General features: G+C 38.4%; 3 protein-coding genes across 9 annotated transcripts in view; 1 reads left to right on the top strand and 2 right to left on the bottom strand.

The window, feature by feature from the left end:
• Positions 1-18,070: 18,070 nt before the first annotated feature.
• brsk2a (BR serine/threonine kinase 2a) lies at positions 18,071-196,013 on the top strand. 7 transcript variants are annotated; one of them, XM_046858871.1, is made up of 20 exons: positions 18,071-18,527; positions 113,717-113,811; positions 140,705-140,790; positions 145,092-145,232; positions 154,533-154,649; positions 161,978-162,011; positions 162,143-162,211; positions 163,095-163,241; positions 167,055-167,086; positions 169,143-169,307; positions 170,023-170,120; positions 172,058-172,208; positions 173,310-173,375; positions 178,487-178,547; positions 181,295-181,502; positions 181,790-181,838; positions 183,692-183,815; positions 184,829-185,009; positions 189,664-189,753; positions 193,731-196,013. In XM_046858871.1, exons 1-20 carry the CDS (start codon positions 18,434-18,436, stop codon positions 193,880-193,882), a joined length of 2,160 nt encoding a protein of 719 aa, XP_046714827.1. In that variant the 5' UTR covers positions 18,071-18,433; the 3' UTR covers positions 193,883-196,013. The 7 variants fall into 7 exon arrangements, with proteins under 7 accessions (XP_046714827.1, XP_046714825.1, XP_046714824.1 ...); XM_046858869.1 differs by having other exon boundaries at positions 193,683-196,013; XM_046858868.1 differs by having other exon boundaries at positions 180,830-181,502; positions 194,146-196,013.
• A 1,370-nt stretch (positions 196,014-197,383) lies between these two features.
• On the bottom strand, positions 197,384-239,605 carry abtb2b (ankyrin repeat and BTB (POZ) domain containing 2b). The gene is made up of 17 exons (XM_046858865.1): positions 237,840-239,605; positions 216,760-216,909; positions 211,673-211,880; positions 204,288-204,440; positions 203,618-203,783; positions 203,414-203,503; positions 203,197-203,298; positions 202,932-203,028; positions 202,219-202,354; positions 200,471-200,694; positions 200,052-200,230; positions 199,810-199,915; positions 199,192-199,294; positions 198,927-199,017; positions 198,771-198,839; positions 198,516-198,629; positions 197,384-198,309 (listed from the first exon to the last, which is right to left on the bottom strand). The coding sequence occupies exons 1-17, from the start codon at positions 238,714-238,716 to the stop codon at positions 198,112-198,114; spliced, it is 3,063 nt and encodes a 1,020-aa protein (XP_046714821.1). The 5' UTR covers positions 238,717-239,605; the 3' UTR covers positions 197,384-198,111.
• A 3,841-nt stretch (positions 239,606-243,446) lies between these two features.
• The window catches only part of b4galnt4a (beta-1,4-N-acetyl-galactosaminyl transferase 4a), a 137,685-nt gene continuing 119,612 nt past the window's right edge, over positions 243,447-261,519 (bottom strand). Inside the window, 12 exon segments of the mRNA XM_046859841.1 lie at positions 243,447-246,577; positions 246,721-246,847; positions 247,243-247,396; positions 247,637-247,709; positions 247,793-247,946; positions 248,749-249,107; positions 250,247-250,880; positions 250,883-251,494; positions 252,155-252,228; positions 252,483-252,583; positions 256,081-256,190; positions 256,314-256,457. Of these exon segments, the coding sequence (XP_046715797.1) occupies positions 246,463-246,577; positions 246,721-246,847; positions 247,243-247,396; positions 247,637-247,709; positions 247,793-247,946; positions 248,749-249,107; positions 250,247-250,880; positions 250,883-251,494; positions 252,155-252,228; positions 252,483-252,583; positions 256,081-256,190; positions 256,314-256,457 (2,657 nt within the window). The 3' untranslated portion in view covers positions 243,447-246,462.

The raw sequence follows: 261,519 nt of genomic DNA, 5'->3' as shown, positions 1-261,519 counted from the left end.
AATTTTAATTAAAACGAGAAAATCCTGACAATTCCACATATCGAGGGAGTGAATGAATGAGAGATGCTGAAATATGTAACAGTTAAGGAAACCAAATCTTACAAATAATAATAATAATAATAATAATAATAATAATAATAATAATAATAATAATGTAAAAGACATACTAACAAATGTAAACAATTTAATTACATTTTTCTAATGATTTAATCAATTTAATTTTTGCCAATTTAATTGATTACTCAGTTTAATCAATATAATTAAAACGTGCATTGCAGTCATTTGATTTATTAAATTTTTTTATATTTATTATAATTTTTTATTATTATTTAACTAAGCAGGCATTTTATTTAAAATTGTTTTAAAAAATGTGAACTGATAATGTTTTGCATTTCTTCCCCCAACCGTACCGAAATTAAACCCGAAACACAACTGAAAAACCGAGGTCCGTGATTTTCGTGTACCATTACATACTATATATATATATATATATATATATATATATATATATATATATATATATATATATATAAAATACAATGCAAAAAAAAACCCAGTATTTGTATTTGAGTTTAAGCAATAAGATGCCAATCAACAATGATATGCTTTTGGCAGTGTTTTTAATTTACAGTGAGGAGCACTATTCATGAGTGGAAAATATTCAAGATTTCCACCCATAGAAATTCACCCACCATAGAAATTTACCCCAAGGTCAGACTGTGCAATGCTCTGAAAAATTGCAAAAAACTCAAGTTATATCTAAGACTCTACAGGCTACAGTTAACATGCTAAATGTTAAAGCATATGGCAGTACAATTCGAAAAAGACGGAACAAGTAAGGTTTGTTGAAAAGTTTGCCAGGATAAAGCCTCTTGAGAACATGGAAGCATAGCTTGCAAAGTTGCATCTGAACAAACCACAAGACTTCTGGAACAACGATCTTTGGATAAATGAGACCAAAGTAAAGATGTTTGACTTTAACCAGGCTGAATTCTGTGGCAGGACCTTAAGAGAACTGTGCATAAACAAATGCTCACAAACCTCAATGAACTGAAGCAACCTTGCAAAGAAGATTGAGCCAAAAGTCATACAGAACATGATTAATGTAATTTATCACTGGTTTAATCACTGGTTTAATTTCGGCTTGATTTTTGTAAAAAAAAAAATAATAATAATAATAATTACATGGTGTAATATGCCATGTGTTGTTCATTCACCTAATTTGAAGACCTGATAGAGACCGGATGATTTTTATTATGTCCTGGTAAAACCATAGAATTCAAAGAAGGTGTACTTTAATTCTCACACTACTATTTTGTTAAGATAATTCATGCTGACTGGCATAGACGGATTTGCATACACACCTGTGCAAATGTAAAAGTCTGAGCAAAGGAACATTTGGGATATTTTGCAAATGCAAAGTTTTCCTATAAAAAGTTATATAATGTTCCTTTGCCCAGAAAGAGTGGCCAGATTAAAATGAAATTTTCCTGCATGCTCTTTAAATCTTAACACTTTATAACTTCGAATATAAACTACAAAAATATTTGAATACTATACTGTTTAAAATGAATTGCATACTAATAATATCTTTCTTAAAGATAAGATTTTAAAAAATACTTGGTGTGAAAATCAGGCTGGTAAGATCTATTTTAAAGTTATTATTATGTAAAATTATGAAAAGACATTGCATGATACAGGAAATAAAACATTGACTTTTGTCTGGCGAAATTGCCGGAGTTTCAAAAATTGGCCAATTTTACTGAAACTCTTTTTTTTTTTACTGCTGGTTGCATCAGTAGCTCATTACATGCACCGACTTACAAGCCTGATAATTTCCTACTGTTGTTTTAAACATCTCACACTGGCCAACTTTGCTAGGTGAACTACACAACTGCTCTCATGATAGCATTACTATTTCGGTGAGTACCGAACAATCTGACTCCACTGTGGATTCCTGACACAGCCTGGGCAATCACCAGCCTGATTCATTAGCCCTGGGCAGCCATCATGTTTCTACCCAACAGAATTCCCTGTAATTGACTTAATAACAAGCTCTCATATGACTCCAATGAAGCTCTGTTTCTTTTTTGTTTCCCCATCCCCAGGTGGTCACCAGTAGCAGAACAGATCAGGAACACAAAGACACTGGGGCGGGTGTGGTATTCAGAGCAGCAGTGGGAGAACCTGTGTGAGGCACATGGGCTTCTGTGTGTGGAACTAGTGGCCAGTGCATAATAGTCTGAGGTTTATGTTTATTGCAGATCACAATAGTATGCTTGCAATCCACTGAATCCACTAAACTGTTTTGTAACATCATTGTGCATATCTATGCATAAGCTTCTGACCGATGTAACAAAAGAAATAATTGCTGTTCAGTCTAAATGATTAATTAATTTACATTCTATTTGACGATAAATAGACTACCCACAGATTCACACTATACAGTTTGTTTCCCCCAAAAAATGGTTCATATCGTCATTAAAGATGTTTACCCTAACCCCTACTATAGGCTGATTTATTTTTAGCGTTGACTTCCAAGGTATTCCTGTTCAAAGTCTTGCCCTTTATCTGTGTAAAACAGAGAATCTACCAGGAGTGTGTAGGGTGGTGTTTGCTCCTTTCAGTGCAAAGGGCATGGAAATCACAGCTGGCTGCTTGGTAACAAAAAGACACTTCTGTGCAGTTTTCCTGCAACACATGTCTGGGAGTAGCTGTGAATGGTGGAAAGTTCATAGACCTTCAAGTTCCAGCTCCATCTGACTCATCGAGTGCATTCATTAGGTGTAATACCAACTCTTAACAGTTCTTTCCATGGGCGTATTGATTTTGCTGGTTCCACATGTGGCTGCATAAAGACCCTTTAAAACATACACACTAACATAAAGGTAACACATCCATAAAAGCTCTCTTTTACTGTACACCCAAGTGTTACTTCTGCCTTAGTTTCCCATTAGGATCATGATGACTCAAGAGCATATTTTGGGAATTGCACACAGACAATAATCTGAGGATCCTGCTCCAGGGCTCCTGCTCCACCGCGCTATGCTTTGTAGTGGTAATATATAGTAGATGCATTCTTTTACCTGGTGACTTGGCTTTTTGGTATTCAGGTGTTCTATAGGTGAGTTGAATGTGTTTTGGCACAAGTAAAACTGGCTATCAAAAATAAAAAAAATGCTGGGTAGTGCAAGACATTTTAATTAACACTCTGTAAGTGCTGTGCAGTACTGTACAAAGCTGCCATCTAGTGGTAATAAATGATAGTACGGCTATCAACATTATCGACGGTCTACAACCTCATAATAAAACACATTTCACCCTTTTCAGATATACATTTAAGGAAATTACTGTAATGTTTAAATATTACAAGTGGTTATAATTTTCTTTCACATTTTACAGTGTATGGAAAAATATAGACATTAACACCTGGGTCTGGCATTTGCAGGTGGATTCAATAAAATTGCACTTGACTGAAACACAATACATGGCAATTCAGGTATAATTCAAAATCAGCTAAAATAGCTTCAGGGAACATTATAAGACTTTCAATTACATGCATTTCATATTTTAGCAAACTTTGTTAATTAACCCTAAACCCTTTACTTATAAAGTGTTTTTCTTTTCTTTTTCTTTTTCTTTTCTTTGTTTTTGTTTGTTTGTTTTTGGAGAAGAATTTTATGTCAGATGTTTATTTGAGGTTGTGGAGAATGCTCCCATATCATTGTCTTATTAAATAACAACCATTTAGGACCAAAAAAACAAATATTTCCAGAACATTCCTGTTGATTATTATAATTGATAGCTGGGTTCACACTCTGTACTGTCTCATAAAATCATATATTAATTAGAAGTTTGATAGATCAGTTCAGGCAGTGTTTGAAACAATAATAGTGCCAGTCTGTTATAGATTTCTCTCATTTGAGCATGAAACTGTTGTCATATATTGCTCATATGTTGCTCATTGTAATATATTTCGGCATACTTTAGATATCTCACAGTCGACCTTGAGGAAGTATTTATTTCACCATTTATCATTTCCCTCACCCCACAGTCACACCTCTGTGATAAATGTTTGTCTTTTCACTGGTGCGTTTGGGGTCAGCTGTCATCAGAGTGTTATTACACTCAGTGGTGTCTTGCTGAGGGCGACTGTCACTGCGTAATGACCCATAATCACATCGCACTGCTCAGCACCGTAATTCTTGCCTGGACCATGCAACCTCACATACATCCATCACCACACACACACTTTTATACGCAAGACAATTTCTTCTTAAATCATATTATTTCACCTTCACAAGTACAAAGCCATGTTTCCTACTCCATGCCCTCCACTTGCCTTTTTTCAGCACATCTCTGTAAATTATCTCTCCTTATTTACAGTGTGTCCAATTGCAGTGCATTAATGAGAAGGCAGAATGCACTCAGGTGATTACAGCACCATCAAGCCCAATTACACACGGCTATAAACTACTATATACTGAATACTGATATATTGTGAGCAGAGCCCACAGGGGAGTGTAATGTGTGTTATCGGCATTAGTTCACAGCAGGAATGTGTTTCCTCAGGATATAATTACCTTATTGGACATTATTCCACATCCAACTGAAGTCACATCAATGTTAGTTCCCAGGCTTAAACTCAGTACTGAAATGATCAGTATGGATCAGAAATACGCTGCTCCTTTAATGACATAAAAAATATGAGTTTAATGTATTATTGTGACCTGTGAGCCTTTAGTTGTTTAAATGAAGACTGCTATTATTCCATGCAAAAGCTTATGTTAAATAGCATACAGTAACATTCATTTATGTTTTCCCTAAACAATAAAAATACACTGACAATATGTTAACATACCCAAGATTTATTTTAATCTCATATGTATGATATTATAGTTTGTTGCATTGCAACATTCATTACAATAAAAGTGCAAATATGCATTTTTAGAATTCTGAAGTTCTACCTGTTATGTTTTAAATAATACATTAATTTTTTATTATTCCACAGCTGTATTTTATACTTAATGGTATGATAGCGCTAATAAATTTTCACCAACAGCAGCCTTGACAGTAGTTCTGGCTGTACAGCAAATCACAGGTTAATGTGCTGGTTGTTCTTGTTTCTGTAGTAACAGCTTATACCCTACAGTAAATGGAGAGAAAAAATGCTTTTATTCAAACTGATATGTAGAAACATCAAAGGCGGCTTTGAGGATTTTGTGTTTTCCAGTTTATTAATAACACGGCAAGATGTAGAGGGAATTACAGGTAGCCTCTAGATATTATTTCTATATATTCTAAATATTAAGTGTTTTATATATAAAGTAAATATGAAATGTTGAACTTGCTTAATGAATGTTCCCAAAGAATAAATGTAACTATGAACTAGAATTTTTATAAAAAGTATGATGTGCCTTTCATTAATAAATGTAAAAAACTTTGATCATTTTCTTTCCTCAAACAAGTTTATATTAGTCTCATCAGACCACAGGACATGGTTCTAGTAATTAATGCTTTTGGACAGGTTGTCTTCAGCAAACCATTTGCAGGCTTTTTTGTGCTTTCTGCACATTGACTACTGTAATATATATATCCAAGTTATATTTCTATAGTATTGGCCCCTGAGAAGATTCACTAAAATGGTTGCTGAAATGTGAGTGGTGCACTCACTTGAGTGAGATACTGTAACTATATTCTTGTTAATGTGATGTTCTTTTTCTATATTTATTTTATTTTGTTATGTTACAGACTTTCAAAAAAAAGCATTTCAGGTCATAATGTGTATGGTTGAGTATGTGAGCAGAAATTGTTGTGGTATAAAAGAAATAAAACACTTTGGTTTGAGCTCTTATGGACAAATAATCATCCGTGGGGTCGTAATGCTCTGATGGAAAACTCTTTGTTTATTACGTGTTTGTTCATTGCTTTTCGAATAATTTTCTATCACAGTACAAAAATCATGTATTATTCTATCCGTATAAAATAACACTTTCTTCCCAGTTAATTCTTATAAAAATCTTTCCCTTTTCTATTTGTCAAAAATGTTTACACCCACTATCTCCTTCTTTCCTCTGTACCATTCAGAAACTTCTCTCCAAGACCTTCAGCGGGGTGCTGGTTGTTTACTGCAAATCAGAAGTCACACTGACCTTTTCAGAGTTTTCTGACACATGGTTTTAGGTGGGAAAAGCTGTAAACCTCAGGGGATGTGGACCACCAACATTCAACCTATTGGGAAAGTCAAAAGTGTGTCAATTTATTTGGATTTTAAAATTGAACACACCTGAGGATGTTCCACTGAAACCCTCACTACACCTGTGAAAACCACGGTTACTGTTAGACATTTAAAGTTTATTCATGTATGAGTTCTTTTCTGTGTGTGCTTGCATTTTTGTCTGCGTTTTTGTAACTCACGTGTGTGCCCACAGGCGATGCTGCAGGGAGCACTGCTTGTCCTCAGGCAAGAGCTTTTATTTTATGGAAGAAACCTATAGATCTGGAATACACACTCACACTCTGATGATAGACAGCCAGGCTTTGACTCACAGCTGCATGGATGCTTGTTTATGGGCCGATCTTGAAAAACACGCTTGAATGAAGAAGATTAGATCAGATTTGGTAAACTATTTATTTATCAGGTATCATTAAGATTTCTGAGTGCAGCTCTAGGATATGCAAATGCATGATTTATATTCGGTCTTCAACTGTATACATAATGATCAGTACGAGTGCATGGCAAATGAAAGAGTGCATGGCATAGCAACATAAAAAATTGACGATTTTGGAAATGAAACTGGTAGATTTCAGTGAATCATGTAGATAAATGACACAAGCCATGCAGTATTACAGTGTGAGCAGGAGATCAATCACGGTGAGACGCTGAAATATTACAGGAGCAGATCCTGCCCATCATTTCTCTTCATTTTAATGCTCAGATCAATCCTGGAACATACCTGACACCAGCCCATCTGGCATGTGGGTGTCACAAGTTACCATCTTTCATCTCACAGTGCAAGGCTTCAGTGGGAACAGAGCCGGAGACAAAAAAACTGCTTCCTTTAATCTGTCTGTTTCGATTAGTGTTAAAGAGAGAAAGGAGAAAGTGATTATTTTATTGTATTAAATAGAAAAAAAGCAGATGACCATTACAAACAAGACCTTTCAATTTTTTTTTGTCAGACTTTGTATTGCGTGGATAAACCTATGAGCATCTTCAACATACTGTTTAAACACTATGAGGAATAAAAAACAGGGCATGCTGTAATAAAATAAGTACATTCATTATAACCTCCGTAACAGCACATCCAGAAGTGTTTTATTCCTTTTATACCACAGCATTTTGGAAATTATTACAATATTTTTACAAATGTGAACACTTTTTATCGATTTACAGTCACATTGAATACAATAGATCATAAGTGACACAAAACTGTTCTTCCACAAACTGTTACCACAAAATTAGAGGCATTGTACAGGATTTCTTTAAATGTGGTAGCGTTACATTTTCCCCTCACTTGAACTACTAGACCCAACCTGTTTCAGCATGACATAGCTCCTCTGCACAAAACATCTTCATGAACATATGGTTTAAATTAGAAGATCTATATTTGCCTGGAATACATCATTAACTTTAAAATGAATTGGAATGCTGTCTGCACCCCAGGCCTCCTCACCCTACATCAGTATATGGTCACATGGTCACATGTTGATGCTTAATTGCTCACACAAACCTAATCAGAAGACATACTTTGATATAAAGTTCACGTTTCTGCTTTAAAGTTTAATAGCTTCATGACTTAAAATCTGAAGTTGATCTAAAGTGACTCGAAGTTAAACAGAAGCAATGCTGTATAATTGATGGCCAGGTCACAGGAACATCACGGTCCTCCTTCCAAACATGTACGCCGTTTAACTTCCAGTAGGGGATCAGATTTTCAGCTCAGGAGGAGATGTGGGTTAATTAAGGTTGTTAGAGTAAAATTGTCCCCCTACCATGGAGGGCAAAAGTTGATACAAAGAGGTAAAACAAGAAACAGGAACAGTAAGAGGGAGCAAGCAGGAGACAGAGGCTCTCTCATTGACCTCCCACATCCTCTCTGACAGTGATTCATGCAGACTGTGGGAAAGACACGATTCGTCTCAAGGTCAAACGTATCGCAGCTTGTCTTTTTGTCGACCCCCCCTCTCTTCTTCTTGTCTCTTATTCCTCTCTCCTCTTGTCCGACGCTCAACCCTCCTCTGTAGTGCCCTTTTCAGCAGGCATCTATCTGTCCATCTGAACTTCATTTCACAGATGACAAGCTCCAGCGTGATGCAGCAGCTGGCAGAGAGACGGGGGTCTGCCTGACTGCCTTAACTCTAATCAGCCTTTATTGCACTCGGGGGAAGAACAGAGGCAACCCCCTGCCAGCAGAACTCTTTTCTCTTCTGGATCTCGTAGAGGAAAACTACACGGCTGCAGTGTTCTGCATTGGCCACATAGGCAGAGTGTTGAACAGGGACAATAACAATGTCATAGCAGGTACTTACATAAATATATATTGTAGCCGGATGACACATTCTTTAAGCTGGACATCTCAGTATACCATACATTGTATTTGAGTATCATATTAAGTATTACGCGATTTATATAACATAAATATTTATGTTTAATGGATAAGTGAATGATTAAATTCAGAGTTATTTGCATAGGCGTCCCTTCACAGAATTTATGGATATAGGTTTCTGGCTCTCTGATACAGCATAGGGAGAAACACCAGACTCAAAAAAGATCTCATACCCTTATTGGAGCAACCAGATCATGGATTATAAATCATTACAGTAAACTTACAGACATATCGAGAAAAAGCATTCAATTAACTAATGTGTTCATTCAGAGTCAACTGGCTTTTACATCGCAATGGAACAGCACTAGAGTTTGTTTAGAAAACCTTGACTTGGTCTGTGGATAAGTACAAAATCGGGTCTGATTTTGAAATGCAGAATAGATGAAAAGAGCTTCAAATTGCATCATTTTACTGAAAATATTCTTCCTGAAAGTATCACTGAGAAGGGTATAATAACTCTATTTAAAGGATTTTAAGCCTTACTGTAACAGCATACACACTTTTCTTAGTTTGTACATTTATGTGTGTGTGTGTGTGTGTGTGTGTGTGTGTGTGTGTGTGTGTGTGTGTGTGTGTGTGTGTGTGTGTGTGTGTGTGTGTGTGTGTGTGTATGAGTGACTAAGTAAGCAAGAGTGGTAAATGTAGCTCTGTTGGTATAGCAGGACACAGACAGCTTTCACTTGCATTCTTCACCTAGAAGGCACACTTTCATTCAATGGGTTCAGTCAGAGCCAGAGTGAGATGTCTGCACTAATGCATCTGCCACGGTCACTCACGCTCAGCAACCCCCTGACAAGCTGATACTCCCTGCTCCTCACTGCTCCTTTCGACTTCTTTTGTTTCTCCATCCATCTCTCACAGCACCTACCCATTTGCACTCACCATGAAAGGAAAGACAAACACTGTGGATTTCAGATGCTTTGCCCTGCAGTCATTTAGTTAACACACACACACACACACACACACACACACACACACACACACACACACACACACACACACACACAGTGTTCCTCTGTCTCTGTGTAACTTGGTTTGAGGAGAAACCTCAAGAGTGCATCATAATGTACTATATATATAGTCGATGTAAATAATTGTAAATTAATAATTGTAAATTGTAAAATTGTAAATGTAAAATAATATCCAGAGTAATTTACAACTGACAGGAGATACAATCCTATCAATTGTACAGTAGGTTATTTAAGGGTTAAGATTTTGTTTTGCAGTCCTGACATTTACCAATCACAAGGAAAGGATGTATTAAACCGAGGTGTTTATATAAAAAACACGAGTAGTGCCCTCAGAAGAAACATGCTATTGTTTTAAAAAAAACATCATACTTTGGTTGTATTGTTTTGTTCCTTAAGGAACACTACCTTTTTCCAAAAATTTAAAGAGATGTTCTACTTGTCTAATGGAACAAAACAAACAAATGTTGTTTCAGAATATACTGTAGATAGAAAATATTTACAAAGTGTTTTTTCCCTCTTTTCCTCAAAATAATTTTCTTTAACAAAGAAATTTCCCCACTGTGGGACGAATAAAGGTATATCTTATCTTATTTTTCTTAAAATGCAGAGGAAACACCTAAATGTATGTGTTCCTATCCTTATAATATCCTAATATCCTATATTATATTATATTTACTAATGAACAAATAATACATTTACACAGACATGTATTTTCCCTACATGGACAAATATCAACACATACAGAAATGTTCATTGTGACAAATTTGAATTCTCCACAGGAACAGCTCACTCTGCTGCTTCAGTGATTCAGTAACTGATTCAGTGAAAATATGAGTAAGCCCTTGTTCTCTAGCCCACAGACTCAGGGCTTTTCGAACAGGTCTGAAACACCGGGCCTGTGTTCACGGATATGAAGATTTGTTTTGAAGTAAACAATTGCGGGAGTGTGATTTGTTAAGCTTTCAGTGAATACTTGCGCCTCTTTGGATAACGTAATTGCAGTAATTATGCCCTGATGAATCCTCATTGCTGCAATTTGCATTAGCATAGGCTGCAATTATTTACGCCCAGCAAAACCTAATTATTCCCAACACTCCCAAATTCTCTATTTGATTGCCCACAATTAGTGTTTTATATAGCAGTTAGTCACCTTAAAGTCAGTACAGATCCATGTGCTGTTTAATTGACATTAATAAAAAAGCATTATCATCATCATCATTGGGGTCAGATTATGTGCTTATACACTTTCTGTCTTGGTGAGGTGATATTCTTGTTGAGTGTTGAGTAATAGAGTACTAGATAATTTACTTCTGTTTTGGGGCACTGGCTCCCCATGCAAACAGGTGCAGTCAGTACCTGACACATTCTCACACACATTAGTAAAATAATGCTAAATAAAGGTTTGAAGAAAGACTAAGTTATTTAAGTTGTTTGTTATAATGTGCAAAATGCATTAAGTCTAGTCTAAAAAACAGTCTAAGGACTTGTGTCAAGTTCATATTTTTCCTGATCAGGCAGCATTTTACATCTAACTGTCCAAAACAACACTTTCAGAAAGCCTTTTGTTTGCAGTGTATATAAACATGACCCAGTCAAGTCATGAGACTCAGGATAAGAAGAGATTTAAGTTTAAGAGTCAAGAGCTATAATGCTGCAGTCCATGAATGGGCTTAGGATGTGATGGATGCTGGGTAGTTATACTACAGTCTTGATGATGCTGTTAAACAAAAAACATCACAAGACATTTGGTGCTTAAAATGTTTTCATTATTTCTCTTGCTCCAGGCAGGGAAACCGGTGTGCACTCTGTTTCTCCAGCAGGTGGGCCTAGTGCTGTTCCTTTACTCTCCTGCAATGAGGATTCATTTATGAAGACTCCAGCAGTGTGAGGCTGTTGCTAGGGCTGTGTGTGTGTGTGTGTGTGTGTGTGTGTGTGTGTGTGTGTGTGTGTGTAACAGTTTTGCTATCAGGTTGGAACAAAGCCAGTGAATGTTTTGCAGTTTGTCGAATCAATCACTCACCCCGAGAGCGTGGTAAAAGCATATCAGATTACCAGCCGACCATGGTTATGTACCTTTGGGCTATCTTTCTGTGTGCACACAGTCATTGTCACATTTATGCCCCACCTCTGTTGTCTTCATAAACACATACACACAGATTTAATTACCGCTGACCCCGCTGAAGGTGATAAACTAACTCATGTTGAAACTGACATGACACATAAACCTGTCACTGTGCTCTAACGTAATGTATTATATTTTTGCCTGGCTAGTCTGAGCTCTACTCCATGTATCCACCATGTATACACGCCTGAGATGTGTACGGTCTACAATGCTGAAAACAAAAGCACCATAATAATAAAATAGACATACTGTTTCACTCCCTAAAGGGAACTGGTCTAATTTCTATAATTCATTGTCCTGTCATTATACATGTTTAATAAATGTAAAGGTTTCCACTTACTATTTATTCAGTTATAGATCCAATATATGTTCAATTAATAAGGTGTTTTATCTTAATCATCTTCTACCATGCGGTGTCTAGATATTCATTAAAACTACCTTTACAATTCCTTCCAGAGAATCTAAAGTGCAGAAACAGAACAGTGCAAACCTCAGTCTGTTTCCTAGAAGTTATCATTAGACACTTACAGACTGCTGTAAGACACATTTTAATAACTGTCGGAAGAAATCAGATTTATCTTGTAATGTCAGGTCACGCCAAAAGCAGCACAAAACTACTTTTCCCCTTAGCCCTGGTTCTTCACGTTAATCATGCGCACAGAAGCTATGCTGTAATTGAATGAGCATTGCATTTCTCTTTCATTGCTAGTACTTGTCTAGCTTTTGTCAAAATTGTGTTGCATGTATGTTTCTAGAAATGATATACAGGGTCTTGCTCATGTTTTATAGTTTGTTTTTGTGTGTTTCAGAACTGGAATCTGCTTCTGTTCCTTAACTCTGATCATAGAAAATAAACAATAAACAACTAAGATCTCTACATACTATATAGATATAGAAAGAGCAACCAAATCTAAATACATTTATTGATCATAAACTTACATTCATCATTAAGATTCTGTGAGCAACAGGTCCTCTTATACACTTATTTCAATCACATCCTATGGATCTTGTAAATGCTCATCTATACCTTTGGATTATTCTGTAGTTTTAAAGGTAAGAACGATTTATTTCCACCACCAGTATCTGTTCCTGTGCTTTTCTTTGGGCTCTAAAATGACACAGCACTTAAAGACAGTGGCCTCTATGTGGAATGAAGTCAAGTCTGGACATGTTAGGCCCAATGTCACATATGAGGCTCTTTTCAGTCCTAGAAGCTCTTGTTTTAAATTTGTATTTTTTCTGCTGACTGTCTCAGACTGTAACAGCGTGAGCCAGAAGACTAAAGACTTTTCTAGAGACTTAGACTAGACCCAGTTTGAAATGAAAACACACCTGCAGTGTTTCTTCTCTGATAAGCAGCATAGTTAAATTTGGATGTATGTTTATTCATTGTATGCAGGTGCATGGGTGCAGATAAAAGTTTTTGGATTGTGCTAAAGTTTTACAGTTCCTTTATCAAATTCCATCTGTGTTTTACACAGTAATGTGGTACTCAAATTCTGTCTGAATTAAGTCCTGACTTGTAGCTTGATTTATGCTAATTAGGCTTTTGCTTGAATGTTTTATTCAGTTTTATGTCATTCACTATTTCTTCCTCAGACCTTATTTAGAACTTGATTTGAATTCTTATGGTAAAATTTCTAATCAACTCTTTTTACCTATTCATCATAGAACATTATTAGTAAAGGTTTGATTTTGTACTATTCCTGATGAAATAAGAAGACTAAAGATAATATGTTTAAACTTCATTGTCAATGCATTTAGAGGTTTTTTTTTGCATGAAAACCCTTGAGACCTTGACAACTAGTGTAGACAAGATCTTCACTTTGTCAATTTCCAAAAGTTGTGTACTTGTGTGTCTTATGAAATGGTGTTCAATGTTCTAAAAACACCCGCTGAAATAGAGGTCGGCTTCACAATGTCCTTATCTTACTCACTCAAGGGTCAGAGACTAAAAAGAATATCCATTATTAAAACATTGTGTGAACATTTCTACAACAATAGAAAGGTTGCAGCAATGTTGTACAAACTTTAAAAGCATTGGTTAAACACCCAGAAAACCCGACACTGTATTTCACATGGAATCCAAGGTTCCTAACACAGTGACATTCAGAAAACTTTCTGCAAATGTGAAATTGTTCAGTGAAACAATGATCAGACGAGTTGAGAGTTTGATTGGATATTGCTAGACCTTTCAGTGAGTAAATATGTGGACTGATTCAAACATTATTTATTATTAACCTATTGCATGCATGTTGCTTTTTATTTAATACACCCACATCTGTATGTTCCTCAATAAACTATTTTAATAAAGAGTGTCTTGTAAAAATAAATCTTTATTCAATTTATTCAATTATTGAAAATCTCTCTTTCTCTGTATGTTTGCAGTTTCCAAACACTGGTGTGCCAGGAAGGATGAAGGATCTTGCTGACAGCTAGTGGGAAAGCTCTTCTCCAGCTCTTCTAAATGCCTGCAGATGGAGTGTAATAGGCTTCTCTGTCTGCCTCTGACACTCTCATTAATCAGTTTCTCTGGTCAGACACCTCAGACTCATATTCATGTTAAGCTCCAGGTACAAGGTTTCTTTTCATACCAATGGCACTTCGTTCAATTGTGAAATCTTAACCCTAACTACTTTAAGACTAACCACATGTAATTAAACTTAGATCACTGTGAACAGAGCCACCATTGACAATGAGATATAACACATGTCTGGACTTTACTATTCAGACTGCTCTCCAGCTGTGGTTTTAGATAAATGATATTTTTTGTAGTCCATCTGAACACGGTTGCTGGAACCCTGGTCCTCGGGTCTCTTAGGGTAACCACAATCGCCTGTCAGTTCCATTCGACTAAGCTTGATATGATGTCGTGACCAAGTGATTTTTTATTTTATTTTATTGAATCCAAGCTTGGAAGTGTGCCATGCAGGCACTTGCTTATTTCTGGAGTGTATTGGCAGGTCAGGAAAAAAGAGTATAGCAAAGACAACATGTGATAAATGTGCATGTTATGATGTATTACTATTTACTATGATTATCTTCAATGGTGTTTTTATTTGAAAGGTGAATGTAGGCTAATAAGTTACATGCAGCCCTATAAGGACATTCAGCATTCAAGCCGAGACAAAATAAGAATTAGGATGATGTAAAAAAAATAAAGAATAGGTGTTGTTCTGGTTTGCTATCCAATTTTGTTCTGTTTAGCCGTTTGTCACTCATGATCATGGAGGCCAGTTTCATTAGTTACAAATCTCACCTCATGTCAGCCCTCCTGCTCTCGCTTTCATTCTATCTCTCTTTTTATTTCAAACACACACACATGCTGATTACCACACACCTTTAAAACTTGTTCCTCTGATAAGGTGATGTTTCAGCCAGTCTGAAGATCTGTGCCTCCTGGTTACCTCATTAAAACCCTTTACAGATATGTGCATCTGGTTTCTCTCATTGGCGTTCTTATCTGCCAGGAGTAACTGCATCCCATTAGCATAGGTCTGGATAATAATCCTGTCCGTGGATGCAGGCATCTGTACACAAACAGAATGGAAAGTTGCCAATCAGACACACGGCGGACAGTGTTTGCTTATTTGGCTGGGCTTGCCTGTGTGTAAACAGTAAACAACATGGCTGCTCGCTATGCCTCCTGATGAAGCTATGCTGAGAGCACAGGGGAAGCAGGAAGATGCTGAGCTTCATCATTACACACTACAGATACAGATGTTTCCAGGAGGCCCTGTCTGGAGATTCTGAATAAGAAAATCTGAAAGGCTTTTTTAAAATTTTTTATCACAGAATCATATTCCAAATACATTTTAGAAACTACATCCTATTTGACCCCTTCAAAGTTTTCACAAAGTTTTTTATTTACATGCGTCACTGAAACTTTTGTTTTTTTAGCTAAACTGCTAATGAGAATCGTTCCGTACATTTTAACCCTGGAGACAAGAGAAAATTCATTCATTCAAGTGATTAATATATAGAGCTTATTTTTTAACAATACATATTCTACATTGCTAGCCACAATCTGTTAAGTGGTATTTAATTGGCTTTAAAGAGTAATTAATTAAAAGCATAACACATAAACATATTTTAGATGTGTATATATATATATATATATATATATATATATATATATATATATATATATATATATATATATTTTTTTTTTGTTTGTTTGTTTGTTTGTTTGTTTGTTTTTTTTTTCATATGAAAAAAACCCGCTCTAATGGTTGTTAAACAATCAGTTTTCTTCTGCTTTGCAGGTAGAGCTTCATTTGTGGGTAGTGGTGGTGGTCCACTGGTTAAGGCTCTGGGTTACTGATTAGACGTTTGGGGTCTCCAAGCTCTAATACTACCAAGCTACAACTGTTATGCCCCTGAACAAGGTTCTTAACCCTAGCTGATCCAGGCCTCTGACTCACATCTTACCAACAACACTGGCATAGAAAAGTATTTCATTAGAGCCATAGTCACTGCCAATTTTGCAACAGTACATATGCTAATATGAGGGAAATGACATCTTACTTGATAAAACCAGAAACACTGGTTAACTGTTTAATCCTGTTTCTCATTATATGGCCTAGTAAACAATAAAATATATTTACACAAACTAAGGGTAGGGTTTATTTGACACTGTCCATTTGAATATTATTATAACATAATAAGTGAACAAAACAATGTTATCTAGAATATACTGTATATATTCAGCAGATATGTTATGAATGTTATGTAAACCACCTGAATAATCATTTGGAACTGTCAAAAATGTTCACACGTTAGCTCTAAGCCTCTGGCTATGCCTACTGTGACAGGATCATGATAGTTTAGTTGATGAAAGTCATGTGAAAAGTTCAGGTCTAGGAATTTAAAATTGAGGCAACCTATTTTTACTTAAATGATGACCCGTCTGACTTACCTGTCCTTGTGCATGAGTATCTGCATGAATGCAAAGAGAATGAGAAGTAAAATCAACCCTTGTTCCTATGATTGCAATGCAAATTAAAGAAGAAGAAAAAAACAGTTCCTTTTTCAGATATATCACAATTCTCAGTTAGTTTGTTATGGATACAGCACCTACTGTCATAATAGCAGATGAAATAAAGTTGAATGTCAGTCACTGACCTTGAAAAAGGAAAGATGAATATAACAGTACCAGACCTTCTGCAAAAAGGGGGATTTTTTTCGTTCTCTGAGAAGCCAATAGTGGCCATCTTTCCTCTGCTAACTGTGTTACACTAAACTGTATGCCTTTATTTAAAAAAAAATGCAGATCTTTTTTTCCAGGGTGTGAAACTTTTGTCCAGGTCAGAAAAAAATAAAATAAAGGGTCACAGGTTCAGGGTCTCTGGTTTGATTTTGAGCTTAGTTTCCTCAGTTTACTGTCTTTGTAGAGTTTATGTGCATGTTCTTGCTGGTTCGCTGGTGTTTATGTGAGTGTGGTGACTGTGATGTACTACCTGGGAGACACTCTGGATCCAGTACAACCCTAACCAAGCTTGATCTCTCTCTGTCTCTCTCTCTGTCTCTCTCTCTCTCTCTCTCTCTCTCTCTCTCTCTCTCTCTCTCTCTCTCTCTCTCTCTCTCTCTTATACCTTTAAATTTAATTACTTACATACAATATTATCAAAGCATTAATGGAAAGGTGTTAAGAAAATAATAGAAATAAATAAATACAATACAATTAGAACAGTAATCGTATGTAAGGCGTCAGTCTAGAATAAGTGTAACAGATACAATAATTATATACAATAAAATAAAATAAAACAAAATACAATACAGTGAATTAACTGAAATGCATGCTAAGTGTTTTCTATTGTCCATTTCATGGAAGTTTTTAGATCTCAAGTATTTTGAAAGCTATTAAGTTTTTGTTACTCTTAATAGGAAGAGTGACATTGTTTACTTTTAGGTTTGAATAATATTTTAGTTTCAGCTGCAGGAGGAATTTCTCAGCCATTTCTCAGCCTTGCACCCTTTACACTTTTTCCTTCTCTCTCATATGTTTTACGCCTACAGCTTTCATTTGTGCGCTTTTAAGTGCTCCCTCTTCTGTGTTTTACATCTCCTTTATGCCTCCTGCATCGCCTTGACCATCAATAAACCCCTGGCTGAAGTGGGAAAAGGGGGGCACATTTTTATTCGCACTCTCATTATGGGCACCTGAAGTCCTCGGCAGCACTGCACCAGCAACTCGTGTTGTGCGGCAAAGAGACAAGCCCGCTAATTCGCTCGCTCACGCGTCGATCACGTGCAGCCGCGCTGCGAATGGACACCTCCGCGTCCAATGGCGTTGAAGCGCTGCGGTCGTTCCCTCCTACCCACCCTCCGCTCCGAAGACCGGCTGCTCCCAGAGCCCCAGTCTCAGCAGCCGCGAGGAGGAGGCGAGAGCTCGGTCTCCTACACAATGCTCCTCGGACCATAAACACTGCGCTCACCTGCTGCTGCAACTGCCCCTGCTGCTGCCAGAGGGACCGGCCACCTACATTCTGAGTTTATTTTTCTTGCAAACAAACGAACAAAAAAACAAAAACTATCCATTAAAGTGGAAGCGAAGGAGAGAGAGAGAGAGAGAGAGAGAGAGCGCAGAGACAGTGAGTGACGGGAGGAGGCATCCAGCGGAACCGGCAATAGGACACCACCATCATTATCATCAACACCATCCTTCTCTTGCTCCTCAGCTGAGACTAAAGAGGATCACCCTGTCCTCTGTCTCTTTTTACAAGAAGAACATGTCCTCGGCCGGGAAAGAAAACAGTGCCACCCAGCATGCCAATTATGTGGGACCGTACCGCTTGGAAAAGACGCTGGGGAAAGGACAGACAGGTTTGTCCTTCCTTAACTTCTTCTCATCTCATCTCATCTCATCTCATCTCATCTCATATCTCATCTAAACAGCATTTCTTGTATCTAATTACTATAATAATCGCAATAAAGCTGAAAAGTTTGTAGTCCCTGAGGATCTGCATTTCACTCTCTATTACATAAACATGCACTTTCATCACTTTCTGTATTTTTTTCATTTTGAAGCAAATTCAAAGGTATTCCATGTGCTTCCATTAACATCTTGTGCAAATGTGTGTACTCTAAATATATATGTGTGTGTGTGTGTGTGTGTGTGTGTGTTAGGATGTATAAGCCCATCCCAGGCTGCATGCCCTTTAAATGGAATGATACATGTTAACTTGTTCTTGTTATTTCTTCTTTATTATTATTTATTATTTATTATTACCCTGCATCTGTTTGACACTACTGCTCATTGCCTTAAATGGAATGTCACTCGTCCCCAATGCCAAATCATCAAGACAAGGTTCATAGTCGCACCTGAAACGCTTCAGATTGTCTTGTTGCCATGCCGGTTTTGCGGATTGGGATGGTGAGTCCACGACATCGTTTAATCTGTCCTGTGTGCTGCGTGGTCACGTTGGGCAAAATTGGACTGGATTAGTCATTGTGACCTTGCGAGAGCAGAAAAAGTGATGCAACACTCCGGGCTGTTGTCCGGTGGCCCTGCATGGGAGAAAGCAGGGTTCTCCATCTGTCTCACTTGTGTTTAGATTCGGTGTCACCCGAAGAGACCGAGGCAGAGAGAAACAAGCGCAGGGGTTTTGTTTTCATCATTGCTTCCTTACATGCCATTACTGGAGAACTTTACACTTCATACTTTCCAATATTTTGGCATTTATGCAGCTCTAACTCTGCTCATCATTTTAAGAAGGCGGTCTTGATGTTTAATGTAGAGCTTTTGTGCCAGGAAATCATTGTACACTTTAGGATCTCTTCACATCCAGGACTGAAAAACACTGTCTTAATGTAATCTAATGTTCTCTCCGGTGTTAGTTTGGTGGTTTCATCGCATCAGTACATCTGATTCTGCTTACTGAAATAGAGGTGCGCTTCAGACTTTACAGAGATAATGTTTCCCGAAGCAGTCCTTTGGTTCCTCGGAGGATTCACACTCTTGCTCTTTTGAAACACATTTTTTTGCTCTTTCTCATCTCCAAACACAAATGCACCCAGCCACCAAGAACACTGATTATGTGGTTCCACTGTGTGGTGAGTTGGAAAAGAGTGAAAATGCAAATCTAAGTGGTTTTCATCATGTTCCTGGAGTTTACCGGGGCTTCACATTTTGAGTGCTTTCCCATAGTATACAATCCTGTTTTTTATGCATTCATTAAATTCACTGCTTTTTAAGTTACAAAAGTTTGCAGAAATATGGTGTGATAAAATACAAAGATGTATATTTTGTCTACTATTCAGAGCGCTTAAGATATCACCAAGATGCCATATGTTCTGTTGATTTTGCCTTATGTCTTGGATTAATGTTGTCTTGCACATAAAACCATATTGCATTGGTAACCAAAGTTAAAACCTACTTTTGCGACAAAGTCCCAGGATATAAGTGTGAAAAATCAAATGTCATACCTATCATGCCTATCTTGAGCAACCCCCCCGAAGCCACAATTATTGCACCATTGCAGATATGTCGTGTTGTAGTATGTAGCGAGCCTGGAGGAGTAAAAAGAGGACGCATAGATGGAGGATCGTGGGTGTAACTGTGACTGTGACTGACACTTCGACTATGCACTTTTCTCTGTATTCACAGCATCTATTTCTGTGCAATGCATATCCTCGCCTATACATGCTTACATATAGCGCATGGTAGCCAATTACATATGACACATGTCGCATGTTCTGCATGATCAACAGATAAATCTCAGTGCCGTGGCACACCATGAACAGTACGTTTTTATATGTAGCTTATAGATATGTGATTGCGCGTGTGTGGGTGCAGATCATGCTTTACTGACTGACCCTTGCCAGTTTTTTTTGTACCATGGAGCGGATGGCCTGGGGTGATCTCGGGTCTCATTTAATGCTGCAGACATTATGTGATTACAATCCTACAGCATGTCCGTAATCTCTCTCACATGGGTCATGAGGCAGCAGGGAAACAAATTCCACTGTTTATAGTTAAATGCCTAAAAATAAAAATCCCTCCAGCTTTTTTCCCCCCACAACACAATTGTGTATATGTGAAACTGAGATTCAGTCTAAAGAAGGAAACACTGGGAAAAGCTAATCAGCCTGGATATAAAAAAAAGTGCCACCTGCTTGACACTACATGAGTCTGTTGTATTTAGTTGCTATGTAATAATTTTGAATAACACAACATTTTGCCCTGCTTTAATTAGTCGATTTTCAGCATACCTGCACCGGATGTTGGTTAAATCACACGTTGCTTCAAATAAGCACAATCCACTAACCACTTGTTGTTGACCGCGACAATCATGGTACATCGCTGGGAACTCCAATCTCATGTGGCTCAGTTTTGCCATATGGCATTACTTTGGTGCCAGTTTTTTTTCCTCTCATATTCCATGTTCAGTTTTATTCTGTTCACTATTGGGTTTGCTGTGATTATACTGAATCTACACTCGTAAATGTACGCATTATGCATGATGTTTTTGTGTGTGGAGGTGTGTTTTAATTCATTCTGATTGCTGACAAATCAGTGTATGTGCTCAGATTTGATTCCCCTTGCCTTTGGATTCTCAGTGAATCCGAGGATGGATTTGAGGTTTAGTGTGTGTTTCGTTCAATAGAACAGAATTTAATTGCCTGAGGGGCAACATATGCTTGTATGCATATACATTATTTTTTCGAAGCATTTCCTTTGACAACAAAGATGAATTTGAGTTTACACACATTACGAGTAAGAAGAATTTTGCTTATTTTTCATTTGTTAAGCTCTTGACTTATGGTTTTGGCTAGATGTTGCCTCTCTAAGCCTATATAACTTATATATAATCATAGCATTAACCAGGACAAGCAATTCCACAAGTCTTGTCTAAGCGCAGACGGCATAAAATGCCGAATTCTGTCATCCTTGGATTTTCCCCCTTTTCCCTGCTCATGTGCAGCGGCGCTTGTAGGAAGGGTTTATTGAGTCCTGCATGGGTGGTTGTTGTTCGGAGCTGGAGCTCTGGTACAGTGGTTGTGCTTCTGTGTAGGAGATTGTGCAGGAGGCTCCCTCAAGAGAAATGAACCCCATGTGGCTCTCTGATGGCAAAGCCTGTCCAGGACTTTGTTTGTCTAGGTAGATTATTTGGGCAAGGAAATGCTTTTATTAAATAGCTGAAGAAGCAAGTAAGACAAAAACCTTGTGTGTGATTTGTTTATTTATTAATAATATTAGACTTATTTTGTTGTAGAAACAATAATAATAATAGATATTATTCAAATATAAAAAATAATAGAAATAAGATAATTATGAGGATTCAAATATGAAAAGAATTTCCCATGATAATGTAATGTACAGTATAAAACAGCACATATTAAACAGTAGTCATAAAATACTTTTTAGATCAGTAGTTATTGTTTACATTTTTTAATTACTTTTACAGCACACTGAAGGTGTGGTCAGAGCACACGTTTAGCCATGATGCAGTGCTTCTAAAGCAGAAAAGGTAAAGGGCCTTTCACATTTATGGAAGGAGTCTCCAGTGTCAGTTTGTTTTCCACTGCAGAAAAGTCCAACTGCCTTTGCACTTTATGGCTTCTAATGAAACATGATCATTTTAAAAGAGAGGAATAAAGGCAGGCTGTATGTATGTAAATGTACTAAAATGTAGCGGTAAATGGTTAAAAACATGCTGCATCACAGATTAATAAATGAAAAACGAATTAATTGCAAATTTAACTGAGATAAAAGCAGGACATGAGTAGTATAGGAAATGACAGTTCTGGTAACAGAGGGCTGCATTACACCTTTATAGTTGATTTCTTTTTTGCTTTGCCCAATCCCTTTTCTATTATGTATTCTTTTGTGAATAGCGATGTAACCTTTTTTTAATTATATGATTAAACATTTGCTAGATTTAACTTTTTTCCCAAATTATTAAATGTTTTACTGCTAACATTTCATTTGTCTAAAATATTTCGGAATATACACAGAAATAAAACCGAGGCCTGTGATAGTTTCTTTAATGAATCCCTAAAACTACCGGGTGTCTATTATGTCTATCTTTTTTATTTTTAATCCAGACTGTGGTGCTGTATAAACCTGATTATAGACTTGATATTTTTAACCAACACTTAAATATTTATTTGAAAAACATGTCCCTCAAAGTACCACAGTTAAAAAAAAGGACACATTTATTGAAATTAATGGCATTTGGTTGACAGCCTTATTCAGAGTGACTTACAATTATCTCATTCAAACAACTGAGCAGTTAAGGGTAAGGGCCTTGCTTAAGGGCCCAACAGTAGCAGTTTGGTGGTGCTGGAATCTGATCTGAATTGTTTTAATCAAAAGTTCAATGTCTTATCTACTAAGCTACCACTTCCCTTATAATTTGCAATTATAAATGTACTGTTTGTGCTTTATTTCAGTATCGCCTCATGTGGCTGCTTCTGACAGGGAAATAAAAGCAACTTTTATTTTTGACAGTTAAATTATAACATCTGTGTAATTTAACTGTCGAGTCAGAAGCTCCCAGTGTTATTTTTTTATTTGACTATCCATTAGGAGTATCTCTGTATTTTTTGTATACTGTCTAAAAACCTGACTATGAGTTATGATACGCTTGGTCTAAGAAAAGAACAACACAGTTTAGAAAAATACAAAAAAATGCTCTAGAAAAAAACAACACTCAGATTCAGTTTCATCTCCCAGTCTCTGCATGGAGGCAGTTTTTAATTTGACTATGAGTAATAACTGCCGATCAGCAAATGAGATCAATAAAACCTCTTACAGCTGTTGCAGAGGTACAGATCCATACCATTTCATTTGGGATTGGATGATGATGAATGCACTGGGGAGGAATCGGTGCTGTCCGGTGGTTAGGGCAACTCATGTGAGCTGATCTGAAATACACTACCAGAGAAAGGCTATTCTTTTATTTGAGTCCATGATCCATTCATGTTCCTGTAGTGATTATTTTCCTTGGTATTCATTTGTAAGACAATCCACACAGAGCATTTACATTCCACTCGTAACCACGTGACGTTCCCAATTTATTAGATGATACAAGCTCTAGAAGCCGCAGTTAACGATGTAACATCATCTCTCGGTGAAGCAGGTGGATTAACCCATATCAAGTGCATGCTTGCTAACACGCTTTTCCATTCTATGGACATTGACTTGCAATTTTCAGGTCACATTGGGCTGTTAGGTGAAGCTAAATAAATACAATTCTGAACTTTTTGAAATTCTGGTTTGGAAAAGAAACTTGTATTTGATATAGTCGTTTAAAGCATCAAAATCCAAAAGCTAAAATCATGATTCAGGTTTTTTGTTATGGCTCTTAATGTAATTTAAGCCATATACAGTTGTTAAAGCACACAGTGAAACAAAACTTTGTTCTTCCAGGCCCAAAATGCTACATAGCACAACATAAATTTTATGAGGAGCCAATCCTGAATGTCTGTGAGCTCCTGTATGCAGAAGAGGTTGATAATGTTCTCTGTTTAATCCAGCATGAGCAACAGTTTAAAAAGGCATGGATGACTTGCTTCACGTATCTCAGAGGAAGCATGTGAAGCAGTTGGTAGCTGTCATATGGAAGAAACGAGTTGGCTGATTGGCCAAATTAGGGAGGAAATTAGGACAAGAACCTGCATCAGAACTGAATTCATGTCCAAAGAGACTTTTGATGGTGATATTGGTAAAACGTATAACTTTCATAAAGCTGGATTATTAGCTAACATCTGAGCATGTGCTTCTACAGTAGGGCTACTGTCTGAAATATTGGGCTGACATCCAGTAACACTTTTGTTGCATGTTATATTAATTTTGATCATTATTTCTTTATACTGCATAATACATTATTATGGCATGTTCAAGAAACATTTTTTTTTTCCTCTTCTTGTTGAGTTACCTAAGTTTCTTTTCTTATTGGAATATTCGAATGTAAAAATGGGGTGAATGACCTCTGCTCGGCACTGTGTTGAAAGCAGAGTGTCCAAATGTACGAATGCAGAGTGAATACACAGTGCAAATGGAGCAGCGGGGATGAGAGGATGCTGTTAGAGCCAGTGAGAGCAGGGTGAAGAATGAAGACTCCACCCTGCTGCTTTCTTGTGTCTGGACTGTGTTATGCTTCACAGACTAGACATGAGTGGGGATTGTGCTGGTTTGGGGGTGGGATGGGATTCTGATTCCTTTTTTTTCAGTTTTGTCCTTTAAGAAGTGCAGTGCACTGGCCAGTGCCTCTGCTTCTCTGATTTCTGTGGTTGAGTGCGTCTAGGCTTCCAGTCAGCAGTACACATGAGATATTGGGCTGAGAGGGGAAAAAAAAGGGAAATTGTGAATTTGGGCTCAGTACTATGCTCAGAAATATGAATATATAATATTGATATCGCATCAAATATTTTATGAAACATTGTTGATTTCATTACTGATGACTGTTTGTTATTTGCAGTAACTATTTGATTGGATACAAAAATGTATGTTTTTGCTCTAAATGTTTGATCTACCCATAGTTTCAGGAAAAAAACATTTGTAAACCTTATAAATCAAGTACAAATATTTATATATTAAATTGTTATCTTAACAGCTGCATCTTTATTATTTGTATATGGAAAATATATGCAAATAGTATTTGATATTTTAGAATATTGCTCACCTCTTAATGTCAGTATATGTACACTGGCCACTTATACTGCAGGTGGGGATATGGTAACTTAATGTTTGAGGCATTGGACTTTGGCTCCAAAGGTCATGAGTTCAAATCCCAGCCACACCAAGCTGCCACTCCTGGACCCCTGAGCAAGTCCTTTATCCCCATAACTGTGTAATGGTGTAAATGAGATACATGTAAGTTGCTTTGGATAAGGGCGTCTTCCAAATGAAGTAAATTAGCAGTACAACACAAAAAGTACATTTTCACTGAGGTTTTTTTCCACCATTTTGAAGTTTGATATGAACTTAATTCTCGACCTGTATCTGCAATAATCTATGTATTGTGCTGTTGCTACGTGATTGGCACACAATTCAGCAGGTCTACCAGTTTTTATAATAATGTGGAAAACTTTTTAAACCTATGAACCAGACAGCTTTGTTGATAATCTTTTAATAGTAATCATGATATTTGACTTCCACGATTAATGAAACATAATCAATTGCAATTCTGTTGGTCGTGGACATTTATCTGACGGGTAATTATTAGATATCAGTCTTTTTCGGCTTTAATTGGACCATGATTATCTTTGGCTTGGGGACTAAATAGGAATATATTGATTCACAAAATCGAATGTGTATTGCAGTGATTGTAGAACTTACCAAAAAAAATGTACATTTATAATCGTCTTAGCCATAACTTTCCTAAATTTGGTACCACTTCAGTATGAAATGTCAGTATCTGTCCAAAGAGGTTTGTGGAGGTGAGAGTTTGGGCAGGTCATTTTGGATTCTGTTTAGTGGGTAATGCACCGTGTCACAAATTCATGTTGCCCTGCTGCTTTTTCTGACACCAGCAGGAAAACTGGCCGAACCGTTGCAAAATGAAGGGACTGCTACAGTCAATTTTCTCTCAATTTGAACCCTATCGAATGTGTATTTGCTTTGTGGCTTGTTGCTTCTCCACATTAGATTGTTGATTTTTTTTTCACCCTGTGTGTGTATATGCAAATCGCAGGATTTGATCACGCTCAATGACTTTGAGTTTGTAACATGCAATGCTTGGCTGCATCCTTCATGCCCGGTCTGAAACGTTCAATCGTCCCGAATTGTTCTGATGTCCTCTAAAGTGGCTTCTTTCCAATGTGTTTAAAATAAATTGTAATTTATTGGATAGAGTTTGAAAGAAAAGCCAGACTGTTTGTCATTATTTTTAAATTGGGCAAGGAATAACTCAGCATTATATGACATTAAATGTCAATTGAAATCCGCAAAATCTTTTTTTATGTATATAACAATTGTCTTGATTTGGAATTTCATCAACAGGCTTATAATTGCATTTTGGTGTTGATCATCAACAGTTTTATAAAGGATTTTTTATTTTGGAGAAGCTTCTGATTTTAGTTTCTCAATTTCTCATATCTTGGAGGGTCAAAACGTGCATCCACGGTATTAAACAATTTTTGAGAAACGTGTGCATGTTTGAGGTGGCATTGTGGCACAGTGGGGAGTGTTACCGCCTCCTCTGTGGTCTCTGGATCGATCCCAAAGGTTCTTTGGTTTCTTCCTTGCGCTCAAAAACGTGCTGGTCAGTGGGTTAGCTCTAATAAATTGGCTCTAGGTGGGACTGTTTGTGTGTGCATGCTGCCATGTGATGGAACTGTGTCCCACAGTGTCTTTGGGATAGACTCTGGATCCATTGCGAACCTAAAGAGGAAACAACACCAGAATAAATGACTCAAGCAAGCTTTTCTACACAGCACTGGCTGAGTATTTATTTATTTTTTGCATTGCTGGATGATATATATGGTCTGTTCATGTGTATATATATAGTCAATCACTGGATTGCTTTCTATACTATGGCTAATTTACTTGCTAATGCATGTTAAGCGAAGACATCTCACAGCACCAAGATAAGCACAGATGCATATCCAAACTCATTTAGACTGAGATTTAGGACATTCATTCTTGAGAATGTAATGCCATTTCCTTTTGTCTTCACCATGCTCAAAGTCTCTCTGGATGCAATGATAACCATAAAATCAAGCTCGGATCTGCACATAAAGGACAGCGTTACGTTTATAGACCATCCAGTTTGCAGCTGGATGCATGTTCACTAAAGACCTGTATGGCTCCTGGATAATAAAATTTTGTCTACAGTAATAGTCATGTTCTCTACACAGAGCTCTACCTGTAACTTCCTTATGGAATTCATTTAAATTTAAATTCAGACCAGATGCAGCAGAACTATAACCAGGTTCTGTTAATGCTTTACTAAATCATCACATTTTCCACATTTTTCCTTCCATCAGCTCACTTCCTGAGCCATACCCGTGCCCATATTTAGTCATAGACTGAGTTAGAAAGGATATTTGTTGGTTTGGGATTATGGTGTTGTCCATGGTCCTTAACCTGTGCACGCATTGTGCATCTTTGTGTTAACAAATTATTTGTGAAGCATTCAGTATGTAATGTTAATGCATGTTAATGAAGAGACTGGATTGCTGCATGTTAATGACAGGATTTGAACTTGATGCGACGCGCTGAATAATCATTTGCTCAGATTTTGTTTTTCTTTCATTTACAGATTGATATTCTTATGAGAGGAGATTAGTTCATGTATCAGCCAGTGTGTGCTGCAAAATTTAGGGGTGTGTTGGGTGTTTCCATGGCAATGTGATTTCTTTGTGGTTGGGTATAAGAGTTGGGTATGGATAAATCCTTTCATTTGAATTCCGATTTTAATATCTAAGACTTGCTTAAATAAATAAAGCATTAAATCTATGGCAATTTGAATAAAATGGGTTCTGTGAATGAACGGTTCAGAAACTAAATGTTTCATGCTGTTATTATATTAAATACACTTTTAAATAATAATTAAACAGTGTGATTCTGGTCATAATTAAGAATTATTTTTATTTAAACGATACCACTTTTTATCTATAGTAAAGGAGTTATGATTTTGTTCTAGACCTTTTCTATTATTATATACATATGTCTGGAACACTGAAAAGCCATAGATTTTTATTGCTGTCATCTGTCAGTACTTGAAAGCCTGTGCTCATTCTTCCTTTCTAGTTTTGGGAAGAATGTAGTAGTCAGGTCTCAGTGACTGACAAGGCAAATGTGAGTGTTCAGAGTGTTTTGGGATGAAGTATTACTGAATATGTTTCAAAGTTATTTAATGTGTTTTAGAAATGTCAATATGACAGATGAGAGAGTGGCTCTCTGCTTTGGTCTGATGAAGAAAAAGTAGATAGAACACTTTGAATATTGGTCATCACTCTCTAATGTGTGGCTTTGGTTTCTATGACAACCAAAGGCCTGTTCCTGTGGGATGAGTGTGTAATGTACAGTGTGTGTGTTTTTGGGGTTGATGTAGATTCGCAGCCATTCTGGCCTCAGGGCTGTAATGTGTGTGCGTGCATGTGTGTGTGTCTACTGTATGTGCACGTTGAAGGGGGGTGTGCAAGTGGGTGTATGTGTGAAGGATCTTTCCTCAGCCTAGTCGTAATAGTGGGTGTCACCTTTAACTAGCTGGAATGGAGCGATTCACTAAGGTTTTTAATAATTTCATGCAGGGTGATTAGATCTCACTGGCTGCTAATGGGATTTGCCCAGCTGAGCAAGCAGAGTGCTCCTTCAAAATACCAACCATTCAATTAACACTGCCCAATACTATCTCTCTCTCTCTCTCTCTCTCTCTCTCTCTTTGGCCTTTTCTGTATCTCTCTCTGCCTCTTTGCATTATATCTTTTTCTATATCTTTTGGTATCCATTCCTTTTGGTATCTTCTTTTTCTCTATTTCCTCTACCCCTTCTCTCTCTCTCGCTCTCTCTCGCCCCCCCTCTCTCTCTCTCTCTCTATATATAGATATAGATATATATATATATATATATATATATATATATATATATATATATATATATGTATATATATATATATATATATATATATATATATATATATATATATATATATATATATATATATATGTAAATATATAATACATAAATATAAACATAATATATAAATATATACATACACTTTCAATTAGTGTTTCTGCAAATAACCTTTAAGTGCTGTTTATCACTGTAACGTTTTTGCCCAACACACACACACACACACACACACACACACACCCTAAATTCTGACCTAGAAATTTGGCAATCCCATGCAAGATAGTTATGCACCCCACCTGATGTACAATATATACAAAGCTTGCTGTGAGCTCATTTCTACTAGGCTGTCACATGTCAGGGAATTGTTGCAACATACAGGAGAGACAATACAACTACAAATACAGTTTGTGTTGACCATAATACCACTAATGTATTACCATTGCTGACAGTATTCATGATGTTTATAATGGTATATTTCGTGATGTGTGCTCATTTATTTGGTTGCGACTTTGCCATTACTCCTGTGAGAAGTAAATGCTCTAATGTCATAGGAGCACAACTGTAATAGGAAAAAATACTCTTAAGCTCTTAAAACAATAGAGCAAAGCTTCTTTTCTTACTCAGCCATTTTTCAGGTACTTGCAAGGTCCTTGATGGGAAATACAACAACGGTTGTACTGGAAGGAAAGCAATTGCATTGCAGTTTCATGGCTGGCAGTCATCTTGGCTAGTAAGTGATAAATGATGTGAGTGGCACGATGCCCTTCATAAAGCTTTTAGCATGAAAATAAGTGCTCAGGGGAGATATAATTGTAGGTGAAATAGTAAAATAAAAAATCCACTACATTATTCTGTGGTTATTATAATGTAAAGTTATTAATATAAATTTATTATGATGCATTTTAATTAGATATTTGATTAGTTATATACTATAATTTAATTAGTTATATACTATAATATACAATTATAATTCTAATATATACACTTAAAAATTCATGCAGTTATTTGATCAGCCAATCATGTGGAAGCAGTGAAATGCAGAAGAGCTTCAGTTAATGATACACATCAATCATGATGTGGTAGCAGCTAGAAGGCGACTGATATGGGTTTTTCTTTGGCCAATGGCGGTATTTATTTGGCCGAATAACCCCAACCCCCCCCAAGAAATTGTCTCAAAGCAGCTTTACAGAATTTTAACAGTTAAGGTGAATGGTATACATTTATCCCTGATGAGCAGCCATGGCTCCAGTCGATGATCAGCCAAGCTCCCTTCGATGTTATGAGGAAGAAACCTTGAGAGGAACCAGGCTCAAAAGGGGAACCCTTCCTCATTTGGGTGATATCAAGAGTGTGATTATAAATCTTTAAACAATACAGAACACTGGAGAGTGAGAACTAACATGAGCACTGAGATGTAATTATGAGTATTGTTCTTTTTACAGTCTTTTACAGTCATTTGTGGTTATAAAACTAGGAGCTACTGAGCAACCCATAAAATAGCTCATCATTTGTGATCATCACAGATCTAACACCAGCTTCTCCATGCCAGAGCCTTTAAACACTCAAGGAGGTTCAGTGTCCAAACTCCACATGAAGTGCTTGGCGCTGGCACGTCTCTAGATGGTTCGGGATGTTTGCGGCCATCTACTTCTTTAAAGGTCTACAATCTTCATAAGGTGGGACATGACTGGGGCTGGAGTAACCTCAGGATGCCTCAGGATGGGTAGAGAAAGAGAAGCAGTGGAGAGGAATTAGCATAGCTGCTGTTCATAATATTAACAGCACAATTTGATAATGTGCATTTGATCAAGAAATATACCAGTTCATTAGAAGAATAGCTTTTATTTGTCACATATACATTACAGCACAGTGAAATTCTTTTCTTTGCCTATACCATGCTTGTTTGAAAGCTTGGGTCAGAGCACAGGGTCAGCCATGATACAGCTCCCCTGGAGCACTGAGGGTTAAGGGCCCTACTCAAGGGCCCAAAAGTGGCAGCTTGGCAATACAAGGGCTTGAACCCCCAATCTTTACCAATCAACCCAGCACCTTCTCCACTGAGCAACCACTTAATGAGATGTGATACAGAAAATTCCTTAAATTAAACATTTATTAAATAACACAAGCCTCTCCAATCAGTGCACGCTACAAGGTTTTGGTACCCGTGCATACCTGTAGCCTGAACTACAGCTGGTTGAAGGCTTACTAATAATACAGTTCCAAAAGGTTACTCGTGTTCTCTCTCCAAATGTTTTTCGCTCTCCAAAAGAAGCATAGTTAAAAATATACAAGGCAAAATTAAGAACGAATGATAAGAATTTAAAGCCTGAAACACAATAAGCTGATGGTCGGCCATCGGGGAGTGTCGGGGAGGTTAAATGTCGCTTTAGGGCTTTAGTTTTTCCCCACACCATTGGCTCTGGTTTCAGCCGATTCGGCATGTCAAATCAGCAGCGGAGATCATTGGCGAGAAAGAGAATCCGATTGGCTAATTAGTTTAAGGAATGCACACAAGAAAAAAAGGAACACACTTGCTGTCATTCATGCTTTTGTCTATGCAACTCAGCAGACGATTTAAAAAATTTACACGACTCTGTTAGTAACGATCGCGGCAGGTGCACAAGCTACTTGCTTTATATATTCACAGTTGTAACTTTCGGTTTCCCTGTTTGACTACTTGCACCTGCTGGTTCGAAAGAGTTATGTTCTCTCACGCAAGGGTAGAATGTATAATAATCGGCCTAATTTTCAGCACAATCGGACGATGCCGTTTAATAAAAAACCCATTCAATTGGCCGGCCGATCAAGCCGTCGAACTCTAGCCCATGTGTAAGGTTTGATATTTTACGCTGAGATCATCACAGTTGTAACGAGTGACTATTTGAGTTTCTATATCCTGCCTGGCAGCTTGAACCTGTCTGACCATTTTCCTCTGATCTCTTTTATCAACAAGGTGTTTCAAACCCACAGAACTGTAACTCACTCACTGTATTTTGTTTTTATGCACCAGGCTGTATCAGGCTGTATCAGGCTGTTATGAGTGAAATCACAGGAGATAAGCAGTTTTTGAAATACTTAAACTAGCATGCCACGATCAAAGGCACTGAGACTTCATTTTATCTTCATAATGATGTTTGATGTGAACATTAACTGAAGCTCTTGACCGGTGTGCGGCATGATGTTTGCACTGTTTCACCTACCACATGAATGGCTGATTAAGGTCACATTCATCGCATAAATATGCCGGTGTACAGGTGGTCCTAATAAAATGGACCATGTGTATACAAACACATTCATGCATATGTGCAGCTGTCACTTAAATGACAACACATATGGACAGAACAACAGGGACACTTTGTATGTGTATGTGCCTGTAACATTTTCTCTTCTCAAATTTCTTTGCAGGTTTGAAAGACCGGGGAATTGGGGCAATTTATCCTTATTCCACATCGCCCCACTCCATTTACAATCCTGCGTGTGTTTGCAGGCAGGGAGCTGCTCGTTTGATTTGTACAGTGCTTTTCTGTACTCATTGCTGCAGACTGCTGTGTCTCATTACAACACAGCCTGTCGTATCGTAACCAGACTAATGAGAGCATCAGCTCATGCGTTAGTTTTTCCCCTTGCTCTTTATAAAAAGGAACTTCAAGTTCACGGTTTGCTTTTTCTTTTCTAAGAAGATTTGCTACATTATCCTAAGTACATAGGGGTAACTGGTCACAGTGCATCACAGGGTAGAACCAATTAAGTTTGTAGAGTAGCTGATACTAAGCAAAATGGAGAATAATCACCCACTGCATAGAAATCCTGGTAAATTTCCTCGTATCATGGGGCTCTCATGATTGGCGCTGCCTGTGCAACTCCCCTGCTGGGAACTCTCAACATGACTCTTGGCTGGATGAGCCAAAGAATACAGCATTTTTTTTACAGATAGCATAAATCACGCTGTATCTTTCAATTAGGTCCTGCATCCACCTGGCGCTAAGATCAGACAGTGTATCCAGAGATTACACACAAGTATGTGGGTGACTGGTGTGAAGTCTCCTACTGGGACATGGTTACAAAATGATCCTCCATGTCGGACCAGCTATAAAACTGAACTTTAGAGAATGCCATTACACCACAGGCCTCCTTGCAAACACAGAGAAATGATGATAGGAACTATATAAAGTTGGCCAGCCACTTTGCTGTTTTGTGTGTCACTTGAGATGTACTCCATAACGCTATCAGCAAGGCAGGGTGTTGAGGTATTGAAGATTTAAAAGGAAGATTCTCTGTGATCATGCCAAGACCTTTTTTCACTGCCGGAGTCTAAAACAAAGAAACTCTTAAATGTTTTAAATGTTTTAAAGATAGCGGGAAGAGATCCAGATGCTTTTGGACTGCTTTGGCCTGCTAAATGCACTCTGAGGAGCTTGCTGCTCTGCGTGAGGAGACATAGTGTGTATCAGTGCCCAGGTCAGCCTCAGAACTGTTGTTCCGCATTTCATTTTCAAAGCACAATCCCTCACCGAATTGCGGTTTGGGACTGTTTTTATACGCGACAACATTTAATATACCTGGCCATAGGCCACCAATCGGGGACCTCATTAATTCTTAATGCTGGAAAATTTGCAAAGCGATGACTTACCTAGGGATTACACTGATTTATTTTATATCACGCATCATATTTTACTTTATGCTCTTCTGCAAGTTTCAAGTAATAAAGAGAGAGAAAAACAAAGATGATGCATGCAGATATGGATATAGATATGGATGCTGCATTTTCCCAATGTGTATAAGAAATGCCCTGGGAGCGCTGATCTACAGCTCTAGGAGTTGTACCTGTGTCTCCACCCATTCATTAGTTCCCCTCCATGGACTGCTCAGATTTATGGCTCAGGGCTAAGGGACTCGATCGACTGGCCTGGTCTTCTCTGGCTCTGCGCTGCTCGATTATCACCTCGACCCACATGTCTTCCCCTCAAGGCTCTTCTGCATGATTCATACAATGAATTTTTTTTAACACATTTAATTGGTGCATTTTCAGGCTGTATAAATTGGTGTTGTCAAGCTTTTCAATTACCATCTTTGATAAAGCATAGGGTTGTGCTACAAGCTTTGTGAGGTGGTTTGATATTGAGCTGGTGCGGTGGGGCATTGTTGTTTATGCTGAGTAACAGGCAGGAGATATATGCTATTGCTACTGTAAGCTTTGTAAATAGTGATGAGTGTATTCACACTGGACTTCTGAAAAACCTGCTAGTCCAGGTCCCATGGCGTTCATGCATTATACACTGCACATTTATGCTGTTTTCACTGCTTGTGTAGTATATTTTAGCATCAATAAGCACTGCGGTCCTTTGGGGTTTAGGTGAGGACCTTTGAACAAAGGTGTGTGTGTTAATGAGGACAGCTTCCTGGCTTTTTTTCCCACATTTTTCCATATTAGCATCCATCCATCTATCCATCTATCTATCCACTGCTCCATTGTCCATGTTCATTCAGCCATCTACCTTTCTTTTCGTGCATAGTGGTATAGCCTGAAGTAGACCTGGGCTGAAAATGATTCTCTGTTCAAGTGTAGCAATGATAATCAATACGAAAAAGGTTGTCCCTTTCAGATGGTGATTATAAGATCTGCTGTTTCCTGACCTTTCTTATTTTGAATCAATTAAAAAGCAACCTCTTGTACAGTGTGCACTAGAATTATTGATAACTTTCATGGGAAAAAGGCTATATGAATAGGAAAACCTGCTGTAAGTGATATTTGAGAAACATACCTACAGGGGCATTCTGTAATTTTACTTAAACATGGCATTAAAATAGCTTTTTTAAGTGGTATATTATAGTATGTTTGCTGAAATGTCTAGCAGGGTGACCTACACAAGGCATTTTTGCTCACTGGCTAATGCCCTTGCCTCAAATATAATTTAAGTTAATAACTTGTGGTAAATGAAGGCGTGTGTGTGTGTTTGTGTGTTTGTGTCATTGTTGCTACATAATTGCTATATTTATCTCTACCGTTATGCTGTGTAGCCGATGGGAATCCTGCAAAATTAGTCTCGTGTAGTCTTATGTTGTCTTGTTTTCCTCAAAACAGAGGGTACCATTACAATTAATTAACATTTTGTGTCTTCTGCCTTTTCCTGTAATTATTTAATAAGGTTGGGGACACTTGTTGAAGGTTTTGTTTCACTTCTTTGGTAATAGAACCTCTGTTTTGCAATTGTGAGAGAAGGTTCGTTACAATGGCTTTGTGCTGATTTAAACATTGTAATATTGAAATATTGAATAGAATCATTTATTTTTATTACTTATAGGAAGGGTGCCAATAATTCCGGAAGGCACATGTATGCGCTTCTTGGCTTAGCTTACATTTACATTTACATTTGTGGCATTTAGCAGACGCCCTTATCCAGAGCGACATACAAAAGTGCTTTGAGTCTCTAGCTTGGTGGTTCTGTCAACCACATTTCATCTGGATGATGGTCAACAGAACCTGTTAATAAGGTTTATTTAAAAAAACGTATAAAATACAAATGCATTTATTTATTCATTAACATCTGCGTACTTTATCCAGACCAGGAATTCTATGGATGCAGAACCAGTGGAAACAATGTGATATACAGGCAGTGGAAATGTACCCTGGAAGGACCACAGTATAGAGGAGACAATGCATGTACAGACATGTTTTAAAGGGAATGGTGAGAAGAAGTACTCCCCTGTTCTGGAAAATCCTTTCTGACATGGAATAGACATAGAAAACTAACCACAGACTCCCCACAGACACTACCCATTAACACACACTACACCAGCCACAGTTAAAAAGCTTTTTTAAGAAATATGATCTAGTAGTATTTCATACTACACCTATTGCTTAGGACTTAGTTATTTCTTTATGATTTATCTTGTAAAAGGCATCGAACTGTAACAGAACCTTGAAAATGCATTTCTCTTCTTACTGGTTAATCCGTAATCCGTCACACTATGAAGAGCAAAACCACTGCTGTGTTTGCTGGTGTGTGTGTTTATCTGTGTACTTTGCACTGTTTAATGGGACTGCAGTGATTTGAAAGCGTAGGATCGCCACAGGGTGTGTCATTAACGCAAACGGGTATAGCTCCAGAGCCTAGAGTGAAGTCACAGCGTCATCACAAACACACACACCAGGGCTGCATGATTAATTGCAGATTAATCAAAAATTGCTGTATTTTATTATCAGTATTTTTTGGCTTCCGGAGAAGTGCGAAAGGAGTCACTGATGAATGCTTTTCATTTTTGCAACATGCCCACAGCAGCAAATCCATGCATTGGCAGTCATAAGCAGCATCGCTCAGGTGCACATACGCGACTTTCCTGAGCAATCAGACGCACAACTATCCAACATCCAGGCAGAATTCTGGCATGCTTAAGAAGTCATGGTGCGTTCGCTGTGAACGGGAATACACTAATGAGTGTTAATCACAGCCAATACTCACAATCACAGTAGGAATCAAAATAGTCATTATCGTTTATTTGATTAAAATGAACGAGCCCTGACATAGATCCACAAACCCAACCAGCTCACATGCACTTTACATGAATAATTAAATGTTAGTTCTAGTTATTTTGTACCTTCAGGGATGGAACGGCCACTGTTTATGTATTACAGTCCAGACAGACTCGCACTCTTATTTTCTGATCTTCAACCAGGAGTGTGCGTTTGGCTTTAAATAGAAAGAGCTTGCCATGCAGAGAAGCTTGAGGTATGTTCTACCTACCTAGCCTCTAGTTTCTATGGTGACTGCCATAAGAATGTGCATGTTTGTGTGATCCAATCATGGCTTCAAATAACAGAATTCCACTTTATTGTTAAAGGCACGTGGCCTGTGTCATTCCTGTCACTCTTTAATCAAAACAGCAGTAGTTCAAAGAGCTACTGGAAAACTATATGAAGTAATGACAGACGCACGCAAGGATTGTATGCCATTTCTTTTTTCTTCCTCATTTTACACTATTATTTTTTATCAAATTTCGATTTAAATTTAGTCACTGGGGAAACTCCAATCCTATTAACCCGGTCTTTTACCATCACACACCCACTACCAGTCTTGAATGTTGATTGCTAACATGCCTCATAAAAGAAGATGATTAAAGACACTTCATCTTTTTAATCTCAAAGAAAAAAAAGGTGGAATCGTGGTTTCCTACATAATCTTTGTTGGATTTGAAGCCACAGATGGCTGCATCAACATCAGGGACCAAACTGAGGCAAACTGACATATAGTGCAATCCTAAACTGCTAGAGAGAGCTTTCCATCTCTGTTTAATGTATTCGACTAGAGCCAAGTCTCTCCTTAACCCTCAACGACACAAATATAGAAAAAACTTTACATTTTCTACATTTTTATAGTTGCTGCAACATGTATCAGACAGCAGAATTTCAGTGATTTGGTTCCCTGTCTGAACAAATGTAAAGAACATTTAAGGGTTAATTTGCAGAATGCATTGCTTATATAGCCCCATGACAGTAGGCAATAGAGCTTTACAATAAACCTGCTTTTAAATGTAGTTGGGTGGCTCCCTAATGTTGTTGAATATATCTGAGTCTGTCTCGTTAATGTATTTGAGCGCCGGCTAAGTCTCTGCTAATGCATGTGAATTTAGCTGACTCTCTCCTGATGCATGTGAATGTAGCTGAGTCGGTGCGAACATGACTGTGCTTGTGCTAATGAGCCGAGCTGTGTGAGCGCCGACGCAGGTCCATGTAGCTGAACTCGGGTCAGTGCTGATGCCTTCATTGGAGCTGCTGGAGCGCTGGGCTCCGTCTCGCCGTACTGATTGGCTGCTGAGAGCTAAACTGCACATTTCCATCCTGCCTTTGATCTAGCAGCCTCTCTGATCACTCACTTTCTCCAAATCAGACAGAGAGAGAGAGAGAGAGAGAGAGAGAGAGAGAGAGAGAGAGAGAGAGAGAAAGTGGAAAGAGCGAGAGAGAGCAAGTCATCAGACTCTAGTCTTAGCTCTTCTTGTTCGCTCTTTCTCAGCTTCTCTGTTTCTTCTTCCTCTCAGGGCCTTGTTTAAATGTTTGTCTTTGCTTTGCAGGTAGCCCCAATCTCCAGAATCCCAAATCTCCAAACAGCTTAGAAATCTCAGTAGAGGTTAGTTGAGAGAAGAGACAGGGAAAAATAGGAAGGAAAAGAGAAGAAAAGAGAGTCGGAGAACCAGAGAAACTGGAATGTAAACAAAGAGGCTTGTTCTCTTTGGCTGCAGCAGATTTCTAGCTTGTGTTCCATGGAGGTTACTTAAAAAACAGTTTTTTTTTCCGACCCAAAGCAATTGAAGCCATTAATCTTTTGATAACATTTAAATCTATATCATATCATCATCATGGTGTGTTGCATGATGGATATTGACCTCTGTAAGGCTGCTGTTATTTCTCATATCTGTAATTTCTGTCATTTTATTCTTGTATCTGTATACTGTATGTGTGTGGTGTAGTTTGTATTATTATTTGCAGATGTACAGTAATTCCAATGCAAATGATTTAAATCCAGAGCATTCAGGTTTTGCCTTTTTTGAGTCCAACATTTGATAAGCATCAGCAGGATCTTATTGTACCTGGGGCGAAACAAAATTCTGGAGGTATGTTTGTAAATGCCAAAACTATATATAGTGTGCTGCAAAGATGTTTTATTTCTCAAAATAATGTAAGAAAGGTTTTAACTGAATAGGTAATTACTTACAAGTTTTTTTTTTTGGACAGCAGGCAATAAAACCTGATTAACCAAATGACAAATCAGAAAAAGGAGCTGCATTCTCCCTTTAAATGATTATTGGCATAGGCGTTGGCATTAGTGATTATTGGCAATTGGCGTTGCCATTAGTGATTATTATTCACTAATTCTTTAAAGCAAACACAAACCTTTCATGGACCTTTTAGATTAAAATCGAACACTTTATATATTATTTTATTACCCTTTTTTTTGGTGAACAATGATCTTGAATGAGAATATTTTTTTTTTTTTTTTTTTTTATTCCTGTTTGGGCATTTGCTGTTTTTGTTTGTATCTGAAATCTTGCATTATTTTGCAAGGATATGATTTCCATGACATGATTAAATAATTTCACCTTCGTGCATGCTCTTTCTATCACGGTATAGAGACTATTGTTTCAGAATTTCAGCTTTAAGTATTCCCAGGTTTCTCAGTGTCTCAGGGTGTGTATATGTATGTTTGTGTGTGTGTGTGTGTGTGTTCATTGTGTTATGGAGTAAGCGAGCGAGACCTTATTTACCATGCTACTATTCTTAGCTCATGTCTTATTTATGCTTACATGTCTGCACACACATTGATATTCACACCCCGGGACTGATACAATGGTCTCAATGGAAAACTGTGCACCTGGGAGAGTGTGTGTGGGGTTGTGTGATCGTGCGCGTGTCACAAATGGGGGTTGGTGCAAAAGACACCTTCAGGCGACAATGTTGGCCAGGTTGACATGTTTCTGAGGTGACTTTAGATAATTAAAACAACTAAACAACAGAAGCATGTCCACAGACACACAAACACACATAAGGAACTTGTGGTCATCTTTGTTTTTTGGTCTGGACTCCTGCAGAGTTGGTGAATGGGCAAAGTTAAGCCCTCCTCGTGTGCTTTGTCTCTGCCTGGGAGACAAACCTGTCTTTTGAGCCCAAGAGTTTTACGCCGACTTTATCCTTGCAATGGCACCCATGACACGGCTAAAAACGTCTATAAAATATGAGTATATAAAACACAAGATTACAGGGAAAAATGATGCAAGTGCATCAAAGCCAGGCCTAACATTCAGCATATACTGTAGCAACATACTACAGTGTACAAAGAGTCTGGTAGTGTAAGATTGCACAGATATGTGCACAGCGATGAGAGATTTAATATTGAATATAATTTATTTATTTATTCATATTTATCTTCATTAACTGCTTTATCCTGATAAGGGATAGATCTATAGTTTATCCTAGAAACTTCATGAGTTGGGAATACTGGCATGTTTTTGGGAGGTAGAAGGAAACCAGAAAACCGAGAGGGAACCACCAAGCAGATGTACTTGATTATGTAATTGATTGTTGCATTTTAATGCCTAGCCTGCTACCATTAATTAGCTAACATTAGTAAACTCTGCAGTATGATGATAAAATTCCATTATTTGACCTTATTTTGAAATATCTGTTTTTAGAGCAGTATTATTACATTAAGAGCAGTATTAGAAATGTAATAGGTGTTTGGATAAAAAAAAAAGTTATTTGTATTTATTTACAATTGTAATTTTATATATATAATATAATGTATATATCATTTATATATTTTCTTTCTGTGATTTATTTTTTTCTAAATATTGTGTAAACATGTCATCATGCAGTGTTTTTTATACAATTGCAGCATCTCTTTTTCAAGGTTCTTATATATTTTGTCTATATATTATATATTTGTGTGATATGCACATCCTTCAGCTATTCTTAACAGATAACATTTAGTCAACCAATGGTTTATACATGTAATCTAACAGGGTGGCAATTAGCACGGTCAAAACAGTGTCATGTAAATTACAGCATGACTCCGGATCATTTGAAACAATCACTCAAAAGAAAGTCAGGCTTGAGGCAGAAGTGGCCTCTTTTTTATGTAGTGATAATTACGAGTCTGCCACGACTAGAGTAACATGCTTTAACTACTGAAATATGCATTATTCGAAATTTTTAAGAGCCCCCAATTTTTTGGAAGATTGTATTCCTAATTATTTAATTAGCTTTTCTCTAGATTTCTTCATAATCAGCATTCTGCACTGAGTGTCTTTTTAAACATGAAAGTGTAAAACAAAATTGTGTGTGTGTGTGTGTGTGTGTGTGTGTGTGTGTGTGTGTGTGTGTGTGTGTGTGTGCGTTTGTGCGCGCAAGAGAGAGCTCAGGGGAAAGTAAGAGGGAAGACAGGGAAAGGGAGGGGAGAAGGGGAGAAGAAAAGGGAGAGAAAGGGATGAAGTGGAAAAAGTATAATGAGTGAGAAAGGTATGGAGAGTGGGTAAGAGGTAAATGGAAGGACATAGGAAGAAAGAAGGCTGGGTAGAAAAGAGAAAAGAGAGATGGAGAGAAGTAAAGGGAGGGAGAAAAGAGGAGAGAGAGAGAGAGAGGATAGAGAAAATGAGAGCAGTATAGTAAGAGATGGATTGATTGTGAGATAAGTGGAAGAAGATAGGAAAAGAGAAAGGGAGAGAGAGAGAGAAAGAAACACGAAAGCAAGACAGAAAGCAAATCAACTTTCATGTACATGTTTTTTTTTTTAATAATGAATGTGCTAAGGGTCTAATACAGGTCTCTGGAGATGACCGAGGTTGCACTGGAGGGGTTACATCACAACAGTCAATAGCAGCCTCAAGTGTGTTCAGCATGTTTCTTTTTCTTCTGTGAAAGGTGAGATGTTTTCCTCTGCAAAAGGAAAACAGTGTATGAATGAGTATGAGGTCACGTTTTATGAAAAGTCTCTTTAATAAACTTAGAAGACTGTTAGAACCGAATGGACGATTGCACAGACATTGTGTTAATGACTTGTCTTCTCTGGGGTTTTTCCTACCTGCCAAATACAACTATTCAACAAAGACTCCTGTTGTCAGAGTCTGGTGGTCTGGATGAGAGTTGAACCCAAATACCAGTGGCATGGAATTGAATAGTAGGCTGGTGACAGTTTAATAATAATAATAAATAATAACATTACAAATAATATTGTGATTATTTAAAAAAAAAGTTTTTTAAAATTAACCATGGATATTAAAATATTTATTTGGTCTTTCTAGTAATTGCTGTAAGCAGTTGATTTTTGGTAAAAATTTATGAACATAATGTTTTCTCCTTTCCAGTGTTTTTCATAATGTTTCTTAAAGCATGCATCATTAAAATATCATAATACCTTTGACACATTGCCCACTCCTCAGCTGAATGATTGGAAAATTATTATTACATAAATGATTTATAACCTTGATAACATTCATATGACATAATACAATTATTATTACCCCCTCATTCCCCCCTCCTCAATTTTCTTCCTAAATTGGTCATGTCCAATTCCTACCCATCAGATAGCTCTCCCTGACACATGACAGCTGCCAAGAGAGCTGCGGTGCGAGCGAAGGCTATAACATGCTTCCTCTGAGGCATGTGAAGCCAACTGATCGCATCATAATGAAATGTGGCTCATGCGATGTCAGTGTGCAACATAACACACAAGCGCTGCCCACCACTTCTGCATGCATGAGCTCAGATTTAAATGATTAGCTAGTGTCACTCGGATTTATTCAGCTAACTGATATCTGGATGATATGTAGACGGACGAAGGATAACATTGAGACCACTAAATAAAAAAGGCAATCGTTTAGCATTTAACCACTGTATTTAATAACTCAGTACAATGTAATGGAGAGTGTGTTAGAGAAGTGAAGAAAAGAGTGCAGGCAGGGTGGAGTGGGTGGAGAAGAGTGGCAGGAGTGATGTGTGATAGAAGGGTGTCTGCAAGAATGAAAGGGAAAGTTTATGGCCGAGAATGGCCAGGTATTTTTCAAACAAATTTTTGAACATCCCATTTCATACTTAGTCCCTATTTTCAGTTATAATAAACTCCACTCTTCTGGGAAGAAGAGATTTTACATTGTGGTTGTGGAAATTCATAATCATTCAACCACAGGGGTTTTAGTCAGGTACTGAGGCAGGGTGAGAAGACTTGGGGTGCACTCAGTGTTCCAGTTCATCCCTGAGGTGTTCAATTGGGATTGGGGTCAGAGCTCTACAACAGACCCATCAAGATCTTCCACTCTAACCCATGTAAACCATATCATTATGGAGCACACAGGAGCATTGTCATGCTGAATCAGGTTTAGGTCTCCTAGTTTAACTGAAAGGAAAACTATATGATACTACATCCAAAGACATCCTATACAACTGTGTGCCTCCAATGTGGTAACAGTTTGGGAAATAAACATTTATTGCTGGAAAACCCAGGTGTCCCAATACATTTATCTGTATAGAGTATCTCAAGTGGTGTGTGCAGGTGCAGAATTTTATTGAGGAACTCATGAGCATTATCATCAGCGCATAATGTTAAAAATGTTTGGCTTTTACATTCAATATTTCTGCATTGCTATTATAGGTTGAATGTTTTCTCTGTGAGTTGAAAGCACACAAACACCCTCGTTCTGTTCTCAACATTATTCTGTACACTACTCTGGCCTTCTCATTTACATAGCTACTCTTTATTCATGATAGTGTGTGTGTGTGTGTGTGTGTGTGTGTGTGTGTGTGTGTGTGTGTGTGTGTGTAGGGATGTGTGAGAATATGAGGTCATTGCAGGACCTTGGTGAGAGAACTGTATACAGAAACTGTGTTTGCCATCTGGAACTGTGACATTAGGTTTTAATATTATGGTACTTTTTATAACGGCGTCTGTGCTGCTAGGTTGTGTAAAGTGTTTCAAAGGGGTATAATTTGAGTATTTGATGTGTTTTCTGTAAAACACAGTTGGTCCTGTCAAACAGAGAACAAATAAAGAACAGCAGTGGTGATATATGAAAGAGATACAAATGGCATCAGAGAAAGGGAGAGAGATGCTGGATGTTGAATAAGAGACACCAAAGATGGTGATATGTTTGAGTTTATCCTCAGATGTGTTCCTCTCGTCTGCTTCTACAACCTCATGCAAACAAAGCAAAATGAAATCAAACTGCTCTATGTGATACTCCGACCAATCAAAGACAGTTGAAGATTTGCTTGTGGTTCATAAGTTTGGTTTGGAAAAATACTTTTTGTGTTTTTTTTTTTTTTTTTTTTTTTTTTTTTTTTTGAAGTATTGCATCAGTAAAGAAAGCATTTGATGATATATGAATTATTAGAAATAACTTGAATTGAGCTTGACAAACAAAATTTTCACCCGGCTCAAGCGCTGAGAACAAGAGCCAACATGTTATGAGATAGAATTGCAAGCATGACATTTAACAATGGCATGAATACTGAAGTTTTGACATTTAGGCTGCTGCTTTGTGTATTTAGGGACTTACTGACTAAACCTAGCCAAAAGCTAAGCTCATGTCATACTCTACACTACACACAAACACCTACACACACATTGCTTTAGTTCCGGCAAGGTGGCCCGAGGTGGGAGGTTTTGGGCCTTGTTTTTAGCCACTGTGCAATTGTTTGTGCTTTGTGTGAGATGCACGACACTCTTCCTCTCAGGGTAACATTCACAAGAAGCATTGGCTAATAAAACAATTAAGTCAGTGTTTGGTCTTGTCATGTACTCAGCAAGGACTCAACAGTACATGTACGAATTGTTCAAGATGAGAAAGTGTGCTTTGTGATGTCGAAAGTTTGTGACTGAAAAGTGCTGAGACATCATTTTAGCTGATTCCACCTCATGTAGCATTCCCCTCCTGGGGAATCCGGTCATAACTTATGAGCAACGAGGAGGAACCATGGCTCAGAGGCCACAGAGCCTGGAGCAGGTGGATGATGGAGGAGGGAGGATGATCACCGCTGTGCGATCAGAGCTTGAGAAAAGAGAGTGGGAGCAAAGAAAGAGTGAACCTTTCTGTCTGTCATGAGGAGGTGTGTAGTTCTCAGAGAAGAGAAATATTTATAATCGGACTATCCGGTGGCAACTTTTCAGTGGTTTCTGCTTGAGTTCTTTGCCACTCTTGCCTCTGGCATGCTCAATAGGTATACATTCATACATTTAAAATCTATTTTTTGTGTGTGTGTGTGTGTGTGTGTGTGTGTGTGTGTGTGTGTGTGTGTGTGTGTGTGTGTATAAAGCAGGAGATGATTTCTGTACATGTGTTTGTGTGTATAAAAGAGAGAAAGGAAGAAAAGAGAGAGCAAGAAGAGAGAGAGAGAGAGACAGGTGATTAGTGGAGGAGAGAGGGGGGAAGTGATAGGGTGGGGTTGATAATGTGATTGATGTAGGGATGTAAGAGCCTCCCTTGGCAACAGAGAGGTGAGATTCTTTCTTTCTGTCTCTCATTTCAATTCAATTCCAAATCCAGATCGCTTTATTTGCATGGTGGTGTTATGTTGCAAAGAATTGCATCTACAATGCAAGAACGTCAGTAATGTTAGTAATAGCAATTCTAACATACAGCACTATAGTAATAATAACAACTGTAGGAATAAAGGTAGCTCTAGTAATGATAAAACATGTTACAATTAGGGGAACAGTAAAAGCAATAAGGATAGCCGTTTTTCAGTGACTGTGTCTGTTTAAGCCTGTGTGTGTATGGAGTGGGGGTAGACTGGCAGGCAGGTGGTTGGTGATGAGGGGGGTCTCAAGGGTTTAGTGTGCAGCATGGATGGCTGCCTTCACGGAAGCCGAGTGTAGAGGTGGGGGTGTTAGGGTGTTATAACTGATTAGTTGCCATACCCCATATGGGTTAATCATAAATGGTGGAAATAAGACTTTAAGCTCTGTGAGTCTTATTCAGTTGTTACATTCAAGTTGGTCATGTTTCCTTTACATTTGTGATGGGAGTGGTTTCCTCTAGAATGACCCCACCCCCATCGACGGGGCATGAGGGCTCACTAAGTGGTTTGATGACAATGAGGTAAATCATATGCTATGACCTTTAATACCTCCTCAGATTTCAGATTATTTAAAAGACCATGGGAGATATTTGATCAGTGTTTTAGGCACGAGCAACATACCAACTGAGGGAGTACGTTTTGGAAAATGGTTCATTTTTGAAGTATGATTTCATCAACATCACAGGCACATTGAAGCTGTTGATTGCTGACCAAAACACCTTACTAAGCTACAATGCTGTGAGCTGTTTTTGCGTACGGTATTGGATTTGATCAAATTTGAATGAGATTTGACTCCATGTGCATTGCTTTTGTTTCAAATTCCTTTCCAGATTTGAGACAAATAGAACAGCCAGGTGTAAATGGGGTCAGTGACGCCTCCTTATAATGACTAAATCGACTGGCATCGAGTTCGAAGGACCACTTGCATAAGAGCTGTCAGGACCTGAGTGGCTCTTCACCGCTTTATTCATTGCTCTGCTTTCCATCCACTGCTGTTGTGCTTTTATTCACTCAAATGCTACGAGGTCAAAGAGCTCTCTGACCTCATCTCCCTTCTTTCTTTTTTTTCTCTCACTCTCTTTCTCTTTCTCTGTGTAATGTAATTATCCAGGGTTTTTATTTATTGCTCCACCCTTCCCCCATCTCTTACCCAACAGTATGGCACTCGCCCAAACAATGGCCCATTTCCACCATCCTGCTAAAACCTGCTGTTTTTTTTCTGTCGAGTGGGAAAGCTGTAGGTAAAGATAGCTCCTCATTACTGCACATATTGCACACATCACCTCCTCCTACTCAATAAATCCCATCTTCAATTCGGCAGACCGCCGTAATAAGGCTCTGGAGGGTATGTAATTATTCCGAAGCACATCGGTGAATCTCTTTGTTTTTTGTTTATTAGATGTTTGCAAGAGAATTTGCTCATTTCCTGTATTTCTTTCTTAAACTGTGTGTTCTGTTTTACGAAGGATTGTGATTCATTCCACAAAAAAAATGGTGAGGAAACGTGCATTTGGGAGATGACGTGTCCTTGAACAGGTTTTTCTATTTACAGCTGCTCCGTCAGTCACTGTCGATCCCCGAGTGCCTCCCCCTTTCCCTTGTTTTCCATCACTGTCCGCAACCCCCCCAGTCTGTTTTCAGAGTTTGAGTGTGCAAGGCAGCAGAGGTTTGTGCGCTAAAAAAGGGAACAGTAAAAAGTGGCTGGCATTTTTACAGGTAGCCGTAGATCACCGGCTGAGCACAGCGCTGGAGTTTTATATACCCTGCCATCCTGCACATCCCTGAACGACAACGCAGAGCAAACCAGAGTACCTACAGATCACAGATAGATCGGAAGAAGCAGCTGTGTGAATGGATAGGCCAACATTTCATTTTTGTGGTGTCAAATCTAGAAGGCAGCTACAAATGAAACGCCCAGAAACTCACTTTCTTGTAAATTTTTGTCAGTTTGAAAGGCACAGGTAGCTGTTTAAGGTTAACAGAGGTGGGTTAAGTTTGGAGAAGTTTGGCTTTGTGTTTCACTTTTCTTTTTTCTCTCTTTAAGTGCCCTTGATCGAGTCTTTGCCACAGTAATTGGGTCGGTCTTTAAAGTCTGGTGCTGGTATGGTTGAATGAGTCTGGTTGGGGCACAGCTCGCTGTAATGTGGATGATATGAGGAGGGTTCATTCTACTGATTAGGCCAAAACACACACAATCCAGGGCATGAAGGAATATATTTCATGAAGAAACCCTCTCTTTTTTCAATGATATATTCACATTGCATTTTCACAGTTTAATTTCTTCTCATTTGTGAGGCAACTAGACTAGGCACAGTGATGGCGTCTACATTTTAGTTAGATTTTAGTGCATAACATGTTTCCACTATTGGTAAAATGGAAATGAAAGACCACCTGTAGTTTATATTAATATTATGTGACAGCAGTGTGTTTGTGTGATCCAGTCATTTCAAAGCTCAGTTTTGTTGTAGAAAACGACTCGGAGTCACAGGTTTTGCTTCCGGAAGATAACGGCCTTTATTATCAGTCAACAAAAGCTGGAGTTGGTCTGCAGAGTGACTGACTTTTCAGACACAATCCAACTTTATTTATACCTGGACCACAAATGCTTGTCTATACATCCCACTTCTTCATCCATACATGTTCACCCAACATCTTTGTCCCCAAGCCCCTCCCCCTTTTTTGCAGAATTTAGTTAAACATAACTACATTAAATATGTATTATTCAGCTGTATATAATTTATGACAGTACGTGTATATACAAACTTACAAACAATATGGCATTGCTGATTTATATACCTTAATACTTTTACTGCTATCTTAGTACTGTACATGTATTACTTCTCATGATGTATGTTGTATGTGTAATTTATTGCCCTTCTCATGCTCTCTCTCTCTCTCTCTCTCTCTCTCTCTCTCTCTCTCTCTCTCTCTCTCTCTCTCTCTCTGTAGATATGGGGCCTAACTTTACTTGCAGTGGCTTTTAAAATGTGGAGGGCAGACTGTACAGTACATTCATTTATTCATTCATTCATTCATTCATTGATTTTTTCTAATTGTCAGGGTAACAGCGGATCTATTTTAAGAGCATTGGGCAGGATGTGAGAATTGGCCCTGCATGAGACACCAGTGCTGCACACACTCATTCCTCCAGATTGTAGGACACTCATGCCTATGTTTATATCCATATAAATTAGAATAAAAAGTGGTATAGTGTGTAGCTTTGCTGCTCATTGTCTTTAGTAGAGTGTCTGTTTTGAATGTCTGTGGATGTTGTCCCAGCGTTGATTTGCTCCAGGTTTTCTGGTTATCTCTAACCTCTCAAAAAACTGTCAGTAGGTGGATTGGCTTTGTTGAATTGCCCCATTTGTTAATTAGTGTGTGAATATGTGCATGGTATTATACATTGGACTGGGATTCCATCCATGATTTGTGTTTAAAAATCCATTATCCACTCTAATGTAGACATATAGTTTTAAAAAGTATTATAAAAATGCATAATGCCACTCTAAAATCCATCAGCACTCTGTTTTTGTCAAAGGTTTTATGGGGAAAAAAAGTCAGATTCATTTTTTGTTAATCAGAAATAGAGCATTGGTACAGATCAGAAGCCAAGGCCAGTGGGAGACTAGAATGATGTTTTGGCTCATGTTTTTGAACCAGCTTTAGCTTAGTGTGTCAGGAGGCCTCTGGAGGGCTTGGAGGTTACAGAGAAGTCATGTTTCTGTCCTATACTTGCCAAGTGAGTGCATAAAGCTTAAGGCTCATAGTAAGACAGACAGACAGACATACACGCATACACATTTTAGGGATTACTGATCCGGTTTTGTAAATGTTCTTGAAATATCATAACATTTTGTCATACTCATTGTCTTGCAATGGAAATATTACGGCTCTTTGATGGATTACGGCTTGCCTATCTTTTCTAATTCCTCTCTATTCCATTCACCTCAAAACAAACGTTATTCTGGTTTTTTTTTTGTTAAAATAATTACTTTATATAAACAATGCTGTTTTTCTTTAAACCTATATTCAATTCCTCCTTGATACACAAATATATATGCATCTATCATAGCAGCGCAGCTACGAACTCTGTCATTCATCCACATCATTACATGTTCACGCAGGTGTAAGCGTCTCGCTCGTTCATGCTTTGATGAATGAATAAACAGGAGACGCTGTGCGAATCGCTCTCAAGTGCCTGTCCACTTTCATTCTTATCATTTGACAAATACAAGCAATAATAAACGCATTCATAATCTTGTCACCTCTCTGGGGGTAGCTTGTGTTTCTTGCATTTCACGCTCAGCTGTTTCATGATGGCCAGACATAAATAGCGGCAAAACACACCCACGGGTTTAGTAATCTGTGAACAAGCTTTACAAAAAAATATAAAATAAAGAAATCACTTACAGAAAATCACTGCTCGAGAGCCGATTTCACATGTTAGGACGGCAAACCCTTATCATCTCCAGCCAGATGTTCCAGAACACAAGAGACGTCAGACACGCCTTCCTAGTGAAGAACTCCATCATTTCACAGCTCTGGCGTTGTCCTCAACCTCTATCCTCCGACCCATAATGCATCATTTCCTGCAGTGAAGAGCTTGACACTTGGTGACGCACAGGCAGGGAAAGGGCAGATTGGTCATTTGCTGGGTGCTTTCTGAGTGAAAAGTTCTGTCAATCACCCACTCTCTTTTTTTTTTAAATACACAGAAGCCATGTTGGAATAAACTACAGTGCAATTATATGCAAAGTTTAAGTAGTATATAATAAGTTTTTTTGCAAATTTCTAAACCGATTTCTTCTCTTTTTCACATAATTTACTGCTAATCAATATTTGCAGCTTGGCAAATACATAGTACAAATTTTTAATGCAGAATGGATTTCTGGAATTATATAATATTATATATTTTGGTTTTGTGCATGTTCAGCTGTATAAAATAGACATACTATAATGCGTTGAAGATTGGAAGAATTTCAGGCAATGTTTTTTTAAATCTTCATTTATACAGCTTCCTGTTCCTGACTAACAGCAGTTGTCTTCTTCTGTTATAGCTTAACCTTTTTAAAGTTTGACCAGCTTAAAACAATCTGATCATTCTCCTATGATCTCCTCTGACCTGATCAACAAGGCATTCCTGTGCCTCAAGACTAAAAGTTACTTTTTAAACTCCAGAGACTGACAATTCATGAAAATTCAGCAGGGTCTCAAAATACTCAAATCAGCCAACTACACCAACTACACCCTAAATCTGTGTTCCTTATAAAGGGATGGTGAACATACTTTGTAGCACTGATTACTCTTAATCAGAAACAACTGATTATGTAGCTTATATCCTTGTTTTGTAAAGTTATCTAAAAATCATAATTTACATAACAGGCAGATTTTGATTCGCTGGAATTTTTCAGCCACCTTATACTCCATCTTAGAAAAAGTCTGCCTTCATGTCGAGCTGATTATAGCAAATAAGCTGGCTAGGGAGTTAAATAACATGCTGGAGATTGATAGATAAATTCTCAGATCAGATAACAAGGCATACATTTAAATAAAAAAAATTTGACCAGTGTTGCAAACCAGTAGCAGTTTAATCCCAAAAACCATCTAACCACAAAGACCCTAAATTGTATATCCAGCTGTGTATTTAAAGCACTGTAAATTAGAGCATTGCTTGCTGTTGTGTTAGAGTGAAAAGGCAATTGTTCAACACCTTGGATCGTTCGTTAGCATGTATTGTATTAAAAGTTCACTGTATTATTCTTTAAAATGATTGTGTCTATGACAAGGTTCAACTTTTATGCTGAGCAAAGCTCTTACATTTAGAAAGAAAGGGTACTGGGAACGAATAAATATACTGCACTTTGATTTGCAGTAGTTATTTAAAGGTTCTTTCTTGCTGTGAATTTGTCTGTAGCATAGCGATAGCGTTATATAATATACGCTCGAATCGTGTTTTTTTTTCCCACAACCTCATGACCTCACAGTGACTGCTTTATGAAACCCAATAGAAGACACAGCTTTGTACTTTCTCGCTTAAGGGAAAGGAACAAGTGGACTCATTACTTTGTACATAATGCACCTGGGAGAGCATAGGAGACGACGCAGGAGTGAATGCATATTAAGAAGAAACGTGCTCCAGAGAAAGAGATGAATGCAGCTGGAAAAGCAGTGTTTTACCCTGCTTCATTTCCAACTTCTTATTGACCATGAATGTAGGACTTTATATTCCCTCAGTGGAACTGAAGACATTTAGAAGTCAATCATCTTAAACAGTGATTTCCCTCTTGTTCCCATCAAGTATGGAATCTTCTTATTTGCACCCTTTAACCCTTTGAAGAGATCCTGACAGCTCGGCAGCTCAGACTCTGACACATTCAACGGATCAAAGGTTGGGAAACGGGTCTCAGCACGATGTACCTGGCAGCTGCTGGGATTTTCTAGTCCATTTCTCTAGAGTTGAGACAGAGCATCTGGTTTTGTAGAGAGAGGCTGTTAGCAAAGTGAGTCGAAGTCACAGAGAACAGGTCACCCTTGAGTGGAAACAGTTTAAAAGTAATCCCAAGGCTTAAGGATTTTAGTAGGTCATGTGACACAGAGCTACAATCCGCCATCAGTTTCATAGCGTTTCCTTTGCAGAAAGAGGCAACAATTTAGGATCTGACTGCTCAGCAGATCTAGATCATGCATGTATGCGGGTTTGTTATCTTGCTAAGAAGGTAATTTGTAATAGACATGGTTTAGCTACTTTTAAAACAGTGCCAAGCCCTCCTGCAAATGACATCGTGTCATGTCAGAGCGTTGATTAGGACTTGATTTGTTTTCCATTTCATACAATGCTGAGCGTTAAGTGCGGAAAAAGGGAGCAGAGAAAGAAACACTTTCATCAGCATTCGTTTATTTCACTCCATTACCGTTTACATGTTCCTCCATCTGTTTCGTGAGGCCTCGTGCTTTGTCAGCTATTACTTCACTAATTCGAGCAAGCTAGAGCGTGATCAAGAGCTAAACACCGGACGGATCTCATCGGTAGATGAGTAAAAGGCTTCGCTGCGGCAGCTCGCCGGGATTCGCCTTGCCTTGGCAGGAACGATTTAGGGTGAAACACTGAAAATTAAGCAGCTATAATCTGTCACTCTGAGAAGAGCAACACAAGTTTTATTAAATGATAGATCACTAAGGTCGTGTTGTTTCTCAAGAGTTATTGTTAGAGGTTAGCAACAGCATTTCTGCTCTCAAGGTCAATCTGATATTTTAGAATAGGTTGCACGGTTAGGAGATAAACATTGCTGGCTATAAAACGTGGATGGTTGCATGAATACTGGGTTTCAATTGCCCCCTTTTGAACACTTTAGTGCTCTGGGTAAATATGGCTTTGCACATGTGCTAATAAAGACATAGTTTATACATAGTGATATGGAAGACATGCCCGTTTCTCTGCAAACATGGCTCCTGGGAACAGGCCTAGATCCCTGGGTGACAGGCTTGTTCTGGAATTGTGGACGGATATAGAAACATGTTTTATCCATAGGAATGTGTGGTTTGGGTGAGGCAGGGGATCTTGAAAAGAGGTCTTGTTTCTTTATCTTTCCGAAGACTGCTTTATAGAATATTAGCATTACAGCATGATGTAAGTACTCTAAACATTTTGCTCCATGTCTTATTACACTTTATAGTGCTGGTTTGAGTTTAGTCTCTGTGCTTTAAAGTTATGAGATGTAGGACTTTGGCATTTAATCCTTGCTGCAGAAAAAAATGCAATTACCAGGTACTAGCAGAAGAATATTTAGTGATTTTGGTGTGCTGGATCTTTCTTTAATGTGTGGAATAATCACACAGCATTAACTGCCAAGTTAATTAATATTAAATGAAAAACCATGTACTGAGCATTATATAGTATGACTAAATGGTTGTATTAATGATGTCCAGGCTCTTTATATTATTATAGTTATGTGGTTTGGAACAAGGTCAAAGTATTTAACACTGAGGATATAGTTATCAGTGTTACATTACTGGGCACAACATTGTACCAGATGAAATCCAATTGCTTTCATGGACAGGCGTTTTGGCTACAGTGAGACGGTTAGCTCTCGTTCTGGCTTTGTTTGGCAGACTGCCTGTACATTGAGGCTGCAGTGTGTTTGGGCTCTGTGCACCTCCAATAGTAAGCTATACCACTAACACCCTAGCTAACTAAAATACAGTAAAGTGACTGTATGAATTATATGATTTGTGATTGCCATCTGGGTGAGAAAATCATAGTACTGTGCAATAATTCTCTACAGTACTGATTGGTCAGGCTGCTTTTGTTATAAGCACATTCACAACTGGATAAATATATTAATTCACCCAAACAGGGTGTGATGAATTTAAATAAAAATGATCTCTTTCCTGAATTTGCCCCAGCTAATGAAATACATTTATTCCACAAACTCTCCTAACACACTGACTGAAGATTTTTCACTATTCTCTTGGACACAGCTATATTCACATCACACCTCTGTGGCCTGATTTCACTTTTGCTCAACAAATAGCTGACATGGTCAGTAAGAGTCATTGCTTTAACCTGGATTTAAACATCCTGGGAGATTCAGTGTATTCAGTTTTCTAGAAATGTATCACAAATGCACACACACACACTCACGCACGCACGCACGCACGCACACCACATACACCATTTTTTATCCCATTTATGTAGCACTCAACGCACAAAGACAAACACTTGGCATACTGTACCTCTGTATTTAATATGTTTACTTCAGCTCCTAAAATTTTAAGGGAAGGTGCTCAGGAAATGTGTCCAACTATATGTCTAAGTGAGAGCCTACTGCCGCTAATGTACTTAACTGATTAGACAGGGCCTGTTTTTTGTCCCTCAACTCATAAAACTCCGGTCCTTATGGGAAATCATGGGCAAACACTACAGGCAGGACTTGGCAAGTCCAAAAATAGCCAGAAGCTTTTCTTGATATCACCAAGTGGCTTTCTTGGCAAATTCTCGTTCCACTCACATCTCTGTGGAAGTTGGTGATGTTGGAAAGACGGGTGTGTGAAGAAGGAAGAATGATGGCACCTTCATTCTGTCAGGTTAAATGAATTGCTTTCATTTATTCGATTTATAGTAACAACTGGTTATTTTTCTGACTTTGATTGAAAGATAATGTTATTTCTAAACTAATTTGAAAATACAAACTGCTTAACCAGAGTCTAAATTTGTATGGATCGTTTTTCATGATCAAAATGCAAATATAGCTATAATTTACAAGTGTACTGAGTATATTCATGACCATCGGGACAGGTGGAAACCTGGCAATAAGCAACATAAAGGGCAAAAAAGTGCTGCATGAATACATTATCAGTGGCAGGTGTTCTACTGCGATATATCCATTTAAATCAGCTCCTCTCAATCCTATCGCATGTTCACTGCCACTTAGCATAGTGACTCTTCTGTAATGATCTACACTACCACCAGATTTTAATTCTCAATTTTCTTTTTTTATTTTAGTCGAAATTGCTGAACCTGAAACTTTTTTTTTTCCTGGTACACTTTTGTTGGCCTTTGAAATTAAATTGGTACATATGTTTTATTAGATATTAAGAAAAAAGTCCTAATTGTCACAAAAATATGGTTATTTATGTGGGTGGTGTGGGAACCCAGTAACAAACAGCAAAACATGATGAAAAAACTATAGAAAATGATAAACACCATAAAAGTAGTGTTTTTCTGCCTAATCATAAACAGCTTTTACTACACAAACTTTTACATTTCAAAATGGCATAAATGTGTGTATTTTTAACTTTGTGAGGCTTCCTGCCGACATCACCCTAGGTAGCTGAGAAGGCAGATAAACCTGTAGGTCATGAATAAACGTGGGTCTGACATGTCTGTGTTGAGTGGAATCCTGATTTGTGGTATTATGACATTTCGAGCCCAAAGTGGTTTCTAAAATTTCATTTCTCCACCTATGTCAATGCAGGTGTGCTTATTTTTGGCAACAAAATTAGAGACTTGGCAAAAAGAGCAAACTGATTTTCTTACATCAAATCAAATTAGCAATATGCTGACATTAAGCCACTAACTTGCATGAAGTCCCTGCAGCGTAAAGAAACAGGAATCTCAGATTCCGAACCTTAATATAGACTATAGTTGGAAACCACTGTTTCTTTGATGTACTTTTACTTGACAGTGTTTAGAGTAACAGAGATGACAGTAGATGTGTTTTTATATGTAGTGTAGACAGCAAAGGATGAAGCTTGTATCCGTTTAAATATCCATGCTATTGTGCTGCAATCAGAGCTGTGAAATTGAACAGCCTGTCATGCACTGAGCCACTGTACCATTCTCTATTGCTCAGGCTGATTCATCCACTTCTTTTTCTTATTCCTCACTCCTGTATTGCCTCTTCTCTAATGTGGGCCAAGCAGGTGACCTCAAGTGAATCTGTTCTCAAGAAATAGGTCATGGGGTAAAACAATGCACTTTCTTCTTTTTGCATAGAAAACAAGATATTCTCCAGTTCTACAGACAGATCACAAGATTCAAGGGCTCATTTACAAGGCATATTCGGGATATTCACGTTAATGTGTAGGGGGAAAAGGAAGTGGCACGGATGTGTCATTTTTATACATTATGCTCATATTCTCTTGAGAAAGACTATGCATATTCAGCTTCTTTTTTGGACGAATATATAATGTCCTGTATATGCTGCATGCTTACTATACATGCATGTATATGAACTGAAGTGGATATATAATTTTTCAAGAAGACAAATTGCATTTGAATTCTATATCCCTAAAATATATTACTATTTAAACGCTTTTGAATATTAACAAGAACATTAAACCCACTCATTCGGGCAAATGATCCAGTCGGCCAATCACACGATATAAAATTTTACAGATACAGACCGAGAGTCTGAGTTCACATTGATCATCAGAATGGGGGAAAATGTCATCTCTGTGACTTGGATTACAGTGCGAAGAATTTCAGAAACTGCTGATCCCCTGGAATTTTCACAACCAACAATCTCTAGAGTTTTGGGTACACAGAGTGTTGCGAATGAATATACAGTTCTGTGGGCAGAAACGGCTTGGTAAAAACAGAGGTCAGACGAGAATATCCAGAATGTTTTGAGGAGAAAGGATGGATAAAGTTAGACAGCTAAGCATCTACGAATGCACAACATGCCCAATCTTGAGACAGATTAGCTATAGTTCTTCTCCTGTCAACTAAGAACTAGGAATATGAGGCATTAACTGCCTGTGGTTATAAAATTTTGCCTTTCTTCATCTGGGGTGGTAACGTCAGTTTGGGTACCTTTATTACGCAATTTATTTTTTACCTGGAAATGTAAATATTGTGTATCATTATAAACAACATTTAATGTATGGCTGCAGTAGGTTTTTTGAGTAATAACTTTGTCAAAAACTTTTGTAAAAGTCTATAATACATGTATTACTATAGGTATGTACTAAGCAAACTCAGGGATGTTAATTACACAGGGTCTTTTTTTCCCTCACCTCTCACCTTTACTAATTTCTTTGCTTATCCCTGCACAGGCACAGAGTCATGGCACACGTTAATCCCCCAGTTCTCCCCATCCCCCTTTCTGCCTGTCTGCCTGCCTGTCTGTCTGCCCGAGTGCATACCCTGCTGCTGAAGCACTAATCCCTCATGCCTTAAAGTTTTCTGAATGAGAGGCTGCAGCTGGCTGCCTGTTCTCTCTGAAGCGCTTTCTGCTTTTCTGTCTGTTTTATTTTCTTTGCTTTTTTGTCGTCTCTTCCGTTCACTCTGGCTCTGATTTTGTCCACTCCCTAGCCTTCGATGCCTTTCTATTCCTCTTCTGCTGCACTGTGCTGATTGTTTCCTCACATACACATCTACACACACAGAGCAATGATTGCTCAGACCCTGATTGCTCAAAACTTGCATGTGTCCTCTACAGTGCAGTCTATATGAGTGTGTGTAGATAAGCCAGTCATTATTTAGTTGTCAATAGAGTGCTGAATACAGTTATATCTCCATGCGTGTGTACACATACTTGTGTATGCATGGTGTATTTTTTTTTCTTGAGCAATAGGCATCTTTAGGAATTGTTATGATTTCTTTCAATTTTACATTTATTTACACTGGGATTATAAAACGTCTCTTCTAATATTTCTCTGCTTTTACTCCCCCTCCCCCCAATGACCTCTTTCTGCTTTTAAAACATATCACTTATCAACCATCATAAAGATTAGTCTTAATGTATTTCCATTTAGGTTCTCGTAGTTAAATACTTATGCATTGAAATGTTTACGATCTCGTGTTCTGCTCTTGCTTACCTAATTAATGTATATTGAAGCTTACGTTTTCTAAACTGCTATTAGCTCTTGCTGTAGGAATAGCACTTGGATTAGACAAATAATGAACAATGAATATATTTGCTGAGAACTTTTATTTTCACCTTCGGCACAAGTCTAAAACTGGTTTGTTTTCAGTCATAAGAGTTGATGTTTGGTCAGTGACAATAATGATGTAAACCTATAGTGAACAAAATCACACACAGGTTCTAACAGATTACTATATGTAAATATGTTATTTGTAAGCCCACTTATAAATCAGATTACCGTATTTTCCGGACTATAAGCTGCTACTTTTTTCTCACTCTTTGAACCCTTAAACAACGAAGCGGATAATTTATGGATTTTTCCGGGGGTTTTCCCGGTTTCACAAGATTCAAGCCAAAAAACTGAGCACCAAAACATTAGACCAATGAAATTGCCAAACGGGTTCAGGTGAACCAATGAAACTCTTTATATTAAATCAGATGCGCTCCCACTGAATCGGGCCGCACCACATCATAATTATGGATGAGGTTCCTCTGACGTTTGACCTGCCGCTCACTCGTACTGTCTGCAGGAAATGCAAATCATTCGTCACGCTGAAAACAAACGGACATGAAAAAAACACACCTCACCTGTGTTTTGAGCTGCACGACATCGGGAGAAAAGATTCACCGATGGTGATTTTTAAACGCACGACGATGCCAAAAAAAAAACTCCCGAGAGATACAAGCCGTTGTAACGCATTGAATAAGGGTCATGGGATAGCTCACTAACTCCAGTTGCAACAGAAATCATATAAGCACAGACAGGTTTCCAAAACTCGTGCTTTTTTATTTTTCTTGGCAACAGCGTTACGGGTTAGTCAAAAAAACTTAGAAATAAGCATCAGAAAATAATAAGGACATATTCCTCGGTCTCCACACATGCAGTAATCTCGGAAAAATGCGGAGCCAGGCTATTCCCAAAATGCCGCTCTGCTCTTAAAGGAGCCACAACATATTTCACCCGTTACACCGTGTAACAGACACTGTCTTTCATTACAGCCTGTGTACAGTTCATTAGTTTCAGTGTAGTTTCAGCTTATAGACAGGTGCGGCTTATTTATGTTCAAAAGAAAAATCTTTGTCAAATTCAGTGGGTGCGGCTTATATATGGGACTTTATAGTCCGGAAATTATGGTATGTTGTTCATGACTGCAGAATCAGTTCTGGTTTTGAATCCGGTGTGTATGCATGTGTGTTTTTTATATATATATATATATATATATATATATATATATATATATATTCTGTAGCACGGAGTTCTGGATTAGTTTTTAATCTTTGTGTCTCATGGGGTCATATAAAAATCCAAATGGATGCAGTATCCCTGTCTATATTCACCTTCTTCACCATCAATCCCAAAACTGTGTACAAGCATAGACAAATGCTCAACCGCATCAATGCCATTGATAAGATCTTTTGTCAATCAATAAGACATTACAGACCTGCTGCTTACGATGATGGTATGTTGTTTGTCTTTGTACAACCAATAGCTTGTTCTTTATTTGAATTAGCCGGGCTAATGGACTAATTTTCCTGTTAATACCACCAAAATGAGTCTCTTAATCGCTTGTAATTCCCTCAGCGGGCTGACATTAGTGGTAAGGAAGAGCTTGATCTCTCTCTAGCATGCATTAACTTTGCTCAGCAGGCAGCATGGTCTGGCGTGACTGTGATATTCTGTTGAACACTGCACAGATGGAGATTGTATTTTCTGCTTCTTTTTATTTGTTTATTGAGATCACGTGCTTGCTTTTATTAGTAACTGATTTGTGTGATCTAATTGATTTTCTGTGAATCACCAAAGAGAACAACAGGAGATTTTGTTTTGTGACACCAGCTTGTGGGCCTCAGGTAAAATGGGCATTTAGATGGGAGTGAAAGTTGAGGCTTTTCTGGCTCGGTCCTTTGAGAATCCATTCTCTCTGGTCTGATTAGAAGGCTGAACATGGTTGTGCTTCACTAGGGGTTAGTGCAGTGTGTTCTAGATCAGGCATAAAGCCCCAGAGAGTGGGATATTCCTGGAAACTGTCACACTGACACAAAGCAGTTTCCTGTTTCTTTTTGAGCTCTCATTTAAATATTCATTTGTGATCAGAAGCTGGGGCTCAGTGTTGCAAGTCCTTGACTGAAAGACCCAGTCCAGAATCACCAGGGTACTGCCCAGCAAACTGGTAAGTGTGAGTAATAATGAGTAAAAATGTTTAGCAAATTCTTCTAGTATTCAGTATTATGATCGTAATGCTGAATATTAAAGGGAAGAAAAAAATTTGAGACATTTTTCTCACATTACGCTATAAAAAATCACGGTATTCTAATGAAAAATTATTTTGCTTGTTTGCTCGTATAATAGTTTGCTGCTAGATTTGGACATGAGCGTATTCCTTTAAATGGTGCAGAACAGACCTAACGAAAAAGTGCAGTGATTTTTGCAGAGCCAGGCTGCTGAGTGCAGCATTTCCTAAATAAAGCTCTAATCATCACATAAAACCACAAAGCTGCTCTCAGATAAACAAGAAGGAAAAGAGCTTGTTCCTACTAAATATCAGTGCGCACCAGCACTCCGCACTTAAACCAGCACAGCGTGACTCTCTTCATGTATGCCCAAAGCGAACCTTCTGTTACTTGTGTCATCTGGATCCTAACTGTAAGCGGGACTGTTCGGTCTAAACACACTTTTCACATTTTCAAATTTCTGCTTTCAACCCGAATCTAAACCAGTACAATTAAACATAAACAAATACAGTTAAACCTAAATCCAGACCTGAACAGAACTGAATTGCACCAAGGTTTGGAAAACTCACTTTAGTCCTTAGCTCTGAGTTCTGTCATGCAGAGCGATGTTGTGTGATGTACTGTAGCTTTATGTTGTTTAATGTAGCACCAGTGTTTGTGAAAAAAGTCTCATTTCACTGTGTACTGCGGCAACTACTGTATATATGGTTGGAATGACAATAAAAGCTACTTGGCTTGAAACCCAAACTCCCTGATCCATCGTGGTGGACTACTTTGGATGAAGTTTGATAACCTCAACAGTGATGGAATTATAATGAATGGACATCTATGTCACACAGATGCGGATGGGTTCCCTTTTGAGTCTGGTTTCTACCTCATACTATCTCAGGAAATTTTTCCTCACCACTGTTGCCACTGGCTTGCGCATTAGGGAGTAACTTGTAGGGGCAATATTATGATGGTAAAATGTATTTGTTATCTATTTACTTCCATAACGCTGTTTTGGGACAATTCAAATGAATAGATTCCTCCCATTCAAATAGCAAATGTACAACAAATGGATAATGTTGTGTTTGTTTTCAGCAAATTATCCTTTCTTCCTGTGCTTAGCAAATCTACTGATTAACAAAGCCATTGACTTTTATTCTCATCAGCTCTTATAAACCAAGTTTACCAGGATGAATGCAGCTCAGTGTAGTCACTGACATTCTGCTAGGAAATGTGAAAAAAAAAAAGATCATCAGGGCTCAGTGCTTTTCTGCAGTGATTTGTTAATATATCAAAAGCAATTTTAACCTAAGAAGCAATAAGCAGCACTGTGCAACCATTGCTGTTATTTTCTGCTCATGTAATGGAAGTCTGAATAAACAGTGTTGTTCGGCAGACAGTACATGTAGATTTTCCCTTCTGTAAACACTTTGTGTCTCAGTGCTAGACCTGATCCGATTTTAACTATAGCCGAGGTCAAAATAATGTTTGTATGTGGGTGTAGGGATTTTTCTTGTACCAGGAACAAGATACTATCAAGTACTATTCTAGCAGAAATAGTACTTTATAATGAATGACCACTAGATGAAATTGAAAAAAGTCAATGTTAATAAAGGTCGGTTGCTAGACATTTAACCTCAGCTCTGTTTACTCTGCTTTATGTATGCATTCCAGATGATTCATTCAACCAAATCTGTGTCTGTGTCAAGCAAAATTGGGCAGAAAATGTGTATAAAAAAACTTAAACATTTGACATCTGTTAAATCTGGAACACTTATGGAGTAGGTTTTTGGCTTCATTTATTTCCTTAGGCACAATTTCATGGGCATTTGTACAGAGCACACGTCATTATAGAGTGATTAAGCGACCGCTGTTGCCAAGGCACTGTATCAGGTAACCTATATGAATCTACTCGGCTTGTTTCTGATTGGCTGACGCATCATCATTGCTTAGCAGTCACATTGTGGGTACAATCCATCTGCTCCACAGACTGAGAGAGAGAAAGAGAGAGAGAAAAATCAGCTGAAAGATGGAGGCTGTGTGAATGTGTGTGTGCTTGTATGTGTGTGTGTGTGTGTATAAGAAGTAGCTTTATGAGCAATTTTCAAATGAAGTTTGTGAAATTGTGACAGTGGAGCGATTAAGAGAGTTGTCCATGGTGCTGAAGATATAAGGTCTCCTGTCATTTTGCTAGTACAGTAAAGTTTGTTAATAATTTTTCTACCTCTAATAAATAGACAAATGCAACAACAGTAAATGTACCAATTTTAAATGTAAAAATTGAATTATCTTAAAAATGTTCTAAATATATCATTATTTATCATTATTTTATTAAAACTGATTTTCTTTCTTTAGTCTTTTTGCTGTGTCCATTATAACAGAATTCAACTGACAGGACTAATGGGGGCTTCTGCTTTTATAGCTCTTCTACTTGAAGTTCTGATATATAGCCTGTGTTGCTTTTCTGCTCATTATCGTTGTAAAGAGTTATTATTTAAGTTACTGTAGACTTCCTGATCACACTCATCTAACTATTTACCTCAAATTTCTTTCATGAACTAGGTGTCTCCGACACTCCACACACCAGATGGTTTTAAGTTTTTCACACCATTCTGTGTAAGCTCCAGACACTGTATTGTGTGAAATTCCAAGGAGATTAACAGTTTCTGAAATACTCAAATCAGCTCTTTTGGTATCAACAGACATGTCTTGGTTTAAGTCACTGAAATCCCCTATTGTGGTTTTATGTGGACGTTAAGTAAAGTTCTTGACTTGTGTCTGTGTGCTTCTACAATATGTAATGTGTTGCTGATTGGCCTATATATAAAATATTATGTATTTGTAAGCAAAATCTTCAATAATTGGCATCCAATGCACATTCACCTGTGTGAATAGCTTTGACATCTTACCCTGCTTTTAGCTGACCTCTCAGGTGCCATAACACTGCGAGACAAACACTGTGGAACAGATCCAATTAATAAAAAGGTTGTGTAAGGTCAGAGTTCATGACCCTTTTAAAAAAACTCCACCATGGTTGCTTTTGCATAATCTATTTCTGGCTCTATTCCTGTCCTCCTAATTCTTCCTTTTACATTCATCCATTTTGTAGTGTTTTTAAGTGTCTCTGGCTCGCATATGTGTTCCCTGGACATGCATGGTCCCTCCTGGTCTGCACTGCAGTTCCTGTGCTTTTGCTAATGAGAGAACCCAGGAGAGTTCTGAGAGAAATCCAGTTCCCTCCATCCTCATTCTGTCCTTGATGTGCGTGGTGTGTATGTGTGTATAAAACATAAACCAGTTCAAGATTTCTATATAAAGATTGCAGCGATGTGCATTTCAGCTCATTTAGCACAGAGGTCATTTTTCTCTTTATATTGTTAGAGAAGGTATAGACGTATTAAGCACATGCTAAAAAAAATAGATTGTGAGCTGTGGTTACTCAGTTTCAAGTGTCCCCCCCCGTGTCTGTTTAAGTTTCCTCCACGTTCTCCAGGTTTCCTCTCACAGTCCAAAAGCATGCTGGCAGGTGGATTGGTGAAGCTACACTGACCCTAGGTGTGAGTGTCTGAGTATGTACAGAAAACATGCATGATACATAATGCAATATTGTAAATTGTATTTGTAGGTCCAGCAGTTAATGCGTTTTATAAAATTTTATATTGGAAGCGTTCCTAATACACACACACACACACACACACACACACACACACACAGATCACTGACTCACACTTCACATTCCTCCAGGCCTGCAATTTGTCTTTTTCCATGAATTCCCAGCACGAGACTTGGAGCTAACATTGATGATATCTTTGAAACTAGGTTAGGATGGATGCAGTTTGCTTGTACCAATTCAATTGTGCCGCTATTCCGATAATGGAGGCTCCTACAAACAGAATACCTGACTGTCATAACAAAGATCCATGGTGCCTCATGTGTGTTTTGGCTTTGTTCGTTTAAACACACTCGCGAATGAAAAAAGGAAGAACTCAGAGTAAAACTATGAGTCATTTTTAAAATGAACATGAACAGGATAGCAGCCTTAGTGTTGAAGCTAACACTAATCCCATGCCTGCCAGTTGGAGATTCCCATCATTTATATGCCTGTTATATTAATTTCCCAAAGTGCTGCTTGAAGGAGAGTCCCTCCAGATTCATTGGTGCTTTATCATGAGATGTGACGTTGTTCCACCTCCATCTTAGCGTTTCACTCTCGCTCTCAGCGGACTTCATTGGTGCACTGACACAGTCAGAGAAGCAGATCTGTTCAGCTGTGCGGTGTAATCTGGGGACAAGATGCCAGTTGTTTCCCCTCACACATGCCACTCTCCATTGGGACACTCTGGACATGTAAGGACAGCTGTTTCTGAGAGCCAACAAATTAGCAAGCAGCAGTCCCATGGTGCCTTATGCGTGTAGGACACTGTGCACACACATGTTTGTATCTGCACATCTTACCCGTACTGTCCACTTTCTACACAGACATTTATAACAGCCACAGCAACGCATGTAATCCTACTATTGTCTTTATTCAGTATGTGTCATATATTTGTTTATTTCCTGAGTGTGCTGTCTGGAGGTAAGAGGAAGACTGAAATATGTATGAAGTAGATCTTTATTCATTTATTAGTCACACATATGTATTGAGAAATGCATTATTGATGCCATAGGCTCTCTGAACCTCTTTAAAAAAGATTTGATTATAATTCGAGCACATCAGTTATAAAATAAAGGAGACCTTGACTTTTCCCTTTGAGTGTTTTTTTTTTCTTTTGCAGAATACCTTTTAAATATGAATTGATGTTTCAAGACCTGTGCTCTTGCATGTTCCTTTTGAATATTAAATGTGATGTATAATACAATAAATATTATATGGCTACAAGCAATATTTAATGTGTGTGAGTTTCCCTTAAATATTAAAGCGTATTTGAGTAGTGGTTTGTGGAAAGCAGTGTGCTGAATATCAGTGGGGAAGTGTGTGTGATGCTGTGAATCACTAACACTGTTCCATACTACTGACTATCAGGGAAGGTTCAGATGTCTAAATCACATAGGGCCAGGACTGATGTGCTTCAAGGATCTGTTCTTTTCACTTCTAACTGTACACCACCTCATGCTGATGATCTCCTTGTCCTTCCCTACAGAAGAGTCTCAGCTTGCATTGCTTGCTGTACAGATATCTCCTTCTACTACCACTGTCTTGGCTAGGCCTTACACTTCACCCATGTCCAGTCATGTTTATTTCAATTGTAATACATTATTATAATATCAAACATGGCATAATTTCATATTTCTGTTTGAGCATTACCATTTTACATTGGAGTATGCTTATGTATGAGTTATGGCTCAGAAATACACTGAAAATAAGCAGTAGTTTTCCAACAATAAAAAAGAAGAGATAAGCAATGATTGACAGCTGTTTTGAACTAACAAGTATTACCTGACACAGCTGGAAGCCCTGCCCTCTTCCCTCGGATCTATTATTATTCATTTTTATCATAATAGCATCATACGACTCAGTTAGTGGGTACATGGTTCAGCAGCACTTGAATCGTTGACAGCTACTTAAACAGTTAGATGTTTGGTTTAAAGGCATATGCCACGTGTCTGCATGCAAATCGACATAAAAGAATGTATATGTGTGTAATTTCTAATGCGAAGTGATAGCTAACACATCAGTGATTTTTTTAAATAGCAGCAGGAGACAACTCCCACCTTTGAACACCCCCATGTTTATGTATTTAGATTGAGAAGAGCTGACAGGCTGAGCTCCACAAGACAAATGCGTTCTGTCCTCCCTCCCAGGATGGGTTTGATCTGTTTGTGCACACGCACCTGTGTCTAATGTGTGCGCTGAACAGCTGTAATCTTGAGCATTTAGATAATGCAAGCTTCGGCTATTGTTTAGCTGTTATATCATGCTTGCATTGAGGACAGAGGACACCTCTCCATGTCCTGTTCAGACATCACATTTCCAAAAGACAACTGAATTAAAAAAAACAAGTGAATGTAGTTTAGGAATTTACAGTCACAATGAATATGTACTAGGGCATGTGTTGCTTGTCTGTTGTCATTCTGGTATGTTTGCGCTAAGATAGCACAAATCTATTAATCCTGCCCATAGTGTGTACTCTGTGTTTTGGCTAAAGGGGCCACAGGTTATTAGGAGTGGAGTTACTGTGGAGGAATAGTGCTGAAGCCAGTCTCAGCCATCTGAAGCAGGAGTACATATGGCAGCGCATTTGCATTGATCCTTATTATAGCCGGAGATTTCATCTCTGTGAAATGCTCCAGGGTTTGATGTGCCTAAACATTTTTTTAGGCACTTACACGTTCATGCACAACTGCACTAGGAGTTTTTTTTTTTTATATCATTTTATTTGAACTTCCACTAGATTTTTAGTTCTCCCTATAGCCTTTTGTAAAAAAAAAAAAAAAAAACAAACAAAAAAAAAAAACAATTAAATAAAGGTGGATCTCTGTGCTATTTAGCTGTGTTCTTTCACTATTACATCAGGGCATATGAAACTCGTTTTGCTTCAAATCTTGTACCATGTCTGTGGCAGCGTTGCAACGCCGTTCTCATTTTCCTTTACTTACAAAGATCTTTTTTCCCCCACCCAGATTAGATTCTCCTTGTCTCGAACTGCAGTATGTGTCTAAATTATGTGATTTTGCTCCCAGACCGAAGTGAACATTGATACCCTCTCAAAATAGGGACTCTTGCAAAGCCCTGTGTTTTCAGGGATTTGATGTAGGGCTCATAGTGGTTGCTCGGGTCACCTCACATGGCCATTGGCATTAAGAGGCCGTTTGTCTTTTAACCCAGTAACAGAAAGGCTCTCTGGCTATCCGCCAAGTGGCCAGCAGGGACAGAAGCCCTCGACTTTGGTGCAATGTGTTCCACTGTGTTGACACAGAGAATAAGAGGATCCAGGATGTGTTCTCACTCTGCAGTACTCTGGGGAGACTCACGAGTTCAAACGTGTTTGTGGTCAAATTCTCTTACATACCAGCCTGTTCTTCATCTTCTTCAGGATAAAGTCACTTGTCAGCTCCTAGCTAAAAGTTCTCTGTCAGGAAGGGTGTGCTATGAAAAACGCACAGATGCCAAAATCGGCGGACTTACTGCAGCATTAATGATGCTTGATTTCTTGCTATAGTGACACAGAAGACACCTTGTTAGATTTTTCAACTAAAGCAGCAGCAGGCCATATGTGAATAAAAATAATGAATGTTATTGTTTTTTAGAAGCAATAGAAGTGGTCTGACTTATGGTCTGGTGATTAATAAAATGGAGGAGGTGCTTATTAATAAATAGTGGTTACACTTGAGGTCTGCTTTTCTTATTGTTCCTTGGCTCTCACTATTTTACACAATTTTAGCACCCTGAAAATAATTAAATCTTAATAATGTTTCTTTCTTTTTTAAATAAAAATTGTATTTAAAATTATTTGTATAATTAGGGATGACCACGTGCCATAAATGGTCAGAACCAATAAGGCAGTCAGGAATAAATTTTCAGATCAGAACTGAGTGACTGGCAAAATATAAATTAAAAAAATGCATAAGTTCATAAATTATTGATTCCAAATACTATTTTGGGTTCAGGTTGAAATGTCTAGCCTTAAAGAAATCCCTTAGTGTAACAGTTGTTTTAAATCTGTTACTAACAAGAAAGATCTTAAAGGTGTGATGCTTTTCATAAGGTATCCAAATCATGTTCAATTTGAGCCCCTTCAACACTGTGTTGGTAAAGAAAACCTTTAAATTAAAAAAGCAGTCCACTTCAAAAATAAGAAAAATATGTAGGATCAATCCTGAAAATATTGTATTCCAATGAATTAAGTTTTGTATAAATGCAGAAATTTAACAACACTGATTATGAGTTACCCCAACATGCAACCGCTGTAAAACAAAAAGGACAAACATATATAAATATATATTTATGGAAAGTTATGCTCTTAACAACAGTCAAGTCAAGTTAAGTTAAGGTTATTTCTATAGCGCTTTTCACAAGAGACATTGTCTTGAAGCAGCTTTACAGAAATTAACAGTTGAGGTGAACAATGTGTATTCATCCCAGATGAGCATTGTGGCGATTGTGGCAACGAAAAACTCCCTTAGATGTAATGAGGAAGAAACCTTGAGAGGAACCCGACTCAGAAAATGTTACATTTCTTAGTTAATATTAAAGTGAGTGACCTCATACAAATTCTGTTGTACACAGTTGAATACTATAAGATTTTATTGTTTTAATACTATAAAAACTGCTAAAATGTCTCGCGTTATCTTCCTCGATCCTGCCACGAAAATAGCTATTGATTGACGGCATTCAAAGAATAATAAATACACAAATTTATTATTGAGATTAGAGTCCAGAGGTTTTATGGATTTTGTCAGGAAACTTTTGAGATAATACCTTTACAGATACACTATAGATGTGGTAGAATTGATAGTGTATTAAATATAGCATAGTGACATAGGCAAGCCTGTTCTGTTCATATCCTAAGATCACATGGTGCACATTACTGCAACATCCACCATTGCTGCTAACACAACTCATCTCTTCATGGTGATAACATCCATCACACATAAATCAATGTCACATTTTCCTCCCTTTGGAGCGCCTGCTGTGAAATTGCCGGCCTTGTTGTTTAGCTGTTTTCGTTTGTGTTGCCTCTTAATGTTTAGCAGGATAAACCGCTTGTGCGTGCATGCATGTGTGTACGTGTATGCTCCCGTCACACTGCATTTACGGATCCTCTGCCCGGTGATAAGGTCATTTGTTGCGCTGTGATGAAGTACTATGATTTCCTTATCCCCACATCCTCCCCTTGTTGTGCCGCTGTGGATGTAGGGCTCCTGCATTGCTACAGAGACCTTCTGAAAATCGCAGACACTTTGAAAGAATAATGAGAAAATTGGTCCCAACATCTCTGCTGTGTGCTGCATATGGGGGTCCACACATACAAAGGAGGTGATGGTGGGTGAACACACACTATACAGAGTGCATGTCCTCAGCAGATTCTTAGCTCGAGGTGAACATACATCACAGGAGAAATGGCAGACAGATTGTTTTACAGTCTTTAATTAACTCTAGGGCTGCCCTGAGTGACCTGCCGACAACCATAAAGTTCCGAGCAGGCAGCATGGCAAGCAAGGAAGAAGGTGTGTGTGTGTATGTGTGTGTATGTGTGTGTGTGTGTGTGTGTGTGTGTATGTGTGTGTGTGTGTGTGTGTGTGTGTGTGTGTGTGTGTGTGTGTGTGTGCATGGGGTGTGGGGGTGTGTGGTGTGTGTGTGGATTTTGGGTCATATCCTTTGAACTTTTCATTGTGTAATACCCTCATCTTATTATTTTAAGCCTACTGAGATTTTAATTATTTATATTGACTTATATATACAGTACAGACCAAAAGTTTGGACACACCTTCTCATTCAAAGTTTTCTTTATTTTCATGACTATGAAAATTGTAGATTCACACTGAAGGCATCAAAACTATGAATTAACACATGTGGAATTATATATGGAATTATATACATAACAAAAAAGTGTGAAAGAACTGAAAAATGTCATATTCTAGGTTCTTCAAAGTAGCCACCATTTGCTTTGATTACTGCTTTGCACACTCTTGGCATTCTCTTGATGAGCTTCAAGAGGTAGTGACCTGAAATGGTCTTCGAACAGTCTTGAAGGAGTTCCCGAGATGCTTGGCACTTGTTGGCCCTTTGCCTTCACTCTGCGGTCCAGCTCACCCCTAAACCATCTCGATTGGGTTCAGGTCCGGTGACTGTGGAGGCCAGGTCATCTGGCGCAGCACCCATCACTCTCCTTCTTGGTCAAATAGCCCTTGATGCCTTCAGTGTGACTCTACAATTTTCATAGTCATGAAAATAAAGAAAACTCTTTGAATGAGAAGGTGTGTCCAAACTTTTGGTCTGTACTGTATGTATATATATATATATATATATATATATATATATATATATATATATATATATATATATATATATATATATATATATATATATATATATATATATATATATATATATATATATATATATATATATATATATATATATATATATATATATATATTTATATTGCAGTATCATATCATGCTGTTGTTATAAGCTGAATGACAAGGTGGCTATGATTAAAATGGTGTAATGAGCCAAAAAGCACAAATGACACATCTGGTCAATAAGGAGTCAAAAACATGTTTGGACTTTTTCCCGAAACCAGAACCAAACCATTTTGGTGAACCTCAGGTTCATGCTCTTGTCTATTCTTAGGATCTGACATGGTTTTTGCTATTGTAGCTTCTTCACCTCATGGTTGTGAGCTGCTTTTCTGTTACGTAATAGTCAGCTTTTTTCAGCAGTGCTCATCAACAATAAAGACAGTAGACAGTGGTTTTGTTTAGTTTTCCCAAGAAAAACCTTGTATTTGTCTTCATTTGATCGCTCTTATGTGTGATAAATTTACAAAGATGCAAGTAGTAGCAGCAGAGGTGAAACTGTAGCGTGTTTACAACAGTAGCGGATTGCACAAGTAAAGAGTTGATCTTTGAGGAGATCTTGTGGAGGGTGAGCCCAGAGTGAGTGAGGAAGTGACCCCAGGGACCCCAGGACTAATGAACTTGATAAAAAAAAAAAAAAAAAAGCATTTTAATATTTAAAAAGTCACTGCTTGTTACGCATCTATTTATACACAGTGAGTAACCATGCAACTGTAGCTAGTCACTATGTCTTACTCAGTGTTGACCTGAAATGCTCGATCTCTCACAGTTCTATTAAATGGAGTTTAACAGAAAAAACCCTGAAGAAATCACAAATGCACTGAAATATGGCCCTTTTGAAATATTGCTTAGAAAAAATGAGATTTTGTGGCTCATTTACTCCTAAGAGCTTCATTTATTACACTTTACCCATCAATTCCTCTCTGAATGAATTTCCTTAATGATTATTTTTAATAGTCATTTCTGCTTACAGCACTTTTAAGATTTTCCAAAGGAAAGGTTTTTTCTCTTTGTTTCCATACTCATTCTTTACATAACTCCAATTAACACTTCATACGATTCAAACCGGGCTGACGAAGCACGGGATGTTAATTGTGTCACTTCCCCTTGTGCAGTCTTCATGTTGTTACCTGGCAGATTTTCCACAGCTGCTTTCCTATTGGTTAATTCTCTGGTTTATTAAAGTTATGTAACAGCCATTTTGTTTATGCTCTTAAACAGCAAACAAACAGGGGCAGCAAAAAAAGATTTTCCTCCCCATGTTCGTATCTCATTACGCCTTCTGGAAATGGGTTTGAGAAATGGCTTACAGTGATACTTTGTTCAAATCTCCTCAGTTTCCACAGAAACTGCGAGCTTTCCCACACCTAGCCTCTCCGGAGTGTTGCTTTATTTGTGCTTGTCTTCTTTCATACTGTTGCATAGGGACTCTGCACAGCTTCTAGAGGTGTGAATAAAAATTCCATTGTGCCTGTTTTAGATCGGTCGTGACTTGTGAAAGTCTACATCAAGCCTTTTTTTTTTTTTTTTTTTGTGAAACCAGTGATTCCCTCGAGGCGAAGTGTATCTGTGGGCTCGGGTGAACATTGGCAGCCCACGGATCGTAGGGTACATCAAATGACCAAGCACTTCAAAGCATCTTTCTGTCTGAGGTTGAGGTCTAACGCTTCGATTTGTTCCATGCTTTGCTCGGTCTGGAAACTGATCAGACGTTTGACCTGATAGTAAAAGCAAGCAGCACCTTCATTTAATTTCTGTATTTCTCTGTCCTATTTGTTGCATCTACTATTAACCATGCTGGAAGGCTTTGAGGAGTGCAGTACTCACTTCACTGTGAGTTTGATTGTCAGTCAAATATAGAGTGAGTGTAAGAGATGCTAGTCTGAGCTGTCACACTTTAAATAATGACTCTTATTTTGTGTCTGAACACATGGTAATGCAAGAAAAATAGGCGAAAAGGAAATGTATGTCTTTCTTTTGCTGTGTGTAGAGAGAGAGAGAGAGAGAGAGAGAGAGAGAGAGAGAGAGATTATTCTTCATCTTCCCTTCTATTTCCTAATTCCAGCATGCTTCATGTTAAGCCCATGTGAGTGGTAGGTGTAGTAAAAAAAAAGCCCTTTTTAAAGGTTCACTTTGTAGTGCACTGGTGTTGAAGAGCATCGATTTGTCAACAGATTTTCACTCTGTTTTCTCATCCATGTTTGTATTTTGAAGCTTTTTGATCATGGCTTCCCATTTGACTGTCTTTCTTTGTGTTTTTTTTATGAATCTTGTCTCTCAAATATAATGAGATTTTTGGACCATACATACGAATAGACAAATGATGCATTTATTCTTTATCTCACTAAGCCAATAACTGCCTCAGTTTGGTGCCCCGTCTCATATTTTAGTAGCTGACTAAAAAGGAGGATGGCAAGGCAGTAAAGTGCATTTATACAGACTAGGGGAAAGTTATGCGCTCATCATCTTCTTCTAACAAAAATGTTTATTGTAGCATTTTGTGTTTGCGCACTCGAATCATTGAGTTGTTGGCCAGTGCTCTCGCCTCCTTTACAAGCTGCCATGACAGATCCTCCTGTATGCCCAATGGAAGCTGCTCTCACTAGTTAAAGCTTAACCGGATCTGTCAGGTGTGAGCACTGGACATATACTTCCACAGAACTGCCCTGTAAAGAAAGTCGGACCAGCTATTCATCAGCTACAATCCATATAAGAAGAGTCTCCCTTTCGGGTTCAGAGCTCACTTAACCCGGAGCGTGGCGGCCTCTAAGACCTTTTCCTCTGGAGTGTCTTTCTACGACATTTGCAATGCTGCGGGCTGGTCTATCCCACTGACCTTTTTCAGGTTTTTTTAGCCTTGACATTAGTGCTACTCCTAGCCCCTCTGTCCTTCGACCTAGATGTGCCCATCCACACTAGGCAGGGATTGGTCAGGTATTGTACTCTCTTCCCACAGCTTTGTTGACCCTGCTGGAGTTCCTGAGGGGGAACGTCCCTGGGTTACGTATGTAACCCTGGTTCCCTGAGAGAACATGATTTAGATGTTTATAAATTGCATAATCATTGTTGCTCATAATCGTACATGTTCAAATATTTTTAAAACCTGTTGTGGTTTCAGCGGAAGCTCCTATGTCGCCATCATCATCTTTGTGGCACTCGATATTGAAAGTATGTATTCTCTGTTAAATGATTTAACCTAAATGTTATTGGACTTGTCCAAAAAGTGATAGTCATTGTGTTTGAAAATCTGGATTTCCACCAGCGTTTCATTAATACTGCTCCTGTCTCAGTACATACTGTGTGTAAAGCAGGCTGTTTGCATACATATGAATGGTCCTGGTGATACACTTGGCTAATTTTAGATGTCATATGAAGAACACATATGCATATACTAGTAGCGGGTGATGTGGCTAAAAATGTATTTTGCATGTCGCAGTATAATGCGATGTCTCTCATATTTGTTTTGTACTTAAAAAAAAAAAAAAAGTATAATTAGGACGGTTTAAGTAATCAGACATCTGCGTAATCATTTGAGCTGCAAGAATTACATACTGTACGTATTTGTGTATGATTAGAATTATGTAATATGCTATAAGAAAACTGAAATCACTGTTTTATAAAGAATTTGAAATTTCTTATATACAGAAATTATGGTGTTAGAGCTAGAGGTGTGTATTAGGACTGATCACATAATCACCAGCTTTAGTGCTTCAGATTTTTTCTGAAAGAACGCAAACTTAACCCTGCAGTTATAATTAATAAAATATAAAGATGGTTATTTGTTATTTTGTGAATATAGCCATCAAAATGTCCAGCACTTTCAACTGCATTCTCTATTTGAGCTAATGATACTATTGGCCTTTGGTGCTGTCATAGAGCAGGATAGTCATTATCTTTTTTATTCATACTACAATTGTCTATATATTATCTCATTACATTACTGACTGACTCGTGGCAGAACTTTGGAGGCGAAATGAAATAGAGAGGAAAATTGATTTTCATGATGCTGAAGAATATAGCGTTGTATTCAATTTTATATTTTTTCACTCTTTTTGAATGATTTGTAATTGACTTTTTTTTCTGCTATAAATGTTTTCTTATAAATATATTGATGTAGATAAAATACTCACTATGAGAGCAAATAATGGTATTTTATTTTGTGCTACTGTAAAGTGTAACATTGCCACAAATCATCTTTACAGATACTAGTCATGATTCTAGATACCTAATGAGAAAGTCAGAGGAAAGAAAGAGACCCTGAGAGGAGCCAGACTCAAAAGAGAACATGTTCTGGGTGACTAGTGGATGATGATGTTATGAATCATTACAATACACAGCTGTAGAAGTATAAAGCCTAAATTAGTATTGAAAGGTACAGAATGTCCACGATGAATTTATTGTGAATAAGCTTCCTGGGATGAATGTGAGATTGTCTTTATGATACAATTCTTATAAATTGCAAGTCTCTGTGAAATTATCCACTGGAGCAATGGTGAGACTTAAGTATAAACAGACCATCCAGAGTAGCAGATAGTGAGTAACAGGTACATAAAGTACCAGACTAAGAAACAGGGGGAATAGAGCAGGGCATTAAGATGAATCGGACAGATCCAAAGGATGAAAAGAAGTGTGTCAGGATCCAGTATTGGCATTTTAACAGCTATCTGTCTGTCTGTCTGTCTGTCTGTCTGTCTGTCTGTCTGTCTGTCTGTCTGTCCATCCGTCCGTCTGTCTGTCCACCTGCCAGTCTGCCTTTTTATATGTCTATATCATTACATATAATGGGGCATTATTTACATATGCTAAATGCAAGTTACCGAAACTCTTTGTCTATATCTGTGAACTAACTCCCAGATTTATACCAAAACCCAAGATAAAAGTTATTTAACAAAACGCAAGCCAAAACAAATACGTTTTTAGCCTTGAATTAATGATCAAGACTCAAACCATAATTGGAAAGGATGACCTCTGACTCATTTTCCATTTTCCTCGTTCTTATTAATTGAATTTTTGTTCATGAAGAAAAGAGCCTCCTCAAAGATCTTTATCTCCAACACATAATCGTCCAGGGCTGTTCAGCGAAAGCGGTTCATTGAAGTTTGCGGCCGTTCCTCCTTTAATTCCTCTTTTGTGTCCGAGCCACCTAAAGGTAAAAGACTTGTCATATGAGAAAAGGCTGGCTGGGGGACCCCCATTGATCCCATCACTCCTTGGCTTTTCTTTTTTTGTTTGGACGTAATTGCATTTCGTCATACTGCCACCCATGACACTTGGTGATCTCAGTGAGCGATTAAGAGTGTCTGGACTCGGGGCCAAAGCAGTGGCTCACGCACCATTGATTCTGTTAGCCTGCTGAAAAGAGCTCAGTCTATAAAGCCGATTACAGGGACTGCATTCTTGTTCTAACAAGGTTTATATAAGAATCTTTGTTTTTTTAAATGCTTTGAGTCATCACGGGCAGACCAACGTTCAGTGGTCTTCAGTATTGCATGTTGGAGCTTCAGTGGTGACCTAGAATTTCATTCCACATCCCTCAAAAAGATATTTAGTAAAGCTCAAATCTGATTAGGCATTTCTCTTTTGCTGTTGAGTATGCACAGTCAAACAAACACAAACACCTGTGTGTGTGTGTGTGTGTGTGTGTGTGTGTGTGTGTGTGTGTGTGTGTGTGTGTGTGTGTGTGTGTGTGTGTGTGTGTTTTTTGAGTGGAGGTAGAGGGATAAGATGGAGGAGTATATGGAATTGTATTCTATAAATAAACAAGCTTCAGCCTGCTGTGTACTTTAGATTAGGAGGATGGATTAGATTTGTGGCGTCACTCACTATTTAGAGATTATTCGTTCAGCGTTGTGTTTGTGCGCTTGCCTCCTGTTTCCATGCAGAAACTCCAGGATGAAGAGCTCGGCTCCATTGACAATGCTTTGGCTCCAGGGCAAGCACTTGCTGACCTACTGCGCTATCCTAAATAAATGTGGGGTCAGCTCTTTTTGTAATATTTAGTGGTATCCACACACACACTCTGGCAGGTGAAAATAAAAAATATGTGCTCTGAGGAGTACTCACAGGCTGTGCAAATAAAATAGTAAAAAACAGACCACCAACATACAATCAATTAGGGTAGGAGGGAAGACTTCCCTGCTTGCTTGTCAGAATTAATAACAAAGGGTACACATATCACAAACCTGTCATCTATGTTCAGTATTTCAGCATAGTGCACTGAAATGGATATAAGGATGTATGTAGTTAAATGAAGAAATAGTTGCTGGCTGATTGACACCACACGTTCTCCAGGGGCTCGCTATAACACTGAGCTGAAAATTCGTCTGTTCTTACGCTTAACTCCTGGTACAGTAGTGATAATGATTTAAACTTCTCTCAGGTCACTTGTGATGTGCTTCAGACATGGAAAGAAAGCACTCAAAAAGTTCTTCAGTGCTGATAAACTTTTTGGTGCGTTCAATTCTTGATTGCTGCAGCTCTTGCATATTGGCACCTCTGCCCACTGCACTGCAGTTTTGTTTTTCGTTTTATTTTATGAATGAGAGCTTCCGGACGCTAATCTCAGCTCCTCAATTTGCATCCTTTCTGCTCGTTGTATTTCTCAGTTACTATTTCACTCTGCCAGACTATGACTCAGATGAAGAGCTCACTAGAGCTGACTGATAAAACAGCCATGATCACAACAGAACACATGTAATTGGTAGAATCCTTCCTGTCAAAAAGGCTTAAAGTATAGCTCCACTAAAGCTTAAACAATGCCTATAAAATATTACCAGTAAATCTCTTCATTGTCAGCAAATGGCAAAATATTTTCTCCAATAAACTCAGCAGATAAAACCCTGCCTTAGAGTAGGATTACTATCACACATGATTACTGCAGTGTGCGCCATAGGGTTAGCGGTACCAGCTGTCTTTTAGAGTGCTGGTGGGTTTTCTATTATTTATATCTGCTGTTTTTGGGGGCAGAGACAGCACATTTTTAATGGTTTAGGGAATCTTTTTAAAGTCGTCAACTATAGACAGACACACGAATACATGCATAGACATTCACAAATTCACCATCCAGCTTGTTGTAAACCTGCTGTCAAGTTGTCACCATGTGCTGAAAAGCAGCCTTTTCTGGCCTGAGGAACTTTGTTTTGCTTTCATTACCAAACATCAGCTCCTCTCCCCCTAGGGAAAAGCTGTACTCATTTCAACCATTGCATCTCAAGGAAACTTCAGAGATGCTTCTCCTAGGCAGAATAATAGCTCACTCTGTAGTCTGCATTTTATTTATTGGTTATAACTATGTCAAATCTGCACTAAAACAGATCTCTGATCAGTTAAAACAAAAGGGGGGTTAAATGATTATATAGATGATGGGTGCAGACTCATCTAATCAGAGAGATGCTCAGCTGTATTTAGGTCATGGCAGTGTTTGCTGTGGTATGGCTGGCTTCCAAATAATGCTGTAATCCACAAAAATGGGTCTGAGAGGAAATAGAGCTTAGGATGCCTGGGGTTCTGTGCTTATAACTTCTTTAAATTACACAACATTGAGAATAAAAACATTTATTAGTTGTGGTCTGAAGTTTTATTATAATGTCAGCTTCACACATTAACTGACCCTGTATTCACACTAGCTGTTATATAATTCACTGTGTGTGTGTGTGTGTGTGTGTGTGTGTGTGTGTGTGTGTGTGTGTGTGTGTGTGTGAGAGAGAGAGATTTTAGAGCTGGGATTTTAGTCACAGTGCAAAAGCAACACATTTTGTTTATGTGATTTAACCTGAGATTTTCTTAAATCTATGAAAATTACATACAAAGTAATAACACAGCAACCCAATCAACTGTCTTGAATGATTCCACAGGCCAATCCAGGGGTACATGTGACTGAACATTACTTCAGTTTCCTACTCACACCTTTAGTTCTTAAGTGCAGTTAGTTTCCTTTTGCCATTTTTCTCAGTTTCTTTCGTAGCCATGTGAACAATTTTTTTCCTCTCACTGAATGTAGTAAAACATATAAAAATCTTCCTTATGTTTGCTATCTGATTGCTATGAAACTAGCATAAAGCCTAGCCTGTAAAAGTGTGAGTGCAGTGATTGTAAGTGCATCAACTTGTGACTTATATGGCCATGCTTTCTGGTATGTTGAAAGGGAAAAACAATAGCCAGAGGATGTGAAAAGGAATTTAAAGGCACCACTCAGTGTTGAGTCTCAACAAGTATCGCTCTGGTTGTACTGTATCTTTCATTATCTCTACCTCAATGTTCTCAGTCACCAGAGTTGCTACTTAATCAATATCAGAGCTCTTAAGTGAATTCTGAACTTTAGTACCAGCTTAATAACACATTGATTTCTTTCTCCACTGCTGAAATGGACATTCAGCTGTAGTGAATAGAACTGTTCATATATATACAGTGCACCTGAGAATAGAAATCAAACTGACAAAAATCTCCAACTGTATAGATAATTCACATTCACTGTGTAATATTATCTATCTATCTATCTCTCTATCTATCTATCTGTCTGTCTGTCTGTCTGTCTGTCTGTCTGTCTGTCTGTCTGTCAATCATATCTGTCTCTCTGTCTCTCTGTCTGTCTGTCTATTTTAGGTGCATTTTAATTATAGAGTCATATTCTATACATATCATATATGACAGATGTGTAACACAATGCTACTATCAATATATATACTTCGAATATCCACATTTGTATAGAAAATGCGTTACTGTTAAAAGTAACTTTTTAGTTACTTTTTAAAGAACGTTCTTTAATGTTCCCATTAATGTCCTTTTATGCGTTATGGTCTACAAACACAAAACTGACTTGAACACAAAGTAATATTTAAACACTATTTTATTGAAGTCAGACCATCACAAACTGAATATATCACAAGGATTTCTGAAATAAATAACAAAACAAGCTGAATAATATTTTCAGAATCAAAAACTAAAGTGGCTTCTGCTGTTGTGTTGAGCTCTTAAAAATGTTCCTTTCACAGCTGAAGTATGAAAACTATCAACAATGTACAACAGAACACCGGGTTAGCTTCTAGCTTCTAGCATGATGTTCTTGGAGGAGCTTCAACAGATTGAGGTTGCTGTTTATCGCAGTAGATACGACCTTCGAACCAGAAAGACACAGCTTACATTTGACTAAAACGTTTTTGTCTTTATACTTAACTAAAGTGAAATAATGAGCATATTTCCACTTTAAGAAACTCGTCTTGCTCTCGCCTCAACTCGCCATTACTGCCGCACAGAACTGAATAAACGGAGACACGCCCACAGTGCGTCTTCTTCGTGTATACGGAGGTTCATCCACCAATCCTACAATGCATCACTGCTGTAAACTGGTTAGACTGTAGGCTACACTTCAGCCGAAATTCATTAATTAAAAAAAGTAACGGACAACGCACCATTTGGTAACGGTAACGGAGTTACTTTATTTGCGTTACAGTATTAGTTACTGTGAAAAGTCACTAGTAACGCGTTATTGCCCAACACTGCTTTTATATATATATATATATATATATATATATATATATATATATATATATATATATATATATAATATAAAACAATGCTGAAGATTTGTTTTTAGTGCATTTCTTCCTTTAGCTTCTTTTTTGGTGGTGAGAGGAGCTGAGTATACAGGCTGTTAAACACAGAGGTCGAATTAGTCTCTAGTGTGGATCTGCTAAAGACAAGGCCAAGGTGACCACATGACCCTGAATTACAATTGTAACTGTGCTGCTATCTTTATTTTTTCATCACTTTCTTTCAGAAACAAACCACAGTGTATATACTGTACATCCCTCTTTGTCTCTGCCACTATTCATTCTCACAGCAAAGTCATGGCCACCTTCAGCCATTTTCCTTTATGCTGACAAGCCACATTGCCTTTATTAATAGCTATAGATGGGCTAAGATAGTGATGTCATATGGGTTATGACCAGCTACGTTAATTGCAAATATTTGCATTAACGATTTATAGAGCAGTCCTCCGTCGACTGCGTCAGTCAGTCAGATGGTATGAATAGATTATAGTGTATTAGTGTCTGTCTCAGTGCAGTTAAATCTCTGCGGCTTGATTCTGTATTCACAGCATACATCACAGCAAGAACACTTGGTCCAAAACACATGAAGCTGTTTTTAAGCATTGCAAAGTGGAGGTTCTGACCAATTTATGTCTTTCTAAAATAAAAATCTGTTTAGTGAAATAATTTCCGACATCAGCTCCATAATTATTGAGAACCCTCATAAACATGGGTGTAAAATCTGGATTTTTGATGAAGATTTATGGCATCCCGGTGCCTTTTTTTCTGTTGTCTACAAGTATATCATATTCCCCTTATAATATAAAGACCTTCATGTCAAGACTGAAAAAATCTGAAAACCTTTGATATGAGAAGCTTGATTAAATGATTAATAAGTATATTTTAAAACCTATTTGTGTTCATATAATCAATAAATGCTCTCTCTGGCCTTATCACCAGCACTAAAAGAACTGTATATGCTCTATACTTTATTTGCTTCCTACACAATCGTTTGTAATCTAATTTGCCTAATAGTGACTCTATGTGTTAAATAGCAGGGAAGTTGCGTCTCCAGCACATGTACAGTACAGACACAGAATACTAATGTACTTATCAAGGTATGACATAAATACTGTAAAATGTAAATGCAATAATGTAATGCACCAGTGTTATATTTCATATTATAATGGTGTATTACATTACATTGACTGACGTGTTAGGTGTAATCATCTACTTTACACTTGCTGGGAAAATCACAAACCATCCTGCTCCATCAGAACAGACGATGGAACTGGTGATATGAAAAGGTTCTCATGACAGTTGCTACAGGCATTTCTACAATACACAGAAATGCATTATGTAGGTTTTTTTTTTAAGCAAACTTCTCGCAAAAATGTTCAATTCACTCTGAAAGAGGGGGGATTTTTACATTACAAAAACTTCACAAAAACTTCAATACATCTATCTATCTATCTATCTATCTATCTATCTATCTATCTATCTATCTATCTATCTATCTATCTATCTATCTATCTATCTATATATATATATATGTATATGAACATATGAAAATGTCTTTTAATACTGTGACATTCTATTTTGCCACTTTTTCTTGACCACTCTAACTATGGGCCAGTATTCAAGATGGTAGAAAAGGGCAATGATTCACATTAATTCACATTTGAATGTAAAAGAGTGACGTCTCATTCCTAAGTTCAGCTCACCTGTGCTGTAGCTTGTCTAATGCTTTACTGGGACCAAAGCGCACTGACACAGTGTTCTACCTTTTTTTTTTTGTCTTCATATCGGCTGTTTTAAAGCCAACACTTTTATTTATCACACCTCAACAGTGTTGTTTAATTAAACAACCGTTCTTTCATTATTGATTTGAAATAAATATAATCTGACAGGTTCTGCTTGATTGTATGTCTCTTTGGAGCTGATATCAAACACTCCTGTTTGGTGGAGAAATTACATCTTTGTGCACCATCTCCTTTTGTTTCTAATCACCAGAGCAGAGAGAAAGAGAAAGAGAGAGAGAGAAAGAGCGAGAGAGAAAGGACAAAGTCTGAATGTTAATATAGATGCTGAGTTAAATTAGACATTTTTTGCTGTTGTACCAGTGCTGACAAACATTAAAAAAATGTCTAAACACTGTGGAGCAGCACATATTTGACAGCTCAGGTATTAAGTAATTCTGGTGGTCAGCACAGTTCCCTTTTCTTTAAAAAAAAATCTGTTATGTGACTTTATTTCTTTGAACATTTATATGACAATAATTCCACTTGATAAATCAGCCAGACTCCATGACGACAAGCTAAATGCCAGTTATTTCTTATATTTGGTCACATCACTGTGATGTAGAGACCCAAAATAAAAAAACATCATTATTTCTAGTCCATTTTTCAATCATGGTTTCAATCATTGGCACACGAACCGGCTGCAAATGAGTTCAGTCTTCAGCTCCTGTGTACCGTATTAATCTAACGCAAAATCTGTCTGCCTTTTTGGGTTTGTATCCATCCCTTTTTTTTCTCTTTCACCTTTTATTGTTTATCCTTCATCTTATTTTCTATATATACTCTCTCTGCTGCTTTCCTTTTTTCTTTATCACTCTTACAATCACAAATGTCACTTTCTGACCTCATTCTTTTTATTATTAAGAAACCCCCCTCCCCACACACACACACACACATCTGCAGCAGCATCTGCACAAGTGTAAACATGCTCATTATAGAACAGCTAAAGGTCAGTTCATCTCTCACCCCCTTCCACACCACACTCCACTCCAGAGACAGAGGAAGGCGTTAGAGGGCAGTGTGCAGTGATCATATCACGCCTGGGTAATGGCTGTAATTATTAAAGGTTCTCCTGAAGTCTGAAGCCCCACCCAATTGTGTACTATTTGTGTAGTGTTTCTATTGGTTTGAGGGATTAACTATTAAGTTACCAGTCAGGATTTAAATAACAATTATGGGAATTTTTTTTCTTTAGCATATTTAATAGTACATAATAAATAGTTATTTGTAATTTCATGTTAAACTAATGTTGACTAAATTGTATTTGACAGATCAAATTAACATTAACATTTATGGCATTTGGCAGATAAAATTGCTTTAAAGTCTCTATCAGTAACTACTATCATAATGCTGGTTCTTTAGGACATAGTTTAAGAAGTCCATCAGTCTAAAACTCTGGTGGGAGTTTGCTTTTGTTTTTTTGTTTTTTGTATGGTTAATGTGGAAAATTAAGAACCGCTAGTAGTTTGTTTAAAGACTCTTAGAGACTTGGCTGTTCTTTGGACACCAAACGGACCTAGAGTAGGTGCCAGAACAGAGAAAAGTCTTGAAGCATGTCTTTCTTTGTACCCTGAGGGATGGTGGGACCAGTCCAGTGGTGGTTGAGGATCAGAGGGTGCATGGTGCAATGTGGGGAATCATAAGTTATATGAGGTAAAAGGGTGCTAGTTTGTTTTTAGCTTTGCAGCTACAGGAAATATTTTTCCCAAAATAATTTTTAAGATTAGACATAAAATTCCTTATATCCTCAAGTCATCTTTTTGGTGAACTGCATTTCTCTGAACTCAGATGTTGCTGATGCTAGGTTTTTGTATTTAGACCGTAAAAAATTTGCCTAGTGCTAGTTTAGCAAATAAGTGAGAACATTAGAGTTTTGTAACTTATTATTTGGAAAAATCTATTTGCATGGCTGTCTAAAAGGGGGACGGGGGACGACGACAAAACGACAACAAGAAATAGTATATTTGAAAGTGTGAAACAGACTTTCAGGTTTTGTGTTTGATATAAGATCAAAGTCTAGTAGTAGATGTTTAGATAATTGAAAGTATTTTTGGGTGCAAGATTTTTGATCAAAATTTACTTGCTACTTACATATAAATACATATGTTTGATGTATTTTTTTCAAGTGCTTTTAAAGGTGAACTACGATAGCCTGCAATGACTGAAGCATTAACCAAGCAGCTCTTCTTTGGAGGTTTTAAAAGCTTCTCAAGAGCTTTCTATATCGACACAGAACTTAAAAAAGCCCTGGCTTACTGTGAGCATTCATTTTTCTCCCCCAATCTCAAGCATGTTGAGAAGTGAACTGAATGCTTAGAGGTGGTAAAGTTGAAAGTTCTGAGTCAGAAAATCCAATAGTCATGAATGCAGCATGTAAGAGAAACCGGGTGATTGTGAGGTCTGTGGCTGTTTAAAAATGTACCCATAAATCCTGTAGTTTATGTAAGAAAGAATGTAGTAGTAAAAAGAATAAACTAAATATAAAACATAAGAGTCAGACAGAGCATTGGATATTTCAGCAGCTAGTAAAAGGAATCGGCAGTGGAATTGGAAGCAGGAGATATTTACGATTCCTGTTGGTGTCATTGGTGTTGTGGGACATACAAATGCCACAACATGTGAATGCAGCTTAACAAAAAAGGGTATTGGACTGGATGCTAAATAAATATAAAAATCAATGGAAGGTGGAATTAAACTAATACACTGTATTTTTGACTGCAGCCATGTCGGTGAATTGCATTTAAATAGCGATGTCAAGCAAATCATCATGAATGCTGTTAGCATGGAAATTCATACATTACACTACATACACAAATATACACTATTGTCAAATAAATGTAACCAAATATCTTATTCCATTTACCTCCTACAATTGCTAGGATAACAGTGTTGATAGCATAATGGTGTTACTATAGTGTAGTCATTTATATTTCCGTTTACATTGCTAAAGTGTGAATAATCTAAATAATGAATTAAATGTCAATAATTTATTCACACTTATGTGTCCACACATCTCTTATACCAAACTCTTCCCAACTTGTAATGAAGTTTTGCATTCTGCAGCATGCATGATCTCTTTCCCACTCCACCCTCTCATTTGCATTAAAACACCAGATAAACTCTGCCACATGTCTCCAAATGTAAGATGTGCGTTCTGGCATGTATTCAATAATGCGAGTAATTGAGTAGTTTATAGGGATCAGGGATCTTTAAAGCTACAAAGTGCAATTTTTCCAGCTGTGTTTATTATCAAGTAATGCAAGCAGATTTGTAGCTCAAATGTAATTAATCTTGTTAGGAGAAAATTGTTTCTTGAACTTGAAGAATTGATATCCGAATTATTATTATTATTATTATTATTATTATTATTATTATTATTATTATTATGGATTTACTGAAAAATACATTTTGTGGGTTTTTGTTAGATTTGTAAACAGAATTTTTTCAACGACCACAAATGTTTATATTTTCAATTGTTTGGGGTCATTCTGCATTTACTTTCTTTGTATAAACTACATGTTTATATACTACGTTACAACAGTCTATGATTAAACACACCTTACCAATCACACCTTTAAATTATTTCCAGACGTAGGAATGGATAAAATATTTATCCACCATGACAATATCCATTGCGTTTTGATTTATACCCCAGCCCTATTGACTAATCATTTTTCAGGAGGCTATGAATATAGATGTATTTGTATATACATGTGAAATTAACCAATTTTCCAGTGTAATTAATTGAATGAAATTAAAACCAGGAATGTATTTTCTTTGCATTAATTTAAGGCAGAGATTAGAACCGTCATTAAGAAGACATAAACCTAGATTTAGCTCAGTTGCCAGGTTAATTCACTTGTCTTTACCATTTCTATAGTAACAACTTGAATTTTCCACATAAAATATTTTAAAAAAATGTAAATGATTATTGTTATGGTGATGTAAGTGTTTTGTGAGGGGGATCCTTGCATGTTTTAAAAGGAATTTACAGTGTCAGCACTTTGTAACAGACAGCTGTAAGATTTTCCAACTCAGGATGGAAGATTTAGTGGTTTCTTGGCTACAGTTATGGTGATGACGTGATTGCTGAAGAGAGAATTTATTTTGAGGAGGTTTATTTAAAGTAACTGGAAATGTTATAACTGGAAAAGTGTGAGTGTGGGCAAGTTATTATTAAGTAAGAGTTTTAACAGCAGTTGCTGTTAAAAATTAATGAAACAGTGGAAAACATAGTTACAAGCTGTATAAAGGCAATTTTTACCACCCGGGCTTTGATTATTTTCTATTTCACATCGTGTTTCTATTCCATATCTATTGTTAGGTGTGTTGATTGACACATGCATAACACTCAGATTATCCCACTAATAAGAATGTGCATGGTCTCATACTGTCTGTCTCATCTTGATCTCAAACTCTGTGCTGCCAAAAAAGGTCTTTGAAGTGAGCTCTGTGTGTTCCATCAGCATCAAAATGATGAAGGCTGGGACAGATCCTTCTTGATGCTGTCACTCCAAGCTGAGGGTTACTGCCACCAAAGACAGCTCTGTCTCTCTGCGAGAAACGCGGGAGTGGGGAAGAGCAATTACTGTGTAACCACTCACCTTGATCTAACGTATATCCTTCATCACGCAAGCGGATAGAAGAGATCACCTGATTGCCGCTGGACCCTTTTTGTCACCAGGTTTCCTTTCATGACAACAGGCCTGTACATGAGTACAGATGTACAGGGCATGAGTACAGGTGTACGACAGTAGACAAGGATGATAGTAATTAAACCTTCAGTTTTTGTGGTACTTTTTGTGGAGTCAGATTGTCACCTGTTATGTAAATTTACGGATTTGGCGAAGTTTGACATATTCTGAGTAAATTATTATATAAGTAATTATTTCTCCTCAAATAATTACCTATGAAGCTTATTCAGGAAATGTGATATTTTGAACAGAACTGTGGTTTGTGGTGATGGTAGAAACAAGATATTAAACAGAAACATTTTGTCGCTGTTAGGATCATCATTCTGATATCAAAACTGTAGAGGAAAAAGCAGACCATGTGACTGCGTTTTAATGATTGAAATATAGATGTTGGTATTGTGTAAGTCTGTGTACCTGCCTCCATGCGTGGATTCGTTGTTCTCTATCACCATGATTTCACTTATTGATTTCTCTCCAGACTATTTGTCGCCTGCTTACTCAAGCAAAATTAGAGCACGTTGCGCTCGGTATAAACAATTGAATCGATTAGAGGGAGAAAAGCTCTTCCAAACTAACCGTAATGATATCATGTCCTGCGGTGGAAATCCCTTCATGTGTATGATGCAGTTGTTTTGGTTGTTTAGAATTAATGGGAAATTTCCAGCTTGACAGAGCATGAGTTATTTATTGTGTGTGTGTGTGTGTGTGTGTGTGTGTGTGTGTGTGTGTGTGTGTGTGTGTGTGTGTGTGTGTTTAGTTGTTTGTGAGGACCTTAGCATTAAGCATGAAATGTCATCACATAACGTGGTTAAATGTAAGTTTAGGTTTAGACAACAGGTTTGGTCCTGAGCTCAGATGCTGTATATGTGGAGTTTGACGTGTTCTTCAGGTGTCCATGTGGGTTTTCTCCAGGCTACTCTGGTTTCCTCCTAGTTGCTAAACAGCATGCCAGTAGGTGGATTGACAACATTAAATTGCCCTTAATGTGATTGTTTGTGTGTTTGTGTGTTTGTTTGTGTGTGTGTGTGTGTGTGTGTGTGTGTGTGTGTGTGTGTGTGTGTGTGTGTGTGTGTGTGTGGCATACCCTCCAGGTTGTATTTCCACTGGATGGCCTGTTGTTTTGGGAATAGGCTCTGGACCAACAGTGACACTGACAGTTACTAAAGATAAATTAATGAATGTTATCTCACTGAAAAGTCCTCATAAACACATGAAAATCATATATGTATGTGAAAGTAGGTCATGTGTAAATGTTTTTTTTTTTTTTTAAATGCTCACTTATCATTCTTCTTATACTGTTACCAAGATGCTTACTTTTTAAAATTCATAAAACAACAAGATTTGATGTCGCAAGTACAGTAAATGTTTTAGTGCCATTTAAGCATCATTGAGAATACATCGAGGTTTAACACTGTAATCTGATTTTAAGACACTCACTGTGTGTTGCATGTTTGATTATTACCTGAGTAAAATGCGGTGAAATGTTTAAAGTGTAGTAAAATATCCAAGTGCCTCTGTAGGAAGGACATTGAGTTTGATTTAAAGCTGTGATTAGTATCTGTTTATGGCAGAGGTGACAGTTTGAGTAGATGTGCGTTATGATTTCTGATGTAGCACCTGCTACTGTGGGGACAATTCCACAATTCAATAAGTGTGTGTGTGTGTGTGTGTGTGTGTGTGTGTGTGTGTGTGTGTGTGTGTGTGTGTGTGTGGCAGCATTGCAGGAAATACCTTTTCTCAGCAGTGTTCTGCTGTGTATAGTGTCACACACCTGAGCCCCCTCTTTGTCAGTGAAGTGCTGTGGATTCTCTTCAGCTTCCCCACATGTGGTGAGGCTGGGTTGGCTACGCACACATACGCAGCACACACACAGCACGCACGCACGCACACACACACACACACACACACACACACACACACACACACACACACACACACACACACAGAATACACTTAACCCTAATCAATTGTAGAATAAAAAAAAAAACAGGCAACTGTCATCACATTGTTTGGACAATTTGGTCTCCAATAGGAGATGACAACATTCTGTAACACAAACACACACACACACTGCACAAAGCATGAACAAGGCCTTCAAGTGTGTGTTGTGTGTTCTGCTCACATTTTGAGTGTTCTTGTGTGTAAAAGGCTCACACTGACTCGGCTTCTCTTCTTCTCAACACATCCGTCTGAGTTTAAAATCCTTCTAAAGCTTTATGACTTTCATCTGCTCTGTCTCTCCTCCAACAGATTTCAATCCCACTTCTCTCTTTGTCTGGTTTAGTTTTCCTTTTTTGTCTCTCCTCCCCTCCGTTAATCCTTTAAGATTGACGCTGTCGCAGTGCAGGAGAGCGTTATCCTAACTGTAGTACTGAGACCTTTTTTTTTTTTTTTTTTTTCCCCCATTTTGAGTTGGATTAATAACAGCACAGTTTTGAACATTATGTAGTATCCATATATGTGACATACAGTATCATGTAAATTTGTGCCATTTAATGTACTTATTTCCAATTAGAACTTTCCACCCACAGAACACAACACATTCAAATAGATTTAGATTTCAACACGGCTATCATATACTACATTAATAGCATTTTTTTATTGTTTTTATTAAAATACGACATTTATGTTATTGAGATTTAGGTTAGACTTATGAAATTCAAGTGACCATTCTATAATGTTATAACCATAATAACTAAATATGAACTATTGGAAGTTGTTAAAAAAATGCTAAAATCTATTAAAGCTCATGGGTCCACAGTATATTACTGTAATTCCTGGGTTATGGTCTTTTTTTATTTATTTGCCATTATTTTCATAATGCCATGGATAAAGTCCGATGCCATAACCCCACAATTAAGCCCGGAACTGGGTTAATCTCTGCAATGGAATACATTTGGAGTTGATTAATTGTTTTGCATGAAGTCAGAGCTCTGCTGGGGACAAGCCCTTTTCATAATGCAATATATATATATTTTTTATTTCTCTCAGCCCAGGATTACTAATATTCCAATTAGTTTTCCACTGTCTACTCACAGCAGGTTTATACAGTTTTAGAATATAATGCAATACATCCCTTTAATGGAATGATCATTTAAAATAGATAAAAGGTATTCATTTTGCATGAATGCCTGTATAGTCATGTTCTTTCCTTGTTTGAGTAGACCCCCACCCGTGACTATAAAGATTAAATGTTTTGATGTGCGCTTTAACAGCCACCATCAGCACTAATTAAGCAGCCGTTATAGGTAGATATAAACGTGCCACATTTTAACACTACTGTGATTACTGGAATGCCCTGTTCTTAACAATAAGAGACTGCTTTTGTTCTGTTCTGTTCATATAAAAGTCCTCCAAAATATCTCACCTGGAAACAGATCTTAAAAATGTTATAGAGTCTTTGTTGTTGATAGTATTGACTTGTTTCAAAATGGTATTGTTCTAGTATTGTTGATTTTCTTTTTATCAATTGAACTGTATTACTTGCCTTGATCTTATCATGAAAATAGCCTCTGATACTGACATGGCATTAAAAGTACAATAAATACATTTCGCTGCTGCTCTGGCTGGCAAAAGTGGAATTTGTAAATGTCCAATGTTTTTCGATTTTTCAGTGTTGTAATTGTTTTTGTGGACTTTGGACTTGTCTAAACTCTACTGCCACAGGGAAGTGAATGTTGAGTGACACATTTTTAATGTTATGTTTTTCGTTGGGAGACACCTTTATCCGACCTTATTTATAAGCGAGGCCAATCTGAGCACAGAGCTATAACAAAAACTGAATTCGGTGCCTGTGCTACGTGACTGTGTTTCCATTTCAGGAACAGTTTGAGATAGCTGTAGGAGATAAAAATGGGAAGTCCACTGTAATGACAAGAGCTGCAAAATGAGCACAGTGTCATTTAAGGGAACAAAAGACAATGTGAGAGAATTGGGATCATCTTGTAGAATGCTGAGATGAAGGCATCTTGATGGCTGCAAAAGCTTCTCCAAGCTATGTGATACTCTGTAAATGTTTGTTCTATTACTGAGAAACTAAAACCATTTATTGTCTATTTACAGACTGTGGTGGACTCTATAGGCAAATCATAAATCTATTAGCTGCACCACTGGGTAATCAAATCCTCCAGTGTGCTGAACTCATGTTTTGGTTGCCTAAACCTAACTGACTACGCTTCAGTGTCATTATATGTTGTATAATTAGCCAGCTAGTTTGCCAGTTAAGTGCATTAATTAAGATCATTATAATCCCCCTTTTATTGCAAATCTGATGCAAACATTTGAACAGATGTAGTATTTCTGTCTTACATTATATGTGTAAACTTTTAGCTCAGTTTGCTTCACGGCAAGGTGTCAATTCCTTCTACAAAGAGACGTACACCATAAGATTCATATGTTCTTTTTGATCATCTCATTCCACAATTAGTTCTAAATTCCTGTTATAATAACTTCCACTCTACTAGGAAGTGGCACTAGATTTTGATGTGTGCTTGTGGAGATTTGTGCGCATTCAGCCACAAGGACATTAGCAAAGACAGATACTGATGTAGGGTGAGGAGTCCAGTGGTGCAGTCAGCCTTGCAATTTATCCCAAAAGTGTTAAATAGGATGGAGCTCAGAGCTCTATAGTGGGCCACTTTAGATCTTTTACTCCAGACCATGTAAATCATATCTTCTTGGAGCTGGCTTTGTGCACAGGGGCATGGTCATGCTGCAACACGTTTTGGTCTCCTAGTTTAAGTAAAGGAAAAATTTGGTGCGCTCACATCCAAAGACATCCTGTACAGTTGTGTTCCTTTAACATTGTGGCAACAGTTTGAGGAGAAATCACATCAGGACGCCAAGTCAGTTTGTATATATAATTCTGAATGTGATAAGCCACAAATGCGCCCTAACTAATTTGCATCATAAGCGTTCTACACTCAATAGACCATGGGTGTGTGTACGGAAGTGCTGGAGTTACAGCATGAAGCTGCTTCACATCACTTTGAATCATGTTTTATGTTTATATGCAGCTACACAATAAACATTACGTTTTGCTAACATTAATAAGGAATAGTGTTGTTGAGCATACATGTCACTCAAGCAAATGTATATAAAAGAATCTTCTGTCCAGCTCTGATTATGAATGTCATCATTTTGTCCAGCTTTATCTCTTTAGACAATAAAGTGGCTGTAGAGTTTTCTGTAGAAGCTCAACTTTAGTCTGTATAAATTACACGTTAAAGGCATGATGCATTCCTGAGTCTCTTCTGAGAAATCCGAACTGCGTGGGTGCTTGTCATAATGCTAAGTGAACGAGGACCTTTTGCATGCTAATGTGGCTCTTTTTTCCTCCTTAGCCTGTTCAGATTGCACTCGTTTGAAATAAACACCCTTTTTTGTTTGCTTTGAATAAATTCCATATTGTTTGATGCGGGGGAGTGATGAGATAAGATGATAATCGGTGGTGTGGAACTGACCTGGAGTTGGGAGCAATGAGGAAATGCTTTAATGAAACAAAAAGAAAAAAAGAACGAGATCAGAAAGTACAAGTGTGGAAAAGGTTTAAATTATTTAACTTGAAATGCTTGAACAAATGTAGTGTGTCTGATAAACAGCATGTGTATGTGTGTGTGAACAGGACGTGTGGGGAAATGAGGCAGGTGTGTGTACAATGAGAAAAAAATTGAGAAGTGCTGTGTATACACACTTCAGGGCTAATTCCATTCCAAACTGCAGTTTTGGCACTTTTTTGTGTTAAATTCTGAATCAAAGCCGTAATTGCTTTTTATACTATTAGGTCTGTGTTTTAGATTGCAAATATATTTCTGACTCATACACTCATAGTAATTATTCTATAAACTTCCTGACAATGTTAGTGGTATGCAAATGGCTATGTGCCTACGATAAATTACTCCATGACTAACTGAAGGAATCTCCTTTCCCCTTTGCTTCACTTTGCTTGACCTGGATGATACTGATATTCAACACACTACAACCTTTTTAATATCAGGTCATTTAAATCTTTGCTTTGTAAATGAGAAATAGAATAAGATGCGAATGGGAGAAGTGGTGGGGATGTGTGGATGTGGGACTTGGTTTGGGTTGTACAAGTTCTATGATATACTCGGTCAATTCTAGAAGAATTTTCAGCAAGATTGTTGTTTTGCATTTTACCTTCCTGCTGGTTCAGGTATGAATTTAAAGTGTATAATGCTGTCAGAATGTATTTTACAATGTTAGGGTTTTCCATATGTATTCAAAGGAAAACCAAATGCACCTTCTGTTACATTTAAAATGTTTAAGATTTTACTGTTTACATTGACAAAATATTAACAAAACTTTCATAATTGTCAAATTGCAAAACAGCAAACAAAGACTAGGACCATGATTTAGGTTTTAGTTTGCTTAAATGGTCGCATTGCAAATCTATAGACCTACCAGTTAAGAAAATAAGCATGGCAGTGTGTTCAGAGGTTCAGAGTCATGTGAGCAGCCGGATTTCAGTAAGAATTAACCCACTCTTTCTGCAAAAAACAACATTAAGCACTGTACTAAACTTACCAGTCTTATTATTGTTCTTTCTTTTTCATATTTTAGTAAATCATTACATTCTACGTAGAGCACACTGTCCTCTCCCACCTCATGTCTTGCTTCTTCTTCTTCTTCTGTTTTGTGTAAATGATCTCAGTAGTGTGTGCTCACTTTTTTCATTGCATGCCTTTGTGTAGAATTTGAGAACTTGAGAAATATAGAAAAGGGATCTTTTTTAGTCAGTTAGTTATAATGGACTGTAAAAAAAGCCTAATAAATCCCTAAACTTGACATAACTGACATGATTATTCTTTAAAGACCCTGGTTTGTTTTATACCAACAAAATTTAGATTTTTTTTTAAATGCTGCAATAGATAAAATGATAGATTTAAAGACAAAAACAAGTTAATTAAGGTGGCATAATGGTGCAGTGTGTAGAGTTGCCTCTTCCCAGATTATCTGGCCTGATCCTGAGGTCAGGTTATAGTCTGTGTTGGGCTTTGCATGCTCTCTGTGTCAGTGTGGGTCTCTCTGCGTTCATCCCACCTCCCGAAAACATGTTGGTGTGTAGATCGACTTGAAATTGCCTCTAGGTGAATGATAGTATGTATGTCAATGTGTGTGCACGGTGCTTCGTAATGAGTGTCCAACCCTGGGAGTATACCTACCTACCGTACACTTTGTGTATCTGAGATAGACTCCAGAAACTCTAACATTGACCAGTATAAAGTGGATTCTAAAGATTCTAAATGTGAGTGAGGCAAATTGAACCAGATTTCTTGTGAGTGTGGCCATGCAAGCAAAATTCTATTATAAAGTGTGTGTACTTGTATACCAGTGCCTTATATAAAGCAGGGCCTTACACACTTATCTTACTTTTACTATTGATTTAAACTCAAAGGCTGTTTGATCTGTATGATCAGAAACACAGTATGATTAATTTACCAAACTGAAATGAGTATTTGGCCAATTAGCATCAACGACATTTTTTTAAAAGTACAGTTTAGTAAACCTGTGCCCATTATAGCTTCAGATTCCTGTTCATGGGTGAGCAGAGGGAAACATTTTGTGTTTGTAGTTTGTTTGGACTGGTTATTTGCGATATCAGCTCAAAATAGCCATTCTTCTCTGACCTCTTTGATTAATAAGGTTCATGAGAGCAGAACTTTCATTTCTTTCTTTCGGCTTCTCCCATTAGGGGTCGCCACAGTGGATCATCCGTATTCATGATCCGCATGTTTAATTTGACACGTTTTTAGGATGTTTTTGTTTTTCACCGTTCTGCGTCTTTAGAGACTGTTGTGTGTAAAGATTGCATGGAGATTAGCAGTTTTTGAATAATAATTTTATGCATGTTAAGGCTGCCACATGATTGGACGACTGGATATTTTGCATGAATATGTAAAAAAGTGGATAGAGAATGTAGATGCACTATGTTGTATGAGTCTGTGCTGAGTGACTCAGTGACTCCTAGATCAGAGGAGAGCCCTCTGCTGAGGGAAGGAGGAAATACGTGTACACCCACTGATGCTGTCGGAGTTCTCTCTCTTACACTGACGGAATGGAGGGAAGGTTAGACTGAGAGAGAAGGTCATTGGGGTCTGTAAGGAGAGTTGCATAGTTATGGGATATTTACAAGTAGATTAGACATCCCGCTCTTATTCTAGGCACTGCACTGCAGCCTTGAATGGAAGGGCATCATTTTGCTTGTGGCTTCTGCTGATCTGTAATAGTTCTTTTTTCTATTTTTTTCTATTTTGTTCCACAATTGCTCTGTTTTCTTTGTTTTCCTCACAGCTCTTTGTCTGCATTTTTCCTCATTCTCTATCTCGTTGCTTGTGTAGTGGGGATATTGCATTGCTGTGTGCTGCAAGTGGAGAATAAAGCTGCTCGCGTCATCAGTCAGGAGTGTAAAGCCTCATGGAGTGTGTGTGTGTGTGTGTGCAGGAATGTACAATGCTCCCTGATTGCATTCTGTAATTCTCTCTGCCAGTGTGCAGAGAAACAGGCTGAGTAATCACACAATGGCCAGGACACATCACATGCACCTTATTTCATTCTCATGCTACAACTGCATGCAAAATAGTGTGTGCTGTGTGTGTGTGTGTGTTTGTGCATATGTATGTGTGTATCTGTTTGTCTGTGTGTGTGTGTGTGTGTGTGTGTGTGTGTGTGTGTGTGTGTGTGTTTGTGTGTGTGCACGAGTCCTATATTTTCTGTTTAGATGTGCAGGAACTCTTTCTGCCTGCTTCACCAACTCCTTGTGCCTTTCTTCCTGTCCATCCATCTATTTATTCATTATCTGGTGGAAGAGGCTGTCCATCACCCCACCCTGTGACTGACGAGTGCTTCTTGCTCAGGATCAGCACACCGGTCAGGACTGATAGTGCTGCCTTTTGCATCGCATTAAACCCACAAGTACGGTCATGGAATATGTTTATCTTCCAACTCACACCTAAAATTATGCATCTGCGTTCATATTCATGAATAATCATGCTCGGACGCTTCCATGTTCCCACATCTGCTTCGGAGACCAAATATCATCAATTACTACAGTGTCCTACAAGACCATAATGAACAGTAGCACAGCAGCAATAATTACTGTTTTGATTTGTGTCTTACACATATGATGGCTCAGCAAATGTTAGCGTGATATATTAAAGTCCTCTTCATGTTCCTGTGTGGGGTTTGGCACCAACACTCTTCCTGATTCATTTCTTTTCTTCTCCTGCTTTGGAGTCAGTACAGAGATGCTGACATACCGAATACAAACCGAAAATAGAAAAAAGTATTGATCATGGCATCATTCTAATTATCAACAATATTTTCATTGTTGTCTCATGCTTGGTTTGTAATTTGTCTCTCATATAAAAAAAAAATTCCAAGGTTAAAATATGGAATATGAGAGGGATTATGGATTGTGTACTTTTGTGTCAGAAATTGATTGAAATCTATCCACAGTATTTGTACAAATCGCTCTTAAGATCATACTGTTTGTTTTAGGGAATTATATAATTCTAAACAATTTGGTTTATGTTTCGTATGATGTTCAGTGGTCAGGTTTATTCGATGTTTTGACATCATTTCCACTGAAAAAGGACGTCAAGGTGGGATGTATCAAGTGGATCCTCGCTCTTTTAAAATAGCCAATTGCTTATAGTTATAAAGACACAGCTCGGTAAATAGGTAAATATACTAAAAGCTATTTGTTTTATTTTTGTGACTAAAAGAAAAGCCATGATATGTTTAAACATTGTTTCAGACTTGCAAATTAGAAATAATTCTAACTTGTTTTATATGAAAAGTTGCACCACAAATGATCTGACTAAATGGATCACAAGACACAGTTGACCTCCTTCACACTTGTATTTAGTGCTAGCAACTAGAAATGAATAGACATAGCAAGACATAGCACGTCTATGGGACATGGCATTTTATAAATATAAATATATACAATGTTACAATATCATCTTATATATGTAGATATAAAATACAGTTCAAATGCACAAAAACACAAATGAACAAATTCGTATTTCTGGGAAATAAATAAAATAAATATCTAAGTCACTATCGATAAAATTCATAGCGTGTATTTAGGTCTAAATTAAAAGGTAAATTGTATAAAAGTGCAGACAATTTTAATGGAAGTGTAATTATATTTAATTATAGTAACAGAGCACAGTTAATTAGCACCTTCCACTTCTAATATTGCTGCCATGTTTTCATTTTCATAAATGCTTGTGAATTTTGTGTAATTCATACATGCGCACTTTGTCATTATGCAGTTTATGACCTTTAAAAACTACAAGGAAAAATAACTATGGTCTTGAATGTTTGAAACGAAACAAGCAGTTTTGAAAAATCCTTGAAGGTGTAGAGAATTTTCTTACAATGAAAACTTGTTTTACTGCTGTATAATATTTCTTATTTTTCTGTTGAAGTTTTCTTGTTTGAAAAGGAAAGGCTTTTTTTTTAGCAACAGGCAGATATACAGAGGCAAAATATTTTAGCAAGTGTGTCTTATTAGCAGCTATTTGTGTTCTTCTTGATCTTAAAAGACATTAGTTGTGTCCCAAATATTATGCTGCACACTTTCACAGTGCACTCTACAGTGTAAGAACTTTTGAAGGGTAGTAATGTCTCAAACAGAAAACTATCCTTAGCTCATTGCTAAGATTGCATTTATGTACAATGAGTTGATTGCATTTGACCAGACAACATGTCAAACAAAATTAGATGTAGCATCGTTACGAAGCATTGTCAATAGGATTGTAGTAGTAAATAACAACAAATTGATTTCAAGCCTGCAGAATCCTTATCTATATATGAGAAATTTTCCTGTACAACATGCAGCTAATGATTTTGGGCAACATGAATGAACATGTCTTCTCTGTATTGCTCTCACCATCATGAACGCAGTGGGTGCGGGAGAGGGTGGGGAGAGAAAGAGAGTGATAAAAAAAGGTTGACTAGAGCTCTGAGATGGTCATCATCCCTTTAATGACTCTGGCATTTCCTCTCCTCATATCCTTCTAACTGGCTGCTTTCGTGCTGAAAAGAATGTTTGCATGCTGTGTTGATCTAAACCAGGCCTGTATGCAGTAAGCGGCATTCTGTATAGATCCTTGACCGTCAGCCTTCAGGGTGTTGGATGCCGGCATCTCTCCCTCAGGACAATCAGGTGGAAGTCATTTAGTTTTACTAGACGTTAAAGGAGACACAATTACAGAAGGTGTGTACAGTTTAGGTTGCCAGCTTGGCTCGCAGTGTGCCTTTGTGCTGCTGAAGGCTCAGCGCTGGCAAAGAGGCAAGCAAGCAAGTTAAACTAGCGCTCCCGGCGGACTGCATAGAAGTGCTGCTACAGACACGCCTGGCTGCTGTCCTGCATTGTTTTCATTATCAGATTTTAATCATTTACATCTTTTTCTTCTTTTAACTTTTTGCTTTTCTTGAATTGGAGGGATTTGTTGGCTTGTTGTTTGGACAGCACTGGTTTCAGAGGATGCTAAATCTAGTCATGGTGTGTGTGTGTGTGTGTGTGTGTGTGTGTGTGTGTCAAATCAAATCAAATCAAATTTTATTTGTCACATACACATACATACAGGGTACGACATGCAGTGAAATCCTTATTACGACGGTCCTGCATGAGGGAATAGGATGAGGAGAAAATAATACAAAGAAAAGAAGACTGATAAATAAAGTATAAAACTATTTAAAATAAAATATAAGAATATATAAAGATATATATATATATATATATATATATATATATATATATATATATATATATATATATATATATATATATATATATATATAAAATGTGTGAAAGAAGAGGATGTATATACAAAAAGGTGTGTGTGTGTGTGTGTGTGTGTGTGTGTGTGTGTGTGTGTGTGTGATAGAGGAAAAATAATGATTAGTGTGTATATATCACACAAATTACCCTCAGGTCCAGTGCTGTGTGGCAGGTGGACATGAGAATGGAAGCTCTTAATGTGGGGTTGAGCAGCTGCTTGCTTATGTCTGTTTGCCTTTCCTCTCTCTCTCTCTCTCTCTCTCTCTCTCTCTCTCTCGCTCTCTCTCTCTCTCTCTCTCTCTCTCTCTCTCTCTCCGTCTCTCTTTCTCACCTGCTCTCTGATTCCCAGTGCACAAAAAACAAAAACAGTTTACAATATACCAATCATATCATTATAGGCAATTTTGCATGTTTTTGGAAAGGGGAACAAAAGCAGAGAATTTGGAGAAAACCCATGCAGGCACAAGAAAATTCCACACAGGCCATAACACAATCCCCTGTACCAGGATGTTGTGCCAATATAATGCATTGAATACCAAAAACTAAAGGTCTGACAATAATACAGTTGACATAATTATTACATAAAGTTATTTTTATAAATTAGATTTGTCACATACACAATCATAGATGCAGTAAAGCGCTTTTATTGACTGGACTGTGATGTAAAATAGAATAAGAACAAAAAGAAAAGATAAGAATTGGAGTAGATTGAATCTTCAAATCAAAAATACAAATTCATTTAAATAAAATGTGTGTGAGGGGAAGGAATAGGTGAAAGACATTTATCCTATTGCACAGTCTCCTGAGAGGACTGTCAGTCTGAAGCTCTGTGATTTCCACTTGCTTTGTCCAATTTTGCTATTTATGTTCAATCAAAAATGAGAAATACGGCACATTATTCCATAAAACTATCAAACTATAAGTGATTGTGTTTGTTGATGTTGGGCGTCTTCACGCAGTTGCTATTGATTGTTTATTTTCACTCAATTGTATCTTGGCTTGTGCTACTTGTTTTATAAATGTTGTGAAGTGCCTATACATATTCCGAGCTTCATTCTGGTTCTGATTACACTGATTTACTGCCTGATTGAATTACTATTTTACTGTGTGTAGCTATCTGTCTGGCACTTCAGCCATGTGTCTGCTGGAATTGAGAGTGGTTTGTGAAGGGTTCTTGGCTGGTAGATTGCTGATGGAGGTCTCGCTCACGGCTCCGCTGGAGGAAAAAAAGGCCAAGATCTCATACAGTGCTGCATGAACCATGAACAACTGGCATCGATTTTCCTTCGAGAACTCTTCCTTCTCTTTTTCACTTCCCCTCCCTTCCCTTTGCTTTCTGACTTTTCCTTGTCTTTCTATTGTCTTGCACTTAACACCAGTTAATTGCGGGTCTGATGAGAATGGAGTTTTTGGCTAAGTTGATTTTTGATTTGGCCACCACCAGATGCCCTCGTGACCTTCATATGTCAGGTGTCTTCTTTCACCTGTGTCGGGGTTAAGTAAAGGAGAAAAGAGTGTAGACCACCTACAGTGATGACTTTGTTCAACACATCTGACCGTTCATGGCTGTAAAGCTTTTTTGACATATGCTCTTTGTGCTCTGCAGGAGGTGCCCCATACTGAGAAGTCTTGATTTTCCTAAGACACTCTCGCATACACTCCATTCTCTTCAGTCTCCCTAGTCATACACAGATAGACCACAGGTATTTTTTTTTACCTGGATTCCTCAGCTGTGAGGAATTTATAATATTAAAATTTCTCCATGTTTGTTAATGAGCCTCAATGAATCCAAATCAGAGCAGACATATGTTATTTGTGCACGTCTGTCTTTTAATCTCGGGGACTTTGGACGTGATCATTCCGTTGGGAAATTAGAGCTTTTCTTCATCCGGGACTTTAAAGGAAACCTTCTGTTTGTTAATTAACGTCCAATCAGATAACAGAGATAGATTCCACAATACATAAAACCAATATCCTTCCTTTCTCCAGCCTTGCATTCTGAGAAACCACGTTTTCAATTAAAAAGAGGAACTTGACTTCCTGACTTCCTCTTGATGTAGTACGCCTTCATTTTGGGAAAGCCATCAAGCTCATGCATGAGTAGAGCTGATGAATTTGCGTTACACTGAGCCCATCACAGAGACTCCCGATGAGCTCTGTGGCATGAGACAGCTTCCACACTGAACAAAACACCATTAATAAACCTATTAAACACGAGGTATAAATAGTGCCATAGTTTGGCTCGATTAATTCTGCCATGTAGAATGTGTCTGTGGAAACTTTTGTTGCTTGCCACTTAGTCAACTTTGTCAACTCTCTAACTATCATTACAGCTAATGCACTTATTGTTCAACTTGAATTCCTCATGGCAGGAACGAATCAATGCTATTGTGGTGTGTCATTAAATTGCATTAGTTTTTCTATAAAACGAAGCAAAGCACTATGATAGAAATACAAGAGCCACAGTCTTGTGGGTTTGAATTCCAGATAGGATTAGCAGGACATGAAATCACATAAGGGCTCAGAAACTTTGCAGAAGATTCACACTCACATGCCCCTCTTTTCCACATCTGTGGGAATAAGCTCCTTCTAAGGGCAGAGGAGATGAGTAACCAGAGATTAAGACGAGATCCCTTAGAGCCCACAGTCCAGATGATTCAGAAATCAGATACAGACCTGGGTTATGATCCAGACTGACTTTCAAACCAGACCCATCAGGACATTTGTGATCTCAGGTCAAATTCATGAATCCCACAGCAGAACACACACAATTCCACTGATTCAGGTCAACAGTTTCCTTTAATATTAACTGTAAAACTATCTATCGCACGGTTGTTGGTGCCAGAGAGAATAGTTATAGTACAGTATTTCCGACACTTTTTGAATTGTCATGCACCACAGTCTCCAGAGATTACACAGAATGGTGTGGTGTAGAAATGCCATGTTGATGAGAGAGGCCAGAGCAAAATGTGCAGCCTGGATCACATTACCTGGAAGGATATGATTATATGAGATAACTGCTTGGTACAACTCTCATGTGCAGAAAAGCATCACAGAACACGAAGAACGTTGAGGCAGATTTAGAATACCATATCAGCTTCCACTACTAAAAGCCAGGAACAAGAATCTGAGGTTACAGCAGGCACGGGTTTACTGAAAAAGTAAACAGCAGAGTAGAACCACTGAGAGACTACAATATAAAATCTTTAGGGAAGTGATCTATAACAAAATTCTAATAAATAGTATATTTTGAGGAAAACAGTCATCTGTGAATATAATACTTGCATTCAGTTCTACCAATTTGCAGTCGTTGCTCTTGAAGAAACATTCAGACAATCAATTGTGGATGCAAAATTACTAGAAGTTTATGGGCACCACTCAAAATTTTAATTGAAAATTGAAAATACAAAAGCATGTGAAAGACAAAATCCTGCCAAGACCCTGTTAGTAAGTCATCTTGCACTTTTTTGTGGTGAGTATTTATTACAAATATAAACCTTTAGTAAATTAGGACCTGGGCAATGATATTAAGGCCATGTTTGTACAGGCTTGAGTTCCTGAGACTCAAAACTAAATTCTGCAGGAGCCTTCTGCCAAGCGTTCAGTCTCCAAAGCTGCTTTTGTACTATAATAAAACCTCAGCTGGCTTTTTATTTCACACTGATCTTGTGCTCATATGATTGTATACGCAGGGGGGATTCTGCTGAAGAAGATAGAACATCGAAAACAGAATTGTAGGTGATAATCAAACATGGAACAAAAGAAGAAACTAATGTTATGAAAGGCTCAGGAAGTGCTAAGACAAAATACTTATATCAAATGGTTAAAACATAACAGTTTAAGCTTGCTAATGAAGAATTGTTTGCCATTAGCAAGTTTTATTACTAGTCGAGTTTATGGCTCTGAGTCCTCATGCTGCTACTAGAGTATCGCATCAAATTCAGACAATGTGATGATGATGTTAAATACCTGCATCTGAAAGGACAGAAATGTACATGAAAGTTGGTAATGCTAATGCTACTTAGTATCATCAGATTGAAATGTTGTATGATGGATATGTGGAGCGATATGACAGCGCAGGGATTCGCTTTGAACTTGATGGCGCTCTACATCGCAATGGCTGAAAATGTTTTTTTTTAAACTTATTATGTCCTTACTTTAATGTACAACCTTCTGATTCTCTTTGATGTTTAGTATTTTAGATATTTTCTTTAAAAACAGGAAGGCAGTGTTGTAGGACTAGCTTTTGATGGTCTTAAAAACAAACCACTGGTCAGCAAATAAAAAGCAAATATATGCAGTTAGTTATTTAGTTGAAATGTTTAAGGCTTGTGGGTAAATTAGCAGAGAGTGAGTAAATAGTTGAAAACTTCTGTGAACTCAGACGTGTTGAATTTTACATCACAGATTTGAATCATCATAATTTCATCTTTTGATGCAAGGAGACTATAGAAGTGGATTTCTGTCTGTATAACCAATAATACACAAGCAGATGATGACATAAAGGTCTCAGAAGTGCATTTGTTTAATTTGTTTGCTATTTTTCAGGTCAGTGTATTGTTGTTGTTTGTTGATGTCATGTGGCTGAATAAGCACAAATCCCCACAGCCACATTTAAACATTTAGTGGAAAGCTTTACCTGCAGAATGGAGTTTATTTAAAGCGCACAGGGGAGACCAGCTTTGTGTTAATGCCCATGGTTTTGAAATGGGCCCATATGGATATGAAGATCTGCATCCTTTTGGCCATATATCATATACACCTACTCAATAATTCCACAATGTCTCAGTTTAAGATAAAATAAGATAAGATATACCTTTATTCATCCCACAGTGGGGAAATTTGAGTTAAACAGTTGAAGAGTTAAAATTAAAATTCCCCAAAAAGAATTACATTTTTGGATCCAAGTGCTCTGAAACACACATGAAGCCCAGCCCTGACACCATATATTTAAATCAGACCTCTCATGAATGATGCAGGCTTCTATAACGATGCATTCTTTTTGCTGACACAGGGATTGGGCCATTAAAAATAGATCTGAGTGTAGCGGGCAGTTGGAGCCCTGGTGAGCTTTGTTTTGACTGCTGCTTCTCTCACCATCGGGCATTAACTCTTTGCAAAGCCTGAAATGCTTGACACTGTGTCTTGCTTGAAGTTTCATTTCTATGTTCCCACTGTAGGTACCGCATTTATGGACTCTGGAAATGTGCCTGACATCTAGACTACACTGGGTTCATGAGGTTCATTCAGATGATCAGTTAGTTCCTGTTTTGTGGGACTTGAATCAAGAACTACTGAATCTTTCAAAGAAAACAATAGAAAGTTCCTGAACCTATCTTTAATTCTTCTGGTAATGTTTTGTTGTTGGGCAACCTGGCTACTCTGTGTGGTTGCTATTGCTCACAAACAGTTAGGAGGCTTATATTCACTTACCCCCGGTAGAGTTAATCAAATTTTGAGTTGGTGTGTGCATACATTTGAATGTCAATGAGCACCTCCTGACAGCATTGGCTACATGCACAGACAGGCAAAGGTTTATTGGTGAGGTGTCTTCCACTAGCACGTGACAAACTGTGCCACCTACTGCCAGCCGGTCTATGTCCCTTGGGCATCTCTCAAAGGAGGACTCCATCTCCGTCTGTTGCTTGTGTGAAACACCCTGCAGGAATTATCAGACGATGGTAAGATAGCAAGCTACAGCAGTGTAGGGGCAGAGGGTAGCAGAAGGAAAGTGTGGATGATTCCAAATCATTCTACTCGTCCTTTCTTTTCCAAACACTAGCATATGTGTGTGTGTCCCATGCTGTTTACTGAAAAGGGATTGCAATTTGGAGTCATATATCACCAATTTTGGGAAGTGGTAGCACAGTGGTTAAGGCTTTGGGCTACTGATTGGAAGGTTGGGAGTTTAAGCCTGAGCACTACCAGGCTGCCACTGTTGGACCCTTGAGCAAGGACCTTAACCCTCTCTGCTCCAGGGGTGCAAGGGTGCGCTTTGACCCCAGCTTCCAAAATATGAGAAGAACGAATGTCACGGTGTTTTAGTGTATGTGTGACAAGTGTGACAAAGCATACAGAAACTGCTGGACAACATCTGGATAACTATGGCCAACTATAATTTAGTCATAAACTGAATAAAATTAACTGTCATGCCATGGTAGATTATTTAGGACCGAATTTAGGTCCTCTTCAAAGCCTATTATTTAAATGTTTGTTCATCGTACATAATTAATCTTGCTCTGCCCCTGGAACTCAGTTGAGGGAATAAATCCTTGTTAGGTTGCTGATCCATCAGCATCAATGCTACTTAGCCATCAGAGTGACAGTTTAGTCCATGATGTTCTGTGAAACTATTCTAGAATTCTGGTCTGATGAGCATTCTTTTTGGATTGGGCAGACTGAGAACTTTAGACATCCAATCTGGGTAATATTAAGTACTGTTTTACAAATCAGACAGTACTAAAATGCTGACTATTCAGGAAGTTAGTGTCTTTATTTCCCCCTTGCCTCTCTGAAGGCAAATGAAGGGTTAAAGATCAATCCTATAAAACACACTAGATGCCCTCAGGCACTGATTAATGAAGTCATATTCAGGCAGTTGCTGTAACCTTTGACACATCTGTAAAGAGTAGGTGTCTGTGTTGGCAGTAGGCAGCTGGTTTGCTGGTTGGTTATGCAGGCAGCTAGACAAATCTGTTCTAGTGTGTAGGCATGAGAAAGTTTTCAGGGGTGTGTGTGAGAGAGAAATAGAGAGAATATGTGTGTGTGAGAGAGAAATAGAGGGAGTGTGTGTGTGTGTGTGTGTATGTGGGTGCACGTGAAGTGTTCCTGGTGGAAGCAGGCAGCAGATGTTTGCCTCAGTACAGATTAGGGCAGGCGGCACTGGTGGCTCCCTGGCATCGTCGTTTTGGCGTGGTTGTGTAACCATGGTGACAGCAGCAGAATAATTAAGTCACAGAGGACACGACATGCCTGTGCTATCACTTCTTCTCTCATCACTAATGCGGCCTAATCGCTATGGCCTTGTTACACAAAAACGAACTCCAATTCATCATCTCGAGTGACTGATGAGCACCTTGAGATCAACCATGTTTCTTATTATTTGAAGTGACATCTTGAGCGTGCGTGTCGAAATTCTCCCGAAACTCGATACATTTATAATTGTGAAGATGATGGATGATATTTTTTCGGTTTTTATTCATTATTTTCTAATGTTAGCCTTGTTTGGACTTCATCTGCTTGTTTATGTGTTTGTACATAGCATTTCAGTTTAATTTTATTTGTATTATACGTTTAACAATACACACTGTTTCAAAGCAGCTTTACAGAAATCCAGACATGGTTTATATCACAATTGAGCAAGTTCTGTTCTGTGACACACTGGATAGTGAGATTATAAACCTTTACTCCTCTAAACATCTATATTATTATGGTTCCAGCAGAGTTGTTCTGGTGTTCTACAGTATCCACATGAAATTACTGGGGCAATGACAATTCTTGGTTTTTGGAAGATACACATGTCAAGAAAATCCATGTAAGACTGCCTCTAGCAGCAGAAAACAAACATCACACATCAAGATGTATCAGACATTTCCCTTTTGATATTTTTTGCATATTCATCATTTTTATTAAAACAAGTCAAGCGCACACTACATGACTTTTGAATCGCTGATCTGCTCAAAACTGCATGATTACAATCACTTAGATTTATACAAGCACAAGCATCGTCTGATCCAACGAATACCTTTGTTTTTTTTTTTTTTTATGAAATAAATGTGTGGCTGTGTATGAAAAGAGAAATATAGCAAAGAGAATATAGAGTAAAAAAAAATCTATTTGTATACTGTGGACTACCAGGAATCATGTCCAGTTTAATTTATTTGCTCTTAACAATCACTGGGGTATCATATGCCAAATAATTGTATATATACTTAAGCAATATTATTATTGTCACTTTTGGAATAAAACTCCTACTTAAATTGATAAAAGATAAACTGGATTCAGGGATGTGCTGCACATGAGAGCGGGGGAATTTGACTGGCTGTTGCTCGTTGCCGTTCTTGCTACTAGTCACAGAAAGATCTCCCACTACATGTTTCATTTCCCATTGCCAAAATTACTCTCTAACAGGAAAGTTGTGCTAAACCCCTTGTAGTGTGTGCTCAGCTTTAAAGAAAAATACTTCCCAGTATCAAGTACAAAGAAACAATCGATTATTCCAATTATTCCTTAAGTTCGTGATCCAGTATAAGAACATTGCACTGTTAGTCACTATGCCAGTCCATGACTAAGTTGTGCGAACACTCTCATCTCCAGACTTGCTGCTGTATCTCTGAGGCGCCTTCGTGCGTCACAAACAGCGCAGTCCTCACCCCCCAACAGCCCTAACTCAAAGAGCTGCTTGAGCTTTTGAAGATGCCTGCTAGCAGCTCTTCTGTAGTGTTCCACCCTGGATTCCTGCCTGCAGAGAGAGCTGCTGTTTTTTTTTTTCGGTTTCAAGGAAAAATTTGTAAATGCCTTGATTAAAGTTTAGGGGTTTATCCCATCCTTTGTGGCTCAGCATTGCATACGCATACCATGCCTTATCATGAGAGACATTACTGTGTAGATGTGGATGAGGAAATCTGTGGTGAAAAATAGAGAGGAAGTTCTGACTCTATCTAAGAGAAAATATATTCCAATTAGGGGGTTGATCCACACACAAAATGTACAAATATATGGCTAAGTATTGATATAAAAATAGAGTAGAGACTAAAATAACTTTATGCCATGCTCTCTTAGGATTTGATAGGACAGCTGCTTTTGGGTTATGGGCAGAGGACATCATTATTGCTTTCCCTATCCCTCCTTTTCACTCTCATCCAAGATCTGATGAGTTTTAATCACAGATCTAATATCAGATTCGAGCAGATTTGAGATTCTGAGCAGTTTGTACGTATGCAGGTCAAATATTTTAATGTGTCGCCTACACATCAAGAAAGTGACATGGAATGGAAGGTTACATGGAACTTGTGAGAATAATAACAGCAGGGTTTATTTTTTCTACTTGTAATTTGCTCTTTTTGTAACTAAACAGTGATCATTTTCACACAGCTATTTGTAAAAGCATGTCTGCCAAAGCATAAAAAACATTCCAGGAATGCTTTATTTAACTGTTATATCAAATAAATGCTATTTATTTGTTTGTTTATTAAATTTACAGGGTAAATTCTTAAAATCTTGACCACTTGTTCTGGAGATATTGCGCTAATGAGGAAGTCAGACAGACGGACACATGGACCTAATGCTTTTTTCATCTAATAACAAAGGTATAAAAAGAGGCTTAGGATCGCGAGTTCTCAATCATTATTCAAATAACAGCTGACCATAAATTTATACATGCATCATACTGCCATTTGATCTTGATAGTAGATTATGATGAATCTAATAAATACTATGAAATATTTATTATTTTTATCTATAATCCATAGTTTCCAAGACGTCCCAGTTACTTCAGATAAGCCTGTCCGAAAGCTTCGATTAAACATCTAAAATGATTTTGAAATGTGAGTGATGCAGTTGAGGTTAAGGAACTATACAAATTGCATAGTAAATTATATTTGCACAAAAAATTACTAATTTTCATTCAGCTTTTTTATTCAGGGTCTATTTCCACCTCATACCCAGTGTACTCCATACTCCAGATCCATCAGGACCCTGACCAGTATAAAGCATTTACTGTGGATTACTAAGCAATCCTAAAAAAAATAAAATAAATCAGTATCTTGTTTTGTAATTGTTTAAACATAAGGTGCATACAAATCATATTACACACATGGAAAATACCTGAAGAGGGGAATAAAAAAATGAAAGTCATAATCGATTGCAAAATTTATCTCTTCTACCTAACACTATGTTGGATGATGCCAGAGCTGTTTCCTCACAGTGCTAGGAAGTGTGTGAATGTGTGTGTGAGTTATAGATTGATGATCCACTCTCTCATGGATTTGTTGATCTTGTCTATCCTGCACTCTATCATAGAGCTCAAACTCCTCACATTTGCCGGCCAGCTTTCAGGTGATGCCTGAGAAGCTTGGGGTTTTATCTGTGCAGCAGAAAAACCAAGGAAATAAATAAAGGAGACAGAGATGAAAAAAAATAACAAAATCCTACTACATATCATATTTATATTCTCAATATTTTCGTTCTAACCGGGTCAGTGGTTAAGCTTTGCTGATAAAACTGTCACAATAGACCTATATATTATAGAATATAAAGGTAGCATTTTCCAAATGTACACTATATGGACAAAAGTATTGGGACACAGTATTTTCAGACATATGTGGGTTTTTTTTTTCGAACTGTTACCATAAAGTCAGAGGTACACAATTGTACAGACTGTCTTTGGATGCAGTAGCATTAAATATTTTCTTCACTTAAACTAGGAGACCCAAAACTGTTCCAGCATTAAAATGCCTCTCTTCACAAAACAAGCTGAAACCACCATGAACATATGGGTTACATGGGTTGGAGTGGAAGATCTTGGCCTGCTGTAGAGCCCTGGGCCTAAACTAACTGAACACCTTTGGGATATATTTGTCCATATACTATATGTTTGTAAATATAAACATAAAACATAGTGTTTTTGTGCTTCTGCTTCCTAAAAACAATAGTCTGAATTGGTTGTAGAGTGTCTGTTTAGCAAATCGCTCTCTCTCTCTCTCTCTCTCTCTCTCTCTCTCTCTCTCTCTCTCTCTTGTGTGTCACATCACTACTTTGTTAATCACAGTGTCCCCATTCTGTACCTCACTACATAAACCACACTGGTGTTTCTACTGTAGTCAAACTGATACACAGTTTTAGGTCAACTATCCCCCATTCCTACAGACCCTCAATCCACATCCACACTAATAAAACATGGTCTTGTAAGGATTACCCTTACCATATAGTCATTAATCATTGGTGGGTTTGAAGGCTAAAGCCAGGAGACCCGTGCAGACAGGGGTCTCCTCTAAATGAACTCCACAGCCTAAAGGGAGCAGGACTTTCTCATTATGAATATATTGCTGTGGACTGGAGAGCTTTTGATGCTATTGATTAGGGAGGTGAGTGAAAGTAAAAGATTAGACAGCCAAAGACTGTTTGGCATCACTGCTGTCGAGGTATATAGTGAGGTGTGGAGGAGGAAACCCTCTGTTTTGTGTAGCTGATGAGACTGAGTCTGCTAGTGTACCTCTTTTCTTTTTAAAAATGTTTGTATCCCTTTTCATCTAGGCATCGGATTCGCAACTGAAATAATGATTGAACACACTGTATAAATGTCTTTATTACAGCCAGCTGTATACAGGAAGGCTATGTAATGTATAAAAAACAGGGTTGGCAATAATTTCGACACATGGTTTAGTTAACTAATATATTTTGGAAAAAGGTGGTTTATTTTCTTAGAGCTAATTCAATTATAAATAACTGTTCTCTCAAAGGTTACCTGTCACCAGGACTTTTGCTTATAACCGGTTTTCTGTCTATCTTTGATAAGGGTGCCAATCATTCAAGAGCTGGATGTTATTAATACATACCTATATGTAGGAACATTTCTATGGTTTAAGATCATAAGGTTGTAGACAATCCTAATAGTGTCGTTCAAAAAATGTTTTTGATTGACGAAGTTACATGAAAAAAACCTCCCCATACATGCTTTTTCTTCTTCTTTAATGTTTAATTTATTTTATTTTCTGCTGTATTTCTTTAACTATTTAAATTTGTAACAATATAATAAAGAAGTTTTAAAGTAATTTTTGCTTTCTTTTTTAAAATAATGGCTTAGTTATATATATATATATATATATATATATATATATATATATATATATATATATATATATATATATATATAATAGAGAGAGAGAGAGAGAGAGAGAGAGAGAGAGAGAGAGAGAGAGAGAAAATTGAAGAATTTTACCATGTAAAGAAGTTTCTCAGGCTACTACATAAAGGTCATGCGTACCAAATTTGTAGCAGAACATTCGCATGTCCTTATGAAGGTTTGTTTGTGCTGTATGTGTTGTTGCACTTTGATCATTTTTCGGTTCTTGTGATTTCAACATTCATTATTTGGGACTCTTGTTTGCCATGTGTATTTTCCACAGTTCCACAGCTTGTGAGCATTAGAGATATGCAACCCAGGGATTTTTTTATTCAAAAATGTTTAATCTGCGCTTCTGAATTTCTTCTCTCCTGGCTATTTAGTCTCAGGGTCAGAGAAGGGGAAGGCACAGAGATCTGAGCTTACACATCTCCACTGTTTGTTTTCTCAATAGCAAGATGCAGTAACAGAGGAAAAGATACCCTGAATTTGAATATAAAGTGCCTGAAGCTGGTAGTAATAAGCGCACACCATCATTTCGCTAATTAATGTGTTTGCTACATGGTGCTTTAGTTGAAGCAGAGTGCTTGAGTAACTCCAGGTTAAGTTTTGCTCAAGGACACAGCAGCAGGGCAGAGTGGAAGTGAAGATGGTGATGTCAGCAGCCGGTCTTACCATGCTTCAAATCCCTCAGTGCTCTAAGGTTCTTAGTCTTGGAATTGCCTCATGCAGTGCTGAGCAGCTCCTTTAACCCAGTCTGTCTCAGCAGGAGAAGGACACACTCAGCCAGATCAGTCATGCAGTCCGATTCCTCCATGCTGCTCTGATCCTCTTTGCTTCCTCAAACATAGCAGGGATAGTGTCTGAGTGTGTAGGCGAGATATGTGTGTGTGCGCGCATTGGTGTGTATTGGTGTTAGAGAGTGCATGAATGAGAATCTAAGTTTGCTCCTATAGACTAGTTCACAAAGTCATATTTCCCCATATAAAACACAACAATGGTTTCTTATGAGCTGTTCTGTTTGAAAAATGTGTCACTTTTACTTTTTGATAATGCTTTGTGTTGGAATTGTGAATGCTTAGATATTGGCAGACCTACAAACACTTTCATTTACTGACTGGCTGAGTAACATCTTGTTGTTGAAACACATAATTGTTCAGGACAAAAGAAAAACAAAGTTTGTATTATGAAGAGTCCAAGGAGTTTGTAGTTTAGCATATGGGAACTGAGTCCAAGGAGTTTGTAGTTTAGCATATGGGAACTGACTTGTATACTTTCAAAACCTCATCAAAAAACATGATGCTGTTGACTGATTAGAACAGTTTGACAATGGAACCAAGATTAATTCTCATTCTTCAGAAAGACCTTTATTCTTTGTGGTGAATCTGAAAAACTCCTGTGTCATCCTCTGAAAAGCGCCAGTATGAGAGCGGAAATGGTCGCTCAGTGGTTAAGACATTGAACTTCTTATCAGGAGGCAGTGGGTTTAAATACCAAACTGCCACTGCTGGTCCTTGAACAAGGCTTTAAGACTTAACTGGGTATATACCATATAGTAAATGGGGGTACACCTTGAATAGGATTGCAGTGCACTGCAGACACACATAATGTACACAGGCACTCTCACACACCAAAGAGCACATTTGAAATACCAATCCTTTTACACAAATGTTTTTGGGAAACCTTTGGGAAAACACACCCAGAGGTCAGGAGGTGAAGAGAAAAAAGAACAAACGTAAAAAATATCAGTTTGAGAATCACCCTGTACATTATGTCTTCTGTCAGTCCTCTTTATTATGAGGAAATGTGAGACAATATGGTAAAAATATGATGGTTTGTTTGCAGACCATTGATTTTTTTTTTTTTTTTTTTTTTACAGATTTTAGGTATACGAATGAGCAATTGGTAGGTAGTACATCCAAACAAGCACTTACAATCTATCAATGGAGGTTGGTTAGATTATTGGAGAGGAAACTAATAAATACGTGAAGCTTTAGTACTTTTCAGTGGTGAAGTGAAAAACTGATGGATTGTGGTTGGGCAAATCTAGGCTTGCATAATCACTTGGAATTGTGTTAAGCAATTCTATTAGCCACACATAATGAGCTCAGTGTGCTGTTGAGCTTGTAGAACTGTAATACTAATACAATATTGTAAATACAATAGGATTGGTATGCAATTACAATACAGCTCATATATTTATGGGAATTCCTCACAGTAATAGAGTACGATCAGTGTATTATGCACAGAAGCAAAGCATGAATTTTGATAGACTGATAAAATTCTGGTAGATGCGATCGTTCACCTTTTCTTCGCGGTCTATTGAAATAGATTGTGAGTTTATCGGTGGTTTTGCTCTGAATGTCATACAAACTCTAATGACTTCACCCACCTCCAAACCCAAACGCATACTCTTACGAAGTTATTATTATGTTTAATTATCTGTAGCTTGCTTCTCTCACACTATTAATTCTTTTCCTAAAACACATTTTCCCCCTAAAAGAAATACGCGAGCGTCCGAGTGTGTTTGGACAGGGTGTTATTGTGCTTGTTGGAGTGTAGTCTCTACACTTCATTATCCACATGTACTGTACATCTCTTCATCCTCTATTGCTGTAAATCGTGGCCCTTTTTTCCCTGTAGGCTTCCTTTTATTGTGTTTCCCGCAATACATGCGTGTGTCTGTGGTAATTATAAAGATATGAAATATTCATTATCTGGTGTAGCACAGGCGATGAACTCTCTCTCTATACTCTGCACACGCTGATTTAAGCGCTTAGGGCCTAGACGATGCAGGCAGAAAAATCTTTGCGGCGGCTTTCACCTCTGCTGAAAACGCTTGCTCAACAGTTGTAGAGTGCAAGGCTTTCAGGATAAAGATTTTTGTCTGGAAAAGTCCTTGGATGTGTACTCTTCTCTGTGTGTGTGTGTGTGTGTGTGTGTGTGTGTGTGTGTGTGTGTTTTTGGGGGGGTGCTGTTAGAGTGCGTGAGGCCAGAATTTGTCCACTTTTAGCACAGCAGGATAGAGGCAGGTGAGAGCAGCGTTTAACAATAGAACACAGAGATATTTGACAAAAATCCACAAGTAATTTTTGATCCCTAATAGCAAACCAAAGTTGTTAGTGGCACAGTAACAAACGAAATTCCAAGGGCACTCATTCTCTTTCAGGTTAGCAGGTTTGTAAATCACTGATCTTCTTCAAATCCTAAGAACTATGCTGCTGCTGCAAAGGTGGAGATCAAGGAGCCCCTATAGCTGATATAGGGGTATGGAGGATGGAATGGAATGCGTAGTGTGCTCAGAGATAGCGTCTGGCTAGTTTCATCAGGATATGAAGAGTTATGTAGATGAAGATACACAGACGATAGCCTCTTACACCGCCATCAAGAGAACCAATCACAGCACAATAAAGTTTCATGACATTCCATCTCCATTCTCTTGGTATGTATTAAATGTTGGTGGATGGAGTCTAAAGGTTATGTTAATATTTACTCTATCAAAGTTACTCAGTTGAGCTATGCATGTGCTTGAGTCAGTTGTTTTCCTCCTCCTCATTTAGAATATGCATTTGCCTGCATGTGGTTTATCCAATATTGTTAATTTGTTTTTTATTTTTTGTAGGTTTTTTTGTTCTTTGAAGCTTGCATACTTTGTGACATAAAACGCAAGAGTAAATTGAAAGTTCTAAACAAAAGCAGATTAATATGATGATTCATGAATGAGAAGATGGCAAGAATTAAAATGATTATCAATAGGGTTCTGATGTATTGCCAATTTATTGCTAGTTAAACCTAGTTATAAAATAGCAATAACAACACAATATTTAATAACAAGCCTTATCTCTTATAGCTTGTTATATTTCCAGCAGAAGTGTACGGCACACAGGTAATAGAATATCCACTGAAGCAAAGTGTAAGCGGTTGGGATAAACTGTGTATGGAAAGTATGCATATTTTTTCTGCCATGTGGGACCATCAACAACAAGAGAAGCTGCTACAACCGTACTGTAAACCGAGATTGAATTAACGTGGGTTATTTAAATGTGAATCTTATGAAAGTGTTTGCTATGTGGAACTGTATTTTTATTAAATGCTTTGTTGATTAATTTATAGCTTTTGCCTCTCTTCCTTTTGTTTAGGCCTGGTGAAGCTGGGAATACACTGTGTAACGTGTCAGAAAGTCGCTGTAAAGATCGTCAACCGAGAGAAGCTTAGTGAATCTGTCTTAATGAAGGTAAGCCCTGTACATCTCTCCCAACAGAGGAAGAAGTCAATAAAGCCTAAACGGATAAAGGATATGAAGCACAATGAGATTATTTTTTTGGTCTTGGTTAGATTGTGGCTATTGGATTCAATGTTGAGTTTTGTTACAGTCTCAGCCACCTGAATCAGTGCAGACTAAAGGAGTGTATCAGACACCAGGAAGCATAAAGCTGTGGGGATGGGACAATTTTATTTTCATGTGGCCTGGATCAGGTGCAGAAATATAAAGATATTGCAAAATGAATGTTTATCCAGCCCATTTTCTTCCTCCCCCACAGCATTGCCCTGATGATTTTCTTTAACTTACAAATTTGTGAGCGTTAAATCAGCGACTTAATCAAGCCAAATGGAATTCACACGGTGGTCTGGAAGACAAGATTGCAAAAAAAGAGAATATCCTAGATCAACTGTTTGATAGCACACCAACTAATATTATAGCCAAATTAATGCACCATATTGTTAACAAATAGTCTTATTTTCTCCAGCTATAATATCTGTTGTTTTCATATTGTAAAAAGTCCAAAGTTAAAAGATTATTCGCTTTCTGCCCTTTTTAAGGTGGAAATTGTAGCTTGTGACAGCATTCTTTTATTTTAACCCCATTCCCAATTCTGGATATAGATCTACTCTATTACACAACAGTCACTAACCAGGAATGGTGAGGGCTACATGTACAACTTCAGAGACACTTGAAGCCAGCAACCGCTTCTTCACAAACTGCTGCTTATGCCGCTCATGTCAGAGCCACACACTCAGTCAAATGCCCTTTAGGAGCCCAATGTAAAATCCCAATTCTAGGATTGGAAATGTCTTTAGTTTACATGTAGTTCTAGCTTTTCTTATGGTCAGTTAGACTATAAGAATTTAAACCATGTTTGACTTAAACATATATGTTAACTCTGCAAAATATCTGGTTTCTGCATACCCACTGACACTGACTGAATCCCAAATATAACTTGAAGTAACAGTATTATTCCAGATCTTTCACAAACATGTATTTGGTCCTTTCTCTGAAAGGAATGCTGGGGAATCCATATAAAAACAAGCTCTAATGAAGTTTCTCTAGATCATCACAGGCAAAATTGAATCATAATTTATATGCATTTTTGTTCCATGTATTGAAAATCCCATTTAAATGACCTGCTTGTTATAGAATGTATTTTAAAAGCTGAATACTTTGTATAGAATTAGTCATAACTGCAGTCCCAGTGTCTACGATTGTGTGTGCGGGAGTCTCGATTGAAAAAAATTAAATCCTGTGGTGGAGAAAGAAACCCTGAACTGTGTATTTCCTGGTCTGGGATTTAGTATGATGCTGTTAAGATTTCACATAGGTGTGTTACTCACTATAATCCACCATCTACTCAGAGACTACATAGTGCCATCTCTCTCTCTCTCTCTCTCTCTCTCTCTCTCTCTCTCTCTCTCTCTATTTCAGATTGCCCCTCTTTCTTTGGCTCTGTCATCATCTTTTCCCATACCCCTGAAGTGGGCAATAAAAATGTGTGAATTTTAGGAACACAGGAATGACACCTCTAAATTTGCTGCATTATTTATTGCGTGTAAAACGAGACCCCTGCCGAAGCTCAGTCCATTATTAGCTCTTCAGATGGAAGTGGCCTTGGGAACGTAGTGAGTGAAATTGAGGGCGCAGTAACCTGATTAAGTATAATTGTCTTCCACAAGAGACATATAAAATGATGGGTTTCTTATTATTGGGTAATAGAGCCTCATAGTGAGCCATCCAGTGGTTTGTTTAAAAAAAACTTATTTCATGGTTGGTTATTAGTCAACCTTGCAGTGGATCCTCTGCTGCCTCTTTTCAGTGTTTAATTCGAGGCTGATTGGCCGTGGGAATGCATGATGTGTGTTTGTATTTCCTTGGCCGGAACTGGATATATTTTGGGTTGTTTTTTTATTTATGCTCGGGGAATCCAGGAAATGTATTTTCTAAAAGAAGTTTGTGTGAAGAGTTGGGATGTGAGAGAATTGTCAATAAAGTCATGACAGTTAGGAATGTTTAATTAAAAACCGGTATCAAATAGATAGAATTAAAATTCATGGAAGATACACTATTTGGAAAATGTATTGGGGCACCTAACCTTTCCAAACATATGTGGTTCTGCCCAAAAATGTTACCACAAACCTTTAGGAAACAATTGCAATGGATGTCTTGGGATGTGGTAATTACAAATTTTCCTTTATTAGAACTAGGAGACCCAAACTTGTCCAGTATGACAATGCCCTTGTGCAAAGCAAACTCCAGTAAGATATGCTTTACCTGGATTACATGAGTGGTTCTGCTATACAGTAGATGTCTGACCTCAACCCTGTTGAACACCTTTGGGATGAATTAAAACGCTGACTGCACCCCAGGCCTCCTCACCCTACACCAGTATCTGAATTTCCCAAATGGTGACTGAATGTGGAATGGGATGTTAAAAAAAGCAAATACGATTCTTAGGATTATTTGTCCACAAAATTTTTTTTTTTTTCGTATTTGTGTACGTGTAGCACTTTAGCAGAAAAGCATTATCAACATTATGTCATCATTCTTCTCTGCATTGATGCAATCTGTACTTTCCGGTAGACACATTGTATGACTCAACCTGAGTCTTTGATCAGGTTTATTTTGCTTCCTGGATAAAGTCATGGAATTACTACTGAGTAAGCTTGCTTTACCTTTTCAGTATGCAGGCAGTGATTTTAACTATGGTTGAACTAAAGACATTTTCTGAACTCTGATGTCATTCTGACAATTACTTGTGATTATGCTTTGAGCAAGTTGACTATTATAATTGAAAAAGTGTTACATGTCCTGTTATTCCAGTATATAATCCTGTTTTTCTCTACAAAAATTCTGATTTCTAGTAACATTTCCCAAATCATTGCTGACAGACACACCAAAACCTAACCTTAGGTTTAGGACCTTAAGACACATTTGTTATATCAGTATATACAGTGGCATTGGTTTATTATATTTTATACCACAATGGTGTTATTAACAGAAGCTCTGACTGTACTTTCAGCTGCAGGGCAGTTCTCATTTGTATAATAATGTGTTTGATCTACAGTAATATGTGTAGTAGTAGATCATTCAAAGGGACTAGTGTTATGTATAAGCCACGTAAATATACTAATAAAGCAAATTGTAATTGTTGATATAGTGATGGAAAATGAAAGGTTTTGTTGTTTAACAAAAAATAGCTTGTATTTTTGTCTTGTTATCTTAAAACAGTGAGAACAAAGGAAGATAGTGAGTCAGTGGCAAACATGACACATAAATGATGTGTATAGATGATCATACGACCAACCTTTCGTTCACAAACAACATATATTTGTATCATGGGTTAATAATCAGAAAATAGATATTTTTGGAAAATAAGGTAGTAGGAAAATAACCTTTCATTGATTCAGTCAGCATTTCATCGTTTTTAATACTAGATGATTATTTATCTTTGCATATTACTCATATAGTAAGTGCCATAATGTGAAATGAAAATAAAAAGCTTTATTAAATAGAGCTTTCTTGTGGATTTTGGATTGCTTCCAGCATTTCAATGAAACTTGTTGATATTGAATTCAATACAGTCTAATTAGTGTAGAGAGCGCTGGCTCTGTGTGATGTGATTAAAGCAAGGCCCATATAAATGGACCCCATGCTGGGAAGTTCCCACTGCCCGAGGGAGCACATGGTCCAAATATGCTGTGTTCGCTTAATCTACTTTCTGTACTGTTCTGTATTTTTACACAGGTATTGTTGTGAAATTATATTCACCCAGATGCACTTCTATGAGGTAAAATCTACCATATAGGTCACTTTGTAGGTCTAGAGGAACCGACTGTAGCCCATCTGTTACTGTGTACAATTTGTCAGCCCTGCTCATCCCCATCCATCATGCAAAAGGGATCAACATAGGAGCACATCTGGCCAGACCAGATGTGTCCAGATGGGCTACAGTTGGTATGTTAGTGTATACATTTTTTTACATACTGTATACATGCCTTCCAAATATGGTGTTTCCAATGTTTTCTGAGTGAGTGTATTTTTGTATATTCACTGAGCTCAGTCCAAACACAACTGGTATAATTGTGTGCTCATAAACATAATATCAGAATTTTGGATCTGGCCTTTTGCGAGGCCAGATCTTTGCGCAATCCAGATAGATGGCACAAGTCATACACCCTGCTTGTTTCTTCATTTTTGCACATTGCACTTGCTGAGCTCACCCCGGCCATGCAGGACCCCTTGCAGAGTTAACGAGCTCATCAGTGGTGTTTCTGAGCCTTCCTTCTCTTCCTACCACCGGGAAACTAAACACCCTCCCCCGAGAACAGTGATGTACTTTGGCGGTATGGAAGACCTGGATTATCGAAATGATTTTTGAGCTCGAGTTATTGTCTGTGTTGAGTGTATCAATGGTAATTATCCTGTACTGTAGTGTTTGTATGTTAATTCTTCTCCAGTTTCCTCAGAGCTGCTGGATTGGCTATGGTTGAACTAAAATGACTGCTGTTTATTTTTATTCATATATTTAAAAATTATTTTAGTTGATATAACTGGTTGCCTTAAAATATTAGCTTCTTGGGATCAGCATATGTATCAGTGACATAATTTACATATCACTTGGGTCCTAGTGGAGAACTCAGAATAATGAGTGGCTTTAATTGATTCCATTCACTCACATAAGGAAGGACAAAGAAGCGTCATGCTGCTTTTCCTTGCTTCTCATTGTCTTGTGCTGTCACTGTGTTGAACACGAGGACGTCAAGCACCTCACTCCCTCCCTTTTCCCTCCTCTCTAGCCCCAAATGTCACCTTTTTAAATGCAAATGCAGAACGGTGTGCGCCTGGCATCACAGTTGCTTGGGCAGCATGGCTCTGCTGCAGCGGAACAGAGGTGACAAGACTCATGGGGTCTCTGGAAAGCCCCCAACACCTACTCACTCACATTGGGGCACTGGTATTGTGGAATAGCCAGTCTAGTGTAAAAGCACATGTATGGTAAATGTGGTAAAGTAAGGCTCGGCAGAATGGGAATGGAGAAGTAGAGATGGGAAAAGAGATGAGTTTCTGGTCACTGGATGACTTTTGTATTGGACGTTAGCAGAATGAGTTTATATATAACTGTACGTGTCATCTGTATAAATAAACTGTATCTCACACACACACACACACACACACACACACACACACACACACACACACACACACACACACTCACTCACTCAACTGTGTGTTACCGAACTGTACAACCTGAACTTAACACACACTCAATGCTCATCTCAATCCATTCCACCACCACTTATAATTATTTATACTTAACCGTATTACACTGTTTACATGCTGTTTTTTGCACCTCTTGACTGCTGCTACTGCTGTTTTTGCACTGCATTGTGTTTGTTTACATATACTCTCGGTTATAGTTTTTATAGTCCTCTTTGCACAGTACTGTATATTCAGAGTATACATTAGGATTACTGGTCGGTGCTATCTTGTGTTACATATATTTTCCCACACTGTCTTGTGTTGTCTTGTCTGTCTGTACTGTTTCTTTCGGTCTGCATTGTCTGTCTGTACTGTTTTTTCGTCTGCACTGTTTGCACTAGGTTGCACTCGATGCACTTAATGTTATGTGTTGTAGCTCTATATTGTTTAGTGTAGCACCAGGGTTCTGGAGGAACGTTGTCTCGTTTTCACTGTGTACCACTGTGTATAGTAGAAATGACAATAAAAGCCTCTCGACTTGACTATATATAAATGTTCCTAACTTTCATTATATATGTTGATAAAGTATGAATGAAAATGGATTACACGTTTTTATAGCATTGTTGATTATGCTTTGAGTAGAAAATAAACCTCTTTTTAATTGTTTATTTCTCTATAGCTGTGAATCGAAATATTGTAAGTACACGTTACCTGACTTGAGAGTTTTGCATGGATTGATGATACGAAACACTATCGTTATATAATTATATTTATTAAGATATTTTTTATTAAGATATTATATGCTGGTACAGATGAGTTACAGATACATATATTTCATAATTAGTTTATTTATTTATTTGTCTTTACAATGCGTAGCACATATAATAGCATATATTATATAGTGAATTTTATACTATATATATATATATATATATATATATATATATATATATATATATATATATATATATATATATATATATATTTTTTTTTTTTTAATATATGTATGGTGTGTATGTCTGCTGTGAAGAGGAACAATGTGTGTGATTGAGCACTGCAGTGTGTGACGTGATGCTGTGTCAAATTGAGTCCTAAGGGAATAGTTAGCATGCGTGTGTGTGTATTTGTGTGTACATCAGTCCACACAAATAAAGCATACTCCTGCTGACAGCAACTAACAATCTAACCCACTGGGGTGTGTGTGTGTGTGTGTGTGTGTGTGTGTGTGTGTGTGTGTGTGTGTGTGTGTGTATAAGTATGTGTACATATGATGCATATAACCCTGTACTAATGAAGGCTATGAAGCAGAGACATGACAGTGTGTGCCCCGGTCTGCCAATCTACACGTCTCTGTTCTGATTCTGGTTTCTTTTTGCCTCAGGCCTGATTAATATTCATTATCCATGGTGACTCTGTGCATCTTTGAAGAGAGTCGGGACAGCAGAGAGTGATGGAGAGGGGGAGGGAGGAAGAGTGTCTAGAAATTGATAGTCTGTAAAAAGAATGAGAGAAAGTTGAAAGGTAGTGATTGTGTCAGTGTGACTGTGTTAGTTCTGACCGATGAGGGGGAAAATGGTCAGAAAGATACTGATATCCATTTAAAGAAGCTACAAACTGTGAATATCAATAAAACATATACTTCATCTTGAGCAGCAGATATATTAAATACATTTGCTGAGGATCTCAAGTCGTCTAACTGGTGCGATCATTAAGAGATCACAAGACTGAAATGCAAGAACAAAGATCAGCTCTATAGAATATTTGTGGGGTTTTTCACTCACACACAAAATATGCAAGCATGTGTGGTGATTTTTTTCCCTATACATTCACTTGAATTGTTTATATTTTTTAAACATCAGCTTTTATTCCCCAACCCATAATATTTCATGTCACGCCTTGATGACTGGGTCTACATTTACATTCATTTTTATGATTTTTTCTTTTTTCTTCTATACAATTTTTGCCTAAAAACCCATTTAATAACACTGTTTTAACATTACTTGATAACAATGTCTGAAAGAATGAATGCTGGACTATACACTTCTAACTGCATGAATTTAATGAAAAAAAAAGTTAATAAATGCCTGATGGAAATGACACAAATCTTATGATTGTATACATAAAACAAAAATAAGCAAGTTTTAGAAAAAGGCAGAAAGCATTTTAAAATCAAAATGCTGAAAAATGCAATGTCTGAAAGTTGTTAGCCAAATTAGAGTTCGCATGCCTGTATTATACTTGGATAAAATAATTATACTTAAAAAATATGAATGTAATTCACCAAAATATAGAAACTTTTGTATTGACTTTTAAACTTTATCCAGGCTTTCTTATTGTGTAAGGAGCCAGTTTCCCAAATGCAGCAGTAAATCCAGGCAACATCTAAAACTGATTTCATCTCACAGTGAATATCACGGTTTGTCAAACCATTACTATTATCAGTGAAAGAGATACAATTCAAATCAAGTCAGTTTGTTAATATCACAATGTCAGTGATGCTTTTAATGGAGACATGTAAACCGAGTCAAGTTTATTTAAGTTTATATTTTAATTTTAAGAGTTAAAAACCGAACATTTCTGCTTGCAGGTCAGTAACTTGCTTGCAGGTCAGTAACTATGTGTATGGGATTGTGTCGGAATGGCAAATTAGTAAGCGTTCCAAAAATGGCTGCAAAGAAAAAAAGATGGATAGAATAGCTTATTGAGAAACTATTTATACATTTAATTAATGATGAGCAAAGAGAAAATGGCATTGTGTTTTCTTCTTGTAATATAAATAGGTAGATGTGCAGTTTCTTTAAGAAATTAACCTTATGATGCGTTCAGGTTGAGAAATAAAGAAACGCTATTAAATAAACAATAAAACATTTAGCACATGAGACAAATATGATCATTGTAAGCTGCGGTAGTAAACAGCTGCATGATGGGAAAAAGAAGTTTTCTGTGAAACAAAAAAGCTGTAGGGAAACAGTTGCATATGAAGGTCCCACACTTTGTCACAGTGTTAAAGTTTTATAGCCACTGGACAGAAATAGTTTTGATTTTGCATAAAGTAGGTCATGCCATTATAAATCCTTCTTTTTACGCAGGCCTGTTCAGAAAAGATTAGAAAACGGACACTTGGCATTAAGGAGATTCTGCTTTGTTGCATCAAAAGCTTTGTGATCCAGAATAGCGAATTTGTTCTTTCACCTTGATTGGGAAATTTTCTGTCAGCCATGTTATCTTGTACATCAGTCATCACCTGCATCTGCAGGGCGACTCGATTCGATTTTCTTGTGCAGTGGCATACCAAATGACAATCTACTCTACCGCTGTTTCCTTAATCTACTGTGGTGTGAGTATTAGGCAGTGAGGTGGGAGTTGGATTAGATGCTCCCTGCTGCCCTCAATCTGCCTCATCTCCCTCATTTCCCCACTGGCTTGTCATCAACCTGATCAGCGTTGAGCAACCCCCCACCTAACGCTGAGATGGGAAAGCCTGACAGTTAGTGCTCTGCTCATTGTTTTATTCCATTGTTGCTGTTTATGGCAGCTGTTTCAAAGCAGTAGACAGGATAAGTATTTTAGTTTTGTCTGGTTGGAGGCATGGAGGCTGGGCTATTTGTAGTTGGTGGGGGTTCTTAGATTATGATGAATATCATAGAGCAGTAGGCAGAGATATGAACTAAACTATAATTAATTATAGGCAGCAGGGGAAGTATCACTGGCCCACATACAAAATATGTACATTATGGTCTGATCCACTGACAAGACAAATGTAAGCTGCTGATCATTCATAAAAAAATATCCTGTAACTGTCATTAAGTGTCGATGGAGACAAGACACTTAGAAGGAAGTAGTGAGGTAGCTGGTAAACACTGGGAGTACCAATAAAGCTGGCATGAAGTGTAATGTGATATGTAAATATCCCATTATACTGTACATAAATACATGTAAATATCACATTAAACACAAATACATGTAATATGTAAATCAAACCAAATATTTTCCCGAATGACTAGTATATTATTAATTGAAACTAGCATGTGTTTTGCTGTGGAAAACTTTTCATTTGCTGTTGTAAATCAGACGACTACTACTGTGGAGTCTCAGGGCTACACAAACAGGTGGCAGGATGAGCACATTGGAGCATTTGCGGAACATTCGCGTAGAATACAGTTTATAAGTTAAGAATAGAATACACTGGAAACCAGGTAAGACGTAACGCAAGATAACATAAGAGGGATTGGGAGGAGGAAAGAACTTAACCGATAGACAATGTTAATGTTGTAATGAAAGCAGAGAGATTGAAAGCCTGTTCTACATGAGAAGTCCACATCAAAAAGTTGAAAGGAGAGGTCTGTCGAGACTGAAATAATTGCCCCCTGAAGCGAATGAGTGAAACGAGAGAGCAGGATACGGAGCGAGAGCGAAAGAGGAAAATTACTTATGCTCTATCACCCCATAATGTAGTGTGGACCCACTCCTGAGCCACCTGTGGTATTATGGTCTTTCACTTAGAGTCACTCATACACACACCCACACACAGATGTGTGCGAAGAACCTGCCTCTACACTTGACAAGGGGGGATGAACCTTGAGATGGCCATCAAAATGCACACACTGACACTAGATAGACTGACACTGAAATGTGTGCGAGTTAGAGAGAGAGAGCGAGAGAGAGAGAAAGAGAGAGAGAGAGGACATGATGAGTGAAAAAAAGACATAACTAACAGAATTGAAATCCATTAAAAAGGGGGATGAAGAAAAAAATTGAGAGAGAGAGAGAGAGAGAGAAGGAGGGATGGTAAGATAGTGAAAAGCTTCAGGGTGATTTAGAGGGATGTGAAAAAAACGCAGAGGTTTCAGATGAAAGAGGAGCAGCCGTGGATGTCTCTAATCTGGTTATCCTGACACAAGGAGGACAGTGCAAGCACTTCTCGTGCGTTCATTTCTCTGCTTTCGCTGCTAAATGATTATAGATGGTGCGCGTTTCTCTTTCGGTGTCTCTGAGGAAGAGCATCCCTCCTCTCCTCCTCCACCATTACACGCACATGATGAAAAATCAGTCTTATACGCTTTTGGCTTGTTTCACCATCACATTTCTGTCTTTCCCTTAAAGTCTTTTTTTTTTTTAGTCTTTGAAATCTTTTGCGGTGTGCTTTTGATTATGCAGTACCCATAGATTTGTCACCGCATCTGATCACCTCATCGCGGCCAGCTACCAGACACGTAGCTCATCCTTTTTACACAAAGAACAGCTTGTTTCAACAATTCTGCCAACACTTATGCATTAAGTGTTCATCACATATTAGATATAATAGTTCACATAATACATTTATGTACATTAAATTAGGTTTTAATCTGCATACCACACCACACCACACCACACCATACCATACCACACCACACCATACCATACCATACCATACCACACCATACCATACCATACCACACCACACCATACCATACCATACCACACCACACCACACCACACCATACCATACCATACCATGCCATAGCAAAGCAGCTAAGATAAAAAAAAACTTAATTCTAGAGTTTTCAAACATTGCAAACTTATTATTCAGCTTTCATAACTTTATGGACTTCTCCAAGTCTGTATTAATCAATAGAAGGGTCAAGTGAATACATTTCCAGTCTAATTTCACCTTTAGGGTTTTTTTTTGCTTAAATCACCTTATTCTCTCGACAGTTGTTAAATTCAATATAGATTTTTATATTCTAAGCTAAATTGGTGAAAAGATTTAAGTAAATCGAAGAAGTAAATTGCTTTCTGGACTGTAAGGATTTTATAATATTGCAATGTAAAGCTTCAGAATTGCTCTGTAGCTACACTTAATATCAGTGTTAAGAATTTATGTTCTTAACTAACACATTATTTTTATTAGTGAGTTTGTTAATTCTTTAAATATTTCACACTGAACTCGTGACCTTAATTGCACATTCATAATATGTTTATAATTAATACTTATCAAGTTTTTCATACGCACCATAGCCATTGGCAAATATGGATGCTTTATGCAAATGTGTTTATTATTAGTAAAAAAACATACTCAACCATGCTGTGCTCATTGGGACATTCAATGCTGCAGAAATTTTTCTGTACCCTTCCCCAGATCTGTGCTTTGATACGATCCTGTCTCCGAGGTCTACAGACAATTCCTTGGACTTCATGGCTTGGTTTGCGCTTTGACATGCACTGTTAACTGTGGGAGGTGGACTCCAGTCAAGTTGTATTAACCTCTCAAGGATGATCGGTGCAAACAGAATGCACCAAAATATTGACACTGTGGATACAGTTTTGACATGTTCACTTTTGACAATAATGGGGGTTATTATAAGAGCAAATGGGGACTGAATGTGAGGTTTCCACAAACTTTTGTCCACACAGTGAATTCTACAGCTGGTCTCACTTGCTGAGTCCACATCTGGCTTGTATCCTGATACGGTTTTAAGCACATGCTAAATGCTGTCTGTACTTCAAATTGAAAGTCAAACATTCACATCAGCTCATAACACTTAAACACCAGCTTTGTATGTTGTACCCTGTTTCTAGGTGTTCCTGTAGTTTTCTTTTGTACTGGTGTTGACATTCATATATCAGAAGTGTTGGTTTGAACCTCCACACATTGAGGGTTGAAATATATTTTCAATTTGTTTTGGATGCAATACACATGCAATTCGCAGCTAATCAGACTGACAGCAGAGATCCCTGAAGCTTAAGGACAGAATGCAAAAAAAAGAGTGCTACGCCACCACTTGTCTCTTGACCAACTTTGTGCCCTGTCTGCCCAGCGACTATTATTGTCTTCATCTGCTCCGCTTCAATCTTCCTCTGGTCCCCGAGCATGCCACTCTTTCCGGCTCAATCTCTGTTTCTGACATTCATCAGGAGAAGTTTTTAAGCACATTAGAGTGTTGCACGTAGTGCTCTTCTCTTTCATCAGTACCCAGGCCTCACAGCAAGGTGTTGGCTGCTGAATATGGATGTTATCTCACATTGAGGAAGATAAGTGAGCCAAGCCTCCTGCAGCACAGCAGCACTAATAGTTCAGACGTGCTCAATTGCCAGCTTAGAGCAAGTCAAGTGCTACAATATTCAGAAGCACTGTGTTGACAGAGCAACAAGTGAGTCTCTGTCAGGAATGAGGGGTTATAGGGAAGTCACTTGGAACTGAGCTTCAAATGAGGAAAGCTATTTCACTTCAGGGTGTGATGTGATGAATTGGAGGAGACATATACTGACAGTTGTGTACTGATCATTTAGGATGCTAGAGCAGACCGATTTTACAGGAACCAGTCTGGAAACTGAGATACTGGAGCTTCGCTATTTTCCTTACCCAACACAAGGAGATACTCCTGCTTTAAACACGTCAAGGTACAACCACATCCAAGTTAAAATATATTGAATTTAAATAAATAAATAAATACATTAGTATTGCTAACAATTATTTTGATAATCGATTAGTCAGACAATTTTTTTTCTCGATTCATCGGATAAAAATTATTTGTTTTTAATTAGATGTTTTGCTTATTAAAACTATAAATAACCAATAACTATAATATACACTGAATTGGGGTTTTAATGTATAAAAGTATACTTAAAAAAAATTCAAAAGCCACATATTGTGTATAACCAGTGACGGGCCGTGCATTTGGTATCTGGGCCTTCAGTGGGGACTTACCTGACTTAATCCACCTCTTAATACCACCACTATCAAGTCGCAATTTTAGAAACCATCAATACTATACAAAAACACAATATAACAACGCGTGGCATTACAGAGAGAGAGGTATTTTGCATGTGGAGAGTGAATACCATTTTACTAAAGCAAGAAACCCAGTTAAGACTCCAAACCTCTACAATAAGATATACCTTTATTCGTCCCACAGTGGGGAAATTTCTCACTACAACCGCAACTGTGCAGCTACATCATCTGGAGCAGTTCAGAATCAATATTTTTCTAATAACATGACAAAAACATAAAAATGTAAATAAAATACAACCTACTCACCAGAGATGCAGACTCATAATTTGCACGGCTCCTCAGAGGCTGTAATTCAGTGGTACTGCTCGTAATCACTGTTCTGGAAGTGGTGAACAAACACTTTCCCGGGCTGAGACACGCTAGCTAGCTTCGGGGTTCGCCGACCTCTCCTCACGATGACTAGCTTCTCTTGAAAATGTATTTTTAAGTATGTCCAAGACCAAATCAATTTCTCTTCCTCTGTAGGCATAAAAAAGTCTAACTCAGACTCTAACCAATCAGAGGACAGAAAAATGCTGATGCTACTCTGGGCCAGCTAGCTAGTGAGCTAGCTAGCTAAAAAGAGCTATTTATTAAGGAGACAATGTTAAAAAAAAGGCCAGTAGTGCAGACTTTGAAGGCCCTGGTCAGATTAGATTGACATGGCAGCACACAGAGGCTGAAATCTAACATCCACATACACGTACTGGAAGCAGTGCAGCCAAGAGAAACACTAGGAAATGAAGAGAATAAACATTTGGGAATAAATAAATACAATTTCATGGAACAAATATTAGAATTTCGGTTGTAAATGTAGGTCAGGGCTTCTTAAAGTGTTTAGGCCAGCAAAGAGGGTTTTACTGGCCCTGACCGCCCACCACTGTGTTTAACTATCTTTAATTTAGATATTTTAAACCTTACAGTGGCTGCTTGTTGAGAAGTGTATGGGGGATTTTTCCTTTAACAAACTCACTCATGCTGGGGGTTTTTCTTTCTGTACAAAAAGCAAAAATAAATAATAATATTTATATTTTTTAAAACAGCACTTGAGTATGCAAGGTAAAGAAATTTGTGTAAATCAGTATTTGTATTGTATTTTGCAGATGGCAAGTTGACTACCAGGCTTAGAAATCAATATAAAATATAATACAACATTGTTTTGACAATTATTTGTGCAATAAATTCACAGATATTTTGTTTATTTGTTAAGATATAAGCATCTAGAGTATATAATTAATTTAATTTTGTATAATAATGAAATGATATATGCATAAATTAAACATACACAAATCAAAACAAGCATGTGAACGTAGTAAAGCCGCAGTAAATCATGTTTGAACACAGATCAGTTAACTGTTCTAGTAGACAAATGCTATAAAGAGAATGAAATGGAGAAACACAGCAGGGTAAAAGGCTTAATAAAAAAAAGGGATAAAAATGCAATGTTATAGAGGTGCATAAGCAATCACTGGAAACTACAGCAGTGACTAAAAATGTGATAGTTTACTGCTGCTGTTATTTGCTGCTTTTAGATTTCGTGTTTGTTCACACCGTTTTAATTGAATCCATCACTATGTCACGAGCAAGCTGATTGCACGGCTACAAGTTACAAACAGTTTACATGACGAGGATTCTACAGTTTTTGCTTAACGTGCGGATGTTTCACCTTCCATCCCACACATCTCCGCTTTGCATAACTTCTGGGTAGTTTTCTTTGTTCCTATGACTTGCGTTTAATATAAAATGCTCCTATAAATTGGATTAACGCAGTTTGTTCTCTTACTGTCTCGAAAACCCGTAACTTAAGCAGCCCAACTAATCGATAACGCCATTCGTTGACAACAAATTTCATTATCGATTATTATCATTTAGTTGTTGCAGCCCTAAAGTACATACATACATACATACACACATACACACATACACACATACACACAAACATACATACAATATGGCTCTATGGTACCAAAACTGTTTCACTCACTGAAGATATATTTTTTCAATAAATTATTATGTTAATGTTTTTTAGACCTGGATGAAAATAAAAAGGTTCGGCATACCATTTTCACCCTTTTTTGATTACATAATAAAGTTTTCCTCTTTATTTATTTTATTAAAAAAACTGCCTTTTTAATAAAATCAGCCACTGGTTTTGGTCAAGTTACATAATATAAATGCTAACCTGGTGTTAGCCAACTTTACAGTGAACATAGCTGCTGGTTTTTATTATTCATAATAGTTAGGCTTAATTACTGACCCTGCTTTAGTTATTGGATCACATAATAGAATAGTCTAAAGTTAGCTCGATTTGGAAACTGGGTTTGTTTTAAGTTATACATAATATTATCCTGAGCTCATTATACTTTGTGCAGAGTCACACCTTTTCTCTAGTCTGCTGTATGTCCATGTGGCTTTTTCTCTTAATTCTCCATATTTTCCTCCTGCTTTCGAAAACATGTCAGTGGGTAAACTGGCAACTCTAAACAGCCCTTAAGTGTGAATGTTTAAAACATTGTGTTCCTTTCACCCTGATTACGATAAAGCAGTTACTAAAGATGATTTAATGATCCACAGAACTGAGAAACTATAGCTATTAATGCCACATAACTACTGTTGTAGATTCTGGAATATTAGTCAATATTTGCCATATGTAGTAAAGGTTCCCTGGTGGTGTAGTGGTTAGGATGCGGTGCTCCCACCGCTGTGGCCCGGGTTCGATCCCCGGTCAGGGAACCAACCCCAGCATTAGGGTTGCACAAGTCTTAGTGCCGGTCCCAAGCCGGATAAATGGGGAGGGTTGTGTTAGGAAGGGCATACAGTGTAAAAACGTGCCAAATCAAACATGCGCTGTGGCGACCCCTAATGAGAGAAGCCGAAAGAAAGTTTTACGTTTATTTGTCATATGTAGTAATTAGCTGGTTGACATTGCACTGCTAAGGTAATGCTAGTTAAGTATTATATAAATAAAGGGAGTCATTTACATTTAGCATTTAGTTACATCTAGTGGTAATACATATTTGTTTGTTTAAGGCTGTAAATAGCAGTTCCCTTATATCTAATGCTATTTTGCAAACATAAGGTCCAATATATTTTTCATGATGGTTAGACTGTAGGGTCACTTGTGTGCATCGACCTTCTGGTCTCGTCTCTATTGATCATCTGGATGCAGTATCTCAAAAGCCCAAACTTGCCATCGACCATGCAGCCTGGTCAAAGAAGGAAGTGAATTTCACCCACCCACACCATTGATGGAATGCTGACATGGATTTGGCAGATAGTCTTCAATCTGTATTGTTTGGTTATGTAGAAGCAGCACAAAACAGACCGATGAATTTGCCCTGTTTATTTTAATCATTACGGGATGTAAAGGCTACTGTTTACATGGTGTGTTTTACACATTTTATCTAAAGAGACCTTATATGGTAAGAATAATGAATATTTCAATATTTACCAAGGCTTGAAGACATTTCACAACTTACGTTTGTGTAAGCACCAATATTTAGAATGACAAATGAAAGTAAAGATGTTTGGTGGGGAAAAAATGAACAGATCAGCAATTAAATATTTAGCATTTTGTACAGATTTTAAAGTGATCTGTAGCTTCAACTTAAACTCTGTATGGGGCCTAATCTTTTTAACTGCTACACAAACGTATTCTTTTTTTTATTAATAAAGTTTGACAACCAGGCGAAAAATAAGTGGGTATAATTGCAATCAAGTGGAAACTGATCATTAAAAAGTCAAATAATTAACTAAATTAATTGTTCAATATTTACTATTATCAACACTTTAGTCGGCATTACTCAAAATTTGTTGGATTAAAGTACCATTAAATTGTCATTAGTCTTGGTTTATTTCTTTTACTTCTATCTCAAGGCTCATTTCAGTTCTTATTGTAGACTTTGTGTGGGTTCAAGGTTACTCAGTTCTCTGACCTGTGGAACCTCTGAGTAACTGAGATTATGTTTTCGGTGTTGATAAAGTGTACACAAAATGCCTCAGTCTGCTATAAGGAGAAGAACCCTAGTAACCCCCAAACCCACATGCACTTCGTCCTCAACCATTAGACTTCATTATGGACAAGGTCATCACAGGACACGTCCATTAGCATGGAGTTATGTCTCTATTGTGCCATAACTCAGTCACATCCACAGGCCCAAGTGTCAAAGTGATTGATTTGTCACTGTACATTAAAGTAATGATTAGGATGAGAGTTGTCAGTAGACAGCATTTGAGCTCTGAGCTTGACTGACACAAGCATACTTTTGTCCTTGGGGTAGGAGAGACAGCACTTGTCAGGGATTGACCAAGTTTTTGCTATAGAATTGAGCCACTGTAAGAGACATAGCTTGTGGTTCACTCTGTCCGTGCTGGCTGGGAGTGTGCTGGTCACTTCATGGCTCTCTGATCGATGGACATTTCTGAGACATTGATTAGCCTCCCTTGTGTGCATTTTAGCTTTGGCATTAGAGGAGATGAGTGCTGAGATTAACTCAAAGCTGGAAACAGTTTGTGTGTGTGTGTGTGTGTATGTGTGTGTGTGTGTGTGTGTGTGTGTGTGTGTGTGTGTGTGTGTGTGTGTGTGTGTATGTGTAATAGAGAAAGCACAAGAGAGGAAGAGAGGATGAAAAACACTCCATTCTGGGTAAGGTCCAGATCAGCCTGTGGAGATTTTAGCTTTAAGTAAATATGGAACAGTGACTTTATTTTTGCCCAGTTGCTAGCCAGAGTGTTGGTCTTGTGCATCTCTTTCTGTCCTTCTCTCTCTCTCTCTCTCTCTCTCTCTCTCTCTCTCTTGCTCTCTCTGTCTCCCTCACTCTCTCACAATGTTAAGAATAGAAGGTTTACAGCTGGAAGTAAGGTTCTCTCTTTGTCTCTTATTCAAGGTCAGAGGATTCCATGTCTAACACTGTTTAAATTAGCAACTTAATTTTGAATTTATAAACTTTATTTTCTGTATAAATGAATGTGCCATGCATCACCATCCTCATCCAGCTGGAAATGCCTGTGGTTTTCAGCTTTAAAAAAAACCCTCACTTATTTTTCATTTGCTTTTTTTCTCCCCTTTTTTGCTTTTGCTCTTAATATTGCATATGCATGATCATTTAAATGTGTTCATGAAGCGTTTTCTTGCAGTTTAAATGTACCTGAATTCTAGAACATGCAATAAAAGCTGACGTATGCTAAATTGCTTTAAAATGGCTTTAAGGTTAAATAGAGCTGTTATCTGCAACGTGTCCACTTGCCAACATCACTTAAGGCTATGGGCATATATTTCCTGTCTCCAGCCAAAGTATTCCAGTTTGAGAAAGATGTGTCCTCCTGTATGTCTCAAACGATTCAATTTGTGCTCTTCAGCCTCTTGTAGTTGAACATCAGGCCTATCTCAAGCAATTTCCCAGCCAATTTCAGGCAGCAACGGCTCCTGTAGGCTAAGCATTAATAGTGCTCCTGAGATATGTCCGCTTTAAACTGAGTGGAGGGCGAGCAAAAAGTATTCAGTTTCTCCATCACTGGAATGTATTGATTATTGCAGCAAGGAGGGACCCGGGTGTCAGAGCAATTCAGAGGGCTGCTAACAGCCAGCCTGCACAGAGAGCACACAGGACTACAAACAAGCTTGCAGCAAAACTTTGTGAATGTAAATGTTTACTGTACAGATGTAGTACAGCTCACAGAGGCACGGCAGGTGCCAAGGCTCAGTGTTTTTTATTTACATGACCTTGAGACGGTCTTTGACATTGCATGCGTTTGTCTCAGGGGTGAGGATGTGGATTCTGCGTTTGCCTGGTGTTTTTTGAAACGGGGAAATAAATAGGAAGACAGAGCGAGTAGACCATAGAGATGACGGAAAATGCATATTGAATACATTTTATATAAACAACCTATTTGAAGTAGCTTTTCTCAGAAACCCATAATGATTGATTTGTAGATGCTATAAACCATTTCTGTGTTTAAGAAGTGCAAGTAAGAATGGAAAAGTCTGAAACTCTGCTCTTTCTTTGTTTTTTTTTTATGTGTGCCAGTTAAAGCTCAAGGGCATTTTCTCCACTATTGAGTGTCTATTGCAGCTTGTACTTTCTGCTGTCACCACTTGCCATCTTAGTAACTGTCTATTCACACAGTAGGGCTTCTGCTGTCTCCTGAAAAATGTTCACACTCAGCACATGTCTTAATAAGTAGCATACACTATGGCCAGGCCTCAGGAGACAATATGACTGTCGGTTTTACTGTACCTATAGGTGACTGTAATGCAATGTATCTAGCACATACTTTCTGAACTGTTTCAAGCGACTCACTTCACAGTTTTTTCCCACCATTCACTTTTGCTTCAGTGGTTATGTGAATCTTACCTGGACATGTGCAACTAAGAACTGCATCTGTAATCATAAATTCTTTTCTTGCTCAATTAAGAACTTTCCTGTTCCATTTGACAGGAAAATCATATTCATAAGATGATCAACCCTACTTTCAACTCAGTTAATACTGTTTGACTTTACTCTTGATTTATAATCCCATTATCCAGTGTCACCCAGAGGAGGATCCTTTTGATATTTAGCTCTCAAAGTTTTGTGTTCATGATGAATTAGAGTTTTTCTTGTCACTGTCACTATCTCTCATTAGTTCAATCTAAATCTATATACACATTTTCTGTGTGTGTGTTGTTTAAAACAAATAAAATTTAACTGAAGAGAAATTGAAAATTGGCTCTCAAGTAGCTTTTATGTATTGGAATAAAGCATTTAGCTTGCCTAGTTTGATGTATATTTTTGATTGAAACAGGTTCTCGTGTGTAATGAAAAGTTGTGAATATATTGTACTTATTCTTTCAGAAATCGACACAAACTGCTACACAGCCCTTTAGAAAATCCTGTAGGGTCTAGGATTCCCTTTAGGCAAAAATTTAATAATACTGTTAATTAGGAACTGATACCCTATGAAAAATCGACACACAGTTTAAAGGAGGAACAAACCTTCAAGATAATATCAAGATGTTTTGAGCTTTTGGCAGGAAAGATTCACACAGAATTGTGTTCTGCACTGGCGGTCTCTACACGGTCTCTGTCAGTGGCACGATGTCTAGATTTTCCGGAAAATTTATTTTTAAATATGTCCGACACCAAATCAATTTCTCTTCCTCCGTAGGCATAAAAAAAGTCTATCTCAGCTGTATTAATGTGTGCAGAGCTACACACGTGTTTTGCCAGTTGAACTTGGCTGTAACAGTTTCCCTCTGACCAACCAATCAGAGGAATGAAAAATGCTGACGCTATTCTGTAAGTCGAATATGAAATCTGATTGGTTAATGAAACAGACTCATTGATAATATTCTCTATGGTAAAAGAGCCAGCAGGACAGATTTTGCAGGCCCTGGGCAGATTAGATTGACATGGCAGCACATAGAGGCTGAAATTTGATTGGACAAAAAAAAAATATAACATCCACATACACGTACTGGAAGCAGTGCAGCCAAAAGAAACGCTGAGAAATGAAGAGAATAAACTGTTGGGAATAAATTAATAAATTAACCAAAATTAGAATTTATGTTGTAAATGTAGGTTAGTGTTTAGGCCAACAGAGAAGTCTTTACTGTCCCTGACCTTTTGCACAGGCAGTGACCCTCGTAAAGTCTTATTTAGTTACACATAACTAGTATGTGTACATTTTATGCATTGCTTATAATATAGAATGGTTAACAAGTAGGAAAGGGGAAAGAGAGAGATAGAAAGAGAGGGAAAGCGAGACTAGGGGAGGTGGAAATGCCATGGTATGTGCAGCTTCAGAAAAGAGTTTCTGATTGTTTCATCATGTTAAGGGCACATTCAATGTCTCTCTGAACTGGAGGCCTGGTGACCACCTTTAATTCTCATCAGAAATGTAGGCAGTACTGCCATACTATCTTGACATGCCAATTTTAGCAATGGCGATGTCTTTTAGATGCACTTCATGCCTCATATCTTTATCTCTGAGCCACAAGTCTGCCCAAGGCTGTTTTCTCTAACCTGACATGACCTCATATGACATTTAACTTTAACTACGACAAACTGAGAGATATAAAGATTTTCTTTTTATGATGGACATTTGGCGAAGTCCCAACTTCAAGCGAATCAATGTTGTACTGTATGCTTCAATGTAAATAATAATGCTTAGGTCAGCTGTCATTCGATAGCCAACCGTTTTTATAATTCAATTATTTTGATAATTCACTGCTTCATCACATTAATTTAACAGCAACTCTGTACCTGCTAGGGAATCATCAACAATAACCAAAAAAAGAGCTTCCCATCTATGTGGGGTCTAAAGTTTCAGCCGTTGAAATTGTTGTAATTTTTTCATTTGCATGACTTACAAATGTGAGTCCATTGTGTGAATCTTTTTAACGTGTATTCTAGGTAAATTAGCAGTGGTGAACTTTGTTCCAGGTCGATAGAGTACTTTGCACATTATGATTTGTTTAGATCTAAATAATACTGTGGTATTTCTGAAGGAAAAAAAAAAAGAAAAACACCACAGCTACTGCAATGTTGCTGTAGTTATGCTAGTAGCATTGCTGTTTGCATCTGGCTAATCTCTACTGAAGGCTTTACACATGCATTTTATGTTTTAATTTATTTTTTTACAATCTGTAACATATATGTTAAATTACAATATAACATGAATCTCCTGTTAAGTCAACTGTGTTAAAGACTGAACATTTCATATCAAACATATAGCAATTCATTTTCAACTATACAACATCCACCATGTGTACATTTCCTAAACCTCATTGTGTACAAAATGGACTAATGCTGCCACAGCAATGCATATTGCAGTGCTTGCTTTACTGCTTTACTGTACCATAATAATATTAACAATAAAATACTACTATTTTAATCTATTAAAATTTTACTACATTAAAATTCATGCTGTTTCTATTTTCCAGGTTTCTTTGGAAAACGTACTTTTATTAGGCCTGACGTGTAGCCTTAAAATTCTGTTAATAGAAGAAAACTCCCTGCTCGCACCAGTGAATCCAAGCACTCCATTTAAAGATTTTACACAGAAAATTTTTTAACTGACCTTTTTCAGGTTAATGATCACGACACAGTGATGATAACTGAGGTGATTCCAAAAGGCAAATTATCTTGCTGTTCTCGCTGTCAAATAACCAATTTGGATTAGTGTCAGTCCCTCGCACAGGCTCGACCTTGGCTTCGAGTGGCCGTGTGATCTTTCCAGGGTTATATCTTCACTGCAAACGAGCTACACGTTCTTCTCTATTAGCCCACGCACCTTTCTTACGTTATAGGTAATTATCAGGCAGCTAAACTCTGTGACCTGTGAGAGACAAATAGAGCACAATGAAGGGCACTGAAGTAACCCTCCTGCATTTTAACGATTTGCCCTGCTTGATTAGCTTTCTCGATGCTAAACCTCAGCGCCTGGATCAAACCCAGTCTCCCACTTGTGCTGTAGGATGAGGACTTAGCAGGCCTACAGTAATAACTTGGTAATGAAGCTGTATGGAAATTCAATGGATGCATGCACACAGATGTGTGTAGGTAATTAAAGCTGGTCTATTCATAAGAAAAGGGAGCACTGGGAGCTGGCTTGTTGGCATTTGAAACAAGTGGGTCAATACTGCAAGATGGAGCAGCAAGAAGTTCGACAGCAGTGGACTAACTCTATCTTAATGAATGTAGGAAAGGGAATGTGCTCATTTGCAGCAGGTCTACTAGAGCAGAGAACACTAATATGAATCTTAAAGTTTGCTGTCAGCGTCTTAAAGAATGCGGAACTCCTCTAGAAGTACCATATTGAAATGCTGGCCTTTTATGTGCCTGGATATTCTCCCTGGCCTTGCCGCTGGTCCCGCCTGGTCTCGTTTGGAACGACGAGGCTTTTCTGGCATTGAAGAAGAAGAAGATTTGGAGCTGCGCCATTTCTCTGAGCCTCTGTCAAGACAGTGGCTGTTGCATTGCCACTAAATCACTGATTCTCAGTTTTCTCACCCACAGGCCAAAGGAAGATGCCAGGTGAACAACTTGGCTCCGGTATGTCAAGGCTGCTGTTCATGTAGTTTATCATACTGATAGATTTAAAGCAGCAGATGAACAGCAATTAGTCATAACCATCCTCTCGGGTGAAATGATTGCTTTGGGTTAAATTAAATATTCTGCATGCTGAAACACACTGGATCTGCCTCAAAAACACTTCACCACCCAAGCTTGTAAATCAAAGTTTTCACTATTTAGGAGTTATTTTCCATGATTTGTATTTCGGAATGACTCACATTTTTCACCATATTCAATAATTTAATCAGGTTCAAGTCTCTTACTGACTGACTGATACAAGACACACTCACACAACCCATTCCTCATCCAAGTTTTACTACATTATTGCGAAGTATACAGACAGATCATTAGTCACAGTTAGGAATCAGTTGCAAGTTGAGCTTAAAATGATGGTTAAGTGTAAAATATTTAGACAACACCACATAATACACCAAAGAACCAAGCAGAATTTTGAAGGATGAAAGAACACAAGCACTATGAGTCCTGAAAAAAATATCACATCTGCTCAGAATTCCTTCTATGTTTGCATTTGGTCTTTGCCCTTTTCAAAAAAGATTCTCATCAGGTTCCTTTTGGTAAGATAAAGATAAAACAAGTAAGGCGCAAAGTTTGATTCGTTGCTGAAGGCAAAAAAAACAATGGTTTGCTTATTATTTTATGAAGAGCGAACAGCCTTGCAAACAAATCTCGATTTAAAGATCAGATTTGATCCATTTATGTAAATAAAAAATAAAACATGTTAGTCCTGCCTGCTGGTACATCATAGCTTTAAACAGTCCATCCCTCTCCAAACTCTCATATAGCAAACTTTACAAAGTGAAACAACCAGTTACAATAGAAGGGGTAGCAGTTTAAAGAGTGAATTCACATAAACTTGTGAATTTTAAACTTTCCACCTTGTTTTTGGGTCCATTTGAAGAATATTTGATAATTTACCAGCACTGTACAATTAATTAGTTGTATACCCTGCTAGGTGAAAAGGATCTATAGAGTTTAACTCTTATGCATACATTATTATCTATTTTTATTGTTCTAGTTGTCATCTACACAGTATACAAATATAAAATATAGTATATAAAAGACCTGATTTATTAGTAGCTGTATAACTTCGGCCTGATGCACAGACATAACACAATCTGGTCTCCATTGACAAGCCATGAGCAGGAAGCTACCTGAGTGTATACCTTTGTGAGATGATTTGTGGAAAGATGACGTGAGGCAGGGTCGGAAGGGTAGAGAGAATATCTCTTTTTCTGTCATGTGATCATATGTGACAGGCTGTGCATGCTGGAACTATTCCCAAGACACTGATGTGAATCAGAGTCGAATGCTGATCGTCTAACAGGCACAATCTCTGGCTTAGTTTAGGTTTCTTAAACTCTACGTTGTTTGAGATTTGGACTAAATCTGTGTCCTACCTGCTGGCTCAGCTGGATATGTCAAAACCACTTGCTGTATTAATCCGTAAAACACATTCAGACGGTGTACACTTTAGTGCTGGCTATACATGTAACCGGTGCTTACATGTGCATCTGTGTGCAGGATGGAGACAAATCAATGTTGCACAGCAGTGTCTGTAGTCTGTATAAAATGTCTATACCGGACTTTCTGTTGCTTTACTCCTTTACTTTTGAAGATAGTGCTTAGTAAAGGGATAAACAAAGAACCATCCCCATATATTTTTTTAGATAACAAGCTGTAATTTGTTAGTCATTTTTAATTCTTTGTTTTTGCCATTCACATCTCTCTAACACCTGCATAATTTTTTTAATCTGATTGGTGAGAATGTATGGAATGTTTATTTCTATATATAATTTATACACTTTATATCTAATACAATCCAAATCACAAGTTCTAAATCTATTTTAGAATTTACAATCTAAAATGTGTTGTTCAGCAAAGAAAAATGTATAATCTTTAATGTGGACAAGCTTTCTATTAGTAAAAAAAATCCCCACACAGCAATGCTTGATGGTTTCTATATAACAAGTTATCAAGTTGGTACTTGAACTATTGAAAGAGTGGAGACATTCAATCCCATGGGATCAGCAGTTTAAGAGCCATTGGGTACATCCGTCTGACTGTATTGCCATATCACAGTAGGAGCATTTCCTGTTTTGTTTTGAATGCATGGGCTGTAAAAGACTTACTGAAAAAGAGAGACGTGTGTGTGTGTGTGTGTGTGTGTGTGTGTGTGTGTGTGTGTGTGTGTGTGTGTGAGTGTGTGCAACTTTAAGAGAGGGAAAACAGGAGTGGCTAGGAAGGGAAATTAATAGTGGTATATAAAAAACAGGATAACAGAAATGTAATTCATTGATAAATTAAAAGATCTTTGTCCATTTCTGTGGTTAAGAGAAATAAAACACTTCAGACTATGTTGTTAAAAAAAGTAATCTTATTTGAGGTAGTAACCATATCACACCACCCCAGAGTCAATTATTTTCATATAACTGCACAGTCTGCCATTTGTCTATTTAGTTTTGTGTATTATTTTTTAATAATCTATCTTGTTTTATGTAGATCAATGGCCTTGTATTGGACATTGTTTAATTCCCCTGTGTCCCTTGGTTCCTAAATATTCCACATCATTAACTGTAGCTATAAAAGAAAATAAATACCAAGGATAACATGTTTTTTTTTTACAATTAATCAGTGACAAATCATTGTTGTATGCAATTATGGTGATTTTTCTATAACATTGTATCACATCCGCTTTTGTTTTATTCCTCCTGACCTTTTCGATAAAAGTCTATAATGTAAAAAAGACCAGTCTAACACATCAACCTTTTGAAGATGTGTTCCACCAGCATACATAATTCCTCATTAGAGTTTAATCAGGGACTATAGAGTCCTGTGAAAAAAGGCCAAGTAAAAAAAAAAAGGCAAATAATATGTTTTTAATGGTCTTAACCACAATTCATTGGCCAGAAAATTAGCCAGAATGAAGCAAATGCACTCTTAAGACCTCCTGTGCCACCTTTCTCTCGTTTACTCTGCTGCAGTGAACTATTTGGGGAAATGCTAGAAATAGGGAAAGTTGCTTATATAGTCTCTTGTACACAAAGGTAAAGCTTAATATTTGCCCCATTTTGGGTTTTGCTCTGGAGTGTATAAACATTTATATACAAATGGGTACAGCATTTAGGTGCTTTATTGATGTCATCAGATTAAGGGCTGCACCTGTTTTGGTAGAGGCATGTAGTTGTTGTGGCATGTCAAGTAGCATTGAGAAGTGTCCCAAAACTCAAAGAAGTAGCCACTTGATTTAATATATGAATATGTGAGTGTTTGCCTAAGGAGATGTCAGTCTGTACCATCCAGCCCTTTTCCTCCTGATAATAGAGCTGTATGCAGTGCAGCAATTTTGAAGCACTGAGTTTGGATCTGTGTCTGTCTGGGTCTGTCTCTTAAGTGTTTTTAAAAGCACATTACTCAGGAGCCATCATGGCCTTTATAATATTTCACTCTCGGTTGTTTAGAGAAAGTCGACAACATTTGACTTCTTTCGAACGTTACAGTGTGATGTGACAGTTAAATAGTTTGCTGTGTCATTCACTCTCGACTTAAAAAAAAAAAAAAAGAAGTTTGCATTGTTGAACTTCTGAAAAAAGTTTTCTCCCCTCCCCCACACCCCCTCTCTCTTTTGGAAAACTTTTGTGGAACTTATCATGATGAGTGGTGATGTAATCCTTGCTTCACGCTGAGAAGAAATTCTGTTGTAAGATCCACTATACCAATTTTATGCACATGTATACAACGACAGCATGGTTTTGTGAAACGCTGACACATTAATTAAAATGCACAAAACTGGCTATGAATCTCAGTGGCTTTTTTCTTCTCTTCTCTACAGGTGGAACGAGAAATCGCTATTCTCAAGCTAATAGAACACCCACACGTCTTAAAGTTGCACGATGTCTACGAAAACAAGAAATATTTGTAAGTATTGCATTTTTCATTTCTCAACAATTGGAGGTGTTAGTTTTTGCTAGCAGTGGTGGATGAAGTACACAAAGCATGCACTTGAGTAAAAGTAGAGATACAGTAGGTAAAATATTATTTCATTAAAAGTAAAGTTGCTCACTTTAAACTTTCACTTAAATAAAAGTACAAAAGTATTTGACTTTAAATGTACTTAGAACTATGTTGAAGAACTATGATTTATTATAGCTATTATATCTTATCATTTTTATCACAAGACTCTTTCTTAATCAACTCAGTTTATTTAAAAAAGACTCTAATGTTAGTCTTAGGACAACAATCTATTCATAGAATGATAATAATGAGTTAAACACTGGTTGATATCTGATAAATGATCATAAGCCCAAAATTTTCAGAGACTCAAAAAAAAAAGGCCACGGGTGCTGTGGAAAGTTAGAATCAGGAGTTTCTTCCATCATTTATTCCTTGCAAAATGTTTTGCTTGATGTTGAACTGATACTGAACTGTAGGTTGGTGCTAAGTAGGTACCACCAACCAGCAATGGTGGTTCTAGCTTGACCCTGGGTGAACCACGCCATGTCCCAACGTCTCCCCCATTGATTAGATCCAGCTTTAAAAAGCTCATCTCTGCAACAGCTACTGTCACTGGATGTGTAAGAACATATTCTCAGAGCAGTCCACAAATTTGGATACATTTCTGAGAGCTCAATTTCATGTAGAAATTTCACCCTAAATGCATTTATTGCACAATTATATACACATCATTGTGCACAATCCATCATACTCTCAGAACCAAGAACCAAACAACTAATTGGCTAATTGTAGCCTTAAGATACATACAAAACCTATATCCTTATAATATACTATGTCTTTTAAATTAGCCTTTTAAGCTGCACTGGCGATTCCCTTTACTGAACTCATTACAGGACCTTTTCGGTACAATCACAGAAAACCTTTCTGACCACCTCATTGGAAGGTAACCAAATCAATAAGTGCGACTTTAACTACAGTCCAACAAGACTAGCTGGGCTGTAATTGTTTTGTGGCTACACACCTTATGATAAAATACATACTATAAATCATAATGTTATGCAAGCTATAAGAAATGTTGCTCTGTGCATAAAAGCATAACAGGCAACACAGCATAACCTAAGTAATATAGTTATTAGCCTGTTTTATTAAATGCAGTAGCCTTTACTATCCTAAAACCGAAATGAGTAAGAGCTGCATACCCCCTTCTTTTTTCCTCTTTTTTTCCGCATTGGGTTCCTGCGGGTTTAGACCCTTTTTTTGTCATTTATAATTTTAATTTGGATTCAGTTTTCCTTACTGATACCCCACCCATCCTTTCTGAATGTATGAACTTCTCCGAGCAGTGGGTGCAGATTCCAAGTCCTGACCAGGTTCATTTATCGTGACATGATATAATTAATTGACGCGACTGTGCAAATGAGTGGTAAAACAAACAAACAAAACAAAAACAAGGATCGATTTATTAATTATTTTTTTGCTTGGACGCCCAGTGACGCCCCCCGGGAAGATGCACATGTCCCTAAATCCGCCACTGCCAAGAGGCAATCAAAACAAGTTTAAAGCAGCACGCTTTCCCCTGATTGGTGGCTTACTGCGTGTTTGACCAGTTTTGACCAGCGTGTTTAACCAGAACATTTTTATTTACTTAATAATGAAAAGGAACGATTGATTTTGCGAAATGTAGTATATATAAGTAAGATATTTGACTTTGAAATGTAGTGAAGTGAAAGTTTCCCCAAATGGAAATATTTGAGTAAAGTACATATATGTGAAAAAAACGACTTGAGTACAGTAACGAATTACGAATTACACTGCTTGCTAGCATGGACACACAGTGCTGAATTCACTCACAGGACCAGATGACTCAGCTGCTCTATTTATAGTAGCATTAATTGTGATAAAGCTGAAATCTGTGTGTGTTCTTTCCCAGTCTGAAATCCACTGACTGTGTCTACAGGTGATTGGTTATGTAAACACCACGATAATGCACCTGACATCCAACATCTGGTTGAAATCATCATCTTCAAATATTTGCACATCCTGTTATCTTTATAAATGGCCCAGGTCAGATAAATAGAAAAATATCTCATTTGCTCTGAATGTTGGTAAATCTATTAAAAATGATGTCCTAAAGCCGACCTTGTGGATCTGATACATACGATACAAGACAAGCCGAGCAAACAGAGCATGTTTAAACGTTGATAATGCTCAGGCCTTCCTGAAAACAAGAACAACATGTTTTGTTTGAATTAATTTGCTATGAATGCTAATAAGGATCTCTCTTCAAATCACATCTCTGAGAGTTTGTGCTGATCTGACAGGTAATTGCACAAACAAATCCCTCTTACAATGATTTGGAACAATCAAATAACATGATGTTATTTTGCCAGATAATATTCTCGGAAATAACACCCGGTCCAAGTCAGCATGTGTGCGTGCGTGTGTGTGCGTGTGTGTGTGTGCGTGTGTGTGTGTGCGTGTGTGTGTGTGTGTGTTTGTGTGTGCGTTTGTGTGTGTGTAAGCCTTGAGGCATTGGCTGAAATGGCTGGGGTTTATTGTACTCCTCCATTCAAACAACGCAAGCAATTAAAATAAGCATTTCCTCTGTGTATCCTCTTTATTTAATGTCACTTTAAGCCCTTCATGCTCTGTGCCTGTGCTCTCAGTAAGTCAGAGTGCATTACCTCTGTTAACCTCTAATGGCTTAGAGGAGTCATTAAATTCACCGAAAGGAAACCAGTTGAGACAATATTGTATTAGAGTGACAGAAAGCTTAGGACGGCCCACCGGCAGAACCTATAAAACTGCTTAAGACATTTATGGTGGCTGTGTGACTTACAGACCAGCAGGAATTTCTGGGTGGAGAGACAAAAGGCCAGAGGATAATGATGAGATCAGAGAGTGACTTTAAACTCCAAAGATTCAATTTGCTGGTGCAGGTGCGAAGGAGAATGAAGAAATCAGTTCAGCTGGCAATAGCTGCTCTGGCCACACACTTGTCTGTCTTTCCTCCAGCAGGATGAGCAACATTCACTAATTCCACTATCTCTCCTTTGTCTCTAAAACTGGGCTTATATTGCATTTTTTTATTTTGTGAAAGATTTTGTAGGCAAAAATGACACATTGTACAATATTAATTTGGGTGTGATTGGAGATTTGTACCCATGGCAGATTTATTTCCAGAATGACCAAACAAAGTTATGAACATTTTAGGAATTTTGGTGCTGGATGTGATAACCAGGCTTAGCATCAACCTGATACCAGCAAAAAAACTAAAATATTAAGTTTAGAATAGGATTTGGAATTTGTATGTATGTATGTATTTTGATTTGTATGTATGTATGTATGTATGTATGTATGTATGTATGTATGTATGTATAAATAAAGAATATTTGAATAATCTGAAAATCTTAAAATACAACAAAAATATTAAAATACGGCTTAAATATTTAAATACTGCTGAAATTCAGCTTAGGACACTTTATCATACTGCCATAGAACAGAAAGCTGTCTATCTTGACTGTTTTTTCAGTGCAGAAAAGACACTCGGAGCTAAGAAACTTTATTTTATTGTACCCTTACTAGAAGCAAACCCAAACCCAAATCCACTAAAACTTTTATCCCAATGCCTCGCACTGCTGATTCCCAATGCTCCCCACTGTTGATTTCATTTCCTCCGTTTATCTTGTAGTCATAAGGCTCCTAGAGAGGACATTATCTGATCTGATGAAAGACATAGCACTCTTCTGTCCCTGCAGAAATGAACGAAGCATTCTTGTAGTTTTGTTTCTCGAGTTCATTCAAAGATGTGACAGCTCTGGTGCTGAAGACTTCAGGGAACTGTTCTGTTTCCTGTCTGCTTGCTTAAGTCAATCAATTTCTCTCCTCAACAGGTGGCTGATATAATCTTCCTGATAAAAAAAAAATATATATATATATATATATATATATATATATATATATATATATATATATATATATATTGGAATTTCTGTGTCTGTCTGTCTGTCTGTCTGTCTGTCTGTCTCTGTCTGCTCATGCCTGTGATCATCTTTCTGTGTAGTTGTCCTTCTGTCTGTCTCTTTGTATATATGTCTGTCTTTTTTGTCCATTTATCCATCAATGATTGTGTCACTATGTCTATCTGTCAGTCTGTGTCTCTTTCTGTGTCTCTATGACTGTCCATCAGTTTCAGTTTGCAATGATGATGATCTTCCTCAAATTTTTTTTTTCTCTCCTTCATTCTGCTTCTCATCACTCTGTAGGTATTTGGTTCTAGAGCATGTGTCTGGAGGAGAACTGTTTGACTACTTGGTGAAGAAGGGGAGATTAACACCCAAAGAGGCACGCAAGTTCTTCAGACAGATCATCTCTGCTCTGGATTTCTGCCACAGTCACTCCATATGGTGAGTGTAGTCATCTAATTTCTTAGGGAAGAACATTTAAGGGAAGACCATCAATGTGGTCTGATTGGGATTGTCTTCCAACCCCTGTCTATTAACTCTGTGTAATAGTTTGAAAAGAAAGAAAGTCCTGAGTTTAAAATGTTCAAAATCTGACAGTGAAAATACTTTTTTAGATTATTACAACAACTTAAATTACAATTATTTTAATGACAGCAACTTCAGTAAAAAGTAGAGGGTTTTTTAATTGTATGTTTCTAATTATGCTTCGATCTCACTGTGAACTCGAGCTGCCACTGACTGCACACGTTTGTTGAAAATCTTATGATCTGTTTAAGGTCAAATTCATCAGAGTCTTTTTCATCAGAGAAAAATCTGACCTTTTGCACAAAGCAGTTATCATGTTCACTCATCCGCTTACATTGTAAATAGGGAGCTAGAAATAGTACAGAATTTGTATAATTAAATCATTGAGCATTTACAGTCTTTATTTTTTAAGTTCTAAAACCTTAAAACTGCTGTTTATTTCCACTTTGTGAATGAAATGAAAAAGGTGGAAAAAAAAATTGTTTTAATCACACACCCCACTGTATACACACCAAAACTGGAATAGAGTTTGGATTAAGCAGATCTAAACTAGAATTGAATCTATTTACGTAAACTGGGTTGTCATCATGTTTGTTGATGTTAATCATCAAAAATGGAAAAAATAAAGTGTGACCTATCTGTCTAACGGGGACAAAAACAGGTCATATTTTCTTGAGTGTTGAATTGTGAAATGAAGCTAAAATTTTAAAGCAGAATGATGCAGGACAAAATGTCCATATTCCACCCTCGGTTCAATAAGGACATTTTCACAGCAGATACATCACAGCTGTGTCATGACCATCTATTCCATTTACACCACCCACCCACTGCACACCTTACCCTCACAAACACGTTACATTTTAGTAAGAAACCCAGTACCCACAAAAACATATTGGATCAAGGTTGGACTGGATGTAATGGCAGAGGTAGTAGGGCAGGAAAGATGCTGTATATCTTTTCCTTTGATTACCATAGATATATTGTTTGGATGAAAATAGAAGTTGCACTTTTGTGATGTCTGTGTGTAGCATATGTGTAAAGTGGAAAGCATGTAGGAAGTGTTTGTGTGATTTAAGTGGTGTTAATGCTTTATGAGTATGTACTAGTGGAGAGAGAAATGAATAGGAAGTGCAAGGGCAGTGCAGTATATAGGCATTCATATAAATATTAGCATTTTGTTCACATGTTCACATATTCTTTACATATTTTTCTTAACACATGATAACAATAAATCGACACTGTCATGTGGTTTTAATCATAGTTAAGCTACTTGTTACAATTAGACAGCATTCATCTTTTGATCCATTATGCTAAAAGCTGAGGCTGATTTCTTGTGAATCTTTGCATGTAAATCTAGTGTGTAAGATCCTCATGTTAAGGTATCCTGGATTTGGCAGATCCCAGAGTGGGTGAGGTGAAAGTACAGTCACAAGTTTCTCTATGCTTGCTCCTGTTCTCTCTCCTTGAGGACATCCCTAGAGTTAGTATAAGACTCTTGTCTTCATTCGAACGTAATGTCCTGCCCTCAGTTTTATAATCTGAAATTCACTTTCCTCCAACTTCCAGCTTTCTTTTATTAGACACTCTTTAACTTTTCATCATTGTATACTTTTAATTCGTTACATCTTGGAATCTCACATCATGTGTGAAACCAAAACTATATAAAAGCATGCCTGGTCTGTGAACATTTCAGTCTATCAGTTAATTGTTACAGTATAGTAAGACTAGGTGTGATTAATGTAATACAATTATGAATACAGTACATGAATCAAGACAGAACGTTTCACATAGTTTCTGGTTGAGACGAAAGACATGCATGAGGACTTGGATGCAAAACATAGTGGGAGCATTTTACATGCATGAACAGGTACATGGTCAGATATGAAGCTTGTAACGTAAACATGCAGCATTCGTGCATTTCAGGACTCAGGGCTGCAATGGTTAAAATGGGTTTTGGCAATTATGTTAGAAATGATCGCAGTTAGTAATAGACAGTCATTTTAATTGTGTAAAAAGGACCAAAGACATACATTTCTATTTGCCTTTATTTCTGAACTTCAGTGATGTAGCTGAGATTGAAGAACTTTCAGCATTGACAAAAGTACATTTTTATCTTGGAGAATGTTTTTCAATATTTTCTCTTCTAAAGGGAAATTCAGAGTCTTAGAGCGCCTGAAAAAACATAGCCCTTCAGACTTCTTGACATTTCAGTATTTGGTCTAGGAGAACTGATGGCTCCTCTCAGGAGAGTGTTATAAACAGCATTATAATACAAGTTGGGTAACTATTACTATACAAAGTGTGTAAGGGGTTTCCTCAGTCAGTAGAAATATCAGGAGTCGCACTGATGGAAAGTCAGCATGAACACTCCCCATCTGTGCTCACTGCTAATGCATTCATACCCAGGGGCTTTCAATTACAATTCCATCAAGATATCCATAAGCTTTTTTTTTATGAAGTAAGCCATGGCAGTGTGTTTCTTCAGTCTCTGGTCTCTCTCTGCTCTGCGTGTTTGCTGATCTTTCTGTGTGCTTTCCTTGCGGCAGCATCTAGGTGGAAGAGGCTACCTTTCTGTTTTATAGCATTGCTAGGTGTGAAAGGCTTCCAGCATATGTAATTCCTGCCCTGCCCATGCCCCTGCTTTTTTCATTCTTTCATTCTCAAAAGTAAAATCAGATCAGTGTGTTCAGTTTGGAAGCTGATGGAAAACGGAAAGGAAAGCATTTGAAAAAAACCTTTTAAAAGCAGTTTCTCTTGACTATAGTGAGGTCAGGAGTAATTTCTGGATCACAATGTGAAGTGGTGCATCAAACAGCGTTCTAAAATAACAAAATGTTCAAGAGAAAATTTTCCTCCGTTCAACTACTTTCTCATATTGTGCATTCCTTTTTCTCCTTTTTATTCCCCTTAATGAGGTTTTTACACCCCACCAACTCCTCATCCCTAAAAATGCTCAAAAAATGGTTCCTTGTGTGTTCCTTGGCTGGTTAAGGGTTTTAGCTTCCTAATGGATCTCTAATTATAAAGTTTTTATTATTATTTATTTATTCTTTTTAAAGGGGAACACTCTGTTCTACTGTTTTACATGCAGCCTTTAAAGACTCCCCCAGAGGGACAAACTAAAGAAACTAAAAAATGGTTTAAAGCTCTCCATTTGGGAGTTACTTTCCATACTGTGACTTGGAGCTGTTGCAAAGCAGTAGCATGTGCAATGAATACACATAGAGATTCAGAAGCCTCAGATTTAGACCAGTTAGATTGAAGCTATCTATAAAGAATGTCATGTAATCAACTAAAATTGACAATGCTTCTATAGAGAAATAAACAGAAGGTGGTTCATGTTCTAGTTGATTTACCACCAGCAGGAAGCATAGTGATGAGTAACAGCGGCAAGATTGTCATAATGGTATAAGTCAATACTTGAATTAACAGTGTTCTTTTATTTCTCATTGCTTATAATATATGCCTCAGATGTAAAACTATCTATCTATCATCTATCTATACATACAACTATCTATATCTATACTATACTAAAAGTGGGATATTTCTCCTTCTCCTTTTTTCATTGCTTTTGCATTTTCCCCATCCATGTTGTCATTAACCTTGCTCTCTCACACTGTGGTGTTCTGACCATCCTAGTAGTTTTAGTTCATTACCCAGAAGCTTAATGACCACAAAAAACATGAAAACAATGCTCTCACACAGGCTGCCTGGCCCGTGACTTTGTACTTTGTGCATGTCTATAGTTATTGTTGGTTTTACAACTTAAACATAAATATTGATTTCTTGCATGTGCCATACTATACAGAACAATGTCAAAGTTAAATGAAGTTAAAATACTTCATTCTAACCCTAAACCTGATGATGAAAAATAAACAAATAAATAAATACAAATAAATAATAATAATAATAATAATAATTTGGCTGTCTTGGAATCTTGGAGATCTTATGACGTTTAAACAGATACTTTTCTTCCTTTTTATGCAACAAATTGAAATGTCACCCATGTCACAGGCCTTTGTGTATTATGTATTTGGTATGTATTTTATTTATATATTTGTAAACAAACCACTTGTATAGTATCATAGCTTTCTGCTTAAGAAGAAGACCAATATTTGCTAATATTACTTTGGGTGGTGTTTTGTTGTTTTGTCACAATGTTTTGTGATGAGAAAAAAGTTATTTTTGAGGTTTTTTTGGGGTTGTTCTTGTTCTTGAATGTACAATGGAATGACACTCGTTAGATGTGCAGTATATATATGATAGGCTCTGGTGGTGTTACTGTGGTGGATGGATCAATATTAGTATAATAATGTTTAGACAGTGTAATGGACATGTTCATACAGGCCACATAATGGACTATTTTACACTTTAGGACTGGCTGTTTTCTTCAGCTATTAAGACCCAGAGATAGAGAAGGAACTTTTACTACATCACCCCATATCATTGCTCCTTCCACTGGCTCTATCCAGCTGCCTACATCAGATTCCCTGATGATTGTCTACAAAGCTGAGTAACCAACACTTAATGTGTACCAGCCCTTAACCTTCTGAAAGCACTTCACTTTCTACACTGCACAATCTTTATCTTGAGCATCCAGCATTGGTTCAACTTGACACACAATGCATTAAGGTACATAGGAAGATGGATGACGTCATCTCTGTCCTAGTGGATTGAATGAACTTCTGAGTCACTAGCTTTCATTAAATATAATCCAAAGACTCCATATCACGTCACCAAGCACTTAATTGAGCACAATTTTTTTTTGTGGTTGTAGTATGAGTTTCCCCACTAACAGGGTTATAGCTTGAAAGTTTTCTCTGACTCAGATCTAGTGAACTACCATAAAGATATATTTTTTGTAGAGACTAAAACACTTTTGTATGTCACACTGGATAAGAGCTTCTGCCTTATGTAAGATCTGTCGCTAGCATTACGTCATTTTGTTTTACAAAAAAAAAAAAAAAGTGTGTATATGTGTCCTGTACACTGTGCCTTAAATTAAGGAGGTTTGCCTGAATAATGTTAAATCACACACAGAGTAAACAGATACCTGGTGTGATCTCTTCAGCTACCTGGAACAAAAGTGTGATAAAGTGCAAAATAGACAGGGATAGATTTTGTACAAAGAGAGCTCCTGAGCTGAATGATGAAAGACATGAACGTATTTGAGGATTCCTCTGAGCAGCTGAGACGGCCTGGTTATTCTCACTGGTGAAATAGAGATGTGTTCATATCGATTGCCGCAGGTGAGACTCATCACGTCCACTCAATGAAAGCAAGCTTCTCCTCCTTTTTCCCCACCCATTTCCAGCCATTCAACTCACTGGAAATGATCAATGAGCTACTATATGAGCGTGTGCCACCGCGACCCCTGCTTATGTAGTAATTATAGCTGCTTGAGGACTGATAAGACATGGTTCTCTCACGCGGCCAGTCAGTGATTGGGGTCCTATGGCACATGTGGGGGTGAGATAAAGAGTGTGCGTCACATGGAACGATTTGTGGCAAACAAGCATCAGAGTGCAGATTGCAGCAGGCTGGATCAGACTCTTTAGAAACCAGCCTGTGACTCACTCTCCACCCACTCGCTTCACTGCTGAATGGGCCATGAAACTACCGTGTAGATGATCTTCTTGGCACCCAAGCTGCAAAGATAGCACCGAGTCGAAAATAAAGTTTGTTTGTAAAAAGTTCCCATATTGTGGTTTTCATCAACATAATTGAATACTCATGAGTCACTACTGTATACCCAGTGCATCTCCTAATCACAGCGTCTCATATTACATACATACACAACGCATGTTATTCATCTGTTAACAGTGTATACACAGAAATCTAAAAGACATATATATATATATATAAGACATTATATGTACAAATCATTTGTCGATATATTAAAAAATGTTTATTATTTGGATAGTTAGCATCAAAGGAACGGAAGTCACGCGAGAGGAAAAACTAATAGTGATATTGTTAGTTCCATGCGTAGTCAATTTCACTGAAAGTTGAAATGTTGGAATAATGTTAGTTTTCCATTTTATTATGTACAGTGGTTGAAGTGATTTCTATTTATAGGATGTATTTGGATGAGGTATAATAAAACTCACTTGAACTTAAAGACCCAAACCTGTTCCAGAATGGCAATGCTCCTGTGAAGATATGGTTTTCATGTTTTCGAGAGGAATGTCTTGGATTTCCTGCTATAGAGCTCTGATCTCAACTCTACTCAACACCTTTGAGATGAATAAGAACACTGACTCCACCTCAGGCCTCCTCACCTACATCAGTACCTGACTTTACAGACACCCTTTGTGACTGACACACAAATGTTCACAAGCACACTCCACAATCTAGTTAATTATCTTCCCAGAAGAGTGGAGGGACTTATAAGAGCAAATAGGGACTAAATGTGGTATGCGATGGTCAAAAAAAGCACATATCATACATATAACTAGGTGTCCTCAAACTTTTGTAAGCTTAATTTGCTTAAGATATTTCTGTTAAAATGTCTTAACTTTGAACTTTTCTAGCTATGTAGATAGATAGATATAAGCTAGTGTTTGGGTATATTTGTTTTAGTTGCCTAGCAGCAGAGTTCCCACATTTTCAGTACTAAGGATGTCCATGTTTTCCACTAATGTTTAAAACATAATAATTAGATATTTTAATTCTTCATGCTTGTTCATGGACTTTTTTATGGGTGAGTTGTAATGTTCTTTTTCTGTTTTTTTTTTTTTATTTTATTTTATTTGACTTTTTTATTTTTTTGTGGAACTTTAGATCTCTGCCCATCTTTGTGACTTTCAGTTAAAAAAAAATAAGCATTAAAAATTAAATATGTATAAATGGAAAATAACTACATATTTGTTCGACGTTGACAAAAATGTCCATTTGAACATGAGAGATTCAAAGAACAAGGGAACAGGTAGACGGAAAAAGCAAACTTTATTATAATGACACTGGTGTGATGCAGGAGTAGCACGCCATTACCCCAATTAATGTCCTGTCCTTTGCGCTAGCTGTTGTTTATCTGCATTAGAATAATGGCACATTTTGGATGGTTTGTTCAAGCTGCAACTGGGTCAACAGACCCTCAAGTCTTGAAGAGGAAAATGAGGGAAAATTGAGGGGGTGATGAGAGGACAAGAGGAGGTAGGCCTTTTGATTTTTTTGCTTTTTGTTAATGCCAGCAAAAGCACGTCATCTCAGCTGCTCCTGACTCCAGAAAAACTGTTGCTCATTGTGGAGTGTTCATTAAATAGGAGGAATAAATAGCTAAAAGAGGTTTGATGGTGTTAAACAGATGCTTACCATATTAACAATGGAGGTCGTACATATTTATAACCTGGCAAAGTCACCTGAGATAAAGCCATTTGCCTCCATGGATGGTTTTATACATAGATAAGATAAAAAGCTACTCGCTAATCATGCGAAACATCTTCAACATTGCATGTGAACTCAGGATTAGTGACTGCAGACTGAAATCTTATCAAAAGGAGACAAACATACTGTGATTGTACGCCTTCGTGACACCTGATAGTATCCGATAGCCGGAAAACTGCAGGAATGCAGATTGTTGCCCAAAATTCATATTTTCCCATCTTCTGCTTTTAATGATTAGAAGCAGAGGATAAAGATATTTAGATGAAGCTTCAGTGAGAATTGATAATCAACCGGCAGAAAGATAAATGTGGAGATGTTGATGGCAGCATGCTTCGGATAAAGATTAGGTGATGATATATTACTAGAGGCAGTTTTTTTCCCCCACCAACAGCCATTATGCTTTAGTTTTGGCAACTAATAAATTGTGCAGCTGTTATTAGTCTAGTTAATGTCAGTGTTTGTGTTGAATTGTGCTTGAATGGCCTCATGTTAGAAACATGCTGTTATTAATTTACTTGTTCGTTTATGTCATTATTTAATTGGCTTGCGCCTCGCTGTGTTATTACCCGATTTATTCAGCGCAGGTGATCCATGTGCATGTCAGCCATTGCGGTTCAACTCCATCTGTAAGCAGTGCCACTACAGCTGTGCCACTACTGCATTATCAGGGAGCTGGGAGTAATGTAGGAGGCCAGAGGAAAGCATTATTATGTAGAGCAGCTCATCTGGCCTGTCTGTGGTCATCTGCTCTGTTAACATCAGGTCCTGGAACAGCGGGCATCTGTCATTCTTTTCTGCCTTGCTAGCCAGACAGCCAGTGCTCAAGAGAGTCATAGGGGGGAAAAAATACTGTCATGAGTTGCTAGGTCTGCCTTCTGTCTTCTTTAATGTGGACCTGTTTTTTTTTTCCTCAAACTCTGATCATCATATTTTATGCTGTACTCCAGCTGAGCTCTGATTCTACAATTTCCACTTAAATAACCCCTGTGCACAAAAAGTGAGGGCTATGAAGACATGGTTTGCCAAATGTGGAGGAACTAAAGTGTTTGGTTCTCCTAGTTCAAGTGAAGGGAAAATGTAATGCTTTACAATTAAAGACATTTTATATAATTGTGTAATGAAAGTTTGTGGAGGAACCATATGGCTAGAACAGTCAGGTGTCCCAATATTTTTTCCATTTAGTGTATGTATATTTGTCCATATAGTGAAACTTGTATGTATGAAATTGCATTAATCAGGTTTGTTGGCTTTTGGTAAATTCTTTTGCATTTCCTGATGGATCTCATGGATGATGTTCCTCAGTCTGGCAGAACCCATAGAAGTGTAGTAAGCAATCTATGCTCAGTGTAATTTAAGTTGTTTTACATATTTTCTGAGTAAGCTAGAAACAGGCCTGAGGAAATGTTAATAATTGCTTATTATTTGGTTTTGGGGTTTTGTGTCCAATGTCTGTTTATCTTTACATTGCAGGTAGCAACATTATTGATCCTATAAATCTATTATTGATGATTATACATTGATTCTCTGCAGTAATGTGGGAGCTTTAGTAGAAATAAATCTTACTAGTATATACATAGCAAATAAATACAAAATATGTACACACTACACGGATACATGGTACAAATACAGCCATAGAAAAAACAAGACAAAATGCAAAAAAAGGAGAGTGTTGTATAAGATGTGAATTTATTTTAAATATAATGTTCCCACATGCTGAGAGAGGAGGCATTGTGAATGTGAATGGCCGACGGCAGAAAAATTCCCAGTAGTGCTTCTTACAGCCAGCACTCTGTGACATCTTTTTTTGTTGTTGTTGTTGTTGTTTTACAGCCACCGGGACCTGAAACCTGAGAACCTGCTGCTAGACGAGAAGAACAACATCAGGATAGCAGACTTTGGCATGGCTTCCTTGCAGGTGGGAGACAGCCTCCTGGAAACTAGCTGTGGGTGAGTAGCACTGACTACTAAATAGCACTCACAAGTGACTAGCGTTTGTCCAGTGACTGCCAGCGATCAATTATGGATAATCTTATTGACTGTGTACTTAAGGTACTCTATCTACTTGACATATGCTGCAATCTTATTTACAAAATGTCAGTCTTATTGGTGACCGTGTTGGTTGTTATTTTTCTTCAGTAACGTCTAGTGCATATTCACAATGCACGTTTTATCAATGACACTCAAACACAAGCACTCTGTCACTTGTCTTTCTCTTTCTTACTGCACTGAAATGAGCAGATAGCTTTTTCTTTACATTCTAGTAATAAGTAATAATAATTCCTCGGAAGCAAAACTACACTTTTAAAAGAAAAGTGTATTTACAGAGAATGGAGGTCAGATGCACTGCAAATAATGGCATATTATCAAGTGAAAATATTTTTTAAAATAGTCAAATTTATCTAATGTTTCTTACATACGTTTATAGTAAGCCAAATATAAAGTCATATATTATTATTACAAATTCTCCAAGCCCTTTATACTCATTTTAATCATTAAATAGTTTTACCAATTGCTCATTTTAAGCATTTATTTCTTGAAAAAACAAAGCCATCTGCCATAAAACAGGATAATTGCATGCTTAACATGAGTAATACAATTCAAAAATAGGTTTAATGATCTTATATTAGGCTTATTGTATTCTTAATATTAAAAAAAGTCGATACATCTATATTCAAGCCTTTTTTTGGAGACACATGTAGTCTTTTTTCTGTACATTTTGTACATTTCCCAGTACAGAACATAACAATGAAACACAAGCTGTGCTTTGGATCAGGTTTTGTGTATTTAAAAAAAAATATTTGTGTCTGCATTTCGAAAACTAATCTTCGAACCAGCCAGAGAAACAAGTAAATTGAATAAAGATGTCTGTTATAATGTATGAGGTGTTTCCAGACCTGTAATAATCACAGAATTTCAGAAATGTGCACCTCATAGAAAGATGAATCGCAGTACAATAGATATGCTAGTTACTGGCTTCCTTTCCTTTTTGTTGACGTCAAGCACAGACTTGATCTCTACCCTCTGCAACTTTTCCTTAACAAGCATCTCACCTACTCTCTACAAAGGATTTCATTTGCAGATCAACAAGAGGGCTCCGAAAATAATGAACGGCCCCTTTATACTACATATGTTACCGGATATGAATACAGTGAAGGAGCAAAGTTATTAAAAATTCTAAAATTATGCATATAATTTCTAATATAAGAAATCAATTTGTATGTGAGTGAGTCATGGCTGCACACCATCTTACTAATGAATCATCACACATTTACTACATATTAAACAAATGATTTAAGTTGTTATTGACAGAGTAGAGAAAAAACCATGACTAATTATTTCACCAGTCATGAATATTACTGGTTTTCTTTAAAATATAAAAGGATACACTGTGCTTGTTAGGGAACCACTGGCCATGTCTCCCCTCGGCACTCAGCATACCCGCAGCGTCATACTAATCACCTTCACCTGTCTCCAATCATCACCCTCCCTTTATAAGGGATAAATATATATTCCGAAACACAGGTAGTCCAGAGATGTTCGCCAGAATGACCCGTAGATCGGATGGTGACTCAGTGAGAACGGGGGGAGGCGATGCGCTGAGGGGGGCGTGGCCGGTGGTTCCCTGACAGTGCTTTTGCCATTTTAATATACAGTAGTAAAAGTGCTTTTTTTTATACCCTGTTGTTTTGGCTAAGGATTTAAGCCATTAAATTACAAACATGCAAGTTGAATATAAAGCAAAATTTTAAACAACTAGAATTTATTAAATTCATATATATATATTTTTTAATTGCTTAATGAATTGTGAGTACGAAATGTGATCTCAAGTGTTGGCATGCCCAGCTAATATAAAAGGAGAGGACTCCAGTCCTGTATTTGAGGCACCATTGCACAGCAAGTAATCAAAATGACCTTGTTTGCATAATCAAACACATCATTGTAATTTAAAACACTCTTTTGGCATACTGAAAGGTTCTATTTATGGTACATTATTGCATATTGGGAACCAATTATAGAACTGTAAAAGCTGCTGACATCACACCTATAAAGTTCAGAGGAGTAATGCTGATATCATCTTGTGAGTCATCAGCTATTAATCCTGTTCCTCATCCAGATAATAGCAGTTATTGTGGCATTATATAGATGATGTCTGTAAATCTGTACAAGTAAAAAATTCCTATTTTTATCCACAAATATGCATTGGGGCATTGAATATTTCCATGTTGTGTGGCACTAAAATGAAACACTTTTCTACAAGTCTTCAAAACATCTTATATATTTTCTTTTGCGTTATGGGAAATGAAACCATGTTGGGGTTCTTCAGAGATCTGGCGTGTTTGAAGCAACACCTGATTCTAAGAAAAATGGATCACAGTATTCATTAAATCCACACTACAGGTGTCTTATAGCTCCACGGTGCGCTATGTACTGTGCACTTCAGGGCTTCTGAGGTTTTTGTACCATTTTGCTAACAGGTCCTTAAGGATCTGGAATGCAGAATGTGTAAGGGAAGCCTCATACATAGAGGTCTGGGATTTACCTCCTCAGCGAAATGTAAATATATGTTATGACAGCAAAGTAATACTACTGAGACCTTGTTTACACCTGGCCATTTTCTCTGTTTTATTTTTCTGGGTTGCATCCTAATAAACACTGTGTACATTTCTAATCAACTGCATCTGCAGGAGATCTGCAGGAGATGCAACCTGAAGGAGATTGAAGACTGTAAGGTGTTGGCATGGGACAGTGTAGCTAGACAGCATCAGATGGTGGTCTGTAGGATGTTTTGGAGGTGAAAAAGAGGAGGAAAGTGAGAACTGAAAAAAGTATGAGATGGTGGAAACTGAAGGAGGAAGACTGTAGTAGGAGATTCAGGAAAGCTGTGGCTTGGTGGTGGTAAAAAGGTTTTGGATGATTGGGCAACTACTGCAGAAGTGATAAGGGAGACATCATACAGATACTCAGGATGACATCTGGAAATAGAAATGAAGACAAAGAGACGTGGTGGTGAAATGAGGAAGTGTAGGAGAGCATAAGGAGAAAGAGGTTGGCAAAACAGAATTGGGATTCAAAAGCCAAGGAAAAGGCATATGAGGAGCTGTATGAGAAGTTGCACACTAAGGAAGGAGAAAGGATTTGCACCGATTGGCCAGGCAGAGGGACCGAGCTGGGAAGGATGTGCTGCAAGTTAGAGCAATAAAGGATGGAGATGGAAATGTGTTGACTAGTGAGGAGAGTGTGTTGAGAAGATGGAGGGAGTATTTTGAGCAGCTGAAGAATGAGGAAAATCCAAGAGAGAAGGTTGGATGGTGTGGAGATGGTGAAACAGGAAGTGGATAGGATTAGTAATTAGTAAGGAGTAAGTGAGAACAGCGATTAAGAGGATGAAGAATGGAAAGTCGGTAGGACCTGATGACATACCATAGAAGCATGGGGATGTTTAGGAGAGATGGCAGTAGAGTTTTTAACCAGATTGTTCAACTAAATTTTGGAAGGTGAGAGGATGCCTGAGGAATGGAGAAGGAGTGTGTTGGTACCAGTTTTTTAAGAATAAGGGAGATATATACTACAGACCTGCAGTAACTTCAGGGGTATAAAGTTGATCAGTCACACCATGAAGTTATGGGAAAGAGTAGTGGAAGCCAGGCTGAGAGAAGAGGTGACTATCTGTGAGCAACATAATTCATGCCGAGAAAAAGCACCACAGATGCAATATTTGATTGGAGAATGTGGAAGGAGAATGTCAGAATGAGTTGCTTTGTGTGTTTGTGGATTTAGAGAAAGCATACGACGGTGCTGTGAGAGAAGTTGTGGTATTGTATGAGGAAGTCAGGTGTGTCAGAGAAGTATGTGAGGGTGGTGCAGGACATATATAAGGACAGCGTGAAAACAGTGAAATATGCAGTAGGAACGTCTGATTCAAGGTGGTGGTTGAATTGCATCAAGGATCGGCTCTGAGCCCTTTCCTGTTTGCAGTGGTGATGTCAAACAGGAGTCTCCATGTACTATGATATTTATGGATGATATTGTGATTTGTGGTGAGAGTAGGGAGCAGGTTGAGAAGACCCTGGAGAGGTTGAGGCTCGCACTGGAGAGAAGGGAAATGAAAGTCAGTAGGAGTAAGACAGAGTACATTTGTGTGAATGAGAGGGAAGAGAGTGGAGTGGTGCGGTTGCAGGGAGAAGAGATGGAGAAGGTGGAGGAGTTCAGGTACTTGGGGTCAACAGTGCAAAGTAATGGAGATTGTGTTAGAGAAGTAAAGAAAAGAGTGCAGGCAGGGTGGAGTGGGTGGAGAAGAGTGGCAGGAGTGATTTGTGATAGAAGAGTATCTGCAAGAGTAAAAGGGAAAGTTTATAGGACTGTGGTGAGACCTGTGATGTTGTATGGTTCAGAGACAGTGGCATTTAGTAAAAGACAGGAGGTGGAGCTGGAGGTAGCAGAGCTGAAGATGTTGAGATTTTCATTGGGAGTAAAGAGCATTGACAGGATTAGAAATGAGTTTAATAGATGGAGTGCGCATGTAGGACGTTTTGGAGACAAGGTGAGAGAGGACCGGTTGAGATTTGAACATGTATATGGGGTATATCGGGTATATTGAATGCTGAGGATGGACCCACCTGGAAGGAGGAAAAGAGGAAGGCCAAAGAGGAGGTTCATGGATATGGGGAAGGAAGATATGCTGGTAGTTGGTTTGAAAGAGGCAGATGTAGAGGACAGGGGGTATGAAGACGGATGTTCCGCTGTGGCGACCCCTCAAGGGAGAAGCCGAAAGAAGAAGAAGAAGAAGATGAGACCCACATACCCTATTTCTCACAAGTTTGTTATCCCTTATTACAAAATAGTTACCAGCTGGAGAGAGAAAAAGTTAATATATACAATCATGCATATAATAACTTCATTGCTCTTCAATGCTCTCTCCACTTTTGCATGTATACTTACACATGACTTGCTAGCAATGCTCTGACAGGTAAGAATGCAATGCTTTCCTTTCTACCCATTGCTTTTCTTTTGGACTCTCAGCCACAGAAACTGTAGTTGTGGCACTGTCAGGATATTTTTTGTCAGGCAGTGATCTAATATAGCTGTGGTTGAGCTTTTATTGTTAGACTCGGTGAGAGGAGCCAACTTTAGTAATAGAATTTTAAATGGAAATGGTGGTTTAGACCGATTTATTTATTATTGATTTTATTGTACTTTTATGTTTCTAAATCTTTTCAAATTGCATGTACTCTCCACGGATCATTTTGGGCACTAGTGCAATGTGGCAAATATCATATTGGGTGATTTGGATAGTTAAATGTGTCTTGAATAACATCTGGCTTATGTGTCTACTGAATCTGCGGTGCATTGTGGTGCATTTTTATATGGAAGATGACAATAATATCCAGATATAATTCTGACCCCCAAAAGAAAAAAAAAACACTTTAAAACAATCAACTGTAAACAGGGCCAGAGACTAACTACCATTTCATTCTGATGCTAATAACAACTACAACAACTACTACTACAAACAAATCTGATTCTTTAAAAAGGCAAGTCATGGGAAAATTCAGACTTTCTGCTTGGTGTTGTTATTGATGGCTGCTATGTAAATGAAAAAGGAAATGATCTCTAGCGAATAGCTTGGGAGGGATTAATGCTTCGACACGCTACCCTACAGGCACCCCCTTAAAGAACTCATAATATCTCTCTATTTATTTCAATTTCTGTTTTATATCTGACAGAAATATGGGAGAAATTTTCTAATATTCCCAACCTTATAGGAAAGAGAAGCACTTACCCAGGCGGTGATTGTTGCATCCTATAAATGCCAAGCCACTTAAAGCCTGGTTGTTTGACTGTAATTATACTGTAGTGGCAACATATCAAAGGCAATATGACTGGGCTTTACAGCAATAACACAGAACAAAATATAGTCTGCATTTCAAAGTTGCAAACTAAATGTTTTTTATAACTTTTTATTAAATGGCTCATTTTTTCATCATCAAATCTGACTCACATCTAAAGTCGTTGTAAAATCCTCAGTATAACTGAATTGTGTTTTAATGCACCGTCCTCTTTTTAAACCAATAAAACCAATAGACTTACATTTCTATTTTCTCAGCATTATACTCTTATCTTTATTTATTATGTTGCCTAGCAACCAAAAGTTTATTATACTTTTTATACTTAGACTATTTATTGCATTGCAAAATAATTTATTATAGAGAATATTATTATTAATGAATTCAAATATTGATTTCATTTTGTCTACATTTTATATAACCAATCACAACACCCTCAATTCACCACACACGTTCTCATGACTAAGTTCTTGCTGGACATGTTTCTTTATGGAGGAAGTGGTATTTCAGTGGTTAAGACTCAGGCCCCAGTATCACCAAGCTGCCACTCTTCGTCAAAACACTTTACCCTCTGTGCTCCAGGGGTGCTGTATCATGACTGCCCTGCACTCTCACCACAACTTCCTAACATTGCTAAGATACGCAAAGAAATAATTTTACTGTGCTGTAACGTGCATGTGACAAGTAATATAACCTCTTAACCTTTAGTGATGATGAGGGATAATTGAATTTCTATAAATGTGTTGGTTTGGACAGTTTATATATGATATAACATAAAACACAGTGTATTTTATTTAAGTACAAACAGTTCTATAAAAAATACCGGCTAAATGTATTCTGACTTAAATCCCAGAGATGCTTCAGTAATAATTAAATGATGCTACCGCCCACCTGCCCAATCGGGCATTATTGTCTTTTTTCATTAGTAATGTAGCAGGAGCTCTTTTTGATTTGAAAGAATATACATTTGTCATTGCTTTGCTGACTAGGTGTAGCTAATGTTGAATCTATTTGTATAATGAGACATCACTTGCGAGCACAAGCTTATATTAGCATAACCTTCTGCTTATGTGTGTGTGAAGTTGTTAGGAATGTCAGCTGGTGCATTTGTTATCATGAGCCTTGACAGCTCGCCAGCAACTCGCACATTATCGTTATTTCTCCTGAAACGGGTCTGGCAGAATTCTGTCTGGATGAAAGCATTTTTTTCTACTCATAGTGTTAACAGGATCTGATCAGTAGAGCACCCTGAATCCGGGATCCACGCTTTCTTTAAGACAGATAGATGATCTATGAACACGGCAATGCATAATAAAGGAATTACCCCGTACGTTTCTCTCACTGTTCGGCTCTGCAGCAGTCTGAAAACAATCAACAAGATGACGGGTTAATGGTAAACATGTGACTCATTTTCTCTCCTTCACTCAACAGGTCACCTCACTACGCCTGTCCTGAAGTCATCCGGGTGAGTGTGTGTGTGTGTGTGTGTGTGTGTGTGTGTGTGTGTGTACTGACTGGCGAGCTAATGTCATTATATATTTATTTACTGATTTATTTGACAAAAATGGAAAACATCTAATTACTTATTTTTATTAGGGGGAGAAATATGATGGAAGGAAAGCAGATGTATGGAGCTGTGGGGTCATCCTGTTTGCTCTGCTGGTGGTGAGTTCAATCTTCAGTGCACCATTTTTCTTAAAAAAAAAAAATGATCACAGTGAGCTGAAGTCACATTGAAGGTTTTACCTCTCCTTTCATTTATTTTAATTTAATTTATTTTAAATTAAATTCTTTTCCTTTTCTTTCCTTTCATTTCAGTTGATTTTATTTTTTCATTTCATTTCATTTCATTACTTTCCATTCTTTTTTGTTTTCCTCATCTCTCTTCTCTAAATTTGAGGTCTTTTTGATTGTATCTGTATTACTGTATGGCGCTGATGGTGGATTCCCAAAAAATAAATGATTTCCTGCTTGTGCCACTGAGATGGGAGATTGCGCAGTCAATTTAGCTGCCTGATTTTATCACTTTTCATTCCTTTACCTCTCAAAAAGGTCAATTTCTCTAAATATTTATATAAGTGTGAGCAAAAATGTGGAGGAATGTGCCACTGAGCTAGTTGGTTCAAACACTATTTGTCTGATTGTGTTTGACAGTGTCTTTTCCCTGTAGTTAGGTCGTCTTCTGATCATCAGTTATATGAGCTCGGCGTAGCTACACAGCAGCTATTCATCAAACACACACGTCTGTAGGGTGTTAGTGCCACTGATGAACTGCTCACTGAACATGAGCTGTGCCAGGCTAAGCTAATTGTGCAATGCTTTCACAGATTTAGAAGGGTTTACCACAAATCTGACTTTTGGGTTGTGTAAGTTCCATATAGCTCTGTGTTTTCCCAACTTGATATACATTACATTGTCCCAGTGTCTATAATCATTGGAAATATAACAGGACCCTAGAGTCTTTTTTTTTTCCCCAGTGCTCCTGAGTGATATCTTAATATTATCAACTGACTTCAATTTGATCGGTTATATTTACTGTTTCCTGCAGGGAGCTCTGCCATTTGATGACGACAATTTACGAAACTTGTTAGAAAAAGTGAAGCTGGGAGTGTTTCACATGCCGCACTTCATTCCTCCAGACTGCCAGAACCTTCTGAGAGGAATGATCGAGGTTGACGCTAGCAAACGGCTTACGGTGAGACGTTCCCTTTTGAATGTCAAACAGCACGATCTACACAAAGAATATAAATGTCTTCCTTTTTGGGTTGCTTTTAGGTCGATATGCGGTCTTGCATCCAGGTTTGAATTTTGATATCCATTTCCAAGCTAGAGTTGTGTATGTAAATGGAGTATGGTAATAGTAATTAGGTCATTTACATGTTAATTAGCTTTAAAAAGGTGCCGACAGAAGCTTTAATAATGCAATGTATGCTGAACTGGAGTCCTAACTTTCACACACATGTAATTATGATTTGTCATGAAAACATAATATGATTAAGTCATTAAGGATCATATTACCCAAATGCTCGAGTGTAACTCTCAAATACATAATGCATGCAAATGAGAAAACTGCTATTATCATCCAAGGTGGATCAATCTTGAATTCATTAGCTAGCCCACCAGGCAAGTGAAACCTCCAGTGTATGTGTACGGAGTGTCATATATTGTGGGGGAAACCTAACTGAAAAAAGTGTTAGCTAATGTAATGCAATGATGTATGGCAAGAGCTAGACTAATACAGACTAAGGAAAAATAGCATGTATACAGTTTTATAGCATCTCATGTTTATACTCATAACAAAAAACAGCAGGTCATTAACTGATTATTTCCTGCCTATGCATTGCATGTAAATCGTTCATGTTTGAACAATTGTAATTGTAAATTCTCTCAATATGTTTAGGGGAGTTGATATAGCCTGTGTTCCTGTGTTCCTGTGTGTGTGTGTGTGTGTGTGTGTGTGTGTTTTGATCAGTCTCATGTCTATGTTGTAGTAGTTATTTTATTCCAAATATTTTGGTGGTTACTAGGCAGTTGATGTCATGTGACATCAATGTACCCGTAAATTAATATTGCTCAGTAAATGGAGTGCTTGGATAAGTCACATGTCTGTGTTGCATTTACATTTATGGCAATTGGCAAACAATGATCTTGTTCATACAAATGGACAGTTGAGAGTTAAGGGCCTTGCACACGTGTGGGAGCTTGGTGGTGCTAGGAATTAAAGTCACAGATCTTCCAATCAGAAGTCCACTATTTTAAACATTGAGCTACCACCGCCAGGTAAGGGCGTGTTGTAGTACGGACATGTGATGAGACGTCACTATAATATCCAGAAAGCAATTCTCTCCAATTAGCTGATAATTCTGGCGTGTGTAGTGCGTCAGGCAGTGGGATTGACCGTGCAAAGTAGCAAAATGAACTGTATTAATAACAGTATTTTAAAGCATACTTATTAAAAGAAAACTTCTGTTATAAAAATGCAGAATTTCTTTTTTATATGCAGCTAATATGGCTTTCAAATGCAGATACAAAAATGAATTGGAAGTGAGAAACAGAGCAAGACTCTAATACTTGCCTTCTGACTGGCTCTCCTTGTCCAAGCTCTGTGCATACTAGATAGAGTGTAGCCTCCTGATACACACAAATACACAAACCTCAAGTGACTTTCTGACCCTTTGTATCTTTGTGAATACACAGTGAATGCTGAGATCACAGAGTTATACACTGCTGTGTTGTAGGGTCATGGTGGACACAGCTGTTGGATGTATGATGTGCAATAAGATACAGAAAGTTGCCTAGCAAGATGAATTTTTTCTGGAAATTGACCAGTACATTGGCATTTGAATGACCATCTGTGTATCTCAATAAAATCTAGCACTGTTAAGATTTTGATTATTATTATTTGTTCTCCAGGAACGAAACAAAAAACATTTGTGTGAATAAATATAAAACAACTTAATACATTTTTAGATTCAGATAGTTCAGACTGCATATAACAGACACTTAGAATAATCTATTTGTATACCTTCTGATCTATGATAATATGGGCCTAATCAATTCAACAAATAAATAACCATGGTGGTAGTATGTGTCTTCAGCAATGGAAATCCTCCAGGACATAGAAGACATTGACTTAGCTTCTTTAACAGGACAACATTTGTAAGTAACTATAAAATAAAGTATCATGTACCATAAACAAAAAAAATGGGTCACTGACATACACTTCAATTCAATTAAATTCAATTCAATTCAATTAATTTTTATTTGTATAGCACTTTTAACAATGAAAATTGTCTCAAAGCAGCTTTACACAAATAATGTGGTGATTAAAAGTGAATATGTTCTTTATAAGTGTTTGTCCCTGATGAGTGAGCCGGTGGCGACTGTGGCAAGGAAAAACTCCCCGAGATGGCATAAGAAAGAAACCTTGAGAGGAACCAGACTCAAGAGGGAACCCATCCTCATTTGGGTTGCACCAAATGTTCATTTGTAGCAGATATACAATGTTGCGGGGTACATTGATGATGATCAGAAGCGAAAAGTAGTCCTGAGTCAATGTAGGAGACTGTTGACATTAACTACAGTCCAATCCATCCTCAAAGCGTCCGTTCTAACTCCGGAATTTCATGGAACCACCCAAGGCGTTGATGAGAAACCGTCCCAAGCACAGAGTGGCCTCCAGTCGAAGAGAACACTTTCCAGAGGCAGGCCTGGACGAAGTGGGAAGATCCACGGAGGGGAGAGGGGCAGGAACAGTGGTCACTGGAGCCTCATGAGCATGTTTAACTCGACCAAGAGAGAGAGAGAGAGAGAGAGAGAGAGAGAGAGCGAGAGAGAGAGAGAGAGAGAGCGAAAGAAAGAGAGAGAGAGAAGAGAGTGACTGGAAGAGAAGGATATGGATTATCAAGTGTCCTTATTGTTGTATGAAAGTTAATATCACTTCATGGACAAATGTTTGGGTAGAACAGACCATAAGATTCGTATGCACTATTTGAACATTACATTCTACATTTAGACTCGATTTGTTGTTATAGTGTTCTACTCGATTTAAGAGTGTGATTGTGGCTGTTAGTAAAGTCAGATACTGATGTAGTGTGAGGAGGCCTAGGGTGAAGTCAGCGTTCCAATTCATCCCAAAGGTGTTTTTTAGGGTTATGGTCAGAGCTCTATAGCAGGCAACTCAAGATCATCCATTTCAATTCATGTAAACCATATCTTAATAGACCGGGCTTTATGCACAGGGTCATTGTTACGCTGGAACAGGTTGGAGTTTCCTAGTTTAAGTGCTATCCTATACAGTTGTGTGAATCCAATATTGTGGTAACAGTTTGTGGAGGAACCACATATGGTGGTATGTCTCAATACTTTTGTCTCTAGTGCATTTCTATAGAAAAAGAAAACAGCTTCCTGTTGTGTCTACATAGAGTAAACATCACATACGTCTATATCTTAATGATATGAAATTTAAATAAAATTTGCAAAGTTTTGCCAACAGGCCAAGTAATGTAGAATTAAAGTACAAACATAGCATAATATAGATGATTGTTTGAGGGTTCAGGGTCTTACTCAAGCATCTACAGTGTCTCACTGACATTTCAACACACAAGCTCATAGCCTATACCAGTGAGTCATTACTGCCACACACACCACTATCACCACTACGTGTATGTTCTGAAAAGTGGTGCTTATGAATAACGCTGCACATCTACTCTTTAGGTGAGGTCATGCAAATGCTGATTGGACATCTTCAGTGCTTTCATATTTGTGCTGCACATCATTTGTCACAGCAGCTTTGATTGCCTCTCTCTTTGTCCTGATTAGGTTCTTATTTCATCTCTTTTCTGTGCTCTTTTTGACCTCTGCTTATAATTTTAGACACTTTTTGTTTCCGAATGCCTTTATTAGCATGACCCCTTATGCCTTGTATTAAACACTGCCTGAAAATAAATTCATGTGATGGTAATACTTGAATTTTTTGGCTGATTTTGCTTTGTTTATTCTCTTGCAGTTAGAACAGATCCAGAAGCACACGTGGTACATGTAAGTAAATCGCAATGTTTGAGTATGTGTGTGTGTGTGTGTGTGTGTGTGTGTGTGTGTGTGTGTGTGTGTGTGTGGTCAGGGACAACACTGAGACGGTTAGAGAATTTGCTAAAAGTTGCGAGATTGATTTGAAACAGTAAAATCAGGTTTAAAAGTAATAGTGAAATTGTACATAGTATACTCAGTATAATGCAACTCCGTGTAAGAAAAGAAGTGTTTGGGGAAATAGAAAAGTGTGTGTGTATGTGTGTATGTGTGTATGTGTGTGTGTGTGTGTGTGTGTGTGTGTGTGTGTGTGTGTGTGTGTGTGTGCACGCACACTGGGGAGATAAATGGCACAGCCACCTCATGTCTCCAACAAGGACAAGGATCTGTAGATCCAGGGGGGGTTTAGCTGTCTGCTCATATGCCTATGATCCTGTTTTGTGTGTGTGTGTGTGTGTGTGTGTGTGTGTGTGTGTGTGTGTGTGTGTGTGTGTGTAAGCAAGCGTGCAAGAGAAGGAGAAAGACATCGAGCGTGTGTGTGGTCACAGCAGTAGGAGATGTGTGTGGTTGACAGGCCTCCTCCTGACTCTGAGCCTCTCTGGGGTCAAAGACTGTCACAAGGCCTCTAGGTTCTCCTCTAGACAGATCTCCAAGTCACAAACAGTTTCAATGGAATGCGTATGCTTTTGGCTGATGGATCACACTGCAATGTTTTCTCATAGATGACAACACACATCCAAAAGGTTCTGCTGAAGAATATTAAAGACTAACTCTGCAAATCTATCTACTGTGCCTTAAATTGTGTTGCTACCATGATTACCTCAAAGGTAGTTAAACCTAAACTTAAACGAAATATAAACATCTGTTTCATAGATTTATTTAGCCTTGTACCAGAACGGTGACTCCCCTGAAGTAAATTTAAGTATTTTCCATTAGATTCTTTCCAAACTCTCACCGCTGCGGCCCGGGTTTGATCCCCTGTCAGGGAACCAACGCAAGCCATTAGGGTTGCACAAGCCTTAGTGCTGGTCCCAAGCCCGGGTAAATGGGGAGGGTTGCGTTAGGAAGGGCATCCAGCGTAAAAACATGTGCCAAATCAAACATGCGGATGACTCGCTGTGGCGACCCCTAATGGGAGAAGTCGAAAGAAAGTTTACATACAGCTGAATGCACCAGGTTGTGTTGCTGCTTCACAGCTTCTGTACATTTTTGTCCAAACATGGGCATTATTTACTGTCTGTGAGATGTTTTTCACATGGGTTTCTTCCAGGTTCTCCTGGTTCTTCTTCTAATAATAAACCTTCCAATAAACATGGCAGTGTCTGGATAGGCTGCTCTAAGATTACTTTCATTGTTGATAAATTTGTGGTATGGAAAGTGTGAGGAAAGTGTTTGTGGTTCATGGTATCCTGCGATCGAATGTGGTCCCATTTAATGTGTATTAGTGCCTCACACTATATATATATATATATATATATATATATATATATATATATATATATATATATGTATATGTATATATCTGAGCCCTTTCCTGTTTGCTTTGCTGGACTATGATGTTTGCGGATGATATTGTGATTTGTGGTGAGAGTAGTGAGCAGGTTGAGAAGAGCCTGGAGGGGTGGAGGTACACGCTGGAGAGAAGGGGAATAAAAGTCAGTAGGAGTAAGACAGAGTACATGCGTGTGAATGAGAGGGAGGGCAGTGGAGTGGTGCGGTTGCAGGGAGAAGAGGTGGAGAAGGCAGAGGAGTTCAGGTACCTGGGGCTAATTATAAAAAAAAAAAAAAAAGAATTGTAAAATGTAATCTGTTGATGTTTACAAATGTTAAATTACATGCTATACAATTGTGTGGTCACAGTTTAAGGAAGAACCACAAATGGCTGTAAAATTCATGTGTCCCAATCATGGTATGGGAATGCCATGCTATAGTGCTAGATGTATGACTACTGGTTTATAACATTAGAAACAGTTAAGGTCTGTTCCGGGGCTTTTCACGCATCATTTTTCTAAGCCATTTTGATCGGTGGGTAGTTGATCACCACTGTGTATTTTGTTCTGTTTTGCAGCGGGGGAAAGAACGAGCCAGAGCCCGAGCAGCCTGCGCCTAGGAAGGTGGCGATCCGCAGCCTGCCCTCAGCCGACGACATCGACCCAGACGTACTGGAGAGCATGCACTCGCTCGGCTGCTTCCGAGACAAAAACAAGCTGATGAAGGACCTGCTGTCAGACGAGTGAGTGGCTCAGCACTGACCTGGAGACAGTTGACTCTGGCCAATTTCTAACTTTAAGCCGTACTAGATGTTTAAGTTTCAGATCAAAATTATAAATGTGCCCTGGTGTCAAAGAAGGAGATGCAGGAAATATAAAAACAGGGTTGGTCATAGGAACAAGTGGTGGCTTTTCTCAGCCTTATAAACCCATTTGCACACATGGATACATGCCATCACCTACACACTACTTGTCCTTTGCACAAGTCATTTGTCAAACTGCAGTTACATTATGATGGCCATTGGAGCAGTGCTACTGTTATTTCCCTTGCCTCTAGTACCACTATTTACCTCTTCACATCTATTCCTCTGAGGCACTCACATTCTATATTGAGAAGCTTCATGCTTTTTGTTCGCCAATGTCCCATTTTTGTGCTGTTTTGTGCTTGTCGATGTCAAGATATATATATATATATTGTGTGTGTGTGTGTATCTATGCTTATTATATCATATAGATAATCTCAGAGATGGAGTGTGTACTAAAATCAGGCTGTAGGAGAAGGAAATATGATTCTAGGTCACTCTGTCCAAAACAAATAGACTTTCCTTGCCAATACATCTCTGATTCTGTCTTCTGTTGTAAATATACGAACAGTGTCAGAAGCAGTTAAAACATGTTTTGGTCTTGTTGTTTGGTCATGTTGGTCTTTTTTTTTCCTTTTACATTTTTATTCATCAGTGACAACCAGGAGAAGATGATCTATTTCCTGTTGCTGGACCGGAAGGAAAGGTATCCAAGCCAGGAAGACCAGAACCTACCTCCACGCAATGATATAGGTACTGTATATACCTTCAGGACATTCCTAAAAGCATATAAAGAGTTCTGTGGAATGGATTGCACAAGGCAGAGTCTTATATATAGACCAAATATTATCAGATTAGTAGGGGATACACTGTGTTTTGATTTTGATGAAAAGATGTATTTTACAATGCATTCTGTAAGTAAATCATCCATTAAAATGAATCATGTTTTGGATCTTCATTACAACAAATTAACTGAGTATTATATAACTTTATTATAATAACATAATATAAAAAACAACTTTCACAACCCTTAGCTTTCAAGAGCTAATAAGAAGAATATTGTTTTTCCCTTAGTTGTTTCATCTGTCTGAATTTTTCTTCACTGCATTGCAGTCCACACAATACCATAACTACCCAAAAACATGCAGCATTTTTCAAGTCTATATTATTTTTAGATATCTTGCATATGTTCTGTAGCACATTTGACTTCCTAGTCACATTTAGGCGGTTTCTTGTGGTAAGGTAATGTAATGACATGCATTGTCATTTAAAGTAGAGCTTTAGTCCTATTTTTCAGGCTACATCATATTATTTTCTAGCATAAAACACCAGAGTTGATTGTGGCATTGGTGAAATGTTACCCAGGGGGCTTCGTGAGTCACATATTTGCTTCCTAACTTTTAGATTGGTGTTCAAATCCTCCCTCTGCCCTGTGTACACAGAGTTCGAATTTATCACCATGCTTCAAGGGTTTCCTCTACATACTATGATTTTTCTCCACCAGAGTCATTATTTGGACTGATTGGCATGCCCAAATTGTTCATAGTGTGTGGGTGTGTGTGCAATTGTGCCCTGCAATGGGTTTTCACCCTGTCCTGGGTATTCTCCCTGGAATTGCTCCCCAACGAACCTGTGTGGGACAATCAGTATAGACGATAAATTGAGGGAAGTGTTAGCTATTGTGCTCTGTTGTATTTGAATGGAGAAGATAAGAAACATATATATTCAGAATGTTGCTACCGATCTTTCATCATCAATAAAGATAAGTGAGTCAGTATCACTTGTGGCTGTAAATCACTGACTCCCAAAAACCTTCACTGTGAATTGTGCTCTTTATCTGTTCTGCATTATTTTTCCCCCTTCATGATTCAAATACACATTTTGTTTATTCAGTACTGTGATCTTGGTGTTCTAGAGCCTTTTATAAATGTTCCATACAGTTGATTTTGACACCTTTAATCTCATGGCTGTGTGTTTAGTTCAATTCTTATTTCTGTCGTGACTTTCTTGTTCCGTGATACGATTACTTCCTGCTTTCATTTCATGCTGAAGTAAACCAGCCAGAGTCCAACAAACATGATATCTGGGATTTCTTTTTTTAAATCTACTGTGTATTGTGATCTAATGATGCAGTAACCAGTTGTCTAATTGCATGCAGTTCCCTGAAATTAAAAAGAAAGACATTGTATAAAAACAGCAGGAAAATGAACATGACTCATTTGCTGTGGAACTACATACCTTGAAATCAAGTCTGGCATTCTGCACTTTAACCTTGTACTTATTGGTCCATTTCAAATCACTGTCCCGGATTACAGAACCAAAACAACCAAAAACTATCACTGTTAAATTACTTTTGACTTTTGATCTGCACTGTGTACTCCAGCTCGGCTTTGATTTATTAGCCAGAATTACAATTGCAGGAAAAGACTCGCAGTTCTACCACTTTCTTTTTTACTTTGACAGTTTTAGGTTTGGCTTGGTCAAATAACTGGAAGCCAGCAGGCTCGACTGGCCACACGATTCACTTAATTGTAGCAGGCGATCTCAGCAATGATCAATCTGTGATCAAATGGGGCTACTGACTGATTCTTTCCAGATCAGTGATCTGTATTAACTGTGCGTTGTGTCATTGTGCTCCTTTTGGGACTCCACTTGAAATTGTGCATGTGTGTATCCATGTGTGCTTAAAGACCCCCCACGGAAGCGAGTGGACTCCCCTATGTTAAACCGGCATGGGAAGAGGAGACCAGAGCGCAAGTCCATGGAGGTTCTGAGTGTCACAGACGGAGGATCCCCGGTGCCTGCACGAAGAGCCATCGACATGACACAGCATGGACAGAGGTGCAGCAGAACACACACTCACACTAGGGGACACTTTTACATGTATATTATTGATGCATGTGTTTAATATAATTTTGATTTTACTAAAAAAAAAACTTTCATCTTTAAGTGTATAATACGTCTCCTGAATTTATAATCCCACCCTTTATGTATCCACACACACACACACACACACACACACACACACACACACACACACACACACACACACACACTCTGTGGAGGGTTATAATTCTGCCCCTTCCAGTCATTCACTCTGTGTTTTCCATTTTCTCAACCACATTGCTGCAGGCTATGAAATTATCAGTTTCATATCATATCAGCTATTCAATGTACTATTTACACACTTTACACCTCAGTGCAGGAATTTCTTACAGCAGAATCTTCTTTCAACTGTTCGTTCATGACTTTTATGTAGGTTAACTTTTTATTCTGGTCTGTTCTGCATGATGATCAGTCTAATAGAACATTCAGAGGACAAATGAGACACTTAAGACGAGACACTCCTTCACTTTTAAGGCAAGACACTACAGGGGAATTGAGAAACATTTTTAAAATAATAGATATCACAATTATTCTTTGCCTCTTGGTTGATGAAATACAGATATTTTATTTGTATTGGATATTTTACATTTCGTCTTTCATGTACATTTAAATGACAAGTTTATAACAGTTTTTTAGCGATATATGACATGACTTGTTGGTGCACACTGGAAAGGACAAATGCCTATATATGCAATTTTTTACATAAATGGACAAAAAGTCAGATGCAAAATTTCATTAAAATTTATCTTTTGTGATTTTTGTGATGGATATATACAATATATCCACAAATTTGAAAAATGATTAATATGACCAAATTTTAATTTTGCCTGCAGTGTCTTGTCTTTAATCTGGCTGGTTCTATGTCTCTGCCTAAGCTGAGTACTTTATGTATCCACACACAAACACACACACACACACACACTCACACCTGCACACTCACACACAAAAGAATCAGCAGTTCTTGAATGTATGTGACCAGCAGGAGATGAGAATCGGCATATTGTTGAAGATTGCGTTCAGGCCCTGACTGTGTGTTCACTTTGTCTCCCGCTGTAGTAAAACAATGTTCAGTAAAAGCTTGGATATCTCTGACGCCCCACTCAAGTGCAGCAAAGAGGAAAGGTACTAACCCCCTCCCCTTCCTCTGTGTCCCTTACTAAACCCTTCAGTAAGATGCAGTGTTGCTTTTCCACATCAAAACTTTCCTGTCATCCCTGTTATTCTTCAACGTCAGCAATCTGTAACAAAAACCTCTCATTGGCTCTTAATGATTGTCCTGATACATACAAACAACCTAGGTATATTTCTATTACTGCTCCACTGTGCTAACTATTTTGAAACTTAACCATTCCAGGGGGATACTAGCCCATCATCTTGTAATTTTCCTTTGCCTGTCTGTGTCTCATGCTGGGGTTGAACACAGTTGGCATCTTCCTCTCTCTCTCTCTCTCTCTCTCTCTCTCTCTCTATCTCATATGTTCTTGCTTATTCCCCTCTTGCCTTTTTCATCACATCCTTTATTCACACTCAAATGTCAGGATGGGGCTGATGGCAGAAATGAAATTGGGAATTGGCTGAAGATGACCTGACCCCAGAATGATACATATGGCAACTGGAGTTTTTAAAAATTATCATTGAAATGTAATGGAGTGGACAGGGAGGCAGCTGCATACATAAAAGGCAGTGGAAACGCTGTGTCTCTTGCTTGTCTCTCATGTGTATACACCATATCCACCTCTTTTATAAGTTAGATTTCCGTTTTTTGCCATTGCAATTTCGCCAATGAAATGCCATTTATTTAACCCTGCAGTTTTACACTGCAGTTACAGTTTACTTTTAATGAGTGCATTAATTATGTGTCTGAAATAGTGGTACAGATCCGGTGATATCCGGTACATATGATTAGTGCATTATGGGCTGTCTGTATGCTCTGGGGTACATCATTTGGACACTAACCAGGCCTGGACAGGGCAGGACACCCTTAAAATAGTGTGCAGTCAAATAGAATAAAATGGTTGAAAAACAATGAAATATAAGAGCATAATATAGACATAGCATGTAATGTATTAGAATAGCTTAATATGAAATATAATGCCATAGAATGAAATAAAAACAGGTTCAAATAAAATGTCAAAAAAAGAAAATAATAGAATATATTGAATCGAACAGAAAGGAACGGAATGGCAGATAACAGATGTCACATAAAAGTGGAGGACAATAGGATAAAGTTGGAAAGAATGGAGTATAATGCCATAGAATAAATTTAGACAAACTGTTGAATGGAATAGCATAGAGTAAATTAGAATCAAACGAATGTGACATAGAATAGAATAGAATAGAATAGAATAGAATAGAATAGAATAGAATAGAGCTTTTTACAGTACAGATTTTATCAGGCAGGTTTATTATTGCTGATACCTTCACCACTGTAGGTTATGTTTAAACACTCCATCCCTGATATTAAATCTGTCACCTTCTAATTTGCTTGTATGTTTTCTGATGCACATTTATTTCACCACTGAAATAAAGAGAGAAAAGCTTCCCTGCATCTTCACTCTCTCACTCTGTTAGCTTTTGCGCTCTGCTTGAACCTCTTTTTCTCTTAAGAATGTTGAGTGAAGAACTAAAAAAGACTCTGGACATTTCTTTTACTTTTTCTATTATTTATTGAAATAGATCATTTAAATGCTAGCTACTTTTTGCCTTTTGCAGCTTTACATTTTCTGCATAGCTGTGTGTGTGTGTGTGTGTGTGTGTGTGTGTGTGTGTGTGTGTGTGTGAAAGAGCTGTGTTTGGGTTGGGCAGTGATGTGGGGTTTGGTTTTTATGTGCAGTAGGAATGTTATTTATTAATTTTTTAAATATTTGTGGGTATGGCCTGAATACCGCACGTATTTGTGTTTTTATTTTATTTTTATGATATCTCTCTCCTTCAGAAAACTTTTTTATACTCCGAAACTGTTAGATCTTTCGGCTTTAGAGAACTGGAGATCAGAGCATATCAGGAAAAAAGCAGACTTTGAAATCTGTTCTGAGACACGGTCGACCTCTCAAAAATGGAAAGGCCTGATGTATTTTGGAAGATAGTGTGGAAATCACGTAATATAAAAAATATTTACAGCACAGACAATTTTACTATGTTCTTCTGAACTCATGGGCATTAGGGAGGACATAATGTTATCAAATGTCACAGTTTTGTTATAATTACCACAGGTTTTTATATAATCATCACTTATTATTCTTATTTACACGTCTTTGCTTTTACTCAGCATTTCCAAGGGCAGCATATGTGAGTCGTCTCACTGCTGTTTGACAGTTTATCCTAGCCAGGGCTGCTCCTTTAATCCCATCATGCCTTTGGGCTGGGCTGAGTTTGGTTAATGGAATTCCTGGTGCTTTTCCATCTCTCTTCAGCCCCCACAAAGCTTCAGCAAGCTTCCTTGTAGCATTCTGGGCCCATCTCAAACACAAACATTAGTTTCACAAACGAGGGGCCACATTGACAGAACAAGCTGCCTTCTGCATTGTGTTTAAAATCCAGTCCTGCTGAAGCCAGAGCAGCTGATGGGCTGAGTTAGTGGGAGAAAAGCCTCTAGTGACATTTACACTGTGATATAAAGCCATTAAGCCACTCACATAAAGCCCTTTACAATGTATAGCTCAGTATAGCAGAGCATTGAAATGTGTTGTGTCACCGCATGTTTCATATGACTAGCATTTAGAACACATAATCAAAGATTCTTTATAAGTGGTAGTGTTTTTATACAACGCCAAAACTGTGAAAGACTCAAATTGACATTTCTTAAATTATATTTACATTTGCCTATAGACTGCTGAAAATGTAATTGTTATAAAGTGCCCGTTTATAATGACGTTTTTCTAATAAATATAAAAAAATAAAATAGCAAAATTCTGGTTATAATCTCAAACTACTCTTAATGTAGGTCACTCTTATGTTCTAGCTACTGTGCCTTTCTAAAATAACTAATTTCACAATTTATTTTCAGACAATAAGAGAAAATGTTTGTTTTTATAACAAAATTACAGTAATTTTTCTCAATTGGGACAAAATTATTGATGCTTTTTTTAATATTTCAAGTAAATACAAAAATATTGTTTGTTGAATGGGGTTAAGGTCAAGTTCTTTGCAGGAAACAATTTCTTTTCACTCCAACTTTGGCAAACCATATCTTCCTGAAACTTGATTTGTGCACAGGAGCATTGCTTATACTGGCTAATTTTCTCAGTGAAGGAAATTGTGATGCTACAGCCTATAAAGACATGCTTAAAAATTGTGTGAAACACATAAGGGTGTGATGGCTGGGTGTCCACATACTTTTGGCCATTTTGTCTAGATCATTTGGGGATATTACTCTGAAACTTAGATTTTTCTTTCTTTCTTTTTTTTTTTACCTGGAAATAAACCAAAAGTTTAGAATATTGTTCTTCTAAATATCGATTCTGCACTGTTTTGACGTCACTATGTAATCATGAGAAAATGTGTAATATTGACCAAATTAGCTATTTCATACAAAAGGTCAGATTAAAGCAGGTGTCTAGGTGACACTCAGGTATATTTGATCCAACATGGATCATCAGTTTTTAAACAAAGTCCAATGAGACCTTGGGTATACACTGTTGTTAAAGCAAAATAATCTACATTGCACTCACATCACTCAAGTGTATATCATTTTTATGAAAAAAAATTCTATTAGTTTTTACTACTATGATTAGATATTTATAGCTCCAAAAATGTTTCAGAGGAGATTAAAGCTTTAGGTATTCAAAATGGTTCATAACGTAATAGTAGCTGTCAAATCATGACATTTATTCCTTCAGGTTCTAAGTGAGTGTAGATGAGCTCTTTTCTATAAGCGAGCTCTTTTCTATAAGCTTCCTCACTTCATTTCACCCATAACAACTATCAATTCAAAGCGAGATGTCGTTAATGTTGTGTCCATCAATGCTGACGTGCCTTGACAGCGGGAAAGAGAAATACTTCAGTCTGTTGGTAGTTTTCTCTTTGTTTCTGCTGAATAGTACCCAGAACCTTACGTCTCATTATCCAATAATCACCGAATTGTCAAATAGATCCTCTTAATTCATTTACATGAACCCTTTTTGTTCAAACTGTATAAATGCACAATTCCCAGTTTTCTTTCTCTAACTCCCACACAATGGTTTAGGCTAATGCCCCATGCCCAGTGCTCAACACACTCATACACCATGAGCAAACACTGTGCTGGAATTCTTCTCTCTCTGCACAGTTCATGTATTTTCTCTTTCACACCCACGGCACTGGGTTTGGCGTCTCTGAAGGCCAAATTAACAGGAAGAAGAAACAGAAAGACAATGGGGTTTGTGAGAAAGGACTGAAGGCTTGGCTCTTGCTGCTGGCTCGAAGTACTTCAGGGAGCTTCAGAAAGGACAGACTGCTTGGAGAAAGATGGAGAGAGTGAGATAGAGCAAGAGGATATACGCATGATGGGAAATAAAAGATAATAAAGGAATAGATGGAGTGCGTGGGCGGGCGAGGACGAGCGACCGAGTGATAACAAAAGGACAGAGCAAAAGAGGAGGTGAGAGAGCGAAAGTGACATGAAAGAAGGGGAACAGCTGAGCTCTGTCTACTCTGACAACCATCTTGGCTGATGAAGACAGATTGGTGACTGTGATAATTCATTTGCTCCTGCTTGGAGGTGATTGAAACGTGCGCTGGAGTCTGTGTGGACATCTGTCGCCAGAGAGGAACTACAGGCTCGGCGCAGCGTGAGCGATAACACTGAAAAGTTGAAAAACATTACTATGTTATGCTAAATTCAGCTACGTATGCCTGTGCCTCTTAGCTTTTGGTGAGCAGCAATGCAGATTATCCTCTGTTTATACCGCAGTTGAAGAAAAAAGGGAATCTGGTGTGGATGACTGTTTATAACTGCTAGAACAGAAGTGCTACCAGGAAACTTAGATAAAAAAAAAAACACCCTCTTTCTGACCCTCTTCTTATAACAGCACATCCTGTCATGGTTTATTTCTTACCTAGATACATACAGCTGTTGTTCTATGTGTGTTGTAGATGTCTCCTTAAACCAAGCCTAGAACTCTCAAAAAATACCACTACTGATACACTTAGAGCCTTTCCTGTCGAGCTTGCTGCAGGATATCTCTAAAATAACACTGTGTGTGTGTGTGTGTGTGTGTGTGTGTGTGTGTGTGTGTGTGTGTGTGTGTGTGCAGGTCACGCTCTATCAGTGGAGCATCCTCAGGTCTCTCCACCAGTCCTCTTAGCAGTCCAAGGGTGAGTGTCCTTCTTTTTCTTTGTCACCCTGCTATGCTTGATCTCTTGCTCCCATTGCCGACTTCCGACACAGTCACATGTACACACACACACACACACACACACACACACACACACACACACACACACACACACACAGGATTCTCTCAGCTCTGGGCTACAGGTGTGTAAGTAGTTAGCTAGGAGTTTGGAGTATTGGTGAAAGATGAAACCACTGACTGTCAGACTTGAGCAGTTGTTTAGGTTTTCAGTCATCCTTTTAAATTGCAGTAGTGATGAAAGAAAATAATGTATCTGAAAAAAAAGAATGTATTTGAGAGACTTTATTTGCTCTTAGACTTTATAGTGTTTAGTTACACTTTAATCGCAAAAGTTTGCACACCCCATTTTTTTCAGTGAGTAAAAGAAAAACAGTGTTAAAAGTAAAAATCAAACTTTTTGAAATAGTATCAGTGTCCAGACCTGATTTGGATGTCTGGCAGAGAAATATTTAGCAGGAAAGTTGTTAAAAGATATTAGATAATATTTATATTGCATTCAGAATAGGAAATGCAAACTTTTGAACATAAGTATAAAAAATATTTATACTATATTTGTGTAAAACTTCTGTAGTGAGTTCTAGTCTTTGTGTGTGTGTGTGTGTGTGTGTGTGTGTGTGTGTGTGTTTCTGGGATCCATGTATATCCTTCTTTATCCATCCCGTTGTACTGTTCTGAGCCAGGCAGAAATCCAGCTCAGGGAAAGTCGTGTCAAAATCCAGCTTCTTGTGTGATTAGAGGAGGAGCTTGTGGCTAAACTTTTCTGGCTGACTTGTTTCACAGCACTCAAAGATTATAGCTACCTTTGCCTAAAGCTTACAGCTCTGCATGACACTGAGCTCATGGCTGATTCAAAAGAGAAATTGATTCCTAAAATCCACTCTAAATGCTCTGCTGCTTCTGTCTTCGCAGAGACCGAGATTGTCTTAAGGAATCAAGAAAGCATATATTCGATGCCATATAACTTTTCTCTCACTTTTCATTTAGTCAGTAACTATGACTTAGAGGGGACAATTATGACTCAGATCAATGTGTTCTCAGTAGACCACAAATTAAATTACTCGAATCAACTGCTATCGATATAATAAATCAGTGTTATAGCTCAGCAGGACTGAAATATATCTAGCTCCTAAATCTTACACTGATTCTTATGAATACATAATATACTGTTCTGAGATTTGCATTTCCTATGTGTGTCTGGCTGAAATTAAATAAAAATGTAGAAATTCTTTTATAGGTTATGAGCAAAACAGATTTTGGCCACCATTGCATCACTGACTAAATATTACAGACTGTTAGAAAAATGATCCATTTAGATGGTCTAGTTCATTATTTAAATATGCATAATTAAAGTGTCTAATGACATGTTTAGAGCTAGTGGCTATCTCTCATAAGCCCCAAAACAGAAAACACCAACTGGTACAGAGCTAAAGACTGAATATAAGAAACAGCCAAAGTTGAAAAATAATAGAAAAATTCAGAACATTATATCATATACAGAAATACACTATCTGGACAGATGTTTTGAGACACGTTACCACAAAATAAGAGGCACACAATTGTATAGAATGTATTTGCATGTGGAAGCATTACATTTTTTGCACTCACCCTATATCAGTCCCTGACTTTACTAACACCATTGTGACTAAATAAGCACAAATCTCAACAACCACACTCCAAAATCTAGTGGAATATCTATCTATATCTTATCTATAATCTTATCTATAATAAGGATATTATAACAGCAATTCTGGACTAAAGGTGGACTAGGTTGTTTAAAAAGCAGATCAAAATCTTATGGTCACGAGTGCACAAACTTTTGTCCATACAGTTTACATGTATTGCTTCACTTCTTTTCTAAGTATATAAAATGGTTTGGATGAAATAGTAATTTTAAAGTAAGGAAATTTTGAAAGAATACCCGTTTTACTGAGTCAATCTTGCTTGATCCACAGCTTCCCACCTTCATCATTGCAACCAGCACCGTCTTTTAGCCGTTCCTTATAAATTATTTCTCCTATGAATGGCTTGCTGACATGTCTGTCTTTTCTAGTCTTGACTAACTGCATGTTCTTTTCTTTTTCTTTTCTTTCTGCTTGATGTTTCCTGACCTAATTTTTCTACCCATGTCTGTGTCTATGTGTGACCTGTTCTTGCATTGCTGTGTGGCTGTTAAATGTTCTTCTGCCATCTCTGGGTTGATATGTGGCTTCTGCAATGCTTTGGTGCATGCTGATCCTTTAGCCTCTTCGGAAGTTCTGTGTACCTCCTCAGGCAGTTGAATTTTCCTTTCAAACCAGTCCTCCTGACTCACCTGACCAGCCCCATAAAAACCAGGCTCACACAGCAAAATTAAATTCCCTTTCCCCACACTCAGTGTGTGGGCCACTCCTGCTGTGCCCAAAAACTCAAACACTACCTGCTAAGCGCAAAGTCTCAGATAAGCCTTTACATGCCACAAGGTCCGACCCATTCCCAGATTGTGATAACCAATCTGTTTCAACTGCTCACTCAGAGCCATCTACTCCATGCCAGCCTCAACCATCACATACCCCCAGCAGTCCCATGCTAGGCCGGGCACCCCACACTAACCCCCTTAAACTTTCAGTGCCCTCGTCTCCAATCCAACCCTTAGCCCCTATCCGGCTACATCACTTCCATCCCATACCTGGTTCTGACCTTAGTACCAAATCTATTCCCATCATCCAGGTGACCCCTCACCCCTCCCCCAGGGGCAGCCCTCTGCCCACTCCCAAAGGAACACCTGTCCACACGCCGAAGGAAAGCCCTGCAGGAACACCGACGCCCACACCACCTCCCAGCCCCTCCATTGGGGGCATGCCCTGGAGGACACGTCTCAACTCCATCAGGAACAGCTTCCTGGGCTCTCCACGCTTCCATCGCAGGAAACTACAAGGTACTAGGGGTGTAAACCTTGGTCTAGTACTGCCACTTTCCCCTACTTAATGAAAGTAAAATAGTGTGTTGTAGTTGCTGTATTTTACTACCAAATACATGCATCTTGTTGATGCACATTACATTTCACCACCTGTACAGCACCATGGGTTTATTGACCCTTAAACTCTTACGACTGAGTGGCTTTAAATGTTTATAGGTAGATAATGGAATAATAAACTGGGTTTTTTAAAGTATCCAGATGGATTGATTATAAATGCAACAAATCTTTTTTTTTTTTCTGAACAGTTCCCACCCAGGATGAGATGTCCACCCTCACACCAGAGTCTTCCCCAGAGTGAGTCTAGAGCGATATGCATGCACACACACACACACACACACACACACACGAAAACACCTTGCCTTTTTATATTTTAGCACACAAGCATACTGTACATATGATATTTCTATAATGGAGATCTAGGCAAATACAATTTGTCATTAACTCAGCATTAGTATTTTTATGAAACCACCATGCTATAGCACATACACATAAAATGCTATTTTTTTAATCTACTTGTTATCATGTTTCTTCCAAATAGTATGCATGTGAAATCGAAACCTTAGCTTCTAGTGGCTGTTTCTTTTTTCTTTTTTCAACCTTGATTCCACAAAAGCAATCAAAACAATCCTTTAATGATTTTACAACATATAAGGCAATATGGGTGTCAAAATTTGAGCCTTATTTTTAGGTATTTTATCTTGAAAGGAACACGTTAGCTTGGCCACCCCTGCCACTATTATATGAAACATGCATGACTGTTAAATAGTGCGACTTGGAAATGATTTTATTTCCCCATAATAATCATTCACTGATGAAAAATCTCTGTAAAAATGTGGGAAGCTTGAAGTATGCAAACTTGGCTGCAGGACTTGCAGCTGCCTTTCAACCTCCTCTCTCAGACTCGTTCCCTCTTGCTTTCTTCTTTTTTAAAAGCGTTATCAGGTTTGCCTTTCACTATGATTCGTCTTACTACACATGACACACAAGGCAACAGCCAAAAGTTTTTCTATCTGAACAATGCCACATCTCTTGCAGGACTGCACACTTCTTTTATGTTTTTTCTTTTGTCTTCTGTAATAGATTCTCCCTTCACTCTACAAGCTGGCTACAACTGCATCCTTAATCTCTCTTTTGTTCTTCTCTGTCTTTCTCATAGAATCTTTTTTTTTTCTTTGTGTTTGGACAGGCCAACTTTTTTTTTTTTTTTAGAAATTTGTAATATTAGAAAAGATTTATTTAATGTTTAACTCAACCTTTAAAAATGTTTTGAACAGTTTAGATCCATAGTAATCGTATTCTTCTTATTTCAGCTTCTCCCATTAGGGGACTCCACATCCTCTACATCTGCCTCTTTCAACCCAACTACCTGCATGTCCTCCCTCACCACGTCCATTAACCTCCTCCTTGGTCTTCCTTTCTTATTTTCTCTTTCCTGGTGGTTCCATCCTCAGCATTCTCCTACCGATATACCCCATGTTCCTCCTCTGCACATGTCCAACCATCTCAATCTCGCCTCCCTTACCTTGTCTCCAAAACGTCCTACATGCGCTGTCCCTCTAATAAACTTGTTTCTAATCCTGTACAGTACAGAAACAATATTATTATTTATTATCAATATTTCAATATATTTTTTTGTAAAAGTATGAATATGCATGTAAAGTATGTTTTTCGGAAACTGGATACCAACATTGTTGCTGATGTTGAAAGGAGTAACAGGAACATCGTGGGACATTTTAACTTATTTATTTTTACAGAGTGAACATGTGTGTATTTCTTACGCCTGCTACATTGAATAGGGCTGCAGTAAAGTGGGTTTTGCTTCATTTCAAAAACAGCTTCTTCACAGCTGTAAAGTACATTCATTCTTTTTATTTAACTAGAAAACACTGATAACAGCTGATCATCACGAATAACTGATAATACTTGTGAGGATTTGTTTGTGGATGTTTTTCTTGCCTAGTCGGCATTTTAGCTGCAGCATTAGAGGTTAGTGTGTGCCTCTATTGATGAACACTTTTGGAGGTTTTTTTTGTTAAAGATGTTTTACCATGTTATGTCAATTATAAGAAAATGCTGCTGTTACTCCTCCTGATATTCTAAAAAAACGGATCACAGATATGATGTTTTGTCTCTCTCTCTCTTCACAGACTTGCCAAAAAGTCATGGTTTGGTAACTTTATCAACCTTGAGAAGGAGGAGCAGATCTTCGTGGTGATCAAGGACAAGCCTCTGAGCTCCATTAAGGCGGACATAGTGCAAGCCTTTCTGTCCGTATGTAACCACTTCAATTATCACTCGTACCTTCCTGTTTCTGTCACTTCTCCCAGTGTACGGAAGCACGTCTATATACCGGCATGTAGAGACACTCTGTGTTTGCACATTTAGCTGACTTTTGCTGATTTATATCACAGTTTGGTAAACTGCTTGGCTACAGCACTTTTATATTCCCCCGAAGCGAGACTTTCATTGTAGGTCAATGGAAAATGAAGCGAGAGCAGTGATCATTAGCATATAGATTCTGTTGCAGTGAAAGATTCATTCAGGGTGTGTGGAGGTGGCAGAGTCCATGAAGACGTGGTTTACATGCTGCTACTGAGACATGGACATTAGCTTGTGAAAGCAACATTTCGACGGCCTGCTGTTTTTTTTATGATTCCTTCGATGGAGAAAGTTTTTTCAGAAGGAAACCTGACTTTTTAAAATTCTTGCACATCATCATCAAAACACATTCAGTGTATTTAGAAAGTTGGATGTTCATAGATCGCATGAATCTGAACCATCTTTTCTCTATTCTCTCCACACTTTTATTTATGCTTCACTTTCTCTTGTCCTCTATTTTTCCCTTTCCAACATCTTTTCAACTTTCTAATGTTTCTATTCTCTTCCTTTCTTTTCTAATTATTTTTCACTTCATTTGATCTCTTCTCTGTTTTTCCTCCATGCTTTTTCTGTTATCTTACTATTTCTTGTCTCAATTTCCTCTGTCTTTACTTTACTTATCATTCTTTCTTCTGCTCTTACATCTTACCCTGTTCTATGATTTCTCATTTCTTCTTATTCTGTTCTCGCTTACGTTTTCCCTCTTCCGTTTTCTATACTGCTCCTTTCCTCTCATCTCTCCACCTTATTTCTATTTGCTATTCACCTTTTTTTGTATCATGGTCACATATCCTCCTCTCCTCTCCTCTCATCTTTCTTATTCTCACTTGCTTTTATCCTCACCATTTCTTCTTCTAATTTTTCCTCATCTTTTGTTCTGTTCTCTATTCTGCACTTTCCTTTAGATCCCCAGTCTCAGTCACAGTGTAATCTCCCAGACGAGTTTTCGGGCAGAGTACAAGTCTACAGCAGGTCCCACTGTCTTCCAGAAGCCTGTGAAGTTCCAGGTGGACATCACATACACAGAGAGCAGCACAGCCACGAAAGAAAATGGCATCTACTCTGTCACTTTTACCCTGCTCTCAGGTAACCACGACTCACTAGCATTATTATTTTTAGTTAACACTTTTTGCCCTCCACAGGACTATTCTTTTTAAACGCCCTCTCTCAGGCTCCCTGGGGCTTTTAAAACTGAAAAAGGGGAAGCTGCTCTTTTCTAAAGTGCAGGTGATTCCTAGCCTACTGTGTTTGACATGATTTCACTACAGGAGGTCAGAGTGGAGGACTACACCTTATTCTATTTCAGTGCCTTTTCCACACTCAAGGTGGCTGTTCATGTCCCAATGCCTAATCTCAGATTATTCTTCCCAATTAACACAATAAAAAAAGATGATTATCAAACATACAAAATTCTTTTGGTTTGTGCTGTGAATCCTACATGCTCTCGGCTTGGATTTGGTGCCCTTGCATCTTTATAATGATTATTTGATCCATTATGGCCACTACTAAAATGTGACCAGTATGGGGATTTTGATCTCAGTGACTTCAACTATGGAATTGTCAGTTACAACAGTGAAAGAATGGAAAAGGTTTTCCATGTGCCCATGCTAAACTTCCTGTTCTTGGCTGATAAGAGTTAAACCCAATATAATCTTCTGCTGTCTTAACCCATCCATATCAAGATATAGGATTTTTAGACATTTTTGGCTCATCACAGTTGTAAAGAGTGATTAAATATAGAGTTACTCTCCTTCTTGGCATCTTGAACAGGCTGGTTTTCTGACCTTTTCAACAAAATGTTTCCACCCACAGAACTGTCACTTACTCACTCTCTCACTTAGTGATTTCTGGGTTTTTGCACAATTCTGTGTTGAGATTTAAAATCACAGGAGATCAGCAGTTTCAGAAATATTCCAAACAGCTCTTCTGGTTCCAACATCCATTCCACAATCAAAGTAACATAGATTACACTTTTTTTTCTTTCTGGTGTTTAATTTGAACATTTTGCTGAAACGCTTGTCTTGTATCTGCTATATATTTGCATTGTGCTGTTTCATGTGACTGGCTAATTAGATACTTGCATGAATAAGCAGGTGTAAAGGCCTTGATGTTCACATACCACAAACTGTAGTATACTTTCCCCTATACTTTGTTTTGTTTTGTTTTTTCTTGTGTTGTGTTGTGTCCTCTTCCCAATAATAATAATAATAATAACAATAATAAATATAGCTGCAAGCAGCGATGGCGGGCCCTCGCACATTTGTGTATCGCTGTACGGTGCCCCCCAGAAAACAATGCACGGTGTGCAAGTGCATCAAGTGGGTAAATATCAGTGGACTATTTTATGTTGTAACCGACCCATTTGGGGACTGTAAGTAAAAGAAACCTCACATTTTAGACAAACGGGGGCGCTAGTGGGCCACTTAAGAGACACACCCTTGTCCGACAATTTTTGGACACACTTAACAGCCGACAAATGTGATGTATGTGTTAAATTTCAAGTTAATCTAAGCACGCCAAAAGCCTTAAATATGCCTGAAATAAAATGTAAGTTTGACGCATTGCCATGAGAACAGCGTTCGAGATAACAAAAATCACTTTGCAAATTATAATCTACAATGTTTTGCCATCATGTTGATTATGTTTGGTGGCAATCGCATGAATATCCTAGGAGAAGTATTTAAAAGTTCACCACATGCAACTGTCAAAAAATCCACCTTTTGTGACTGACACACTTCCTGGCGCCTGTTGGTGGCGCTATGTCCAAGATTCACAATAGGCACATCGATGCGATCGGAATCCTTGGCCGAACATACACACTGCGTGTCATCCGAATAAGACATTTTTTGCTTTAGATATTAGACACTTCCTGTTTCTCTGAATTCGCCATAAATTTGTCGCCTCGCCATGGCAGCACCGTTCGAGACATCAAAAATCCCTTTACAATTTATCAAGTGCAATGTCTCGGCATCATGTTCACCACTTCTGATGTCAATCGCATAAATTCCCTAGGAGGAGTATTTAAAAGTTCACCACATGCACTTTTGAAACCATCCAAAATGGCCGACTTCCTGTTGGGCGGAGCTAATAGGTTTGATTGTGAAAGTTGTTCGGGTCGATGAGATCTATATGCCTACCAACTCTCGTTCATGTGCGTACATGTTTGCCTGATCTGTGCACCAATATTTGTTTTTACATTACAGGGGGCGCTACAGAGCCCAATTGCCACGACTATGTTCCAGCCTTTGACCGGTCCTAAGGGCAGACGACTTTGACGTCTGTGCCAAATCTCCGGTGTTTTCGAGCATGTTAAGGCACTAAAAGTGCATGCCAAGTGCTTCAATACGCCTGAAAATGAAAGTAAAGTTTGAGGCGTTGCCATGGGAACGGTGTTCGAGATATCAAAAATCCCTTCACAATTTATCATCTACAATGTCTCGGCATCATGTTGACCACGTTTGGTGTCAATCGCATAAATATCCTGGAAGGAGTATTTAAAAGTTCACCACATGCAACTGTCAAAAAATCCACCTTTTGTGACTGACACACTTCCTGGCGCCTGTTGGTGGCGCTATGTCCGAGATTCACAATAGGCACATCGATGCGATCGGAATCCTTGGCCGAACATACACACCGCTTGTCGTCCGAATAACACATTTTTTGCTTTAGATATTAAACACTTCCTGTTCTCCAAATTCGCCATAAATTTGTCAAGTCCAATGTCTCGCCATCATGTTCGCCACGTTTGATGTCAATCGCATGAATTCCCTAGGAGGAGTATTTAAAAGTTCACCACATGCACTTTTGAAACCATCCAAAATGGCCGACTTCCTGTTGGGCGTAGCTCATAGGTTTGATTGTGAAAGTTGTTCGGGTCGATGAGATCTATATGCCTACCAACTCTTGTTCATGTGCGTACATGTTTGCCTGATCTGTGCACCAATATTTGTTTTTGCATTACAGGGGGCGCTACAGAGCCCAATTGCCACGACTATGTTCCAGCCTTTGACCGGTCCTAAGGGCAGACGACTTTGACGTCTGTGCCAAATCTCCGGTGTTTTCGAGCATGTTAAGGCACTAAAAGTGCATGCCAAGTGCTTCAATACGCCTGAAAATGAAAGTAAAGTTTGAGGCGTTGCCATGGGAACGTGTTCGAGATATCAAAAATCCCTTCACAATTTATCATCTACAATGTCTCGGCATCATGTTGACCACGTTTGGTGTCAATCGCATAAATATCCTGGAAGGAGTATTTAAAAGTTCACCACATGCAACTGTCAAAAAATCCACCTTTTGTGACTGACACACTTCCTGGCGCCTGTTGGTGGCGCTATGTCCGAGATTCACAATAGGCACATCGATGCGATCGAATCCTTGGCGAACATACACACCGCTTGTCGTCCGAATAACACATTTTTTGCTTTAGATATTAAACACTTCCTGTTCTCCAAATTCGCCATAAATTTGTCAAGTCCAATGTCTCGCCATCATGTTCGCCACGTTTGATGTCAATCGCATGAATTCCCTAGGAGGAGTATTTAAAAGTTCACTGCATGCACTTATAAAACAAACCAAAATGGCTGACTTCCTGTTGGGCGTAGCTCATAGTTTAGAGGGCGAAAGTTGTTCGGCTCGATGAGGTCTATATGCGTACCAACTCTCGTACATGTGCGTACATAATTGCCCGATCTGTGCACGAATGTTTGTTTTTTAATTACAGGGGGCGCTACAGAGCCCCCCTGCCACGCCTGTATACCAGCCTTTCTAAGGCCCTAGTGACAAAGGACTCTGACGTGTGTGCCAAATTTCAAGAGTTTTCGAGTATGTTAAGGGACCTCTAATGACCAATGTGTGTAAAAAAATAAAAAATAAAAAAATAAAAAAAATAAAAAAAATAATAAATTCTAAGGAAACCAATAGGGCTTTGCACCTCTGGTGCAGGCCATTCTGGCCTGCTCCTCGGTGCTCGGGCCCTAATAATAATAATAATAAACACAATACACTTTCTTTCGACTTTTCCCGTTAGGGGTCGCCACAGCGGCTCATCCGCATGTTTGATTTGGCACATGTTTTTACGCTGGATGCCCTTCCTAACGCAACCCTCCCCATTTATCCGGGCTTGGGACCGGCACTGAGAGTGGCTGGGGTCGGTTCCCTTACCGGGGATCGAACCCAGGCCGCAGCGGTGAGAGCGCCGTATCCTGACCACTAGACCACCAGGGACAATTTAAAATAAAAAAAAAACACAATAATTTAAGAAAAAATTCAGACTCTGAAATAGATCTTCACAAATCTTCTACAGTACAACACATGTACAGAGTAAACTTCCACTTGTCATTTGGTAACCGTTCAGCAATCAAACGAACACTCTTTCCCTCGACAAGCACAAAAAAAAGATGTCATAGTTGCACTCCATCCAGGCTGCTTCATTTCCAATGCAGTGCGTTCGAGCAGTCACTGTGTTAATATAAGCTCCACACTCTAATTATCACTGCTGCCAATGACATCCAGTTTCTGTTGCCCTCACAGGCAATTACAGACTGAACAAAATCAAAGGAAGCGCCATTATTCCGAGTGTTCTCATATAAACACATTATTTTACAAACTAATGCCCAAGAGTCTGACAAATTTGGCTTTGAGCCTCAATAGACAGCTTTTTAAAAGGCCGTGCAGTCATTGCTATTCTTTTCAGACAGTGTCTTGCAGGTTGATGGACACTGAACCAAATATGTGATTCCAGGTCCAAGTCGGCGTTTCAAGCGGGTGGTGGAGACGATCCAGACGCAGCTGTTAAGCACACATGACCAGCCAGGAGTCCAGCAGCTGGCTGGTGAGTAAAGCTTCATCCCACATGGCCCTGTCCCAAACCCCTTCAACATCCACCACAGGCATGCTCCCCCCTTTCCCCTCACTATGCACACTGCCATAGCACTAACCCCACACCCACTCGCTTTAAACATGCATTGATCAGACTCTGGATGTACGCAGTGAGCTCAGGAATAAAATTACACTGGCGCTAGAAAGCTTTTTATAGTGGTATACTCTGTCCATAAACCCCTTATAAAGGCCCATTGGGAATTCTCATGTTTATTACCTCTAACAAACCATGCCTCAAGATTATTATAAACAAGTAATAAAGAAACAATTGCATCACTTAATGGAAGACATATTTTGTGTCCCAAAGAGCTGCCACTGATTTTATTTTAAGAGCAGATATCTCTAAAAAGAAAAAAAAAGAAAAAAGAAAAAAAAAGGGTGGGGGGGCACCTTTGTCTTTTCTCTATGCATGGTCTTTCCTTCTGACTCATACACCATTTGCTGCAAGTCTGTGTCCTTTACATCTGCTTGAAGACAGCTCCCCCTACTGAATCAAAACTAGACCTACAAGCACAGTCAGTGGGAATGATATTCTTCTACTGGAACTGATCTAACTAAATTGGCATGACTACAGTGGATTCATGTCCCAGAGCTCAATTATTATTAATATGAAAATAGTAAAATGTGAACGGAAATCCTACGTGAAGTTCTGAGGATGACACGGCTTCAGTGGATTGATTGTTCAGGACCAAAGGTCCAATTTCTGTTTTCTCCCATGAATGGCATCAAAAAGACCTAATGGTACTTCGGTATGAGATGAGTAGCTTGCCTCTGAATTGGATAGAAATACCGTCACATATCCAGAGGTGCCACAATGTAGGATTCAAGTCAAGTCACATTTTATTTATAAATCACATTTAATACAAATTGCTGCTGACCAAAGTGCTGTACAGAGCATCAAAAAAATACATAAAATAGAGCCTTTATATTAAGTCTAAGCTCAAAGATATATATATGTTTTTAGACAGGACTTCAGTGAAGACTTAATATGGAACGGCAACTCATTCCAAAGCCTAGGTCCTGCAACTGAGAACATTCTGTCACGCTTTGTTGAGTCTATTAATTGTGTCCTGGGGAGAGTTGACTGTAAGCAATTTGAGGACATAGTCACTCTGGGAAAATGTTGAATGGAGATAAGATCGGAAAGAATAGCAGATGCCAGACCATGTAGGCTCTTATACACACATAAAATAAATGTGACGCTTTTTGAGACTGGGTGCCAGTGGAGCCAAGCAAGCTTTGGAGTTATAGACTCAAATTTTCTAGTTACAGTCAAGAACCTAGCAGAAGCATTTTGAGTTGAAGCCAAGATACAGCGAAGGCCACAGGTTTACCTGTTTTTCTGCTTTCTTATTAAAATCAGTGGTCAAACCAACAGGTAATATCATTCTCCCATTGGAAAAAGTGATACACTGAAGGGAAAAGAATGTGGAACATTTGTTTTAAATACTAACTTTCTCATTACATCAGGTTTAGCTATCTGAACTTTGATCTGCATAGATTTGTAGCCTATGAACCAATAAAATGGATGGTGTGAAAAAAGGCTTTTTGGTCAGAAAGTTGAGGAGAAACTGCTTAGAATCGCGATCTCGATAGACTTTTCTCTCACTGTCTTGTTCAAGCTGCTTGGCACATACCTAAAAAAAAAATATCCGTCTCACCCACCTGCATACGCAAAATAATATTCTGTTAGGCTTTACTTAGAAATCTACTTAGAAATTGGCGCCTCTGCGTGTCATGTGACAGACTAATTGCTAACATAATATTTGTGCTGTTAACTGTGTGGTTTTATTTCTTAGAGTAAAAGAATATTTATGTTTAATTCCGTTTTGTTTTATGGCACAAACACAGTAGGATGAAACGCTCTGATCATATAATCCTTCTTTTTTTAATAGTGCATCAAATCGTTTGTTTTCATTTCATTATTTGTTGTTAAACTGCCACAAATTATTAATAAGCTTTTCATCAGTCGATTAGTTGCAGCCGTTTCTGACTAACCAAAACGTTAATCAAATGAACAATCCAACAGTCTCATCATCTTATTAGTGTTTGTTCAATGTAAATATATAAGATATATGATTATGTAATGTCATTTTCTTAGAAGTTGATGCGACTGAACCTGAACTGTATTTACAAGTTCCACTGGTTTATATTTGAGTTAGATCTTGATTGTAAATGTACAGTGGGGAAAAAGCTTGAGCTTGTCTTGGGTGGTCTGATATCAGTAATGGAGGACACATCAGGCTAGCAAGACACAACATCTCAGCTTACTGCATTCCATCACCCTTCTATGTATTTCTCTCCCTCTCTTTTCCTCTCTCTCTCTCTCTCTATTTCTCTTTCTGGTATTCACTATTTGTTCTCTTTTGCTAGCTCCCTCTTTCTTTCTGTCAGCCACACTTTCTGTCACACACAGCCATCGCTGCCACTGCTTCCTGCCTTTCACTCAATATCGAGCGACTCAGTGTGCGCGTGTGTGCGCGTGCGCGCGTGTGTGTGTGTGTGTGTGTGTGTGTGTGTGTGGCAGAACACAGACCTACTCACCCACTGCACTGATGAATGGCATATAGTTGGAGGGCGCTCAGGGGAACACTACACTGTTGCTCTATTATACAGACTAGTTTCTTGTTGGATACAGTTTTTAGCATTTAGGCTACAAATTAACTTAATATAAGGATAAGTTTGTGTGTGTTTGTGTGTGTGTGTGTGTGTGTGTGTGTGTGTGTGTGTGTGTGTGTGTGTGTGTGCACATCAAGTCTCCAGGGTTTATGTGTATTAGCTACAAGATGAACACTGAAGTAAATTCGATTTTTTGATTGTTAAAATTGAGCACTGTGATCTTTCATCAGTGTGCTCAGATTATTGTATTAATTATTACTGAGCTCTGTAAATTCACAATATCTTCCACATCAGTGCATCTTCTTCAGTTTCATCCCATTGATTAAATACAGTATTTATAAAAGTGCACCTCTCACTTGTCACTTACTGATACTGTTAAAAATAAGATGAGAGCAGTGCTGTAAAAATTCTAATGAACCTGGGGTGATGGTTGGAAGAAAACTGCAATATCTATTATATACAATGAATCAAAAAGTTTACACAAAAGTAGAATGAAGATAAAAGTCATGACAGATCATTTTACATCTTCAATGTGCTAGAGGAACCAACAAAATTGAATGAAAATACAAATATATATATTATTATATATATTGTTCACCTTCTTTAATAGTAATGTATGTGACTGTGCTCTGAATAAACCAGTCACATAAAAACTCATGTTCAATACTATTTGTCATAAACCTGTTTTCATGGAAGTAATTCTAATTTGCACTGAATCAAAGTTCTCTGTTTTGGTGGGATTTTCTTGACCTTATGAAGGGCATCATCATCAAGTCAGTGTACACAGGAGATCCCCTATATATTAGACAGATCTGAAGTAAATGTGTGAAATAGAATCTACATCACTCTGAGTGCTTTATCAGTCAAAAGATGATTATATTCTAAATAACAACATTTAAGTGGAAGGGATTAGTATTGTTTTACTTAAATTTGATTGGTTCCTGTATCACATTAAAGGTGGTAAACGATCTGCCATCATTTATTTTAGTATTCTTATTTCTGCTGTCCAAAAAGAATACATCGGCCAACAGTTATTAAATGTTTAAAGTGTAAATTTCTATACAGTTCTAATCGGAAGTGGCACCAATTAGAGTCTAAACACCTGAGTCCTCGGATTCTCATGCATCTTGCACCTCTCTTGATTTTTCCTCATCTTTTCCTCTTTCTCTGGCCACTTCTCCTTGTGTGAAGCTCATTATTCATTTGTTTGTTTGTTCTCTCTCTTTTTCTTTTTTCTTTTTCTCTTCCCGTCTGTGTACCTAGGCAGCCCATTGAGTAACTTCTTTGACGTAATTAAACAACTTTTTTCAGACGAGAAGAACAACCAGGTGCTTCATCCACCTGGCACGCCCAACAGACACCCACGGCACGATCCCGAGCCTAGTCACTCGAATTGCCTGGCAGGAAATGCCAGGGACAATGCCAGGATGGTGGCTTCTGTTGGGACACAGGAGCAGCCCTAGAGACCTGTAGAAATAATACAGTCCTACTCACTGACATACAAACGGTCAGCTGTGATGCAAATAATCTTCTCCAATAGACTTTTGAATGGTTGACTGTATAAAATGAGCACATGTAGACACACTCTTCCTCCATACCATTTCCTAGACCTGTCTCCATTGTCATCATTTGTGACAGACTTTCATCTTTTTCTTTTTCTTTCTTTTTTAAGTTTCTTTTGTGTCCACTTTTCCTCACCTGTGTGATGACTTGTTTTTACTACCAGGAATTATCCAGAAAAGCTATTAACACCCCGCTCCCCTGCTCCACCCACGTTCTATGACGGAGGGCATCGTTCATAACGATGAAAAACCAGACGCATCATCCTTCATCCTCACCTTCTTTTACCTCTCTCCAATGACTTTGTGATCCTTGAGGGAAAACATACTGACACACCAACACCAACATCCAGCCCAATGTCCACCTTCTCCTCATGTGACCTTACACACTCCGACGTACAAGGAACTTTATACGTCTTCAGCTTGCTGCACCCCCCACACACACACACACACACACACAATTACAGACATGCACAACTCTGGAATGGACTCACAAAGAACAGTGTGAGAAATAGAAAGGAAGAAGATGTATAGTTTGTCCCATCGGGATAAAACTCATCACAGATTGTATTGTCATTTTCAGTGTTGATTTTATTTCCATTGAGTTGGTTTTGATCTAAAAGCTCTGCTGCAAAAAGGACTTATAAGCTTATTTTATGTTGGTGGGAAAGGGGGATTATTGGGGTCATGCAAAGAGTAATGGGCTGCTGGTTCATGAACTTTTCCAAATAAATCATTCCCATTGTACAGACCAACAATCTTCTTCTGTATAACAAAATGCCTAGATGTTATTACTACTGTTTATTTACGTTGTAGATTCTGACTGAATTTTGTGCTGCCACACAGTATTTATATATACATATATACATATTTTATCTTGTTTTATCATTGCCTAATTTATGAAACATTCGTTTCGAGTAGCTGCTGCACTGAATCTAGAGTTCTGTTATCATTCAGCATATGATTTATGATCTCATTTCACGACTACCAGCAGTAGAATTAAGGACAAAAGTGTTGAATACATTGTGAATATTTTTGTATTTTTTCTGTATTTATTCATCTGAATGATCCATTGCGTATGTGTAACACTAACTTATGAAAACAGGGGGAGTCAAAATAATTGAATGTTATTTATTTACATCCTTGAATGTTTGTACGTCCTGATGCAACGCAGATTTGTTTGTTTGACAAAAAAAAAAGATTTTTCTCATGTCTTGATTTAAGAGATTTACATGTAAATTAATTATATATTTCTTTTATTTTTGTTTTGTTTTTCTAGCTTTGAATGATGATACAAATGTAGTATATGTTTAAAAAAAAAAAAGGATAATTTACCAGTTAAGAATGTAGGCTAGCCTCTTTGGGGAGGGAATGAGCATCTTGATATTTGTCAGTTTCATTGTGTGTGTGCAATGGATTAAGACAAAAAAAAAAAAAAAACCTCGCTCCTCTTGAGTCAGTTCTCTTGTAAATAGACGGCTGTCACTTTCTCATCTGAAGGAGGTGATTGGTACCTGCTCTTTCTTCTTCGCTTTTAACTTGTATTGCTGTGTGCATGCCAGACATCGGCTTTCCTTTGCATGGCGCTAGTGTAATTGTTAAAAACCCCTTTTCCTACCCCTTACTGCTTTCCTCTGTGTTACTTGAGATAAAAAAGCATTCCCGCCCTTCTTTTTCGCTGTTAATCTAGCCGCTGTTTTGTGTCCTTTCTCTCTTTCATGAGCCTTTAGTGCACTGAGTTTTGAAACGCTTCCTCTGGTCTGTATCATTTACTTCTGAGGAAAAAGATATAGCATCAGTTTCAAAAATCCTAGTTTACAGACATGGGAAGAGTTTTTTGACAAAAACTAAAATGAAGCAATACCCTGTTGTTAATCAACCTATTTTATACAGTAGACTTTAACTGATCATGTGACTTCAGACTATAAACACAGAGCAGGAATGAAAATGAAGCTGTAATATAACTGTGAGCAACTTTAGAACAAGAGGGAAAAAACCTAATGAAACAATAAACTTATTCACTTATTTAGGAACATCTGCAGCCTTGTGTGTGTGTGTGTGTGTGTGTCTGTGTGTGTGTGTGTGTGTGAGAGAGAGAGAGAGAGAGAGAGAGATTGTATGCTGAAGTTTGTACTTCTGTTCGTGTGTACGTGTGAATGTGTGCTTAAGTGTGTTTGTGTGTGGAGGTATTGTGTGTGTGTGTGTGTGTGTATATACATTTACACTTTCTCGAGACTGTTGTTGATTTTTGCTGTGTCAATATTTAGTGTCCCTCTCGTCTCTGGCTCCTGAGGTGAGAGAAGGTAAGATGTTGTTTTAAGCTCACTTTACTACGTGTATCTTCATTTTAATTTATATTATTACACATTACCTTCATCACACTATGATGCTTTATAGCAAAATGATCAGGCTTTTACTGTGTAAAACTACAGATATTTATATCAATGCACTGATTTGAAAGATATTTTCTAAAGGAACAGCTGATCGGTGGATGCTCTACATTATTATAGGCCACAACATGGGACACGTCATTACATAACAGGTCATAAACTGATGTTAGTACACGAGTAAATTAAAGTTGAGTTGCTTATTTTTGCTCGAGTAATATCAATAATATAGTTCTTTTCTAAACATGCTTTTCCATCCTTCAAAGTCATGATGAACTTAAAAATTGAGACAGAATATATGTGAAGGTGTAATAAGGAATAAGTGTGCAGTTGAGGATCTGTGGCACTGCTGAGTTTAATGGAGGATTTTGTAAGTGAGGCTGCAGACGTGTGCAGTAAACAGTTTTGATAGAATCATTTCACAAAACCCTCTGTTTTATTTCTGTGTTGAGGGAGAGAGAGCATGCTCTCTGACACATTAGTGTTAACATGTTAGTGTTCAGCATCAGCACTAAACTTTCTGCCACACTGAGGCAAATGGCATGTTTTTTAGTCATTTCTCTCTTTGTGATGAGAAGATAAGACTGCTGCTGAAACGGTGATATTTTGTTCCAAAAAACAAAACAATAGAAAAATGGCTGGAATACTTAAAATAAAAAAACATTAAAAAGCACAGGCACAACCCCACTATACACAACTACAATACCCCTAATGCAGTGCACTGGAACAACTTCCCCTTAGTTTCTAACATCATTTACAGCTTATGGCAGATCCAGATTTACAATGCACTTGTTCTAACTCCAGGGCCCAGGACTTTGACTATACTGGGATTTAAAGCACTAAGCTTCCACTAACTAGTAACCTTCACAGAGCTTCTACCCAAAATGCCTACCAGATGTACATGGATTATCTCCAGGTGTGAATGAGTGTGTAAATGTGTGTGTATGGGTTCCACTGTGGTTACAGAAGATAACTAAACAGATACTTAGATAAATAAAACTGAAAAAGAAAACACAGATCATATTAATATCAAAAACTCTTTATGGCAACAGATTAATTGAAATAATTAAATGTTTTAACATTGTAAGTATGCATAAATGAATTAGAGCTCATAAATCTCTTTTTACCCCCCGGCTTTGCCCCTTCGTATATCTTGTAGTCTTTGTACAGGTCAAATATTTTCCCAGGTTCAAAAAAATACATTTGGTTTTATATTATTTTTATTTGTTTGGCATAAAGAACAATAAAAAGGCAACTTAAATAAACTCACATTTTTTAAATAGAAAAGGTCCACTCTTTTGTTCCAATACAAGTTTTACCTGCTGCAATTTAGCTTATAAAAACTCTTCTACTCCATTTGGCCCGGTACAAGTCCTACCACGAAGACTCGACAACAATGATGCTTTGTAAAAGGATAAAGGGAAAACGTCTGGCCGCTGAGGGATTCCTAAATAGTTTTGGATAGCTTTTACTACAAGAATGCAACTGCATTCAGTATGTAGTATTACACATTTTACACATTTGTACATTGTACATTGTCTCACATTGTCCATTATTACAAGCTCCCAATGTCTCTGTCCACATCCATCAGCTGCAGTATCTCAGTCTTTCCTACTTCACATTCAGCTCCTCATTCTGACTTCTTTTCCCAATCATAACTCTTTATCATGTCTATCTGTTGTTTTTTTCGTCTCTGTCGATGATAACGTGCTGTAGTTCTTCATTTCTGTGCTCCTCGCTGTCCTCTCACGCGTGTGCTTTTTTACGGAGGGAGCGCATCGTGCGTGTTAACATGGCCTCCAGTTCCTCCAGGAGCGATTCTCTCCCTGAAGCTGAGCGAGAGCTGGAGATCAGTCCACGGAAACCTTCTCTTTCCAGCAGAGCGCCCATGTTCTGCAGGAAGTAGCCTTCACAGTACACGCTCAGCTCTGCTGCACCCTGTGCCTGGAATATACAACCAGAGTTCAGAGAGATGTTCAGTGGGCTGTGTGCAGGTTAAATAAAAACGACTTTCTCTGTAAACACACTGTTAATTTGCTAGATTATTATGGACTATTTATTTTTATGAAGTGAGGCAGGTAAGCGGTTCTGCCAGAATTCTGTGCCAAACTCCCTCTGGCTGTGTGGAAGGTGTGTATTGAGCTGCTTACCTTGGCTGTGTTGTACACGGTCACTGCATTCTCCAGGCTGATGTTCTGAGCACAAAGCAGTTCACAGTGGCGCTGTAATCCTCCTAACTGGAACAATGTTGCCACTGACAACAGCTGGGGACAATTTCCAAAGAAAATTGATTTCCAAAACAATCCCAACATTTCAACAAGTCTCTTTTATATAGTAATATGGACACAATTATTATAACTAAATAGGTTTCTGTTTATCAGCTATCTATAACAGTACACATTCACCTCCAGAAGCTCAGGCACAGCGAGTTTCAGAGACTCTGTCCCACCCGAATACAGATATGACATCATCACCTGGAGACATGTAACGTGAAAGCTGTAAGTCTTAGTGCACAAAGCTGTTACGCAGAAAACGATTAAATGAAAATTCCCAACCAATACCTGAAAAATGTTGTACTTCACATCACTGATTTCGATCTCTTTACAGTGCTGCAAGCCATCAGAGCTGCTGGAGCCCAGAAGAGACTTAAACCTGCCAGTGCATAGACAGGAAATGTTTATATCCTGGAAAAAACTACAGCTTTTCAGACAGGACGCTTTCATATTTAGACACTGTCACCACTGTGTACTATTATTTGTATTATCTGTTTCACTATCCATCTTTTCACTGCTCATAATCCCTTTTTCATTAGGAAAGCCAGCTCACCTCTCAGATGCTGTGATCAGCAAAACCCTATGAGCGTAGAACGGTTTTCCCTCCACCAGAAATGTCACGTCTGACATTTCCTGGTTATTCAGGAAGTGGGGATCTGAAAAACAAGACAGAAGACAGACTGATTGTCTCTTTAAACTATGAATCACAAACAGGCTTTTTCATTTGAAGAAATCTGTATTATCTGTTCTATGATATTTGACCAGCTCCTGCCCCACCCCTAACCCTTTGGCAGAGGGGCCTACATTTGCTTTTCACCACCTGATTGGCTTTAATGGTTTGTGATGCAATATTTCTTGGTCATATTTTGAACATTAACTTAGATTTTTTTCGAAGGGGAAGCTTGATCCATTTCCTTCTATAAAACGGATATTAAATATTAATATTTAAAACATGCATGTCAAAGAAGATTCTATTATGTGATTATTAAGTGTATTAAGTATTAAAAAATCTTTACAGAATTTTAGAGAGACGCTTTACTCTGAAAGAACCCTCCATTATACCACAAAATAAACTCTATATGACTGATATGATAAAAATCTACTTTGTTAGTTAACTTTTTATGTGTAAAATGTGGGTGGGGTACAAACTCGGATTACAGGTTTTAATTACCAAGCTGTGCTGAAAGGGTGGGTTTCTTCCCAGAAATGACAGGAAGAGGAGCAGATCCATAGCAGTGACTAAAGATGGAGCCTAACTGCTGCATTATAGCATCACTCTGCAGGGACACACACACACACACACACACACACACACACACACACACACACAGAGAGAACATGAACAGTGTTAAGTGTGAATTTGATCACGAAGCAGTTAATTTGGTTGTATTATTTGCACTGTTTGCTTGGTACCTTGCAGCTCTTGAGGATGTTGAACATGAGAGGCAGACCAACAGAGAGCAGCTCCTCTCCGTACTCTTCCTCTTTAATAGAGTTGAAGTCTCTGAGCAGAGACAGCGTGACCGAAGCTCTGGATTGGAGCTGTGCGCTGCGTAGAGACTCCAACCACACATGCAGCTTCCAGGGCACTCCTGCAGGGGGCGCCAGATAATCAGTCCATATGTTCCCTCTATTGTCAAAGCTGAACTTACAGAAAGCCAATCTAACCAAACTGTGAAATTAAATTTATTGATCATAACGGCCAACTAAAAAATCTAAAACTGAAGAAACGGAAAGGTTTACATTAGTAAATTACTAACAATAATTATAAAAGTCTTAAAAATTAATTTCCAGTTATAAAATGCAAAACAGATCAAACATTAAGGCATTACTCAGTGAGTGCAGCTCCATGGTGACATCCAGGTATCCGTGCTCAGCACTGTAGAATGACGCCTCCTGCAGGGCCTTCATGCGGGCTTTACAGAGACGAGGCTGTCCTCCCTCAGAAGGCGCTGCCTCCTCCACCCCAAACACCCCCTCTGCCAAGATCTCCTCCAGAGACAGAACATCGTCCTTCACCTGCTGTGGCTGGGAGAGCAGCTTCCTCAGAACGTTCCTGTAGCCAAAAGAGGGAAGAATTTATACCTGGAAACACTGATGCTGATTTTTAGCACTGCATTCAGGGCACACAAGTCTAGTACTATATAGCAATATCTATATATATATATATATATATATATATATATATATATATATATATATATATATATATATATATTTTCCTATTTACAGTTATACTGATATTCTGATACACAAAACTGATATCGCAGTTATCCACTGAAGGCGATATTGGTGTCAAAGCAGCATTAAAAATAGATGGCATCTGCAGTTTAATTAAAGGAGCTCAAACATTGGATTATCGAATGCAGCTGTTACAGTGTTTACTTACTGATCTCATGTATCTTGTGAGCAGTAAGCTGTCAATGTCTACAAACAGGTGTGTGTGTGTGCGTGTGTGTGTGTGCGTGTGTGTGTGTGTGTGTGTGCGCGTGTGTGTGTGTGTGTGTGTGTACACATTTACAGGTTTAAACATGTAGCTTGTACATATTAGGTCACATAGGGAATGAGATGCCAGTGATGAGTCTTTACTGGAAGTGAAACATGAGTGTGTGTAAGGGTGTGTGTCAGTATGAGATGGGACTCTATCTGCATTGAAAAAAATGAGTGTCACAGTATCTTTAATATAATCATAATTAAAAATACGATCATTAAATCTTTTTCTGGACATTATAACTCATTTCAAGCTTGTAGTTTTCTTGTTCTTTAGGTGGATCACTGTGCTTCTTTGTAAAAAAAAAAAAACTATTCTCTGAAATATAATCAAAATTATCGATCAATAGAACAAAATTCCACACTTATATTTGGGTTATTGTAATCCTAAAATAAAAACATACAAGACACATTCAACTATATTCAAGACAGTTACACTTTTTTCTTTGCATTGTAAAAGTTACATTATCAAACTTTCAATGAGGAGAAGAATCAACTCGTGTTTAAAAGTGTGTCAGCTTTATGTCATAAATCAGTGTTTGTGTGAACATTGTCCGGTTTGCTCTGCCTACTCTACTCTCGCTACTCAATATTATTGCCTTCGTAATTGCAGTTGGTGACTCAATAATAAAAAAAACTCAACACTGACTCAACGGAACTGACACACAATCTGGTACTCTTTGGAACTGGAAAACAAGCAGTAAATGTTTTAAATCCTGAAATCATCATTATGGGAAATCTTTCCCTTTTGTTGAATAGATTATGTCAGCAAAACAAAGTCTGGTGTTTATCTAAACTTTCTATTTAATCTAATTTTCTGCAGTTTTGAGCGTTTGTTTAGGATTCGAAATCATTATTAATAGTGATGACTCGTGTGTTTAGGAGTAGTGCCAAAATGACATCACTATAAAAATGATAGCAGTTTGTGTGAACAACTCTGGGGGGGCTTAATATACACACACCCTGTCTGTAGGGGGTAAATCTACACTCAGCTACATGAGTGTAATCACATCCTTCTGTGCAGGGGGTACACTGAGTGAGTGTGTGTGTGTGTGTGTGTGTGTGTGTGTGTGTGTGTGTGTGTGTGTACCTGTGGCCATGTGCAGCAGCGTGACTAAAGCAGTTCATGTCCTCGTAAAGCGATGTTGTAAGAGTGTTTCCTTCCCGAGCTCGCTTCAAGGGATCAGCTCCCCGCGCTAACAGCAAACTCACCATCTCGTAATTCCCTGCAAAAAGGAAACGTGAAGCAAATATATTTGAGAAATAATAGAACGAAAAAAACATTTGAGAAGTAAATTAAAAGGGGAAAAAAGACACAGCGAGCTTCAGAGACTCTGTCCCACCTGAATACAGATATGATATCATCACCTGGAGACATGTAACATGAAAGCTGTTACGCAGAAAATTAATAAATGGAAATTTACAACTGATACCTGAAAAACGTTGCAGCTGTAAAAGGAGAGTATGTGTGTGTACTGTGCTCTTTCTCATCATGCAGCTATGTGTGGCCTCTATGAAATCCCTACACAGAATGTTCCCACACTTTAAAAAGCCACAAACTCCCTCACCACATACCATGCAAACACACACACTGTGCACACTCCCGGCACAATTCAGTCAGCTCCTGTTGCTTAATTCATTGTCAGGCTTATGTGGGCTGCCACCATGAGCCTATTTTAGGCCTCTCAGCAATAGATGAGCTCAGGAGTGGCACACAGAGACGGAGGGACTGAGAGACAGAGGAATGTTTAAGGCTCAAGGAATGGCAAGGTGTGACAGTGTATACTGAGGCCGGGTACACACCTGCTGCTGAGGCCAGCTGGAGCGGAGTATCGGCACAGTTCTCCTGCCCATTACGCACTGCAGCTCCCTCCACATTGGCCCCAGCATCCAGGAGAAGCTGAGCACATAAACACACAAATATACAGTTAAGAATGGACAAGTAAAAGTATTCGGAAGGAATCATCCAGAAGATCCTCCATGTTTTCCCAATGCTTTATAAGAACACACCTCTGCACGTGTATGTCTGTGCTATTTAATATGTAAAGTGTATTAAGAACAGGCTCACCTCTACCACAGAGATGTGTCCGTGTAGCACTGCGAACGTGAGCGCTGCCCAGTGACGGCTGTCTGGGTGGACCGAGGGGTGTTTAGGAGAGCACACAGGCACCTAGTGGAAACATAATACAGCTTCAACTCGTGTCAAGGGAGCAGTAATGTTTCAGGCAGTAAAACTATGTACCGGTTATTGCACATTCAGAGTCAACATCGGTGAATGCACTCACCGCTATGTCCGGATTTGCTCCGGCGTCAATCAGCATCTGGACCAAAGCCTCGTCTCCAGCAGCACAAGCGTACATGAGAGGGGTCATGCCCTGCATCCCACACACAGCAGGAGAAGGTGACATATGAAATCTGACTCGACTTGAAACATGTTTGAAAACATAATTCTCTGAATGGAATGCCTGTAAGTGCTTTGTGTGTAATACCTGATCGTCCATGCTGTTGACTCCGTCAGGCCCCAGCAGCTCGATGGCCTGACCTATTAAATCTGTGCGGCCACAGTTGAGCATGCGAAAGCCCAGATCCAGCTGGAACTTATCAGTGGCTGCTTTGGCATCGAGCCGCTTGAAGGAACTGAAACAGCACTCTGGCCTGGAGAGAGGAGAAGACATAGATGGGGGAGGATGGAGGGTTGGAGAAAGTACAGGTCAGTTATAATACATAAAGATAATATAAGTGAGAAAATGTGCGAGGGAGTGGAAAAAAGGAGGAATGCATGTAAAACTAGATAAACCAGTAGAAGGGAGAAGATGTAGGAGGTGGTTTATGTCCTGGAATCAAAGTATTTTTTCTTTTTTTCCAAGATGATGCAAATCATTAAAAAAGCCAGGCCAAGGTCCTGACATCAGCCTGTGGTCTGAATTTCTAGGTGGGTGTGGCATATAAAGTTTGAGGGTTTTGCACTTGGTCTTTGTCCACTGATACAGTAATGGAGTGAGCACTGGAGCAGGAGTGAGCTCATATGTTGTGCTGTTCACCACCATTTTCCACTGCGAGTGAAAGTGGGACAATTTAACTACATCTGTTGAATGTCTTTCTCGCCTGCGCTCGTTTATTTGAAAGATGAAACGAAGCGAGAGCAGGTGGAGCTCTTACTTTAGCAGTCGGGGTTCACAGTCGAGCCCTGGTAGTAGCTGCCGTGCTGTCTGTCGCACATCATCGCTGTCCACTAGCAGGCTGCGGCGGTGCTCGGCGTGTACGATGGCCACACGCATCCACTCCATGAGGGGCGGCAGCAGGAGGAAGGGCCTGAGCAAGAGACATACATCACACCTAAATACACTGGTACAATATCAACAATGTGTCAGGATACAGAGCTCTTCCTCTTCCTTTCTTTGTTCATTAAGACATCTGTAGTCACAGTCCTACACTTTTTTGGATGGGGCACTACTTCCACTTTATAGGGTTCAGTAATCCCCACGATGGAGCCTTTTTAGGTGTGTACAGTACTTTGGAGTCTGTAATCGAAGTTACATTATTGAAGCAAATACACATTTATTGAAACAAACTGGTCTTAGAAGTGCAAATAGCAATTTTTTTGTACTTGAGTATTGAAACTCAATTAAAACAAATAATGAACTTATAGAAAAGTATTCTTACAAGTATTTTTCACCTTTCCCACAGATAAAACTTTTAGAAGACTTTATCTATAATGAATCCTACATCAGGGGGATTTTCCATTTTAGTAAAGTAAAAACCCATTTAGGAAGAGAAGTTGCCAAAATGTCCTTGCAGGCTTTGCACTCAATTATTAAAAGCACTTTTAAAACTCTCCTCTACTCTCCTCTATTATATCAAAGCTTCTGGAAATTGAGAACTTTGCCAAAAAACTAAAATGATTCTGACTTAAAAATCACAGACTGCATCTTTAACCGGTTTCTGGACCATCAGGCCATAAAAAACTGGCCTCTTTTTTACAGAGCCTGAATCCAAGCAGTGTTCAGCAGGATGGACTTTGTCTTTCAGCTCTCTCAGACATCCTGATACCCGCAGCTGCTACTGCTCACACTTTTCCTCACACACACATACCATATAAATACACTCTCCATGTACGTGTCTTCTTTTAGACGTGTTTGTCTAAATAAAACATGACTTGACTCTAATAGTGGATGCATTAATCTGAGAGACTGCAGAGCCGGCAGCGCAATTATTTCAGACAAGTGATATTGACCAGTGTCAGCGACGAAACCAAGGCGGAGGTGATCCACAAAACATAAAGTATACATGGAAATGAAATAAACAAGTAAAAAAAAAAAACACTTTATGTAAGCGTATACAATATTCATACTGATACACAATCAGAAGTATACATTGTTTTATTAAGGAATGATTTTATTTCTAAAACTTTTGTAGCTAAAGTTTCCATTTTAGGCCCTGAGTAATGCAGTGATGTGTGTATGCCGCCAGGGGGAGTTTGTTGCAGTGCTCGTTTATAAAGCGTCCTGTGAAAAGCAAAAATTCCTGCAGAAAATCATCCAATTAGTAAGGTCCTTTAATTAACTTTACATTATAACCCATAACACTGCTAACTAAAACCAGGGTAGAAAAAAATCACTAGCCCAACCATCCAGGACACGAAAAAAAAGATTTTAGATGCCCAGAAAAATCCTAACATCCTAATCCTGAATTTTACAGCTGCACTACACATTTTCAAGATGACGGAAGAAAATGTTTTATTAGGGTTCATTAAATTGTGTGCACAGATAATAATCTTTCCAGGATCATGAATACACAGGTATGTGAAAACTCCCCCTATTCAGAGCAAAGTCTTAATGAACAACATGCAGTTTACCTCACAGTGAAACATATCAATACTTATTGATTTACTTCTGGGTTAAGTTCAGCTCACTAGTTAACGAACTTGCCATTCATTATTGCATCAATTTATCCACCAGTTTTTAGATGGTCAGTTAAACTTGTAGACAACAAAACTTTGGACTTGGTAGTACACTGGAGCATTTACATAGCCAGCAGCATAGCTAATGAAATTATAATTCAGTGCAGTGAAGGGCATATACATAAAAAATATTTTTAATAAGAAAGTTGTAGAGCTCAAACATGCAACCGAAAGAACCCTGGGTTCTAGATTTAACTTGGCTGTCACTTTGGAACAGATTGCACAGTTTGATGCCTATAAAACAACAACTCAAATTCGAATTGCTCATGATTCGCACAGTGGGAGCAAATGTGTGCTAACTGAGCCTTATTCTTCACCTCACACCTCGCATTTTGAAGTATTTCCTTGTCATATTTATCCTGCGCAGTGTTGAATATATACTTTTGTCCTACAGTGAAGATCTGGATCAAAACCTGCTGCTACACATCTGCCATCCTGCAGAGTTCTCCTTATGCACTGCTCCTGAAGGCTGGATCAGGTGTGTTACATTAACGCTGGATCTGTAGCAGCACGCAGTGATGTACGAGCGACTTCACCTTTCTCTAAGCCCAACACAAATCACTAAAAATAAAAAAAATTTTTTTACATTGTATGCAATACCGGTTTGCTCTTAGGGAGAAGGTGTGACAGCAGGGAGATGGTAAAACACAGGTGGCCCACTGAGAATCCAGGGGACTAACAAGACATATGCAGATAAAGCACACAGGGTGGAACAATGTGCTCATTAAGGAAAGTAAACATGCGCAGGGGAGATGACAACAACAGAGGAGAAATATAGCACGCAGCGACACATGAAAGCTATTATTAGATACAAAAAAAGAAAAAAACAACGGCGCTGGAACAGAAATGGCAGACGTTCAGAAAGTCTAAATAGTTTACAAAGTGTGGCAGTTGTGCAAGTTCAACAATCACTATTTACAGATAAACTATATTATACATTATACTCTGCATAAACACCTCCAACTTGCTAAGTAAAAAAAATGATGAGTAGCCACATTACCTGCTGTTCTACAAACAGCCTTTGAGAGCTCCCATTAAAGTCCCTTCCCAAAACACATAGCTTTAAATATGTATAATGCAGGCTAGGCAGTAGCTAGCTGTTTTGTCCTGGTCATGGTGGATCGACAGAATGTTTTCTGCCATATCGCCCCAACTTCTACACCAAGAAATAAGTGCTCTGAGAATTACTATATAAGCTAACAAACATTACAAGACATAATGAAAACAAATTCCTTTAAATGTTTCCATTTTTATCCATTTTTTTTCATATTTTAGAGTGAAACCTGCTGGAATCAAGAGCTGGGTTAGCCATGTTCTGCACAGTTCTCTGCTCAATTCTGTTTCATGCAGTACAAGTGTGTGTACTGAAGTGTGTGTGCTGGTCCAGTGCGTGCCACCGTTAATGGCTTGTATGTGTTTAAAATTGGTCTCTAGTTTGACTGCATCATCTAGAAAAGAGTACAATGGTTTGATTGTGTGTGTATCTCTTGTGTGTAAGAGAGTAAAAGATTGAAAACAGCGACAGGAACTACTGGAACGATCACATCGGCCAAAACGACCCAGCATCCTGCCAAAGAGGACTTCCACTAGCACTTTTCCATCTCTAAATGCGCTTATTGATCCTTCGGAAGCTCTCGGGCTTGGAAAGACCTCATCTAGAATTAGCTTTGGTGCAATAAAGCCTACTATTTTAAAGCCTTTGGCTTCCACACACTTCCAATGAAACACACATTTTTTTTCTCACACACATACATTTGATGAATGGTCCACTCTGGTGACCTGCTCCTATCTGAATGAAACTTAAGCAGTGTGAAACTCGAGCTCTTCCAGACACTTCTAACCTCTGCTTTGTTCACTTGCCACAGGGCTACAATGCTATACATGGCAGCCGTGTGTGGGCCCCTGGTGCTCTCGCTCGCTCGGCCCCTGGGTCACACCTCGACCACGACCCTCGCATCTGATTCTAGAGCTCAAGTTCAACGCACTGAAATCTGAGTTGGTACCACGGGCCACATCAAAGCCTGGTCGAGCATAGCGCTCTGAAACCTGAGAGTGTGCCATGCTAATTAGCTTTTCCTGCATTCACACAATGAATGGGTAATGGGGCTCCTGTTGGAAGCAGGTCACACTTCAGATGTGTGATTGTGATTAGACCGGAGCCACAGACACCACAAGCTCTGCATGCTTGCTGGATGTTTATAACATTCTATAACAGCTTTGAGTCACAGGTTTCTGGCAAAGAAAAAAAAAATAATAATAAAATATATATATATATATCCTCCAGATGTTCTCACAGCTCTCTATTCTCTTCACCCTGCACCTCATCTTTCTTCCTCTTACACTCTTAAATTTCGTGTGGTTTGGCGATATGTGATGATTAATCCTTTTGTTATTTTTTTTATGGAACAAGAAGATTAGATTATTTGTTTAATGTGAAGGCTGGACACAAACAGTTCAGATCAACTATGTTTTCCAGACAGAGTCTTCAGTGCTGACAAAGCTTCTTTGAGTTTGTTTTTTTCAGATGTTCCTAAATCATAAGGCATGCTTTTCTTTTCTAGATCAAGCTTTTTGGTATGGCTCATTCAAAACGGGAGCCTCCCATTGACAAATGCCATGATCATATTTAGCATCTTTCTCTGGGTTGCATTTGCTGATATGGCTGACTACATACCTGCTCTCAGATTTGGGTAATGCAACCACTTCACAGCTCCGGGGTCCTTGGTTTGATACTGAGCTCGGGTTACTGTCTGTGTGCAGTTTCACATGTTCTCTCGTGTCTGCATAGCTCTACTCTGGGCTCTCTGGTTTCCTCCCACCCTCAAAAGCATGCCGATGGGTGGATTGGTTACACTCAATTGGCCTCGGTGTGAATAAGTGTGTAAATGTGATTGTGCACCAGATCCAAGCTACATGTATATTCCCCTTCCTAGGGGAGAATCGCAGGTTATTAAGAGAAATAAAATAATTCAACTATTTCATTTGTATTCAGATAATAATGAGTTTACAATAAACTGAGTCAGAATAACACAACGCTAAAACACTGAGGAATAAAGACAGCAGTGGATCCATTCAAGCTATATGTTCAATTCTTTCTTTCCATATGTTAAAGTCCATTATTAGGGCAGATATTAGGACTAAGTATCAGTATATCAGAGTTTCAGTATATTTCTCTTCTAAATCCAACTATGATACATTACAAAATTCAAGCAGTGAAGAAACCACTGTGCAAACTCGATCAACAAGCTGGACAGCTTCCATGGTGTTTGTTGCACTGAGTCTACACACAGCTTACAAAATATGGAAATATTGGCTGTGAGATGTTCATGTAGTTTAAACTTCACTCATGGGAGTCTCAGTGTCATGATGCTGATATAAATTGCAACACTGGTTTCAGCTTTTTCATATTTGAGAAATGCTTTTTGTGCATGAACTGGCATATTGTGTGTTTGTTTCATTCATGATTACTTGGCAAAGTTCACATCGATCGGTACCTCTTTTGCTGATCATCAGGCATGTCGTGTCTGCCATCAGCATGTGTGAGCTGTATGCCTTTTGAGGCAGACCAAGGGGTCAGCGTGTCATCGATTTATATCAGCCTCTCATTCAGCACCAAGAGCTCCTCTTCACCCCTCTGACCTATATCTGTCTTTGCCTTGGGCTGTTGTAAAACATCCATGTGTCACAGTAACCTCAGCCTATGATAGGAAGACCCTGAACAGTGGCGTTAAAATTACTGAGCTTTGTCAGGACCACACAGCGTGCCAGTGAGAGACTGGGTTGAGTTTCAAACAAAGCTTTAATACCTTTTTTAATAGCACGAGGCCCTGAGTTGAGGCACTGCCAGGGCTAAGAAACCGCCTGCTTCTCATTCTGTTACCACACACACTCACGCACACACACTGTCATGCACACTACAGTGCTGTAAACCTCGGCCGGTGTTGCAGTTGGTGTTGTCATGAAGATGTTGATGCCTTTGAAGTGGGCTGCGGCTGCACCTTTGCTGTTTTCCACTCTAGTTGTGTTTAGGTTGCCGTTGCTGCACAGCACCAAGCCAGGTGCATTTTAAAGTGTCTGACAGTCTTTAACATACAGCATGCAAACACTTACAATCATCAAGACCATCAAGGGATCGTAAGAACTTTGCTCTTGCTCATTCGGGTAGCAGGCACCTGGCGTAATCAAACATGAGGAAGGTGAAAGTGTGCAGACTGCTTTAGTGATTCCGTTTGGATTTAGGTTTGGCAATGGTGTAGGTGTCATTGCAAAGGGTTTATAATTAGAGTTTGGATTCAGTGTTAGATTTAGGCACGTATTACAAGAAATGTACACCATCTGTATCTTCTCTATTGAAGTAATATGTACTCATTTAACTGTAGTGCTGCTGACAGGTTAATCCCAGTTTTTCTTTGGGAAAATCTCTCCCATTGTGTTCAGGGATTAAAACCCCTTTGCTTCTTCTCTTAGGGAAAAGATGAGGCACAGAAAAGGAATAGTTCTGCTGTAGGGCCTTCTTCTTGGTCTGACACCAACGTCCTGATTCTATTGTTCCTCGGCTTTCTAAAACCTACAGCTCGTGTCCAAAGAATCTGTGTGAAGGTTTATCGTCTTTCACCACTATTGCTGCTCTTTTTCTTTTAGCATTATGCTGCATACATAAGGCCTATTTGTTGGCTGTCAAAAATGTTTCACATGCTCATTTCCATGAGTACTGTACAATGCAGTGATCGACAACACGCACCGACACGATCTGATTTCACTCTATCGGATATCACTTTTTTTTATCAAAGCTGAACTGAATAAAAACTCTTGCAATGCTGCAGCCAATAGAAGATGTTGTAGGATGAGCTAAAGGCTTTTTTTTATAAAACGAAATGGATGTCAGTGCACAGTAAATGCATTTTTAGATCAAATGAATTTCTGTCTATAGAAAAGCAGCAACACATGTTAATAGATTCTGTATAGAAAGTATTGCTAGGGGTATGTAGCTACAGAGACCACACAAAAGAACTTCCCCCTTGCCATAGAGTCCAATAAAAAAAGGATTTGATGGACAACATGCATTAACACATGCTATGTTGTCCATTGAAATCGTTTAAAAAGCAGTTTTGATGGAATGTACTCTGATGTGGCCATGCATCAGCCAGTAGGTATAGTGTAGGTAGGGTTTCAGTTATTCACACCAGACTAATCATTCTTGTTAACAGAAACACCAGAAATGTTACCGAAAATCATGCTTATAATTAAATATAAATGCTAAAAGAATAGATCTCAATGGTGTCTTTCTTAAAATGTTTTAAGTGCATTTTTCTCTGTATGGAGGATGCCCTACGTACCGCACATTCCATCTGAATGCTAAAACAAACCACCTCAGAAAGAACCCTACTAAGCTCATAATTGAATAAAATCCCACAACAAAGGCAGAAAGATGGTAAATTATGGGGAGCTTCACAGTTCCACCATATCATTACCACCTCTAAATCCTCCAGGCTATGTGGTTTCTCCCAATTCATATGTATATGAATAGGGCCATCAGGTGTTAATTAGTGCAGCCTTGAGGAGAAAGAGGTGCTTTAGGACCTACCTCTCTTTGCTTAAAGCCATTCTTGGTGGCTCCAGGTTAGGATTCTCCATGGACTCCATCTGAGGACAGCGCAGGAAGTAGTAGAGTGTGTGCAAGGCGTCTGGAGACCAGGAGACCGGCTGCTGGCGGACATGGCGAGCTGGACTTACTCCGACCAGCCCTGAACCCAGGCGTTGCATGTGGTGCATGGCCCGTGACACCAGATCACCTGATTAGAGGGAACAAAATATGCTCAAAATCTGGATCTAAAACGAGAACACATCAACATGGCATACACAAGCAATTCCAATAGGTTGATCCAAGTCAATTATAAGCATACTAATGTGTACTTGAAGAATATATATAAGGTTACTACTTTAAATATTTTACACCTTCTTAGGGCAAAGTTGGAATAAAGCCAATACTTAAGAGTATATTTACTGTGAATAATACTTTAAATACAATATATATAAATTAAAAATAAATCAATATATATATATATATATATATATATATATATATATATATATATATATATATATATATATATATATATACACACACACACACACACACACACTCTTAAGTATTGGCTTTATTCCATATTTAAAGTAGTAACCTTAATATATACTTAACGTTAGCTCAGAAAAAAGGTACTTTATTTTTGTGCTATATATACATTATGGTATTATTGGACAGTTCATTAAGCCTGTCTGCTTTCACCTAATACATAATGATAGCTAAATAACAACCGGAAGCACCACAGCTCTTTTTATCTGGCTGCCTGCTTTATATGGAAGGGTCCTTTAGAATTGAGTAAGTGCCTGGTCACAGTGATTAGATTACAAAAAGGAACAAATCCAAATAAGGTTACAAATTCACCTTCCATTTGTGTCATGTCCCACCACAAAGATTACCAAAGCTTGATTACATCAAGTGGAATACATTAGGTATGTAAAATTAACCACTAAATCTAATAAAATAAGCATCACATGAAAACTAGGACATCAGGCCTGACATTAAACTATTCTTATTTCATTCTAATGCTGTAAAGCACATTCATAGTTGGCTACAAAATCCACACAGCAGATGAATAAGTATAAAGAAATTTAACAGTTTCTTCTACATTGAATTCAACTGCAGACAACTGCACACACCCGTGATTCATTTCCTCTCCTCACCCTACATACTGTTTGAGTACACATCCAAATTCCTGCATTAGCATTTGGAAAAAGTCAAATGGAAATTTTTTTTTTTTTTTTTTCACAGCTTGCTCCATGCTGCTCATTAGGACAGAGGACGAGTGTTCGAATTTTGTGAGACAGTAAATCTTATGAGCAGTAAATCAGGACCTGTTTAAGGAACCACAGATGGACCCTGAAAAGCATTTTATAGATCAAAAAAAAAAAATAATCACAAAAAAGTCACAAAAGAAGCAATTAGTGAAAGCGAGACTACGACCCACAGTTTCCCATGCACAGACACTAAAGTCTGGCTGCTCCATTTGCAAGAATGGGTAACAATCGTTTGAGGTAATTATCCCATGCTTAATTTCTGACCCGAGCATGTGGGTTGGAAGAGGGTGGGACACTCCATTAGTAGCTGAAGACCCCACTTATAGCTGAAGGAGCTTCTTTGTGTCCTATCATGCCCCTGAAGGGTTCCCTGAGGAATTCAAAAGCAATAGGGAGGCTGTCGCAGGCCTGCTGTTCATGACTATTTCCTTAGCTTGACCATATTAGATTCTCTGTCTCAGACGTAATACCGATTGAAATGTGAGGCATTTCCTATTCCAGCTGTCTCACCAAACAACAAAGCATTAACTTACTATTTCAAGATAACACCACATAATGTTGTTGACAGTGACTAGAACAGTTTTTTTTTATTCACAATTAAACTGAATACATTTGTGTTTTTGTTTCTACAGCTTAACAGAGAACACACTCCCTCTTTTCGACAGAAAGGTAATTGATAAACTATATGATTATTATAAAGCTCACCAGGATAAAGTGCTTACTAAAGAAGAATACATGAACTGAAAGATCCAATATGATATCAATGAGGTGTCTAGTAAGATCTAATAATACATTATTTAAAAATATAAATAAACATAACCTCAGCTTTGAGTTAGTTGTCTGATTATTTTGTGCAGGTAAGGAGATACAAAGCTGGAATGACCAGTACATATAAAAGCTTTCATCAAATTCCAACATGCCCTGTTTGACACCAGGGTGGCCGGGACTTTATAGATACTTCACTATTCGCCAGTGCCGCAAAGCAATGCTGCCCAGTACTGCCCAGAGCATGTGTGTTTGTGTGTGAGTGACTGACGGTGCCAGGGCAGTCCAGCAACCTCAGTAAACCATTACAAGGAGTGCTTTCACTCTGACTCACAGACTCTCCAGTACAGTTTGGTCAGATGAATGTACCCTTGTGCACAGGTACAAACAGCAGAGTGTCCACACGTTTGCAGGAGAAAATGGAGCCCTAACTTCAGTAAGCTCCAGTCTTTTCCTGTGGCACATTAAGTAAATACACACAGACTGGAAAAAAACCAAATCGAGGAATAAATCATGGGGCATCAAAGAAAGTCCTATTCCGGTGGGAAAAGATTGTGTTTTAACAATCGAACAAAAGCTGTCAGAACAACTATTATGATATGAATATATATGAGTATATATAAATATTATAAACCCTAGTGTATATATATATATATATATATATATATATATATATATATATATATATATATATATATATATATATATATATATATATATATATGTCTAAATATGAATTAATATTTATTAATATTAATATATAAATGTCTAAATATTACAATTTTTACCATGTGTGAAGATGTAAAAGATTAGTAAAGTGTCCACCATACAAGACTTTCTGAATTAGCTGTTACTATAAAAACCATAACATTGTCATGTCAATGCGAGAATGAACCACATTTCCCAAAACACAGGATGACCTGCAAAGCAAACATGGCTGCCACTGACTACAGCTCACAGCCTTTACAGTCTCTCACAATTATGTTCAACCACCGAGTGATTGCACCTACCTGGACTCAATAACTCATACAGTATTTAAGCACCCTCATTAAACATTCACATTGTGAAGTGTACACTCGTGTTATCACCAAGACTTATAGCCATCTGATAGCCACCCTGATTCTCTATTATTTTTCTAGTTTTGTTTTTGCTTGCATTAGTTTATGCTGTTTTATCCCTGATCACCACCTGCTTCTTGACTCTGTTTCTATTCTGTGTGAGATAACGTCTTTGTTTTGACTACTATGTTAAATAAATTCTTGTATATCTGCACTTGTGTCTGTACCTGCCAGCAAATTACACCTTCTGACCAATCAGAAGTAGGAACTCAAGACTAAGTATTTAGTACTAAAAAAATAAAAACTAATTTATTTTATACTCTTTACCTACTTTACCTACTTTGACAAATCTGGTAGCAGTACTAAGAAACCCAAGCCATTTAAAAGCAAAAAAAAACTCTTGGACAGAGGATGTCAAGACAGATAAGATGGAATGTCTCAACTTCTCCTATTCTAACCACTACCTTATATCCAACTAAACAGAACTCAGGATGTCCTGTCACAAGAATCTAACACTGGCATTTCTTGGGCTCAGCAGACCAAATTGTTGCAACTTGAAACTGGAGTAGGGACGTTTTTTCATCTTCCATTTACACACATCCTCATATCTCCCCCCTGTCTCTTTCTCTTTTATCTCATCAAGCTTGATGTTTAGAGAGCAAACACATCTCTGTCCTCCTCCTAAGGTACTGACATAAGGAGTGTTTACCATGAGGGAGGAATAATGGAATAATCTGCCTGGAAAGATAAATAACATTCACGTTATCACCTTTCCCACATTCAACCTCCTCCTAAAATGAGCCAATAAACTGCTCTCTGCACAGTTCAAGCATTAACTCATTGTTGCTTTGCATCAGTCAAAGCGTAATGGCAGCTTACCCTATTAACCAGAAGCTATGACACTCAGAGAGTGCACATGAATAAACATGTCCACTGCTTCCACCACAGTTAGAATGCGTATTTTATGCTAATGATGTTTTCTTATACGACGTTCCAGTTCCCTGCTGTCAGGAAGGGCCCAGGACAGAAGGAAGAGATGAGACAAAGAAGACAAGAAAATGCAAATAGACACAAACATGCTCAGAAATTCTCTTTGGTGTTTAAAAATAGGAAATAGATGGACTGGATGGGTGCTTTTGTTATTTCAGCTTCATGTCTTTGTCTGCCTGAATACATGATTGTGATTGCAAGGAAGGTTTGTATTCAAAACGTAGTTCTAGTTAGTATAATCTCTATTAAAATTAATGCACTGCCTACAAACAATTGTAACATACAGAAACATTTACATACAGAGGGAGAAAATAATCGCAAAGTTTCCTAATGACATTACTTAACTAAATGGAATATTTTGTCATGTTTTGCTAAATAGGTTAAGGTACTTGTAAAGTTACTTTCGATGAATCAGAGGAGGTAACGTTAAAATGAGAAATGTAACAAAAAACTAAATATGTTTGCGCAACATGATTTTCTTTGCCCACATGTCGTGCATTAGAATGATATGATGCACACCTAGCCATGGATTATCCCATTACTTACACATCAGAGCTGTTGAATTCTGAGCTCTGATTGGTCAGAACAAAGTACTTTTCTGTAATAAAGCTGGCTATAATTCACATCATTGGTTTTAATAATTTATTAAGGCATTGTTTCTTTAACACCTCGCACTGGATTGGCAGACACTCCTTGTAAACAGATTTAAAAAAACAAACTGTTGATTGGTTGGTATACTCTGAGTTTATTTAGTATTTTGGGAAGGAGTCTCCAGTGTGAGCATTTTGTAAAAGTCAAAGTAAAAGTCGAAACCTTATGTTTTGAGACATGTATAGTCTTCTTTGTAACACGACAAGCTTCTTATGTTTGTTGTATGCGAGAAAGTTTGGTGAGGGAATGCCTGTTTTCGGGTGCTTTGACCTAAACAGTAAAAAAGAGCTAAATAGTATTGTGAACGTTCCACAACATTAAGCATATCTATAAACAGTTTACTACTCACTTAGTTCAGAGATGCTGCCTACGCAGGTAGCTAGTAGTGACTGCTCCAGAGTGCGCAGTTCGAGCTGCGCGTATGCATCCTCTCTACTCTCCACTCCGGCCTGCTGGCCCTCGGTATAGGGACTGAAATATGCTGGCAGGGACAGTACACCTACAGAGAAACAAATAAAGGGAAATTATAAGTGCATACATTTACTTCATTCATTTATGATGCAAAATATGGCTGACCTACATGAGATTTATTTAGTGTAGTGCCACACTCTTTCTTCATAATCCCCAACCGTACACCAGTGCCATTAACTTTTACTGCTGGATTTATACACAGTGAGTAATGCAGTCATTGCCTTTATTGCCAAATGCATAAACTATGTTTTATTGTCTCTTTCATAAAGGCTCTGAATGGAAGAAAATAGGGTGCAACCAGTCTAGACAAGTTTTTAGTTATCATGAGCTGTGTGCAATTTCACTGGAACTGAGATGAGCCAGTTCTGATTTGGCAGTGGAACACTGAACTGATGAAACAAACTGATAAAATAAAACACAAACGTGTCCTTTAACTGAAATTTCAGGTTCAATAATTATCTACAAGCTAACGATATTTGTATGTTTTCGTTTCTTTTCTTTTTCACACGGGAGAAAAAAAAAGGTTATTTTCTGACAGTTGTTTTACTTTATATATTACGTGTACAATAAAAACAGCGTTGCCATGGTCGTGTTTTAATGCAAATGGAGCCGCATTTGGGAAAAGTTTCAGTACAATTTTTCACTAGTTTAAATCAAATTCAAAATGAATCAGGTGTATGAAAGTGTAAATACAGAAAATGGATCTATGATGTACACAACCATTTCTGTTTCGAGAAATATAGTAAAGATTGGAAGATGGAAAAGGTTTTTATGTGTGGGGGGGAATGTCTTTGGCATGTTTCGGATATTTCTGTGTGGCTCGTAAAACCTTCCAACAACGAATAAAAGGCCTCTTTAAGATACCGCCTCAGTGGTAACCTAATAGTAATGGTGCAGTGTAATACCTTTTTTTATTATAAAGTTCCAGGTGACTTGATCTTAATTCACACAAGCAAAAATCTATGCAGGATTAGTAGAGAAAGAAAACAGGGCAAAACAGCTCGCTCAGTGTGTGGTTTTCTACATAACGTAAACTGAAAGATTATAAAAATGATATTGCTTTTAAGCAACCAGTCCTATTTGCTCCAAATAATGAGATCACAGCATTTCAACATCATGGTAAGCTGAGAAGAACTGAACGGAACAGTGTTCATTTGTATAAGCAATTGCCACACAATTGTATGGTTTATGTAACATGGACTGAACCCAAGCAAACTCATAAGAGTCTTGTTTGCCAAACATGTTTTTATTATTTTCACATGGACACTATAACCAAACACAGGGTCATAAATCAGATGAACCCGCCTGCCTCCATATTGTTTCTCCAGAGTATAATCTTAGCTAACACCTACTTATACAAAGCAGTGACCTCTACTTCCTCTAAAAACAGCTCAGTTCTGTGGGTTTCTCATAAACACTAGTGTTCTACCATTTACTTAAATCATACAGCTGTGATATAGACAGATCCATTCCCACAGTCCAGTGATGGGACTTTCCCCAGTATGTGCTGAATTTTGTCTAACTGGAAAGACTAGGCTTCTGATTGTCCTTGCAGCTACACCCTGGGCATCGCTAAACCAGAATGAAGTGTACTGCAATCCTCTGCCAAGATCAATGATTGCATAATAGCAAGGCCATCTTTCATTACAGCAAAGTCTATACTGTAGAACAATACCTTTATATAAATCATCCTATAATCCTACAGTTCCAAAACCTCAGCGATCTCCTGCCTTGAGATCCGTCTGCTGCTGTAAGAGCACTACACGCTGTGGTGTACTTTTAACCCTCTCAGAATTGCTCTCTGTGCATCCCGGTGTGACTGAAAACACACACTTTCCTTCTATAGAACACACCCTATGAATTCAGCCCATTATGTTTACGAGTCGTTTCTGTATTTACTCCAGCGTGGTCTAAAAAAGTGCGGCTTCCTGTCTGCTTTTCATGTGGACGACCCGAGTTAAGCTCAGACACAGGGTAGGATTAAAAGCTTTGCACAAAAATCGGCTCAGTCCCACTGAGAGGAAAATTCGGTTCTATTGCACTGCACATCCATGACAAACCTTTTCTTTGGCTGTTAGTATAGATGGTACTGCCAAGCTAAAGGAAACAGGCTGGGAACTCTCACCAAGCAGCAAAAACAACGCAATATTATAAAAACCCCAGGCATGATTTATTAGTAAGTATGCCTAAGAAAGCCTGAAAAAGGCTGAATGTAAGTAAAGCACATTTCCACTCACTTGCCCAAGCGTTCTGCAGCACCACATAGATAAAGCTCTGTATAAACCTTATTGCATCGAGTGCAGATCCTGAGAAATGATACTACACAGAAAATATTAGGGTGGACCCAGTTTTCCAAAAGAAACCTTTTCAGTTTGGAATACATAAATAAATACCCACTAGAGTGATGAGGAAAATCAGCAGTCTAAAAACCCAGGGTCATAAATTCCACGAGACGGGGATAAACGTTAGCTTACGGCAAACAGTGTCTTTACATTCTCCAAAAGTCAACATGATTTACACTCATAACGTGGCATTTATAGCTAAGCACTATACCATGGTTTATAGCACTACTGCCAAGTTCTATTCAAAGAAATAGCATTGCTTTTTACTTTCATAACATTAACAGAACATGCAATAGGCAGGTGTGCAAATATGACTCAACCACAAAGCATGAAAAAGTGAAAGTCTATGTTATGAATATCTTGGAAAGTCGTAAATAAACCGATTTTTGAACTGTTTGAACTGTTCCATAACAAAGTTCCATACTTTGTATTAATAATTGGTTTTATAACAAAGCACAAAATTCTTCAAAAGGTTTAAGAATAGAGGCTTTTATGCTTCACTGTATCCCATTTTTTTTTCTAATTGACTTCACAATGTATTTGTTGATGTGAGTTATAACAGGAACTAACTTGTCCTTTTGACATTCCATGACATTTAAGTGCAACAATTAACAGATTAAAAAAAGCATCTGACAGCGCTTTTATTCCTCACTAACCAAATATCTGATCTTATTTAATAAATATCCTTGCTGAAAGTTATATCTAAAAAATAAAACCTGTAACAAACATTTATTTACACAGTTGGAAGTTGAAAAAAAAATGTATAATTGTTAATAATGTGTAATGATCAGTCTAATGCTATATATACAGTATAATGCTTTATACTGCTTGAGAAAATGTGTCATGTCCTATTAATAACATTGTGTTTCTTCAGAATAGCTGTATATAGAAACATTAAAATAGCACATATCAAGTGTGAGGGTATAGAATGCCTTTCTCTTGCAGTTTACACAACTGTTAATGAGAAACACACTGCCTCAATTAAAAGCACATTGGCGAAGTCCATACACACAGAGATTCAATTAGTAGTAGAGCTTTTACAAAAGATCAGAATCTGTGTGGCCACCAGGGCCAGCATGAAAATCAACCCATGACCAATTTGTATAGTTGCACAGGGTATGACCTTTAACTGTGTGTCTACAAGCGGAGAGAACATTGCCGAGGTATTTGCTTCTATTCACTTATTTCACAATGGAATGGTTTCCTTTATGGCCTATTCACAACCTTGTCCTGGCCTCAGATTCTTCCTATATACACAAACACTATATTCTCAAAAGACTAAGCTTACAGCAACATTATTATTCATTCAGTTAAGTACTGAATCTGTGTTAATGCTACTGCCATAAAATGAATAGAACATTCATGGCTCTGTATTAAACCAGAAAAATAACATGTGGGTGACATGTGTGACAAACTAGTGAAATCTAACTGCAAATGTTCCTAATACATTTACACTGTAGAAGCACCACCTAAACAGACTGACCATAGAATTACATGCAGTGCTGTTAAATTGTTAAATCTGATTGGTTAAAAAGTGTTGATTAATTGTATGTAATAGGATAATTCACAAAAAAACCCAACAACTGAGAATCACTTTGGAAATGCAATTTTTTAAAATATAAAAAACAAATAGGATGCAAGCACATCCTATGAGGTGATAAAATAGGTGATAGATGTTGCGTAACAAAGTAACTATACAGAAATCAAATGTGCATGTTTGTGCATGTTAACAATGTTTATTCTCAATTTTGTTGTATAAAAGGGCATTATTCAGTTTAGGATGTGCTGTTATTAGAACCTTATCGATGGTATCAAAAAAGTAAGATTAACTAACTTCCATATTGGGCTGTATGACATTAACCTATTGTTGATTATTTACCTTCAAACTACTTACCTTTATTTTATTTTACCCCTTACTTGCATTACACAAGTAAAAGTCTCCAAAACTGATCTTCGAAGCAGCTTAAATTTGTCACAGTGCCTTAAAAAAGAATATCATTAAAAAAAAACCTTTTCACTGTTTGCTCTGGGAGCTTGCTGGCAGGATGAATATCTTTGGAACATCCAGTAATAGAGAGCATCTCCCGTGAGTCCACACCCTCCCTGCTGTCTGCTTTTCCCATACCCTGCTTACTGTTTGTGACAAAAACAAACCAGCAGATATTAACTCTTTGGTCCCTCTCAACATTGCCGATTGTTTTTGAATTCGATTTTCACAAAAAAAAAAAAAAACAAATATTTTTAGCATAGAAAATGAAAATGTTTGTGTCCTGTAATACTTATTTAAGGTCCCTTTTTTTGTTTGTTTTTTGTTTTACAGTACCCTGGCTTGCTGTCTTAGCAATCACTCACACCACATGCTGTACACTGTGCATTCTTGGTGTGTAATTAGTCTGGCAGGAGTGTTATGTTTGGTCTAACATGTGCCTCTTGTTCCTGAATGTATCAGTGGGTGTTAAGTGCAAGGTCTTGCTCCTGTAAGACCCAGGAGGCCACTCAGCACTTAAATCTGATTGTTGTTGGGTTTTTTTTCGGAAAGCCACCTGCCTGTGTGTGAAAATAAAATTGTTCATTCATCAGGCCAAGCCCAAACGCCTCACAGCCTGATCTGTCACACAGGACCTGTCTTTATGAAACTGATTATTCAGATTATGGATAAGACACCCGGCCATGATCTCCTCCCACATCAGCAGCAGGCACAATGTAATTCACCCTTCAGATGCTGACCATCATTCTGACAAGTAGCCCAATCTACAGGCATCCGAAAGCACCTGATTTCGAGCTGTTTACTAATGCATATGCTAACACCATGCTGTTTTGAACTGGAACGTGATCACTGATAGACAGGCTCTCCAAAGCAATAAGAGAAGGCAACTGAGTGCTTACACCCTCTTCAACTCTCCAATCAAAGATAGTGACAAGAGGCTCATTTACAGCCAAGCAGGAATGTCAAGTGATAACTTTAAAATGAACAACTGTGGCCGTAGGTGAGGTGGTGGGCCTTTTAGCAGGAGGTAAAAATAAAACAGTGTTTATCTAGCTCGACTTAATGAGTGCAGCCCTTATCATCAGCAAGTCAGCCAGCAGGTTCTGCTCTCTTCACAAGTGCCCTTCACACTAATTAATCATAGTAAAGACTTGAGTGATGACCGGAAAGGTTCTGCTCAGCGTTCTACAGCACCTCAGTGGACTATAATTAAAACTTTGGTGATGATGGTCATCTCAGGATTACCAACATCACCTCTGGATTGCTTTTAGTTTAGTTTAAAATTAGAAATGTAATATGTGTATAGCTGCTTTGTCACAAGGTCCTTTGTTAAAAGCATAGTGGGAATAAAACTCAATTGAAAATAAGTCGGGGACAGTAATAGACACTGAATAGCAGTTGTTATTTTACCCATACCCTCAAATGTGTCTTTTTAAAAACAAAGATGATGTTTATAAAAAGGTTTATGAAAATATAAAAACATGGAAACAGGAATTTCTTTGGTTTATTTTGAAGGCTATTATGTGTTTTAAATGTGATCATCTGCCAATATCTTTTGTTTAACTGTATGTATTATAAAAACAAAGCTACAGGTCATCATAAAACAAGAAATGGCATTACTTAATACACATAATAAACACAATACGTCTGATTCAATTAGTCATCACGTGAACACAAAGCATGATTTATAAACAAAAATGTCGACTCTTTCGAGATTTGAGTAAATATGTAATATCAAACTACAACCATCATAACTTGCACGTCTTTGGAAACAAGCAGCTTTTGTACAGGTTAGTGAGAAATGTAACACTATTACACACCGTATGTGCTGATTGAAAGCTCTGGTGTGCTGGTGTTTGTATGGGTTTTTTAAACTTTCAGTGTGGTGGGAATATTTGCTCGCTTTTTCCTCTCTCAGGACAGAGGGACCTTTTTGTTTGAATTGAAGCCCAGCTTCCCTTCTCCACTACGTAACCTTTACAATTAGGAGAGAAACCACAAACTGGCCTCAGATCAGCTGTGAAGGAAAACATCCACCAGCCACCCTACACTGTGTGAGATGTAGCACGCTGGGTTGAGAACACTGAGCTAGTCTCCCCTGGAGCATATCGTGCCCGTTAAATGAAGACGGCCACAATTGCACCGCTGTTCAGTGGGTTCGGAGTGATGGGGTTAAGGCAGTGCTGACCAACCAATACCACAGCCTCAGATAGAAACTGAGCATAGGGACATGTATGTGTTTCTTCTATGTGTAGAGTGTAAAAGAGGAGTGTCTGAAAACAACCTCACTAAAAATAGCATTAATTGAATCTGGCGTGTTTTTTTCCCACCTTAACTTGTGAGTCAAACAGCATCTTTATTGTTTCCTCTATTTTAGCTCATACGGTCAATTTCCAGTGACACAGAACAGGTTCTGCTGTAGATTTTGCTCTTCTCTAAAACACTTCAAGCCGAAGAAACATCTTTACAAACTGCTGTAATCAGAAAGACCGTTCTATGCTCCCCCTAGGACTGTATTCACAGTGTGATCATACTTTCAGCACAGTTAATATTGTATAACTTCACTGCTCTACAACTGTATGCTGTAGTGATTTAGAAACAGTTAAACCAGAACCCAGAACGAGGTCTCTTTTGAGTCTGCTTCCTCTCCGTTTCTTCCACATCTTTGATCCGAGGTTTTCTGGCCACTATTGCATCTGGCTTACTCATTCCGAATCCAAATCTACATCCTGATTTCTATTACCCAAACCACAGTTTTCTCCTATTTTGACGAAAACAAGCAGCATAGACACTAAACTGTATATGAGAGGAGCTGCTGATTCATGCAACAAAAGATTTCACAATAACAGAATTTTAATGAATAACTGAATATATAAAAGTTAAGAAATCTCCAAATGATCAAACGAGTATACCGGTATTGAGAAATGACTGCTGAAATACTGATTTCCAAGAATTGTTGGCATGTCTATCCTTCATTCTATAGTGGAAACCTAGTAGAAGGCAATGTCCCAAACCCCACTTTCCTGGCACTGTGTCTGTCATACCCAAGCCAATTATTCTCTGTCTAATATACTGCCTGTAATTACAAAGACCCTTTCTTCCCCCAAATGATTTCCTTGCATCTCATTAATACTTTTACCTGCTTGACACCCATAAAATTATGGGTGTCAATCTCTATTAATATTCTCTCATATTAATCTCTACTCAGAGATCATCTGAGTAAATTGGCAAAGAGCAGATAGAATTGTTTAAGGGTTGCATGCACATTGAAATTTTTTTTCTAAAAGGAAAAGATAAACACCTCCGACCATGACACATTGACTCAAACATGGTATCATGGTTTCCAACCCTCAGGTTACAGAAGCGTACAGATGTGAAAAACACTGCTTCATGACCTTTAACCCTCACACCTTCATGAGACACCCAATCTCCCTTACGCCTCTGCAGTCATCAGTAGGAAATATTGAGCTTGAGGACTCTGGAGGAACAAAAGCTTCTTTGTTGTAGCCCACCCCACTTTTTACTCAGCGTTATTTTCCCCTGTGTGCCACACCAGACATGTGTTCAGCACTAGCCTCTAAATGTGGGTTTTTCTAATTCAGACAACATGTTCAATTTCTATTGAGACATCCAAATACTTTAATTATGCTGGAAATGCCGAGTAGAACAATTATCAATGAATGATCACCTCACTGCCAGTGGAAATGTTTACTTTGAGCTTAACCCCATTCCTGATCTCAAATCCTTCAGCTATTAGCATTTCTTTCAACTGGGAATTAGAGTATAATGACCAACTGTAACAAATTCAGCTTAGTCTGAATTCTACTGTCAATATGCCAGTCTGCTTGAATCTCAATAGCATGTCCCTACAGGAGGACTTTTAGGACAAACATTATTTAGATGCCATGCTGATCAAGATCTAGAGGGCATGTCTGCACAAGGGACAGAATGCTGCTTCTGTTTCTCTTTTTTTACTCCAGGAAGGAAAACGAGCCATGCAAACATCCCAGTCAGGCCTATTAACTGCCTGTTTGAATGTCTTCCTCTTGAGGAAAGAGACACCTGTCCCAGAATTCCACAACTCTACAAGGCATTGTTTGCATCACTGAGTTTTTCGTTGTCCCTCCCCCATGGACTCAGCTGCTGTTTAAGTACAGGTGCCTTAAAAACTTTTCTTTAAAACACAAACAGCTATGAACAGAGTCCCATCCCCATGTCCCTCCCCTTCCTCCTCAGTGTAAACACAACACTGTCATTCAGATTCCAGCACTGAACCACACCCCTTTCAAAGATGCATTGGCAGCACAGAAACTCTCTAGAGAGGATCAGACCAGTGCAAACTGGTTTGAAACAAACAGGGGAAGAACAAATTGTGGATATTAAAGATTATGGATAAGATCCATAACATAAAAAAAAATGGCCTATTGATCACAGAACAATGTAGCATCCGTCAACCCTTTTCACCCCAAAGGCACAGTGCATCAGGGAATGACAGCAAGCAGCAGGCCTGAAGGCAACAGGAAGCCTTTGGCCCAGCAGCCCCAGGGACCACCCACAGGAACCCTATTCAGACATGCAGACCAGATGGAAAAAGCAAAAAAAAAAAAAAAAGGAATTAGGGAGGGACTGCTCGGTGCTTCACCTAAAAACCTCTCCATCTGCCCTCTCAAAAACACTTTAAAAGCAGGCCTCATGGAGACACACAGGCCTGTGAAATCCTGAGACATTTAGACATTTTTAGATGACTGTAATGTAGGCATTTCCTGACCAGTGCTGGTTGAGGAAAAGGTCAAACATTTTTTTATTCTTGCTCAGGCAAAAATGCAATGGTGACTAAATAATGGATGACAGATTGCTACTGTTTAAAATTAAGATTCTCTCTGAAGATATTTAACTGCCATTTTTCATGAGAAGAAAAGAGTAACATCTTCGAATGGCTAAACGCTCCAAGGTGTTTCTACTTCCCTGATTGCACGGCAACTGCTACATGCAGTTCTTCCTGTGGCTTTCAGACCACCACCCAAACAAAACTAAAAATGGATATGTGACATCCATCTATTATCCTCACCACCAGCTCCTGTGCATACAGCCAGTTCTCAGGGTCAAATTTGTCTTCATTGCCTTGTCAGTGTCCTCACAGGACGGCATAGCCAGACACCCTCCCATTAGCAGCGGACTCCCCGCTCTTAAATAAACACCAGACTTCTCCGTATAGAACCACAAGCACAGCCTGGTGCCTACTGACTTTCAAACAACTGAGTGTCCTTGCTCTCTTACAATTCCTTGAAGTCTGTTTTGTTTTGTTTTTTAACAAGGATGGGGTCCAACATCATCCTATTTTTGCTTGAAATAATTCTCATAATGAGTCGGCTTAGCATTTGCATGGAAGAAGCTTATTTTATTCCATGGCAGTATACTGTGATAATGAGGCAGTGTGAAAGAATGAGCAAGTTTCAGCATCTCATGTGCGTCATGCTTTCCTCCATTGAATTTGAAGCGTAGGGAGGTGATAATTGTTTTTCTCTCACCACTATTTCGGGAGGAGGTAGGTATTCTGACAGCCAGACTGACAGCGTTGGGACCCACTAGCTGGTACAAAATCTGCAAATGCATGAGAATTATCTACAGGAATTCTCAGCTTGGCTTCAGAGAACAAGGACAGTTTATTTTTCCCCTACTTCCCGTGTTGAAGGATTGCTTCCCAAATCATTTTGCTACAGAAAAACACTCTAAAAGTTCTTTTTGTCTCTGCTTTCCCATGTTAAAGTCTCCTTGTGGTCACTCCATCCATGAACCACTAACCAAGATCTCCGGTACACTCACACGGGGAACATTCGGATGTGTGTTTCAGGCCAGGACAGAAGAGTTTTGGATGCTCTGCCTTAGTTGCAAAATCTCAGCACACTGCACCCATCAATTTTACTGCCTACTCCAAGTGCGTATTACAAAACTATTGCTGCCATTCTTTTACAAAGAAGTAGCACTGATTCAGACTCTGTTACATGAATGGTAGTAATTAATTTCCCCTTTGTTAAGGAAACAATTCGATTTTTCACAATTCCCTCTACCAATACACTCTACCATGTCAATAAACCCATAGTATGACTCTTAGGTGTCTCAGCATTTCACACCTATTAAATAAATTCGATAAATTGCTGTAAAAAAAAAAAAATAAAACTCTTAAAAGAAAAAGAATTATGCATTGCTGAATAAACTCGGGCTCCATGTCAATCTCGAAAAAAGACCCAATTTGGTCTTCCAGCTGTTATAGACTCGCTCTCTGAGATGATGGCAATTCAAGACTTGTATATGGACAGAGGCTGAGGTTTAGGTTTGGCAACACTTCTGTGCTCCATGGAGTTTCACCAGGATGAGAAATGCTTAGTAGAGAGGCTTTTCTCAGACTTAAATACTGTTTTTGCGTTTGAGAGACAGAGAAATAAAACACATGGCAAAGGACATAGATCATGATAGTGCACAAAACAATATTATATAATAATATACCAAGCACCTGCACAAGGAAAGACTAAACCCCATTCAGTAGTGCATGCCACCACAATTATTTCCACTGTGAAAACCGGGTGTGAAAATTAGATGTGGATTGTAGTATAATTAATACAATTACCAGTCATCCGTATCAATGCTTTGCCTCACTTAACTGTTTCTTCAGGTGTTTAAAGGGAAATACGTATAGTATAAAGCAACAGGTGCTGGTAAAACAATCCACATGTCGGTGATCCACATGGTTCTGTTCTGGTCATACCTAGATTAGAGTTATTTACGGTCTGACGCTTAGTAGTGTAGGAGCTGGAGAATGAATATATACCTGCTAAACCCATACCCTGTTAAACACCTAAGTGCCAATGTATTTCTTCTAATAAACTGGCCTATGAATGTTAATGAGAAGTGAAAAGTAAACCAGTTACTTTCACAAGAAAATGAGGAAATTACACAATGAATAGCAAATGATGCAGTTGTTATTCATAAGGATGTATTTTACTTTCAATATTTTATTTTGAAATGACTACTGATGAAAGTTATAGAATTAGCCTGTTCAACCATCAGAAACCATCACTGGGTCCTGCTCACTACACACACTTTTTTGTTCTTGAAACACTCTCTGACATGAAAAGTGTTTAACAGTTTCTTCTGAGTGATGAAGAATCATTAGGGATTATAAATTACCGTTAGCTGCACAATTCCCATTGGTCGGATCTATTGTTTCAGTAGTCGTGCTGTTTTTTATTTATTTAAAAAGTATAGCTTGGACATAGCACCATTTGCTCATGTTTTTGCACATAAATAATAAAATTGTTGTTTATATAGTGGTGTTTTTCCTACATTAAAAATAATTTACCTTTAAGGTCTTACAAGCTTCGAGAAAAACTGAAAAAGAGGCTTGAGGTAATGAGAAGGTAAAGTTTATAGCTAGGATAATACGTATAAGTACTCGTCTGTTTCATGGATGTTCCGCAACATTAAATGTAACTGTAAGCAGATTTATACCATGCTGTTTTCAACAACAACAACAAAAAAAAATCATCAGCATCACAATGAGATTTTCCCAGTCAATTTGGGGGTAACAATGAAAGTCAATGTTACAGTTCCTATCACAGCATTGTGTTTTATTCCTCACCTAGTGATTAATATGTAGTTTCTGAATCATGCTATGAAACTAAATGAGTTTAAAAGTAAAAAAAAAGTCAGGATATCACAAATTGTCACAAGTCACAAACTTTCCCTTTACCCAATTGCGTGCGATGGCTGTCTGGAAAATTTCCGGTGTCCTTCTCCCGGTTACTTCACCCGCAAACTCCCATGACAAACTGCTGTGTCACACGTGGCAAGCCAAAGTGTGAATAAGTAACAAACTCACAGCTTGATTCACTTATAAAGTTTTGCTTTAGTTTAATGACACTGAGTTAATTAAGGCGAGATCATAATGGCGGCTTTGTCTTTGCCTGAGTTTCACTTACAGATGGCCGCTATTAAGTCTAAACCCCTATTATGAGCGACAGGGCAGATGTAACGGCTTTCAAATGGATCTAGCTGCAAAGACAGTATGTTCTACTCACTGAGGACAAAAGTGTCCAGTCACACATCTCCATCTCCAACCCCCTTGACCAATTAGCCTCCAGGCTGAGAACAAAGCAATCCATACACAAAACACACATGACTTGTATAATGATAAACTAGATCTGTATCAGCAGTGTGTGTGTGTGAAGGAGACAAAGGACATATCAAAACTTCTTTTTGTGCTCTGTGACTGAGAAAAGATTTAATGACGCCACAAATTACCGTAAATGAAAGCGCACTAGACGGATTAGGCTTGAGCTCTTAGAATAACTGCTCAGGCCATGTTTATACAAAGCACATGTCCTTGCCACATGTGCATTCCATCTTTAGTGTGAGTAGTAATTGCTGCCGGTTGCAGACGAGCGACGCTTAGACGGTTATCTTCAACGCAGTAGCTCAAAACACACAACTCGACTTCATAGCAGGTGCTCTTATTAACTATAAGACTACCAGGCAGGCTTCTTACAGCATACGCATGCTCCAAGGGGTCAAAGGTTAGGCTGACGGTGTATTTAGACGATTGTATTGATCAGTAATGAATCAATATAAATGGGATTATAATGGAAGGTTAAATATGCACAGATTTCTGGGAAAAAGTTGCTTTGATCCACACAACAAAAATCAATCAACTAAGAAAGATAACAATAAATTATAACAGAGTATTATAGTATGAAAGCTTGACATTTTTGTGTGAAAAACAGGAGATTATGTAGGATAATGTTGCAAAATCATGCATCAAACTTGGTTTTATGCATTTATGCATCTTTATGAAAAGTGAGCTAACTCAACATTTTCAATTGATGATAGCTTGATGATGTTCAATAGTACAACTGTGACAGAAATACTGTAATTTACATAAAACATTATTATTAATGAGCTTGTTTTAGTATGTTATAATGTCTATACCTTTAAATCAGACACAGGGACATGACATATTCAAAACCTAATTATTATTATTTAGAAATGTGTTATTATTATGTCAAGTGACTAATATTATAACGTTTTCTTTACTTGTATGTTTATTATGTGTATAAACAGAGTATCCGAAAAGGAGAGAGGCGAAGGTGGTAAGGAAGTGTGTTTATAGCTGCTATATTGCAAGTGAAAACAGGAATTTACTTGTTTCATTGACATTTCATAGTGATACATTTTAAATAGCTGAAAAGCATGAGGTGTTATTTATTAATAAATTGTATTGAAGTGCAATTTTTGACCAATCACTGTGGTGTAAGCGGAATAAAACTCTGTGAGACACGCTGTTATAAGAGAATAATTAATATTGGGGTAGTAACAGTAACGTAACTGTAACGCTGCTCATTCGTTTATTTGTCCTGCATCCTGCCTTCCTATCATGGGTTATGTTCCTAGGATAGCACACAAGCACAATTGTGTTAATATTAAATCAACTATTTCAATCATTATCATAATTTCACCTTTACATATATGACTATCAGAAGTTTCCCCACTGCAGCAAAAGTAAACAAGCAAATGGTGGCACTGAAGGCTTCAGCTGTTGTTAAGACAAAAAAAGATTTTTCCCATTTTTTGATAAGGAGTGTAGTATGTCTTTCAATTGGGAAAGACACTCATGAGCTGTGTATTATATAAACCACAAAATTTGAATCAAGATTCATTATAATTTAAGGTTGTCTTTAAAGGAGATCCTGCTTCAGCTCTCTCAGAACCAATCGTCTTTTTCATCGTTTCCAGGCCTTGGAGAAAATGATCCAGACCATCCAGTTCATCTCCGCTGATGGCACAGACAAAACATGCCTCGACTTCTCTAATGCAAATGTGCAGATATAAATTACTCACAGACTTCCACATCAAAGCGGGAGAATGTGGGAATGCAGGTCTGCCAGCACAATGGCATTAGGACTGGGGGCCCTAAAACCGAAATGAGTCGGATATAGAAAGTAGAACAGTTCTGTTTGTATTTTTCAGATTGGCAGATTGTTTTGTCTGTGTGTGCAGTCTAAAAAATTCCCAAACAAGCCTCGTCTGCAGACATTTCCCACCAGCTCAGTATCAATCCGCGAAAATTCACTGCAGAAAAACCAAGCTGTAAGGCTCGGACCCAAAGTTGCATATATAGATAGATACACAGTGGTCCCCCGAACTCGCAGGGGTTATGTTCTAAGACCCCCCTCGAAATCCAAAAATCTGCGAGCTTTGGACGCAGCCCCTATGGTACTATAGTGAATTCATCCGACCTGCGACTTATCGGGGGTTGACACACACACATCCGTGGCATTACAGAGAGAGAGGCATTTCACATATGGAGGGTGAATACTATTTTACTAAAGCAAGAAATCCAGTTAAGACTCCAAACCTCTACGCTGCCACCGCTACTGTGCACCTACATCATCTGGAGCAGTTCAGAATCAATATTTGTCTAATATCATGACAAAAACATAAACATGTAAATAAAATACAACCTACTCACCAGAGATGCAGACTCATAATTTGCACGCTCCTCAGAGGTTGTAATCCAGTGGTACCGCTCGTATTCACTGGTCTGGAAGTGGTGAACAAACACTTTCCCAGGCTGAGACAAGCTAGCTAGCTTCGGGGTTGGCCGACCTCCTCACGATGTCTAGTTTTTCTTCAAAATGTATTTTAAGTATGTCCAAAACCAAATAAATTTCTCTTTCTCCGTAGGCATAAAAAAGTCTAACTCAGATGTATTAATGTGTGCAGCACCAACAACCAACCAATCAGAGGACGGAAAAATGCTGACGCTATTCTGGGCTAGTTAGCTAGCCCTGTGAGGCAAATATGAAATCTGATTGGTTAAAGAAACAGACCCGTTGCTATTATTCTCTATTGCCAAAGAGCCAGCAGTATTGACTTTGCAGGCCCTTTACAGATTAGACTGACATGGCAGAGGCTGAAATCTGACATCCACATACACAGTGCAGCCAAGAGAAACGCTAGGAAATGAAGAGAATAAACTGTTGGGAATAAATTAATACAATTTCATAGAACAAATATTAGAATTTATGTTGTAAATGTAGGTCAGTGCTTCTGTTAGTGTTTAGGCCAGCAGAGAAGGCTTTGCTGGTCCTGACCACCCACCACTGATATATATATGATTTCCAAAAACACAAAGACACAGAAGAACACGAAACAACCAGAAGACCATGAAAATCTGATTATCACACCCATATCATCGCATCATGAAGATATAGTGTGCCAGGATTAACCCTAAACCCAACACTATTGAACACCTTTGGTCTGAACTGGAATGCTGACTCACCAAACATTAGTGCCTGACTTCTCATACAATACTTTTTACATTTATAGGAACTCTTCAGTCTTTAGTCATTTCTCTGCACCTTTGTTAATAAGAATTGTTCACAAGATCTGCACTGTTTTCTTGAATACCCCTGTAACAGACTAAAGAGAAGTCAAAGGCTTTCCACAAAAGGCACTGGTACTTTGTTTACTTGCTTTTCATAAGAAAAAAAAAATTCACAACAAAGTATCCCAACCATCACATTCCAATATATCATTTCAGCAAACACCAAAATCATAAAGGAAAAAAACACTTTGATTTATGAGACTGAATAGACCAAATATATAGACATCAGTTACACACACCAGCAGTCTGGCTGAGAGCATCTGTGTGCTCATTCATCTCAATCTCACACTTTTTCAGGGCCAAAGTCTAGCAGATCCTGTCACATTGTCTGTAAAGCGCTCCATCTGTGTGCTCAGAATGAACATGGATTGGGAATGTTGTAGCCTGTGCAGTCTAAAGCAAGGCTTCTGGAAATCTCACCTCCATGGGCATTTCTAACGAGAGCCATACAGAGACGACAAGACTTACAGGAGAAACAATGCCCACCCCATTAGAAGGAAGAAAGCCTTAAGTGCCGACGCACTGCTGTCTTCATTAAACTTTCATTCAGATTCATTTGTCTCTAGGAACCTCGTCATTTTAAAAGCAAAAGGAACAAAAGACATTTAGACAAATGGACTTTGGAGTGTGATTATTGCTTTACAAAGCCAGTATCTTGTTCAAACCAGCATATTTTATGGCTCTGAGGCTTTGTGCATTTGTGGATTTAAATGCTGTAAATGGCACTGTATATTTAGTGTATGCATTTTATTGTTATTTTTTTGCTGTTCTGTGATTCTGGTGCATTTGACAGTCCAGAGTTTCCCCTTGAAGCAGAGAGACAACATTACATACAGAGCCATTATTTAGACATTTTCTAAAGACGCTTGAGATTGCAAAAAATAAGGAAGAGATTCTGAGTGTGATTTCTGTGAACACATTTGAAAACAGACTATTTCACAACTGCCCCACTGAAAATAGACTATTTCACCATTGCTGTGTCTCAAAAAAAGGAATGCAGATTATAATAAAAACACCCAGCAAGAGGCAATTACATTGAGGATATCTGTGTTAGGCGATCTGTTTCTGCTTTGTGCAAGCACCCCTCGGTTCAAGCCACTGAAAAGTTCAGGCTACAGTCGGAAATCGCTATTTACGGATGACAATAATTCATCTGTGCTGGGAGCTGGTTAATAACAGCAGAGAGGAAAAGCCTCTGCTGGGTCATGCTAAAAGGAGCCAAAAGTGTGAAAAATTGAATGTCATGTTTGTTGGCAGTCAAAACATTGCTTAAAGTACAGCATTTAAATTGTGCTGATTTTGACAATTCAAGCCATAATTAAAAACATGTTGAACATGCTCAGAGTTTTTAGTTTTTCATGTCTTTATCATTCATCCAGGATGAAACTGCCCCCATCCACAAGGCATGAGCACTGACTGCATGGTTTGATGACGATGAAAAGGATGTAAATTAGGTTCTATACCTTTCACAGTGACCAGATCTCAGCTCAATTAAATGCCTATGGGAGATTTTGTGTGGGTTTCTTTTTTGTTTTTTTATTTTGTTCCCTACCACCATTAATACACCACCAACTGAGGAATGTTTTTATCTCTCCAGTTCAATTCTACAAACTTGCAGAATCAAATCCATGATGCATTCTAGTGTCCAAACATCTTAAAACAATTTTCATCAATTTCCCTCAACTGTAAACTGTCACCCATCTGTAATTCGGGATTGCCACTTTCCCGAATGTTTCTTCCATGAAATATGAGCCTGGAGGAAACTACGCAAAAAGGGTCCCCTATTGAACTATCTTTTTTTTTTTCCATGGAACATGAAAAAAATAGAAAAAGACTTGCTCTGAGATCAGACTCTCAAGTGTGCCATTGTTGGTCATCATTCCACCCTGGCTCTGGCTTCCTGTCTGGGCTGTCACAGAGATAGGCAAAGTACTGGAATTGGAAAAAAGCTGAATAGCATGGGCAGAGGGTTGCATTAGGGTCAAGTCCAGACGCCACGTGCAGGCCACGTTCTGGCAGCTGGACCTTCTCTGACATGTTCACAAGACGTCTTCAGATTTCACCAGAGCACCAAAAACAAGAAGTGTGTCTGAAAAGAATTACAACTGAATTGAATCACTAACTTGGAAATGCCACACTGGTGATGCAGGAACCGAGCACACACAAACGCACCAGTCTGGGACAGTTCCCATTATTAGTTTTCATTACTTTAGATATAATTACCACATTAAATGCTTTTACTATACAGAATAACTTCTTAAGTTCACGAATAGGTCAAGATTTCCATTTCCATTTCACTAGAACCTACAAACACATTCCTAGTTTCACTGTGGGATCTGAGACAAATAAGTGAGTAATAAACCTGGAATTTAGGGGGATAACAAGACACTCTGGTGCTGAAACACAGCAAAATTATCTTGCTCTTTTTGTTTCTCTTTGTCCAGATGTTCTATTTTAGACAAGTAGAGATGGACGTGTGCTGCCTCATGTATCCACCCACACTCTGCAAATAAAACCCTGTTCTGATACACCATCAAATGACTCCCAAAAGGGAGGGGACCAAGAAGATAAGAACACATGATATCATACACTAGAGTAACAGTAAACAAACACTCTGGAATGGATTTATAAAAAAAAATCTGGCATGCTTTAAAAATTGCTATATCACAACATACGAACTCTAATCTAATGCGCGGCTATCTTGGTCGGTGTTGTTTCAGCTCCGCGGCCATTAGTGGCCTGTGCTGCTTAAACAGCTGGGACTTCAGCTCGGCTTGGACAGGAAATGTGTAAACAGTGCCATTGGCCGTGCAAATTGGTGCTTTAGTTGTCTCTGCCATCTCAGATCCGCAGCTATATAAAAAATCCGACCCCGTGTCCAAAACACAAGTGCACAGAGCTGCTTTTTTTTTCACATAGCCATATTCAACAATAATCCAGGCCTGGAAATGTATTTTTAGGACCCTGGGTTTTTCCTTCAGTCAGGCCATGAAGAGAGAGAACTGCCAGACATTCTTATGCCACAGATGAGAAGCAAAGTTCACGATCCTTCGTCAGCAGGGCTTTAAAACCCCCGATATATAAAGCCATTCTCACATATGAATAATGCAATAATATCCTTTGCTTCAAACCGATAGATCAATAGATGAGCCCAGTTCACTCAGTACTACCATAAACATCAAGAGCAATTATCTCTGAATATAGAGCAGAGATAAAATCTCTGGGATACAATCTGAAATGGTACAGGCTGGTCCACATGAACTCTTGTTAACATTGCGTGTTCCTGCTAAATTGCTCCAGAAAAGGAGAAACTTCGTTAAATATAAAAGAGGTAGAGCTGGAGAGGGGGCGGGGGGACAGCAAGCCTGGAGTCTGAAAAGTTAGTTCTGTCTTAAACATTTCCAGATGTGGTACATACATGAGAGAGGAGTGAAAACGAGAGTGGTGCCCCGTTCTAGTGAACGAACAATCCAAATGAAAAACTGCAGCAAGGATGTTGCTGGAAGTGGAATCAGTAAATATGACAGCATAAATAAAAATCTCTGGCACTAATAAAAATCTCAAAGACCGTGGTCAAACCAAGAGCAGGTCACGGCAGCTTGTGAGCTCTAGTCAAACGAATGTGAAATGAATGTGTTATAACCAGGAAGATTCTGACTTTAATGCTGCTTTCTAGAAGCTTTAACTTTACTTTGAGGAGCACCGTTGATGAGTAAAATGGATGTTCACATGATCACAATAGAAGGTGTGTGTGTGTGTGTGTGTGTGTGTGTGTGTGTGTGTGTGTGTGTGTGTGTGTGTGTTCAGCACTTTACGGACTAAGCCAAGCTAATAGCATTGATCTTTCAATGCAGTTTGCAGAAGGGCCTAAGATGACTATAGCCAGCATAACAGTAAAGCAGTGTGTGAGACCTGCACTGTTCATGCCAATAAGGACTTTATTCTGAAATACTGCACAAAAGCTAACACAAATCCCTCAAATACTTCCAGAACGAAGCCCAGATCTTTCACTGACCCCATGCCAGCTTGTTTTTTTTTTTTTTATATAATACATCATTATGTTGACCTCATGGTCTAACCACCTTCACATATACACACTAACACAGACAATCTGGGTTTGTTTTCTTTCCTTGTACAGAAAGGTAAGCTTATGCAGCCTAAAATGGAAACAAAGCACTATTGTATGCCTGAGAAAGTCCATGCAGGAAAGGAAAAAAAAACACTGACACATGTTAACTGTGCTCTGCCATGTGGGAAGATGGGAAGTGGACCTACAGCTGGAAATGAGCAAGTCTGCACGAGTCTATGTGAAGAGAGTGGGACCTGTCATCAGTGCGGCGTTACCTTTCATCTTTCTTCTAAAGCATCTCAGGATAGTTATCAGAGCCGTTCACTGAGAGTACAGGTTTCTACATATACACTTACCTATCATATAGGTGCACTTTGTAGATCTACAATTACCGACGCTTCTGCTGCTATGCACTGTGTGTGTCTTCTCAGTCTTCAGGTTCAAGTGTAGATTTTCTGTTTTTAAGCCCCCAGCATCACCAAGCTGCCAATTTTAAGCCCTTGAGAAAGGTCCTTAACTCTATCTGCTCCTGGAGAACTGTATAATAGTAGACCCTGCACTATGAACCCCAGTTTCCTTAAAAGAAAAAATTGTACTGTAACATATATGGAACAAATAAAGGTATCAGCCTCCATTCAGCATTAAGAGAATAAGATCATCATTTTCTAAATGTCAAAAATGTGGTTTGTATTGTATTTGTCTGATCAGTCACTCAACAGTGATGCTGCAGCAGTGTTGCTGTGTTTTTGGTCCACTCATACCAGCACAAAACACACTCTCATGTTTGCTGTTCTGAGAATGATTCACCAACAATGTTATATGGAAAACAAGGGAAAGCTTACATTTACATTTGCGGCATTTGGCAGACGCCCTTATCCAGAGCGACTTACAACTGAGCAGGGGAGGGTTTTAGGGCTTTGCTCAAGGGCCCAGCAGTGGCAGCTTGGTGGTGGTGGGATTTGAACCTGTGATCTTCTGATCCAAAGCCCAATGTCTTAACCACTGAGCTACCACCTCCGCTTAACACAATTCAGTAACTGCATATGGTATAAGTGCACATATATTTATGCATGCGCATGTATATGTTTTTCTGCACTGAGTGAAGTTGAATGTGGCTCACCGTTCGCGTTTTTCCCACATATGAGATGTTCGTAGGGCTGCAGGACTCCCCACAGCTCGGCGTCATTGTTAACGACTCCGTCCAGGGTCTCCGCAGTGATGCGTGTCGCTGTGGCCGCGGCGGCGTCCCCGCACGCACCGTGTGGCCGCTCGGCCAGCATCACGCGCGCGCCCACCTCCTCCACGAGCGCCTCGACGCACGCGCTCAGGCCGATCGCCGCGTATTCGTGCACGCGCACCGACACCCGCGTGTCCACCATCCAGCGGAAGAAGCGGCCCACGGACAGCACGAGGCCGCAGCGCGCAGACTTGCCCTTGCGCAGGAGCTCGCCGGTGCTCATGTCGTACATGGAGACGGCCCTGACCGTAGCCGCCACGCAGTGCTCCGCCAGCGCCCAGCTCAGTACCAGCCGGATGGCGCTCTGCACCTCGAAGCGCGTGCAGCGGCAATGCATGACGCTGAGCCGCTGCGCCTCGCGAGCGATGCGGACCAGCGCGCGGCGCATCAGCACCGACAGCCTGCGCACGGCCTCGTGCGAGAACACCGCGCTCTCCCCGGCCACACGGCGCAGCACCTTACCCACGTCCTCTTCGGTCCATGGGAACTCCTCGAGCTCCGGTAAGCGCGGGCACTTAGAGAAGATGTCCTCGGGGTCCTCGTTCAATGCCGTGTTCACCGTGTCCCAGCTGTTGTTCCGGCTGTTCATGGAGCCGGAAAAGTACCACCAGTTGCCGCGGTGCGGTGCGCTCGTCAGCGCCTGAGAGTTGGACCTGCTAGAGGACAGACTGAGAGATTTGCACGAATCTCCGGCTCCATAACCCGAATCCAGAGTCAGTTCCTCTAAAGTCTTCATGGCTGAACTGCTTCCTCCTGCCATGGTCTTCGGCTCAAACTCGACGAAACAGCGAAACTCTTTTAGCCCAGTAAGTTTTACTGGTTCTCACGAAACGGTAACATCCGCGACTCGCTTTTGAAGTGGAGGAAAGTCGCACTTAAGACCACTTAGTGCTAATGGCGCAAATCTCTAAACCAAACAACACCAAACCTGCTCACATGTCAAACTCGTCCGTTCACTTTTCCGCAGGAACAAAGTCTCGTCTCGGGATTCCGCCTCTCAAAGCCAAACAAAACTACATTTATAACATCCATTAAAAACTCATGTCCAGTCAGGAATGAGGGAAGAAGACGGTGACATCATGCGCTTATACGTCTTTTATGTCTCATGTCTCACTGACACACCTCCTCTGATCACCAGCTCCTGACCTGCACTGAAGGAAACACGCGTGAGACTGACTGAGTGAGCAATACACGAGCCGAGACTCGACCAATCAGATCAACGAATCTTGATTACGTCAGCAGCCAGGCCGAATTTTTCTCATGTCCCTCCTTCCAGGAAAAGTTTTCCAATCTCGCCAGAGTCTAATCTAATCTAATCTAATCTAACCAGCGCGAGCGTTTTTACCCATTCCCACTCTTCGCTTTAATTTGCATACAAACACACCGCTTCATTACAGAGGATCCCGATTTTATTTTACAGAGCTGATTTAGGTCCCATTGTATACACTGTCTCTATTTCTTGATTAACTGCACACAAACAGCAGAGCATGCAACTATAAACTGACAAGTAAATAAATGTCTGCACTTAATTACAGTACATTTTACATGCAAGTGAAAAACGAAATGAAATAATTTGATGGAAACATCAATGGAACGCTCCTGGGCAAAATAATTAAAATAGCCAACCTACAATTGCAAACATTCAATTTTGATGGTCTTAACAGCAAATCATTGGTCAGAAATGTATCAAGTTTGCAGCAGTGTTTTTTGTTATTGTTTGGAGGGGGGGGGTTGTGACAGATGTTTGATGTAATAAATTACACACAGATAATGAATATGTCTGGGTGTACAAGATTTACTAATAACATGTTAGAATAATATTATTTCAGACTGTTTCAAAGAGACAAACTTTAATTTGTTTTAATAACTTCAACAAAGAATGAAAAGAGACTTGTTATTGTTTTTATAGTAGCTGTCAGAGGTGGCAAAAGTACACACATCCTTCACTCAAACAGAAGTACAGATACTCATGTTTTAAAAGACTCTGGTAAAAGATGAAGTATTGACTTTACTTTTTAACTCAAGTTAAAGTAAAAAAAGTTTGGGTTTTGACATGAACTTAAGTAAAAAGTAGCCATTAGTACTACCTTTTTCAGTGTCATGTCAAGTCAAGTTTATTTCTATAGCGCTTTTCACAACAGACATTGTCTCAAAGCAGCTTTACAGAAATTAACAGTTAAGGTGAATGATGTGTGTTTATCCCTGACGAGCATTGCCATGGCGACTGTGGCAAGGAAAAACTCCCTAAGATGTCATGAGAAAGAAACCTTGAGAGGAACCAGACTCAAAAGGGGGTAAAGTGTCACATTGGTAACTGGACATCAGGTCATAATAATATATTGATATAAAGGAAATGTCAAATTTTGTTACCTAATAAATGTATCCAGACTGAACAACCACCATAAAGAACACAAGCAGAGAGAAGAGGATGATGATCATGAATGTGTCTGTTCTTAGTCATGTTTCCATCACTGACTCTTTCTGTCTCATCCACATGAACCCCATACCTTTTGTTGCCTTCCTCCTGGCCTATTGTTAGCTTCGTAAACTAGCTAAACTAAACGAAAGCTAAGCTAAACCAGACCTCTGTGGTGTGTGAGAGCCAGGAAATAATACACTAGTGGTAAATTAAAAAAGCCACACAATTACAATAAACAGGTTGATGAGCTGCAAACTTTGGAGCACAATGAAAAGAAAAAATATTGATCATGTCACTAAATAGATTAAAAGTAAAGTAACACGCCTGGTTAGAAAATGTAAGAAGTAGAAAGTACAGATATTTGTGTGAAAATGTAATGAGCGAAAGTAAAAAGTTGTCAGAAAAAATAAATAGTGAAGTAAAATACTGATACCAGAAAAATCTACTTAAGTACAGTAATGGAGTATTTGTACTTTATTCCTTCCCACCTCTGGATGCTGTATTGTAAAACATAAAAGTAATTTACTTGTTTTTTACGAATGTTCCACAGCATTTAATGCAATTAAAATATGATACTTTTGGGGTAAGTAAAGTATTACCTCCACTGTGCCATTGATTATTGCATTCTTCATGTTTTCTTGGCACCTGAATGGCTTTACTCTTACATTGTGACAACCATAAAAGACACAAATAAATGTTTGGCTCCTCCACAATCTATATCTCACTGTATATGACATTTTTAACCAAAACTGATCTTGTGACAGAATCATCTCTGTGTGAAGCAGCGTGAGTAGAATTTCTTTCCTATGAAATAGTAAAATTAACAGGTTTATACTAGAATCAGAGCAAAAGAGAGAGAGAGAGAGAGAGAAAGAGAGAGAGAGAGAGAAAGAGAGAGAGAGAGAGAGAGAGAGAGAGAGAGAGAAAGAAAGAGAGCGAGAGAAAAAGAGAGAAAGAGAGCGAGTATTTAACCTGTCAATACACTCAAGTGTACACTTGATTTGCATGTATAGTTTCTTTGCAATTACACAGCTATTAGAGACATTTAGTGGGATCCATGTTTTCTTTTATAGAGAAGAAGATCCAGACCGGTTATGACTTGGCAAAACAAAACATCTGGCAGCTGATACGGACATGCCCTAACTAGCTGTGAGTTTGTGTTTCAGTCAGAAAGCCAGGATAAGCATGGGCGGATCTCACTGTAGCTCAATCCAACTATTACTCTATGTGTTACATCAAATTCATTACAAACCAGCATGTGGAATGAAAGCAAGCAAACTGACTGTACATACACACACACACATACACACACACACACACACACACACACACACACACACACACACACACACACACACACACAACAAAGACAAGGATGAGATCATGGTCACACTCACTCCAGACTCTCAGTCAACTGCCTCTGGAGGTCTATGCTGTATTCAGGTGTTTGTCATATTTAAGAGGAGCTCAGTCTGTTAATTCAGTTTAACACCCTTCGTTTGGCAATATAGCCATTACTGCCTCTAAATATCTAACAGAGTGTGATTTCAAAGGAAACACAAACATAGGCCTAAGAACCCTTCCATTATTTTCTGGAATGCAAACAAACCGTGGGAACTGAAATGATTGTGGTTGTTGTTTAAACACCAAGGAAGTCAGCTGATTGTCATTCCATGAAGACAGCATGATCAAATATCGCAATCGCAGAAAAAAACCTTTTCAGCCAGGAACGCCAACTGTAAACATAGTTCAAATATCTTTATTAAAAGATATATTAGCATTGATTTAAAATTGGTAATTATGTTTATAATTAAACACTTACTGCTGCCACATTACTGGACTCCTCAGTAGTTACTCATCGATAATTACTGTGTATTTCTTGTTCTGCACTTTTATCTCATTGTTTTGGGTTTGCATTATGTAATCTTTTGTACTGTTGCATACTGCGTACTGGTCACAGAGAAATGCTTTTGTGTACCAGTGTATACACGCTATATAGTGGAATAGCCTAAAAAAAACCCACACATTGGCTTGACGTGACTTGAAAATTGTTTTATACCCGCATACCCGCATGTAAGTACCAGTTAGACACGGCAAATTAAAGACAAAATCTACATAAAGTGTCTCAGTACTGTGTTTGGCATCAGTTCTCTGGAACGGTATTCCAGACACTCCCAAAAGATATTCCTTTCCTTATTCGATTGTTGGTGAAAAGTGCTGCCTAAAACATCTGTCCAAAATATTCTGTAGGTGTTCAATTAATTTGAATGTAACAGTAATGCACACACCATATGATTTAGATCATTTCACCCATATTAAACTTTTTAATGAGCCCTTGTGCCATGTGATAGGAGGCGTGGTCATCCTGTACATGGTCATTCCTATCAGGTAAGAAACATTTCATTAGAAGATAATAGTGATGAGTCTGGAGTCAACTTTGTATTGTTTTGTAGTGATTTTTGTCAAAAGTAAATATCCAAGTGATTTAATAATCTTCCACGTATTGTAATTGTGCCCCAGATGTTTTTCTTACTATACTGGGCCATATCATTTGTTCAATAAAACTGTATTTCAATTTGTTTTCAGAATAAAAGCTTTCAGAGGCTTTATAACACGAGCCGCATCAACTATTCCAAGACAGCATATGTAAGAGGAAAGTAGCTCGAGCATTGGCAAATGATGTGTGACTAATGCACTACTGCCAAATATGAAACATGAACAAAGTCATACTATTCCACTAGGAAGGATTAAAACTTTTTTTTATTGCCCAGAATGCTCTCTGAGGGAGGAGAGATTAATTACTCTGATTAAGTCATGCTTAGTCTCATGTAACGTTCAGAATCGTTATGGAAAACCTACAGTATTTGTAATCCTAATCTAATGGGGCATATCCAGTTGCGAAGATCACAGGGTTTGACTACATATTTTTTTCCTGTAGGGGTGAAGAGAACTCACTTTGGGAATTTATTAGCTTTTGGTAAGAAAACCACAGAGCACCCTCTGCTGGAGATGTCGTGAAATGCGTAATTCTGAAATACTTGAATATCACAGATAAAAAGTCAATATGAGAGTTCAGCATAAAACTTTATTCTTCCAAAAAAATAACCAAAAAGCTGAAAATGAAAATAATACAATACATTCTTAAATTTATCTACACAACAATTTCACAGAAATTACTTCGAAATATAGATCCCTGTTTGAATTCAAAATGATTCGGTCTCTTCCTCTGATTTCTAAAACTGCAGGATTGCAGGACTCATTCGTTAAGATAGGGCACAAAGAAAGCTTTAATGAATGAAAAAAAGACAGCTTTCGATGTACAGTTTGTGGCTTTCTTTGCCAACAAACAGCGTACCAGCAGCGTGTAAACAGAGTTAGCTGTAATATAACGTTATGGAATGACACAAAGTGTAAAATGTGCTGATCGGTTCCACACATCTTTAGCACCTTGGTCATTCCTGTCAGTGTAAATACTGCATTACTTCAGAAATATAGGGCATAAAACTCTGTATCAGTGTCACCTTTGCATACAGCTGCCATACAATTCCAGTGACATTTCTTGTGAAACTCAGACCCACATTTCTCCTCCTTGAAATGTTACAACATTACAGAATTTTGGATTATCATATAATCAGATAGAAATCCATTAAAACACATCAATTCCAGTTTACTACCATCAGCCAAGAAAACACCAAAAAGAAAAGGCACACATGGGAGAAGACAGAATTTGCCCACTGGAAAGTCTCTAGACTACAGTAACAGCTCACTGTAAAATGATCTATAGCTATACAAGAGCTTTAGGCTGTCTCTCAACACAAGCCAGTGTGCATTTTTGCATCTGAGAACTCGAAGTCTATGTTGTTGTTGTTGTTGCTATTTTTTTTTTTTCAGGACAAATTGTAAGTAATTTGACAAACAAAAAATACAAATAAATGAAATGCTATGGCAGATTTTTAGCAGTTTCAATCTTCAGTTTAAATGAGAGTTAGCAGGATTTTTAAACTATTCAGTGTATTCAGGAGAAGGAAACCTGGTTAGCCATTTACAACAGTAGTGCATAATGAATGACTGTATATGTGGTGGACAGCGTGTCTCTGGTGCTCTCTAGTGGCTGGCTGGAGTACTTTCCTTGTTTTGGGTTTTGTCATACTGTTATTAGCCTCAGCAGCAGGGTATTGAGATTGATGCTACTCTTAATCCCTGGCATATAAAACTAGCATGATGATGTGTTTTTACTAGAGATTACACAACACTCTGGATACATTGCCTGCCAAACACAATAAAGTAAAGTGAAAATGTTTTTGACCCTTCCCACATCTACACAAGTCCAATCCTGATCTCAGGTCACTGTGTATTTGACTCAGTTTCCTCCCACCGCCTAGAAAAAACATGCATGAGCACATGTTTTAAAGTGTGTGTTAATGTGTGAATCATTTATAGTGAAATCGAACACGCCTCGTGTTTGATGAGATGGTTTTTTAGATCAATTTGATCAACAGCTAGATAAAATGTCTTGGATGTGCTGTTACATGCTATTTGTAAAGGTAAAGTCAGAGATGTAGTTCACTGCTAATTAAAAACATTACATGCATCTGTTGCCTAGGCTTACAAGTCAGAATACTAGTTTAGTAGTGAAAAAAGCATGAAATGCCAATTAATGTGTCTTAATTCTGATGTTGGATGATAATGGTTGAAATCTATGATTTATTTGAACCTTACTTACAGATTCTGGGGTGTCAGAGGCTGGGCAGGTATAGTTTACTAATTAAAATGGCACCATGATCTGAATTAAAATAAACTGATTTCACATTTAAACACAAATCCCAGAACAAGAAGTGGCATCAATTTACAGTATATGGAATACTGTTTGGGTACAAACAGGTAAAAATGCATTCCATGTAATTAACATAACAATATGGAATGCTTTTTCATCAGACATTGATAATATATTAATTTATTATTATTATATTTTTAAAATAAAAATTTAGATAAAAAGTAGATGCATCCTTGGCAGCTGGCTTGCTTAAATCTTATGGTTTGAATTATGATCAAATGTGATATTTTCCTGCAGGATAAACAGTCATGCAGATAGACGGGTAACTGACTTATTCGGATACGGTAAAGTCATATGTCATGTGACAAAAGTGTTGGGTTTTTGCCAATGCTGCATTTTTTGCATGCCATTTGGCAGACAACCATTTCCAGAGTGACTTATAACTATACTATTTATACAACTAAGCAGTTGAGGGTTAAGGACCTTACTTCAGTACCCAGAAGTGGCAGCTTGGCAGTGCTGGGATTTGAACTCACAACAAAATCATTGGACATCCTAATAGCCAATGTCTTAACCAGTGAGTTACCACGTCCCATCTCTGTATCAAAAATGAATGGGTGGCAAGCTGAAACACTCCCATTTCCACTCTTTACACATCAGCATATAAGCTTTATCCTGTCCACTACATATATACTCATTCATTTTTTTTAGGATTTCAGTGTCACCCTCTGCTGGCAGATATAAGGATGTGAATACAGATCAAGGAATACATAAACATTAGTCTGCACTTCAACAGGAATCAGTGCTGTAGCTTAAAAAAAACCTCTTATACCCATAGAGGTCATATCTACCCACAGTGCTAAGCTTCTACACAGTTACCTTCATATTATACAGCATGATGAGGCACACATCAAGCAACTTCTCTATAATTTCTCCTGAAATTGAACTTGATATCATTACGGCGCACTAGCCACTGGTGCAGAGCACTTTCTTTAGGCAGCTTGTTTTAGCTGCACGTACCTTCACTTTTTGTAAAAATGTTCAATCATGGTTACTTCAAGTATAAGAAAATTCCACTCCTTACATAGAAAGAATCTCACACACCTTCATACACACTGATAACGCACAAAGAAGAGTCCAGTGGTGCTCTTGGGTAGGACTGAAGTGCATACACAAAGGTAGCCAGGCTGTGTCCATGTGTGTATCCCTCCTGCATGGTTCATAAAAGTCAGAGGACATGGGACTGCTCAGGATAACCCATCAGTTAAAGTGAAGTCTTTCGCTTTTGTATTTAAATATGTATGGGATGTGTGTTAGCCTTTTGAGCTCTTTTTTATTTGGGAGTTCCACATGCCTCTTTTAGAGTGATAGTAGTGAAAGAAGTTCCGCAATCTCAACCTCTCCACTTCAAGGCCATTCTGTAGCACTCTGAGAAGGAAAAAGAAGAGGGAGAGGGCTTAATTGAATCAGTTTTCATGTTAGGAGACAAAATGTAAAATCAGCATTATACAGATGATGCATTTTGCCAATACACATAGAATAAAATCAGTTTTTTTTTTTTATGTCACCACCTGTCCAGCAGTTCCCAGTCCTCTCCTCCCCAGCGGTCTTTAAACTCCTCTGTGTTCATACCACCGATTTTGTCAAAGTCAGATTTATAAATTCCAAACAAGCCAAAGCCATTCACCTCCCAGTATCCTGCCAAGAAGAGCAGATCAGATGTAGTTTTAAAACGTACAATTTCTAAACATAATCCTGCATTACAGTAAGAAGTTACATTTCTATTTATGACATTACAGAGTCATTCCTTCATTTATAAATAAATATATATGTACAGAGTTAAGGTTACAAGTTAGGGTTAGGGGTTAATCATTAGAGAGAGAGAGAGAGAGAGAGAGAGAGAGAGAGAGAGAGAGAGAGAGAGAGAGAGAGAGAAAGAGCAGGAAAGTGTAAACAAACTGAGTGGCAAAAATAAAATTTAGGGGTGATGGAATTTTATCTTTTGTTTTGCATCTTGAATATAAGATATTTACGATTGCTATTTTTTAGGTCTGCGAGCTGCTGTAATGTGAATGTACATGTGTATATGTTACCATCGGGCTCTTGCGGAGAGCTTCCACATCCCAGCCTCATGACGATCGGAGCGAAGGCCAGCCTGCCCTCCACACAGTGCTTCCTGATGCTCTCCAGGATGTTGAGCGGAAAGTGAATGTGCAAATCACACAGGAACAGAATACTGTGACTGTCCTGGGAGAATACACACACACACACACACACACACACACACACACACACACACACACACACACACACACACACAAAGTCACTCACAAAGCCATAAACATGCACAGCAGTCCAATCTAATGAATCTTACTATGTGAGTCACACTGGTTATTTTTCTTCTTGCATTGACAAAGTTTTTCTTTCTATTTTAAACAATGACCCAGTAGTGTTCATCTTTTATATTTATTATTTTTTTTATTTTACCTCAATAGTATCCACTCCAATCTGCAATCCAGCTGAGCGTTCGAAATTCCCCTCCCTCCTCAGATAGTCATATCTGCATTGCAGCCCAACAACAAAAGTGTTTGATTAAAATGAATTTTATACCATTAGCGTACATTAGCAGATACGTGCATGTACCTTGGCACAGAGCTTTCTCTCAGAGCCTGCTCTATGTCCATGTCATCACTCTGGAAATCCACGATGATGATGTTGAAGTTCTCATCCTTTGTCTCGTGGTGCAAGAGCTCCATGTCACTGATGAACTGTTGGACCCAGCGAGCCTGGTTCTTTACTACAGAGACAGATAAAACAACAGGACTTGTCATCATCATCATCATCATCATCATCACTACAATATTAGACATATGTGCAGTAGACACACTCCTATACTGTACATACCCTTATACTGTAGTTTGTATAAAATATACTATTGACATCTACAAACAAGAATACACCGGTCAGGCATAATATTAGGAACACCTGCCTAATATTGACTGAACTGTAGCTTCACAACCCCATACACAACAAAATGCAGAATTCAACTTCTTCAGCAGTTTGAGCTACAGAAGCTCGTCTGTTGGATCGGACCAAACGGGTCAGCCTTCACTCCCCACCTGCATCAATATGCCTTGGCCGCCCATGAGCCTGTCGCCAGTTCACCACCGTTCCTTCCTTGGACCACTTTTGATAGATTCTGACCTCTGCAGATTGGGAAAATACCACAAGAGCTGCAGTTTTGAAGATGCTCTGACCCAGTCGTCCAGCCTTAACAAATTAACAAATGTTCACTTGCTGCCTAATATATCCCACCCACTAACAGGTGCCATGATGAAGAGATGTCATAATGTTATGCCTGATTGGTGTATAACACATATGCAATTTTTCTGTCCTCAAACGCAAAAAAATGAAAACTTAAAGAAGACTGGAACTGTTTGGGGCTCTTTAGGGATTACTAAAAACTTTCGAATGTATGTGTATAATAAAGTGGTCAGTATATGGACAATACATTGACATACTAATTTTAATATACATATTCTATGTACATATGTCATTAGCCCAATGTTTAATGTCTGTCTGGGAATTCCATCGCTCACCAGGCACTACGAAGTGCACCATGACATCTCTTTTCCACTGCAGCATGACCGGCTGACAGAGCAGTGGCTTGGCAAAGACTGTCCCAGGTCGTGGGGTCGCACGGACAGTGCGAGCGAGTGGCTGAGAGGAGGCAGAGGGTCTGGGTGAGATTGGAGCGGAGGGGGGTGAGCCAGTGACCCCATCACTAGTTTCCAGACTATCCTCAATCCGGCCACGGTGCAGTAAGAGGTAGATGTATTCAGACAGACGCACTACATTCCTGCCCCTCTCCATCAGCTCCAGCTCAATCAGGTAGCGATTCCCCCTTGCTGAGTCACGCCTCTTCTCCACGTTTATAATCCGCAAAAGTGTGTAGATACTGTAAAGGAGAAGTGTTTTATAAATAATTCCTTTTAAATCATTCAAATCAAGTCAAGATACATGATCATAAAAACGTATACATTCACCCAAACACAGACGTCCAGTCTAGGAATGCTAAAATTCACTGATTCACATCAGTGCATCAGCATTAAAGTTAACGATGTGATGCATCAAAAAATAAAATATTGTGCATTGTTTTTTAACATATTTGCATTGATAAAAGCGAATGATTTATTCATAATTATTTGTAGATGCGCTGTTCTTTTATTATTTAGAACGTGACCAATCATTTGTGACCAATATTAAAAGTGTGTAGATACTGTAAAGGAGAAGTGTTTTATAAATAATTCCTTTTAAATCATTCAAATCAAGTCAAGATACATGATCATAAAAACGTATACATTCACCCAAACACAGACGTCCAGTCTAGGAATGCTAAAATTCACTGATTCACATCAGTGCATCAGCATTAAAGTTAACGATGTGATGCATCAAAAAATAAAATATTGTGCATTGTTTTTTAACATATTTGCATTGATAAAAGCGAATGATTTATTCATAATTATTTGTAGATGCGCTGTTCTTTTATTATTTAGAACGTGACCAATCATTTGTGACCAATATTTTCCCCTCGCTAAACTCACAAGCTGCTATATGAACATGAGGCATCACAACATTATGAAGACGAGTCGTGTCATGAGAGTCACAGAGAATATGGATTAACATGGCAGAGGTAGAGCTGCATCTTCCTGGAGACAGGAAAAGAGAATATGGTTTTATTTAATTGTTTTTCTTTTTCTTTTGCACTACAAATGCTGTTTGTGAAAGGGCCATGAGTTTCTAAATCAAAAAGCACTTCAGTAAATTTATGAGTAAATTAGCTGTCTGTCTGAACTAAAGAAATAAAAGAGAACTATCTGTTTCATATTGAGTTGCAAAGCATCACCTTTTTTCATAGCAATGTGTTAAATCAAATCAAAATCGGATTGTACTGCATCGTAATAGTGAATCTTATCGCGTCGCATTGATAGCTGCTTCATATGTATCTTTAATGTATTGTATCGGTGGGTCAGCCCCAGTTATAGAGATGCACATCCCTAATCCAGACACACAAACAAAAACCGAAATGCACCTCACCCTCCGTTGTGCTCATTTAATTTCTCCATGTACTGGGCAAGCACATCCACCACCTCGCTCTCAGGAAGCTGCAGGTTGCCTGAGACATTACACCTCAGATCATTCCAGTCAGAACGCAACGTCTCAAAGTCCATACTGTTGACGGAAAATGTCCTCTGCCAATTAATGGCCTCTTCAGCCCAGCCTGGCCGCGGCTCAACCTCTTCGTAGCTGTACTCTGATAGGTCGCCTTCTTCTTCCAGCTCAGGTTCTATCTCTGCTCGATTCACCTGAGTCTCAGTGATCTCAGTAGTCCGGAGGTAGGAGGTGAACCGGGGAGGTTCGGTGTGTAGAGCATTTTCAGAGGATATATTGTGGAAGGAGGGAGGAGTAACCGAAAATGCAGGCTGAAAACTAGAAGTAGCTGGTGTAGCTGCCAATTTGCTCTGTTCTGTGTGATTAGTGAGCAGTGCCTTGCTGGAGGCCAGCTGAACCGCACTCTGATGGCTAGAGTTTGAGTTCAACGGAAGGGCTCTGTTTTCTTTATGAGGTGGCCTGGCAAGAAACTTAGGACCCCCAAGGATGCTTTTTCTCACTTTAGGCTTGGAATTAAGATTCATTAATTTGGTGGTTTTCCCACTGTGATAGAGAAAACTCCAGGAAATACCTCACGATGTTGACTTTTTTTCTCATTTCCAGGCCGGGGCCGGGTGATATAGATTTTATTGTCTTTCTTGCGCTCCTTGTTTGTGTTTGGGTGGCTTTTCCCATTATCGCGATGTGCATTGTCTTTACGGCCAGCGTGTGCGGAGTTGGTCAGAAGCTGCTTAGCTCGGCTGGTGAGTGCTGTGAAGGACGATTTCTGTGGGAACAGAAGGGAGGATCGACTCAGTTTAGGAGTGTGTTCCTTTCTTTTCAGACCTTCTTTGTGGTTCTGAATCCAAGACAACGAGCGGCCGTGCACTACATTCTCATCCTGAATATCCTCCATCTTTGCCAAATGAGGCTGTCTTTCAAGCTCATCTGGCTCAGTCCCTTTCCTCCAATCCCTATTGAGTGTCTCATCCTTGTGGAAGTATCTCTGTTCTCTCAGTACTGCCTTTTTTAGCTGCACACCTTCCTCCTTCCTGGCTGACACGGACCCTGATTTATAAGAAGGGCTTGAGGTGTGACTGGTCTGGCTGGGGTGCGTGATCCGTTTTGATGGTGGAGTGCCCACAATCTCTTCTTCATCCTCAGGATCCACACCTTCCTCCTCTTCAAGAAAATCTATAAGGACAACAGAAGCACCATTGTGGAAATTGTGGAAATAAACAGATTTGAGGAGTGTTAATGCCCTTTCAATTGGCAGTTTTCCATAAAGGGGCACTGAAGGTTCTTCCAGGCAATTTGGCTCTCCTCTAGGTGAAAACACAATCAATCTCCGCTACTTGATTCCTGGCTCTAAGCCATTATATTAGCATGCTATGCCCTAACTAATGAAACACCTTGAGTAAACACCGTTCTAATAAAGCTCATTTTGTTTTTGGATCACTGAGCTGACTACGGCATAGTATAAAGTTCACACACACACACACACACACACACACACACACACACACACACACACACACACACACACACACACATAGTTTGTCTTACTATACTAGTGGGGACCTTCAACTGACAGTTGGCGTAGCTAATTAAGCCATGCATACATCTAAATCTACCTTTAATCTCATTAACCAAATGGAAAACCTTTGGTACATTTAGTTAAAATAAAGGTCATTTTTTCTCATGGAGCCCAACCAAATGTTCTCACAAGATTAAACCTGTCACATTCTTCTTATTGTGGAGATATTTGGTGTCTACCGAGATAAAAACATTCCTACACACACACACACACACACACACACACACACACACACACACACACACACACACACACACCATCAGGGTTGGGGAAGAAGAATGGCCTGTCATCCTCCTCTTCATCCATTTTCATGTATTTGTAGAAGCCAAACCTGAAAAATCCCAAAATAAGAAAAGCATTAAATTACAAGCTGGGACTCTGAATTCAGGCACTAAAGCATTACTCAGCAGAGTGATGACCTGTACTCTTCCTACAACTCCTACAGTGCTTAATGCTTTCTGCTTTCTTGCACATTCAAGCATAGTCAAGCAGTAAATATCATCTAGGTCGTTTATTCTTTTTCAAAGTGTGCTTGTTTAATGATTTCGCTTCTTAAGCATTCTTGTTTATTACAAAAAAATTTACTTCTCCAGATAAATGGGTGACTCCCGATAGAAACACTTGTTCTCCCGTTCCATGTGTGTTAGCCGGGTGAAATCATTGGGATAGATGAAGGATAGATACACCTGCAAAAATAAGACAAACAAACACATTATTAATAGGAAGAAAAGGGCATCCGAAATCCGAAATTGGGCTACTGTTGGCCGAAGGAGGAGAAGGAGAGGAGGAAGACGACTACAGAGACACAGGAAAAGGAAGAAGTGTAGGAGAGTGGAAGTTTGGGTTGGTACTTTAAATGTTGGTACAGTAAAACCCCGTTGTACGAGCAACCTATTGTACGAGCAAACGGAGATACGAGCAAACTTGCTTGCAAAATTTTACCCTGTTTCACGAGCAAATTTTGAAGGCACGAGCAAACCCACGCTGCCGGTTCCCCGTTTTCGGCGGAGGGTTGCATCAGTCTCTTAGTTAATGACGTATCACTCGGTCGCTCCCGTTGTTCAGTGCAGAAATATTTTTATTTCACTAGAAATCTTGAAAAATGTCTCCCAAGTAAATCAGTGATTGTGCTGTGAAAACGAAAGTAAATAGAAATACCACGGAAACCGAGGAGGTTACGAGCGTGATGTGCATCTTACACTCGCAATCAACCACTACCACATAAGTAAGGAGCGCGTAGGAGAAGCGCGCCGCTGACCACAAGCACGCGAGAATCGTGACATGTACAGCCAAACCATTGAAAATAACGGACAGTGAGGGTGAATGAGGGATTTATATATGGTTGGGTGATGAGTGCTAAACGAGAGTCAGGAGTGTGATTAGTAAGCCGGCGAGAATCAGGGAGCTCCCTGACAGTAACTGTTAAATTATGTTTACATTACGGTAATTTTCTGTGTATTTGTTTGTTAAAATATTCTACATTTACTTTTTGAGTGCAGAAATAAGCGATCGAATGAGATCTCGGAACGGATTAAATCACTTTTACATTCATTCTTATGGGGAAAATCAGTTCGAACGTACGAGCAAATGGACCTACGAGCAATTTTCAAGAACGAATTATGCTCATACAACGGGGTTCCACTGTACTATGACTGGTAAAGGGAGAGAGATAGCTGATATGATGAAGAGGAGAAAGGTTGATATGTTGTAAAGTCAGGAGTAAGGCCAAGAACATTAAAGGTAGGTTTAAACTGTTCTATCATGGTGTGGATGGAAAGAGAAATGGTGTAGGGGTGATCCTGAAGGAAGAGTACAGTAAGAGTGTAGTGGAGGTAAAAAGTGTTTCTGATAGGGTGATTAACGTGAAGCTGGAAGTTGAAGGGGTGATGATAAATGTCATCAGTGCCTATGCTCCAAGTGGGCTGTGAGATGGAAGGGTGGAAAAATTCTGGAGTGAATTAAATGAAGTGGTAGAGAGTGTACCTAGGAATAAAAGATTGGTGATTGGGGCAGACTTTAATGGGCATTTAGGTGAAGGGAACAAAGGTGATGGGTAGGTATGGCTTTAAAGAGAGGAATGTGGAAGGGCAGATGGTGGAAGATTTTGCTAAGAGGATGAAAATGGCAGTCGTGAACACGTATTTTAAGAAGAAGAAGGTCCATAGGGTGACGTATAAGGGTGAAGGAAGGTGCACACAGGTGGACTATGTGCTATGTAGGAGATGCAACTTGAAGGAGCTTGGAGACTGTAAGGTGTTGGCAGGGGACAGTGTAGCTAGACAGCATCATACGGTGGTCTGTAGGATGGTTTTGGAGGTGAAGAGGAGGAGTGAGCACTTAAAGAAGAATATGATGGTGGAAACTGAAGGAGGATGACTGTAGTGTGAGGTTCAGGAAAGAAGTCAGACAGGGGCTCGGTGGTGGTGAAGAGGTGCTGGATGATTGGGCAACTACTGCAGGAGTGATAAGCGAGGCAGCTAGAAAGGTACTTAGTGTGACATCCAGAAATAGAAAAGAAGACAAAGAGACCTGGTGGTGGAATGAGGAAGAGCAGGAAAGCATAAAGAGAAAGAGGTTGGCAAAACAGAATTGAGATCGACAGAGGGATGAGAAAAGTAGGCAGGATTACAAGGAGATGCGGCAGCAGGTGAAGAGGGATGTGGCGAAAGCCAAGGAAAAGGCATATGAGAAGCTGAGAGAAAAGGTGACCATCTGTGAGCAACAGTATGGTTTTATGCCAAGGAAGATTTGCATTATTTGCTTTGAGAATGTTGATGGAGAAGTATAGAGAAGGTCAATAGGAGTTGCTTTGTGTATTTGTGGATTTAGAGAAAGCATACAACAGAGTGCCGAGAGAGGAGTTGTGGTATTGTATGAGGAAGTCAGGTGTGTCAGAGAAGTATGTGAGGGTGGTGCAGGACTTGTTTGAGGACAGTGTGACAGCAGTGATGTGTGCAGTAGGAATGACAGACTGGTTCAATGTTGGACTGCATCAAGGATCAGCTCTGAGCCCTTTCTTGTTTACAGTGGTGATGGAAAGGTTGACAGACGAGGTCAGACAGGAGTCTCCATGGACTATGATGTTTGCGGATGATATTGTTATTTGTGGTGAGAGTAGGCAGCAGGTTGAGAAGATCCTGGAGAGGTGGAGGTATGCGCTGGAGAGAGGGGAATGAAAGTCAGTAGGAGTAAGACAGAGTACATGTGTGTGATAGGGAGGGCAGTGGAGGGGTGTAGTTGGAGGGAGAAGAGGTGGAGAAGGTGAAGGAGTTTAGGTACTTGGGGTCAACAGTGCAAAGTAATAGAGAGTGTGTTAGAGAAGTGAAGAAAGAGTGCAGGCAGGGTGGGGTGGGTGGAGAAGAGTGACAGGAGTGATTTGTGAAGAGTATCTGCAAAAGTGAAAGGGAAAAAGTATACGACTGTGGTGAGACCTGCGATGTTGTATGGTTTAGAGACAGTGGCATTGAGTAAAAGACAGGAAGCGGAGCTGGAGGTAGCAGAGCTGAAGATGTTTAGATGTTTATTGGGAGTGACGAAGATGGACAGGATTAGAAATTAGAGGGACTGTGCATGTAGGACGTTTCGGAGACAAGGTGAGAGAGGCGAGATTGAGATGGTTTGGACATGTGCAGAGGAGGAACATTGGGTATATCGATAGGAGAATGCTGAGGATGGAGCCACCAGGAAGGAGGAAAAGAGGAAGGCAAAGGAGGAAGTTTATGGATGTGGTGAGGGAAGACATGCAGGTAGTTGGTGTGAAAGAGGCAGATGTAGAGGACAGGGGGGTATGGAGACGGATGATCTGCTGTGGCGACCCCTAATGGGAGAAGCCGAAAGAAGAAGAAGAAGAAGAAGAAGAATATTTATATATTCTATATATATAGTAATTGTTTTATTAGCTATTTCTATGCTTATACCTCCCAATCTTTGTCAGTTTTCTATCACTTCTGCACTGTTATGTATTGACCAAATGGGGGCAGCAGAGCTTAATATCTGCTCAGGCATTTCAGCAGTCACTGAGGGCAGTCTGTAACAGGTGCATGTAAAAAGCTCCTTTGTTCCTACCGGCATCGAGACACAATACAACATCTGTTTGACTCCAGCATTATTCCTATTGTGCTGGATGCACATTACTCTAATTTTCATTAATCCATATGTGAACATGTGTATGAGAGAAACTCACAAACTGCAGGCCTTGGTAGCGTGCGATGGGAAAGTCTTTAACCACATACGTGGGTGAGTAGAGACAAGGTGGCAGCACATTCTCCAGCCGAGAAGGGTCAATCATCGGTGCTGTAGACAGAGAGGCAGAAATAGAGACGAGATAAAGGTCAGACCTCATTTAGGTGGTCCGCGCAGCGCACAACTAACATGGTGAACAGGAAAAGTGATAAAGAGTGCCAGATAAAGGCTCACTCCTGAAGAAGGTGTCGCGGGGGTCAGGTTTCAGCATGTCGGCGCCGTGCTGCCTGCTGCTCCGAGTCTCCATAGGGAGTCGACTGTGGCTGGCAAGCGTCTGAGGAACGTGCTCCACGCTGTTCATCTTCAGACCACTCTCATCTTTCACACAGAGACAAAGGGAAGGGGGATGCATGCTCTTTTAGTTCATTATCGATGAATGGATAGATTGAGTTTTCCATGAAGTAGCAGCATTAGAAAACCGGCCACTGTGCAGTCCTTCGGGAGAGATGAGAAAGGATTTCAAATGCATTTATTTTCGAGTGAACCAGCAATATGTGCAAGCACGACCTTAAAGCACTGAGCATTTTCTTCCGCTTCATGTTGGTGGGAACCGATAGATTAATCAGAATCTCCAGGGCTCATGTGCACAATTTAATTGAATAATTTGTGCCTAAACTGGAGGTGTGAACAAGTAATCGATTACCTGTTGCTTGCTGAACAAACTCTGCATCGTTCAAAGTTTTAATCAGAAAGAGTGCAGGCTTTAATCACAACCATCCATCAGCCCAGTCATGCGTTCAGCAATTCATCCACCCAAACATCCATCATCTATCCCAGCTCTCAAAAGACATCTGATTTATGTATGTGACACTTTGCTGTCTAATTGGAGTGTACAATTAAAAAGGAAAGCCAACTTAAGTGAGAGCCAACTACAGGGAATTCAAAAGGAACACTGTATTTTTCAGCATCATTTTGCGAATGTGAACGTTCAAATTATGAACATTTATGACATTTGGACTATCAGCCTTACTGAGGTGAGAAGAGCAGCTCTAGCTTTGTCTGTATAACCAGTTCAGACAGCAGAAAAAGATCAGCAAAGATTTACATTAACAGTTTAACAGCAGCTTTGCAAATTAGGAACATTTTAAAGCATATATTAACATAATAAGAGCCTGAGCTCAGGTTAATGTTATGACATTTTTAAATATACATCTTATCCATATTAAAGTTTAGGAAGTGGTTCCTCAGGGTTACTTGGTTTCCCTTTACCTCATATAAAGCATGTTGGTGGCTGAATTGGAAAAGATTCAATATATGGACAGAAGTATTGGCACACCATACTTTTCCAGCCATGTGGTTCTTTTCCAAATTGTTACCACAAAATTAGAGGCACACAATTGTACCTGTATTTGGATGTAGTAGCATTCATTTGAACTAGGAGACCCAAACCTGTTCCCACATGACAAAAAGTCAGCTCCATGAAGATATGATTTACAGTATATGGGGTAAAGTGAAAGATTCTGTGTGGCCTGCTACAGAGCTTTCACCTATACCCTATTAAACACCTTTGGGATGATTAGGATCATAGACTGCACCCCAGGACTCTTCACCCTTTATCAGCACTTGACTTCAGTAATGATCTAACAATCTCAAAAAAGACCCTCAAAAAATCTTCCCGGAAGAGTAGAGGATATTATAACATCAAATGGGGAATAAACGTGGAATTGGATGTTCAAAAAGCACATAATGTTTTTATGGCCAGGTGTCCAATATATGTTGTCCATGTAGTGTATTAACACAAGGGATTTCTTATGAGTACTTACATTTTCTTCCAATAGTTAGAAGACGTTTTGTGGGATAGTTTGCATTTTCCAATTGTGTGTAGTGTGTAAATGATTGTGTAAGTGTATGTGCAGTTGGGCCCTGGGATGGATTCTCCCCTTGATGTACTTTTGCAATGTGATACATTGCTGTCCTCTTACAAAATGACTTTTAAATTCATCTTATGTTTGCTTGGTACAGCTCTTTTCCCGTTCATAAGCCATACATTTTTTTATAATAATTTAACTTTCAACTCACTACAGAAGGAAGCTTTGTTATTATACTGACTTGTCCAAGCAAGAAAAGAAATTATAAACATTAATGGAGACCAAAAATTAGGTTGTGGCAGTAAATTCCAAATTAGTAAATGAGCTGTAAGGAACATTTATGACCCAATTTGCATGCAGCATGCTAAGCACCATATATTTGAAAATAAATATATGTAATATAAAGAAATACATAAAAGCAAAATTTTTCCTGTGCATCATTTGCATTTTTGCAAAGTCTGGCTTAATGTATTAAAAGCTCATTCTACTTGTCCACGAAACAAAAACCTTTCACCTTGTCTTTAGAAATACAATGACTAACACAGAGACGAAAACTAAAACATATAAACTCAATGAAACATCTGCAATATTGATGCACTTGAATAGAAAGACAAGACCGAAAATATAAAATGAAATGAAGCAACAAATTTAAGTGAATGAAAACTCCAACTACAAAAGGCACACACTCTCAAGGATGAAGTTCTCTCCCTCTGCCTCAGTGGTGCAAGCTGAATGATGATGTCTGATGGGTTTCGACATTTGTGTAGTTAACAGCCTCTCTCCTAAGCACATCAAGCACTCATTTGTATAAATAGAGGCTAAAACTGTGCACTGACAGGCCGTGCATCATGGAGTAAATCCTGCCTTCATAGCTATTGTGTGAGGGGAAAACTGCATTAGATAGATCCTGGTTACAGTGATTTGATTAAAAGCATCATTTAGCATAATAAGAGATTCTCCTATTCCCATCTAGGGGAATTCAGGGTCAATGATCAGCTTTAACTGATGATCACAGACATATTTTAATTCACGATAAGGGACTATAAAGCAGCCGGAACAGAGTGGATGAGAAATGGACATAAAGGCTTGCAGATAATAAAATGATGATTGGGGTGAACAATTGGGTGCACGGACGAGTTCCTGCGTTTGCCTGTCTCTGTCAAGGGAATCGTATGTGTTTGATATATTTAAAAAGCTGTTGTGGAGAGGAAATGGTTAAGAGCTAGAAAACTTGGGCTTCTGCTGGCTGTGGTTGCTAGGCAACCTATGTCCCACAATCCCTTTCTCCCACCTCCATCAAACCACTGTGGGAATTGAGGCGTAAACACAAGGCAAGCTGAAAAATGAACAAGTGGAACGATTTTAGATTCTCACAATATTTTGAGACGAGTGCAAGTCAATCAAGCTTCCCAGGGTAATGGGTAAAAGAGAATTTACACAGCAGCTTGAGAAAAAGAAACTATTTCAAGCCCAGCAGTCAATAGTGCATTTCTCATAGCAACATGAATGGCACTCAAGTCTGATGAGATCTGTTTATGAAGAAAAACGAATGTCTGTTTAAGTACCCGATGTTAATTCACCTGAGGAACTTTAATTTCATGTTGCAGGAGAGACACTACCAGTGAATACAGTTATTTTCACTAAGCCAACAGAAACCAATCCCAAGTGAAAGGCTTGATTGAATTTGCCTACAGAAACAAAAATCTAGCTGTTTAAATATGAATACCTCCAAATAGCTTTGTTGAAATATCACTTCATCACTGTTTATTCATGAAAATCCCATTTGATGTTTTCATTATAAAAGCTAACAGAAGTCCAACAATTATAAACATTTTGAAAGATTCCTCTGTAATATCTCTTTAAATAGGATAAAGAATGAACATTCTAACATTTCAAGAATGCAAGTCATCTAAAACTGACATCTTTTTGCTACTGAATTAATATATTAGTGAGATTTAATCAGCCTGTAGGATGCCTACTTATGATTGCCTTTATTTTTTCTTTCTAATGAGCCCCAAGTGCAGACACTTTGAAGATGAAGGGATGAAAAGACAGACTCTTCTTCTTCTCGTCTGTCGCATCTATCATTTCGTAATTGCGAGAAGTAATTAAACATTGTTCATATACACACATCAAAATGAACAAGCTCTGTGTGCAGCAGCTGTCAAAACCATTTTCCACCACCACATCTGTTCGTGAAATCAGAGATATCTATCCATGCGACACTAAAACTATCAGACCACCCGGGAGGATAGAATTTCTGGACAGAAGTAGTGTAACAGGTACGAAAAGTACAAATTTACACACTTTTAAAAGTAGAATTATTAAACGCATGTATATACAGTGAGGAAAATAAGTATTTGAACACCCTGCTATTTTGCAAGTTCTCCCACTTAGAAATCATGGAGTGATCTGAAATTGTCTTTGTAGGTGCATGTCCACTGTGAGAGACATAATCTAAAAAAAAAAAATCCAGAAATCACAATATATGATTTTTAAACTATTTATTTGTATGATATAGCTGCAAATACGTATTTGAACACCTGTCTATTAGCTAAAATTCTGACCCTCAAAGACCTGTTAGTCTGCCTTTAAAATGTCCACCTCCACTACATTTATTATCCTAAATTAGATGCACCTGTTTGAGGTCATTAGCTGCATTAAGACACCTGTCCACCCCTTACAATCAGTAAGAATCCAACTACTAACATGGCCAAGACCAAAGAGCTGACCAAAGACACTAGAGACAAAACTGTACACCTCCACAAGGCTGGAAAGGACTACGGGGAAATTGCCAAGCAGCTTGGTGAAAAAAGGTCCACTGTTGGAGCAATCATTAGAAAATGGAAGAAGCTAAACATGACTGTCAATCTCCCTCGGACTGGGGCTCCATGCAAGATCTCACCTTGTGGGGTCTCAATGATCCTAAGGAAGGTGAGAAATCAGCCCAGAACTACACGGGAGGAGCTGGTCAATGACCTGAAAAGAGCTGGAACCACCGTTCCCAAGGTTACTGTTGGTAATACACTAAGACGTCATGGTTTGAAATCATGCATGGCACGGAAGGTTCCCCTGCTTAAACCAGCACATGTCCAGGCACGTCTTAAGTTTGCCAATGACCATTTGGATGATCCAGAGGAGTCATGGGAGAAAGTCATGTGGTCAGATGAGACCAAAATAGAACTTTTGGGTCATAATTCCACTAAACGTGTTTGGAGGAAGAAGAATGATGAGTACCATCCCAAGAGCACCATCCCTACTGTGAAGCATGGGGGTGATAGCATCATGCTTTGGGGGTGTTTTTCTGCACATGGGACAGGGCGACTGCACTGTATTAAGGAGAGGATGACCGGGGCCATGTATTGCCAGATTTTGGGGAACAACCTCCTTCCCTCAGTTAGAGCATTGAAGATGGGTTGAGGCTGGGTCTTCCAACATGACAATGACCCGAAGCACACAGCCAGGATAACCAAGGAGTGGCTCTGTAAGAAGCATATCAAGGTTCTGGCGTGGCCTAGCCCGTCTCCAGACCTAAACCCAATAGAGAATCTTTGGAGGGAGCTCAAAAACCT

This window comes from Silurus meridionalis, chromosome 10, assembly GCF_014805685.1.
Source record: "Silurus meridionalis isolate SWU-2019-XX chromosome 10, ASM1480568v1, whole genome shotgun sequence".
Lineage (NCBI taxonomy): Eukaryota > Metazoa > Chordata > Actinopteri > Siluriformes > Siluridae > Silurus > Silurus meridionalis.
The sequence above is the reverse complement of the archived record's forward strand: the minus strand, read 5'-3'. Positions and strand labels throughout refer to the sequence as shown.

Excerpts from the sequence above, each read along its gene's own strand:
- brsk2a (XM_046858866.1), top strand. The coding sequence starts at position 18,434 with ATGTCCTCGGCCGGGAAAGAAAACAGTGCCACCCAGCATGCCAATTAT. Across the intron at positions 18,528-113,716 it reads GCTGGGGAAAGGACAGACAG|GCCTGGTGAAGCTGGGAATA; the intron begins GTTTGTCCTTCC and ends CCTTTTGTTTAG. Across the intron at positions 167,087-169,142 it reads CAGAAGCACACGTGGTACAT|CGGGGGAAAGAACGAGCCAG; the intron begins GTAAGTAAATCG and ends TCTGTTTTGCAG.
- abtb2b (XM_046858865.1), bottom strand. The coding sequence starts at position 238,716 with ATGGCAGGAGGAAGCAGTTCAGCCATGAAGACTTTAGAGGAACTGACT. Across the intron at positions 204,441-211,672 it reads ATGGCTTTAAGCAAAGAGAG|GCCCTTCCTCCTGCTGCCGC; the intron begins GTAGGTCCTAAA and ends TCTCTTGCTCAG. Across the intron at positions 203,029-203,196 it reads GACACATCTCTGTGGTAGAG|CTTCTCCTGGATGCTGGGGC; the intron begins GTGAGCCTGTTC and ends TTATGTGCTCAG.